At 36.1% G+C, this 288,358-nt stretch overlaps 5 protein-coding genes and 2 long non-coding RNA genes across 7 annotated transcripts; 4 read left to right on the top strand and 3 right to left on the bottom strand.

Annotated features, from left to right (window-relative positions):
- Window positions 1-21,404: 21,404 nt before the first annotated feature.
- Window positions 21,405-23,710, bottom strand: LOC135075720 (uncharacterized). The gene is made up of 3 exons (XM_063970172.1): window positions 23,655-23,710; window positions 23,165-23,350; window positions 21,405-22,615 (listed from the first exon to the last, which is right to left on the bottom strand). Coding segments are annotated over exons 1-3 (543 nt in total). The 5' UTR covers window positions 23,657-23,710; the 3' UTR covers window positions 21,405-22,260.
- Window positions 23,711-70,496: 46,786 nt separating this feature from the next.
- On the bottom strand, window positions 70,497-254,814 carry LOC135075412 (uncharacterized). Its single transcript, XM_063969856.1, has 7 exons — window positions 254,442-254,814; window positions 251,819-252,183; window positions 73,904-74,092; window positions 73,324-73,511; window positions 72,696-72,915; window positions 71,894-72,122; window positions 70,497-71,271 (listed from the first exon to the last, which is right to left on the bottom strand). The coding sequence occupies exons 2-7, from the start codon at window positions 252,051-252,053 to the stop codon at window positions 70,803-70,805; spliced, it is 1,530 nt and encodes a 509-aa protein (XP_063825926.1). The 5' UTR covers window positions 252,054-252,183; window positions 254,442-254,814; the 3' UTR covers window positions 70,497-70,802.
- On the bottom strand, window positions 137,501-140,156 carry LOC135075534 (uncharacterized). The gene is made up of 4 exons (XR_010258046.1): window positions 139,936-140,156; window positions 139,174-139,388; window positions 138,769-138,996; window positions 137,501-138,009 (listed from the first exon to the last, which is right to left on the bottom strand). It is a non-coding gene; the product is annotated as an uncharacterized LOC135075534 (long non-coding RNA).
- Window positions 254,815-255,234: 420 nt separating the features above from the next.
- Window positions 255,235-260,706, top strand: LOC135075719 (GTP-binding protein 128up). The gene is made up of 7 exons (XM_063970171.1): window positions 255,235-255,433; window positions 255,604-255,724; window positions 256,747-256,922; window positions 257,649-257,888; window positions 258,293-258,461; window positions 258,874-259,126; window positions 259,601-260,706. The coding sequence occupies exons 1-7, from the start codon at window positions 255,392-255,394 to the stop codon at window positions 259,701-259,703; spliced, it is 1,104 nt and encodes a 367-aa protein (XP_063826241.1). The 5' UTR covers window positions 255,235-255,391; the 3' UTR covers window positions 259,704-260,706.
- A 2,975-nt stretch (window positions 260,707-263,681) lies between these two features.
- LOC135075718 (uncharacterized) lies at window positions 263,682-264,219 on the top strand. Its single transcript, XR_010258100.1, has 2 exons — window positions 263,682-263,774; window positions 263,974-264,219. It is a non-coding gene; the product is annotated as an uncharacterized LOC135075718 (long non-coding RNA).
- A 571-nt stretch (window positions 264,220-264,790) lies between these two features.
- On the top strand, window positions 264,791-266,563 carry LOC135075533 (putative nuclease HARBI1). Its single transcript, XM_063969959.1, has 5 exons — window positions 264,791-265,319; window positions 265,390-265,671; window positions 265,826-266,213; window positions 266,294-266,377; window positions 266,517-266,563. The coding sequence occupies exons 1-5, from the start codon at window positions 265,065-265,067 to the stop codon at window positions 266,561-266,563; spliced, it is 1,056 nt and encodes a 351-aa protein (XP_063826029.1). The 5' UTR covers window positions 264,791-265,064.
- A 2,873-nt stretch (window positions 266,564-269,436) lies between these two features.
- Window positions 269,437-271,960, top strand: LOC135075532 (centromere protein S-like). Its single transcript, XM_063969958.1, has 4 exons — window positions 269,437-269,660; window positions 269,857-270,014; window positions 270,140-270,206; window positions 271,737-271,960. Exons 1-4 carry the CDS (start codon window positions 269,628-269,630, stop codon window positions 271,941-271,943), a joined length of 465 nt encoding a protein of 154 aa, XP_063826028.1. The 5' UTR covers window positions 269,437-269,627; the 3' UTR covers window positions 271,944-271,960.
- The last annotated feature ends 16,398 nt before the right edge of the window (window positions 271,961-288,358 follow it).

Raw genomic sequence — 288,358 nt, 5'->3', positions numbered from 1 at the left:
AAGGTTACGGTTACGGGTTAAGCTTACTATTTGAAGGGGTTACGGGATTTGTCACATATTTGCATTATCATCAACAGTCCGTTACAGTCCACCTCATAGTCCACCGTTGGACTATGAGCCATCTTCACTTTAGTGGAGGGTCATACCATAATCTCCACGCTTAGATATTTTACTATATAGTCAAAAAACATTATCATTGCATTGCAGGACTCCCAAAGTCCCAACCCTCTAATTTTAACAGAGGTTAAATAAGAATTTGGCTTACACTGCCTACGCTGACTGGACATTGTGGAGCCCTGATGTTTGCACCTTTATTTCAAAAAAAGGTGTTATGAATTTGAATTGTCCATACAACTCGCTATCTCACCTGACTACAGAAGCTGTATAAAAACAACAGTGTCACCCGACTCTGGCTTTATCCAGGGTAGGAAGCGGCCGCAACTTTGTGCGGAGATAACGAACTGGACTGTTGGGTTCGCCGCACAACATAGCTCTATAGCGATGGAAACATAACGGGGCGAAGTGTGTGCGGGAACGCAAAATACATACGGGGATGTGTGCGGCAATGTTATACAGGATGTCCCGTAATGTAACGTCAAGCCGGAACTGGGTGTTGAGGCAAGTTGTGCTGGTTATCAGAAAAATATAAAAAAAAATCTATGTGGCATATTTTAAAAATAATAGGCATTTAAAAAAAAAACAAAAAAATCTACTCCAGGTGACGGTCCTTTTGCTCGTGTTGCCACAAATCTTCACTTTTTCCAAATTTTTTTTTTGTTATGTAACCCTGAATAATGCTTCTCTAAATTGTTATCAAAATTACAAAACCAGCTGCTCCAGCTTGGATGAAAAAAATACATAATTCCCAAAAAAAATTTCAAAATAAAAATTTTGCCTAGTTTAAACTGACTGTACTGAAAAAAAATTGTACTACGCGAGTGTGGCAAGTGACGTCATAATTTGGCGCATTTAGTAAGGATTCCAAAATGGTATAACACTTGGTAAATTTTTGCTGTAATTGTCGACAATTTTTGGTTTTTTGGAAATAGTCCCGTTTTTAACTTTATCTACCTTGGTTAAAAATTATTATTCTAATGTGCCCAAAATTCAAGTTTCTGTGACTGACTACCGTACAGTCAGTTACAGAAACTTTTGACACCATGACAGTAATTAGTAGTTGACATACTGTGACAAAAGTCACCCGTGCGCGCGCGCCTTTACTACCTGCTCTGCCTCTGCCTGCACTTGTACTTGGTAACAGGGATAATAAGGATATGAAGTTTCGGTTATGGATACGGTTACGGATATTAGAATAATATTATACCGGTTTCGGTTACGGTCACGGATATGAAATCATTTCAGATTATCCGAAAGTCTCGGCTGCGTGAGCGTGACCCACATAGCTACTTTATGTACCAACTAAGACGACACCTATGTATGATAAAGGTAAAACAGGCTGGCATATTAGATGGTGCCAGCGAATGCCAGACAAGTTGGTAACTAATATTAAGATTTAAGGTACAATTCCAAGACGGGCCGCAGACCGCAAACTGCAACCGCAAACTGCAAAACTATGAAATCGGCAGCACGGCATTGCAGCTGCGGCGTGTATACTGCAGATTTCATAGAATTTTGCAGTTTGGCCTTTATCCGAAACTATCCGTAACTTTTGAATCAGTTTCGGTTACGGTTATGGACATTTTTTTATTTCGGATATCCGATAGTTTCGGTTACGGTTACGGATATCCATAACATCCCTGCTTGGTAAGATGGCCCTCTCCGTCCCGCTCATACCTTTTAAAATGGCTTCTCCACCTCACTTAAGCCAGAAACTTGAATTTTGGGCACATTAGAATAATATTTTTAACCAAGGTAGATAAAGTTAAAAACGGGATTATTTCCAATAAACAAAAATTGTCGACAATTACAGCAAGATTTTACAAAGTGTTATACCATTTTGGAATCCTTACTAAATGCGCCAAATTATGACGTCACTTGCCACACTCGCGTAGTACAATTTTTTTTCAGTACAGTCAGTTTAAACTAGGCAAAATTTTTATTTTGATATTTTTTTTGGGAATAATGTATTTTTTTCATCCAAGTTGGAGCAGCTGGTTTTGTAATTTTGATAACAATTTAGAGAAGCATTATTCAGGGTTACATAACAAAAAAAAAATTTGGAAAAAGTGAAGATTTGTGACAACACGAGTAAAAGGACCGTCACCTGGAGTAGAATTTTTTGATTTTTTTTAAATGCCTATTATTTTTAAAATATGCCACATAGATTTTTTTTTATATTTTTCTGATAACCAGCACAACTTACCTCAACACCCAGTTCCGGCTTGACGTTACATTACGGGACACCCTGTATATAGGAAATATAGTTGAGAGTATGTTGGGTGATTTCTGCTTAGGTGTGACTGAATTTATTATGTATTACATTATTCTAACTAGTTTTCACCATTGGCTTCAGAAAGTAAAACAGTCAACATCTAAGATTATTTCGGTCCGATTATTAGCAAAGACAATGCTTATCGTACTAAAGACTAAGCTCGATTATGGATGTTTTAAGCCCAGTAGAATATAAATATAATCATAGTATGATTCTGTTGTTTGGTCTCAAATTATGAGTAATAGACAAACATATTAAGTCTATAAAATTGCGATTGGAATGAGTTTTGATCGTCCTTTTGTAATACGGGTCTAAATAACTCAAAATAAAAGCTTCCGTGTAGTCTTCGTAGTAGATTTAGAAGTTAATTTAACGGCAGGTACTGGTGAAACGTGGTCGCGTGTGTTTTCATCTAAAGTGTACGTAGGTATACACCGCTTGTGTTTATTAATACAACTTGCAGTTTATGCAGAACAAACTTTGAATTGGATACTGCATTCAGATGAAATTTTATTGTTTTCCACCAAACGAGAACGTGTGAACAATGTTTTGCAATTCAAAGCAATTAGCTCAAACGTGAAATATTGTACCAACAAGAAAGTTAATAAAAGTGCTTGTATTTACTATGATTTAAAATTGTGTCTGGGTGTATTTTGCAATGCAAACAGTAATTTATTATGAAATATTTTGTATAATCAATCACGTAATTTTCAATAGTGTTATATTATTGGAAGAAATGTTTACAATTATTTATTGGATTTAAATAGCGTTTGCCCTTTGGGTATCATTATGCTACGTGCTGGTGTATAATCAATTATTGTAAGTTTTTAACAAAATCTGTACTAGCTATCAAACATTGATCCATCGATTCTCATTTATAATTAATACTGTGAAACTGTCTACTAACAACATTCCCTTTCAACTAAAGTCGTCCACTGCTGGACAAAGAGCCCCCCAAGGATTGCCACAACTAACGGTCCTGCCCTGCCTTAGTAGGTACTGCATAATTTTGTAAAATTTGTTGTTGTGGACATTAGGTGGACCGACGATCTAGTGAAGGTCGCGGGAAGAAACTGGATGCGAGCAGCGTAGGATTTGAAGGTTGTTATGGAAATCCTCGGGGGAGGCCTTTGTCCAGCAGTGGACGTCATTTGGCTCAAACGAACGAACGAGTTTATTGAATCAAGTTAAAATAAGACTACTATAATATAACTTTTCTATATTCATCATTATCATCATCATTTCAGCCATAGGACGTCCACTGCTGAACATAGGCCTCCCCTAATGCTTTCCACGTTGATCAATTGGTAGCGGCCTGCGTCCAGCGCCTCCCTGCTACCTTTACGATGTCGTCGGTCCACCTTGTAGGTGGACGTCCCACGCTGCGTTTTCCGGTACGCGGCCTCCATTCCAGAACCTTGCTGCCCCATTTCTATATTACCTATCAGCAAATAGCCGTCAATATTCCGTCACGAAGCTGGCATGCTCATCCGTCACCGGCAGTAAATCAACTAGTTCGGAAATCGGAATTCCCCGTACGAAGATTAACACAATTGCCAGGACGCAGTTTGAATTAGTAACGCATCGATGTCACATTTCGGATTTCGGGTGATAGTCGCCTACTATGAGCTTGCGATTCTAGAACATCTGTTTGAGAATTTTCCGTCAGTTTTGAAACTTATGTTTTAGATGGAAAATCGACAGTCAAAATTTATGGAGTCATAACATTCAATGATGAGTTTTTTTCTGTCTACTGCAGTTTAATTATGAAGTAATTAGAACGCATTACCATTGTCTATGATATGGTTTAAAAATAAATTTGTTTTTTCCTAATTGACATTCTCTGTGTTCACTTACCATTACGAGGAATAAACTGAAACGTAGGTATTTTGATCTCGCTTTTTATTAGAAATCCTTCAAATTACCTAGGTATATTTTGTGGCTTCAATAAATAGTATTTTTTAAGTGGATAAATGAAAATATTCTCCCGATCTTCATGATTCCTCTGTTCTTTTGACTTAAGAAAGATGTATTCGATTCGATTCCTTAGGCAGATCGATTTTTTCAGGTTATTTAAAAAATTAAGAAAGCTTGTATTGGAATCTTAGAAGCAAAAGTTAGACTTAACATAACAGCTTATTTTGCAATAAGTTATTTAAAAATCTCCTTATTATTTTACAGATATAAGGATTGTAAAAAGACACATGGTAGGAGCTTCAAAAGTCACAGCGTGGATGACACCCTGGCGTAGGTATGGACAAAGTTTGGCCCAATTCGAACGCAGATTACGATTAGATTATGCCAAATATCGTCAGGTGTAGCTGTCAGCGACACATCTAGATTTCGTACCACAAAATTGGTGCAAATAATATGCATGTACCTACCTGCAGACAGTATACTTACAACGCCTTAGACTTAGACTACACAGTTTTATTATAAAATCACCGTTGTAACAAGCGGCTAGTAAATTTTGTAAAATGTTTGAGGATTCAGCGAAAAATGTGGTAGGTACTTATTTTCAGAATAACAACTCGTTAAAAGTCTTGGTTATAAAATTGATGTTTCCACCCACATTAATTTTATGACCAAGACTTTTAGCGAGTTGCTTTTAGGAAAAAATAAGTAACTATTCAATAATTTTCAAGACGGGAGTTCTTTCATCTTTTAGATTTCATTTTCTAGTTACTTCTCCAGGGATTACGTGAAAGAATGTACCTACGTAATGTACTACCTAATCTAGTTTATCCTATCTTACCAGGAAGCTTTGACGTAGGTTTCGTGATATCGTCAGTCATCGTAGGCCGAGGTCATACGAAAGAACGTCTTGGTTTAAGTTTCTTGACCCTATAACGAGTACGTAATAAAATGTTGTGTAGCGGGTCGACATTCTAATGTTTTGCATGGCATGCAGTGCCAGAAAGAAACCCAATATAAGTAGTTGTGTTCTTCGTGTCTTTTACCGCTCTCCCCGATCACCCTCTTGCATATTTTTTACATATTCATTAGTATCTGGACTTCTCATATACCCACAAAGTCGACCTCCACATAAGACTTACCTTAACAGATTCATACTTCACCAAAAAATAGAGTCCTTAAAATGGTAAGATATTTTAAGAAAAGAAGATGTTAACTCTTCGATTGGTCTACACTTGTCGCTTCAGACATATTTGATTTATTATTATGTTCATGAAGATTTGAAGATCAAACAATCAACAAGTACAAATACACACACTCAAAACCTTTTCGTATTCTCCTCCATTTGCTGTCTAGAGCTTGTCTGCACGAGTGCATTACATAAGCATAATAAGAGAATAGATTTTCTACCAACACTTATCTAGTGTGACCTCTTCTTTAGGATTTACCCTCGTCCTTTATCGCAGGAAAAATGTGCGTACACACGAGAATACTAGCGTTAAGCCTTTTCTATTAGGGATGATGGACACTAGGCAATCTAAGCACGTACAGATCTAGAATGTTTCTGTGCGAGTTTTATAGTAAAGAGAAAGGATTGCACATGTAGATTGCATTTTGAACACTTCTGTCTTTTATGATTTTCGCAATAATAGTTTCTTTGGTTTGTTTTTGTGCCCCTTTCAGTTTTAGCGGTAACACCTAATTAACTTAGCTATAGGACGTCCACTGCTGAACATAGACCTCCCCCAATGCTTTCCATGTTGCCCAGTGGACGTCCTATGGCTGAGATGATGATGATAATGATGAACACCTAATCACATTTAACGTAAAATGTAACCATCGGTGTTGAGTTTACAATTGTTAAGTTTCTTTTTTCATATAAGTTTTAGTTTAAGTTCATTGTAAACTTGTTTGTGGTTCATACAATAAATAAATAAAAAATGTGTTAATAAATGAAGGTTCCTTTTACCAAAGATCCAAATAAGTGATTTGGTGATTTAAAAGACAATATAATGAGATAGATATAAAGGTACGACGCGATGATGCGTTTTGCTATAATTTTCCTAAATTCTTGGAATGTTCTATTTCATTTCAAATCTATTTCCTCGCTGATAAAGTACCAAAAAAGTACCAACTTTTCGATTAAAAGGAAAAGGAAAAGAGATTCGAATAAAACGGTTCTCGTGAGCGAAACATTAATTCCGTGCGAGCAGACGATTGGGGCTTACAGCAATGATACAATAAGCTTTTAATCGGCCAGAGAACGATTTGGGTAAATACTACTTTATCCACCTCCATCTTGTTCTGACTAGCATAATAATAAACAATAAGAAACGTTTATTCTTGCTAATAATGGGTTGTGATACGAAAATCTATGAACCACACATTATTATTGGGTAGGTAGATAGTAATCTACCCTCAGATTAATAACACATAGGTGTTAATAACATATAGGGCTGGAAATTTATACTCCAACGGAAACGAACGAAAGGATATACGCCTTTGTCTGAGTAATGTAGTGTCGAAGTAAAGTCATGTCGATATTCAGTAGCGTCGGAGTAACGTAATGTCGAAGTAACGTTTGTCGGAATTTATTTAAGTAGCCGAAAAAATATTTTTATTAGTGTTTGAATTTGTCAACTGTCCTGTATAATACAAAGCCCGTCCGCCCGTCGCCTCTCATTTTTTGCACTTATTCGGTTTCTAGACGTTATAATTCTATCCACCTTATCTACATAGTAAAAATTATGAATTTTATAAGAATGATTTTGTTTTTAAACCGATCCAATTTAGGTAAACTGACAAAAATCTACACCGTTCAAGGCAACATTCTAGGTAAAATGTCTAATAGATTTACTAATGAACACAAAAACAAGGGATCGTAAACAACTTAACACAGCCGAATAACAAATGAAATGCTGAGAGGCAGAAACAAATGAAGGTAAATATTTAAAATTTACCGTTCTCGATTTGTCGTCAGTTGTTTTTGATGTCATTGACTCTACATTAATTGGTGTTCTCCATCTTACCGCTCGGTTTTGTTTTATTTAACGCTTGAAATATTTAACATTTGATTTTCTTGTAGACAGTCGGCTCTATTAAGTTAAGTATAGATGGGTACGCATGAATGCGTATAGAATTTAATATTGGTAAATTAAATCAACACAGATTAGTGAAATCATTGACGTGGTTTTCAGTGGTTTTGGTTGAAACGATTCACTCGCTTAGAAATAGCAATCATTTATAATTCAGTAGCCTGTAGGCTTCACTTATGGTTTAAATAATTTCAATCAAAATTAGTTAACTAACTTCTGTCGTGACAAATAAATAAGGTTTATTTAGTTAAACGTCTGAAATCATTTACCTATCTGAAACCTTCAACTTGATATCTTCCTTTGTAGCTAAAAATGTTGTGGATTTTTTTTTATTCTATGAGTCATCGGTTCCACAAAAATATTTCAATTCGATGTAAAGGAAAATTGAGACAGACATTCGTCAAAGATTTTAAACAAAATTTTATCAAAAAAAAAAAACGTTCAAACAATAAATAAGCTGCATTTAATTAAACGTTCTAGTTGAGAGTTCGCAAATAAATAATTCCTACAAAATTCAAGTATGCATAATCTGTATAAGAAAGTTCTGTAACTACGAGTAGGTAGCCAAAGCTTGAAGCTGAAGTTTTGGACTGGATTAGACGAATGTGTTGGAGTTTTTGGCATCCATCAAAGACTTAGCTTTAGGTAGGTATCCTTGGCCTTATATCCTTGATACTTCAATCGATAATATAAATGCGAGAGTACCTAACTCTGTTCGTTGATACCTCGATTATCCATAATATATAAGTATAGAGATACCTAATTATACTTTGAAGAAGGTTAAGACTACTTTTTGACGGAAAATAAAACTTTTAAAGTAGGTATAAGAACTATAAGATAAAGGTTTTGTTGGGGAATCTATAATTTCACTTATTAACGCTATGAAAGCTCATTATTATGCTCTAATAATTGTGTTTTATGTATGATACTCAATGCTTGATAATTTAATGCATCGGTTATGATGGGGATAAATTTTAATGTAGGTATACATACATGGTTATACTTTGGGTAATATTATATGGTATGGTAGCAGGAATCTACCAATCGATCAACATGGAAATTATTGAGGGAGGCCTATGTTCAACAGTGGACGTCATATGGCTGAATTGATGATGTTGATGATGATGATATGGTATTATTATTTAAGATTGGGGGTTATCTGTGTTACCTACAGACTTTATGTCACAAGCTGCGCGTAGGGTCTACTTACTTTAATTAGGTCTTCAAAAATCAATTTCACTATACAAACAAGAGTGGGAAACATATTGAGGCAGGATCCAACCTCCTTACACATGAATACACTGCGATTACAGTCGGTTTTCCTCATGATCCCTCAAGTCCTGGGGTTTATTACCAATCTTGTCGATATTTCGTATTTTTTCATCTATCCCATAATCAAAGGAAGAAAGAGATAGGATAAGTTTATTCGAAATTGATTTTCGGAGTTTATTGCAGCAACCATTGCGGTCTAGTTGGTAGAAAATTGGACTCCAGACCCTCGACTTGGGAGAGTTAGAGGTATCAAGTAGAGTCAACGAAGAGCAAACAATTACACTATATTGTTCATAGATTGGGATATTTTTAAGGATGTTTTTCTTCTACGACCAATCTATGTCTACCTACATCAGATTCATCAGAACATGAATTTATGCACCAATTTCATATTTTTTAAACCCTATATCTAACTAAAATGTTTAATTATAGTTACTTACATAAGTAGGTAAACATACGCACTAACGCCCGTATTAACAAACATTACAATGAGGTCTCACAGTGCGCGTGGACGCACAGGGTGATCCACAAACCAATCACAGAGCTCTATCGATATTATCGCTGTGCGTTCGATTTGCTGCTTCACTTAAGCAAGCATCGTTTGTGAATACGGGCGTAAGAGACCGCAGAGTTAAACTTGTGCATATAAAATTCACATTTACATTCCGCCGTCTATTTTTAAAGCCTTAACGTGAAGATTATACGCTCGGATTGGCGCTAAAAGAGCAGTATTACCCTAAATTAATGGTTGAATTATTTAGGTTCACTTACCTTTGCCTGAAATATTCGTGGCTGAGCCGCACTTGCGTAATGTAAATCAGGGATGCGAGTTGAGCTCAGCTTGAGAGAATGCGTCTAACTTACTAACAGAGGTTTTAATGTATTTTGTAATCATCATTGTCTTTATTTCTGCCAAATACATTCCACTGCTGCAAGAGATATAATGAGCACGCTTGCTACTGCTAGCCATACTTTTGGAGTCGTCTGTCCATCGAGTTAGGCGACGTAGAGTCGTACTATAGGTACTAAAATGCTGTCCGAGGAACTTTAGTCGACTTTCATTATTTCTCCGAATAATAAGTATGGCCAGCCCACTGTCTCTTTACATTGCGATATTTTCTGATGATTATTTTGGCCTTCTGACATGTTTCCACTATTCAGGTTGTACCTAATAGGTTTAATTTTACTAAATAGTACTAGTACCTATGATGATTTTAGTTTTTTTTTTTTTTTTTTTTATGTGATAGGAGGCAAACGAGCAAACGGATCACCTGATGGTAAGTGATTACCGTCGCCCATAGACACCCACAGACCCAGGGGCGTTACAGGTGCGTTGCCCGTAGTTATATTACAGTCACGATGATACCTATTAATTACACATCATTATAAATGTTTAACGTAAATCCATAATTGTAAAGCTAAAAACTGCGAGTAGTAGTGTATTATTGGGCATTCTGTCCCCCAGTCGTCCGCTTCGCTTCCGACCGTTCGCTGCGCTCACTCTGGTTTGACAGAATGCCCAATAATACACTACGAACGGAGTGTTGAAAGTAGTTTTATCTTCCAAAATTCCTATAAAAATTATAAACTCAACAAAGTTTTTATCATTCCATTAAAACCTATCAATCAGAACGGTTGAGTTTAAACCAAAAACTGTAATGAGATTTCTGAAACAAAAAGAATCTCTTAAATTACAATGTATTTGTCCAGTATCCTCGAAAGAGTTTAAACGTCATGGTAATTTATTACCAAATACTATTCGCAGCATTGTTTGTGGCCCATCAAATTGTGGAAAGACCAATTTTGTAATTAGTCTGTTGCTACACCGTGATGGACCACGTTTTCGCAACTTATATGTTTATTCAAAGTCCTTGTATCAACCTAAGTACCAGTTTTTGGAAAAAGTATTGGAAAAAGTTGCAGACATATCTTACTTCAAATATAGTGATAATAAAGACATTTTAAGTCCACATGATGCTTTGTCTGAATCCATTTTCGTATTTGATGATGTTGCATGTGAAAATCAAAACAATATACGTGATTATTTTGCTATGGGACGACATAAAAACATTGACTGTTTTTATATTAATCAAACCTACTCAAGAATACCTAAGCAATTAGTAAGAGATAATGCTAACCTTATCATATTATTTAAACAAGACAACATTAATCTAAGGCATATTTACGATGAGCATGTAGGGTCTGACATGACCTGGACTCAGTTCCGTGAAATGTGTTCAACTGTGTGGGGTAAGCCATACAGTTATGTGGTCATAAATAAGGATTGTGAACGAAACAAAGGTTGTTATAGAATGAAGTTTGATACATTCATTAAAGTAGATTAAACTATTTATTTCTTATATAAGTAACTGTTACTTACGTTCCAACAAACTAGTTTGAATTGAGAAGTCAAACAGAGTGGAACTCGTAACAATGGAGCGGAACCTTAAGGAACAAATTTTAAAGTCAGCGTCAGCTGTGAAAAGAAAAGTAGAAATGTTAAAAGATTCAAAAATGAAAAATGATATGACACTGGAAACAATATTTAAACCTATTGTGAACCCTCTTAAACTATTAAGTAGTAGACCTGATGGCAAACGCTACAACGAAGAAGAAACAGAACCAATCCAGTCAGTTAAAAGAACTAAACATATCGAAAGCCAGTCATCCAATAATTCAGATGAAGACTTTGATTACTACAAAACGGATGTTGACAACGAGGAAAATTTAAATGATTATGAAGATATTTTAGAAAATGATGATTGTAAAACACCTAACAAAACCCTCACCACATCACCCACTCATGAACACGATGTCCATGACAACTCATTTAAATCTATTCAGTCATCACCAAGTATTGCTAATGATTCTTTATCATGGTCTGTGTCATCTGAAGTAATGCAAAATATTCCTTTTGGTGTTAGAAATGTTAATGGAAAATTGATGCTCGGTAATACACGTGTTTATGACGATGGACGCATTTTGAAAATTGGAAGCCGTAGCCTAAAAAAAACTCCAGGCTTGAAAGAATTATTATACCAAAAGGCACCAAATTTAAAAATAATTACAAACGAGGATTTACAAAATTATAAATTAGTACTTATAGATACCAATGCACACAAACGTAACTTCGATCCATTTAAACCAATAAACAGTAATAAAGGATTTAAATATATGAACGTGATTAAACCTTTATTTAAGTTCTCTAGAAGTCACGCAAGTAGTGTAGAAAGTCTCCCGCGAGGTGAAGGCATCGATATATTGAAAGAAGTTAAGAAGGATACTGATTTAGTTTATTGGGATGATCCGAATGAATTAGTAGAAAGGCTAAAATTACTACTCGGGTCATGGGCAGCTGGTAACACTGGAGTTAATAATGAAATTTATGCAATAATAGAAGAACTGCATGAAGCTGGTATTATAAAAGACATAAAATATATAAAGCTACCATCTGGAGGATTCAACAGTACCATTAAACTACAGAAGCCGAGCAGACGGCAATGAATATAGATAAATTTGGTCATCACGTTCATAAGCGTTTACGACTATCTGAATTTTCTAATAACATTCCTACCAACACATTAGTAAAGTCAGATGCAGGCGACTTTGATTTAAAATCATCGAGATTAAAAGGACTACCAACTCCTGAAAAGGATGACGAGGCTGTAAATAAAGAGTATGTCGATAAATATGTTCAAGATCTAAAAAATGAAATGAAATCAATTCAAACCAACATTAAAAAATATTTAAATAATTTAGAAAAATTAACTAGTGTCAATTTCAGTAAATTGTATTACACAAAAAAAGAAATCGATCTTATGTTACCTTCAAAACTTGATAAGAATGAGTAAACAAGACATAGTTAACGAGCTCCACAAGCCAGCAAGAAGAAATTTCTGTCGCCGTCATACTAACATTAAAGGAATAGATGATTTATGGCAAGCGGATCTTATGGATTTTCAAAAATATTCATCGTATAATAAAGGATATAAATATGTACTAGTAGTAATTGATACTTTATCAAAATTTGTATGGGTAAGACCGTTGAAAGCAAAATCTAAACAATATGTTACAAATGCAATGCAAAGTATATTATCTGAATCAACACGGAAGCCAAACAATTTACAAACAGATCTGGGTACAGAGTTTTATAATAATTCTTTTGAAAAGTTAATGAAAAATTACAACATAAACCATTATTCCACATATTCTGTTAAAAAAGCCTCTATAGTAGAACGAGTTATAAGAACTATAAAATCACATCTTTACAAAACATTCAGTCTGTGCGGACGATATCAATGGTTTCAATGTAATTTAGATTCCGTGGTGCATCGCTATAACAACACTTTGCACCGCATTACAAAGTTCAAACCGATTGATGTTAATCATGCGAATCAGGCTTTAGTTAAATCTAATATCATTAAAACCCGAAAGCCAAAGACAGTACGTCAAGGATCCACTTTTAAAGTTAACGATTTTGTTCGTATAAGTAAATACAAAGGAGATTTCTATAAAGGTTATACCCCTAATTGGTCTACGGAAATATTTCAAATCGTAAAAATTAATGATACCTATCCTCAAACGTATCAAATAAAAGACAAATACAACCAAAATATTCTAGGCTCTTTTTATGGATACGAGTTACAAAAAACTAAATTTCCAGACATCTACCTTATTGAAAAAGTTATAAAGAAAAAAGAAAACAAACTTTTTGTAAAATGGTTAGGACTAAGTGATAAAGAGAACAGTTGGGTAGACAAACGTGAATTAGTGATTTAGATAAGTATATAAATAACACAGGATCTCTCTTTGGGACACTAGATGATTATCGATGAAGGAAGGCAGTGGTGTAATCAATAGCTTGGTAGATCATTTGCCGTTCGAGTTACATATACCTGGGTATCAATTTTGTGGTCCCGGTACGAAACTTCAAAAACGGATTCTAAAAGGCGATCGAGGGGTTAACAAATTAGATAACGCTTGCATGCACCACGATATTTCTTACAATAATAAAGATCCTGGAGCTCGACGCAAAGCCGACTTGGAACTTTTGAATATGGCTCAAAGGAGATTGAAATCGAAAGATGCTGGAAAAGGAGAAAAAATTGCATCATGGATAGTAAAAAATGCTATGAAGGCAAAAATCAGAACAGGCAGTGGCATGAAATCATTTAAGAAAGGTGTGAAAAAAATACAGTCCCTATTGAAAAAAATGAAATCCAAGGATCAAAACTCTGTTATAAAATATGCTTATGCAGTTGCAAAGAAACTGTTTAGTAAAAAGAAAGGAATACGTTTGCCACGTATCATTCCTCTTCCAAAGTGTGGAGGACTTTTACCACTTATTCCCATATTTGCGGGATTGTCAGCTTTAGGTTCACTAGCTGGAGGAGCAGCAGGTATAGCAAAAGCTGTGAATGATTCTAAAGCTGCACAGAAGAGTCTTCAGGAATCTGAAAGACATAACAGAATGATGGAAGCGGTGGCTCTTGGAAAAGGATTATATATTAAACCTCATAAAAAAGGAGCAGGGTTATATCTTAACCCATCAAAAAACTGATTAAGCGGCTACCTAGACGTGCGCTCACTAACCTCGATATTTTGGAACATGCTAATGACATTCCTTACTTTCGCGGTGTTTACATGAGAGATACGTTACCTTTGAAACCTAGAAAAATAGAATGTGGAATATTAAATTTGGATAGCAACATAAATTCAGGTACGCATTGGGTAGCCTTTGTAAAGCAAAACAATTACGTAGAATATTATGATAGTTTTGGTAATTTAAAACCACCGTTAGAATTAATGAAATATATGTATGCCTTGCCTATAAACTACAATTATGTAAGACATCAAGCTTACGGCACTACTAATTGTGGTCATTTGTGTCTAAAATTTTTAAGAAATTATTGGAAAAAGCATTTAAATAGCAAACGAAATAAATAAATGTGTTAGTATAAAAATGTCTTTCACTGTATCTTTAACTGGAAGTGGAGCCTCTTTAACAACAAATTATTCACCAAGTTTGGAACTTCGAGGAGAATATGAATGCGGTCTTTTGTATTTCTCAACTTTTAACTCTATTCCTAATATCGATAAACGAAACAATAAGTTTCATTATGGTGAAAATGAAATCATCGAAATTCCTGAAGGATCTTATGAGCTTCAGGATATTTGTGATTATTTAAAAGACAATATGAAGAACACTGTATTAAAACTAACTTGCAATAACAATACATTGAAGACAAACCTTTTTTGCTCCAAAGATGTTCATTTTAATAAAAGTGAATCAATTGGTAAAATACTAGGTTTTGGAATGGAGACAATACAAGCTAATATAAGTACTGATTCACAGTACCCTGTTAGCATTCTATCAACAACCATTGTGAGAATCGAATGCGACGTAGTTAGTGGTTCCTTTGTAAACGGGAAAGCCAGTCACATTATTTATGAATTTGTGCCTAATGTTCCACCTGGTTATCGAATAATTGAGATACCTAAAAACTTAATTTATTTTCCTGTTAATCAAAATTCTATAAGTGCTATCAATATACGGTTGTTGGACGCTGACAATAAAGAGATAAATTTACGAGGTGAAGAAGTCCAGCTGTATTTACATTTCAGAAAAAAATGATAAATTTCAATAAAAACCCCCCTCAGTCGTATACCCAAGCCATTCCTCGAAGATCATCTCGCAAAAGCACACCGTTTCAACTAAAAAAGAAGCTTACCAAGACCAATAAAGAATTTCTAAGGCTAATCGGGTTGATAAAATGAATATTCTAAATATATCTCAACAAACATCATACGACAACAGCATTGAAAGTTTCGAATATCATTCATACAAACCGTACGTGACAAGTTTCAACAAGAATGATGAAATAAGAATTCCTATTAATCAACAAGATCTATACGTATTGCCTTCACTTAGTAGTTTGTATATCGAGGGGAAAGTGAATGTTTATAACACCACAACTAAAGCAAAAATATCTGAGGTACATTTCATTAATAATCCGGCATTGTTCCTATTTCAAGATATTCGGTATGAATTGAATGGAGTAGAAATAGATAAAATAAAAAATGCAGGTATAACTACAACAATAAAATCTTATCTATCGCTAAATGAAAATGAATCAAAATATGCACGAGTTTGGGGTTGGTCAACTATGGGAACCAATAATACTGGAGGTGGGGCGTTTTCCTTATCCATTCCGCTAAACAAGATATTAGGATTCGCAGAAGACTATGAAAAAATAATCATGAACTGTAAACACGAGTTAGTGTTACTTAGAAGCAATACGAATCTTAATTCTATCAAATTAAATACAGGAGAAGTTGTAGATGACATTATAATTAGTAAAATTATTTGGAGAGTGCCACATATCAAAGTGTCAGATCGAGAAAGAATAAATTTATTAAAGCATTTAGAGAAAGATCGTGCTATTCCTCTAGCATTTCGTAATTGGGATCTGTATGAATACCCATTACTTCCTCAAACACGTAAGCATACTTGGTCTATCAAAACTGCATCCCAAACAGAAAAACCGCGATTTGTTGTAATAGCCTTACAAACCAACCGCAAACACAACAGTCAATTGTCAATGGCAGAGTTTGATCATTGTCATGTACGTGATGTAAGAGTCTTTTTAAATTCGTCGTATTATCCCTATGAAGGGTTGAACATCAGTTTCTCAGATGACAAGTTCACTTTATTATACGAACAATATACAAGATTTCAGCAGTCGTATCACGGACGGCGTTCAGAGCCGTTGCTGAGTTTAAAAGAATTTAGAGACGTTGCCCCTTTATTCGTTATTGACTGTTCACGACAACACGAAACACTGAAAGGATCTATTGATGTGAGAGTCGAAATTGAGACAGACCAAGAAATTCCAGATAAGACAGCTGCATACTGCCTGATTTTAAACGATTGTTTATACGAATATAAGCCTTTGAGTAACATTGTAAAGAAACTATCATGAATAATTATAATACAGTAATCGTTGATTTGCAAGGGTTTAAGGACAGCAATAATAAATTCTTGGTTAAAGAAATGGCAGTAGCTAATGTAGAGTATACCTATGTGTTTTTAATAAAGCCCCCGTATCCGTTTTCTGCACTGAGTGATGAAGAAAAGAAATGTGTTCGTTGGATCGAAAGAAATAGAGGCTATTTATGGAGTGAGGGCTACATAGACTACAGAGAATTTCATAGAATGATGACTGGTTTTTTGAAAAATAAAAAAATTATAGTCAAAGGGGAAGAAAAAGTAAAATGGATGCAAGAGTTGTGTAATAATAATAATAGTGTTATTGATATAACTCGTAAGGGTACTCCTAATTTGAATAGTCTTAATGAACTATATTGTAAAGATAAAATTTTATTTAATTGTTTTTATCATGACAAGTATTGTGCGTTACGAAATGTTTTAAGTTTAAAGAAATGGTGTGTAGATAACAATGTGTTTAATTAATAAATATTCACTTTACTGTAATAAATAATTGAAATATGGAATTAAACTTTGTGTTTATTTTTATACCTAAATATGTATTCCTAGGGAACTGAGTAAAAACATCGTTTTTGCATAATAATTTATTTCATTACATTTACAACTATATTAAAAAACATAATCAATTAAAAGTTAGAACCAGTTAACTTTTTTGATATCTTCTTAATTACACATTCTGTCATATCCATTATTTCGTCCACTGCGTCATGGACTACGTATTGGGCACTAAGTAACACGCACTCGCTGTCAGCATCTGACGTAGATGATGATGAGTTCGAATTTGCTCGGTCACGCTCGCAGACCAGGTCCACCACCTTTATCTGGATCATTTTGAAGCCTTTCTGTTCGTTACACACCACAAAAGATTTTGGAGTTATCCGCTTATTATTTTTTGGAGAAACTCGTTTTTTACGTTTTTGATCAATTTGCGTCGATTCCACCCCAAATAAATCTTTGTATTGCTGAGTGAACTGTTGTAACGGGTCTTGAGCGTATTGAGGAAAATCATCATATACGTCAGTCATTTTCTGTAAAGAATAAAGAGAATAAATTGTAATAAAGTTGCTTTAACTAATAATTAGGTAAATAGTTAACCACACAATAAAACACTTAAAAATACTAAAATACTACATACCTGATTGATAATTAATTATTTCCCACTCACAAGGTAGGTCTTTCGTTGCGGTCTCGCAGTTTGGAACTGATGTGTGACATCAGTTGCAGCGCGCTAAAATATACATCATCACAATTTTCGTACACAATGTATTGAGTTTTTGCACGACTTTGAATGTCCACTTCATCGTTTGACACTTCCACTGCTTCCATAATTTCAATTTTAATTACGTGCTTGGGGACTCTACTATCGATTGAAAGAACGTAGCTGGCTTGTGGTGAGGTAAGATGACTGTGACTACGTTGAGCCATTTTAACTTTTAACCCAAACAAGTTTGAACGCAACAAAGTCGAATTGATAACTAAATAAAATCTATTGGTTGCTTATATCAAATAGGTAACATGAGACGCACCGGCTATGCCACGTGCTATTAATTAACTTCATGTCCAAACCTGTAAAAGTTTCCTCAGCGTTGCAAAATAAATGTAGTAAATTGATTCCTAACGTGTGATCGATGTCATATTACGATCTCACCGTTTCTATGCGATGATTAATATCACACTTTAAAACATGTCTAAACATGATCTTATTGAGTTAATGTGAACCAATGCCTTTACGTATAAGAAATAAAACCCAAGTAAATAATTTGTCATCATTTATTTATAGGTAGGTACCTTATTAATTAATTACATTTATTTGAAACTTAATATTATCTTAATTAGCTTAGGTTATCTATTATAATAAAGAAAATCGTACAACTAAGGAAAGTATTATAATTTAATTTTAATTACCTAATTCTTGGTTCAATGTTATGCTTAGTTAAATGTTTAGAATGGATGTATGCCCCCAAGCTCTTGTTGACACCTTGTCAGCCGAAACAAAACGTTTATCATCATTACTGGATAGCGCTACTTTGTTGAGACTGCGAGTAAAAATGTTGTGTTTGATTGACTTAAATAAAATATTTGTTTTCCGCACTATATTGCCGTGATACAAAGTTTTTTTATAGTCTGATATTTGTATATCGCGAACAACACTCTTCTTTACTCCCTTTGCTTTTTTAATTGTAGTATTAATGGTCTTTACACAATACAACTTTGAACGTAATCCAACAAACTCTGTTATAATGTTTCCTCCCATTTCGTCTTTGAAAAGTCCAGGAATCTTTTTATTTAGAAGCGGTAAGCCATATACATTTTCTTTGAAAAAATTGCTTGTGTCGAAATAATGTAAGAAGGTTTCTTTTAAATCTTTGTAAAAGTTTTCGGTTTCAATTTGGTAAACGAAACTATCCGTATCCGTGTAACACATTTGTAATTTGTTTTTATACGATGGTTCAAAAACTGAATAATGAAAGTCATACATGTGGCTTTTAGATAACTCTAACACCGTAAACCCTATGTATATTGGCTTATCCAAAATCACCCGTTCAGGTTTTGTTTGTATTGCGACTAAATTTTCAGTGAAAATTGAAACACTGTGAAAACTAGAGCTTGCAATTAATTTATTGGCAGTTATTTTCTTTTTTGTTACATTATTGTGGTCACTCCATTCGTTAACTAAATGTACATTAACTCTTTTTTCGCTGTTTTCTAAGGTTTTACCAAAAATGCTGTTATTGAGCAACTTAAAAAAGTCTTGTTCAAATGTAGATTTAGCCTGTTGTCTTAAACTCGTATTTAGATCGATATATTGTTTTAAGTAAGGACTTTGTTGAAACGTTATGACTCGATGTATTTTTTTTAATATCAGCCCATGTTTCAAACATGTTTTCAAGTGAACATAGTGGATGACGTAGAAGTACTTGTCGTAAAGATTAGGCACGAGCTTAAAAGTCTTACCCCCCGGTGGAATGCATTTCTCAGGACAAAATGGTAAATCATTGTGCCTGTCATGTAACTCTTTCGGATAGCTTAAGTCAACCTCAAGAATGAAACCATACTCTGCATCAGCAGGAACATTAACAATATCGAGACATTCAATTTCTGTCTGGTTTAAAAATCTAAAATTCGACAGCGGTAGAGATTGACACATACTGAATCCGTATAAGTTATTGCAATCTATGTAAACTACAAAGGTATCTGGTTTTAAGGGATCGTATTCGTTCATGTATTTGTTATTGGCGTTGGCATGCCTGTGCGAACACATGCATACTCCTCCTCTGATGCCTGATTGAATCATACGCACTATGGCAAGGTCATCTATGAGCTCCAACTCGACTCCAGTTTTGTAAAGCATTGCATCGAATGATAAACTAGGAGCGGTTACATAGAAAGCAGGATCTAATTGATAATGAAATTTGCAAGTTTTTCTAAACTTTTCAAAAATATCAGTTAACAAGAGAACGTCTGTTTTCAAATACAATTTAGTGTATTGACCCAGATTTTTGATGTTAAATTGTGACCAAACTGATTGAGCATGTTCATAATCTTCATCAGTAATATGCTCATTTGTAAGGGAGCTGTAAAACTCTTTTTTTTCTGGTAAACATCGCTCTTTAAACCGATCCCAGTTATCCATGTATTCGTAGGGATATATACCTTTGCGAGTAAGTAAATTAAATTGGGTAGGTATTGGAAAATGCGTGCGTAAATGATCAAACTCTTCTTTTTTAATAGTTTTTGCTAATTTATCTAAGCTAGTGCCAAGAAATTTAAATGAATCTACGAAGCGCAATTGCATAAATTCTTGATCAGAAATCGGAACAAATTTCGTAAATGACACATAATTTTCTTTAGTTTTAGGTATAATCTTAATATTTCCAGGCATTTCACCTAATTGTTTTATGAACAAATGACAGTCATAACCTGCCAAGTTGTGGAAAAATACAGGAATAAACTTAGGTATTTTGTATTGTAAATTACAATATCTGTGGGCTGCACCACGATATAATCCTGTTATGTGGCAGTGATCGCGCACTTTGTCTGAAAATAAAAAGTTATCACATATATGACAGCGAGTGGCTTGCAAAAATTCGGATGCATCTTTTTCGGTAAAAATCATAGGCAAATTTTTAGATAAGATTGCATGAATTTCACGAACATCACGGTAAAGAGATTCTATAAATTTTGAAACACAGTCAGAACCGAGATATGATACATACCGATTATAGCTAGTGTTTACAGTACAGACTATATTGTACGCAAACGCTGAGGGTATATGGTGCTGCAGCGTTTTTGTATTTTGCGTATCAGATTTGTCTTTGTGCACTTCTAAAATTGTCTCAAAATCTGCATAAATGACGAATGGAACATTTTGTTTACGGTCATAATTATTAAATTTTATGACGGTCCCCTTTTCAGGTAATACAGTGACGATCCCGCTACATAAATGATTTTCTAGTTCATCAAAAGTAGTAAAAAACACTAAGCATGTATCACAGAAATAAATTTTACCATGATGAGCTGTTATTTGATTTCTGACAAGCCGCGACAAGTCCTTGATAAGACAATAATGTGACGTCGCGTCATTTTCTAACATTAGCAAATGAATAGTTTTTTTGTTTTTGGTATTTTCAGATTTATATACGGGGCCAATAATGGTTTTAGAATTTTTTAGACCATAATATCATTTATGGACTAAAAAACTTAACTTAGGATTGTTTTTCTCAAAAATCCTAATATCTGAGAATGTGACGGGATAAGATATCCCATTGATATTTAGAACATCTTTAAAATTGGGATAAGACGAGACTCGTTCAGGATGATTTCGAGCAGGGTAAAGAGCTGCTGTTACGCTCCATAAAAAGCAACACTGGTCTTTATTTTGAATATTTATACATGCTTTCTTATTTTGAATAAATTTAGGTAATTTTAAATAAGATGACCCACCTAATGGTTGGTACTTATTGACATTTATTTCTAAATGTGAATTACTTAAAAAAGCCCAACCACTATCGCTTTCCTCAAACTCTTCCATTTTCTTTTTCAATATACTCACTAGTTTAGAAAATAAACTATCAAAATCATAGTTGTGGTAAAGTATAAAATTCTTTGTAACAAAAGATTTCATTTCCTGCATATTATTTTTGAATAACAGGAAAATGCTAAATAATTCAAAATTCACTTTGATGCAAGTATGTACTCTTAAAGCATCATCTAAAAGTGATTTTATTTTGTTATGAATAGAATTAAAGAAAATATCTATAGAAGTTTGGTCAAGTTCACTTGCAACTAATCGGTAAGAAATGATTCGAGAGCGAAATGCAGAACCTACGATTTCCACACCATCACTGTGTGGTTGGGTGGAGTTCTTTTGTTTGTGCAAGCGACTCCGCAAGTGTCCTACCCAAGAGGTTGAACCTATGGACACGTTACAAATAGTACAGAAAGGCATTTTAGAACCAAGAATTAGTTAATAAACAATAAAGTCTCTATACCTACCTACTAGAAATAATGTTGAATAATTCGAATGTAAAAAATAATATTAAAACTGTGTAATAAGTATGTTTATTTACAAGTAAAAATTATTTAATGTTTATTTTATTACTGTAATAAGTCGGTTCGCACTCTTCAAAAATTACGTAAGCGCTACTTATAAACCTTTGTAGAGCCTCCCACTCCTGGGATTGTTCACCGCATTGGAGTTTTACCGCTGCAAGCGCTTTCTTGTAACGCTCCTCGGGTGGAACGTTCTTAACATCGTCGGTGTTGTAGACTTTCAAATCTATGTAGAACTCGCCGCTGGTGACTGCAGTCCGACGACACTGGCCCGAAGACACCCGCGATGTAAAGCTCGATGCGATGCTACGAGTTGTCTCCTTCGCACTTGCCCGCTCGTCCTTATTAATGATTGAAAACAAACTCTTCGTTTTCTTTGGTCTGTGAACAATAGACATTTATTTAAGTAATGATTATTTTATTCAATAGAATATATTTTTTGTTAGTTTTATTTATTTAAAGGTTTTATTGCACACACACACAAACACATAAGAATGCTCTGTACAAAAAAGTTGTCAAAAGATCAGCTGTTGTACTTTAAACAATTAGGTACTATTTTACTTTAATTCGCTTAGATTTTTATGTAAGTACTCGTAAAAACTCATTGTAAATTAAAAATTTACCTTTTAGGGAATATTAAAATTAAGTGCTTGTAGAATAATTATGAGGGAGTTTGGTAATATTATAAATCTTACTATTACTAATATTATTAATGCAAAGTTTGTGTGGATGTCTGGCTGTGAGGATGTTTGTTACTCTTTCATGCAAAACCACTGAACAGATTTTGATGAAACTTTACAGTATTATTGTTTATAACCCAGAATAACATATTATTATAGCCTATAATTTATGGCGATCTGTGATATACTAAATTTTACGTGGGTGAAGCCGCAGCCAAAAGCTAGTTAGATTATAAAGGTGGAAATTTACCTAGTTAGGGCTTCAACGTTCGCAACGGAATGGGCGGCAGGCTTTCGCTTCCTCGGCTTAGGCGCAGGCGTAGAAGCGGTTGAGGTCGACGCGCTGGTTTTGGACTTGCTCTTGCTCGAGCGCGGTGGTGGCACCACCTCTAATGGGGCCACGTCTTCAATGCTGGATGCGTACTCAGAATCCGACCTATAAAATATTAATCATCATTAGTCTATCTTCCTAATAATCATGACCACTGTCTAATTACGGTAATGACACATTTAAGTACACTACCAAATACAAAGATACATACTATGCTAGCTAGATATATTGATGGTTGCGGGATTCGAACCCGCGACCAATTAGCTTAACAAAACACATCGCGGTTCTCTACACAAATACTAAAGTAAAGAAAACATGTAAAGAAATACTCAGTAAAGAAAACATTACTTGAAAATTATTTGTCAGAACAAACTAAGTATAAAATAAATGTATAACAGTACTTACTCACATTTTGCACAATCGGGAGCTTGTTTCTTGCTATTCACAAAGAATCTCACAAAGTAATTAATTTTTTGCGGTGAAATTCTGTATTTATGTGATCAATAATAAATTGTCAGCAAAAATTAAGCTAATTAGTTAAAACTAAAGTAACAATAAAATGATATACAAATTTGGACCGTATTTTTATGTTCGATAAGCACAGAAAAAAAAATCACTAGCAAGTAGGTATTACCTTTTGAATTAAAATATTACCCATACTTTGATGTTACGTTTAAAGGAAATATGATTGTGTTACACTATGTTGCAGTAAAAGTGAAATCAGAATCTAAAGTATGTAGGTTAATTTCTTAAATGGCTAGTCAAATACTAATTATGTAGTATTCCAAGTACCGAATTTCCATCATTCTATTTGTAAAGAGTTAAATTGTAATAAGCTACATTGATTTGAGTCTGCTTCCAACAGAAAACTAATAAACCAACTAATTTTACTCACGATTTTATTCGATTTTATTTTTCCTCACAATGTTTACATCTTTTTTACAATGCATTGTCATTTAGAAAAAAAATGACTTACTTTATAAAGGTAGATTTAACGGTAGAAGCATTATGTATCAGTCACCATTGAGTCACATAGAAAGATAAAAAGAATTATTAGTTTCAACTTGCAATGCAACACGAAGTAAACAATAAAAATCTAAAGTTACATGTCGTGCACACACATTCAAAGCATTTAATGCTGAATCTGCAAGTAAGCTGTGTGAGACCAGGAGCTGAGATGTTTAAATCGATGTTTTATTGAACATTTGAATAAAATGTATTTTATTTTCAGATTGGTTAAATATTGATATACATTTTCATTAAATATGAAATAAATGATTTAAAAGATTATTTTATTTTTGCAATATTAGAAAGAGTAAGTACTTATAGTAGTATAGTAGTAAATGTACAATAAATAAATGTCTAATAGTCATAAATGTACAATAATGCAAAATGTCAAAAATTCGAAACAAAACTTTAAAACCATTTTAAAATGAACAGGTTTACAGATAAATATATAAAACTCTTACTCTTGGACTATAAATTGCAGCTCGTACATTCCCACGATCCACGCGATGCAACGTACAGTGTGACATTAGATTTCATCGAGTGCAAGTTCGTCATGTACGTAATAATTAAAAAGTATAAGTGCACATTTTAAAAACTCTGTGAAACCAGTGCAGTATTTCCTAAAATGTAAGTGTAATTATATATTTCATATACTTTTAAGTTTATAGGATAACTTTCGGATCATGATTTTCGTTTAACTTGCGAGAGAGATTACCATTTTTTTGATACCTCTTTAAGATCATCACTCGCTTGCTGTTCCCAAGCTATCTGGGGTCAGTGCAGTATTTTTTCTTTTCTATACGTGGTTAAATTATGAATAAATAAACCATTTTTTCATTGATTTATAAAGAAAACTTTCTTCGCTTTGATTATAGTGTTACTCAAAATATTTAATATATATCACAAATAAAAATCTTTAAATACTAAAATCAATAGATAATTGTTTGCTAATATTTATTACAGATTTTATTGACGATTAAAAAAAGTTCTCTTTATTTCAGGAGTACCTACTGCTCAGCAAGACAATTAAATATCTACAATAATAAGCAGAAAACGTCGTTATAGATCTTGGTTAAAACAGGTAACCTTTTTATTTATTAATAACGTTGCAATATTGTTAGAAGTTTCGGTTCTGTATTTAAACTGTTCACAATTTATTTAAAGCATTATTTATTTTTTCAGATCCCCAGTGACATGATTTAATTAATAAACTAATTAAATCGTGGATAAGAAACTTCGACGAGAAGAAGAATTGATTTATATCATCAATAATCGTAGTAAAAAAGGTCTTAATTTATTTCAATTTATAATAAATTATGGTTGTGGTTGTTTTATTTGAATAAAAAATCTCAAGGTATGGTGTTACATAAAGGTGATGGTATGGTTGTGCTAAAAACGGTAAAGGTAAAAGGGTAAGTAATGGTAAACGGTAATAAAAGGTAATAGTAATCAGGTACCTAAGAAAGAACATTCAGAGATAGAATCTTGACATAGCTCTTCAGCTGTGTATGTTAGGTAGGAGGACATTCAGTGAGAGAATCTTACCATGGGTCTTGAGCTGAATGTGTTAGGCAGAACAAACGGTAAGAGAATCTTACCATGGGTCTCTGAAGATACTTACCTCGGGTCTTCAACCGTTTGTGTTAGGAAGGACATTCAGTAAGATAATCTTACCATGGGTATTAAGCTGAATGTGTTAGGCGATACATTCAACAAAGGAATCTTACCATGGGTCCTGAGTTGTCTGTGTCATATTAGGCAGGACGTTCGGTGAGAGAATCTTACCACGGGTCTCTCTGAAGATACTTACCTCGGGTCTTCAGCCGTTTGTGTTAGGAAGGACATTCAGTAAGATAATCTTACCATGGGTATTAAGCTGAATGTGTTAGGCGATACATTCAACAAAGGAATCTTACCATGGGTCCTGAGTTGTCTGTGTCATATTAGGCAGGACGTTCGGTGAGAGAATCTTACCACGGGTCTCTCTGAAGATACTTACCTCGGGTCTTCAGCCGTTTGTGTTAGGAAGGACATTCAGTAAGATAATCTTACCATGGGTATTAAGCTGAATGTGTTAGGCGATACATTCAACAAAGGAATCTTACCATGGGTCCTGAGTTGTCTGTGTCATATTAGGCAGAACGTTCGGTGAGAGAATCTTACCACGGGTCTCTCTGAAGATACTTACCTCGGGTCTTCAGCCGTTTGTGTTAGGAAGGACATTCAGTAAGATAATCTTACCATGGGTATTAAGCTGAATGTGTTAGGCGATACATTCAACAAAGGAATCTTACCATGGGTCCTGAGTTGTCTGTGTCATATTAGGCAGAACGTTCGGTGAGAGAATCTTACCACGGGTCTCTCTGAAGATACTTACCTCGGGTCTTCAGCCGTTTGTGTTAGGAAGGACTTTCAGTAAGATAATCTTACCATGGGTATTAAGCTGAATGTGTTAGGCGATACATTCAACAAAGGAATCTTACCATGGGTCCTGAGTTGTCTGTGTCATATTAGGCAGAACGTTCGGTGAGAGAATCTTACCACGGGTCTCTCTGAAGATACTTACCTCGGGTCTTCAGCCGTTTGTGTTAGGAAGGACATTCAGTAAGATAATCTTACCATGGGTATTAAGCTGAATGTGTTAGGCGATACATTCAACAAAGGAATCTTACCATGGGTCCTGAGTTGTCTGTGTCATATTAGGCAGAACGTTCGGTGAGAGAATCTTACCACGGGTCTCTCTGAAGATACTTACCTCGGGTCTTCAGCCGTTTGTGTTAGGAAGGACATTCAGTAAGATAATCTTACCATGGGTATTAAGCTGAATGTGTTAGGCGATACATTCAGCAAAGGAATCTTACCATGGGTCCTGAGTTGTCTGTATCATATTAGGCAGAACGTTCGGTGAGAGAATCTTACCACGGGTCTCTCTGAAGTTACTTACCACGGGGCTTCAACCGAATGTTTTGATCAAGATACTTATTTAAATGTATTCAACACTCCGTTCGTAGTGTATTATTGGGCATTCTGTCAAACCAGAGTGAGCGCAGCGAACGGTCGGAAGCGAAGCGGACGACTGGGGGACAGAATGCCCAATAATACACTACTACTGCGAAACGTCATCAAAAAGAGAGCTACTACACTGCTTACGCAAGAAGCAGCATTTTTCCTGTTCAATCAAGTCTATGCGACTGTTTGGGTTCAAATAACTCAGCGGCGAATCCTCGAGAAATACATCCCAACCTCCTCATAATCCTTGCAAAATATTCGTGCTCTACTAATACTCATGTGACCCTTACTATTAATCAAACAAATTAAATTCCCTACAATAAAAGGCAGAGGACCGTAACTTCAGCCATCCAGAATGGCCGATGGCTTTATATTAAATCCTTTCGTTTATAAGGGTCTGGAAGATAATACCTCAGGTGGGATCTTATTTCCCGCTCGAGTTAGAACAATCAATTATTGATGTACCGCTTTGGGGAGCATTCCGTGCAAGGGATAAATTTAAATTTGTAATGCCCTCATAATGTAGGTGTTTGGGTAATTGTGGTGGGGTTTGCTGGGCAGAGCTGAATGGCTAACTATGTTGAGAAGCTCAGCTGGAATAAACCAACCAACTATCACGGTTTATACGGTATTATGAGAACAGCCATGTTTAAATTGTAGAAGCTGAGATGTTTAGTCAAGGCGACAATATTCCAAGGTTTGAAACATTTATACGGTTTGCTCTGTACATCCTCTTTTACCTCTTTACGGTAAACTGAAATGTACCGATTTTGATGAAAGATAGGATAGAGATAGTTTGAAACTCAGGAAAAATCAAAAAATATTTTTTTAACAGAATGAAAATAAGCCAGGTGAAGCCGTGGGCAAAATCTAGTTAGGAATAATTGAAGCAACATTACAATGTAGAACGCAGAAGCTAGGCGCAAACCACAAACTTTTTGTTGGCCGATAGTTTAGTCAGGCAGTTGATCAGTATGGGCATGTATGAAAGTGCGCACAATGACAACGATTTGTTATCGGTCGATTCTTCATACAAATTAAAATTGGGCCCAACTATTGGCCAACTAAAAGGCGGTGGTCTGCGCCTAGGTATAAAATTAGATTTTGCATCAAAACAGTAGGTAAAGACTGCTGTGCTCTCTTTGTCCGACATTCTCCCAAAAAACTACCATTCATACAGCGTCCAAACTTAATTTACGATATTAGATCCGCCATATTACATCCATTTTCCCTCCAGCACTCGCCAAAGTTGCCACAATGACGCGGTCTGTTCGCGAATTTGACACGCACTTGCGACGACATAAACTTTTTGTGCGTTTCATATTATGTGAAGATGGATGCTTGGTGAAAGTAAAGATATAAGTAAACATTGTACTTAAACTACTTTTTTTGAGTTGGCAAGTTTTGTAATGGTAACTCGATGCAATTAAGGGGACTTAGGTTTTTTACTCGACTGCGCCAGAAGGAGGGTTATGTTTTTTTACTCATTCTGTCTTTAGTTAAACGTGTCAAAAAGTATGATATCATATAATTTAAAGTTATTGAAAATAGAATTCAGGACTTTCTAGTCTCTAACTCTATACCAGTTTCTGATCTTTCAGAAAATAAAATATACTGACTCGAAAACTATGACGTCACTGAATGTCGATTGAAGTTACTTTATCATGGATACTTCTATAGACAATGGTTCTATGCGATCAAAGCCGCAGGCATAACCAATATTCAATAAAACACAGAAATCAGCAGACTGCTCAGTTTCCTATTACTAGAGCAAACGTCTGTGCTATCTCAACGAGTAAAATCTATACTAATATTATGAAGAGGTAAAGTTTGTGTGTTTGTATATTTGTTAAATTGTAAGGGGTAATCTCGGGATCTGCCGAACCGATTTTAAAAATTCTTTCATCAATAGAAAGCCACATTATTGCTGAGTGTCATAGGTTAAAAAACCGAAAAATTCCACGCGGGCAAAGCCGCGGGCGGACAGCTAGTCGTAAATAAATATAAAACGCTTCGGTATACTTTCTTCTGTTGTCTCTTATAAAGATGATCGATTGTATAACTTGTGCATTAGCCTAATATTCCGAGGGTACTTTAAAGCTAGTAAGACTGAGGCATGATCCATCACGCTTTATTGGTCTTTTAGTTCAAGTAATATCTTGAAAACCGTGAGAAATAAGAACTTTAATAAACTACTTAATGGCTTTAAGAAATTAAAGATATTTTCTAAAAGCTTATCAGTGTTTTTTTTTTATTAGGTTAAAATAATGAAACTTAATATCTTAGCTGGGAGAAAAAGGGTTAAAAAGCAAGAGATCGACGTGTTATTTAAGCCCCCAAAAAAGGAAGGTTTACGTATGAACTGCAATGAAGACAAGTTCAAAATCCATGGTTTGGTTTACCGCATGATCACTATTATTGTGGCTAGATTTATCTTCTTACAACCACAAATATTATTACTTACAATAGGTCATTGTTTTGCAAAAATAAATGGGTTTGATGGCATTTCTGTTATCGCTTAACAAAATTAACAATATCGCTTGTCCTTAGTAGGTACATTTATTCTAACTTAAGAATGGCTACGTTGAAAATCTTTCTGCCGAGTACACCTAAAGTTTAAGAGCCCGAAATGAAATTAATAATGAGATCAGTTAAGTGATACCAGGTCCACTGACAAGTCGGGTTGAAGGTAATTTAAAGGGGAAGTTGAGGAGTAGCGACTAGTGATGTACAAATCTCAAAGCGTCGAGTTTTACTTTTAAGGCCTCGAGTCGAATCGGCAGGACTCAGTGAGTTCGGACAGCTCAGACTTCCGAGCCTAGCCGAGATGCGAGCTCTCTGATATACGCTCTGAGGCTTCAAAACCGCCTCCAAAAGAGCACGAACCTTTCAATATAGCTCGGGTCTTAAAATGAACGCGAGTTTTCAATAAAATCCAAAATTAGAACTCATAATAATAAATAATAATATAATAATAAATATTTTGGACAATTTCACACAGCGCCAGCTAGCCCCAAAGTAAGCAACTTAATGCTTGTGTTATGGGTGTTAGCTTAACGGATATACTACTTATTTTTTTATTTTTTTATTTTTAATTCCTATAAGGCCTTTTTAATTCCTTATAGGGGGTAATTTATTTTTTTATTTATAAATGAACGTCTTATCTCATAGAGAGCACCTTTAGATGCTTTATGTAATATGCTTTACCTCAACTAATCCTCATTCCTCAGCAGCTACAACAACTAGAGCGAATAAAAAGACTCGTGCGCTGAAAAGAATTGAGCCCAAATAAAGCCTAGAGATCGGTCAAGCTCTCAAAAGAGCTCGAGACAAGGTTTGAGCTCTAAAAAAGACTCCTTAGACATCGAGCTTCATACTAACGAGGTTCTTACCTTTGTAAATGACATCAAGCCCTAGATTAAAGGACTCGAAACCTTGTACATCACTAGTAACTCCAAGGCGACGTCTCACGAATTGTTCAAACTTCCCCCATTACCGTCGGTGGCGATAGCTGCGCGATTTATTTATTTATTTTAATGCTCTGTTGCTTACATAGTTGGTTTAAATAAATAATAACTGCGACTTGCTGGAGACGTTTGACTTGGATTTCGCTGTTTCTGAAGAACTGCTATGAATGAAAGACGACTGCAATGAATTTGATGATGTCAAGGATAATTTACTTAATAACTAAGGCTAACTACTTGTATAGAGCCATTAGAAGAATTATTTTGATTTTATCAGGTTACAATTTGACTACCTACTTACTTGAATATCTAATTAGTGAATTAGGCCATTGTTATAACCAACAGAACATGAAAATCCAATTCTATTTTTTTCAACATAACATTATTATCGCAGCAGACGTAATTTAGCATTAATAATTCCAGATTATAATACGCCTGCCCCATTGATTCCCAACAAAAAGGTCGATGCATTGCTTTTTTAACAAGCTCTTATATTTTTTCGCCGAGTTAAGCAACCGGGAAAGTCAATAAAGCCTCAGCATTTTTTTCGCGGGCTCCAAATCCGGGGTAAATCTTGCGATTCCTTTCAGATTATGCCAATTGGGACGTTTTTCGGAGACGAGATGAAATTCTATATTAATCACGTGTAGGAAAGGAACGCAGGTTATAGAAGTGAAATTAGCTGGTACCTGACCTCTATCTCGATAGTATACATTATAGTATACTGTATACCTACTATAATTTATTTCAGTTGATGACGATTTGGATCTTCTATAAAAATTTAAATTTAAGTAGCGTTTTCAACACACATGTCTCTATTTGATCGCCTTCTTCGTCCCTAGGTGAGAGACTTGGACATTTTTTAACCTGTTTTCGATTCCTACGTGAATCACACTCAATGTAGGTATTAGATACTTTTATAAGTTCAAGATATTGTAAGCTGAAAACCAATTGCTTATAATATTCTCTGCATGCATTTCATTAAGTAACCTTATTTAATAAGGCACTACGATCTTTATAAAGAGTCCTGAATGAAAGTTTTTCGACCTCAGTTATTTTCAATCTTTTATTTTAAGCAACAGCCAACTAATGTTTTCCCTCAACCCAATTTATGCCTTTTTCTGTAAAGATTCTATCTTTATTTCCCCGATCATCTATTCCGCCATTATAATTTTCACCTTACCCACGCGGCGCCTCGCGTGCGCGCTTATCGTGCCAGTTTTATATTACGATGACAGAGTCAAGCGTTTTTTCGTACATTCCTTCCTAACAAGCGTTGTCATAACTCAAATTCCCATTTTAGAAAAATTTCACCGCTCCTCTAAAGGCATAAGACATATTTTGCTATAAAATGTGCAGCTTGAAAGATAAGGGGTTTATGCATAATTTTCGTGCTGTATCAAGTAAACAGAAACAAATATTTACGTGCTTAACAAAATTTATACGAGTTTTTTGCGTGTGTAAGAATAGTATTATAATATTAATTTCACTATTTTTATTGACCACTGAATGCCCCTGCTTCCTTTATTGTGTTTCCGTGTTCATTATTTTACTTAGTTTTTTATGGATATATCAGCAGGTTTCATCCAAGAAATCGCGGAAATTCTAAATAGAAAACATAGCCGATATTACTTCTACTTCTTATTAAATTTTGATAGAACAAACAATATTAACGACTTAACTTTATAAGTTCGTAGAATTCCTTTAACAAATAAATTACAGTAGCTCAATACCTAACGAACTAAATAACAGGAAAGGAATAAATATTGAAAGCAACAATTTTATCAACCATATTGTTTCTCACTCTGCTTGTCATTCAGAAATCAACTCAACCCTCTAACCACTAACTAAAGAGGAACTTATTTCTTTGTTTAATTATTAATTTACGAAACCAAGCAAAAAAGACTCATAAAAGAATGACAACCAACAACAACCGAAGTTTTCACATTCTGCGGAATCGTCCCTATAAATATTCCCTTAAGTATATAAATTGCAAAGGATTTTACAATTAAGGCTATACAAACGGCACACTGTGGGTTCGGGCTCATAAAATATTAATATACAACTTTATTCCTTGGCTAACTTTGACAAAGAATACCTAATAAAATTATGAGGAAAAACTCCTGAGAAGGGTCGCCGACGCAAAAAAATCACGGAATCTTGGCAAAAGTTGAACTTTTGCGTTGTTTATCGTCCGTTTACACTTAAGTGGGTAATTATTAGGCCTTCGATCAAGTTTAGGGCCAATTCAGTTGATTGGCCAAAGTTTTGTTTAAAAGCTATGATTTATTTTTGAAAAAAGTTATTGGTTCTTGTACTAAATCTAGTCAGTAAGAACTTACATATTTTATCAAGTCTCTTATGAGTAATTTACTACATATTTTGTGATGTATGTTGATGATAATTTGTTAGTTTTATCGTATAATAATATCATCATTATTTAAGTACACAATCGTTCTGGAACAAAGCTAAACAATAGTAAGTCACGTTCTTTAGAACACCACGATTCCAGTCAGACTTGAATTATTTTCAATGCATGTTTCACTAAACTTAAACTGTCTTCATTTAGGTAGGTACTCGAACTGACTTCTCTAATCAATGTTGGAGTACGTTTGACCAGTAGGTCTAAGAAAACGACGATGATAATATTTGATTTGATACGACGCAGAAAAATTGTATTGTGTTACAGACAAAAGCGAGCTGCGAAGTACGTAAAAACAATTGACAGTTTTTTTTCCTTATTTTCTTTTTTTTATAAAAATTTATCGAATCAGCCAGTATGCTGAGCATGGAGGTATTAAACATACCCCCCACTTGAAATCACTTAGGGATTTCAAAAAAAAAGTAAATTAAACCTCTTCAGAGGAAAAGAAGAAATAATAAAACACTGCACGCATTCTTACAGGGACAGTAAAAATTAAATTATATTGCACTCTAGCAACAAATTAAAAGTCGCAAGGATAAGTACTTGAATTAAAACAAAATTAATGAATGAATTAATTAGGAAACTAAAACAAAACTTCCCTAGACCTATATACATATTATTATTATACACCTCAAAGCGGGAAAAAACTTAACTATTAATGGGCAATGGACAAATTTTTGTAACCGGCCTACGAAGAATACCCGTTGCCGTTCGGAGCGTAACTACGCGCACTACATTATCTGCTCCAGGATGTAGTTCTACTACCCTACCATAACGCCACTCCAAAGGTGGTAAGTTTTGTTCGACTATGATAACAATGTCGTCAAGTTTAACGTTAGGCTTATTTTGAAACCACTTATTCCGTTGTTGCAATGTATGCAAGTAATCACGCGACCAAATGCGCCAAAATCTTTGAGTTAACTTCTGTAATAATTGCCACCTTTTGCGAGGAGGTAAGTAAGCGTCGTCAAGATTCGGTTCCGGTAACGAAACTAACGGTCCGCCGACCAAAAAATGACCAGGCGACAGAATATCAACCTCACGTGGATCTGAAGAGATCGAGCATAGCGGCCGTGAATTAAGAACGGCTTCAATCTTAGTAAGAACCGTCGTGAGCTCCTCGAAGGTGAGAATCTGAAGGCCGACTACGCGTTTAAGATGGTATTTCATTGACTTAACGCCGCTCTCGAATATACCACCAAAATGGCTGCCCGTTGGCGGATTTAGTTGCCATACAATGCCACGTTCAGTGAAATCCTTATCCAGATCGGACTGATTTTCTAACAGAAACCTTTGAGTTTCGTTAAGATACCGTTTCGCTCCTATGAAATTTCTACCGCAGTCACTGATTATGAGCCTGCACAGTCCACGGCGTGAAACAAACCTATCAAGGGCTGCTATAAAAGCTGGAGTCGACAAGTCAGTAACAAGCTCCAAATGAACAGCCTTAACTGCCAAGCAGACCATAATGCAAACGTAAGCCTTATAAGTGCGAGCGTTACGTCTAGTGCTTTCTTTGACAGTGAAAGGTCCGGCGAAATCTATTCCAATATTTTGAAAACAACGAGCTGGTTGTACTCTCGGGCCTGGAAGGTCTCCCATCAAGGGCTGTGCTGGTGATGGCTTGACCTTGAAGCATGTGACACATTTCGCAAGTCTGGATCTTATCATATTGCGAATACCAAGAATCCAGTATTTTCTTTGCACCAAGGACTGAAGGACACGCGGCCCACAGTGTAAGTATACCCGGTGGTAGTGATCAATAATTAGCTTCGACAAATGACAGTGCTTCGGAAGCAGAAATGGGTGAATCGCTGTTAATGGAAGCTGCGCATTACGCAAGCGCCCCCCCACACGCAGTAATCCAGCTTCATCAAGGAATGGACTGAGCTTGAGCAGCGATTTGCTACATCTGGAACTGGAGTTGGTAGCAAAAGAGTCCAGGACTTCAGAAAAATGGCGTCTCTGTTCATTATGAATAAGAACAACCAGTGAGCTCTCAAGTTCCGTGGTAGTCAAATCCGTGTTATGTTCACGGTCGTCCCTTTTCTTTTTCATGTTGCCGATGAACCGAAGGCACCATGCGAGAACACGCTGAGAACGTAAAAAGGATGAAGATCTTTCCACGAGCTCGCTAATCGCATCAATATTAGTTTCCTTTGACGCAGTTAAAGTATGAGAAGCCGCCGGTTTCAATTCGGGTACAATATCTGGAGGGCTGATATCAGTTTGCACGGGCCACAACGATTTCTCAGTCACAAGCCAAGCAGGACCATGCCACCAAACTTGGTGAGAAACAAGCTGGGAACAGCGAAATCCACGGCTGCATAAATCCGCAGGGTTATCATGCGTTGCTACGTGCTTCCAGTTATCAACACTGAGATCATCCGTAATTTTTACGACTCTGTGAGCAACGAACATTTTCAATTTGTGTGGTGCTGTATTCAACCATGCCAACACAACGTTACTATCTGTAAACGCCGTAACCTGAACGATGTTTATTCTGTTTTCCAGTAGTTGGTGCATGTGCTTGAGAACGCGTGAAAGCAGTGCGGCACCTAGTAATTCCAAGCGATTAATAGTCACAGGCTTAATTGGAGCAACGCGAGACTTGGCTATCAGCAGATGAGAGGTTTTGGGCTCATCTAACGTAAGTAAATATACGCAGCATCCATACGCCTTAGAAGATCCATCACAGAATCCCACTAGTTCACATCTAGCAGTAGTTGAGTGAACTACTTGCCGAGGTATACTGATACTAGATAAATTTGTCAGTTCTCGTACGAAATCTTGCCATTTCTGTAACATTTCAGTAGAAACTGGTTCGTCCCAGTCTAGTTGTAGACGCCACAGTTCTTGTATAAACATCTTGGCCAATAGTACCACTGGCGTTAGCCATCCGAGTGGATCATAAATTCTTGCCACACTCGAGAGAACAATCCGCTTGGTACAAGCCGAGTTCATTTCTGAATGAGTGTAAGTAAACTTGTCATTGAGTGGGTCCCACTGAATGCCCAGAATTTTGAGTGTACATTGAATTTCTTTATCACAAAACGCTTTAGGTGTTTGACAATGATCAGCTGGAAGATGTGAAAGAAAATCAAGAGAATTACTGCTCCATTTACGCAGCTCAAATTTTCCACAATCGAGTAAGTTTATTAGCTCGTCTTTTATTTCTAAGGCAACGTCCACTGACGGAGCTGTCACCACGATATCATCCATAAAGGTGTCTTTGAGCAATGCAGTTGCTGCACGAGGCCATTGCTCACCATGATCCTGAGCCAACTGATGAAGTGTACGAATAGCCAGATAAGGTGAGCTACTCACACCGTAAGTCACAGTGTTTAATTCAAATTCACTCACAGTCTCTTCCGGTGAGTCTCTCCAGAATATATGTTGATATTGTCTGTCCTCGGGACGCAGATCAATATTTCTGTACATCTTAGATATGTCAGCTGTAAAAACTATACCATCCAGCCGAAGTGCTGTGATAATATCAACAATGTCATTCTTTAGTTTCGGTCCAGTATAAACAATGTCATTTAATGATTTTCCATTTCCAGTCTTCGCGCTAGCATCAAAGACTACACGGAGTTTTGTGCTGCTGCTCTCCGGGCGAATCACACAATGATGTGGTATGATGTTTCCATTCGCACCTGAAGGTGAATCCACTAAAGTCATGTGTCCCAAATCAGAATACTCTTGCATGAACTGAACATAGTCAGCTTTCAACTGTTGGTGACGAATAAGTCGCTTTTCCAAATTATGCAAGCGAGACATAGACATTTGATGCGAATCACCCAATTCTTCAAGTGGATCCTTAAGCATTATAGGCACCACATAACGACCATCTGAGTTTCGCCTTACAAGATCAGAAAACATGTTTTCACACTTCACGTCTTCTGGGTTAACAATCTTTACTATTGGAGGTTCTTCAACTTCCCAGAAACGCTTGACTACATTGTCTAGGGCAAGTGTAGAAGCGAAGAGAGAGGTGGTTGAAGTTGGTGGTCGACAAGAAAGATCCAATTTTCCACTGATCACCCATCCGAACACGCTGTGAAGAGCTACTGGCAAGTCAGAGCCAAAAGACAAACGTTGGCCATCATAGATGTTATGAAATAACTCTGCTCCAAGCAACAGATCAATTTCTGCAGGTCTATCAAACTGATTATCAGCTAACACCAAGTGTCTAAAAGAATCTCGAACGTGTGAAGGTACTTGCGCTGTTGGCATTTTATTTGTAATGGTATCCATTACGATTGGTGAGATTTCAAACCGAGGTTCTTCAGATAAACAGGGGTGGATAACGCATGACGTCACACCTTTCACCTGGTGTACAGTATTTTGTCCTAGTCCAGCAACTGTAATCCTACAGCGCCGCAATGGCAAGCCAAGCCGCTGAGCGCACGAAGAAGTCATGAAACAATCTTGGGCTCCACTATCGATAAGGGCTCGAACCTTAATCACACCGCTGGGACCACGAGCTTGAACAACACATGTGCCTAAAATCACTTGCGATTGGCCATGAGTTACATGGGCACTAGCATTCACTGCATTCACTGAAGTATCAGTGTTAGGTAACTGCTTGACAGTCAAAGAGGTACTGGGGCAAGCAGTCACATCCTCATGAAGTAGTGTGTGATGACGTTGCTTGCATTTTGAACAATTTGATTTAGAAAAACAATTATCTTCCTGATGGTTCAGGCGTAAACAATTGCTGCAAAGGTTTTTTCTTTTAATAAAACTTAATTTATCAATGGTTGACATTCCATGAAAAACTGGACATTTGTAAATAGAATGATGAGAATAACCACAACATGAACAGTCAGGGAATTTATTTGATGCTGAATACACCCCTGTGTTCAAGTCTGGTTCGGAATTACAATCCTCCCCGTGATCATCAGAAGTCAAATACGGCCCTGTGCATGAGTTCGACCCTGTCTCTGAACACAATCCCGACTCAATAGGAAAAGAAGAAGATTTTTGATTATAATTTGTTTTAGGTTTTGCACCCTGGCCCTGCTTAGAATTTGAGTTTTGAAAATTGTTTGTTTTGGTAGAACGACCGCAGGCTTCTAAAATTTTGATGTAATTTAACAAAAAAGTTTTTAAGTCTTCAAACTCAGGTACTATATTTCCAACCTTAAAGTTCTCACTCTCAAAACGCTCACGGGTTTGAGAATCTAATTTCTTGGATGCAAGATAGAATAAAATAAATTCACCCAAATTTGAAATTTTCATTGCTTTTAAAGCATTAACAGATTCTACTAGCAAGTTAGTTAACTTTTGCAATTCACTGAAACTATTTGTTTTCAATGGTGTGAAATTAAATATTTTTTCCAAGTAATTGACAGCTAAAATTCTTTTGTTATCATATCTTTCAATCAATGCGTTGAAGACAATTTCATAATTATCAGCAATTACTGGTATGCTTTTAACCGTTGACAATGCAGATCCAGTGAGACAAGAAAGCAAATAATGATATTTCTCAATAGTACTGAGGTTTGCGTTTTCATGAATTAAAGAAAGATATGTGTCATAAAATGTTCGCCATAACTCAAGATTGCCATCGAATTTTGGTAGGTCGATTTTTGGCAAACGAACCTGAGGACATTGTTTTGGTGACGCGGGGTCACTGACCTTACTCGCAGCCGCGGCAGAATTTGACGCTAACGACGGCAACACCTCGTCAGCCACCGAAACAACGGAATAATACAACAAATCAAATGATTCTACCTTCTTGTAATCAATTTGTGTGTCTGGATTAATTGTTAAAATTAACCGGTTTATTTCGTCTGTAACTTCGACAAATTCAGTTCGAATAGCATCTATGCGCTTGAAACGACTTTTAAATATCGCAAGTTTGCTCCTGTCTGTCGTAATTTGTTGAGATAAATCGTACAATATTTGAATCTCACGAAATACATACTCCCGACGAGTATTCAGTAAAGTTAACTTTGAATCATCATCCATTTTGGATATTGCTAATACGACAAAATGTTAAGTTATCAACGATGGAAATGAGTGTGAAATGACGAGTTATTATTACGATTTTACGATATAATTGACAAGTAAAACTGTGTTTGCTTGAGTCAGCGTTTAAATAACGTAAAAGTAAAACAATAAAGATTGAATTGATCATGAATATTGCCAATACGACATAATGTTCAAGTTTTCAACGATGAAAATTAGTGTGAAATGACGAGTTATTATTACGATTTTACGATATAATTGACAAGTAAAACTGTGTTTGCTTGAGTCAACGTTTAAATAACGTAAAAGTAATACAATAACGATTGAATTGATCATGAATATTGACAATACGACCTAATGTTCAAGTTTTCAACGATGAAAATGAGTTTGAAAAGACGAGTTATTTATTACGATTTTACGAAATAATTGACAAGTAAAACTGTGTTTGCTTGAGTCAACGTTTAAATAACGTAAAAGTAATACAATAAAGTTTGAATTTTCGACTTACGAAATTAACAATGGCGTGCTAAAAAGTGCTACCTGGAAATTTTAGTTTTTGATGAGCGTTTTTTATTGACTGTAGAATCCAAAGAGCTATCCGGCTCGAAGGACCACAAAAAATATGGAGTACGTTTGACCAGTAGGTCTAAGAAAACGACGATGATAATATTTGATTTGATACGACGCAGAAAAATTGTATTGTGTTACAGACAAAAGCGAGCTGCGAAGTACGTAAAAACAATTGACAGTTTTTTTTCCTTATTTTCTTTTTTTTATAAAAATTTATCGAATCAGCCAGTATGCTGAGCATGGAGGTATTAAACAAATGTCTTATGCAGTCTTATGTCAAATCACTTAGATATTTTATTAAAAGCTTGCATTCTTACCTATATAAATCTTTATTTTCCCAACACCTTAGTTCCTGTTCGTAGCCCGAACTTTCCAAACAAATCGCAAAGCAACAGTCCATCAATCACCCATTCATTCAAACTAAATAGACATGTTGCTCTTCAATAGCAATAATCCAATACAGAACTTTGAACTTTAACCTCTTCAACTTAAGCCACACATTTCCATATTTTAGACGTAGGTAAACTATACAAAACTTTGAATCAGCCGGCCTATTGTGTAACTTTAACATCAATCGCGATCGCTTTGAATTTGACGTTTGCAGACTTCAAACTATTTCAGACTGTCATTGAGGTTGACTTGAAAGCGTTGCGATTATGTACTGGAAGGTATTGATGATTGTATTGATAACGTTTGACATTATCCTGATAGGTATAATGCTTACCAAAAATACGTTGACTGGTTGAAAACGACATTTCAATACGTAACACCACTTTAAACTAATCTTCAAGACGCGTGTAACTTTCCTAAGTACATAATGGGGTTAGTCAAGACTAACTAAATTAAAGGATATCCCTAAATTGATTATTATGATTGATGAAAAGTGATGATGATTTTTGCCCTCGACTTGTTGTAGGTAGTGGCTTTTAATTTCACAAAAACAGAAGACTATATTTTTATTTATAGGATAAAATAATTAAAGGAGTCTCTATTGCAACGGCAATCGTCATAACTTTGAAAGCGATTGCACCAACGTTAGAGTTAGACCATAAGGCTGCAGCTAGTGTGTCCCCTGTGACATATTTTTTGACATTACGCGGGACACTGAGCGATGTCTTTCTATTAATCTCTAACAACTTCCACCTAAATCGTCTAAAATAAGATTTCCTACTATAAAAGGTACTAGAATAATAAAATAATATTTTTTTAAATAATTATTTTGCCCCACATGTAATTTTGTTTCAATCTGTATCAATCCTTTTAACCTTAACTTATAATGCTTATTTTTAAACATGATGTTAGGTTGGTTAAGTTGGTTTTAACGTTTCTTAAAAAAAAAACAAGACAAAAACAAGGCAACATTATTTAGTACAAGTGTTGTAAGTACCCCATTAACGAATAACAACTTCCCTCATTAATAAATTGCGTTCATAAAACTTACATATAGCATACGTCATTTGAAAACATACCTCTTTCTTTTGCAGCAGAGTAAATGCCATGAGCGCATGAGGCCATGAGGGCGCGACACCGCAGAACTAGGCTCACCTGTCGCATGAAAAATCTCAACAATAAATAATGTGGCGAGTTGCAAAGAGGACGTTGCCCTTCTTGGCAACGCAAGTGTAAGGATGTAGCGTTAATTATTTTAAACTATGGTGAAATTAAGGGAAATTGAAATCATTCACATAAAGACGAAAAAAAAAAATTGTGCTCGAATAACTTTAATATTATTATCATTCCTTCTTTCAGTTATGACATTCTATCTAAATCTCCCCTCATACAAATAGCCTTGTCGCACTATTCCTTTATTACAATCAATTAGGTTTAGGAACAAACGTAGTTTGCTTGTAAGGATAAAGAATTTATTGATTATTAATATAAAACATAACCACAGAATACTAATCTATGGCATAACCAAACATTTTAAGTTCAATGTACCTCTATAAATCTGAAAAATACAATTTTTAACGTAACAATACCATCTGTAGCCTGAAATTATGCGTAAAATAAATAGTGTTATTTTTTCAATAAGCACAATAAGAACCTTAAACCTAATAATATTTTTCACGACAAAGTCAAAGAACTATGTAAACATTCCTTTCAAATCTCGCAGAATTCTCAAAAAATACTGAAATATAGCCCCAGACTGTACTCATAAACTTATCAAACAGTTGTTTTAAAACTTTGCACCACACAGCGAGTTTGTTCGACGCACAAATTATGTCGGGCCCATTTGTGAGCTCGTGTCAGAGACACGATTGTCAGATGAAAAATAGCTTCCAAATATAAATACGATATAAATCATGAAAGAAAACATTCTTGGGGAGGAAGGGGGAAAATGTAACGGCATCTTTAGTGTGAAACAGTTGAATTTTTATGAGCGGATTATTTATGTTGCTACATTTTTTGACGTAACTACTACTTACCTAGTATGTTTTGTTGTTATGTTTTCTTTAAACTTACTTTTGAATTTTAAAGCATTTAACAATACACTTTTTGAATGATCTATTAAAGATTTTAGAATCATGTTTTTTGCGTTTCCCACGTTTATCTTTTTTAAATTATCTAAATCATGTCTATTAAATTATCTAGGTATTGATGATTTAAATATTGGTAGCTTAATAATAAATATTTCCCAAAATTTTTGATGCTACGGCCAAAAAATTATAAAAATGAAATCGTGCTGGTATTCTTGATATTTTTAAATAAAACCAACCGCTTCTTTTCAAACAACTAGCTTAGTGTACTACTTAGTATCTTTTCACACTTGACTGATATTCGCTCGCTACTCGTAGATATCGGCCGATAGATCCGTTTCCGTAGACGTGTACAGAATTTGATTCAGTACAGCTGTTTGTGTTGTTGTGCACGTTCCCTCGCGGTTGTCGAATGGTGGAAATGGACCGTATGGCGATAGTCACTTTTCAATAGGCATCACAACAAATTGTAGTGTATTTTTCATATTTCATACTTGGATCATCGTAAGCCTAAGCCTGTCTTGTCCGATTGTCAGATTTGACAGTTAGTAGTTTGGTGGTGATTTAGCTGACGTATTCATTGTTTAGTTTACTAGTACTACTCATAGTTAGATTCCAGGTGACAAATATACCTACTTATTTTAAAAATCTAAGTTAGACTCTGGTTGAACTCTGGATTAAATTGACATTTAGAATGAGAATGTCATTTTAAACCAGTGTTCGTCCCGGGTTTAACTTTTTTATGGGGATCAAGGTTTTTAAGAAGAAATGTATGCATCGTATTCGCTTTTGTTTCATAATAAGATACCTTTAAGTTTACCCTGTGAAACATTCTTAAAGAACTAAACCCTTCCCACAGATATTTAATGCCATGTTTTCCACAAAGTAATAGTTTCCGAATACATAGCAAATGCAGTGAATACAGGATGTTTGTGTAAACACACTCACTCACGTATTCCGTGGACGCAAACTGGTGAAAATGGAACGTGACATCGGTTTTTGCTTAAAAAAGTATGTAAGCGGAGAAATTCTGTGTACCTCGTAGCTAAAGGGTTTTCGTTAAAAATCCTCATGTCTATATTTCTTTTTCAAATGTATGTTACTTTAATCACTAAACGCATTTACCCAACTACGAAATTCTTATTTTTTAGATTAATAAGAGAAATATTTGACTAGCGATTTCTACCTCTACTTCTAGTTAGAGCTCGCTTACAAGTTTTGGGTAAATCCATATTTAGTCAGACCAAATGTTTGAGGAAATTAAAAAAAAACTAAATTTTAGGGGAGGTTTATTAAATCTCACGTGACGAACAAAAATTAACTGCTATCAATGTCTTATCAGTATCAACACGTAGCTACGTGCGTACGTCCACCAATTCCCATCAACTACCTAGTTGGGACTCGTTCTACCGATCCCATAGGAATATGTAAGGGAAAATATTAAGATATACCTGACACGTGTACCTTACCAAAATATGGGAGTGACCATTGCTTGTAAATGGTTAATAGAGTACAAGAAGGCTTCCTTGTACGATATGTACTCTAAGTAAGAATACTGGGAATAAATTGTTGCATCTGCCAAAATAATATAACTTGTAGCTTTCGTATATTTGCGCGTCGTTTGAAGCGGTATGTCATTATAGCATGGAAATAGAAAGAAAGAAAGAAAGAAACATTTATTGCCTGGACATCACAAAAGACAAATGAGGTAAAATGAAAAAAAAAAAAAACAAATAAGATAGAGGTGACATAAAACATACAATGAATGAGCAAGTAAACTAAGCAGTGCCACCCTGTCGCACAGCGATGAATAGAATAGAATAGAATAGAATAGAATAGAATAGAATAGAATAGAATAGAATAGAATAGAATAGAATAGAATAGAATAGAATAGAATAGAATAGAATAGAATAGAATAGAATAGAATAGAATAGAATAGAATAGAATAGAATAGAATAGAATAGAATAGAATAGAATAGAATAGAATAGAATAGAATAGAATAGAATAGAATAGAATAGAATAGAATAGAATAGAATAGAATAGAATAGAATAGAATAGAATAGAATAGAATAGAATAGAATAGAATAGAATAGAATAGAATAGAATAGAATAGAATAGAATAGAATAGAATAGAATAGAATAGAATAGAATAGAATAGAATAGAATAGAATAGAATAGAATAGAATAGAATAGAATAGAATAGAATAGAATAGAATAGAATAGAATAGAATAGAATAGAATAGAATAGAATAGAATAGAATAGAATAGAATAGAATAGAATAGAATAGAATAGAATAGAATAGAATAGAATAGAATAGAATAGAATAGAATAGAATAGAATAGAATAGAATAGAATAGAATAGAATAGAATAGAATAGAATAGAATAGAATAGAATAGAATAGAATAGAATAGAATAGAATAGAATAGAATAGAATAGAATAGAATAGAATAGAATAGAATAGAATAGAATAGAATATATTTATTTGTAATAAATGTGGTACATACATAGGTGTTTTAAGTTTAATTGAGCATTTCACATTTAGCTAAATTTTAGCATACAAATATTCATTACAAAATTAATAAAATGTCACACTATTAAATTACATTACATTAGAGATTGATTATTTAGGAATTCGTCAATTGTATAGAAGACATTTTGTATGAGCCATTTTCGTAATGTCGACTTAAAACTAGTGTAAGGAAGCTCTTTCATGCAAGCAGGTATTTTATTAAAAATCTTAATGCACATTGCGTAACAATTTCTTTGAAAACATGCAGTTCTAGGTGTTATGTCTAATATGAGTTGTAAAGGTGCAGAGGACGGGAGACGTAGTAATACACCGAGGTCTGGGCAATGACTGGTTTATTGTAGAAACATTTGACAGTTAAATATAAATTGATTTCAGTATACCCACAACCCCTTTCTTTACGAAACAATAAACAAAATAAATAATTAAGTAAACAGGAGTAACATGCATTAAATTAAAGTTGTAACTTTAACGTTGTCGTTAACTTTTAGTGTTTTCAAGTTTCGACAACCCCTATCAAAATACTTTTTCTGTGCAATTTGTCTGTTTTTTAGCTCATTTTGAACATGTTTTTTATTCGGTATTTTGGGTTCCAATAATTTTGGCTGACATGGGAGAATACTGCGAAGTTTTCGATTATTCAACAACTCCGAGGGTGATGGTAATTTATTACTTATAGGCGTATTTAAGAATTCTAATAGTGCTAAATAAAAATCACCTCCCTCGTGATGCACTTTCCTTAGCATTGTTTTTATTGTTTGCACTGCCCTTTCTACCTGACCGTTTGACTGAGGATATCTAGGTGATGAAGTAATATGCTGAAATTTCCACAATTGGCTAAATTCTTTGAACAGGTTTGAAGAAAATTCAGGTCCATTATCCGACATAACAATATCAGGTATCCCCTGCCTACTAAAAATACCTTTTAATGTTTTAATGACATTGAGTGACGTCATATTTCCTATCTCAATAACCTCTATATATTTGCTATAATAATCAACTAGGTACGATAATAAACGTATTTTTTCCGAAGTGAAAAATATCAACCCCCACCTTGGACCATGCCCTATCAGGTATTTCGTGAGATAAAAGCGACTCTTTTGGATTTTCTTTATGATGCGATAGACAAGCCTGACAACGTGACACCATGTCCTGTATTTGGCTGTTCATATTAGGCCAGTACATTATTTCTCGTGCCCTGAGTTTGCATTTTTCCACTCCCAAATGTCCAATGTGAACTTTTCTTAACATTTCCCCACGCATAGTTTTTGGTATTACAATGCGATTACACTTCCACAGCATATCATAAGCCACATATAGTTCATCACGACAGTCCCAGTATGGTTTTAGTAATACTCCTAATTTACTTTTATGCTCTGGCCAACCATTTTGGATTATATTCTTAAGCTGCTGCATTTCTTCGTCCGACTTGGTACATCTTTGCAATTCAATAAAATGCGAATCTGTCAATGGATTACTCACCGCTATCGCACACACCTGCGCTCCCGCGCCCATGTGGTCGCGCGGCTCCGAGCTGCCGCTGCCGTCGTCCGGCGCAACGGCGCGCGATAACCTTATCGCGCGCCGTTGCGCCGGACGAGGTAAGGTAACCAGGTAAGTATTTATATATAGCAGACACCTGTCTGCTATATATAAATACTTACCTGGTTTGTATTGAAGTGTAAAAGTGTAAGGCTGCAGTCTCATTAACATCCTCTGCAAACGGGGCGGAGCTCCTGCTATCGGTTTATTGATGATACTCACCAAAGGCTTATGGTCTGTCTCGATGGTTACATCACAACGCCCATAAATATAGGTATAAAACTTTTCACACGCATACACGCATGCATAAAGCTCTTTTTCGATCTGCGCGTAAGATTGCTCAGTCTTTGTTAACGACTTGGATGCGTAGCAAACCGGTTTGTTATCTTGTAACAGACATGCGCCTAAACCATACTGACTCGCGTCCACTGATAATGTTATGGGCTTTTCTAAACTATAGTATTGCAGCACTGGTGGACTAATTAAACATTGTTTTAACTCATCAAAACATTTATTATGATGCTCATTCCAGTGCCACTCGACTTCTTTTTTTAATAATTCTCTTAATGTGTGTGTTTTTTCTGACAAATTAGGTATGAAACTGCCAACATATGTTACTAGCCCTAAAAATCTTTCTAAATCCTTTATGTTCGTAGGTTTAGGTAAATCACTTATCGCATGTATACGTGAATCATCCGGACTTATTCCATGCTGACTAATTTTATGCCCTAAATACTTTAACTCTGACAAACCGATTTTGCATTTATCCATATTTAACTTTATGTTGATTTGTCGACATCTTTCTAAAACCTTGCGTAAACATTTATCATGATTTTCTTTATTATTTGCATAAATTAATAAATCATCAACAAAAAGAATAACACCCTGTATATCAACAAAGTAATCGTACAATTTTTTGTGAAATATTTCTGATGCTGAAGTAATACCAAATGGCATACGTAAAAATTTGTACCTACCGAACGCAGTGTTAAACGTACAGAGGTCTGTAGACTCCTCATTTAACTTCACTTGATAAAATGATTGTTTAGCATCTAACGTACTGAAATATTTTGCTCCTGATAGGTTTGCTGTTATCTCTTCTAATGTAGGTAATTTAAAATGTTCACGTTTAATTGCTTTATTCAAATCTTTGGGATCTAAACATATACGTAAATCACCATTAGCTTTCTTCACCACTGTCATGCTATTTACCCATTCGGTTGGCCCTTGTACTTTAGCAATAATTCCCTGATCTACCATTTCATCTAACTTTTGTTTCACTTTGTCTCTCAAGGCTATAGGTAATTTGCGCGGCGCATGCACCACGGGGCGTGCGTCATCACGCAACTGCATTTTATATTCGCCGGGAAGGCAACCAAATCCCTCAAATACATCTTTATAATGTTTTAATATATTTGTGCTAGACACCTCACTCTGCAAACTGGCAATACGTTTTACTAAATTTAACTCTTCGCAAGATATCCTCCCTAACACTGGCGGAGAAGCCACATCAACTATAATGAAATCTAATATATACGAGTTATCTTTGTGAATTACTTTTAACATGCACTTTCCTAAAACCTTAATCGAATCACCTGAATATCCTACTAATTTTACATTTGATTCAGATATTTTATCGACTCGTAAACCTATTTTCAGTGCATATTTTATAGGTAAAACGTTCACATCAGCTCCAGTGTCCAGTTTGAATTTAATTAAGCAATTATTAATTTTAATATCTATTAACCAATCGCTATTTTTAGTAACACTGTATAATCGACGTACCTGGTCCGAATTATCCTCCCGTACCGTATACACCCTCCCACGACACATTCTCGCAAAATGATTAGGCTTATTGCACTTATTGCACCGCTGGCCGTATGCTGGACACCTTACTTTATCATTTTCGTGACTTAATGCACAATATTTACACTTTGAGGTAGACGTACGCACTGCACGATACGGTTGTCTGTTTGAATCCGATGACGTCATCGCTGGACGGATTTTGTTTCCCTGCGACTGCGCGGTACGACCGCGGGCGCCGCTCGCCGCCTGGCAAGGGCAAACTTGACCGTTATAACTCGCTCTGCGCCCCCGCTGCTGAACCATGTGTATATCCTCTTCGATCTGATGAACATTCCTCTCTTGGTATCCCCCGTCCTCCTGCTCCGTTTTTATTTTTCCCGCTTGCGCCCGAGACATTTCTGCAATCCGACATATGTCCAATGCTTTCTTTAGTGTGAGTTCAGATTCTCTCAAAAGCCGTTCTCTTAAGGCATCCTCTCTTAGCCCACATATAAGCCTATCCTTGATGAGTTCATCCTTGAGATCTTTCAACTCGCAAGTGGCCGCTAGCTTGTTCAGCTCGAAAACGTATTGTTCTACACTTTCGTTTTCTAGCTGATTACGTGTAAAAAATCTGTGTCGTTCAATCGTTAGGTTTTTCTTCGGCAAGAAAAATAAATCAAACTTCTCCAATAATACCTTCACAGATTTAGGTCTCTCATCTCCGAACTGCTCATAAACGTCGCGGCACTTATCACCAATTATGTGAAGTAAAATACTCACTTGAACATCATCAGGCTTAGTATCCAATTGGCAAGCTTTGAAGTAGATTGAAAACGCACTTTTCCATTTCGTCCACTGTCTATTCAAATTTCCGGACGTTACACTCAAAAGGTCATTTTCAAAATAAAATGGAGGAGGCGGTTGTAAATTAAGCATGCTTGATTGCATTTCTTACGGTTTTCACTACTTGATTTGTTTGTACAGTCTATTAATGTCACCACAAAAATTGAGTTTCTTCTTTTTACTATTCATTTAAATTGATTTCAGTATACCCACATGAGTCTATGTAGACTCATGTGGGTATACTGAAATCAATTTATATTTAACTGTCAAATGTTTCTACAATAAACCAGTCATTGCCCAGACCTCGGTGTATTACTACGTCTCCCGTCCTCTGCACCTTTACATGGCGCAGCCGGTAATAATTATCGAATAGTAAAAAGAAGAAACTCAATGATTTCTTGTATTAGTCCTATAATAGTCCTTTGCTTCAGTAAATAGTTCATGATTTGACTTTACGAATTTTGCTATCTCCAAAATATAGATGGAGGCTAGTGTTAATATTCCCATAGTCAAAAAGTGTGGTCTGCATGATACGTCAGGGGCAATCCCACATAAAGCTCTAACACAGCGTTTTTGAGCAATAAATACTTGCTTTGCTCCAGGGCTGTTTCCCCACATTATGATACCGTACCTAAGTGACGACTCTACGTATGCATAGTACGCAACGGTGGCTGTTTCCTTACTAGTTACTTTAGATAATTTGTACAACGCGTATGAGAAACCATTCAATTTGTTGCGTATTTTATCTGTATGTGTCTGCCAATTTAATTTGGAGTCTAGTGTAATTCCCAAGAATGAAGCTTGATTTTTATAGCATATTAATTGATTATTAAAATTTATATTGTCATGATTCTGTTTTAAATTATTAAAATTAATTAGATTTGTTTTAGTCAAGTTTATCATTAAATTATTATCATTAAGTAATGTCAGTGTATTAATTATGTCAAGATTATGTTCGTCCAGAGATAAGGTTTTTTCTGTAGTGATTATGTTATGACCGATACGTCGTCAGCAAACAGAATGGTTTTATGTGTCAAGATATCTGGTAGGTCATTTATGTAAAGAAGAAATAGGAGCGGCCCCAGCACGCTGCCTTGAGGTACACCAAGTGGGTTACACTTTACCTGTGATTTACAAATTTGCGTTACATTACATTTATCTAGGTATGTTATTTCTACAAATTGACGTCGATTATTCAGGTATGATTGCAACCATTTTAAGGTTGGTCCCCGAATTCCATAGTAGTCAAGTTTTGTTAATAGACGGTCATGAGGTACCAAATCGAATGCACTGGTCATATCCAGTAATAACACCGATGTATGCTTACGTTGGTTGGTGTTTTGCAAAATTTCATTTACCATGTCAAACATTGCTTGTGACGTTGATTTTCCCTTTTGGAAACCGTACTGAGATTTTTTTATAATATGATATTTATTCAAAAATGACATTAGTTTAAAATGCATGGCTTTTTCAAAAATTTTTGATATTACTGGTATCAATACTAATGGACGATAGTTTGTCACAGTTACTCTATCTCCTTTTTTAAATAGTGGTTTAGAAATTGAGAGTTTCAATTCTTCCGGAAATGTACCAGTTTCAAATGACAGGTTAATTAGGTAGGCTAGAGTATTACTTAGTTCTTTTTTGCAAGCTTTTATAACCTTTGTGGAAATACCGTCATAACCTTCCGAAAGGGTGCTATTTAAAGTTGAAATTATTTTTTCCACTATTTGGGCATCCACTGGAGTCAAAAATATTGTGCTATTTTGTTTTTGACTACTGGGCAGTTCTATTCTGGAGTCAGCAGTATTGGTCCTACTGGTGAAGTGTTCATTGAACACAGTGGCAATAGCAGTAGGATCAGTCTCTACATGGTTATTGTGTAAAATTTCACGTATATGTTCCCGTGAAATGTTTGCCGTAGTTTCACTTTTTATGACATTCCAGGTGGCTCTACATTTGTTTTTACTACCCAATACAATCTTATTATTTGAGTTTATTTTAGCCTTAGTTATGCATGCTTTTAAAAGTTTATTATATTTTAGGTATTTGATTTTATCGCTTTTAGATTTGCTAGTATAATATTTGTACCTATACACTCTTTTAGTTTTGCAGCTCTTTTTTAGACCTTTCGTAATCCACCTAGCTTGTTTGGATGATTGGTTAATGGTGACTTTACGTATAGGAAAGCATGATTTGTAAAGTGTGCTGAAAATATCATGAAAGTCCCTGAAGGCCAAGTTTAAGTCTTTATTACAAAGTATATTAGAAAATGATAACTTGCTCAAATAATTTCTAAATTTTTCAACATATTCGTCACAGTAACAACGCTTGTATATATACGTTTTCGTCGGTATCATGCCTTTATTTATTATTGGAAAGGTCAATAACTGTGCAGTATTGTGGTCGGAAAGCCACAACGTTAGAATAGCTTTCAGTCTTCAAAATTCTTGCTGTATGCAGACGACATGAAAATATTCAAGAAGATTGAAACGCTTCATGATTGTTGTCTATTACAGGGTGATCTCGTAAGGTTGGAAGATTATTGCAATCGGAACAAACTGGACCTAAATGTTAGTAAATGCTTCTCGATAACTTTCACCCGCAAACCTAAACCTATTTTAAATAACTATATTTTAAAAAAGCAAGAACTTACACGTGTTAACGAAATCTAGGATCTGGGCGTTACCCACGACACTAAACTAACTTATGAAAAACACGTAGACACTATCTCTAGAAAGGCCATTAAACTCATGGGATTCGTAATGAGATCTTGTTCTCAGTTTTCGAGCATCAAAATCATCAAGATACTCTACTGTTCATTTGTGCGTAGTGCCCTGGAATATTGTTCACAGATCTGGTATCCACAGTATAACATATACATCAATAGATTGGAAAGTATACAACGTAAGCTGATGAGATTCTTGCAGTATAAATGTAAAAAATACGATGCCTCATATGAATCCAGGTGTAAGAGACATCATATGCTGCCTTTGAGTGAGAGACGTAGAATCGCAGACGTTGTGCTGTATGTGAAAATAGCACAGTCTCAAATAGATACGCCAGACCTTCTTTCCTCAATTAAACTTAAAGTACCAAACAGATCAGTCAGACGACCTACTGCAATCTGTATTCCTCAATGTTCTACAAATTATAGACAGAACTCTTTCCTTGTGCGAGCAGCGGCCCAGGTGAACGGGCTCGTCGATGATCGTGAGCTGGACCTGTTCAACTCCAAACCAGTAGATTTTAAAAAAACTATGTCGAAAGAGTGGTTTGAGTTGGTTCCCTGACCGGAGGTTCTTTTGTTCCTGTTTTATATTTTATTTTTTATCTTTAAGTGTGTTGTTTAGTTTGCAGCGTAATTTGTGGCGTAAAAAGTATAAAATAATTTAAGTATATTAGTAAACATTATTTCAGTTATTGTATGCGAAAACATATAATTGGTGTAAAGCTTTATATTTAGATAGTTAATAAGTCAATTAACACTGTTTGTTTTCCGAATAAAGTAAAATAAAATAAAATAAAAAATAGACCCAGTGGCATTTTCGATATTACTGAAGATTAAATCAATACAAGAGATACCTCTCGTGGGCACAGTAATATGTGATTTTAAACGATAAATGTTCAGTAACTCAGATAATCGTTCATTTTTGCAACTATTTTCGAGTGTGTTAATGTTTAGATCACCCGTGATAACAATTTTTTTCTTGGGATATTTAGTAGTAAAGCTATGTAAAAGAAGTTCGAACCTAGAAAAGAACTGGTCAATATTGAATCTAGTTGAGGTGGGAATTCTGTATATGCAGACTATAATTGTGTTTATATTTTTTATATTGACAGAGCAGTATTCGAAGTTGTGATCAACGGCTAGATTATCGTTGCCTAGTTTTACTTTATGGTATATCAGTCCATTCTTCACCAGAATACAAACTCCCCCCCTTTTAGTCTCTCTAGAATAGTAAGCCGCTAGCGTATAGTTTTTTAGAAATAAATGTTTTTCATCCCCATTTTTCACAAATGTTTCTGTGAAACAAAGGACATCTGGACTATCAAAATTAATTTCAGATAAAGTGATCTCGATAATTTCTCTTTTAGATATTAATCCATGTATATTTTGATGGAGGATTGTAAATAGTACATCTGTATTATTCGGGACGAAAAAATGTCTTGTCTGTATTGTTAAGCAACGGCTGATTTACATTTGCACTCGCATTCTGAGTATTATTTACATCTTTAATATTGGTAATCACTTTACACTTAGTTTTAAAATAAAATGGTATTGTACCCTTTTTAGGGGAGCTTATTGTATTACACAGATTTTTACTAATTTTATTAATATTATTTTTATCATTTATCATTTTTATCACATTTTTATATGTCAAAAACTGAGCTTTATACTCGTTATAGTCAATGTCTATACTTATTTTATTACACATTTTGTTTAAAATCAAAGAAGCTTTACATGTCAAAAGATCACAATATTCAATTAGGTTACACCTGGGAAAATGTTTTATCCACATTTCCATAGATTTATACATTTTATACTCATTAAAGTGTAAGTTACTCAATATAGGGACAATATAAATAAATGATTTGTTTAACAAGTATATTGCTGTACAGAGGTTTGAATGTAGCAAATGCAAGTCATTGTCATGAGAGCCCAAGCTTAAAATCACAATGTCATCCTTGGTCAAATTCTTTGCTAGATTTTCACAGTATGACAGTACCTGAGAGCTTGATGCGCCTGTGAGTATCATTGCTGAAGTGTTGTATATGTCATTCCACTGACCTGATCTTGTTTTCTTTAGGACAGAGGAAAGTCCCCTTAGCTGCTCGTCGCCTATAATGTATATATTGCGTGTCTTTTCCGCTTCTTTAGATGATGTAGTGTGGACAGAGGAGCAATATGGGTTTTGCTTCTCTAGTATGTCAGATAGTTTCTGTGTTTGGTGTATAAATTGTTTGCTGTCATCTTTTTCTGTACAAGTAGAGTTCAATAATTTTCCCCTGAGCTCAAGTGTCTGTTTCTCCAATTTATCTATTTCCTGATGAGCGTTCATAAGTGATTGGTTAAGGTCTGATATCAGTTTTTGTAGGCTCAATAATTCAGCTGTTTTTGTAGTGTCATCAGTTGAAATGCTTCTAGGTGGTGTAATGTTATGGGAAAATTGCTTCGAATATCTTTTTTTTTCAGAACAGGAAGATTTTTTCTGTGGAGATGTACAGATGTTTTTCAGAAGTTGTATTTCTTTGTTCAATTTGTCTATACATTTTTTTAAATCTTTATTTTCTAAAATAGTAGTCTCTAATTCTGTCTCTGTTGAAATTAAAGTCGTTTTTAGCTGGTTTATTTCTTCTCGGTACTTATGTTCTGTTGCTGAATCATTTAGTAGTGTATGTTCTGCACTCTTTGACAGCCTTTTACTTGATATGTATGAGTCCTCCGACATGTCTGTATTATTCAAGAGACTATGTGATTCCTCTTGACAAAGTTCGGTTTCAGTTGTGGAATTTGTATAAATCGGAGAATCATTTGGAGTTGGTGAAGGTCCTGTATTTTCAGGTGATGTATTTTTTGTTTTATTATTGCTTTTTGCAATATTTTTCCTCCTAGTTGTCACATTATTATCACATTTGCTATTTTTAGCCTTCGATTTCATACAAGATGGGCAGGCCCAATTCTGTTTCTTGGTTTTATCCATAATACGATATAATTTTTCTGAAACACCTACACATCCAAACTCAAAATGTTTCATACATTGTGTGCATTTTATGGTGTCTTTTATATCAGTCTTGGATTTGCATTTGTAACAAGATACAAGTGTCGACATCTTGTGGGCGTTTACAGAAGCTTTTTGTTGCGGTTCAGATGCCATGTTGATCGATTGTGGATCTTAGTAATATTGTAAGATTGTACCATAAAAATTCTGCCACTCAACAACAGATGGCGTTGTATAAGTTCTTGTTTGAGATAGGATTCTGTCACAGTGTCTTTTCTACTCGTCAATAGATGGCGTGGTTCGGTTGTCGCAAATTAAATGTCTTATTTGTAGGCACATAAAGGTCATTATCGTGTCGCACTATTTTTGAAGTTAGAAATAAACAACCGTCCGTTTTTGTTTATGTTTGTCTTTTTGTTAAATATTTCATTTTATTCACACTATGTTTGAAATATTTATCTTATATTGTTCACAATCGTTCAAAGTCACTATTGTCTTGTTTTGTTTACACTTTCACTATGTAATAATTTCACTTTCACAGTCAATTCAAGTCGTTATTTTACAGCTGGTTATTTGTAGAAAGCACAGTTTGTTTGTATTGATAACACTCACACGCGATTATTGTCATTTTATATACACGATTCACTGTTTATATTCATAATATAGCGTAATTGTTTCATTTTTACAATAATATTTACGGAGCTCGATATGAACGTGACGGACAGCGCCATCTAGTCCGATGCCCATCGCAATGGGACCCCACTCAGCATATGCCGTGGCCCCCGGTGAGGGAAGCCACGACGCTGGTTTTCAGTGTGCCCCAAATACGGCAGGAGTTCTATGTAAACGCAGTGCATACTTGTTTCCATGCCATGTTTCAATGTTTTGTTGGCCTTTCTATAAAATATCTTTGTTAAATTAGGTATGTGGAACAAATATTATCTGTTTATAGAAATTTTGAATCTAATAAACTTTTGCTTAATTTCTTCCTCATTAAGCTCAGTGGACTCATTAATCCTTTAAACTGCTACAAAACATTTTCTTAGTCCACAAATACGAGTATGTGTCTAAATACGTTTCGAACTTGTAGCCTACTTCGTTAAAGGTATTAGCTTGCCATCAAACCACCGTATTATCAAATGTAACAAAAATGAGGTTGATAAGGCGATGGAAAGTTCCAAGGGAGACAGGGGATATATGTCCCTAATACACGAGGCTATTATTCTTCTCTCGTGTCTTGTCAGGGCGCGTTTAGGAAGAGGTAAACGGTGACTGGCCAGTTCGTAATGAAAAGGGAAGGGAGGTGAATCACAACATTAATATAATGTACTGCACGCGAAATATTGTAAGTAAAATACTATAGTTAGTCTAATTTACTTTAACGTTTATAATAATTTAACCTGTGTTACTTTAGTCATAATGTACGTCATATTATGAGCATAGGAAGGAGCTGATAATTAACTGTGATCTGGTCAACTTGCTTTGTACAATTTTATAAATGTAATATAATGCTTATGGACATAACATTCCTTTTTTATTTGTAATTCTAGAAAACTTCTTAATTATTGTCTATTCAAATCAATAATAAGTCATAAAATAAACAAGACATACCACCATCGCCACTCGATTTGCTCATTGGTTACAAAAATAAGATTTATTTTAAAATATAATATTCCATAAATCACTCGCAAAAACTTTTCAATGTCAAAACCTTTCTTTTAGTGTGATAAGTATGCACATAAACATTTAGTGACCAAGATTAATGGCATTTTCTTCGCACTAAATTTTATCTCTATTAAAAGTCGGTCCGCAAATGCCCGGCTCCCAAGCGACCGGTTAGCGCTAACCACGACGTTATTACATAAAATGCGGTCACGGTACATACTTGCTATTACTTGCTAGTTGCTATCAAACTGCCCCAGTCTCCTTCTAACGATTTACTTCGTCATGTCAATCTTTTTGGCAGCGATAGAAAATAAGGGATTGTCGTTGTATTGTTTATTCCTCGTCTGTTTGATTGACGCGTGTTTGGTTTACCAATCGCGGATCACGGAATATTTATGAAAGTCTACGCTGAGTGAAAGATGTGAAATGGAATTTGTTACAGTTCTAGTAAAATAACATCTGACACCTTTCAGGAACTCAAGTGGAAAATAACTAGGTACTTTCCCTTACGTTACCATTTTTTTAACTCGTGGAAACCTACGTGGTCGCACGAGCCCGCGGGAACAATATTGATCTCTATTGTGCCTCGATTCGCAGGTACTTGAAGGGCTACAAAAGGTTATTTACCAACTATTACATATGATTACCCCCTACAATTGCCTAAGCTAAATATAGTTATTTGTATAGGCTTGTTTTAGGAGTGGTTTCACCACAATAATAATTCAGTGGTCGACGTTGACCATAAAGGCGTTCCTGGAATCTCAAATCAGAAGTCTGGACGCCGACACCATTGACTTATTGTCGCCGAAAATCATACTTCTACCTCAATTTTAATTTAGGGCTCTTTCTCCTGGAGATATCCCGTTTCTTGCAGGAACTGTTTTTTGTAGGATCCCGTTTTGTAGTAGGTACAAAATATGTGTTTTAATAACGTTCGCACGAACATTCGGTTTGCAATGTCCCACAAAAACCGATCGTTCGAATTTGCAATTTGAATTTCATACACACACTTTTGCGTGTTGTTCACACGACAGTCCAGGATTGCGGGATCTTACATTACTGTGTGCTTACCAATGAGTTTACGTTAGGTGTACTTGTTTGCGACTGCGTAAAAAATTACATTAAATCTAAGACACATTGTGCAGGGCCCCTAGTGGCTACTTTCAAGAAATAAAATCTTCATAGATTTTTGACGTACTCGCTAGCGTGCACACCTAACGTAAACTCACTGGAATGCCGTGCGAAAGGGCCTTCAGATTTAAAATGATCGCGATTAGACCGGTCTCATTTACTTTACGTAATACACCCTTGATCTGAGCAGGGCACAGCCCATTAGTATTAATAAAGTGCACGTGCGGTCTCATTACCAGCCTGGCCCTCGGTCATTCCGCTGAGTGCTTTGTGATATGAAATGTTGAATACTTTGATGTTTTAAATAATAGCGATAGAGATCATTTTTACCTGCCTGCGCCAGAAGGAGGGTTATGTTTTTCGAGTGTATGTATGTATGTATGGACAAATATATGTGGGTATGTATGTATATTTCTTTGGCACGGCCTACAGCCTAAACGGCTTGACCGATTTTAGCATGAGTGGTGTCGTTAGATTCGTCATAATCGTGAGAGTGACACTGGCTATATTCAAGTTCGAAAAAGAAATGAAAATGGCGGATTTTAGGCGCCATAATGTCTTAAAAATTTTTTTTCCCCAAAACTTATCGAGTGGGATAAGTGGGAGTCAAAATTAAGAGCTTTTTAAAAAGTTTACAAAAATTCACGTTATTTAACTAAAATGATTAAAATAAAATTATTATTGAATAAACAAAAACCCAACTGCGTAAATAAAGATCATTTTTGCAATTGTTATACAGGTGAATCAGATTAAAAAAGCTGCACTTACGCTCGCATGATCAGACGATATTCGATATTATTGAAACTCTAGGACTCAAGTCGAGCTAGCTTTGAAAAGGTTTACTTTAACTTGACGTAGCTTCGAATTAGTTCAGAATTGTTGAGTAGGTTACGATTAAGGTGACACTTATAGGTACGTATAATTAAAGTTAAAATAGATTAAGAAAGATGTATTGTATTAATTTAAAGCAGAATGCGGTCTGTCGTAATGTTTAGTGTTCCGTAAAAATTAGAAAAATAAATTTAAAAACTTAAACGCGATTTTACTGTACACTGTACCTATCTAGAAATTATGTGCCTACGCGATTAGCGTGTTGGAAATCCTATACAGGCAAAAGTTCATTTTTATATCATGAATTTTATTCTACTATCTCCGATGTTTGTGAATACAGATCATCAGCAGACCAGATCCAGAAGAGGTCAGCATATTACCAAACTAGAATTCAGAAACTGGAATCCAAGGCATCGCAATCAGCGCCCCAGCCTCCCCAATCGCCGTCAAAGTTGCCAGTTGCTTATTCAAACTAGTTTGCGAATTCCGAAATATAACGACTACGCCCACCTGTTCGCCGCCTTTGACTGGAAACTTAATAAAACTCGTGACTGCAACCTTTGGAAGTTGTAGGAAAGATTGCCGTGGCTTATACGTAGGTAGGTAATGTTCATAAATTGAATAGTGGCTGGATTGGGGCTTATGGAATGAGGGAGAAAATTCTGATTTCGAAGCTTTTTGATACGCCCTTAAAATGTTTTAGTCAACTTTTTTGTTTTGTTTTTCTGTTTTTTGTGTGCTTTGTGTGTGCTAATTATTTCTTATTAATATGGGTGGCCATTCTTTTCTGACGTCAAAAAATTAATTTCATAATTTTATGGTACGAGTATTAATATCTTAACAACCAACCAAGGTGTTGCTTTATGAGGTGGCTCATAAAGGGGTCTGTAGTGGGACTAATCATTTTTAATAATTTTATTAAATTAGCTAAGCACGAAAACGAACCAAACTGGGAAATAAAGTATTTGTGTATAAAAACTTCTTCTACCTACTATTATTAAGTTGAACTAATCTCACACGACATTAAAGCTTTAAACGTATAATGATTAAACGTATTTAGATATAACTTGAAACACAAACGCTCTTCAACTACTGCACTAAGGCTACAAGTCCAGAAGTTTCTTCTAAGCTTGCAATAATTTCTGATGTTTGTTGCTGTGGAAACCAAGAGCAACACAACACACAAAGACAGTCTGTATTGTTGTTTCTGCAGACTTAACTTCAACTTCTTATCTGCTGAGAACTAGTGTCGTAGGTAAATGACACGGTTTATTCCACTTCCACCGAGTGCCCGAGCAACTGCATGCAGGAAGATTTAATGAATGCTGCTGACAACGCCACTCTTGAAGCGGAGTTTTGGGCAGAGACTGTGTAGGTTTGTTGTCGACACGATTAGAAGATGGTATTGGTGCTCTATGATGTCTTGTTATGGGTTCGAGTCAATTAAGGTAGATACCTACTAAGTACTTTTAAAGGCAGAGGTGGTGTGGATTCCAACGTAATGTAATGTAGATTTTATACCTATCATTTTCGATTCCCTCCCGAACGCTTTGTCCTCATTATTATGCAAATAAACAAAGACCCTTGGGTTCTCAATGGCCATACATAAATTCTGGATTCTGTGTCACCGATACAATTCATAATGATGCCTTTAATAATTGTTTACATATTCAGGACAGTCGTTATTATTTATTGCTACAAGCTACTTTGGCTTACGATTGTAATTCGATGGGTGCCTGGAATAAAGCCGCAATCGACAAAACGCAATTTTACAGGAGAAGAGATTTAGTGAAATTTTTGAATAATAACTAAACTACGAGGCGTATCCAAATGGTTTGTATATCAAACGATGCGTTATTTTTTCTGGAGTAACATATAATGTGCATAAGGTTATAGTGCTTAGAATATACCTTAAAAAAGGTAGAAATACATATTGCCGCTTCATACTTTGAAAGTCGGTTCCGTAAGAGTCCATTGTGGTTTTATTCCGGTAAAAAGTGCAAAAGTAATCATACAGCAATAGTGCATTGCAGCGTTGTGCGCTGATCTGAAGGATGTATGGCGAATACAGTAATAGCGGTTTGCTTGAATTTAATGATCGATTTGGAAAATGTACTGGTGAATGCTGTGTACATTATATGTTCATATGGTCCGTATCGAAATGAGTACAAAGTTGAATATCTAGAGTGTTTAGTTAATATCTTTATATAAAGTAGTGGAATTCATTAGTACATAATGATAATATTATAATATTACACGCTTTTGCCCGCGGCTTTTTCGTAGTTTAGAAGTTATCAATAATTTTGTAACTTTTTTTCAATGTCATGACCTAGTAGGCTTTAAAAAAACTTATCTTTATTTCGGGTTGACTTATCTCAGATTTCTTTATTTTGACAATATCGCTATTAATTGCAAATGTTTGAAAAAAATATTCACCTTCCTATCTTTGATGCAAGATTCAAAATTTTTGCTAGAAACATAAAAAAAATGCTTTTAGCAGAACATTCTCAAAATTTCAACTTAAATGTTTAAATAATAAAAAATGAGAACTTTCATAGGTCTAAAATAATTTTAAAAACTGCGCAGTTTTCTGGACATTCATAATAATACAAAAAAAAAACATGTACTTAATAGGCAACTATTTTTGTAATCGCTCCACTAAAGTGGTAAGTCGCTAAATGTTTTTGACTTTCTTAAAGTGAATTAATATGGGCAATCTTCTAAGTTTACATTACGTAGAACAGATTTAGAGACAATAACTGAACAGAACATGTTTTTATTCTCAGCAAGGAAGCTTTTGCCCTTTATCACACCTGGTGGAAACTGTGATCAGGCTCAAGGTAGAAGGAAACTTCAACTACAGAGAAACTATGGCTTCCTACCTCCAATGCCCAAAAAGCTTTAATGAACATAAACCAAATATCCCTCCTTCTTCTCTTCCTAAGTCCCCTTTATCTTCCTAAGTCTGTCGCCATAACAATAATGTTGACAGCATTACTGTGTTCCAGTCCAGCAGTTGTCAGGTTTGCTTAATGTAAATCCAATCAACATATTTTTATTGCATAGAAGAACACCATGAAGTATTATTACTTAAGAAAGTTTAAAGAAATTGTACAAGTAGGTAATGTTTATTGTGACTTGGTACACATAGTTTGTTTCGGGGAACAAAGCCGCAATGGCCGTTACTTGTAGAAGTTTGAAATAAAACTTTTAACATTGAACATGCCACGATTATTCTGGTAAACAAATTTCCGGGAATAACGATTCAATATCCATAGTGCTTTTGGTAAATCAGCCAGTTTCAAAGATAAAATTCTGAAAAAAAATCACAAGGTGTATAGGGACCCCCAGATTACGAAAATCGCTTAATCGGAAAACTGCTGCTATGGCTATTGCGGCTTTATTCCAGGCACCCATCGAATTGTATTATTTTCTTATTTAGTTGATCTGTTTCACAAAATGTTATTTTGGTATTGATTTAAATAGAAAGGTTTGTTTTCTGATATAAACAAATAAAAAAAACAAGAGAACGACTTACACACCTATCTATGTTAAGGACTGATAACTATTTCTGTTTGGATATAATGTTTAATTTTGGACATCATTGCAGGAGGCCTATGTTCAGCAGTGGACATCATGTGGCTGAAATGATGATGATGATAATGTTAATGTTCAAACTGGATATTGTTTATTTAATTTAATAACACATACCTTATCCATTCATCTTTCGAATTCGCCTTTTACGCATTTTTTAGCTTCTTTAAATACTAATTATTTTATTTTCATTTTACTGTCTACTTTGCCTTTATTTCTACCACCAGTTTTCATGTACTTCAATACCTCAGTTGAAATATTAATGTGGCCCAAAAGATAGATGTTCCGAACTTCATTTGTCTTGTGTACAAAAAGGTTGATCGATGTGCGTATAAACACCTGTTTCAGAGGTTTTTCCCCATAATTAATGGTGCTGTCGAGCCTTCAATCAGGGCTTAAGAAACAAACAACGTAATTGCGAGAGAAAAGTGGGAGCTTTTTTAGACGCTGACAGAAGAAAATTGAATAATTAGAGCTTTAGCTTTGCATTTGGAGACGCTATTTTAGGTAAGGCAAGTTTTTTAAGTTTTTGGTAAATGTGTAGTTAGTTTTATTTTATGCAAAACAAAACAGGTTGACAGTTTGTGAAAAAAAAAGAACATGTACGTGCCATGGCAAATTGTTTTATACATTTACATGTAGGTATCGTAAGACCTTTCAGAACTTTTTTTAAATAAAACAGTTATTAAAATTTGCTGGTGCTGTGTTGCCTGTCGTCGATCAATTATTTAAAAAATAACTTGAAAGAATCGAACTGCCTAAGGAGCCTAAGTGTCTGATGCCCGTTTTCACAATCAATCCCTAATTTTTAAGTGACCCCTATGAAAACAAAATTCCTGTTATGTGTTAATAAGGGTCACTTAAAAATTAGGGATTGATGGTGAAAACGGGCATAATTAGCTCAGATGGAAAAGCAGTCGCCCGTCGCCTTAGGCAGTTCGTTTGTTAAAGTTATTGTAAAAATTTAAATAAACACAGTTCCTCAATAAATTTTGAAACTTCTGTGGAAGATCTAAAGAAAATTATATTAGAGGATAAAAAGTTGCGTTCGTTGATTTATTTGTCATCATTATTTTCATACAAAACCAAAAAGAGGAAGCTGCAAAAGTGACAATACAAGCAAAAGGAAAAATATGACAAAACCCACAATCCCCTCCGATTTGTGTACAGAGATATCACAATAGACCAATATTTTGGTTATAATCGGATTGGATAGATTGAATGTTACTGTCCGTTAAGGCACGTCTACACTTTGCCCAGATAGTTTTTTCGCTAGTTCTGTTTATACTCATGTACCTATTTAAGTCGATATTGCAGTGAACACCACCAATCGATTAACTGTTTGGCGCATCAAAATACAACTTCTGTTCATAGATTTTGTATGCCAAGCAAAATAAATTTGTTATTCATTATCCAAGTCAGTTGACTCTTATAACTGGTGGCAACCAATTGCAGTTTTACTGAAAACAGTTTTGCTTTTTATACTTTTAAAATTAGTTATTTTTTATTGAAAAAATGTCCATGAAATTCGAAACTTTTGATTATTTATCAAATAAACTACGCATTTTATTTGAGTAAGCCCCGTAAGTACCTATACCTACTTATTAAACATATCGCTGTAAAACAGCTGGTGACAGTGTATCACAGCCTTTAGAGCGTTGAATGAGATATTATGTTTGGTCAACAGTTATCTATTATGACCATTGTTGCGCAATTTCGCAATGGGCCTAATATTGACATTTGTATTGCAATTTGTTCATAATCAAGACTGTATTTTAAGATTTTAGCTCTTTTAAGCTCAGGACAGGAGGACCATGGGGTATGAAAGTTAATTTGGTTGAGCAATTATGTCTAAAGTACAAGTAAGTATGTAGATTGAAACCTCATGATCATCATCATCATCTCAGCCATAGGACGTCCACTGCTGAACATAAGCCTCCCCCAATGCTTTCCAGGTTGCCCGGTTGGTAGCGGCCTGCGTCCAGCGCCTTCCTGCTACCTTTACAATGTCGTCGGTCCACCTTGTGTGTGGACATCCCACCTCATCATTGGCAAGGAATAAAATAGTAGAGATTGAGAAATGCGCGTTTGAAAAATAAGTCTTTTCACAAGCGATACCACGGGCATCAGGCAGTTTCGCTTAAAATATTTATTGAAATTAAAGAGGGATGTGCTCGTGATCGTGTTCCTGCAGTGAAGACTTAAATGACTGATGATGAGGATTTATCAAAACATTTTATTAAAAAACCATTGACAGAAGATAAAACCAAAATGAAATTAATAGTCAAAACAAAAGGGCGGCGAAACTTATTACGCTAATGACTTCTCACGTTGAAACTGGAGTGATCTCGCCCTATTTTTTAGACGTGCGAGTAAAAAAACGTCTCATTGTTGCGCCTTCCCCAGGGCACGTTAATGAATTCCATTGTCGAAGCACAGCGTCCCTCATTTTCTATGCTGACAACCCTAGCGCAAGTCGCAAGTCGCCACAGGCCAGAAATTATACTGGCGTTTTGTATGTGAACGTGATACATTTTAATCTGTGGCACATAGATCAGCAAAATAATGAAGGTAAACTTAGACAAAGAAAAATTGATCGAATCGCTTTGGTTAGACTTCGACTTTAGTGCTTGCTAAATCTCATATTGTTTTGGCTATTGCCCGCAATGTAATGATAATTACGTAACAGCTACGAAAATGTAATAAAAAATGTACAAAAATTGTAACGATATGTTAATCACATCTACGGTTCTGAAAAACTAGCGTCTCTATGAAAATTTTATAGAGAAAGAAGATTAAGAAACTACTAACCTACACATAAAGCAGTAGGTACCAACATGTTTTTGCATTGTAATAATATTTCATACTTTAAAGTTTCCTTAATAAATCCTTAGTATAGCCTTTTCGCTGTATTTTCTCTATGGTCAAAATCTTCAATGACAGGTAACTGATTCTATCACCACTAACGTAGCGTCGTTCGTATTTACAGCCCATTACATTTTTTTTCAAAGTGCATGTTAACTTACATGATTTACATTTAGTGCTAACCGAGTTAACTGTTCTCTCAACCCTGTGTCCGTTGTTTATACAGGCCAACTTTTACAAGGGCTTGTTAAACCGTGTCTTTTGTAATTTCGCTAAAAGGGGCCGGCGGGCCGGCGGGACATCTATATGTTAATTGTGATTTGGAGCACCTATAGCTGTGCCTAAGTCACATACGGAATAAACCATGAAGGGACGAACATACTCGTCTTGGCTAAGCAAGTTGCTTATTGTCCTAATTGTACTAAGTGAATTAACAATCTCTCAGCTATGTGTTCACACGTGTTTGTGTGTGAATCTAAATTAGTTAATCTTGCCTGGATTTTTATTATGCTTGTCTATTTATAACCTACCTACAAGCCACGTAAGGTTTTAGAAAAACCAATGCATTGAAAAAATAATGAAAAGAAAGACCGTCAAAGAGGCACGACCTTTTGCTTAGTAGCAGACAGCAAGCGGCAGAGGCAGCATTTATGTTTCCATCAAATTCCAATAAGAGTACTTATTATATTCCAATAAATAAAGATAGTTGAGTGGAGGCCACGTACCGGAAAACGCAGCGTAGGACGTCCACCCACAAGGTGGACCGACGACCTGATAAAGGCGCTAGATGCAGGCCGCTACCAACTGTGCGATGTGGAAGTCATAATTATGGGGAGGCCTATGTTCAGCAGTGGACGTCCTGTGGCTGAAATGATAAAATAAAGATAGCCTTCTAAACCAGGAACAAGAAGCGGTTCTTATTGGAATTTATTTTCCTTTCTACTTTTTCATATATCAACTAAGTATCTTCTAAGGTAATTAAAACTTCAATGTTTAAATTTTTATCTCATCAAAATTCATTAAGCAATACCAGTTTCCAAATCCTCAGTTACCAAGTTACTTTGTGCTCGATACTTTTCAGTTCACGTTACACGAATCCTAGTGGCTACCTACCAAAGAAATAACAATATAAAAGTTGGAAGCGACCTGCGAAGTAAACGATCCCACGTAGAGAGCAAACTGGCAGGTAAACTGCGCGCTAACGTGTGTTAGGTAATGATGTTATGTAGCCCCTACCACTGTATAATTGAGGATGCAGTTCTATCTGTTTGCTAAACTATGAGGAAAACGGTGGACTGTATCTTTTAGAAAGGTAATGGTTCCAACGCTTGACTAATCTAAAAGTTAACTTTTGTTTCTACCACTAGAGTGGGTTGAAAGTGCGTTTCACTCTCTGTTTACAAAACTATGAGTAGAACGGTGGACTTTACCTATTATTTAGCGGATGCGGGGTGACAAACGCGGTCTGCTCTGATGAATTTTACAGAGAAGTAATATTTGCACGTATCTGCTGTTGGTATTTGATCGTGTACTTATTCTCATTTTCATGTTTGTTGTTTTTGCTTTACTTAAACGTATGCCAAAATGTGTATGTGTCACCGTTGCTCAGTTGCGTCTTGTTTTTTAAATGTTTACCTGCGACCACTGAAAACCAGCGTCGTGGTGCTACGCACTGCGGCTTTATGCTGAGTGGAAGCCTATTTGGCATAATTTTAAAATTATTTTGTTTAACGTTTTATTTCTGTAATTTGTTGTTCTAGTGTGCCATATAAATGTATTTTCTTTCTTTCTTCCAAAAATTGTGGTTGGTTGTTACACATCGTACATAATTCTAGAAAAGCCCGTGCAAGGTGGGAAAAACAAGAATAAGTATATGCCCTGTGAAAGAAAATGATTGCACTTACCTTTACTTAACTCCAGATGCTGTAGATGCAGACGCCTTTTGACAAACACCTCGAGGTACCACGGCCACAGGAAAACTCCTTCTCCAAGTCTTACGACTTCATACTTCATCACTTTTCATATCACCTTTTCCATACACAATGCATGCACTCATGTTCGGTATTGATAAAACAAAAGTAAAAAATAAAGTCAAAAACTATTAAATTACGATTGTTGTCACTTTAGACATCACTACCCGGCGGTGATCGTTCGTAAAACTGAAGTGCTGCTAGTGGCGCCATCTTCGGTGTACCTTTATGTAAATAGCAAGATTCAACTTCCTGTATGTTTATTTAAGGTTTGAGGGCAATAAATTCATTTTTTATTAATTTAATTTTATTTTTATCTTATTACTCTTCTTTTATTAGTGCTAGTCCAGTCATTATAGTAAGTTCACCTCGGAATTCGAGATACCCAGCTGTAAGTCTGTAAATACGTGTATATTGACACCCTAAAAGTTGTCTCAAAACCTACATATGGTAGGGTGTAAGCAACTATTAAATTTCAAGGTCAACGGTCACAAAAATCGGTTTTTTGCGCTTTTTTTAGAAATATCTCATTTCCTGTGGGTTTTTTGCTATTTGTATTTATTATCAATATTGTAGAATACTAAATTCTCTACAAATTTTGTTTAAAAACTTTTTTTATACGGTGAACCGTTTTCGAGATAGAGGGCGGAGAGCGCGCGGTCACTGCATCACTTCAGGTCTACTTAAGCGGTTTAGATTTTTCATACAAAAGGATTTTCCCGCTAATTCCTGTGGGAATTTCGGGAATTCCTTGTTGTAACTAAGCTTTGAGTTTACTAAGGTACCTACATGCCAAATTTCAAGCGTCTAACTTCCGTTAAGCGTTTAGATTTTTCATACAAAAGGATTTTCTCGCTAATTCCTGTTCCCGTGGGAATTCCTAAGTATACTATAACCTGCCCAGGTGTATGAAGAATAATTGTACCAAGTTTCGTTAAAATCCGTCGAGTAGTTTTTGTTTCTATAAGGAACATACAGACGGACAGAATTCTATACATGAAATATATTTTCAAAATAACTATCAGGGGGTGATTAGTGATCGATACTGATGCCAAAAATGCAATCAGTAAAATTTTTGTCTGTCTGTCTGTCCGTCTGTATGTTCCTTATAGAAACAAAAACTACTCGACGGATTTTAACGAAACTTGGTACAATTATTCTTCATATACCTGGGCAGGTTATAGTTTACTTAGGAATTCCCATGGGAACAGGAATTAGCGGGAAAATCCTTTTGTATGAAAAATCTAAACGCTTAACGGAAGTTAGACGCTTGAAATTTGGCATGTAGGTACCTTAGTAAACTTAAAGCTTATTTACAACAAGTAATTACCGAAATTCCCACGGGAATTAGCGGGAAAATCCTTTTGTATGAAAAACCTAAACCGCTTAAGTTGACCTGAAGTGATGCAGTGACCGCGCGCTCTCCGCCCTCTATCTCGAAAACGGTTCACCGTATAAAAAAAATTTTTAAACAAAATTTGTAAAGAATTTAGTATTCTACAATATTGATAATAAATACAAATAGCAAAAAACCCATAGGAAATGAGATATTTCCAAAAAAAGCGCAAAAAACCGATTTTTGTGACCTTTGACCTTAAAATTTAATAGTTGCTTACACCCTACCATATGTAGGTTTTGAGACAACTTTTAGGGTGTCAATATACAAGTATTTACAGACTTACAGCTGGGTATCTCTAATTCCGAGATTCTTACCTAATTTAAGCTTAAATGACTGGACTATGCGGGATAGTAATATAAGAAGGAAATGTACGATTTAACTAATCGAGTCAAAACAAATTCTTTTAATTGTATCTACTTACTTTAAGCGCGTAAAGTAGGTATATTCAACTTAATACACTAACTTCTAACACAAGTACTTATCTACTTTTTCTTAAAAGAAAACCCGAATCGAAACCCTGTTTAAATTCAATCCTGATTCTGAATAAATGATTTTGTGTTTGTATTTGTATTTGTAATGGTAAACTCAACTCTTGAAAGTTCTTTCACATAATATTATTTAAACTGTATAATAATTCCCACAAAGGCAAGTGTGAAAAAAGCATTCCTAACTTCTAGGACCTTTGATAAGGGTCCAGTAATTCAAGGCTGTGGCCCGCTGGACCCGGCGTAATCCCGCCCGGGCTTTCCGGGTATGACCTGTGTCCAGCCAAACCCCGTTTACATGATCCGTTTTAGCCTATGGTATGACTGGATGGTGGGCTTTAACTTTTATAGATTCACATTGTGAAGCGAGATTTAAACGTTTTGATTTGCTGTACTTACAATGAAAATTCTTCAGAAAAAATATGAACATGCTTTATAGGGGGTTATTAGTAGTTTCGCACGATTTTCCTTCGCACGAATGTGCGAAACGTCCCCTTTCAATAATACTTTTTTTTTTAGTAGGCGTTGTTAAAAACGGGTGCGAATCGACCCCTTTGAGAACTAGTAATCGCATACTACTAGTTCAAAAAAAGAGTCGATTCGCACGCGATTTTAATGCTTTTAATACATCCGGGCGAAACGCCTACTAAAAAAAAATATTATTGAAAGGGGACGTTTCGCACATTCGTGCAAAGGAAAATCGTGCGAAACTACTACTAACCCTTTATAGGAACTCTGTTACAACCACCGATATTATTTTTTAATTTTGATACATAATGTTATTAACAAAAACTTTCCATTTGGAAAACTTACCTTTAATTTTAAGGCCATGTTACTGGATCCATGTTAAAGAAGCCTCTAGTTTCACCTGTACCCAATGGGATGTTCAGTTCATTTATTAGCACCCGAAAAGTCTAACTAATATTTATTCAAAATGCATTCTGTTTGTATCCAATTAAAGTGTGCTTAACACGATTCCAATCTTGACATAGCATGCAACCTCGTCCTTGTTAAATTAGTAATGTTGTAGATTCTATCGTGGGAACGACTAGTTGCGATTGCTTTACGAAATAGCGGCATAGAGTATGAAAGCTTCGGCCAAACCAACGCGTGTAACTTGACGATGGCGATAGCGATAGCGTTCATTGGCATATATCGCCAATGACAGGTTGATGTGAACTCATCGTTACAAATTCATATACGACATCTGGGGGCGTAGTGTCCGTTTATTTCCCGCAACGATATCGGTTGCGTAAAAAGTGACATTAAATGTATGACGGATTGAACAGCGCCCCAGCGGAAACTTTCAAGAACTGAAATCTTCATATGTTTTTTTAACGTGCTCGCTAAGTTTTAGTTCTTGAACGTTTCTGCTAGGGGCACTGTACAATCCGTCATACGCGTTTGATGTAAACTCACACCAGGCCCTCTGATCGCCGTTGCGCACGCAGGCTCCACTCGTTGGTTTGGCCGAACCTTTATGAAAGCACTGCCTGGACAATTAAGTCGACCAGTGTAAATCCCACATAAGCCGTGTACCGCCACGCGTTGATCCGGCGCAATATTGGGCAGGGGTTGTATTGCGCTTTAATAATGACCCGTTTTTAATGCAAATATGCGGTTTCATCTGCAGACCGTGTTAAATTGCCAATTTTGTTTTTTGCAGGGTTAAATGGAACACTTAAAATTCGGTTTACTGGGTCGGTGCAAGCTGTGTTCTCTTTGATGATATTCTTTTTAAAATAACATCATGTCCCTCCATGACTTGGTACTCTCATAGCTTTACTTTCGACTTTTAAAACTTTATTTTGAAACTTTGTTAGTCTACATTTTGTAGGTAGGTAATCATTGTCTGGAATGGTTACTTTCTAAAGTTAAATTATTACTGATATCGATTGTGAATATCTGAAAACTTTTCCTAGTAAAAACTTATAAAAAGGTTGAATAATGTAGAAGTACGTTTCAACACAATTTTATTGTTTCATTACAATTTCAGCCTTGCTTTTATAAATATTTTATACATTATTTACATCACAATCGTCATTCAATTTCGAGTACAAATTCCGTAAAAAGTTTCAATTTCACCCATAAAGATCAATCATGCTGATATGAGAAAATATTTTTTTTATACAGTGGTAACATGAAATACAATTCCAATATTAAGAAGTACGGTCCGTGTAAACGGATTGAAGTTCCTTATAACAACGATCATAACATCCTGAGATGATTGTCTGTAGAGCTGCAGTCGCTCTTCTCGTATTGTCATTGTCTCGACAACCCCAGGTTATTGGCGAGCTGGGTACACCTGGCCACGACTTCGTCTTGAAGGAGACTGAAGGACATGGCTATGAGGATGAGTCCGAAGACGAGGTAGGCACAGCAGGCGACCATTTGGATGTATTCGCTTTTGGAGGTCTCCGTGCTTTGTTTGGAGGTGAGGAAGCTGGTGGGAACGAAGTCTCCGAAGCCGATGGTGGCAAGAGCAATGAAGCAGAAGTAAGCGGCGTCGAGGAAGGACCAGTTCTCCCAGGCGGAGAAGATGGCCGCGCCCACACAGATATAGGCGAAGAGAAGGAAGAGCACGATGCCGATGGGGACGTGACAGTGGTCAATGGTGTGGTGATGCTGCACGCTGGTCGAGGCGCTGCTGGTGGGGACAGCACAACTCTTGGATTTGCTCTCGTCGTTCCAGATCAAAGGCACTCGGGAGGGCGTGTCGTGTGGACATATTCTGTAACAAATATGAACTGTAATGAAGACTCATGTAAACACTATCTCGTAGATGATATTATTGGCAGGTAGGTAGTTGCTAATTGCTCATAAGATAGACCCCCTAAATTGATATTTATTGTCCGTGGTGCATAATCTTTTCTTAAAGGTTTTAAACCTTTGTTTGTCACCTGTCATCCGCTTTGCAATGGAGGGAAGTCGAACCTTAATTTCGAACTCCTCCTATGTTCTTCTGATTAATTTCGTTTCGGGTCCAATGACAGTTTAACTTTCCCCCGGGACAAACTTGACCTTCATTGGTTGGGTTTTTGTGGCGGTCAAACTGTAGATCCTGGCTACACAGGAGTGGGAAAGAGAGGTGGGAATAGTCCTGTTTATCTCGTAGATGAAATCATAAGTTTAGAAAGTCTTAAAAAAAAATAGTTTTATTTATAATATTAATGATTACGCTTTCTCTTTATTAAATTTAATTTATACAACATGACAATGTGTCATTATTTATCCGTCCTTTTCTTTATTCGGTCCCTCAAAATTGAAAATTCTTATTGAGAATTCGGCTCGTTGATCTATCTTAATATTTGTATTTATTTCCGTTACCCTAGTAATTGGTGAAAATAACTTACGCTTCATCAGGATCTTCAGAGTCGTCCAAATCCTCTTGACTCCTATTCAGCGGGATCTCCCCACACTCTTCAGCAATGAGTTGCTCAATCACAGCGCCTCGCGGCCTCTGTATAGTGTTTCTGCCTCTGCCCCGGCCTGGCCCGTGAACTGTGGCGAGACACTTCATACTCCCAAACGTCTTCTTGCGATCCAACGTCTGCGTTTGAAGAGCTGACGAGGAATGCGGCTCTGAGAACAAAAACACTTTAGTTGGTGAACAAGGACTAAGTTGGCGTGCGTACAATGAAAGCGTAGCGATGAAGCGCCCGGTATTTACAGTATCGATCACCAAAGGTCAATGTCAATCCAACATGACCTTACGGGTTTGTCTTTCGGGGTTTTGTTTTGTTCGTAATTAAGACATCGATTATAATGTCAAATCCATTGGTTCTAATGGAGTCTTTGTTTCATATCCCATATTTCTAAACAATTCATATCACAATCATCAATCTTTTATTCTTCAATCAATAGCTACATTACTTGAAGTAAAACAAATCATTCGATTGCTGGTATCATACCTAACGTTAAAGTGCTTTATTCATACAAATCGGTTTCTTTGAGTTACCATCACCAACACATTTTACTCATAAGTTAGTCACACAAGGCAAGTAACCCTACTATAGTCAGTCCAGGTTCAACACTAAGTACCTAGTATGTAGACGATTTATTAGCATTTGCTAGAGCACCAGTAAAGGTACTTGAGGTTACCTAACCTAGGTCTTAATTCTATCCTAGTCTAAAAGCCACAAAACATAAGCTCACCATCAGCCAAGGCACTGCGCTTGATACGACCGAGCGTGGCGGCCCGAGGGCTCGTGGGGGCCCTCTCGAATACTTGCGAATATTGACCTCTGTCTCCGGCCCGGGCCCTCACAGTCCCGGGGGATCTGTGGCTTCGAGGAGGGAACGAGGTGTACTGGTTGTTCTCTGCTGGCTGTGGCAGAAGGCGCTGCTGCTCGTGGAGTTGGAGGTGGTTTTCGAGCTGGTGATAGAAGAAAATCACAAAAAAATGTTTCACCCGATATAAAACATGCCTTAAAAGCTATCAATTCAACTTTCAAACACAACTTTTAAGTTGGTTGAATTTATAAATGTATGAATAGGTCAAATTATGCTTTAATAATTTTATTTAAATTAGCACTATAACCACAGTTTATTAGACGACGGTGAATAATGCTTGAGTTTGAATTGAATTAAAATCGATGCGATGACTTAGACTTTGAAATATTGTTTATCCAATGTAGCAAATAGAAGTTATATCGGTTCTAATATAAATTCTGTAACTAATATCTAGTTTGTAGAATGTTTATGAAAATGAGAATATGGAATTATTGATTCCTCCCTAGAAAAATATTAGATAATAGATTTTTGTTATTTTCAAATTACTCACCTCAACGTCCTTCCGCCACGTATTAGGTACTTTTCCTTTGGTAGCCCTCAGCCAGGCCAACCGGGCCAGCCTGGCTAGCGAGGCTCCTAGGCCAGCTAGGCAGGCCAGGGTCAAAGGCACTCCAGCAGCAGCGTACGCCACCGTCGCTGCTCGGCCCGCAGCTGTGCGGGGCGAGACGTTCCCATATCCTGGAATAAGGTGTGAAGTAGAGTGAACAATATTTGTAGTTCATATTTATATTGGTTGAGTTGTACGATATGTATCGTGATCATCATCGTCAGGTCCTCTAATCTCCACTACAGTAAGGCCTAGAACCAGAGTAAATACAAATGAGTAGGTCATCTTTAAGACAATTTAGCGTGAATTAGCGGTGAGGTGCGCTGAATTTTGTCAGTGTGTGCGTGCGCGTCGCATACGTATTGGCGCGCTCACATACAAACCGCGCTCGGGCGTTTCTATGAAGATGACATACTCATTTGTATTTACTCTGCTAGAACGCACTATGCGGTTAGCCGGAATGCGGTCAGCCGTCCGGTTAAAAATATGTATTGAAACAGGACACATAAATAAAAGAACGTACCTATAGTAGTAATTAAAGTGATGCAGTATATCAGAGCACCCGAGAAGGTCCACTTGGAGTCCATGGCCAGCTCGGGCGGCTGAGTCTCCGAGGACTGCCTGGCCGCGGCCACGATGGACGACTCGAACTTTCTGAGCTGCTCGTGGACCAGCCGGGTCCAGTTCCTCTCGTAGAGGACATTGAGGCGTTCTGGAACAAAAACAAAGTTGTTTAGTTTCAAGATACAAGAGGTGCCTGGATGCTGGCGGCGCAGGACCGATCTTAGTGGCAATCCTTGGGGGAGGCCTTTGTTCAGCAGTAGACGTCATTAGGCTGAAACGAACGACGAACGAACGAACGGTGTTGCTTTTGCCAATGCGTAGTAAAAACATAACTGTTATTAAATTATTGAAAAATAATACCAACTTACAATTTTACAAGAACTAGTAATTATAAATAATTCGTACCGGAAAAATTACAAATTATTCCCGTTAAAAGCACGTGTTTTGAGTGGGCTTACAACAATAGTCCGGCAGACTATAGGGTTCGGACTACTTGACCCACGAATTGGTAGTCAGAACCTGACAACGCCGATCACTTATTTATAATAGTATTAAAACCCTCATATACACGAAAGCCGTATTTATCTGTTATGGAATACCGTAGTCACAGAACATTTTTTAAAGAAGACTTCAGTCAGTTCTTTTCTCGACGAGTACTTATCAGTTTCCTTACAAAACGAATACGAGTTATGAAATTCAACATAAAGAACGGTTCGGTTTCTGTTGCGCTCCTTTAAAGTTCTTCAAAAATCTTCCAAGCCTTTTTCTTAAACGCGGTTATATTCTTTTGCTTCACTTTGTATGGAATACAATGGCAGCGTTCAGAAAGTTCGCGAAATGTGGGTAATTGCACTTTGGCGTGTGGTTCACATTGCACAGTTATTATTCTTGTTGTTTTTGTATTGACTGCGGAAATAATTTGCAAACGTCAGATTTAAAACGAGCATCGTCATGTTTAAAATTTATGACAATAAAACCGTGGAAATGAGAATAAACAAGTCCATGAATTTGAGAATTGTGTCACAATCTTCATCGTAATCATAATCTCTTTCTTGTTCTGGGATGTGAAAGAGATCGTTTTCTATTGATAAGGTTGAATTTAGAATTCGGTCGTTGTTGTCTTTATTTGATGTGGCTGTTAATTTTGTATGTTGTTTTAAACTTTCATGGTCACTAACATAATTATTATTACTGACGGGATTGCTACCATGTACCTACCTTAATTTTGAGTTTCCGATATTTCGGCACTGTTGCAAGCGCCATGGTTAAATTAAGGTACATGGTACCAATCACGACGTATGTGTTAAAAAAGTAGGTACTCTATCTAAGTTATTAGATACCCACGACACCCACGATTTGAGACATTGTTGTGTGGAAAAATAAAAATATTTTGAATGAATTGAATGAATGAAAAGTTTGTAATTTTTGACTATAACCTTATTCAAAACTTTTTATCATTTGAGCACGTTTTATATTATTAACATTGAATTGAAAATTATCTTGACTACAAAAACATGGAATTGACTTGCGGAAATTTTCGCGCGAAGATTTATTATGACTTTCGACGTGGTCAATGAATACAAAACTGAAGCGGTCAGCTAAATTTCACTTTTGGTGATAAAGGTCTATCCTTTACCATTGTAAAACGCTAGTTTAAGAAGTATAATATTGTATGTCATTGGCTCACCAGTGAACTTTGCGAAAGTCGTCCAAAATGACTAATTGTGGCGGAAAACATTGATGAAAAATATTTTAAAATTGGATTCTAGTTTATCTCACTACCTAAAACAACAAACACATTAAATTCTAGTGGGTCCTTACTATAAAAGTTCCACCCACTTCTTATAGATAGAGCGCTTATTTTGTAGTAAAGCAATAATAACTTCGTCAGCATTGTTTATGTGTCGTACTTAGGATTCACTACAAAACGTTTGTAGACATATAAAATCCACTTTATAGGCCATTTGTAGTATTCTTTTTTCACTGGAACATTTCTGTTTTATGCGTTTACTCGTAAAAAGCAGATGTACTGAAAGATTAAACTTTACGTTCGGGTTTCATATAAAATTAATATTTTTTATGTAAGAACCGAAAAATTCAGGTGCTTACAAACCTGGGAATGTCGAGGGTATTTCAGTATTGTCGAAGTGTGTCAAGATTATGAAGGGCCCTTGGGAAATGCAGGAATTCTTTGGAAATACGAGAGTAAGACGTTAAAACGGTTTACGAAAAGTGTGGGAATGGCCAGCGTCTTAAAAAGTACAAGTTGCTAAATCTTTTTTTAACCCACTACATAAAATAACTTTTATACTAATTTTATCAATGGTTGTTTGTTATTTTGAAACTGATAAATTATATCAATCAAGGGCTGTATGAGAATACCTAGAGATTCAAGCAAAACTTTACCTCCAATAGCATTTGGCATTTATCTTCCAAATAAACGATGACTAAGTATTACCGTCAATTTGACACAAAATTAATTTTTTTAACTTAATTAAATGTAAAATAATATCTTTAAGGCTGGGTTGCACCACCTTACAAACTTCTGTCATACTCCATACAAAAAGCAACGGTTATTTTTATTGTTACGGTTAAAATAAGGTGGTGTAACTCAGGCTAAATGTCGCCAGTAAAGACGAATTATAATGATCACGATCTTGTATAAAATATTTATGCAACAGAGTCACCACAATGTTTCATTTTCCTTTAATACCGCTCTTAAACATGTTTCTAAACGGTTTCAAAGAAACCAAGGGGATATACCAGTAAATAATCTAAACCCTCCACACAGCTACAGCCCTTTACACTGCCAAAATGCGAGATCACGAAATCAATCGACACCAACAGTCCGCTGATCGAGATAGGACGAGCCCGTCCGTGTCTTCCCACAATATGTATACCCCGCGCCAGTAGAAACCGGCAACTTTTACAACAAACAGTCGAATAACTTTGATATCGATTCGAGTTTTGGATATATCTGGTGAAATGACATTAAATTGCAATGTGAAATACTGTTAGGGATTCAATTTATCTCTCTTTGAGTAGATTTTTTGTTCATTCGTTCGTGATTCGTTGCAAATCACGTCCACTGCTGGATAAAGGCCTCCCCTAAGGATTTTCACAATGACCGGTCTTGCGATGACCTTCGCCAGATCGTCGGTCCACTTAGTAGGAGGCCTGCTCACACTACGTCTTCTGTCTCATGGTCACTCGAGAACTTTTCTGCCCCATACGCTACACTGTCAATTAAGTTTATGTCGGTATCTTTGGTTTTCCTATTTATCTATCTATTTTTCTATAAGAGAGTAGATTTTTATCAATTATCAAAATGTATTTTCGAAATTGCCAGTTTCCATTGGCGCGGTGTATAGGTATGATTTTTGCCGAACAACGATCGGATCTGCAAATTGGATGGCCGATGCTTCCAAGATAGCTGAACTGTATTGGATGTTTTGGTGATTGGATTGTGAACTAAACAGTTGATAACGGCTGTAAAAGGTCGTGAAACATTTTAGATGCGTAATTTGATAAGAATGGTTCGGAAACTAAACAGTTTCAGCCTATAAAAATGTTTGAAAGTTATAAAAGATGCTTATAAAATGTTTCTCTGCCGACACGCCCAAACATTTCAATGTCAAAAAATATCAATACTGTTCCAAAACATGTTTTTTAGCAATTCCTATGCTTTCTCTTGTTCTTTGTTTTTTTTTTGTCCAAAATAAGTTAAAAAAACAAACTAAGTACCTAATTGTTCTTTTAATGCCGTATACGAAAATAAACAGCAAAATATCTTATTACATATTCGTACCGTAATCGTCATATATCGTAGCTACATGAAATATGAGTCACTGATCGATTACGCCCTTCGTATTCAAAAGGACAAATACTTATCACAAGGGCCATTGAACCGATTGTGTATTCAGAGCAACAGAAACATAGGTAGGTATACAATTAAAATGACACTTGGAAACGTGTCAGAGTCGGCATTAATCACACATGAACAATGACAATACAGATGGGACATTAGGGCTGTCGCTGTATACAGCTGTCCTATACATTACAGCCAAATTCCTAAAATCTACAACATAACCCTAAGCTATTGAATATACCTTATTCCGATGGATTCCCTACCACTACAAGGCTTTATTGTGGCAAGCTTCATAAGTTCACAAAAACAAACTTTTGTTCAAATAAAAGAGAGATTGATAACATTACTGCAATTAACAATACCTATTATAAAATAAAAAATGTTACTTATAGAACGTTCTAAAAGGACAATAATTACACAGTGTATTGTCTTCTGCTTCAGTTATACATTGTCGGCAACATAAACACTTTTGGTCATGTCATCCGTTATACGAGTAATATTCCTAATTGTTTTTGTTGTTGTTACTTATTCAGTTTGAATTCATCATTAATCAACGAGATTTTCAATATCATAGTACTTATATAATAATACGTACTTCATAATTAGCAACCATTGATTCTGTATGCAGACAACTATTGTACCCCTACAATGATTTCAAGTATTATGATAAATCTAGACAAAAGGCAACTCACAAATTAACTCGCAAAATCCAATTAACATGAAAAACCAATGAACCAACATCGGTTTGTTTACAGTGTAATCCCGCGGAATTTCTAATTAACCTTTTAAAAGACTGATCACGTAGAAACGGTTTGAGACGGCGAGTGGGCTAATTAAATGATTCCTTTGGATGTGATTTGGAATTTTGGACTTTTGGAACATTCCTGGGATTTGGCGAGTCAGCGGCTTAATTGATTCGGTGGTGTCTTTAAGGTGTAACCGATTGGAAAGGTCAGGGTTAATCTAAATTGTAGGTTGCGTAGAATTCTTCTGTCGTGTTGGTTGAAAAGGCTAGTTTCCTAAAAAAATGTGGTCCGTCAATTACATTATCAAAAAATATTGGACACGTCAATCAAACAATTAATTTCAGAGTTATGATGCGTTGAAGTTCCGCGTGACGTCACAAAGTGCTACATTTTTAAGCACCCCTTGACTTCACGGGTCTCTTCTTTTGAACATTGGCGCGTTTGATCTCTTTCAATTTTAATTAGTTTGAAAAAGTGAAAAATACATGTCGAGTATTTTTTGATAAGTTAACTGACGGACTAATACAAACTCTTGCTTTTTTCCCCAGGAATCATCCCTATACCAGCGTGCGTCAAATCTCTATTCGGCCAGCCCGATCCCGATACCGTTGGGCTTTTTCATCTCAGTCGTTCCGCTCTTGGCAGAACGGTCGTGGTTACGTTAAGGCGTCCACGTCTATTGTAGAGGCGGATACAGCTCTCCGTGAGTCCGTACGATCTCCCGCCATCTCTCCCTGTTGGCGGACTGCCAGTCAGATCGGTTACCTCAGTTACCTTTGGACTATTGTCGCTTAATTAAATGATTGGCGTCTGACATGGTTCATAAGAATAACGTTGCACAGTAAACATACATGTTACACAACTTATAAATAAATTGTTTTTACTTCATCTTCTAGTGAGAATTTTAAAGGTGGGCATTTGTAACTTTCCATTTTCCGTTTCTAAGTTTACAAAGATAGAGTCTCTGTCATGTAAATTAGACCTATCATTCTACTAAGAGAAACTTCTCGCGTAAAGCCATTTAACATTTTCAGACGGTAATTATAAAAAAGTCTGCGCACCTAGCCTCAAGCCACAAATTAAGGGAGGAACAGAAGGTTCACTTTTCTCTCAGTCCCTTTTACAATCATTATTTGTGCCTGTAGACAATGAGGTCTTCTTCGTTCTTTCTCTAGAGTGTAGACAATGTGATCTTCTTCGTTCTTTCTCTCTTTCTTCTTTTGGCGAAATGACGTCCACTGCTGGACAAAGGTTTTCCACACACCGGTCCTGCGCTGCCCACATCCAGGTGCTTCTTGCGACCTTAACCGAGCATAGCATGCTCCATCGCCCTTTTGGTGACCTTGAGCCTTCTTATGAGGTCCATAGGTAACGACCACGTCTGAGCTGAGTATAATGTATAGTTCTATTGTATAGATCGAGTCATTCACAAAAACGCGCCCCACCATTCTTCCGCTAATGTTTGATTGTTATCGGAACACGCTAAATTATCCATGAGTGTTATCCATGATCCAAACACGCACACTACAATAATGACGCTCGGATTGCTCGGAATAAACTCCCCGCACCCCGTGCTTCCCTCGACCAAAAATTGGTGGGGCGCGTCTTCGTGGATGGCAAGATCTATACCCGCTAACGTCACTCATTTGTATTGTAGAAACTTAGCGGGGGGTGGACTCACTGAATCAACTTTCTTTCAGCCTCAGCGGTGAGACGAGAGAAAGGTTGACCCTCTCAAAAGTTAAATGGCACTTTTCACTTTGATTAAACTAAACAGAGTCTTGATTGCGGCCCTCATTAATTTGAGTGTCAGCCCATCGGAATTATAATGGGCTCCTTAGAAAGCTTGTTGCAGCCTCCGATAGACGGAATGTAAATGATATGACGTAATTTGTTAGGAGAGTAGAGGGATTTCATTGTCAAGGATGGAGGGAGATCTTTCATGAATGAGTCAGTTCTTAAAATATACTTGTTTTGAGACATCATCATCATTTTCATATTTAAAGTAATGTAAAGTATTTTAAGTATACTTACCTAATTACACTAAACGTTACCCACTAAGCCGAGGATTTTTTCCTAAAATTATTAAAATAAATTACACTTATTTTATAAAGCCTGATTGTAGGTATAATTATAAGCCATTTGTTATTCTTCGAGCAGTGTAAGTACTGCGATGCGAGTATAGTTAATCCTTAATCCACTGTGTGTGACATGCTCATAAATAATCCAGATTTGTGCTTGAAAAATCGATAGTAACATTCATCGTTACAGACATTTTAGTCGTATGATTTATTACGGCTCCAAAATATCCTACTTTATGATCATGACAGGTTATTAACAGTGTAAATATAAGGTAGAATTTTGTCGATCTCCAATTACCTTTATCTGAGCAGCAAAACGTAAAACCGTAAATAAAGACAATTTTAACTATTCGGTATCAATCAATCAAAAAAATCAAAAAATATTTATTACCCTTCACAATTTAGGTACACAATACAATAGAAACTAAGCCAAGGATTTCTAACCTAAAGTGCGAGGGAATGGTGCCTGAAATAGGTTTCAAAAGAGAAACCTGTGCTACGGGTCACCGTCGATCTCCAATTACCTTTATCTGAGCAGCAAAACGTAAAACCGTAAATAAAGACAATTTTAACTATTCGGTATCAATCAATCAAAAAAAACAAAAAATATTTATTACCCTTCACAATTTAGGTACACAATACAATAGAAACTAAGCCAAGGATTTCTAACCTAAAGTGCGAGGGAATGGTGCCTGAAATAGGTTTCAAAAGAGAAACCTGTGCTACGGGTCACCAGGCCTCACCCCCGGAACGAATGGCGTTATATAAGGTAATAACATAGACGTGCATGCATTAAACTTACATATTAATAGCTTAACAGAGAAGACTGAAGTGTGAATGTGTGTGTCGTGTGTATGATGAGTGTGAGCGTATAGGTTGTGTGTGTACAGAAGAAGGTGAGTGTGCGAATGAATGCGAAGGTGTTTATCTATCTATCTATCTATATAATCTATAGGTATCCGAAACGAACTAAATTAATTGCTACTCCGGTGTTTTCTAACCGAACCGGCAGTTAAGCGAAAAAATCCACCGCCTATCTCGAATCACGCGCGAGTGAATTGAAAATAAAAATCGATTCTGCAACGGAATATCGGACATGGAGAGGAATGTAACTTCGCGATGCACCATTCGAATGAATAAATTTAGAACTGAAATCGGAGTAGTTATATGAAGATACACTATACAAGAATGCAATGCATGGTAAATTCAGTGAACTGCTCCTGAATCGAATGTACCTACTACTGCTATTTCTATTTATTTATATTAACCGGCAGAGAGTGGTGACTGAGTTTGTTGCGGCGCTTCTTCTCAGCACTTGCCAAATGTTGGTCTCGAAGCGCTGGTAGGGTAAAAAGATTATGAGACATGTAGAGGCTCCTTAAGAGCAAAATGACGATTTGTAAGAACTATTTATTAGTCTAAACAAATAAAGAAATGTTGACTTTGACTTTGACTTTGAATCGGATCGAGATAATAAGAGTAGAACAAAGTTTCGTATGCCATGATCCAATCGTAATAAATTTTAAGAGATGTAAGCTTATGGAAGTTAAATTCTACAGTGTGTAAACTAACTCTGCATGTGTGTAATTTCCCTGTGATATGAGCAACTGTGGTTCAGAGATTAGACCTTGTCAAAGGACATTGCCAAATTTTTCGTAAAAAGTGGTGTGAAATAAGGGACAAAAACATTTTCATCTACACAATGGAACCCAGAATTTCTCCGATAAAATACCTACATGAAAAGTAGAACAGTTCAGATGTTCTATCAAATAATAATGAGAACTTATCACAGACCAAAAACCAGGCGGAAGAAACTGAACAAAAAACCATCTAATACCAAATTGTAATTATGATGAACTTCAAATTCGAACGTCTCAAAAACAACTTGGCGGCGGATAAGGAAATTGGATGACAGCAAAGATAAACTGAAGCGTGTTTTGGAGGCAACTCGCAAAGATATTATTAGCTTAATTTTGCAAAAACATAAAGTTTTCTACGACAACAGCCGTGATCGAGCGACGGTTCGCGTGCCCGTGAAATTGTGGATCCCGGCTTATTTTGGCATCACTCGAAATGCAAACAAATTAAGGTTAAACAGTTTGTAGACCAGATGTTGTTCATCCAATAAATTCGTAAACAAAACACTGGACACTTTTATTTTGATTTTAAATAATAACCATTATTGATTTTAATGTAGCAAGGGATGAACAAAAACAGTGCACTGTAATGATCATTGAAGTACATCCAGCAGTGGACTGCCTTTGATTGAATGATGATGATGATTTATTCATATCACTAGATACACTCACTGTTGTGGTTGTTAGTAGATAATATCTTTTTGTAAATAGTAATTTGCCATGTTTTTATAAAAAAATGTCTTTAGTCTCTCTGAATACCATTATAAATCCCTTGCGTATTGTAAAAACGGGAAATGTATTGCATAACGCTTTTGTGATAAGAAAATAAGATTTTTACGTCACATCCGCGTCACATAACGACATCCATCATTTAAGTCGTATCATTGTGTAGATCGCCCCATTTGTGCACAGAAGAAACGCATTGAATTTTCTTTGAACGTGAGAAAATTCTCGGCAGATTCATACATCGCAAACGAAGAGTAATAGAAGAAGAATTTCCCCCTTTTTAGGGTTCCGTAGTCCTGACAAGGAACCCTTATAATCGATCAAAATTATATTGCGTAGTCAATAACAGTGAAATATTTTAAGGAGATTGTCAGATTTAGTTCTATGTACCAAATAAAAAAAATCATATCACAATGTTTTCACGTAACTCTAAGGTTCCACCTGGGAGAAGTGTTTTGTGTGTCTACTATCAAATTTTATGGAGAAATGAGTCCGTCCCACACATCTCCTTTCTTCTCCGCTCCGCTATGCTTTGGTGGAAGCCGGGCCTTATTTATCATGATGCCTCGCGTGTCTTCTATGATTTTCGTTACCTCCCAGTCATATTTAACACGTGATGGAAAATGTTCTTACAATTAGAAATAATGACGTGTACAAAGACGTGTGAGATACAAAGAGCACTTGAAGCACTTGCGATTATGTCGAATTTAGGGGCAGACAAATAATACAGAGTAGGATATTCAAATATGTAAGAAATAAATAAATAAATCATTTCCACTATTGAATAGATTAATGATTATTTGACTGTAATTAATAAATTGTAATCCGGGCTTTTTCAAGGTAAGAGTGAACAGGCTACTTAAAGGGCAGTTACGAGTATGAACCATCCTGGACTGCATCTCACTAACATCTGGTGCGATAGCGGTCTAATACCTGCCTTGTTATGCATAAAGTTCTAGACAAATTAACTTGTAATCTTAAAAACCGAACCTGCTTCAGACGCAGAGGTCCCGGGTTTGATTCCCAGTGAGGGGAAGATTTTTCTGTTCGGTTTGGTTGGTGGTAGGGCTTGTTCTGGCTAGCTACCACCATCTTACCTAAGTCTGTCGCCATAACAACAATGTTAACAGCATTGTTGTGTTCCGACAGTTAGAGGTAAGATAGCCAGTTCCTCCGTGGTTGAGGATTCCGGGTGAAGCTCGCTTCCACCTTCGGCCTGATCGTCACTTACCATCAGGTGAGATATAGGCCAAGAGCTTCCTCGTTGTGGATTAAAAAAAAAAGATCAAGTACGGAATATAACACCAATAACTGCTACGGTTACTCATGACATCCTAATTAGAATGGCAGGTGATATTGAGGAACACAAAATTATATTCTTAGCTGCTATAGCGACAGTAAATTCCTCCATTGATAGACGGTGCTAATAAATTGGCAATCTCCTTATTTCGGGAGAGTGCGCCTCATTACGGGGATCGAGCGCCTGATGAGTCATCAGTGTGTGAGAGGAGACATCGAAGGATACTGAACCAGTTTAATTACCCCGAAAGCAGTATCATTATGCTATCTTTCTTCTTCAAGCGGCGGCGATGCTCGTTAAACCAACATTATGTGAGAAAATTTTATTTCTCGTATGTATATTTTCAGCAGTAATATCTATTTTTTCAGGACTTTTTCCTGGTTGTTAGCCTATTAATTTATTTGTTTGGAAACTCAATAGCTTGTCTACAATTTATATGTCACGTCTGAGTGGTTGTGAAGTTGTTAGAATTGGACTCTCTCGATTGCAGGTCTTGGGATTGATTCCCAGTTGGAAAACACAAATTAAGTTTCCAGTTTGGTTAGGACATTGCATATTTTAATCAACGTTAGCCCGAAAATTTTGATTTGAGACTTATAGTCTTTGGTGGCTCATTTAAATGTTTGTTAAGTCCATCAGTCATTACATGCAAGTAGTAAAATTTCGTTGCTATTAATTAAAAAGCGGGAGTTCATTATTCACTCATGCAGCATCAGAAACATTAGTCACGATGTAGTGCAATATTTGCCAACATTTCCATCCGACTGTTCATTCAAATCGAACTTTACAGAAGGAATTTCTAAATCGTTACGTCGAAATTCAATCCCGGACGTTGCTCGGCTCGCAGCACGAACCTGATTAAAATTTCAACACACATCAAACGCACGCCATTTTTCGCGGAACAATTAAAAGTTTGACGCATACCGCTGATAGTTTTGTCGAACGATTGGTTGGAGCATTTTTTAAATACAATTTTTGATAGGAAGTTAGAACCTCGTCCATATTCGTACCGTGACCGTTTACATTTTTGTTCCTCAATCTATATTACTACTATTATTATTCGTAAAATGTATAAAACATGTGTTGGTGCTCAACCTCTTCCAAAAGTGTGTTGAATTTTAAATACAAGGTAAAAACAAAATTAGTATTGCAAATAATTATCATCATCAATTAATTTAGTAAGATTCTAAAAGTGAAAGATGGCCTCCCCATGATAAAACAGGTTTATGATTTCTGATGTTCACATTTTGTCCCTTAGTCGTCTCATATAAATAAGAATATTCGGAGTGGTCACATTCTGTCCTTAGACAGATAGTTACGAACTAATATTACCCATCTACCATCGAAGAAGCGTCGAAATAAGCTCAAAAATTAATAAGACCACAAAGAGGTTCTTTTCCTGAATTACCTAAAAGTCCCATAATTATATCAAGTACCTCTATGATTTTTAGGTTGAGTTGCACCACTTTGCTTTAACGGTGACTATAACTATCGGTGATTTTGTATGTAATTTGATAGACGTTTGACGTTTGTCATAGCGAATGCAAGATGGTGGAACCCAGCCTTAGACTTTCGCCAACTATGTTGCATTATGCCGTGGCTAGCTGTAAACAGCCGTGGTCATCATGCATCAAAGCTCGCGGTCGTGATGCATTAACAACAATTATTTGCCGCTTGATAATGTCCTGGCCATCGGAGGGCGTAATTAGCTATTACAGTCCACCTGAATTGCCTTTGATATTAACTAATTACGGGGAATGCAACTATATTAACATGAGGATTGCAACAATATTGTTTGAAGGCTGCGAACCATAATATTTGTGTAGACAATAATGTACAGGCAATTGCAATAACAATCCAATGTAAGCAGAAAGTAATTAATAATTTGTTTTAAATGGGGCACACTAAAAACCAGCGTGGGCTTCGTCATCGTGGGCCAAATTTGTGTGATGTCCATTGTAATAAATGTATCTTTCTTTCTTACTTTCTAATTAATAAAAGCCTTACACAAATCACTTTATTAATACGCTGATGTTCTTATTTTATACATCCTACCCTTACCCTATCTTTTAAACATTAAACGGCCACCGTCACTGACCGATCATCAACACGGTAGCAAAGATTGAAGATGATGTTTATTTTGACTTGCATCAGCTAAGAAAGGATTTTTCAAAATTCAACCTCTATGGGATTCAAAGTTTAACGCGAGCAAAACCACGGGCAAAAACTAGTCAAAATATGAATCGTATCGCGAAATACACACCTAAATAAAAGCTATAAGGTAAATCCAAATTTGACGAACTAGATTCACTGGGCCAAACTAAATCCGTTTATGAACCACTACTTGGCATTCACCGAGTTATTTTCAGTATTTCAGTAACATTTCGGTGCAGTTCGTCTGCATATTAACTCGGGGTTAGGTATTTGCCAAATTTCAGGGCTTCTTTGAATAAATAGTTTTAGCAAACGGCATTGTTGCATGCGACGTTGAGCAAATAGGGAAATCTTTTTAAGTTTTTGCTTGTGGTACCTGCTTCGTGTGTCACCTGGTTTAAGTTCGTGACATATTTTAGACTTTGTTGTTTTTATCAGAGCTCTAAACTTCTTCGTTATCAGTAGCTGCTGATTGTACAGTTAATTTTGTGTTTAAAGTTTTAACAAAATCATGTGGGAATTTCATTTATAGAGAGATGAACGGTTATTCTATCATTAACGCATAATTATGCTGGAAATGAAACAATAGCATTAGCCTCAGTGCCATGCAATTTTGAAAGCTTATCTTGAATAGCAGTGGACTGATGTATGCTGATGACGACTTTGTTGCTGTCATCCGAAATGCCTTGCACTGATTAGGTACACAGAAGTAGTTACAGGGAGGCACAAGATGTAAAATTAATGTTTCTTTTATATTTATTCAGCATTAAACTTAAATCTCAAGTTTCTTTGACCCAGTTGGTATTCTTTCTCATGAAATGTGTTTTCTTTAAGGTAGGTAATCTTTTCATTAATCAACTAACTTAAAGATTGTCTTAGGAAATTAATGTAGTACTATTCGAAGCGAACTTTTCCTATTCATACCTTGAATTACGTGGTTAATTCCTTTGTCTCGTTCTAATTATGGATGCCTGAACCTGAACGGTTCGCTTGAGTTTTCTAGGTCAGAACAAATACCACGCTAAGAATAAGAATCCGCATATTTTAGGTTTATGAAATTCTTAGCATAGCAGAAAATGTAATGGATTTTTGGTGTACCTACTTATTGTTGGATGGACTAGAAAGTTAGTAACTAACAGGGAAAATGTACTCGTATTATGTTGAAGGTAAAGTTGGTCAAATATAATTTAGGTATACAGTTTTGAAGCAAAATCCACCTATTTCATATAATTAGTAATTAGTTGACATAGTACGCACTTCACACTAAACGCTTAGTCATAAATGAAACGTTTTGACTGATTATAAATATTTCCAAATGTCAAACAAGTAAAAAAAACTGGAAAGCTGACTCTACAAAAACTGTATAAAGCTGGCTCTACTCTAAAAAATGAAATCTTTAAGATACTTTAAATTTTAATATTTATCTTACTTTTCGGTAGTAGAGTAGGTAGTGTTTATAAATTTAAAGTAGCAAACGTCTGGTTTATAAGCCGAATCTTTTATACTTCTAAAAATCTACCTGCCTTAGTAGATATACGAGTACTGAAAAATTAGGACACTCTTCAGTCCTCCACCGCAAGGATTTAGAGCGCACTATTGTTAGAAATTGTACGACAAAATGACTGTTGCGAAACACAGAGCATTCTAACCAAAATACCTGCATGTTTTGTTTGGACACACGGGGAATAGAGTTTTGTACCGTTTCAACTACCGGGAAGTACTCTTATTCGATAAAAAAACATGTGGATTTTTTTATTGTGGTGTGCTTTGCAATAGTTCCGGTAAATTAATAAAAAGATACTTATTCCACTCAGCCTTAAAATTTCGCTTGACATATTTTTTAAGTAGGTACCTAGTTATATTAATACTCATGCGTATGATTATAGAATCCTGTAATTTTGACTACATTTCACTAACTCATAACAAATATTTTGAAGTTTTTTCACTAAATTATTCTGCTGCTTTGATAAAAGAAAGGTCAGCTTAATGTCAGTTGATTTTACTTCTAAAATAATATAAAAAATATACCTTAGGTACCTACTTGTTTTCACGCAATTAATAATCTATTCATAAGTCCATTATTTTCAAACAATGCTTAAGTATTAATTATTTATAAGCCAGTCCTTGTCGTCGACCTGGTGAAGAGTTATCAGATTGAATAGCACATTGCTCATTTGGAAAGATAACCATCTCGTAATAATAAGTTTGGAAAATGTTTTATACTTAATAATCAGTTATAAGTAAGGCCCACTTGATAAATACTGGGTAGGTTTTTTATTAGTTTGTTTTATATTTGTCACGACTTACCCTTGACTTGGCATTTAAGGCCTTGATTATTTACTATGTTAAAAATACTGAATTTAAGATCTAAAATCTAAACCTTTAAACAGTCTAAAATTATCCAGTTCTGAAAAGTTAATATCGATTCAACACTATCTTAGTGCGGTATCAGATTCGATGCCCAGATGGCAGGTACCGAATTTGGAAAATCTCTTTGTGCAAGGTTTAGTTCAAATTTAAACGTTAAAGAAATAAATACAAGTCAAAGAATAAACACACAGCCAGAACCGAAGAATCTAGGACGATTATCCTTAGTTATACTCGTAAGTAGTTTGACAATAAAATAATACAATCGATGATGGAAATTCTAAAGGGACTCGTTAATCCCCATGAATTCATATCCAGTATGTTATACAAAGGATCAAAGGTGTAGAATACACCCCATTTGAGGCCGGGTCGAACGGGTCGAAACGGGTCGAAATAATCAATCTTGCTCCAGACGCTGGCTAGACCCAAGCATTCCGCCTTGATAATATTACACATCCAATCAAGTTTGATTTAAAGTAAGGCTTAAGATTGACTTTAGGTAAAGTATACACTAGACATTTCTTGATACCTTTCGTGCTAACTTTGAATATTAGACATATTTTTTACGCAGCTCATTCCAAGCAAACGCTTATTTTAGGCAATGGAAAAAGGGCTTCATTTTGTTATTTTATTTATGTATGTCATGCAGTTATTATCTTGCAGACAGTTGTCCTTTTAGTTTAGATGTTTAAAATATACCCTAGAGATACTAAAGCAAAGTTTTTATTTAAAAAAAAAATGGCGATGACATACGGACGGACAGACGGACAGACAGACATTAAACGAATCTACATATAAGGGTTCCGTTTTTTGCCATTTGGCTACGGAACCCTAAAAAAGGAATCACCGTAAGAACCATTAAAAGACACGCATCGAAAGAGATGATAAACGATGCTTGCTTAAGTGAAGCTGTAAATCGAACGCACTGCGTTGATAAGAGCTCTGTGATTGGTTAGTGTGTGACCCTGTGCGTCCACGCGCACTGTGAAACCTCATAGTAATGTTTGTGAATACGGGCGTTAATAACTCACTAGGTACAGTCTGCTAGCATTTAAATTGAACAGGCAGCTCAACCTCTGAAGATAATCCATATATCTTATCAAACAGTCATCTAATCCAGTAAGTTCCTGTGTGTGTTCAGAAATTAATAACCAAACAGCCTAGACAGATCTGCTTTCAGTGCCTAGGTTATTCTATAGACATAAAGCATAACCCTGAATGGCTGGCAGCCCGCCAGGTGATTAGTCATGTAAATGTAGCAATGTTTGGTGACAGGAACACCATGTGGCGACGCGATTATTGGATTGTTGTTGTAACTGGAGGAAACTTATGAATTTAATATGAAAAGCAAACTTTCTATTTTATTTATGAAAATCCACTCGAAATTTAAAAATAAAAAATACAGTAGAATACTACATAAATAAATAAAGTTTTAATGAAGGATTTCTTTACTAAACTAAACAGATTAATTTAACCAACCCAGTTGAGTAAGTAAACATTATTATTCAGTATCAAGCTGTTCTCGTGATTAATTTGCTTAAACTATTTAATGCTATTTCAGCTGATATGTCCGGGCTTAAGATCTACATCAGTGGTTCTCAACATTTTCCTGGACCATTTGATATTATCATTATTGTTTGCAAGGACCACGACATGCAAGTTTTTTTTATCATAAACTCGACGGAATTTTCATTTACAAAACCTACTTGTAATATAATTTTAATGGGTATTTTCAGACAATGAAAACAATTTTAAATCAATGTAAATTTTGAACTTACTCGTACATATCTGTTCAAAATACAGATGCAATGTTAGAAGTTGCAAGATAATTATGGTTCTGACTAATAAGTAAGAGATGACGTAGGGGTAGAGACGTGGCTGTGAGGTGACGTATCGCCTATGAAAACTGAATTACACTGAAAAACCTGATTTGGTTATTACTTACACAAAAAAGTGACTTTAGATCTGTGGTTACTATTTTTTTTAAAGATTATTAGTAATTTGTTATTACACAAATAACTAACTATAACTTCTAATATTAGTTATGAGGAATGAGGAGGAGGAAACAAACAATTTTGTAGTGAGCTAAACTTGGTTTGGCTATTGGTTAATACTGAGTTCGCAAGTCACTATTTTTTGGCAGAAATCAGACACTTTTCTGAGTGTATCGTTCGTCGCATATTTTGAATCTTCTGTTTGGGAACCACTAGGATACATAAACAGTATTAATAATAAATTCCCGCCAACGCCCACAAGAGCGTTGCAATTCGGGAGGTTCTCAGAGGGCTTAACACCTAATTGAACTCAATTAGCGGTAATGAATTAAGTGAAATGTTAATTGCATAACTGTGGAACGGGAAACAAATAAAATCTATACTAATATTATAAATGCGAAAGTAACTCTGTTTGTCTGTCTCGCTTTCACGCCTAAACCACTGAACCGATTTTGATGAAATTTGGCATAGATTTATAGTTTGAGTCTCGGGAAAGGACATAGGATATTTTTTATCCCGTTTTTTGAAACAGGGACGCCGCGATTAAGTTTTTTTGTGACAAAATTCCACGCGGGCGAAGCCGCGGGCGGAAAGCTAGTGAAATAATAAATAGATTGGATATTCAGGTATTTAGTCTCCCCTCTATCATTCATCATAAGCAAATTGAAGATTTGACCTTGCCTTCTTACGCTGTCTACAGGCTTAATGTTCGCAAATATAATATGGAATTGAAAATAGATTCACCTCCTTTGGCCCTATAAAGTTTGGACCCAATTTTAGTCGCCCTTATTTGGCTTTACAAAGTTGGCCGCCTCCATTGGGCATATAGATTAAAGCAATATAAATGTATAAAAAATCGTTATATTCACCTGACAATCTGTGATTATTCATTTACTAATCTAAAGAAGAAGAAGCCTTTGTCCAGCTGTGGACGTCATTTGACTGAAACGAACGAACGAATCTAAAGAATTTCTAAGCAGAAATACAGCTTTAAACAGAAATCTATTTCAGTACAGATCTCCGTTTCATTTGAATAAAGCTCAAAGTTAAACTAACCTCAAAATATATTGCATTACCACCCCACAAACAAAAACAGTCAAAAGTAATAATTAAATTCCATAGCGAAAAGAGAAACATTTTTTAACGAGTCAAACGGATAATGAATTTGTCATTTCAGTTTAATTAGCGTCGCGGACTTGCAAAACTTTTTATTACGAAAATATTCTGGGAGTTTCGCGTAGGGATGTGTTTTTGTTATTTTTAAGGCCCAAATTTCAATTTCCTGGAAAATTTTCACTTTGAAATATGATATTTTGTAAATTCGAAATAAAAATCTTTTTAAAATGAACCTCAATTTTATTATAAAATATCATCGTCAGCTCCGTCAATGGCAGTTATTAAGCGCACAATGTAATGTAAAGTCTTCTCCATAAATATTAAAAGAGGTACAAAGCATTTTTCTAACGTCTACCAGCTTTTTCGGCTGAAACGAACGAACGAACGAACGAACCAGCTTTTTAGAGGTAATCAAGTCTATCGAGCAGAGAGATTAATTTATTGTTTCCTTGCAATAAAAGCTATCAGAATTAATATTTTGGGTCTCTAGTCATTAGTTCCACCGGTTGGCTACACAATGTTAACAGTATGGTTTTGTTCCGACAGTTGGAGGTAAGATAGCGAGTTCCTCTGTGGTTTAGGATCTAGGGTAAAGCTTCCACCTTGGGCCTGATTACCTATCACTTTCTATCAGATAAAAAAAAACATTGGAATTGAATAATAAATAATGTATTTTTAAATAAACAACTTGAAAAATTCGAACTTCCGCTTGCCTTAGGCAGTTCGATTTTTTCAAGTTGATTATTTAAAATTTAGTTTGAGAAACGACTCTATTCGCTAAGAAATTTTAATAACGGAATAATGTGTTGTTGTGAAAGTAATGGAAAATTTGACTATTATTGAAATGCGAAAAGTCACATCCCTATTTTCGCAAAAATCCCAGTAGCCGCTAAGAAGACTTGACTCTCGCCGTGTTAAAATATAAAAAGTTCGCCTTTTGATTAATATTTGTACACGTTCCGCTAATAAAAGCCGAATGACACTTCAATTTGATTAAAAAGTTCCGATTTAAGTTTCGTACTGATTTGCTCATTACGCGGATTTATGATTCTTGAGATTATTCTAAGTTTTTCTAAGAATTTAAGTTAAAATTGCTGTTTTAGTGATATTATAGATTCGAAAGTTATCGGTGGAGAACAAAATAGGACTGAATATTTTAGGTTTCAAGCTGAAAGTATGTCTATGAAATCCAGTTGGAAAATGGGAACATTTTCATACTGAATACCTACAAACTTTTATCCCCTAGTTCCTACTACTTGAAGTTTTTTTTTGTAGACAAAAAAGAGGAGGTTCTTTTTTTAAATGTCCTCTCTAATATAACCTGGAAGAGAGCCCAGAGTGTGCTGTTTCGAATTTGCATTCTGTTTTGCACTAAAGATAAGATATTTAGTACTCTTACTTTTCATTGGGAAAATATTAAGCACAATAGAAAATTTCCAAGTTCAGATTGATTAGATAGGCGATTTCATTTCACGATAACTGAAGCCCTTTTCCAAATCTACACTAATATTATAAAGAGGAAAACATTGTTTGTTTGTTTGGTTGTAATGAATAGGCTTAAAAACTACTGGACCGTTTTTAAAAATTATTTCACCATTCGAAAGCTACATTATCCACGAGGCTACATTTTATTTTGGAAAAAAATATGTAGTCCACGCGGGCGAAGCCGCGGGCGGAAAGCTATAGCAAATATAACTAAATTTAATACAATCAGCTATTATTTGACGACAAAAAGCTTTTACTAGAAATTAATCGTAAAAATTACATTTGCCTTTATTTAATTTCCTTATAAAATGTTGACGACGGCGTTTTATTCTTTTTTGGGGCATTTCAACTGAATTACGTTATTACATTAGTGAAGTAATTTCGTGGATTTATTTGGGCGTAAACTTTTGCCACAGCTTTTGCTATGTAGCTTTTGTTAACATTTGTTCCTTCCGGTGCAGGATCGTCGATTTGAAATTATGTTTAATCAAACTGTTTGCGAAGTTTGTTGAACTATGTATTCCGATTTTGTAAGCTTAACACAATAATGAAACCCTATTAGATACATTTATGAATGTATTTAATAGATGATTTACATTACTAATCAGCACTGGTATTGATTTTATTTCATGGTATCTTTATCCTAACATACTCCGTACATGCCAATTATGATCATCTAAGCTGTATAAAAATAAAACTATTGTATTTTTATGTTTTTACAGCTTAAATGGGGCATCGCCTGAAAATATAGCAGCAGAAAATGTTTGCTCCTCAAGTGTTTTTCTCCTGACCTACCTTTAGTGTCTCTGTATTGTCTGCTCAATTTAGTTAACAATATTATAATAGACAGTTTGACACCATACCCCAATAATTCAAAACCACAGTTTTTTTAAAAATACCCTTCATTCTGGTCTTATAAACTTAATTAATTTTAAATTACCCGTAAATTACGATTTTTGTTCGCATTGTAATTGAAAAAAGTAGTTTAACCCTTAATTCGACGACGTGCGATATACTTCCCATTGAACGAAAATAAATCTCCGTAAAAAAATTGACCGTATATCTTGAACTCAAGATGTTTATTTGCTCCCTGAACTATCTGACTATGCTGTCAAAAATCAGCAAGGCACCAATATCGATGAGACGCGAGCAATCTCCAATAATATGACGGGGAGGAAAGGCCCGCTGTGCGGGCTCTCGGTAAATTGCATTTTATTCATTATTTTACGGCTTAATACTCTTGTAATATTATTAAAAACTATAGATAGGATACCTGCGAAGCTACTTACAATGTATTTACTGTCATACAGAGTTTTGTTTTCGTTTCACGACACCTATAACTTGCATGTCCAGTATACTTCCCGTCGTCGAATTACTAGTAAAGTAACTGCTAAATACTATGTCCAGTATTCTTCCCGTTGCCAAATTGTTAGAAAATTAACTTTTGTGGGTTTTGATAATAATATTTTAGGGATCCACACATAAAATGTTTTCTGCCTCACTATGTACCGTTTTTCAGTGTATCAACTCTAAAAAACAAGCCTTAGTAGCATTGGTGCCACCTAACACTACTCCTTTTCATATAGATACTGGTTTTTATGAGAAAATTGTTCTTCTCACCCTGCTTTTCCATCAGTTCTTGCATAGAGCACATGAATATAGACAGCTAAATCTTTAACTTTGTCTTACTCGAGGGAATAATGCCAGAGGCATGGACCAGAAGCGTTGTGGTACCCTTATTCAAGAAAGGGGATAACACCTTACTGAAGAATTATAGGCCCATCACGCTTCCGAGCCATATCTACAAGTTTTTATGCGAGGGTTATTACATGCCGGTGTCCGAGAAGTCTTTGTAACCATAAACCACATCCATACACTGCGGCAGGGTTATACAGAAGACCAAAGAGTATTACTTGCCATAACGCTTGGCGTACGTGGACTATGAGGAGGCTTTCGATTTGATTGAAGCTTGAGCAGTGCTGTAGTCTTTCCAGAGAGCTTCCGTATTGACCCTTGGTGCTGAAGTGCTTGCACAAAATGCCACCTTGATGGCGGTCCAAGTGCAGGAGAAGAAATCAGCAACAGGTCCAAGTGTGTTCCCAGTAATCACATAATGGTACCTACTGAAAGGTTACTTCTCACAATAAGCCCTCCCTATATCACGGCATGACATGGAGAGGGCTGTGCTTGGTGTTTCTGTGCGACATCTAATGAGAAGATCCGTAAAAGAACTAAAATCATTGATATAGCCTTATGGATTAGCATGCTGAAGTGGCAATGGGCAGGGCGCACATCACGCAGTACTGATGACTGATGGCTACAGCAAGGTTCTAGTATGGAGAAAACGTGCCGACAACCGCTGCGTGGGAGGTCCACTCACAAGGTGGACAGATGAACCCATAAAGGTAGCAGGAAGGCGCAGAATACAGAGTGACTATCAGATTGGCCGGTTGTTAGCCCACTTGCCAACCTGATAATCATTGAGGGAGGACAATGTTCATTAGTGGACGTCATAAAGCTGAAATTATGATGATAATAATTAATATTTTATTACGGAACCACTTGTTTCTTTTTTCTGTCTCTTCGACAACGGGAAGTATACTGGACATGGTTGGAGAGCGTCACTTTCTTATGAACTTGGCAACGTCCAGTATACTGGACATAGGTTTTTCAGGAAACTGAAATAGTTAGATTTTTTTGGGTATTTTTTCTAGGGTCCTAGACAAGCTAAGAAACGAAATCAGTAACTGTTTTATAAATTTAACTAAAAAAAAATTCCGTCGAATGAAGGGTTAAATGAGTTGAAAAAATAGTGACGTCACTTGCTTGTAGTGCCATACAAAATCTATGGGAGAGTTTCGTTTTGACAGTTTAAAAAAGTACGTCAGTTGATTGGTCGTGTCAACATGTCTATTATGTTACTGTTCGACATACCTGATATACTTGTTTGTAACCTGAAACCTGCAGTGTCCTATTAACTAGTCTAAGAGCCTCCATAACCACTAATCACTATACTTAAGCGCAGGTCCTATTTACTACTAAGCTAAGTATAGCTTTCCAATTATCTCATGGTGTGTGGTGTGTGATGGTGTTTCACTTAACACACCAAATAAAGTTAATTAATTGTTGATGACATAATCGTTAGTCCAATACTTGTTGAAGCTTTTCTCCAGGAGCTTGACCACCGTCGTAATTTGGCCTCGTTGGTTTTTCAGGTTACGTTTCCGAGAATGTGCGAAGGAATTACTCAATTTAATTCCACCAACCCCTCAAGTATAGTCAAACATAGGTTCCATTTCTTCAGACAACTTCAGTCTTTGTCATTGTATTTTTTACCTTTTTCTCTGAAGTAGAACTTTAGAGGGTTAAAATTCTATAAGAGGCTCAATTAGACATCGTGTACAGATGACGGCACACAGAACTATACATAGTAGCATCTTATATAGTTGTAGCAGATGTCATTTTGCAATATAAATGTGTGTGCATTATGCTGCTGACTGTATTATGATGATGACTATAATTGAACCCAAAAATGGTTAGGTTAATAACACTAAAAGTGGTCACGTATGCACGGGTGCTTACTCTGTGACCCAATTTTTGCATTTTGGACTCTCTCTTTCTTTCAAGATAGCATCTTGAGGTGTGTAAAAGGGACGGATAGAGTCGGATACAGACATCTTTCGGAATAGGGCCTCTGTGTTGCCGTTATGAGGGTCATCCTAATTGTTTACCCCATTGAGGTAGTTGGCGGGTCTTTGGGGCCATTCGCAAATAATAAGCCGTTTAGGATAAGGTGCGAAGTTGTAGCCACGGAATTATATCGGGGGTTTGTAGAGATGTTTACGGAAAAGACTCACTAACGTAGTCAAATGCTGAAAAAAGTTTTGTCACATAAGTAATAATAACTTAATATTGTACTATGACACTGACTCTTTTGTTATGACCGTTTTAGAATACTTACTTCTATACTATACTTATTCAAAAATACGAACAAAAAAGACTCAATCACGGAATTGTACCTATCGCGGATGTTACACCTACATTTAATGTAGGTAATTTACCTAGAGGCTTAGGATCCATTTTAACAACCCATTTAAAACAACGTTGTAAAAATCATTCAAATTCTAGATAGTTTTATGTCCAAATGTTTCTAAACATCAGTAACATTACTACACATAACGTGGTACATTATTAAATGTGCACTAGAAACTGAATATCATCAGAGCCCGGACATTTAGCAATCATAACTTAAAATTATACTAGCGAAGCAATTTAACTTGCACTTGGGAGGGTACGTTTGTGTCTGGTTTTGCTCAGAGGAAAATGCAGAAATACATTTTAATACGTTTCTATGTTCTACATGAGTTACAGGCAAATAAAAAATTACATGCGTGGAATCACCCATTTAAAACAGCCCTAGTGTTATTTCACAGAACTATTAAAATCTTTTAAAAATGTCTAAAATTTCTTAACAAGAAGAGAACGACACAGTCCTGCTTATTAATTTTCGATAAATCGAATTCGTTTTTGTCGTAGAATCGTATTCACCAACCCCCTGCATCCTAATACAGGGTTATTTTTAAAACACAAACTTGCAGGACTAGATAGCTGACATCATAAGCAACAACATTTAATTTTATTCTACGACTGTCTATCTATCTATCTAACCATCTACCCAGAAGGCGGTCGTCCCAAGCTATGTTAAAATACTGAAATAACAAAGTCTCTTCTTTATTTATCTTCGTTTTTCAGTTAATTTGTAGGATATTTACAGATACGTTTTGTTCTTTGTTGTACAGTCGATATCTTATATCAGACTTTATATTTTTGTTGCAATTTACTTCATTTATAGGAACTTTTGGCTCATGCATAAATGAAGTTTATGCAAAACAATTACGCAACCCTTACCTCAGCCAAAAAAAGTTAATTTAACTAAATGTTTTTAAACTATATAGCTTTTATTATTGACGGGATTGCTATCATGTATAGTCGCCGAATGAAAAGGTTCGTCACCTTAGTGTCGGTTTTCGCTTGCATTAGGTACTGTAAGACCAACATACCAGTGCAAGAAACAGTGCTGCTAACATTTAAATAAATGTGACGTTTGCTACGAAGAAGGTTTTGCTTATTTTTCTGTCCCATCAGTGCAATGTTACAAAATGTATTTTTTATTTAATAGAAATAATAATGGCAGGTTGAACCAACAAGAAGGTTTTAGTTTATCAATCATAAAAATTTTCTTGACAAGATAAATGTCAAACAACTTTAATCTGAATAATTTTGAACTTTACGGACTAACAGTTAAAGATTATTTTGTCTATCTCGAGATTATTCTGTAACATAGTTTCAAAAGGTAATAATGTGCTCGCGATTCGTTGAAGGAATCAATTTGAAAACTGACGAACCTTTTCATTCCGCGACTGTACCTTATTTACGAGCCTCCGATATTTCGGCACTGTTGCAAGCGCCATGAAATTCCAAATCTGCCAAATATCAGAGGCTCGTAATTAAGGTAATATGGTAGCAATCCCGTAAATAATAATTATTCTGTTAGTGACCATGAAAGTTTAAAACAATATACAACACCGGTACCGTGTGCGTGTCCCAAACTTCAAAGATAAGCCGGCGCCGTAGAGTGGACATAGTCATGACTACTATAGGAAAAAAGAAAAAAAAAGATACATTTTTTTTCTTATTGGGACAGTATGTAAATAGCCTTTGTTATTTTTCATTCAATTAACGTTCAGGTTGGTCGTCTAACACCATTCAACAAGTTTTCCGCAGGTGGTTCCGCCTGGTGGAGAGAAAACACAAGAGGGTGACATATTTGCTTAGGACGTTGCCGGCTTGAATCAACCTTGTTTGTGCGATTAGAGAGGTCTTTTCCTTTTATTTTATAGGCAAAACGTAACTACCAGCCTTTAGATAATACCATTATAGTAGATTGGATTTTGTGATCATTCCATTACGTCCTAGAATTCAATAGCGCCATAATTATCTATAGTATATACTTACTAGGATGTAAATATCATTGTATCTATCAGCCAAGTGTGTGTAATGTCATTTATATTCATCTAAATTAATAATTAAATAATAAGAATATAATACCTACATACATGTAACAATATAAAATGAATAAGAATAATTGAGGCTGTTAAAATACAAATTCTTTGAAAAAATATCTACTGTAATCCTATGACTGTTTTTGACAGACAGCTAGACAGTGTCTCTTTTGCACCTACGGAGCCCTCAAGAATACAATATTAAGTTTACAAACACACTGGAGTTTTCTAATTGCTTGTGTAGTTAATCCGCACTCTCAGAGAGTTCAAATTAAATCCCTTTTACTGTATGCAAGCAGCATGTAACGAAAAATCTTTACACATTTCACTAGACCGCAAATGCACCCGCTCGGGCAAGACGTAAGTATACACCTTTTGTTTCTATTTGAAATTCTACAACTGAAAGCTTTGTTTGCAGTCATTGACCTTTCTTAATTTCAGCAGTCCTTCAAAAGTGTTAAAGTTATCTCGTGTAATTAAATATCATACCACTTCTTACGTTAATGAAAATTTTCAGATCTCTGAGACAATTAATTATGCTTTTTGCATACAATATTAAGGCTGGGTTGCACCATCTTACTTTAACTTTGACAAACGTCAAGAATCTGTCAAACTCCATACAAAAAGAACCGGTTATCGTCATATTTACCGTCAAAGTTATGTGGTGCAACTCAGCCTAAGTCAACACATCGAGATTTGCTGGAAAAGGTAGATTAAGGACTTCATTATTTAGATAGGTAATTGATTTAGCTGTTGCCACCACCTAATAAGCCACGATAGCCGAACTGTGAAGGGGTTGGACTGACCGACTCGTGATACGGGGAACGCGGGTTTGAATCACGCCGCCGATCGACTATTGTGGTGAGCCCTCTCGTGACACAAGCATATTTAGCTTAGTACGAGGAGCTAACGGACTAATAATCTTTAAAAAAACAAATAAAAAATAAACAGATATAAATAAGATACAGTAACATTCTCAGTAACTTGAGTCGAGATTTTTAATACGGGTCTAAGACGCAGTACCTACTCAGCTTGAGTCTTCCAGTAACTTGGCCCACTGTTAGCTTGGTCCACGGGCCAAGTCACTGGATTGAATTTTTAAATATTTTGTCCTCCAGTAACTGGGCCCTTCAATCAACAAAAATCTACTCTAGAATCTTAGAGTGTCGAGTGGGCCCAGTTGCTGGAAGAAGAAAAAATAGACGCAATGTTGAGTATATTGCGTCTTAAAAGATACTTAACCAAATGCTATTTAATTACGTCTAGTCTTTAGTAATGCTCTAGAGGTGACTGTAAACTCGTATTATCTGGCACATAATCTTCACGTCTTAGAGGTGTCGCGTGTCTAATCCGGCCTGTCATCGCTAGACATAGGTCGTAGGGTTAGAAAACGTACTGCGGTTTTGTCGGGTGCTGGATAAAGGTATCCGTCTTTGTGAGAGCTCACTGAAATTTTAAGTTTGATACTATTTTCCATGTGGCAACGCAAAGTAAGTAATTAGAGTGGATTTTTTGTTTGGGAACATTTCTTTTTTCGGATCACACAAAGAACCATACCTACCTAATTGCAACCACATTGTGTTAAATCTTAATAGCAGACTAGCTTTCGCCCGTGGCTTCACCCACGTGAAATTTAGTCTATCACAGATCGTCATAAATTATAGCCTATATGTTATTCTGGGTTACAAACAATAAGACTGTAAAGTTTCGTCGAAATCCGTTCAGTAGTTTTTGCGTGAAAGAGTAACAAACATCCAGACATACAGACATCCACACAAATACATATCCTTAATAATAAATAAATAATATCCTTGGACATTTTTCACTGCGCTTCTAGTCCCAAACTAAGCAAAGCTTGTACTATGGGTACTAGACAACGGATATAAACATACTTAAATACTTTTTTTTTTTGTAAATACATACTTATTATTATGCATAGAAAACACCCAGTCCAATACAAACAAATATGTTCATGCACACAAATGTTTGTACTGTGCGGGAATCGAACCCGCTACCTCCGGAATAGTAGTCCGTTTCGAACCACTACACCAAACGGCCGACAAACTTTCGCATTTATAATATTAGTAGGATATTATGTCAAAATCATCCTCCCGTGCCGCTCCCATGCCTCAGTACTGAGTTAAGCGCTAGACATATAGATATTAGTAGGTAAATCATGACAATAAATTATGAGAGGAAAAACCAAACTTAGTACGAGTAATAATCGGTTATCAGATCGCTTTCTAGCGTTAAAATCGCCTGAATTTGTACCCTTTCGACTGGTTCTGTTTCTTCCATTTAACATTGTTGTTTGATATACAATATTATGGATTATCTTCCTATTCAAATGATAAATACGTATTTGTACGCAAATAACCAATGTTATTTTCAGCCGCAAACATTGTTGTTTTTGCTTTTATTAAATTCGAAGTTAGAACAAACACGTAATTAGCATAACAATAGGTGTTCCCAGTAACAAACGAACATATCAAAGTTACGGCAACTTTTCTCCCTAGGCATAAAAGTTGCGCAATATAACGTCAACATCCCGCTTGTGGTTGTCAACTGTGAACTAGATGTGGCTACTGGTTTTTATGCGAATACATTATGCGTGGGTAGCAAATAAGATAATTTGTGAGGCACTCTAGGAACTAGAAACACCAGTAGAAGTGCAGAGTGCTGATAGAATTAAGATTTAAAGAAAAAGAAGAGAGTGATGAGAGATAGGCCGTATTTTTTTTGGAGAGAGAAGGGAAGTGACAGATAAACAAATAGGTAGTATAAAAGTTACATTCAAATATAGCTATCAAAACATAGAATGTATGTACATCCAGTTCTGGTTACTTAAAAAGCAGGTTTTTACAGGCACAAACTCGTTTACTCACCTGACGACGGACTAACATCCTCTAGTTATCTGTAGACTTATGTTAATAGAGAATAACTTGGAATTTGAAAACGACACAATTATTTATTATGGCAGTGGGCGAGGCGTGTAGGTCGTAGAGCTGTGGCCGTTGGGGCAGAAAAGTTCTCGAGTGGCGATCACGGGGCGGAAGACGTAAGTGTGGGCAGACCCCCCACTAGGCGGACCGACGATCTAGTGAAAATCGTGGAAAGTACCTAGATGCGGGCAACGCAAGACCGGTCGTTGTGGAAATCCTTGAGGGAGGCCTTTATCCAGTGGACGTCATTTAGTTGAAACAAACGAATGAACAAACGAACTCTTGTTCATTAATGTACTATGAATAAAAGGATGTGATAGATTAGCTATCATCACATCTTCTATCTATAAAAGCGAAAGGTGACTGAATCACTCATTACGAAATCTCAGAAACTACAAGTGATAGGAGTCTCAAATTTTGCATGGGGGTTCCTTTAGAACGTAGGTACTCACTAAGACGGGGTCCACGTGTACGAAGTCGCGGGCGATCGCTAATTTAACATAGGTAATATATAACTATTTATGTATCTAGGTGTAAATATAGTTATTAAGTATTCCACGTGCACTATCTAGCTCTTACTATAGCACTGGCAGGTAAAAGTGCTCAGTATAATATGAGCGGGAGCGAAATGAGCGAGCGGAGCGTGCTTCACCGCGACTATCGCGCATGATACGTTTTAAATCTTTACAAACGCGTACTTTATTACTCGAGTAACGTAAAATTAAAAATGAACCATTACTGTGGCAACGTAGATTCGTAAGTATTATAGAATAGTCTAGAATAGATAAGTTTCATGAAGGTTTAGATAATTTTATTAATCTTTCTCGAAAAAACTTCTGAACGGATTTTGACGAAACTTTACAGTGATACTGGTATTAGCTAGTCTATTTATAATTATAAATGGCTGACTAAAATCTACAAAAAATATATAACATAAAGAGTTCAAAGGTTTAACGTAGTTATAACTCAAAAGTGCACTGTCATCTCCTCAAATAAAGCTCGAAGGGAAGAGAAACGACAGGTTCCTGAATTGGTCAACTGAATACATCATCGGCCATGGACATTGGGAGTAAAAAGAGGGTTTATTTGAAAGAACGTTTTCATGACTAAGGGCTTTTACAGACCGAGGGAGTATAGAGTTCTTGCGCATCGTTTTTGTGAACGTCTAGCTTTTGTCCATAGCTTCGCTCGCGTATTTTTATAATATCCTTATAAATTATGACAGAGTTATAAACATACATCAATACCTACTCGTAATTTTTCACAGAAAAGTAGGATTATTATGTTTAAACCTTATGGTATTCGAATTCCGAATGCCGAAAAATATTATTGTGGTAAGATTCGGAATCGCTTAAAACTAGCTTAACTACCCTACTAGTGACTAGTTAACACACTGAAACCATTGGTCGTTAATGAAAGGTCAGAATCATTGGGGGAGGCCTATGTTCAGCAGGAGACGTCCTATGGCCGAAATGATGATGATGAAAGGTCAGAACTACCATCTGGTATAGTTTCTTCATTAGACCTACTAGTCCATATTGTCTATTAAGGTAGAGTCAGACAGAATACTTACTCTTTTCTAGATTTCCGAACATAACTAAAATAACTGGATATTGCACCATCTCCGCAACAACCAGTGCAAACATCAGAGTCAAAATGACTTCCCTACATTCATTTCAGTACAGAAATATTTGTAAAGTATTAATATTATAATGCATTGGAAATACTAAACCAAATTGGAAAATTGATGAGATGAGATGATGAGAACATGAAGTTTTGTTTTTCTTAAGCCTCAAGAACCGAGATGCCGTTGTCGGAGACAAATTGATTTTCTATTGTGTCCTGCGTACGCGAATATAGAACCTATTAACATGAACTAAAGTAGTTTATGCTTGAAAAGTGTAAGCTGCTTTTCTGAAATTTGAAACGCCTGGTTCATAAGCTCAAATGATATGAAAGATTATTTAGATGTACCTAGAAAATGAAAAATGAAAAACAGCCCAGCAGACAATTTTGAGGGTGAAGGTTAACTTTTTTGAAATAAAATGTATCTATGTCGATTTAATTACAAATTCTATTAGATCGATACAGATCGCAATGATACTAGTAAACTAGAATAGCCGCACAAAAAAAAATGTCGTTCTTAAATTGGGAAAAAGTTACTGTACTACTTGAGAGTACCTACCTACTAGAATCGTCCCAAATAAGAGGAAATTATGAACAAAAGTAATGCACGTCATATAAAAATATTACAGTACTAAAATCCCTTAGTACATTTTGACGTTTTAACTAACCCTCAACCTCAAACCGTCTCATAGAATATTATGACGTCATGAATCTATTTTGTGATCGTTGGGACCGTACTATGCAAAACTTTCCTAAAAAATAAAGTGGTGCAGTGACGTTACCGTCTCGGGTATCGGCGGTATGAGGGTTAACCTCGTTATGCGCGCACTATTTAACCCTGTTCAGCCGCCTTTGCACCCGATGACCTGTTTAACCCTTAACCACTGACGTACGTACGTGGTACGTCGGTCAAACGGTTTTTCGTTCAAAACTTCATTTTGTGCGGGAATTTTTGCGTGTCCTTTTTGGTAGTTTCCTAGTGGCCAGAGATGCGTGTGCGACGGGAGAAAATAAATGGGTAGCATGTCCCTAAGTAGGAGAGCTAGACCACCCGACGTATGTGGTACGTAACGTCAGTGTTAGTGTAACTTTTTCAACATTGCTTTTGTATGTTGGTCCATAGATAAAATTAATTGTTAGCAGTCTTATTTATTTACTTGGCCGTCTATATATAAATAACCTTATTTACGCCAAAAAATATTACAAATGACGAAGAATTTGCAAAAAAATCCAGTGGATGAACATTTTTATATTAGTTGCGGTTTTCGAGGACAATCATCATGATGGTTAAGGAGCTTTAGTTCGTGGCTTTGGATTTGACTTGTTATGAAGATTGTATACCATATTTTCATATTTCCTAGCTAGTTTGAAGCACGGCAAACTGGTGACCAGGTCATCAAACAAAGAAAGACTATAGAAAATAGCCTTCCTAAATGAACTGTATTAAAAAGTGACTTAATTTGTGAATTATTGCTATTGTGATATTTTCCTGATTAAAACTGTTATTAATCTTTAATATGGCCAAAATAGAAGTTCCTAGTGTTATCGAATATTTTTGTGTTGATTTTTAAAAATTGCCTCTCTAACTTTTATTACATCTGGAGGATTTCACCAATATCATACTATTCTATTAATGTTACTATGTTTTTTTTACTATATCTGTTTAATATAAACATGTGTAAATAATTTAAATTCAAATTTCACCAAAGTTACACTCTATTGTTACATCAGGAGGTCTTCAAAGTTACGTACGTATGCCGTACGTACGTCAGTGTTAGTGTAACAAAATGACACGTCAGTGGTTAAGGGTTAAAGGGCTTGAAAGACCGGAGATGTAGGAGCTTTGTTTGTAATAAAAAATGTACGATAACAACATCAGCGTGTAAAATGCATTTTTTGTTAAAAAATTGTTAAAATATGTTTTGTTTCATTATCGGATATTAAATAAACACATTGATACTGTAATTTTAATCAAACAGAAAATTACAGCTACGAAGTATAAAATAAAGGTACATTGACAAAAATGTTCCTTTTAGCTGAATGACATTTTTATTTTAGCAAAAGTAATAAGCAAGCTCAAGCCGAGCAAGAAAAGTAAGATAACTTGCGATGGCAAGTGGTGGCAGTGATGATTGTTGAAGAAAAGCTGCAGAATGATGTCTTTTCTTTGTTGATACATTTAAGTGTGAATTTAGCTTAGCAACATTAATGGTGAGAGAGTCGAGATGAACAAGATACTCAGAAAAGAATCTCAATAAAACCATACCAAAAGACAATAAGTAACGTTTTTTTGTGTGATTGTACTGAGAAATACAACAACTTTGTACAAACTCAAGGTCAAGTAAGTATCCTACCAACATACAATTTACAAGAAATTAATGCCCGCTTTCACCATCAATCCCTAATTTTTAAGTGACCCCTATGAAAACAAAATGCCTGTAATGTGTTACCATAAGGGCCACTTAAAAATTAGGGATTATTGGTGAAAACGGGCAAAAGCCGATTAAGTACTTATTTGTTTATGATCATTGATCATAACGACAAGCAATAGCGAGGTGCAGATAGAATTTTGTCATGTCATTTATGTACGTATGTGAGATATAGCGCTACTGATCTATTTTTGCTGTGGTTCAGGTCGGCAGACAAACTTCGATGTGGTGACGTAATAATATGAGGGATGAACTGGCCCAGATTTTTATAGCCCACGAAATTGCGTAGCTTTTGGGGGTTAGAGTGAAATGCTAGGGATTTGCTCGACAGAAACAAACCGTCACAATATTATTCTGACATTAACTTCAAGAAATACGGGTTTCGATAGAATTTCTACTATTTTTTTTAAAGACTAGGCAACAAAAAAGATTATAATGATATTTTATTAGTAGTAAGGCTAAGATCTCATGGCGCGATTTTCACACGCGCCCGCGGCGGTTGCGGGCAGCTTCTGTAGAATGCAGATACTTATGTAAAAACTAATACACAACCCACGACGCGGTTTTCGCCCGCAACGGGTGCGGTTGTATGCGGGTCCCGCTCGGCGACCATTTTGTATCAGTGACTTAGCGCGCGTCTTCAATTTCTTAGGGTGGGTTGCACCATCTTACTTTAACTGTGACAAACGTCAAAAATCTGTCAAACTCCATACAAAATACACCGGTTATCGTAATAGTTACCGTTAAAGTTAGGTGGTGCAACTCAGCCTTAGAATAACCGCGCAAATAACCGCTCCCGTGAGTTTTGAAATAAAACCGCAATTCCACAACCGCCGCGGGCGCGGGTGAAAACCGCGCCATGAGTTCTTAGCCTATGAAAGACCGTTTTATTTAACAAGTTTAAATAAACTCTTGATCCAATACTAAGAATCTTTAAATTCAGAAATTTTCTTTGTCAAGTTTCGAATTAGTGAAACGAAGTTGAAACGTTCCAAGAAATTCAAGAACAAAAGCAATGTGACATGAGATTTAAATTGCTAGAAAGGACTGTATGAGTACAGTCGGCCCGTAAAACCAAATCGCCCTGTTTCGGTTTGCCTAATGTTTTATTCAGCTGAGGCCCGGAGCCGACTGTCCTGGTAGATAAGACAAGAGATTCTCAAACTTCCTTTACAAGTGTGACTATCCATTTTTAGTCAAGCTCAAGTTTCGTGATTTAACACACTACTAGTTACTATTTCAGTTGGTACTGGCTATTTAGTTTTAAGTACCTAAAATATTGTAAAGTTATCTCCTGGCCCCCAAGAGACAGGCTTGCCTAGTGTGGAGTCCAAGATTAATCTGAAAAATGTAATTGTTTTTCTTGCAATAAACGATTTTATTTGTATATATTTATTTAAGTGATCGCAATGTAAAAAATAATTTTAATCTCTCAATAAACTATACCATAATATTGTTAATGAGCTAAAGGCTAAACATTTGTTTGAATTTGATTTTTTTATACCTAATTGGAAAGGTCAAATCAAGAGTGGAGCGATTTCAGAGTTCATTGCCTAGCTCAACTCAATATTTAAACTATGTATGTATATAATTTAAGGACTATAAAACCTCGAAAAAGAGGCTGACAATTATAGTGATAAAATTTATTGCACTGCTTCTTCTCACACTGGCCTACTTATTTTTTTTTTTTTTTTTTTTTTTTATTTGTCCCAAAGCAGTGGTAGGGTTATTACTGGGCCGTGTAAAAATGCTTTGAGCCTTTTAATTGCTACTTAATCTAGACCTTGCAGAATTATATTGCAGCAATTGTGCAGTTTGGGAACAACTGCAGTAGACTACTCTCAGTGTTAATATTTGAAGAAAGAAAGCATTGTCGGATATGCAACTCATTTATTATGCACTCCATTTATTATGCAGTCACTCCGTTAAAAAGTTAGTTTTCAGACGTCCAAGATTGTATTTTCTTTGCGCTGTCAACTTTATTTAATACTGGCCTTTGTCAGCTCATTCAATTGTAGATTAAAAACGAAATGTCTTGAGACTTTGTTAGTGGGGTTACTGTAACGTGGTTAGTTAAACGGTCTCTGTTGTTATAGCTCGTACTAAAGTTTTGCTATGAGAGAGAGATGGATAGGATTCTTTAATACTGAAGCAACGCAAGGTTAGAATAGAAGAAAAAACAGGCTATTAAGCAAAGCCTAAACTGGGTTCTAGATATTTTTGAGAGTGAGGTTTTATCCTTGACTAGCGAGCCGCCCTGGCTTCGCACACCTTCCTCTTGAATCACTCTATTCTAATATATAGAAAAAACTGAATCAAAATCCGTTGCGTAGTTTGAAAGACCTAAGCATACATAGGGACAGACAGCGGAAAGCGCTGTAGTGATATAGGTAGGTGTTAGGAGGAGAATAAGGGCAATCGTTGTAAAATATTACGTTCCTACATTATTTTCTATTTTGATAAAATATCTTTGAAGATTTTACTATGCAAGTTTATAAAGCTTAGCTTTTCCTTGAACCTGAAGCTCTCAGCCTTATTGTATAGTCTATTTAGACCAGCTTTCAGCCAAAAGTATCAATATTTTACGAAAACATCAGACAGCATGAGCTTAGGGATCAAGCTGTAGATTTTAATAAAATGCTAAAGCAGTCAGGTGGGCCCAAGTCGAACCCTTCGACGCAGGTGCTAGCATAGTAAAACATTTATTTATTTTATATTTTTGTATACTTTATTAAGTATTTTTAGCAGACATAATCCGAAATGGACTTGTGAAATACTGGACATAAAACACTGAAACAAAAATTTAAAATAAAATTTAGTTGGTTGAATTGTTTTTAGAACTTATTCAATTTATTTTTAGAGTTGAATTGACAGACAATCATTACATTTATCATCATCTCAGCCACATGCTTATTTTTATTTTATAAGGAAAACAATACACAATACAAAATTAGCAATAAATTAATAACTCTCTCTCTCTTCTGAAGACAAAGTACTTATTTAGTTAACTCCTTACCTATTTAAGTTAAAGTTAGGTTAATGAGTTTCATATAATTATTACAAGTATTATTGCAAGGTACGCCTACAAAACTCCGATTTGTACACAATAATCTTTGCATAAAAACTCATAACTCTTCACCAGAAAGTGATTGTGAAAAATAAATCCGTCATAACAGTTCACAACTCGGAATCAATAAGGGAATGTGAAATCTAATCTCAATCAGGTGGCGTCACGAAAACTTGTCGAAGTGAAATTGCCTCCGACCCTTGAAAGTTCTGTTAAGTTCCATTCGTGTAACTGGAAGAATGATTGGTAATTATTTACAGAAACCTTTACTATGAGTAATCTTATTTCAATAACATCATTTAAATCTTACCTAAGTCTGTCGTCATAACAACAATGTTAACAGCATTGTTGTGTTCCGGCAGTTACGGATAAGATAGCCAGTTCCTCCAGAAGCTCGCTTCCACCTTCGGCCTGATCATCACTTACCATCAGGTGAGATACAGGCCAAGAACTTCCTCGTTGTAATTAAAAAAAAATGAGTCGGTTAATGACTTATCCGCCATTTTGTGTTTCGAAGGGCACATTAAGCCATTGGTTCCGCTTGTTGGTTGTTGGTTCCCTCTGAAAACCAGCTTCTCGACATGAAGTTTGTGTCATGTCACGATTTTTGCTGAGCGGGTCTCTTCAGCATAGCTTATTTTTAAGAAAAGTTTATGTACTTCAACTTTTGTTTTGTTATATGCAGAATTAAGTTTTTCTTATCATAATGTTATCTTATCTTTGAACTATGTCCAGATACTTTTATAACGTCTCATTAAATCTGACTGTGCATTGTATCTGGATCTGAATATTCCGATCAATACTTATTGTATTTTATTATTTAATGTCAAAATTGACAATGTAACCAAAATAAATTAAACCCCGAAATAACTTTTCTATTTCTAGCTAATACACAGAATCACAGTTCGATTCTATAAATGCGTGTGAATTATTAACCAAGATCAAATAGAAACGAGCTCTAGGGTTTGCTTTGTGCTTACAAACAATACATATTTATGACGTATATTTAGAATATTCCTAATCTCTGAGAAATAAAGATTTCTACGACGATAATTTGAAAAAAAGCAGAACAAATCAAGTTGTTATTTGTTCGACAATTTTCAAAAGTTTTACAAGTTCTCAGGTTTTTACTTACAATTAAGAAATTCTTAGTTTAGAAACAAAATACCTACCAATTAACAAGAAACTAAAGTGTGATTGGAAGAATCTACCTGCTTATTTCCTTACGTGAAATCGTGTAAAATTTTCGGTTTCCCTCGAAAAATAATTATGTAATTACACCTTACTTGCCATACAATAATAGGTTTTAGCTTCGTGGTACCAATACCGTAAGTAGTTAGAGCCGTCGCCCACGGCGACTTTTTGTAGTGATGCTGTCGCGCGTTTCGTAAACGAGCGACAGCATCGCGACTGTATCGTTGTAAACGCGCGAACGTCAGATGACATCGAGGAGAGAGCGGAGGGAGGATGGAGCGATCACATGGTAATTTTGTGCCGCGCGTTTGAATCGCGACAGAAACGCAACAGTATTGCGTTTGCAACGCCGCGACAGAAGCGCGTTTATGTGGACGAGGGCACACAGCTAGCGACCGCATTGCTACTGACAGTATCGATGCGAACGCGCGACAGAATCGCTACTGCATCGCTACATAAAGTCGCCGCGCGCCGTGGGCGAGGAGTTGTCCATAGATATTATTCGTATAGACAGCATGTCATATATTTTTACTTCAAATTCGACCTTATTACAATTACATAAGACAGAATATCAATGTTTAGCTTTATGTGCTGTCGTCTGTACTTTACGCTAGAAAAACTTTGACGAGCTCGTGGTATCAATTATTTAACGGCAAATAAGTTGCTTCTGGTGCGTGAAGTTTACGCCTTCAACGAATTTATTAGAAACGACAGGGCTGGATTTGGGGTTTGACGTCACGAGTTCAAGTAAGTATTTTTACCTCACAAAATGCCTCTTTTTTCTCAAATCAAATCATTTATTTAGTACTTAGGCCCTTTCCAGGGCGCTTTAATACGTCCCAAATATAGCTTGCGCTACTCCCACTCCAACTGAAACCCAGAAAAAGGATTTGTCAAAACCTTACTTTTATTTTTTATTTTTTATGCTGATCTTTTGATTTAGAAACCCAGCAGTTCTTTTTATTAGTGACAACGTAATCAGCATTAAAGGCTCCAGACGAGTTCCTAAGCTTGATACCAAGAAAAAATTATCGTCCCCTACATTTAGATTACTGAAAATAATCCTTCAAGCCCCGCGAATCGAGACACAATAGATAATAAATTTTTACGTGGTCATATGCGACCGCTTGGGGATTGATGGGATAATACCTAATTGGCCTAATTGCCATATTTATTATTATTTTAAAGGTTCGTTCGTTTCAACCGAAAGACGTCCAGCGTCGGACAAAGGCCTCCCCCAAGGCCTAGGTATTTTCCTTTAATTTCGAAAGGAAACACTTAGCCCGTCTCTGTGTGCTCGCGTCGTTCACTTCAGAAACACGTTGGTTGTTACTACAAACTTCGCCTAGTGATGGCCGTCATTTCTGATTTGTCGGTGTAATAAACGTGAAAATATCACAATATTACGTGGAATTACTTTAAAGAAATGGAAGATTCCCAAAAGTCTTAGGTATTCTGACTGTCAAAAGTTTAACGGGTTCTTTTCGTTATTCAATTGTATTAAAAAAGCTTTCATGTAATTTCAAATGAAATACGAAACAAAAGTTTTTCTTGTTTTAGTGAGCTCTAATTCTAATTTTTTCTATAATAAGTTGAGGAAATTAGACCTAGGGACCCAATTTGTAGAATAATGAATGGGCTTGCTCCTTGTTAACATTCAAAAATTATAAATAGCATAGCACGTTTTGGAAGTTTTTCAAAGATCATTCTTGCTAGCCGTATAGGTGATTTCCAGGAAAAGGGACCTGGAAAGGACGTCATATTTTTTTTTCCGAAATTACTTTGTGCAGCTTTTGTTAGATTATTTCAAGAATCAAAATAAATCAAATGTCATCGATATAAACATCCCAGTTTGTTCGCAAACGGTTGAACGAACACTCGTCGGATTCGGCTTGCGCGGCGTATGTGTACCGCTCGTAACGCTCGAGGTGAAATTTGTTTTCAAGTGTATGGGGATTTAGTTAGAGTTTTAAAATGCATGGAGTTGACATTCGACTTCGCAATATTTACAAGAGAAATAGTTTAAGTATACAAATATCTAAGTACGTGCTATAATGTTATTGTCAAAATATCGAATTAATAGTACTTATTAATAAAAAACTTTAATTTACAGCACACAAAACCAGAGAAGAAAGAAATAGACAAAAGAGACAATACAATTTAGGCGGTCTTAGGATTTGTAATAATTAATAGGATTACTATGAATAAGGGATTAGTAAACAGTATTAAATTGAACATTTCAATCAGCACTATCCTCAATAATCTACCGACATACACTCATGTAAAGAACTAAATTAGATTATAACAAACAATAAGATCCTATTTGGGGTAACAGTGGCGAAATGTGCCTCTAAAATGTGGGGTATATAGTCTGCAAATTGAAATTTCCCCACGATCCACTCCGGGCCCATCTAATCTCTTAAATAATAGCGTTTGAAACAATAAACTCAGATTTGGGACGTCATTTCGTGAAGATTACGCGCGCCATTTGTGATATGGCCGGCGATGAAGAAGGTTGGGACGCTGCAGATCGTGTTACGGCGGGAGACGAAAAAGATAAGAATTCATAAAAAAGCTGAACCGTCATGCAGTTTTGGATTTGATGTTACTTTGAAAGTATAATAGACACTGTGTTTTGTTTTTTTGTGTAGTTAAAAAATCAAAGGTCTAAAGACCACAAGACTTTTGATCCATTTGCACATTTTTTTCTGCAGTAACCGATTATCTGAACCAGTCAGATTATGTGCAGAGAGAGCGTTAGAGACCGTTGCGGAAAGCAGCCTCAATCTGTGATGACCTTTGGGGGAGACTTATATCAGACTTCTTAAGACAGATCTACTACTTTGCCTGGCCCATTCCCATTTATTTGGGGTCGGCCTTCCGCGTCATGCGTCTTCAGGCGGCTCGGTCCTGGGTTGTCTTACTGTTAACCTCTTAAGACTGATCATGATGATGAATAAACAATTTGACAAGGTAATAAGAGAAGATCAATAAATAATTTGAATAAATTGAAGCTATTCTCTATTTATAGTACGAGGTCGTGGAGTAAGATATCAACGTCAACCCCAAGTTTATAATGAAGTGTCACTTAACGGAAACATCATTAGACATTATTGAAGGGCAAGTTTGGTGTAACAATATTTGCCTGTCCATAACGGAGCGTCAACCCTACCCTACAATCGGGTGTTATCACACTACGAGGGTTGACGAAACAACTACGTTATTATAATAATACCAGTGAATGTATTGTGTCAACACCTTATTTTATGTTTTGTAGAGTCAGATTACATATCAAATTACCACTACATATTAGCAGAAGTGTAAAAAAAACACCAGGCACCAACTTTAGCTTTCGTTCTCAGCTATCGAGTCTGACGTGGCTCAATCGGAATGACGAGATGGCTTAAAAGTATTTCACACACAATTAGATCTTGGTAAATAACAACTCTTTTGACCATGCATGGCACATTGAGGGGCCAAATAAGGGTCAGGGTATAGGTACAAGCAAATTCAACAATCGTTGAAAGCATGTAAAGAGGAGACTTGACAACCGCTGAAATTTCTCTTATCTCAATAAACAACTTAATTTTTAAACCAAAAGTTTTAGTAATAATCCATTAATGTCTCTTTGAATTTTTTAGCGGTCAAGCTTTAGATCTTGGCTACACAGGAGTAGCAGAGGTAGGAACAAGAATTGAGAATAGTCTCCTAAAAATGCCATCCGCTCCGTTATTCAACGTGAACGCTTCCCAAGAGCGTAAATTATTGTAAGCACCCTTTAACGCTCGTCATATCTACTTCAGGATTATTATGTTTGCGCGTCGGACCTGCTTTATATTGCGGGCAACTTGGCTTTCAAAACTCAACCTTACACAAAGATTTACTCAGAAGTAGGAAAATAAGTTTTTGTGATTTTGTAGCGAGATGGAAAACCGGAGTCGGATTTGATAACCCGAAATGTACAAACAAATGTATTTATGACAAAATACTAGAACTGACTTTAGGAAAGTGAGTGTCGGGTACAATGGGATGGGAAAAAGTGATACGCAAAAACAAATGATTGATATTTAATGTAATTTAATTGTTAGGTATCGTTGAGTGCCGCTATTGGAACAATAAAGAATATTCGACGAAATAATTAAAGTGGTCCAATTTTGCAGCCGGTCTATTAAAACAGACTTTCTCGTACTCTTTGAAATATTAAACATGTTCATTAAATTTAATAATCAATAATAAAATTGTCTTAGGTGAAATTCAATCCTACGAATTTTCATTTTGTAGAGTGACTTTTGTAACAACTAATTAATGTAAGTTGCTTTAGTAAACTGTGAATATTTTCAAGTATTTTATTAATGCCCGATAGTTTCTATTCCCAAAAACAAAAGTTTCAATTAACTAGGCTCAATTCAAATAACCAATAATTGTATAAATACCACGAAACTACTATGAATGTTTGATTAATTGAAGGAAAACCGACAGTTTTCATTTTAATAAAAAATCGTTCCACTTTAATATTGAATAACAAAGGCAAAAAATAGGTCAAACAACGAGTGTCAAAGAATTTTATTTCGCAGGAAATTAACTTTGAACAAAACGAAGTGGGGCTAACAAAATACGAGTATACTCTGGGTACACCCCGACCTTTCCTATCGGAATGTACAGTCAGCCATTAATTACGAATATTGATATTGGTCACTTCACACGTATCAAAGCTATGAAAAAATATGATTGATTTCTTTGTATCAACTGTGTCGTATGTTAAAAATGATTGATTCGATACAAGCGGTTTTTACAAAAGTTCTCACAGTATTCCACTCTGGCGATTTAGATAAAATGAATGATTTAAGAAATTTAAACGAGACTTATTTAGGCAAGATCGTATAATACCAATTTCATTTTGCATGTTCTACCTGGACAATGAACTCAAAATCTCGTAATCAACCTAAAGTTCTACTTTTCAATCATTAAACAGTCCACCAAGATAACATTATACACCAAGGTCATACCCAGCTAAATCATTTACCTACTAAAATTGGTTTGAATGAAAGAAAAAATAAGAAAACATATTTTTAGTTCCTGTTGCAACCTTGCCTCATTCAAATCGTATGCCAAGTTTTTTTCAGTCTTTTTGAAACTGCTAGCACGCACATATTTTTGCATGCGACTGTACCTGGCCCTTCCAATCGTGTTTGTTTTGGCCCCATTTGAATTAACTCGGTGACGGGTTCAATGAGATCAGCAAACATAGAACCCACATTTTAGCACCTATGTAAAGAGGCATTTCAGATAATAAGCTGAATGTATTCATACATTGTTTTTATAGCAACAGACCTAGGTGGTATTTAGGCAAGACTTATCAATAAATCCTCTGACCAATCAAATCAAGACGAAGATTTTGTTCCAACTGAGAACCTCTGTGTCTGAGAAAGGTTATCTTACCTTAAGACCATAGGGCGGTTTTTATTATTAACAAAGTTGACAAGTAAAAATACTTTCCTAGAGAGTTTTAGATGAAAGTTTTTCTAAAAAAAGCCTCAGAGGTTTATTAATATTTTATGCACTAACTATTTGCGAAGTCGTAAATTTCTCTGCGAAAGTAAAAAAGATATTCGTAGAAACTCACAGCTTATTAAATAAACATCTCCACAAAAAACTTTCGCAGTTTTAGTTTTGACGTCGAAAAAAGGTGACTTCGCTGAAATGTTATTTCTATGTCAATAAAAACAAGACTAAACGCGACTTTGATATGGACAAATTGCCCTCGGGCTTGACGGTGACCCGAAACGATTTGGCTGGGTATGACTTTTATTTCTGAAGGGTACACATCGGTTGATTTTCAGTTGAAAAATGAATATTTTCGACAGTCAAATCAACACCACTGTGCTTACCATGAGTTTACGCTAGGTGTGCTCGTTAGCGACTGCGTAAAAAAATGACATTTAAATGTATGACTTTTGTGCAGCGCCCCTAGCGGCTACTTTCAAGAAATAAAATCTTCATAGATTTTTTGACATTCTCGCTAGCGAGCACACCTAACGTAAACTCATGGTAGTACACTGGATGCAACACGGGAAAGTGATTTTGTAAAGGCCAAACGTCAACGAGGCTTCAGATTTGTATGCCCTGTCACATCATAAGATCACCCAGTGTAAATACTGTGGGTCTAGACAAAGTGCACTTTTTGATCGAATCGAAAATCGAATCCGTCAAAACTCCATACAAAAAAAAAGGCTTTTCGACCACTTTTCGACTGGTTTGCGATTAAAATTTGCACTTTGTCTAGACCCACTGATTTATTTTACGGTAACCTAAGTTCAACTGATAAGACTGTAAAAAGTCCCATCTTTCAAAAGTCAGTAATTAAAAATTCCCGTAAACTTTGCGTAGAGCATTCGCAAAATTTTAAATCACTTAGTCATAAGCTACTTTTTAAAGATGGCTGATGAATCGAGAGTCCTTGTCCAGAACCGGTTCTTATTAGGAGATGATTTTAATATCTACTTGAAACCTACTACTAATTAGTACGAAAAATTCAAATTTCGTGATAAATAGACTTTTGAGGTTACCATACTTTAGGTACTAACATTTTTTTTAAGATTATTGACAATTTGTATTACAAAAATTACTTAGTCCCGTTAGCCCCTCGTGTCAAGCTAAATAAGCTTGTGTTACGAGTGGGCTCACCACTATAGTCGAGCGGCGGTGGGATTCGAACCCGCGTTCCTTGGATCTTGAGTCGGCCAGTTCGACTCATTCACCGTTCGGCTTTCGTGGCTATAAAATGCCATAATGCATTGGATGGTCATGTATGACCACGACCAGAGCCATAACCTCAGAAGCATTGAACCATCTTTCACAATGGACAAGCCAGAAATGTAATGGTTTAATCCTTCAATTCATATCTGAATAAACCCTTCGTAGAAATTCGCATAAGTAGGTTACAAAAAATCGTAAAGCCACAGTTACAGTTTAGCGGATTTAAATAAAAAAATCCATGAAACGAACGAGTTTTAATTGAAAAATATTTTTTTTGTATGAAAAAATCTTATGTGATTCGAAAGCTGCATGTACCTACTCGTATATTTTATTTGGGCTCCAGTTATTTTTTATCGATTTCATATTTACTGCTTTTGGTGAATGACGGTTAATAAAAAAGCTCTTAAAAACTATATCCATTCCAAATAAATCTGCAATTTTTATTATTATTATTATTTTAAAAGATTATTAGTAATTTGTTATTACACAAATTACTAATACTCCCGTTAGCCCCTCGTACTAAGCTAAATATGCTTGTATCACGAGTGAGCTCAACACAATAGTCGAGCGGCGGCGGGGACCGAACTCGCGTTCCGGATTACGAGTCGGCCAGTCCGACCCCTTCACCGTTCGGCTATCGTGGCTATCTAAGTTGAATCCTTCCAATGTTACATTATATTGGTACAGATTCAATCAAATCTAACAGAGACGATGCATATCCCCGTATCAAATAAGAGGATACGAGCAAAGTTGTAAATAAAACGAAATAAACAAATAGTTTTCATTTCCTGCTGTTATTTACTGTTGAAATTGAATAAAGTGACAGCTAAGGACTAAGTGAAGAGAAAAAGCGGGGCTCATCTTCCGAGATTGATCTAAGGAAGTGGGACGTGCGTAATGCAGGGTAAGTAAGATTTTTTGCACTAGATATGTATTTTTAGACAGGCACGCTATTGCGCTTTATCTACTTGCGATATGAGTTAGTTGGGTTTAGCATCAGCTTACTAGCTGTGACTGTAACAAATCCGATTTTCTAAGAAGTAAACACAAAAATAAAAGCATGACAATATAGGCCTTAGAAAAATATCAACATATTCTACAGTGCTAAATCGTAGAACCTAACACGCTTGTACCACAGAAATGTCTGAAAACAAAATCAAGATAGACCTGAGGCTGTTTAACAAAGCTACATTACTCTTCAACGTACCTAAACTTTGCATGCTTTCCACAGATTTACGCAGAACTGGCATTTAATGAGAATTGACAAGATAACTCAATAAAACCTGAACCCACATTATTATAACTTTTTCGAATTGGTCTGAAAATAAAACTACAGCATCTGAAATCGCAGTGCTACAGGTGCGTGCGTTTCTCCTCAATGTATCAGGATTTCATTCAGGTCACTTTGTCATAGGAAAGGCGCTCGTAGCTTGTACCACAGCGAATCCGGCTGGAAACAAAACCACTACAACAGAGGTAGCTTGACAATAGCTGCGTACTTCCGTACTCTTCAATGCTGCTTTCGCATCGCAGTCCTGAGAATTGACGAGCAAACTGAACTGAATCCAAGTAGAACCTCACCCGCTTAACTTCTTCGAATGCCTTTAAAATAAAACCAGAGGCTGTAGACAATAACGCGGTGCCGTATTCTTCAATACTTTGCTTCATACAAAACAATTATATTCCAACGTTTTCCTATTAAATCGGTTCTATTTATCTTTATCGCTCTTGCCGATATTTTAATAATAATGAAAAGGATGGTTAGATTCGAAATAGTAATGGTATGACAGAGTAAACGAACAGAGAGCAAACTTACATGGCAGATAATATGTACCATCCTATCTGCATCCCACTTAACATCAGGTGCGATTGTGGTCAAAAACCTGCCTTTTTATGCATAAAAAAAAACTTTGTGCGACGAAATTACTGGTACTTTGAAGGTGAGAAATGAAAATGAAAAATTCAGATTTGTTTACTGATTTTGTGGTCTTTTATACATGAATATTCTTTTATTGATTAAATATATAAAGGAACAATAAGTTTAATTCATCAGTGTTAAGGGCAAAATGTTAAAAAGAATAATTCAAGTCATACAAATCTAAGATTTATTTTTTGCTGCTGTACGAAAAGTTGTTTATATGCTTACTTACTACATAAAAGTTGACATGATGAATGAGTATTTTCAAGAACCATTTACATACTCAAGTAGGTACCTACTAAATTAAACCAAAGTAGTACCTAATAGTAAATCAGTTAATCTGATTCGAACAAGATTAGTATCATAATTATTAGATTAATATGCCATATAATATCATTTCTTGCTATTACACTCAACTCAGGATACCTATTTACCTCTCTAAGTCTTATGATTCCAAGAAAGGAGAATTGCTAGATAATGACCCTATGTAATCGTTAAATGGACCAGAATCGTACCTTAATGATGATAACGTCATAAAAGGTCTGGGTGGTTGGTTCTGACACTGATAAGTCAAAGCAGAAGAAATATAACTTTTTGAAATCGTTTAGAGTTTTTAATTACTTTCGTATTTACTTTTTGATATTGTAATTAAACCTTTTCAAAAGCTTAGAGGCTTTTAGTGTAGTTTGAAGCATTAAAAATATTAAAATATCCACTTAAAATGTAGACACTTCATATTTTGAGAGTACTAAATTGCCCTGTATCTAGTTTCTTTATTTAAATGTTCACGGCTTAATCTTTAACTCATTCATATTACACTTTTAGTATAGTAAACTAAAAAGAAGCAACAGAGAAATGTTAAAATATTATTTAAAAGTTGAAAAATCGAGATAAGATTAAAATTAAATATTGTTCACGTCCATTCGTTACTACGGCTCCATTCAATTCGATTTCCATTCCTCTTCATTGTCACAGGTCAGATATTTCATTCACTCAAAAAACTGGTCAAGCAAGAATCGTAGAAATCAAAATGGATCCACTTGGTACTATTTAATGCGCTTGTTTTTTTTTGCAACTAAACGAGCTAGGGAGATAATTTTGAATCCCGCAACATCAATGTAAGAATTTAAATAATAAATTTTACGCGTAATAAAGTGCTCATCATTTTGGGAATATTTCAACTGAAACATTTTAGACACTTATTTAGTTTCAATTTACAGAAAGAGAAGATAATGATGACCATTTATGGTTTACTGTGTCGCAAAATACGTGTTATGAAATTGTACATCTTGCGTTATTATAATTATTTTCTTCATCTTTTTCGGTCCCTCACTAATGAGGATTGTAACCACATAATATTATGTGTTCCTCCACAGGCTGCGGTTATAAGCAGTATGGACCGCACGATGCATACTTCCGCCCACCGTCTTCGTCCCCGCTTCTGATCATCTCGTCGGTGCCCTACCTAATAGGTACCTATTATACCTACCTATCCCTTATTTTTAAAACTAAACACCTCTTACCAAATCTGATTAAAAATAGATAAAACAATAATATTGTGGTTCACGAAAAACTCATACCTATAATAAGCAAACCGATTTCAGCACTCCACTGCGGAACCTTAAACGCGCTGAAGTCGAATTTAAAGCACTTTTAATACAGCAACAAGTAACAATGTAATCAGTATTTTCGTTAAGTGCTGCATTATCTCCAGTTCACACTTGGCTGCTTATGCTGCGAATTGGTTAAACTTCGCAGTTCCACGAACTTTGTTGGTATATTGCGATAACTTTGTTTCTTGTTGCGTATGTTTGTCACTTTGCTGATTGTCTTTTTTAGTTCTGAAACAATTGAATAACAAATTGTTTTCTATTTCTGGAAAAAGGTTATTGTTTTGTTGGTTACGACATGTTTTGCTATTTTGGGAATTTGTTTGTTTTGTGAATCCCCCGAAATAAAAATTTCTATTGAGGAAAAAACGAATGACTGAACACAATAATATTTGCTTATAAGAGTTTCTAAGAACTTCCGAGAAGTTATACAATGAAAATAAATGAATAAAATCAATTAAAATGTAAGTGCGTATACGTATTTTGAAGCAATTTTACATACTTGTTGCTTTTATTTTACTTGTGATTTTACAGACATAAAACAAACGCAGATCATAGACATTATGTATAGTTCGCGCCAATGTAAACTAGGAATTCTGTAAATATGACAGCGGAAAGAATACAAACAATGGATTATCTAAATAGGTATTCTCCAAATAATAAACTTCCATCAAAATCAGGTTTAAATAAATCACTAACGCCACTGACAGTAAAATAAAACCAATGTTTATTAACGCGGACTATTTAATACAGCACTAAAATTCATAAAAAGCTTAACCCGTCAACCGCTCAGTGAATTCCCGCTCTTCGTTTTGCAGTCAACAATCTAACTACAATAAACGCCCCAGTTTCGCGCTCGCTCGCAGGAAAGTGTTGACGGCGCAGAAACAAAAGCAGGACTCGTCACGTCTCTTGCGCACAATACATCGCGGGCTATTCAAGTTTGAAGCTAAAGAGGACGGCGCGCGCGCGACAATGGACGCCGTACAACGCGATCGAATCGTGGAGAATCGAGTTGTGCATAATTCAATTGTGTTAGAATGATAAGCGATAAGCGAAGTTATGGTTTTCAGTGTATTGCCATTGCAATTACTGTTTGTTTTCATGAAAAGCAAGCAAAGCTGAATAATAAATACTGGTGACTTTTTAGAAGTTATTTACTAAATAAACTTTGTTTTCTTGACATAATAATTATTTTGACTTACCACTTTATTTCATTTAGGCTATGGAATAAGAGAAAACCGTATTTAGGCAGGTAGTGGAGGCCGCGTACCGGAAAACACAGCGTGAGACGTCCACCCACAAGGTGGACCGACGACATCATAAATGTAGCAGGAAAGCGCTGGACGCAGGCCGCTACCAACCGGGCAACATGGAAAGCATTGGGGGAGGCCTATGTTCAGCAGTGGACGTCCTATGGCTGAGATGATGATGATGTATTTAGGCAAGTATTTTTGCTCATCTACATTTCCCTTGCTTACGAATTATATTTCAATCACACCTCACCCAATCCTCTCTACCTCCAACCCACTAAAGTGCACATAAACAATCCAATTGAAAAGGTCACGCCTGAACGCACAGCTCCATCGGTATTCGATATAAAATGAATCGATATCAATTCGGCGCGAAATGGATGTCACACACAGCTCGCAGCAGAGATTGCATCTGCGCTTCCATAATGGTAAATAATGATAAATTTTAACGTTCTGTGGCAGTTCGAAAATCTCTCTTACGTCCGTGAAAATAAGCACTAACTTAATTTAGAAGATGATGATCAAATCAAAGTGTCATTTTTTATAGTTACTTTTGTGAAGCCTCAATGTAACCTTGTTGGTGTTCAAATAAATAAATTAATTGTGACATGCTGTTACAGAAGAATATAATAAGATGTGTATAAGTACTACTTACGAGTTTTAAGTAAATTAAATATCGGATAAGGGGCTGACTAAGTGACTGAGTTTCTTGCCTAACTTCTTCTCAGCACTATAACAGACCAAAAATTATTGTCCTGAAGCAGTGACAGGGTTAATGAAAAAAATACCTACTTACTTTTTACACAGGTACTAACTTAAACTACGCTTTGTTTTACAAATAATACATGGTGAAGTGAAGGTAATAAAATAGGGGATGAAAATATCGGAAAATTCATCATTACCTAAATAAAGAGTTTCAGACAGATCAAATCCTAGCAGAAGTTAGAAAACTGTAACTTTCCTTTTGACTTCACTTGTCACTAGCAACAGTAACAACCACGATTGAATGTACAGTCATACTTTCAGAACAAACTGTCCGATCGTACTGCAACATTATCTCTGCCAGCCTTTCCTGCCGGCGTGAATGGCCAGCAGTGTATTGTCTCAACACGAGTTCTGCCTTTATTCCTGCCGCGTCAACACTTCTCCTGCGAGTGAATGTAAAACTGTTTTATTGTAGTCAAGTTACTGACAGTAAACGAAGTTTGTAAATAGAATAGGCAGTTTTAACTATAAATAAAGTTTGTGATGATGATTTTATGACTTGACTAGCTTTTGCCCGCGGCTTCACCCGCGTGAAATTTAGTTTGTCACATATCGTCATAAATTTAGCCTATATGTTATTCTGGGTTATAAACAATAATACTGTAAAGTTTCAACAAAATCCGTTCAGTAGTTTTTGCGTGAAAGAGTAACAAACACCCAGACATCCAAACTTTCGCATTTATAATATTAGTGGGATTTAGGCTGGAAATAAATGCAAAAATACTCTTGGAAACTTCTGGTAGCAAAATATATTCGTTACCAATGTGGCAGCATCAACAAAACTTTGGCCCAACAAAAAAGTCGAAATACACATTCCATTTTGTAACCCGCATCTATTGTAGTTTATTTTAATTGGTGTATCTAGCTTTGGCATTCTATTTTATGGATGTCTATCTACATTTTGTTTAAATTCAGAACTTCTTTTAATACAATTAAATTCAAAAAGTCTTAAGGCGCCTACAAATTAGATACATTAGCAGCAATTTTTTAGAAGCTTCAGGGATCACATAAAACGTTTTATTAATTTGACATGAATAACTTCGGATTTACAAAAAGAGAACTAACTACGTAGGTAAGTAGGTAACAAATCATTTCAAGCACGTTATTGTCTTTCAATATGGTTTTATCTTTAGGTTATCTCAACAGCTACTTCCACGAAGTCTGAGCGAGCACTCTTTACGATTGAAAAGACTCTAATAAATTCCTATTCAGAACATTTTGCTATTACAAATTTCGCCGCGAAATCAATTCTAGAGCTAACAATAAGAGCTTCAGGATATTATCAGCAAAATCGCTCCAACAAACTGTAATGTTTTTATGCATTTTTATACATTTCGATATCTTTCGTCTGTTACTAAATCTTGTTGAGCTTGCTATTGTTATGCTACATTTATCATATACTTCAATTTATCACGAAAATTAAAAAGAGAGAATTAAAAAATTCGCCAGAACTCTCATACCTTCTACGAATTAGTTATGCTACACAAGAAACGCAACAAAAAAATTCAAATTCATCTCAATTACAATTTCTGTCAATTAAAACATGCTAACGCCTAAAAAATGTCCCAAAGCGGCCATCAAACGAAATGGTGCAATTTCGGACAAAAAACTTGAAACTATATAAAGAAAATTTCCTCAGGACAATAGCTATTGAGGAGAACGAACCTCTTTTCATCCATGACTTGTCGACGAATTTAACACAAAGCTACCAAATGGGCCGTGAAGGGAGAAAAAATAAAATTCGTGTTCTTATCGGAGCTCCCACTTCACGTCTCGGATTTGAAATTCAATGTAGGAAATGCATAACAAATCCGATCCGAGCGGAGCACAATAAGAAATGACGCGTTGGTTTTGAAGAGCTTGCAATTGTGCTGCGATTTTGTGATTGAAGATATTATATTGATGAGAAAAATGTTGAGTATTAGGTATACGGTAATTAAGTAACAGCAAAAGGAAGACGACAGGTGTGCTTCCGATTTGTATGATATGTCTTATGTAACCCTTCCCGTGCCGCTTCCATACCTATCAGGCACTGAATCAGTTACGGGCTAGACATAATGGTAAACTTTTTGCTGTTACTTAATTACCATCTTTTTGGCACTTTAGTAAAACTGTCAGACTCACTCGTGCAATTTTGTCAAATTCATAGATACCTAAACGTACCTTCTCAAAACATATATTTTTCATTTTAAGACACACCTGCTGCAAAGTAAGTAAGTGAAAGATGATGTTTTCGAAATTTTGAGTGCAATAATCCTATAACAAGTACTCGTAGCTATTGACACAATTCTGAAATGCTTGCCTCGCCTTAACCCATTACGTGAGATTGGCTATCCCATTTAATTCTCTCATGAATGTGTTGTTCGTCTTGAACGCTGCTTGAAAAGTTCAAGGAACATAATTTAACTTACAATTTCACAATAATTATTAGGCTGAATTGCACCACCCAACTTTGACCGTAACTTTCACGATAACCTGTGTTTTTGTACGGAGTTTGACAGATTTTTGACGTTTGTCAAAGTAAAAGTAAGATGGTGCAACCCAGCGCAGACTCCAGTTTCTCTACCACAAAATTAACAAATGAAAAGCGATCCCACAAACAAAAGCGAGTGAATCAAACAAGTTTAGTTACAGGTGCATTCATCATGCTCGCGCTATTCAAACAGACTAGCAAACTCTCTCGTCTTCAGTACAATTATTAGTTGTAAACTCGGTTCGTATTCAGTTACAGTGTGGCACACTACCCTCATGACGTAGTTTGCAGCAGATAACTTAGTTCAGGTGGTTTTATGTTACTCCGCAGAATTGTAAGCGTTCGGTGCGAAAACGAGGAAGATCGCTATGATGCGTTTCATATTTCTATTATGAAATATTTCACGGTTGTATTTCGGTCGCAGTAGCATGTATTAAGCCATTATAAACATGAATATTACTTTTTGTCAAAGCTGTGAGCAAGTGCATTTTTTGTAATCAGGCATTTTTTTCGTAAAATTGGAGTAAAGGTTTGCTCATTATAAGGCAATTCCTATAAAGTCAGTCAGTCAGTCATTCAGTTTTCATATCAATTCATTTCATGATAATTTAACTAAAATAATACTTGACATTTTGTTAGACTAATTAAAACCAAATTCAATCCAGAAAGTTAGGCAGATAGCCAACCGAAGTCAGTCAACTGCGGCGGTGTTAGCTGCTAACTGAATCTCAACAGTTAATGTAGTTCAGAACTAATAAATAATTGTACTAAAGTGGAGATACTGGGCTCAAGTAGCTATGGCAGCATTGGATGTTTTAAATAAATGGTAGAAATATAACTAACATATTTTAGTAGCCCTTCAAGTACCCGTGAATCGAGACACAATAGAAATTAAATGTTGCCGTGGTTTCATGCGACCGCTTAGGGTTTGATTGGTCTTACTCGTATTGCTTTGTCATAAGATAGAAATAGATAGACGATGAGTCCCAAGGACTCAAATGTTTGGATAGCACGATGATCCGTGCGTCAAACTCTATCGATGGATTTTTAAGTGTGTCGGCACCGTATTACAATAGAAGAAAAAGCCTGTAAGTAGTCCTGAAAGTTATTTCTGTACTTGGACATGATAGTCCATGGTTATAAAAATAGTGTATAAAATTATAAAATGAAAAGAAAATATTCCTTCTACTCGTACTTTATTTAAATCTCGTTTATTCCACGTGACTAATGTCTCCAACTCAATTATTTTTATTTCCAACTAACATTGTAATATGCACCTCGACATTTCTAAATGGGCGCTGTGGTTGCCCATAACTCCACAAAATATACTGCCTGGTACTTTATAAGGGGTTATTATGTAAATTTCACTTGCCTTCGATTAAGGCATTTGCAGGAATTAAGTTCTTAAGCTATAATTACTGTAATTCACTCCTTTATGAATGGGGCTTTGTTGCGATACCTTGTTATTTGCGCTAAACCGTTGACATGGCTGGAAATATGAGCTGCCATCATAAAATACTATGGCTTCAAACGTTTTGCATTTTTACGCTAGTTTCACATTATACGTAATTTTTCTGACATTTGAAGAATTTTTCCTGAAGAAGATGTACCTTTGTCATTCAATGTCAAATTCAATCGACTCGTAGAGAAAGAAGAATAAGAAAATTTTAACTTTAAGTATAGTAAGTAGGTATAACAAAACAAAAGTTACTTAAGTACATATAATATTCCTTAAAAATTAATGAAGCTATGCTGAAGAGGCGCTCGATCATCCAAAATCGCGATAAGAAGAAAAGTAATTAATGTTTTACTATCTTAAATATTTATATCTGAACTCTCAACTGATATTTAAGTTAAAAACATAACCATCGTTCTGGCGCAGTCGAGTAAAAAGCTTATCAAAATGCAAAATCAAAACCAAATTGTGTTTTAACACGTTCGCTGCTTTGTCCTAATTTGCTTCCACACCTAACTTACGCACTTACGAAGCGAGTCCTGAAAAATATCATTAATTTACCAAGAGAAGGGACCGGAAAGGGAAGATATTCTTGCAAAGGTTTAATTAACCTAGCCAACCTTATTTTATTAAAGCACAAACCGCAGACAACTTTGAGGTGGTAGAGGCCACGTTTGACAAAAATTAACATGCTTATTTGAGTGATATAGGGAAGTAATTATAAATGTAGGTATGTAACTGACCTGAAACATTAAGAAACGCCTTTGATGTTAAATGCCAAGATGACTGTTGTAGATTTAAAAGGTGCCTTTTCTCAATCAAGTGTAGGGTTCACATACCACATTTTTTACTGAAGAAAATATTTAGGTATGATACACATTATTACAAATGCCTAATTAATAATCGATTACGTGCATGTATTCCAAAAGAAAGAAATATTCACTAAAATCCAAAATTCCCAGCACTTATATTCAATACCTACATTTTAATAGACAACATCTTCAAGAAATTAGTGTCAAACACAGATTTTTCTTAAAACCTCACCAGACTCCAAATCTCAAGCCTGTTTTTATCTGAAATGCATAGCAGTAAGGTGTATTTTTTTTTTGTCGCAGAGGAAATGCTTTACGCACCGTCACCACTTCCGGATGACAGGGTGGTGTATGGGATTCCCGGCGCCCTGAAAAGGGCGCTGCTCCGTCCTAAAAAGGACGGGGTATACTCAATAAAACCTCAGCAGCGTGCGAGTGGGTTTCAATAAGGTGTAATTGACTCAACTCAACCGTACACAGCAGCGTGGCTGCGTGGCTATTCGATACAACTTTTTCCTGACCCTGAAGGAATGTAAAGCGGCGTCTACAACAGGCAGCTTGTCTGTGACAAGCCAATTAATTATTTTCGGCCTTAACCGGACTTGAGGCTTAAATGTTTTGACTCATCGCGTTAATAGCAAAACGCCATGTCCTTTACGGATAAGGCAATTTCGTTGCTTGCGATTTTGATAATAATTAAGATTTTAAAGTGATAAATCTGTTTTATGATGATGAGGATTCTTTGTGATTAATTTTTATAATTAGACATTTGGTTGCCTTTAAATTTATACTGGGAATAAACTTAGTCTCAGTCAATAATAATTATCGTATTCTACTTTGTGACTGTTTTTAAAAACTCAGTAGTCTTCTATCTCATATTATATGAAAAGTTTTCCTTTACCTTATAAATTAATTACCAAAAATTCCATAATACACTTACGTTACGTGTTGTCTATATTTTAATAAAAATATATTTATGACACAAAGTCATAGGATCGTTAAAATAATTCAAATTGTCATTAGAGGGTGCTTGTTCATGAATTTCATTCTGTAGGCGAGTCAATTAGTTGCATTTTTTGTTCGGGCGCCTTAATAGCATTCCGTAGGAAAATATTCAGAAACTTCTGCAGGCGTCCCGCTTATTGAAATGTTTATGATGATAATAAATACATTATTAAAACGTCTCGGATGATTAAATTTTAGGTGCACATTAAATACCTTATCCCATTAAATAGGAAAACATTTACCTACTGTAATTTTTGCTGTGAAAATTAGATTTTATTTTATTCCATGACAAAAGTTGTTCTTTTACTAAAAATATTATGAAAAAGAATTCAAGTTACTTGGAGTACTCGTAGCAGTACATAACGCCGTAGCACGAGCACAAAATGAACTCTATTAGCCAGTACTATAAAACAACACAATGTAATAGTTTCGTAGCAACGAGTATTAACAAGTATATCCCACATTAAACCACCTGTAGCAGTAGTAGCAGCCGTAGCCATTTCGTAGACGAAATTATTATAGTTCTACGTCGGACTAAAATTGTCTCGGTTATTCATAACCTGACAGTTTTATGATTAGACAAAATTCTAGAGAACTCGAAGATTTTGAGCAAAGTTTGCTGTCTATTTTAATTCACTTGTGATTAAATTGTAATATTAATATTTTACAATGTCTAAGTGCCTACTTAGGCAAAATCCAAACCTCCAGCTGTATCCTCAGAAATTCTTAATTTAATTTGGATAATTAAAAATAATTTATTTTGGCGTATGACACTATTAAAATCAAACATTCATAAGACTAGCTAAATCCACTTAGAAATGATCTTGTTGACCTTCTAAAGGTGACACAACAAATGATCTTGATTAGATTTAGAGCTATTATAAAACTAATCTAGAAAAGGTAATTTAAGATCAAAATAACTATTTAAAATATCTCACAAGAATAGCGCCTGGCACGAAGCATTTCAAAACTGACTTTATAAGCAGCGGAAGAATCCTAGACCAAAACAGCCCTAACATTATATTGTATCTGTTAATCAAAGCGGATTTCAATCCCCACAACAAAATACTCAAAGTGTTACATTACAACAACACAGCTAATTAAATTTTGTCCGACGACCTCAGAATAAGTTTCGTCTAACTAACAAATGCCGGGGGCGAGGCCAAAGAAAAAGCCTGCATATTGATAAGGCCTTCGTTAAAGACAAGCGTCAATTAGATAAACGTAACAGTATACAGGGTGTCCCAAAACAGTGTCAAGCCGAAGCCCAAAGGTAGAGCACCACTAGGGCTACAACAATCACCGCGACTTTTGATAGTTTTCGAGTTATGATTTTTTTTTACAACATAGAGGATTTTTAACGTTCTTAGTTTTTATTCATGTTACAAATGTAAATAAGTACTTCTAAATCAGCTAGGCATAGTATTCACCTAATAATAATAAAAATTCAGGCATGTACCTTAATTATTATTCGCACCATGCATAGTGACCAAAAAAGTACTTAAGCATAGACATTTAAAACAATCATAACTCGAAAACTATCAAAAATCACGGAACATAATATATGGGGGTGATTCAGGTAGCCCTAGTGATGCTCTACCTCTGGGCTTCAGCTTGACACTACTTTTTGGGACATCCTGTATACAGGGTGGGTTAAATAGCCCTTAGAGGGTAAAAGGGTGTTAATAATTCATGAATCATGCTACATTAGAAGTTTGTTTTAAACGGATACATTAAGATTTTATTTTGAATACGAAATGAGTTGATAATAATAGGCACATTGTTTCCTTTAAGTATGTTTAAGTAAGCAAGAAATCGAACCCAGAAACTCTCAGGAAAATCACGGTAAGAAGAGTTTTGAGTTTGTAATTTAACTTGGAGTTAATAACAGTGCAATATAAGGTGGATGAGTAACAAATTATAAGTCTTCACATTAATCTAAAGAAATTACCAAATAGTATAATATTTCTTGCGAAAGTCAAGATAATTATAAAGTTCCATTTCACTTGTTGTTATCACAAAATCTTTGGATAGAAAATGTTAAGTTATTCAAACTTCAAATAATTTAAGGCAATAAACAGAATTAGGAATACAAAATTAGACACCTACACCAAACAAACTTTATTATAACTTTGTAAAGTCCTATTATAAGTTATTACTTTAATAAATGTTTACTTTCAGGGCAACTCAAGTCTCAGTATTAAATATAGCATTTAATTTTAATACCATGGCCGTAATTACAACATAGTTTTCTAATTACAAAATTGAGTGCACATCTGATGAATATTTAATAAAATAGTATTTTATAGTATGGAGATGCAGCAGCGCGACTTACGTGCGACATGGACGCGACACTGACGTGACGAATTTTTGCAATATAATCGTCACACTGCACTTTTAAAGTTTCTCGCCAGGCACTTTTAATCAAAGCACCCAAACATGTATTCCATCCATTAACAGATTACTTATGGAAAATATTTTAATTACAACCATCAGTCTGAGCCTTCGGAAAACTCGATAATGCATACTAGACTCGAAAAGATGGTGGGTCATTATTCAAACATGCTACGATGGAGCTATCTCAATAATTAAATCAGAGATTCATAGCTCCGGATACTGTTCTCATGAAAAATGCATCGGCAATTTGTGAATGGTCCCGCATTGGATAATTCGTGTTTTTTTACGAACCGATATTTTTGTAAAATGATAATAAATGAAAAAAAAATATTTTACACCAATTTTGTTTCCATTAACTGCACTGCAGTTGAGTTACCGTTAAACAAGGAATAAAATATTACAGCTAGTAGTATAATATGCTTCTAAAAAAAAGAGGCAAAAAGATTATAAAGACTAAGGCTGAGTTGAGTTGCACCACCTAACTTTGACCGTAACTGTATCGATAACCGGTGTTCTTTGTATGGAGTTTGACAGATTTTTGACGTCTGTCAAAGTTAAAGTAAGATGGTGCAACCCAGCCTAAGTAATATTTCTCCCACATTCTAGCTCAATAAATCCTTATTTATAGGACTGGTATCCTGTTGGAATAACATGTTTATTAATGGTCTCATTACTTTTAAAAGCCAAAGCTCACAGCTTTCTACTCTGTAATCGAGAAATATCATCAAATGAAAAATAAAACATCTTGTATTTTCACCTGCTTATTATTTTGATTAATTTCCTTTTTATTTAAGTAAATACGAAGAGAGTCTTAAAATAGCCGTGGTTTAATGAGTTCTACTTATCTATGTCTTCAATATATTTAGGTAAAATGTATGATTACGAGTATACCTACCTATTTTTTGTTTTCAAGCCATTTATGATGGAAAAACTTATACGTAGGTAATTTCAGAACTGACAGATTTCTTTGGGAGTAATTTTCTTCTCTTACATAAGTAACTACTCGTATTCAAATCTAGTTTAACATGCAAAGTAAATCGTATTAAATATACATATTTATAAAGGTCGCTATGTCAGAAGTTTTGTTAGAACTTTACACTTTGAATGATAAGGTCAAACTACTTTTGGCATTAGATGCATACTTATTTCACGATCCCGAAATATAAACTTAATGAACAAAGTATTCTGTCGTTATTTCCTTTCTGTCTTTAATGCGTGTACTGCTGTATTTATTCTCACCCAAATTAAATAAACCTACGATGGATCAAGATTTCCCAAAAGACTGGACCTATTGTATTTTTTTCCACTGTGGCATAAGCAAGGACCGTTTAATAATGCATGCGAGCTACCCACATCGCACAAAGCTAGTCATTAATAAAAACACGCAAATCCCAATTCCCTGAAGGAATTCCCCTGGATGGAATTAAAATGTTAGGCTGACTGTACCAGAGCTCCGATATGTAAAAATGTGGAAATACAGGTTTCTGGCCATAATTGCAAGCCAAATTGTATTGGTTGTTAATATGAATCTATATAGAAATGTAATTTTTTGAAAAAAATGGAGGAAAAGAAAAGAAGAAAAGAATCGGATCTGCAAAGATGCAAAAATACTGATTCTATAATTTCTTCTGTTTCTATAAATTTTTTTACTACGGAAAAAGTACCGTAAGATTTAATGAACTAGGGATGTGAATATTTTATAAGTTTTATTACGGTACGAACCAAAATATCTTTTTTAATTGTTTAAACTATGATCGTGGCTTTTCCCTAGAAATGTTTCCCTTCAAAACCGTAACAATACCTCTCATAGCCGTTTTGGCTGTTAAAATGTAGGAACAAGCCCACTCTCTAAAATGACTTCCCAAAATTCATCCGCAACACATTTTTCTGAGCGAAAGGGGTGTGAAGACAAACAGAAAAAGGTCGGTAATCCTTGCTCCCTTCGTTTTTACGGTTTAGACGGTACACTAAAAACGAAATTTTACTGAAACAATTTTTTTATGAACGAAAAACACTTTCATCAGCGTTTTGCTTGAATGTCATATTCTTTCATTTCAGAGTTTGTACAACATTAATTTAATTAAAGTAGAGTTATAGATACGTATTTACAAATGGTGCAATTTCATATTTTAGCCAGAAAGCTTTCTGCCCGTCTTTATAGGTATTTACAATTTGTATAGAAAATTCAGAAGCACTTTTAATATAAAAAGCGCTCAAATTACGTTTCGCATTAGCCAACTTACATTCAACACGTGGAGTGTGTCGTTGTGGAACGAAATACAATGCCTCTTGCATATTAAACAGGGTTTTAGGGATACTTGTAAGGATTTTCACGATTTTGTTCTATTTTGGTTACAGACTCTATGAGACGTCACAGATGTTTGACGTGTCTGGACTGGATTGTGAGACAAAAGAACAGCATTCAATTTATGCATAAGTATGCTCTTGCAACTTAGATATAAGAACTTCTTACTGACTACAAGCAGGCAAAGCAACAGGTAAATAGCAGTCGGGTTTCAGTTTCTTTGCAGTTATGGCAACTGCATAAAGGTTATTGAAACTGCATTTGTGAGTTGACTTGTAGTCCAAATGCACCCGTCTGTAAGAAGCTTTAGACAAGCCCTCTGTTGCACGATAGTACAAATACTTCAATGCGCTTTAGAAACGTTGTCTTTGCGTCTAAAGGACCTGGATTTGATTCCATTTCAGGTCAATCCTCTTCTTCTTGTCGTGACTACAACAAACCTATAAAATGTCAGCCCAAAACTCCGCTACAAGAGTGGCGTTGTCAGTAGTATTCAGTAAATCTTCCTACTGTTAAAAAATGTTCCTTTTTCAGTTGGGTGACCTTGACCTATTAATAGGTAGATGGTACTTTATAAATAGATTTACGAGTACCTACTTGACTTTTCGAGGTCCCATAAAACAGTTGAAATAAATGTATTTTTTACTAACTCAATTGTTTTTAACGAACTAATATTTCAACCGTTCACAAAATATTTAGGTAGCCGAAATAACTTTATAGGCATTATAAGTACTGCGTGTATGTAACAAAGATAAAAATATAACATGGAGTACCCCTGTGGGCTAATTCAAATGCATTTGTCGAGAGTAGAAATCGTCTGTCAAATAATTTTCTAGTAATCAATTTTGAACTGATTGTCAAGGTAATACAGTTGAAAATTGAATATCAAAGCCAGACTACGCCTAATGTCAGATCAGCCGATGGTAGATGCCAAATTTCCAATATCGCGTACGAAGACGGAGAACTTTGTCAATATAGTGGTACATAAGGGTCATAATTAGTGGATGCCGACGATTTTCGCGCTGTCATCTCAACGACTGCCCACCCTTGTCGTTAAAGCAGTCGACTGGATAGAAAGCATGGAATTAACATGGTGATTGATAAACTAGGTGCAAATAAGCATAGGTAGGGTAATTGCGCCGGTTTTCCGTCCAGCTCCTGTTTTCGTCCATTTGACCGACTTGCCACAAACAAATACGGAAAATTAGAATACAAACCTAACTTTCCGTGCAAGTTTGGACTTGTTACAATCTATAATATCTAAGTAACAGTTCTGTCTGCATGAAAATTTAATTTGACAAGTAATAACTCCAAAAAAATCTACGAAAGTTGCTGCTGCACACAAGTGAATGGAAAACGTCGTCAAGTTAGAAAAAAAACGTGCCGGTAGGGAACTTTCATGATATGTTTGATTACTGTTTTAGCTACTTTACGTAATGTTTTTGGCACGTATGTCTAATTATTAGCATAATAAACACTATTTTAAGGGTTTATTAAAGTTTTTGTATAGAAATCTTAGATAATTAAGTGGACTAATACTAGCATAACAATTTTGCAAGATTTTGGTTTTCGTCCACGTGGACGGAAACCCTGACACCTAGTTAATATTTTTAATAATCATTTTACTTCAATGGACCTACAAAATACAATGTTTTTTCTTCCAATATGATCTTTATTGCTATTACATTAAACATTTTAGTTTACGTCCACTTTTTAACAGTGATAAACCCATAAAAACCGTTAAAAAGATGTGGACGAAAACAAAAAACAGCTTTAAACGTTGTTGTGTTTTCGTCCATGACGTCATGCGCAAGCACTGGGGTGGACGAAAACCAAAATTAGCTATTCCTGTAGATTAGTTTTCGTCCATTTATCCTTCGACCTATTGCAATATTTTCCTAAATTTAGGTAAGAAACTTATTTAAATCTTTTTGATATCATTTGAAAGCTAACAAAATTACCTTTCAAATGATATACTACAATCCATAGTTACTGTATTGTAGAATTGGTTTTAAGTTAATAATTCAACTGCACCCTTTTTTCTACACAGTGGTCGAAAACTAGCGTACACTAGGACGAAAACTGATTTTTTTGGACGAAAACTAGTGAAATCACCTCTTTTGCATAAAATATTTTTTATAAATAAACCCGTGGTATTTACTTATTGTCATATAATATTAACGTAAAGTAGACTATATAAGGACTAAAATGACATATGATACATATGAGTAAGGTTATTTTAAGATATTCATTTCGCATCACAAAGTTGACAACTCCGATAATTGGACGAAAACTAACGCACTTACCCTATTTTATAACCACAGAATGCTTTTTGCTTAAATTTGAAAATAAAGGATATTGTTCTGCGTCCATACATCGTTCGCCCCAAGACCCCCAAGCAATGAAATAATGATTTTTATATGTGAAATTACTTAACGATTGTCACCTTATACTCCACTAGCTTTTCGCTCGCGGCTTCGCGCGCGTGGCCTACATTAGGTACCTACATATTTTACGGAACCCTATTATTTTCCAAAATAAAATTTAGCCTGTTACTCGTGGATAATGTAGCTTTCGAATGGTGAAAGAATTTAATAAAAACGGTCCAATAGTTTTTGAGTCTATTCATTACAACCAAACAAACAAAGTTTTCCTCTTTATAATATTAGTGTAGATACTTAAAGCACGGATAAGCGGGAGATTCGTTACAATAGGAAAAATGCTTCAGATTTTGAGGTTATTAGCATAACAGAAGTACATTTCCATTTTCTATCTTCTATAGGTACCTACTTATAATAAATCTGTAGAGAGGTCAACTCTGTACATGAAATATATTTTCAAAATAACTATCAGGGGGTGATACTGATGCCAAAAATGCAATCAGTAAAATTTTTGTCTGTCTGTCTGTCTGTATGTTCCTTATAGAAACAAAAACTACTCGACGGATTTTAACGAAACTTGGTACAATTATTCTTCATACTCCTGGGCAGGTTATAGTATACTTAGGAATTCCCACGGGAACAGGAATTAGCGGGAAAATCCTTTTGTATGAAAAATCTAAACCGCTTAAGTTAGACGCTTTAAATTTCGCACGTAGGTACTTTAGTAAACTAATTCCCACGGGAACTGGAATTCGTGGGAAAATCCCTTTGTATGAAAAATCTAAACCGCTTTAGTTAGACGCTTGAAATTTGACATATAGGTACCTATCTTAATAAACTTAAAGCTTAGTTACAACAGGATATTGCAAAATTCCCACGTGAACGGGAAAAAACATTTGAACGAAAAAATCTAAACCGCGTAAGATAGATGAAGGGGGTAAAACGGGATCCACGCGTACGAAGTCGCGGGCGGCCGCTAGTTGCTAATAAAACTATTTATTGTCAAGAATTATATGTATAATAATGCGAATTCCCGTTCCCGTGGGAATTAGTTTACTAAAGTACCTACGTGCGAAATTTAAAGCGTCTAACTTAAGCGGTTTAGATTTTTCATACAAAAGGATTTTCCCGCTAATTCCTGTTCCCGTGAGAATTCCTAAGTATACTATAACCTGCCCAGGAGTATGAAGAATAATTGTACCAAGTTTCGTTAAAATCCGTCGAGTAGTTTTTATTTCTATAAGGAACATACAGACGGACAGACAGACAGACAAAAATTTTACTGATTGCATTTTTGGCATCAGTATCACCCCCTGATAGTTATTTTGAAAATTATATTTCATGTACAGAATTGACCTCTCTACAGATTTATTATAAGTAGGTATAGATATGTAGGAGAGACGTCTTAATTACACTTTAAATCGTAGATCGTTAAAGAACCCCTTTGTCAAACCGTATGAATAGCAGCAAATAGAACTTTGCGTATTGGAAAAATAGGAATGCCTACGGAAAAGCCAAACATTTTTTAAAAAGAAGTTAATATATTTTACTTACATTTAAATCCAAAAATATCTTTATTCCGACCCAAGGGTAAGTAGGCAGTTATGTAGGTATAAATGAAAATACGTATGTAGGTACTTATTATTTATTAATGGTCATGTTCTACATTTTCTATTAAATATGGGCCCAATACATCAATGATGTCGCCATCACAACAAAGTACCATAAATGGTTTAACGAGATTCCGATATTTGTATAGGGAATAAGTTTTTTTTTTGGTATGCATAATTGCTACTTTTTTGCACATAAATGTATGTATGTACCATCCATGATGACAATAGCCTTTCTTTGTGGTAAATCGTTTCCTGGCTTCCCGAAAAGAGACTGGAACATAAAGGTTTCTTTGGGCTACTTCCTCTCTACTAATATGTTGTAACCCTAAATGTGCTGGTACGAAATGTTCCTCCATCATACTGCGTGCTTTCATTACATATTTTGTAAGAGTACTCCTTGAAATGCCAAGTAATGTAGCTATTCTGTCATCTGAATCACCGGTCCTCAGCTTCATTAAATAAGCACCAACTGTAGTAATTCGTGCTCTCTGATAGTATCTATGGCAAAGAAGATCTGAAGGACGAATCTGAAAATAAAATAAAACATCAGATTCACAGTTCAACAATAAGAAGAGCAATATTTATATAGGATTAACGACTTTTGTGTGTAACGGAATAGTAAGATGAGTGATGAAAGATAATTTATGATTTGAACGCTGAATGATGAGGAATGATTGGTCTATGGAGGAAACGAAAGGGATGAATGAGGAACGAGGATTGAGAGTGAGAATAGTGGTAGTTTAAAAGAGTAGTCTGTTGTTATGCAGGAAGTATAAATAAAACTTTACTGAGTTTATTTGGCTCAGGGAATTTTTAACTGGCTTTATAATAGTAAAAATTATGTTTAATATTATGTAAGTAATAATATTGCAATATTTTAATAATATAAGTATATTTGTATTATACAGGGTGGAAACGATAAGTGATCTATAACACTTTTAATATTGTGTGGCTGGCATACATTTAGTATGGAGGCTGAAAACATTGAATTTTCGGATAGATCCAGTTAATTCTGTAACTATTTACTGATACCGTTAGAAAGAGCTCGTGAAGCACTTTCAGGATGAGTAACCAGTTTTTCGATATCTTGTGTAGTTTAGAAATAATCGAGTGAGATCACTTATCGTTTCCACCCTGTATAACCTGTATGGATGAGAGTAGTGGCAGATTGAAAGCAATGGAAGGAGTTGAAGGATGGGAAGGCTGATTCGGAAAAAACCTTTTTTATTATTATAATAAACCGGCATAATTATTTTTATGTATTATAAAACTGGCAGGGCTCTTACCTCTCTGGGTTGAATCCAATTTCGAACAATGTTTAATATATCTTGATTATTCTCTGTATCCAAACAATGACTTCAAGTTCGCAATAATGAACAACCACATCCAACACAAACTTGTTGGTGACCTACCGGGGCACCGGTTGGCATATCTGGAGAGTCTTGTGAAGTAGGTGTGGTATCTCTTTGCAATAATGAGTGACAAGCCCCACAGATGTAGTCATTTGCAGTAACCTGTTTAAAAATAATAATAATTAGAAATAAGTTTAAAAAAATTATCAGTTTTTTAATGTCCCGCACTTAAATTATTTTATTTTAGTATTAATTTACAGAAACCAATAACTTTACAAGAATTAGACTGATTGTATAGCCAATAACATTTTATTAAATAAGGACTTTAGCGTGCATTACCTCTAATGGAGTTAGTCGTTCCACAATTATGTTCCTGATGTTAATATGATGTTGAGTGTTAGTTCTCAGGGACATGAGCTGATGTGAACGTGTTCTAGGCTCTAGTGTTCTACTGCAAAGCACACATTTTCTGCTAAGATTTGAAGTAGATGCATTTGTGTTGTATCTTGGGCTTGGGTCCATCATGTTGTGCATATAAGATCATGAGCTGTAACCTGTAAAAATAAATAGATTCATTGCATGCCATGCCACACATACTCCTGTGCGTTGAATAAATTGAGCCGCAAACCATAAAAAAAATGATAATTCAATATTATGTGCTGTTAGTAGAATTTTGGGTCAGAGGGTAGGGTTAAACAGCTTTAGTAAATAAGCATTGTTGTTATAATAATTAATTATGACGTGTTACAAACTTAGTTACAAAAAATAATAATCTAGTAGTCTTAGTTCCAAAAAACAAAACAAAACAAGCTTTCATTGAGAGCAGGGAGATAGTGTCAAAGTAAATAATTCCTTAGATTTACACCAAAACCAGCTGGATTGTCAACATAATTGTTGTTTCGCTCATGCCTCCATTGCGCTGTACCATCGACTAGTTTCTTACAATCGAATCGGGCCTGGCTGTCCACACTGTCCAGGGTTGAACCACAGATAATAGCGGAACATTCATTTCAAGACAACCCGCCATGAGAATGGCAATTCAGAAGTTTGGCAAGGCTAGTACTTATTCATAAGATTGCAGAGCAAAATGTAGGTACTTACCGATCGAGGTGCTGCCCATTGTTGTGTATAATTAAGTTGCTCATTTTCTAACACCATAGAACCACCAGCCGAGCCTTGGCCGAGCCACACAAAAACAGTAAATCCCAGGCTGAGTATGTCGTTATTGCAATCAATCAGAGTCCGTTTGAATAGCCAAGTTTGTAGTTAATAAAGTTCCGAAAATAAAAGCTAAAACACAAACGAATCACAAAGAAGGATCAAGCCAGTGTTGCCAGTCGGGTCTTGTCAGAAATTACCAGAAATATAAAAAAATGTAACCTTTTTGAATAAAAAGTAACCTTCATACGGGGGGGGGGGGGGGGGGTGCGGAGCGATTGTGTAAGGTTGTTCATGGATGGAAAATGAACAATTGATCATCAATCGTTTACCTAAATTCGAATTTTGACCATTCCATGAAGACCGAAAAGTGACCGGTCGTATAAAAACGTTTCATGGATTTGCGTTTCACTATCGAAAAACAAAACATTCGCTAAAACTCTTTTTTTTTAACAAATAACAAATCAAATTCATGTTTAAATGCTATTTTTTACTGAATAACCTGTAAAAGTTAATTCTACAATTTCTGAAAAATCACCTAAAAGTAACATTTTCATTAGTGTAACCTAAAAGTAACCATTGCAGTTCAAAAGTAACCTAAAAGGTTACAAAAGTAACCTTCTGGCAACACTGGATCAAGCAAGACAGCAACACAGCAAGAGTGAGTGAGAGAGAAAAGGTGATGCGAGTGAATGACAATTTGACTAACAAATAGGGATGTCCATTTAGAATAGACATAATCGATTAAATTGATCGTTTTTGAAAAATTTTATTTTTAAACATTGTGTTGCTATAAATATTTATTTTATTTATTTAATAGGACAACCAACAAGACATACACTGGAAGACAATCAATATTTACAACGTATTTAACTTAATCTAAGTGCTGCCTTAATTATAGGTTGCCACGGCATGCAATAGTGGACTTATACATAAACAGTGTCTACACTTAAAGAAAAGAGTAAATATGTAAATGTAGGTAAATAAATGTGATTAAATATACATAAAATGCAATAATCCACTGAAGCGCTGCGGGCGCGGCGGATCTGCGCCCGTCTAAAGGTCTAATGATTAGACTCTAGTCTAATCGATCATACCATTATTTACTTAAATCGAATTAAAAAAGCGCATCTCTGTCTCTGCTCTGTCAATATGTCGGTGACTTTGATTTCGTTTAAATACTTTTAAAATATTTTTTCGAACTGCAACTTGTCCGATAGGTTTGGACACTTGCAAGTAAATAAATAAAATATACATAAAATTATGGTACCTACATACTAAGTCTTTGAAAATCTTAGGGCGATTTTTATCAATGTCCTTTGTCTGCTCGATTGCATTGATGGTAAGGAGCAATGGTATTATCTATAATATCATTGGTAAGGAGGGACTGTTCTAAATACATATTATGATAGTTGAGATGGTTGAGAATATTTCCGGGTCGATCGCTTCCACCTTCGGCCTAGATAGTACCTACCTACCTACCCAAACTATCTTATGATTGTTATGCATTGTTAAGTAGGGTTATAATACCTAATTATGATTGTTATGCATTGTAAGTAGGGTTATAAATAATTATAATTTACATAAGCAGCAGGTCGGTTATTTTTATTTAGGCAAATGTAATATTTTAAAAGACAATACGTACGATCAGATATTAAGATCAAAGATAAAGATTTCTGCTGTGAAAAAAAATATAAAACAGCTAACTTCTATATCAAGTTCCAACGTCGCTATACGTACCTTACCTACCTACTTAATGCTACTGGATTATACGTTCATAGCTCAGAAGTTTAGTCCTTTTTCAGCAGTGTTTAGTAAGAATATTATTACAAATGGGCTTTTAGGGATTTTGTTCACATGGAATAAACGACAAAGTTCTTAGTTACTTATCCAATAGGTAGTAGTAACATATATGTAGAAAACAGGAACTTAGATGCCAACGAAAGAAAATAGGCTATCAAATGTTGTTTTGGGGACTTACCTTTATAAAAATATCACATTTAAAAATTCATACCATTTGTTGTTATTTAAAAAACAATGTCAATTTTGACGATTAACTGAAAGTCTATTATCTATGAATATAGTAGCGATATATGGTATCCAGCGGCAATGGCAGTGCAAAATTTTGACAATGACTGTAGTTATCATACTTCGAGTTTGTCCATGGAGACGGCAAAAGTCCTTTAGTTGGCCATAAAGTAAACTTAACGGAAAATGTTACTTAATTGATACCGAGGCGCAACCTGGAAGCATTGCTAAGTGTGCTCCTCGTTACTGGTTCATCGTTCGTCATCGTCATTGTTCGTAAAAACCGGGTCGCGGCAGGCAAATAATAAAATTAGTCTTATGTCTTCTCCCTTATTAACTTCGATGGATAAATAGCTAAACCTCCTTGCGCGTAACTGACGTTTGTTGGAAAACCGATTTTTTCAGGCCATCGGATTTTAATTTCAAAAGTCATTGACCAATCCCAGTTCATATAATAACTATTTTGACGTTTTCTATTGGCCAAAAGATTTAACTCTCTAAAAATCCGCGTGCAACCATATCCTGCTTAAATATTGTGCACTTTATTCAGCACAGATTAAACAAGCTAAATGACAAATAGAATAGATTGAAATGACAGATTGCACTTGAATTACCCTACTGCTTATTTGCAAAATCCCGTCCCTTATGGATTCAATCCATTTGCGTACTGTAAGTGAAATTCATAAAAACGCTGAAGAAACAACGAACCATCCTAACAACGCGCTCCTTTCATGTTAGACCAAAATAAACACCCCGAGAAATAATAAAAAGGTGTTATAAAAACGTTTTACGGTGAGCAAATACCAATGTTTACAAGTAAACATAAAAATAGACGTAGGCACATCAAACTCAACGCTGTAGCACCATACAAAAGTATTATTTTGCAACAACAACTTTTAGTTATTTATCATTTAATTATCCTAAGCGACTCATATCTGACATATCCACCCATCGGGCAGCCTTAATATTCACGCTGCGATCTGCATTCAACGGAATAGGTACAAGTATAATATTTGGGACACATAAATGTGTTGGCAGGGCACATAGCTCGTAGAGACGATGGCTGTTGGGGCAGAAAATTTCTCGAGTGGCAACCACGGGCCGGAAGACGTAGCGTGGGCAGGCCTCCCACTAGGTGAATCAAGGATCTGGTGAAGGTAGCGGGAAGAACCTGGATGCGGGCAACGCAGGACCGGTCGTTATGAAAAGCCTTGGGGAAGGCCTTTGTCCAGCAGTGGACGTCATTTAGCTGAAACGAAAGTGTTTTGAAACAATATTCGAATTACTACTACCTACCTACTTATGTCTTCAAGGAAAACACAGCGTAAAGCTGCTATTTGTTACTGCTACGATATTTATATTGCGACGTTTATTTTCAGTGGAGAAATTTTTCGTAGTAGTGCTACGGAAGAGCTACGAATATTTGTAGCTCACCGGGGCCGCTTGGGCCCGTCGGTCGTCGCTCACACCATTATTCAAACTCAAAATTTATTTGCATTAAGAGTTCTTTACTTGTACTTTAAAAAGAGAAAGGGATCCTTGTATTTTGTTAAGCCATGTATTTTCTCTGAAATCTATGTAAGGTAAGAATTTGTGATGTTAGATCATTATAAGTTTAGAAATATTGTATTTCACATTTGAAAGATTTTAAATCTTTTCCTTAATAATCTTTCTGACTTCGTGCATTATCCTTACTATCTAAAATCCCAAAACCTTTTAATATGTGGAGCCTTTAAGAAAGGTAACTAGCATTATTCTTTATCAAAAAACAAAATTGAATTAGTTGAATAACCTTCCGTAGTAAATCTTTATTCAGCTTCATTCTGGTCTAGAATATAAAAGTAGATTTAGTTTTCCTTGTCTTTACTCTAGCTAGTAGACACCCATAATTGGGTGGATAAAGACTCTTGACATTTGAAACTGTGCGCAGAAGCTAGCCTAATTTTCCAAATAAAACTGGGTGTAATTTAAATGCTAATCGTACTTCAAGGAAATAGAAGTAAGAATCGGCAGTGAAGCGCTCGTTGACGGAGTGCGTCCGATTGGTTTCACTCTCATAGAGATATAGAGAGATGCCAACTAATGCGCTGAGTTCGAAACTCAGTGTCGCATTAGGAATTCACACACACAAAGCAATCAAAATAATATGTGCTCATTATCCACCGCGGTAGCTCAACCTTCGAATAATCTTTAGTACTAGACAAGCAATGTGAACTGTTTACATTATGACGTCGCTGCTATCATCATTGCTGTCACGAGCAATGTGTTCTGTTTTTGGGCATATTGCTGCGACACCGGCCCCGCCCCCTTGTCACATCTCCCTTTAGTTTCTGTGATCTGTGGTTTCCCTCTATCCCGAATGCCTTAAAAAAGCCCAGTTTCCACCAAGAAGAGAGGAGAGGAGACCACCAAGAAGAGAGAAGATGTATTTTGAATAATCGAGCTGAGCGAGAGAAATGATATGGAAATAACGAAATCCGATTGGTTATTCAAAACACATTTTTTGACTCTTTTCCTTTCCGATTCGTTGAAACTGGCTGAAGGCTTTCTTTTAAGTCATGAGCAGAAGCTACTACTATTAAAGAAGCAAAGAGTATAGTATGAAATACTTATCGTAACAGGTTAAGAAGGACGTAATGGAAATGCTAACTCGTACTTAAGTAAATAGGAATAAGAATCGGCAGCGAAGCGCTCGTTGACGTGCGTTCGATTGGATTCAATCTATCCAGAGTACCTCGAGTGTTGGACTCACACTTTTCTAATCTTATGCTGAGGGTGAATACTCGCTTCGATAATAGTTTGCTTACTGGAGTGTCGTTACGGCTGTGTTATTTTGTCGTAACTGTAAATGATAAGTCAATTATCTTATCCACAAGTACATTTTGAAGTAAAGTTCCAAAGAAAAAAGTTCGTTTAAGATCTTGATCTAAATAAGATTGAGGAGAGTGAGTAGGTAAATTCAGTAAAAAATTGCATTACATTGAGCTTCAGGCTTTAATTGTATAGTGAATATTACATTAAAATAATAAAGTTTTTCATGCAGAATAGATCTTATTAAAATCAATAAGCTGCTACAGTATTTAGCAAAATTTTCTCCTGTACAATGACAATTACGATTCTGTACTTTAAACAGCATGTTGAGCAATCTGAATTGACCAACGTTTTGACCAACATTCCAATGCCCTGCTTTACTTCTAGAATGACAAAGAAAGTTTCCAATTGTTGGACATTAAAGCTGTCTGTAAATAAAAAGTGCTGACATCAAAATACCTCTTTTACAAAGTGCGCTCTATTGGACTCAATCTTTTTAAGTGCTACAAGTGTTTGCTCGTACTCAGAACGGATTTACTTTACCTTTCTAATCGACTCTTTCAAATATTGACGTTTATTGAGATACATTTAACATTTTAATGGTCAAGTAATAAAACTGATAGAAACCCAGTGTACCTACGAAGGAGTATGACGATGATTGCAGTACATTTGATGTGTGTTAACTAAATTCACAGAGCTAGAGATAAGTTACTTCTACTAGTATTATACATATGAACTCGTCTTTCACAACACAGGCTTGTTAATAATAACAATAGCATTTTATTAGTCATTCATTGCTGTCTTACGTCCATTGTAGTAATATTGTAACTTAACATTCGTAGCACAGAATAGCGTCGTAGTCGTAGCATAAACACGTCGTAGCAAAATGAGAAGTTGTAGCACGTAGCTGATAAACTGCAATACGTTAGACGTGTCGCCTCAAAATATCGTTGCACTTAGTGTACGGTAGTGGAAACGCGCAGCAGATCATATCCAGTCTCAAATAGCTACTTAAGATATTTATTTACCTATTTATACCATTAGGTACCATATTTTACATAACATATTTTTAAGGGTTGATTTCATTGTTAGTTACAGAGAAGTATAAAAGATCAAGTATTTACTTATGTTCTATAATAATAAAAACTATATTGTACGTGACTAAGCTTACCAATCACATGAAAGATGATACCTGAAACAAAAAGTCCACATGTAAGTATTACTGGTATTACACACTTCACAAGAAATATACACAATATAAGATAAGTATTTTCCTTTTATTGTATACCTTCTATGGAGTGAAAATAGCTTAAATAATGTTCCTTTCAGAACTTTTATTAAACGATAAACACTAAACTCTCGTGACCACTTACAATAAACCACGTCATTTTTGTCTATGGACTTTCCAGTTTAAAAATATTATTTCTGCGGCGGACATTTTTATTTGTATCTAGAAATATCTCGCGTGCAGAGAAACTTGGAGTCGGTTTTGTATTTCAGACGGTAAGTCACTTGCTTGCATCAGGAAACAATATTTTAAGCATTGGACACTGACAGTATAATGGTAGACCGAAGTTGAAGAAAGAAATGATTTGAATATTTTGAAGTAGTAAATTACGACAAATAGATCAAACTGAAGGAATGTAATTATACTAAAAATACACAGTTAAAAGGGTTCAAGATTGACTCTTCTTTATTAATAACTTTCTAGAGATCAACAAATAACGGAAATAATTCCATTAAAGTTAACGTTGTCTTAAAACCTATTGTTTGCTAGCAATCGGGAGACCATTATCCTTCCAAAATCATCATTACTAGCTTATATCAGTCCACTGATGGACATCATAATAAAGCACGATCTCCCGCTTTTTTGTCCACCCTACTACTAAATGTCATCGGTTCATCAAGCATCAGAGCGATAACGTTGGTCTCCATTCCATTCTTCACAAACGCGAGACGCCAATATTTTCCAAAGTGTGTTACTATAATATTCATAAAGAAATATGTCTATATCTTTTCTTGAAGGATGGGCTATCCTTGAAAGAAGGAAATGGATTGGGTGATAATATAAAAGTTTACGAGGTTTTAAGCAGGATAACCGGCTGTAAGGAAGACGAAAATGTTTCTGATAAGAATTTCCTTATGTACCAATCTATGGGGAGGGTGCTATATGTATAGGGTGTTGATATAATAACCCTGATAAAAAATACATAACTATTGTAACATTGAACCAGTCTTTGTCACAACGCATAATGTAGTCATTTGAGTTATGTACTTATGTGTTTAATGCCTCATATAAATAATGATTAGCTTCAAAAAATTACAGTTTTGATAAATTAGTTTGTGAAATTTTTTTCAAATCGATCGAGGTAAGTGCCTCATGGGGTGATTTTCTCATTTTGTCGGATATCTTGTAACTGAAGAATAAAATTTTTACTTATTTCCCCATACTGAAACTGTCAAAACTGCACTGAAAAAAATAGTTTGGCTACTGCTTACACAAATGAGTAACTTGCGAATTGAAGGTTACTACTAATTAGGTACTATGGTTAAAAAGAACAAAATTTTGTGTAAATTAAACAAACTATTTTGTAATGAGCTAAACCTTGTTTTGGTTATAGGTTATTACTCAGTTCGCAAGTCACTCATTTGTGTAATCAGTACGAAACATTTTTTTCAGGGTGTCAAAGTGCCAAACTTATCTACTCATAAAAAGTTATCCGATTATTGAAAAAATCAGCCCTAAGTCGATATAACCATGACAATAAGTATTTCATTCGCATAGTTAAAATTAAAGTTTTCAAAAATATAATTTTTCTGTCAGGAGAAAAATCTCCTTCACACTTCACAATCCCTCTATCCAACTTTTGACATTGCCAACGTGTAACAATCATCCTATAAACTCCATAAAGGAACTTTGACGTCTATTGTTTTCGTTACTGTTGATGAGCACCTTCATGCTGTATAACGTAGAGCTGGCTAGCTGGAACCGCTATGATAGAACTGTCATTTATATTCAAATGTGATGTTGTTTTTTAGCTGTGTAATGGCTGTGCCGAACTCTCTATTGTAAATATTCTACGTGTGCTTTGATACCAATATATTTATTATGTTACTACCAACCACTGTGTTTATTGCTCTGTAGCGGACTTAATATATCCCTAACAAGGGTTATGGGCCCAGAGCCCCAGAGCAAAGTAACATTTTAAAATAGTTTGTCGTGAAAATAATTTCGTATAAAGTGACGTGAACAGAATGTCGAATGTACGTATTGAGTTATTGAGAAAAGACAACTATGATAGTTGGAAAGTGCAAGTAGAAGCCCTATTGATCAGAAATGATTTTTGGGAATATGTAAGTGGAGAAAAGTCAAAACCCACGGATGAGACATTATCAACAGCATGGGATTTTGCTGACAGAAAGGCAAGATCGGAGTTGATTTTGTCATTGGATCCGAGTGTTGTTCATCATGTGAAAAGATTGAAGACTGCACGAGAGGTTTGGCTGAAATTAGAGAGTCTGTTCGTATCACGTGGACCTGCGAAAAAAGCAACCCTGATGAAAAGGCTCATGCTACACAAGATGAGTGAGGATCAGAACGTATGCGAACATCTTGATTTATTTTTTGAAGCTGTCGATAAGTTAGAAGAAATGGACATCGTGATCCATGATGATCTTTTAGCGATTATGTTGCTGTATAGTTTACCAGCAAGCTATGAGAACTTCAGATGCGCCATTGAAAGTAGAGACGAGCTGCCAAAGCCTGAACAACTTAGGGTGAAAATTATCGAAGAATACAGTTCGAGAGGCAATACCCAAGTTGAGAGGATAGAAGGAGCTATGTATATAAATAAACATCAGAAGAAGAATGGGACTGGACCTGAAACAAAATTTAAGTATAAATGTTTCAAATGTCATAACTTTGGACATAAGGCATCCGATTGCAAGAAAAAGAAGTCTTCTCAGGCTTCAGAACAGAAACCTTCAGAATCTAGTTGCGTTGAGTCGTGTTCGACTGTAGAACATGAAGCTTTAACTGTGTATCATGTTTCAGATAACTGTTTAGCTATTGATTCCAAGCGTCTTCATCAGGAATGGTTGTTTGATAGCGGTTGCAGCTCGCACATGTGTAACAACGCAAGCAGGTTTGATAAAATATTGCCAAGTAACCAACAATTGAAATTAGCCACTGATTCTTTGACAACCGTGCAAGGTAAGGGTACTGTCAAGATATTAGCATGTAACGATGATATTACGCGAAAAATCCAATTTGAAGATACGTTGTTAGTTCCTGATCTACGTAGTAACTTAATTTCGATTTCTAAACTTACTGATCGAGGTTGTATAGTCACTTTTAAACGTGATGTAGCATATGCAACTAAGGATGGTGAAGTTAAGTTGACTGCTGATCGTAGAGGTAATTTGTATTACCTGAGAGAGCAGGATGCTTCGGCATCTGTAGTATCAGATAAGGATGTGGATTTGTGTAGATGGCATGAGCGTATGGGACATTTGAATGCTAGGGATCTTATGAAAGTACTGAAGAAATCGGGTATAGACGCCACCAAGTCTGATACTGAATTGCGCGATTGTGATGTGTGTGCTAAGGGAAAGATGGTTGCGTTGCCTTTTGTGAAGTCCAGTCAGCCATGTGACGAAAAGTTAAAAATAATTTATTCTGATGTGGTAGGCCCAATGAGAGTTCAATCAAATGCGGGAAACAAATATTTTGTTACATTTATTGATGATTGTACTCGTTGGTGTGAAGTTTTTATGTTGAAAAATAAAAGTGACGTCTTGTCAAAGTTTAAAATATTTAAATGTCAGATCGAAAATTTGACAGGTAAACAAATAAAATATTTCCATTCCGATAATGGCAAGGAATTTGTGAATAGTGATTTTTCGAAATTTTTACAAGAAAATGGAATAAAAAGGAGGTTGACTACGCCGTATTCACCGCAGAGTAATGGAATTGCAGAACGGATGAATCGCACCTTACTGGAGAAGGCAAGATGTATGTTATTATCCTCTGGTCTACCAGCAAGTTTTTGGGCGGAAGCTATTGCAACCGCGTGTTATTTGCGTAACAGATGTCCGACTAGCAGCTTGAATGGAGAAATTCCATATGAAAAATTGTTTAATAAACCTGTAAATATTGGATTACTTCAAGACATTCGCCCCAGTTGCTAGGATAGCAACGGTTCGTCTATTGATTGCTTTAGCAGCTGAAATGGGCATGGACATAGATCAGATAGATATAAATACTGCTTATTTAAATGGAGATCTTGATGAAAATATTTATATGAGAATTCCAGAACTGCTGAAAGAAAGTTTAGAAAAGCTGATAAGCTTGGATGGCAGAAAAAGCGAAATAGGCAAAAGAGCTGTGAAAATGCTTGAGAATATGAAAGCAGGGGGTGACACCTGTCTTTTGAAGAAGTCGTTATATGGTCTCAAGCAAGCTGGAAGACAGTGGAATATGAAGCTGGACATGGAACTTAGAGAAATGGGTTTGAGACCAACAGTGAGTGAACCTTGTATGTATCATAAATGTGACAATAATGGAGCAGACCTATTTGTCGTTATCTATGTTGATGATATATTAATTGCTTCACGCAAGAGAGAAACCATAAATAAATTCAAGCAGGAACTGGCAAAGAGGTTTGAACTAAAGGACTTTGGCCAAGCAACCTTTTGTCTAGGGATCGACATAAAGAAAAATGGTAATGAATATCACATGTCACAGGAGAGATATGTAAAGACCATTTTGAAGAGATTTAACATGGAGGACTGTAATCCTGTACAAACTCCAATGGAGATGGGAAAGATAGCTATGAGTGGCAAAGAGAAGGATGAAGGAGGAAAGTCTTTTCCGTTCCGAGAACTCATAGGGGCACTTATGTTCTTGAGCGTAGCGACTAGACCAGATATCGCGAACGCGACGGCAAAACTCGCACAATTTTCAGAGAATCCTCAGGAAACTCATTGGAGAGCTGCAAAGCGGATCCTTAGGTACCTAAAAGGTACGATTACTCAGGGTTTAACATTTAAACCGATGGGTAAGTGCATTCAAGGTTATGCGGATGCAGATTGGGGTAACTGTGAAACAGATAGACGATCTTTTACCGGCTATGTTTTCATTTTAGGCGGAGCAGGTATCTCATGGGCATCACAAAAGCAACGCATCGTTGCGACGTCGACTTGTGAGGCTGAATTTGTAAGTTTAGCGGAAGCTATGAAAGAAGCAGTGTATTTGAATGGCTTACTGAAGGAACTTGGTCTTCACCATTGGTCTAAGGTAAGCATGCATGCTGATAACTTGGCTGCTATCTGTCTAGCTGAAGATCACGGTGTTTATCACGCGAAAAGTAAGCACATCGACATTAGGCATTTCTTTATAAGGGATGTGCTGCGTGACAATAAGTCGATAACTTTAGAACATTTGGCAACTGAAAATATGCTGGCAGATATTTTCACCAAACCTTTGCCTCGTATAAGGCATCACTTGCTGAGTAAAGGGTTAGGGTTGCGCGTACTCTAGTGCCTTGTATAAAGCATGAGTTGAGGGGGTGTGTTGATGAGCACCTTCATGCTGTATAACGTAGAGCTGGCTAGCTGGAACCGCTATGATAGAACTGTCATTTATATTCAAATGTGATGTTGTTTTTTAGCTGTGTAATGGCTGTGCCGAACTCTCTATTGTAAATATTCTACGTGTGCTTTGATACCAATATATTTATTATGTTACTACCAACCACTGTGTTTATTGCTCTGTAGCGGACTTAATATATCCCTAACAGTTACTTATGTGAAATAATTTACTTTGGGTTGAAGTTATAAGGTGGCAAATAATTAATCGGCTAATCCACAAACTTACTGTTTATCTCAGTTTTGCGAAGTCCATTGAAAGGAAATATAAGAAAATATCGCACTTTTCCTGAGAGGCCCAGTTTTCCTGTTTCCTTTAAGACATTTTCTTAGTTAGGCGGTAATACAGGGTGTCGTTTGGGAGAACTTTTAACAGGAAGTTCAGACAGCTACTGAGTTAACAGTGTCAGTCCGCATTTTGTAAAAAAAATACATTTAATTTTGTAACAGTGTCAGTCCTTTTAATTAATTTAAGTACCTTAAATTTTTTTATTAGCCGTGCGAAGCCAGGCCGTTATTTAGTAATAAACTGAGCATTGTAAATAACATCACAAATATGAATAATTTAGACTCTGTAGGTAACTAAATATACTCTTTTTTGTTGTAAAATTGCTCCTATTATATGACACAAACTGGTAATTGTTCACTGATTGATTGGTATCTGTTAAGAAATGAAAATATGTTTCGGAATAAATAGGTAATTAGTAAGTAATCAGTTTCTTTGGCCACACTCAAACACCCTGTATATTCGATTTTCATTAGGAAAATCTATGTAGTGAATGCCATTGAAGCTATTTACTGAAACCAAAACACGAGATTGATTAATTTTCCCATTGAATGACATTAATTAGTCGCACTTTGATGTATCGCATCACAAGGTGGATTGTTTCTATTAATGCGTTCATATCAAGGTAAACACTGTGGTATTTATGTCGATGGAATAAGAGTTATTTTGCAATGAAATGTGAGTAAGTACCTACACTTGGAGCTTAAAACAGATTTATGATGATTTGTGGCAATAGGTATATTGAGTTGTAATATTTACAGACAGATTTGATTTGAGAGGTCTGCATGCAAAACGACTTCCTGCTATTTTAGTCTGTCCACCTTGTGGGGGAAGTCACACGCTACGTTGACTTCCACTCCAGAACCTTGCTGCCCCATCGGCCGTCAGTTCTGCGTTCTATGTGCCCTGCCCATTGGCACTTCAAAAATCAAAATCAAAATCATCTTTATTTGTTTATTAGACTAATTAAATTAGTACTTACAAATCGTCAAATGCTCGTAAGGAGCCTATACATGTCTCATTCTTTTTTGCCCTACCAGCGCTTCGAGACAAAGTTTTGGCAAGTGCTGAGAAGAAGCGCCGCAACAAACTCAGTCACCACTGTCCGTCTTCAGCTTGCTTATCAATCGAGCAATGTGAGCGGCTTTATTTTGTTTACGGATCTCCTAATTTCTGATTCGATCTCCTGCATTTAGGGTACGAGAATTAAAACAGTCGCAAAAATGTTTCACACAAAAATTAAAAAAAAAGCTTCATTTATACGAGTTTCAGAATAAAATTGCCAGCAATATCTGCCCACCAAACCAGCAAAACTAAGCAAATCGAGATAAAGCACTTTTTCGGGGTAAACAGAGTTTTTAACACAGATCGCCAGCCCGCGCCGTTTGGGCTTTTTGGGCGATGACAACCGCCCGCGAATTAAAACGCCTACCGCCAACCGCGGTTGGAAGAGTCTTCTTCGCCATAACCCTTAAAAATGTTGTTGCTAATGTCGTGGGGCGGTGTTAAACTCCTTTTTACCACAGAATAGATAATAGTATTATTATATCTTTTCATATTGAAATATGCTTTGCTACCGAAACTTCAAAAATGTTAATTGGCACGCTTGGGTTAGCCGTTTTCTTCTTCTTCTTTCCAGCCAAAAGACGTCCACTGCTGGACAAAGGCCTCCCCCAAGGATTTCCACAAAGACTGGTCCTGCGCCGCTCGCATCCAGGCACCTCCCGCGACCTTCACCAGATCGTCGGTCCACCTAGTGGGAGGCCTGCCCACGCTACATCTTCCGGCTCGTGGTCTCCACTCAAGAACTTTCCTGTCCCAGCGGCCATCAGCTCCCCGCCCACTGCCACTTGATTTTAGCGATTCTGCCGGCTATGTCAGTTAGACCTAATTATATGTAATTGTAAGCAAAGGTATGTACCTATAATTTCTCTTTAGCTCACTGCCTGAAAATAGCGCTCTAGAAAATTTTATTATAAGCAGATATTATACAAGCAGTTGGGGAGTGACTGGACCTTAAAATATTTTATAATAAAATTATTTCTATCAATAAATAGCTTCAGCACATCAAAATTAATATTTTAATAACGAGTATTATTTCTCTGTAATCTAATTCACTTTATTAAAAGAAGAAAAATCCTCAAAAATAATCTTACATCCATGTTCACAACATAAAAGTTTAAACCGTAAAATCCTTCCAGCACGTATTACATCTGAAGCACAGACATACTCGTAACCCTCGGGAAGGGCGATATACGTGTACGTGTACACGCAATCCCTTCGCGATTTTAAAAATAAAGCAGAGTTTTTTAATTGTACCTAAACGTTGATTAAATTGTACAGGTAAAGCGTGTATATATTTGGCAAGCAAGGGAAAATATTGGAATAGGTATTTGAAATTAAGAAATACTCAGATCACATCAAGTCAGTTAAAATTGTAGGTTTTTGACTATTTGGATCTTTCTTACGAAAGAAAGAAAGAAATTTCATTTGATACATGTACTCTTGAAAACAAACTAAAGTCGCTGACATAGCCTGACAGATTAGCAAGCTGAATTGGAAATGGGCAGGGCACATAGTACGCAGAACTGACGACCGATGGGGCAGCAAGGTTCTGGAATGGAGGCCGCGTACCGGAAAACGCAGCGGGAGAAGTCCACATACAAGGTGGACCGACGATATCATAAAGGTAGCAGGGAAGCGCTGGACGCAGGCTGCTACCAATCGATTAACATGGAAAGCATTAGGGGAGGCCTATGTTCAGCAGTGGACGTCCTATGGCTGAAATGATGATGATGATGATGATGATGATGATGACTCTCTTGGAAATCATGCCTTAGTATTGAGAATTATTTTTGATCCACAAAATCTAGCTATTATGATCCATTTCTAGGGTTTCTTTATTCCTTTGAAGCGTAAGATACATTTGGTGTCCCTGTATCAACCTGTCATTTCCTGATAATTCGGCAATGAGGTATACATTTTTATTGGAAAATCACTCCTATAACCCCTACATACGGTACTAAAGAGTTTACCTTTGATGTACATAACTTAAAACTCCTTCCAGGGAAACCAACATCTTGAGCAGAGTAATTCATACCGGGAAGGAAACGATTTTCGTGCGACTACGTGTCAGCACGCGATTTGGAGATTCTTGCCTTTAGAATGCACGAGATATTTTCCATTCGACAATTTCCTATACAAATAATTGACAATGGATACAGAGAAGACGATAGAAATGTAATCCTGAGTTGCAGAGCTAAATCCATAGAAGATTTTCTCATAAAGTTCCTTTTTCGAGTGATGCGGATCTGAGATGGAATTGTGTAAGAGTAGGCGCACACCGTTGATTTTTCGTCGGCCGATAGTTTAGTCGGGCAGTTGATCAGTATGGGCATGTATGGGAGTGTGCACACTACGCCGATTCGATTTGGCCGATTCTTCATACAATTTAAAATCGGGCACACTATCGGCCAACTAAAAATCAACGGTGTGCGCGCCTACTAAAGCAATCGTAATCATTTGACAGTTCATAACGTACGATAAAGTCAGATGAACAAAGCGTTTGACAGAATAATCGTACGGTATGAACTGTCAAATGATTACGATTGCTTTACACAATTCCACCTATGATCCGTATGCGGGTTGCCCGCATTTCATTATTTCATACATGTTTTTTCGTTCCACGTTCGTGTAGCCCGCGTAATAGGATATCCGCATCACAGGAAACAGGCACTAAATGTGCACTAATTAGGAAAGGATGTGAGAAGTCGACGCAAATATAACGCTTTAAAAATTCGTCCATCATTGGGCAATTTTCGTGAACTAGTGTTTGGTTCCAATTTTCTTTCAACGCCTGTCTACAGTGACGACTACCTTAGACTACCTACAAATCGCTTTGTGTAGGTTGTCTAAGGTAAAGGCCTACGGCTAACTACTTTTTAAGTTTGACAACAATCTAACTCAGATACTAAAACTACGGAGAAATTAGAACACAGTATAAACAGCCCTTTCCAAACCAAATCAGAGATCTTATTATTCAAAATATCTTATTTCAACATTCTAAGTTTAGCTTACTTCCCAGTAGAATAAAATCAGAATACAAAAATAAATATTTTTGTAATTCGGAAACAAAATTTCATATTCCCAAGTCCAGCAAATACCTGTCAACCCAATTCGGCAGCTTTAAGCTTTATTTATACCATGAGAGATTTTAAAGGGATTAACAAAACAATCTCAATCGCTAATACTTTGAACAGTACACCTAATTAAATGTAATCCTAATTGAAGTGTTTTGTTGTGAAATAATCTGTTTGTTTTATCTTTAGAAAGGTGGCAGACTTGTTTGTATGTATAGATGACATTAGTATTATTAACATAAACATTGTAGCATCTTACTACTACTACTTCTATTTTATTGTGTAATTTTGCTATAAAATAAATATTCTGATGTGATGTTTGCTGCTGTATTACGGTACATTGGCATTGCAATGAAGTCGTTTTTGCAAAATAGACATAGCGACTTTGTGAACTGAGTCTTTAAAATCACCAAGTGGCTTTGCAGTAAGTAGATTGAGTGATTTAGATCCTACGATCGGATATCGATACAATTATTATTATTTTAGCAAGTGCCTTTTTGACCATAATAAGTAGGTACTCTACAGTGTGTGACCAACTTGATAGAGAGAGATTGACAACATTCCTTTGCTATCCAAAAACATTTGACTATGTTTTACGGGAATTTTGTTTTAAAGCTACTTTCAAATTTAAACGATAACGGCTGTATTACTGTGAAAAGTCCACGGTTCCTCGAGTCGAGAGTCGGACGCAAGCCAGCCGGAAGCGTTTATACCACCACATGCTTTATTGTGAAGCAAAAATGCGGTTTAAAAAGGTATTTTGCAAGTCGCTTTACACTAGACTGGTTTTCGAAAATAAGAGAAAATGCTCTTTAGAATAAAACATTCAATGTGTTCATTCTTAATAAGATACATTTTTAATTGCTTGGAAAACAGTCGTTATGACTTCCAAAAACTTAACATGATATTATCATGTTGGTATGTGAACGAGTAATTCATAGCAACGTTCACATAATTCTGTAATTTCACTAAAGTAGTTCGTAAGCCCAGTCCAAAAAAAATTTACATGACATCAAAATAACGAAATGTATGAAACATGGTTGAAAAAGTAGCACTATATGTATGTATCTATAGCGATAAAAATAAATAAGGCTGTAACTGTACCCATAATAAGTAATACTGGAAAAAATCTGCATATTTTGGTAAATTGTATTGGTTATAAAAAAGAGTGATTAAGTCGAGTGGTGTAAAACCACCTCCCACCAGCTTAGGCGCCGGAAGCGTTTATCCGACGACTGACCACACGCCTTTGTCCGGGCGATCCGGACGATGCCGGACAATGCCTTTTTTCCCTCATCGGACGGAGTGAGAGGGCCAGATAAGACCCGTAAATGTTTACGGAAAAAACACCCAGTACTTTTTTTCACACTGTAAATAATTTAAAGCGTATTTTTTAATGCAAGTGAAATTTTAAGCGGTGTTTTGAGATTGGCATTATTTAACGGTTAGATTTGGTAATTATTATTCATTAGAATTTCCATATTCATAGCATGGCGTTTTACTCCCTAAATGTAGAGCGAGGGCTTCTACAATTTGATATTATGCATTTTCACACAGGTGTGTATATTACTATAAACCTTTTTCCGTAATATTTTCAATCGCTTATTTTGACTAGTAACTTAAATGTTAATATTTACCCATATTTTCGCTATCTGAAACGTTCTGGGTTTATGAAAAAATGTTCCTAGAATAGTCTGTAGATATTTCCTTTGACAGCACTAACGATATCTCATGTTTTTCATACAAAATGTGATGAAATGCCCTTTGCGATATAAGATAGTGAAATCTCGGAATTTGGCCCGTTGCCAACTCTTTGTCACATCTCAATTCTTGATGATGCTGAAAGAAAATGAAAGAAAATGTTTCAATTAATAACGGTAATCAACTTTATAAAGGTTTTGTGTGTCTTCCTTCATACAATATTTATGGCAGAAGTGTACTCATTTCTCAAAGTCAACACCATTTGTGTAATGTCTTGACGCGGAGGAAAAAATGTGAAATACTGGGATTTATTTTTTGAACTTGAAGAATAAGACGTACAGAATTACAAGAAGCTGAGATTCATTATTTTTATTAAACCAAGTTTGTTTAGTTTATATTAAATCAAATGATATTACTTATTATTAAATTGTCTACACTGTGTGATTGTTTACCTACAAAATGTCATATTTGACAGTTAACTAATAAAGCTATAAGTTCATGAAGTATTATTTTTTATATTGTTTGATACATAGGAGGTACCTAGACCTATTCCGAGGATGAAAAAATACAGCAACAAATTAAACTATTTTATTAGGTTACAAAATCTTTCATTGTAATTAAAAATATCTTAAAAGGAAATAAGTTTAAACTACAATTATTGTCTGTGTTTTAACATTAAAATCATATCTTTAATTAAAAATAAAATAAAAATAAATTAAAACGTATTTTGACACAACTTAATTAGACCTCTGAAAGAACAAAAACCTTTTGAATTCTCGCTAAAATAAAACAACCATTTCGCAGAACAGACATTGTCTACAAAACTGGTAAGAAATTAGGAGCGTCTATGAAGAGATCTGTGAATCGTCTGTCGTTAAGACTAACTGCCGATTTACTCCCAGGGGCGCGCAATAAAATCACAAGGACCTACTCAGTCTTATTAAATCGGCCCGCTCAGTCATTACTCTGCTCGCATTAAATGAGGAGGACATATCTTTAACGCATTCAGCGTTCGGTTATTAAAACAATTACATTTAAAACATGGTATGTTTTTGAAAGTGTGTTGGTTTAGTTATGTAATTAGTGACTTGTTGGCAATTCGCAGATGAAAAAGGGTATTGAAAATTTATTTCTCCTGATAGCGATGTGCAAACTCTTAGTACCTAATAAGCTATGGTAATAAGTTAATTGTGTTTTGTCGGGGAACACTAGGTGACGTACGAGGTCATTCCGTAAACCTATGGGCAGAGAAGCTAGTTTTTTACTACGCATAAAACAACTAACCCCTACTTAGTTCTACATGGAAACATAATTCTAGGACTAGGTACATTACGAGCTAGCTGAAGTTGTGGCAGAACTGTGAAACTTTATATTCCCAGATTAAAATCCTGCAGCGTCACCGAGTGCGGTGTACCGACAAATAGTTGATGTCAACTTTCTGCCTCGCACACTCTGTGATAAAATATTATTTTACTGTACCACGTTTGATAGAGTTTCGGGTTAATCATATGTACAGTCGACAGCACGTCAACCTAAACACTGTGGTATCTTATTTAGTTGCGATAAGGGCGACTTTGCAACGAAAATGTATAGTCTGATGTACTATCGTCTGAACTTAAAGCTACTTATTATAAAAACTAAATTAACTACCTTTTTGTTTGTGAATCAGCAAGCTTACTCAAATGCATTAGTGAACTTGGATATGACTTGGATTTGGAAGAGAAATTAGACATTTTACTGAATTCTATCGCATAAAACACAATGTATTTCCGTGTATTTATTTTATTTGAAAGGAATGTGTAGTGTTCCAATAAAGAGTATCTTAAACACAACCCTCAGTTACAAGGCCCGAAATACCTAGAAAGGGGTCGAAGCCGTACACATAAGCTTGTAAATAATCGAATTGAGTTTAGACCGCCTTCAATACTACCCAGAATGGTTCTTGAAATTTCAGAAAACAAAGCCAATAACATAGAAACTGGGTTAATTAAGCATTGAATGCTTATTGTGCTGCAAAAGTAGGTAGTGCTATACAGGCTGCTGAAAAAAAGGTTCAGCCTTTTAACGTTCAGCTATGCTACGGTTTTTGAATGCCAATTCAGAATTTGGTTGTGGATAAAGTGCACCCAACATTTTTAGTAAGGTACCTACTATAACCAAAAAAGTAGTAATAAAAATAATACTGTTAGTAGGTAGGTTCTACACCACGTTTACATTCCACGTTCATGTTTCGGACAATCATGCATTATTTTCATCCCATCCCATGGATTCAAAATAACATAATGTGACCTAGGCCTACCTAAAATTTCAATAAAGCAGTTAAATATGAAAAAATAACGTAACGCAACAAACAAGCAACTTAAACGACGACCTCATAATTCTTAAATCTTTCAATTCTAGTGCTGAAATCTTCTGCAAATATCGGAAACGCAATAAAAATACTGCAAATCCCCAGCATTATTACCTGTAGGTACTTCAAAAACATTCTCCTGTCAAAAAATATACGTAATTCTTCCCATGATCCACCCTGCGAATACCGTATAGAAACGAGACGATGATAAAGGCATGCCTCACATAATACACCTTTGAACGAAATAAAATCCATACGAAAGGATAGGATAAGTACGGTCGTTTTAGTAGGGTTGTTAGGATTATGATCTTGGATTCGAATATGCATAAAATGAGGGTTTGGATAGCTAATAGATACGGGAGTATCCCCTCGTACTTACGATATATTAAAGCAATTATTGCTACTTCACCAGATCGTCGGTCCACCTAGTGGGAGGCCTGCCCACACTACGTCTTCCGGATCGAGTTGTCCAGCAGTGGACATCTTTCGTCTGAAACGAACAAATTGCTACTTGCAGCTGTTCTTGTCAGAATCTTTAGACAACGTAACAAATATTCTCTCACCTCGTTCCTCTAAGTGCCACTCCTATTTATAGTCTTACTAGTTTAGCAGTCACCTAGACAAAGTAACAATCATGACAGTTTCAATTTCGTGATCGCTTCGTTACTTCATTTTTACGTGAAATAGTAAAATTGAAATTTTAACTTACGGATCGACACACAGCTTGATCATCACTAAAGTTAACCTGTGTAGATTCACGCCCGTATTCACAAACGTTGCTTCCTTAAGTGAAGTAGCAATTCTAACGCACAGCGTTCAATAGAACTATGTGATAGGTTCGTATGTGACCCTGTGAGTTAATCAGTGGAAAATACTGACATAGTAATGCAATTTAATAAATTATTTTCATCACCAAGCCCCAAAGTAAACAGAACCTGTAATTTTAAGCTTAATAACACATACATGTACGTAAATTAATACCTACGAATACTTAATCAGGAAATACGAGTAGGTTAAACCGGGTCATATGTAGCTACAGGTAGGTACATAGTGAACATTCATGACTCCGGATATAAATGATCTTGCTTATAAGCACAGCTATTGTTGTAATCCGATAGTGGTATTATACCATAGTACCTACACTATTAGGTTGACGTTGACTCACACAACACATATAATTTACAGTGACTTTTATTTACTTGAGAGAAACCATCTTTTCCGTCGAATATCAGCTGTACATGCAGCAAAAATATCAAAACTCAAAATGCGAAACTGTTATGAACATGTTTCAATTAAACTTTTGCCGTATCCAAAACAATTGGATTTATACCTTCGGACATTTTTCTAAAAATCCGATTTCTCCCCGTCATTTCATACCGTCCCTGAATTTCGCTGGTGAGAAAAAGTAAAGGCTGCGTAACTGGGATTCCTTGGACCATTTGACACGCAATTTTACGAGCAAGTTTCAATAAAAGCGATTCATGAGGCTGTATCGTAGAATAAAAGGATCGGTCCAGGGGCTGATTGAAGACATGATGTAGCTACCCGGGCGGGAAGTTTATTTGCTTATAAATAGATATTGTTATTTAACTACGTATGTATTTGGTCTATTCCACTTTGATCACCTGGATTTGATCACCCAGGTGATCAAAGAGGACTCCAACCGACACTTTGGTGTCCTTTGATCACCCATGGATAAAAAGTCCACTTTGATAACCTAGGTGAACAAATATAGAAAAGAAGCAAGATAAAGTGGAAAGAAAGCAAGATTCTAAACCACTTCAAACCATTCGCTTGCAAAGCTGGTAAAAGGCTTGTTTTTAACCGTCCCCGTCAATTTAGTTAGAAATTGAGACTTAACTGTGAACTACAAGCTTGCGACACACTTTAGAGCCCAGTTTACACGAATAAAAGCTGCTGAACCGCATCTAGCTCAAATTAACTATCGGCTTAATACAGCTTCAATTGAGAACACGCCGTTAAAACCGTTATCTACCTTAAACCCAAGCACAAAAGGTCTCAACTCGAGTTACGCCTGTTTACGACTCAGACAGAGGTGTAACGACACCCAATCCCGTTTTGAACAGCTCAAACGTCCATCATTCCCGCGATTTAATAAAATAATCCCTGGAGACAACGAAGAGATTTCATCAAGACTTTTATGAAATGCTAAAGCGAAAAAACTAAATGAGACATCAGCCATTTGCATAGAATATAAGAAACAAAAGCGAACGGGAGAAAGGAATTGAATTACAGGAATCTACATGCTTTTGACGTGTTTTCCTTTGTTTTCTTTTCTGGTGGTTGTTTATCAAGACAATCAACAATAAGCGTTGTTGGGGATTTCAATGTGAAGATAGAACAGATTTTCAGCAAGTTATTTTATGAAAAAAAAAACACTACTTAAATGTAGTTTCACGCATATTTAAGTTAATGAAAACCATATTATAGGCAGGTAAACAAGAGTTTGAGTTAGTGCTTTTTTCTTCAAACATTCAGACGGATTACTGATATTTGCTGTTTTTAGCATTACAGTTTTTTGTTTTGGTCAAAGTGAAAAATCCATCAAAAACAACATTCAACATCATCATCATTTCAGCCATAATATGACGTGCACAGACTGCTGAACATAGACCTCTCCCAATGATTTCCATGTTGATCGATTGGTAGCGGCTTGCTTCCAGCGCCTTCCTGCTACCTTTATAATGTCGTCGGTCCACCATGTGGGTGGACGTCCCAAAAACAACATCAAGATAACAAAAACATTAATAACGTCCTTATCTAATGAAAGAAATCTCATTTAATAAAGTGCATTGAAAAATTAAATCTCTCACCTGCACCCAGCGCCACATTAATTTTGTCCGTGGTCGGCATCAAATAAGATAAATCATGGAATGTTTGTGCAGCCAAATGTCAACTCTATTAATAATATTTATTAAGATGCATTACTGTAAATAAACGATGTGAAAGTCATGCTTACTTTTGTTCGTGACGTGACAAGTTTATCTTATTTTTAACCATATTCATTAGTTAAAAGGTGAGATAAATTGCTATCAAATACCTGGATTTTAAAAGTTCAATTTGTAAGAGTGCTAAAATATTGACTCTCTTGTGTTTTATAACCACAACGTTGCAGGGGGAACATTGACATTGTGGCGAATACTACTCCATTTTCTTAAGTGTCCATTGAAAAATGTACCTGCCATCTTGACTCCCGTACAGCGGAGTTAGCACTGAAAATATAAACAATATTCTGCATAGTGAAGTGATAAATAAATTGACGTCTTAAAAAACAGAAATAAAACTATTTCAATGCTACATACTCGTTTATTGTACTGCCGAAAAACATTTAAATGAATAAAGTCAGTAGATATAGCGATTGACGCAGTATCTGTGATGGACATAATCTTAAATTACAAATTGAAACCTGTGAGTTTTTATCAAACAAAAATTGACGCGAACATAGGTATATGTTCATGATAAGTTAACTGTGACCACGAAACTTTGGTTGTAAAACACAGGTTCATTATAGGTAATTGGAAGCTATGGAATAGCTGCATTCCATAGCTTACGAGTACATTACCAATATTAATATAAACCTGTATAAAAATACTCTTTGAAAATGAAATGAGTGATCTCAAGTTTTCAGAAGCGTTCTATGTAGGTGAATAGGTTTAATTTCAGTCTGTAATAGAAAACTAGCGATCAAAGAATGTTTAGATCGTAGTTTTGGAATATCTATTACATACTTACATTTAACTATTGTTTTCAATAGAAATTGATACAGTTTTCTGCTCAAAATAGGTACCGTATAAGATCTTACTTGTCCCTTATTGTTCCCCAGACACATCTGGCGAGCGATTTAAGAATTGAAATATACAATTTCTTTATTGTTTTAAATGAAATCCCCTAGTTTTCTCAAACACCATGATTCCACTATAAATACCGTGTAAGATACCTGCTTATTGTCCCCCAGACACATCTGGCGAGCGTTTTAACAAAACCTTTTATCTACAGGTAACGAAACATCTATTTGTGAGACAAATAAAATTACATAAAAGGTGGGTGTGGGCCGATCTAGGCCCGCTTTACAACGGGTCGAATATCTGTCGTATAATGTTACGTTGTGTTATATAAAAAGTTATTTCTGGTTAAGTATTCCGTTTTTTTCCGTTATGAGATCAAATGTTAACGAAGGAAATATCCCAAAATATTTCCACGGTCAAGTTAACAGTTATATTTAACAAGTTAGAATATTCTATACACTTTATAAGTTCAAATTGACCTTTAAAGATTGAAATGAGCACCTTCACAACTATTCTTAGAGGGCGCGATCAATCATCTGCGATCGAGCGGTGTAAGAGAGTTTGTTGCAGTTTACATGTGTGTATTCTGTTATTAAATATTAATAACACACTTTATGGTACTCAACTTTTTTTTAACAAGGCAGATATTTGACCACAATCGAATATTAACTCATCTAATCGAATAATCGTTTATACTTATAAATCGAATAATATCTGCATTTACCTATATCATGGCTCATTTAATAACAATATATTATTGGCGATAAAATAATACCGTCAAAATGTATATTTATCTTCTACCTAATTACTACTTCGAAACAATTTGCAGTGGACCACCTCCAACTTTCTTGCTTTATTAAATCCATTATACTAACATTGTTAACCTCCTAAAAAGTAAAATTAAAGCAGCTTAAAAACTCATTCACAACTTTTATTTACCCGTAAAAAAGTTCCAGAGGAATCCACCCGAAAGTTTATCCAAGGCAATCTGCAATAAACCCTCCTGCTGCTAGTTCTTTTATACGGGTCATTTAAGACCCATACACTTTAGCCAGGGTCTGGAGTACCAATCATCATGTTTCCTCCACGACACAAATACGTTGAGATTAAATCTTTGTATTAAGAAAGGTTCACTTGAAATGCAATAGCATATTGTGAATACCTGGGGTACGTGTTGAACAAACTAAAAGACCGTATTTTTCAGGATCACTTGCCTTTCAGAACCACCTCGTTTATTTGGATTGTTTATATTGTTTAAGACTGTGACCAAACGAATAGTTGTGTAGGTATACCTGGGGTTAACTTGGGGTACGTGTTGAACAAACTAAAAGACCGTATTTTTCAGGACCACTTGCCTTTCAGAACCACTCGTTTTGTTTATATTGTTTAAGGCTGTGATGAAACGAATAGGTAGAGTGACATACTCGTAGCTTAAGTATGTAGCGTCATATAAATACGATTCCAAGTCTTTTAACTCTCTTATTTTAATCAAAATACTTTTTTGACATTTTATTAGGTACATATTGACTAACAAACTACCAAGTATCTGAAAATTATAAAAGTTATAGACAGAGAAAGAGAGACAGCAAGGTGTGTGATGTGCATCAAAAAATAGCCCAATAAATCTACAGTTGGTGTTGGAGTAAGTACTTAAATTTCAACCAAAACCCCTAGGCAATCAGAGTCAATAGAAACATCAAAATCACCCCACGTCTAATACGTGTAACAGCGTGATTAAGGGTTACATTTGCATCCCCAAGGGAAGGGATGTCCTGAAGGAGAGATACCTTAAACGCTTGGCAACAAATTTCTCCCGTGGGATCACCCGTTTGACTTATCCTGTATCGTGTAAAGTATAAAATGCAAAGCTGCAACCCTTTAAGGGAATAAATTATAGGAAGTCCCACATGTTTAATCTGAAAGGATCCAAAAGACGGAGCTTGGGTAGGCCCAGTGGACTGATGACCTAATTCAAGTTGTGGGATGCAAACGGATCCACTACGTTTTTTGGCTATGTATCCCACATAACATAGGCTTTCCCCTATCAGGGGTCTTCTAGATACTAGTAATAATAGTGCATCCTTTTAAGACTAGCTTCTTAGGAACTTAAGAACCAGACCCTAAGGACAGGTCTATACAGGCTGAAAATACAATACATAGAACACTGTGGAAAGTTCTGGAAGTTATGGTTGTAACGTCTATTGCAAATGATTTCACAGTCGGTTACGAGCTACCAAATTCATGTTGATGGCTTTGAAGTCGTACATCTATTGCCAATAAGACGTGAGTCCGCCGAACGAAGTAGTAAACATAAGATGGAGTAAGAACAAAGCTGAAAATGCTCTATCAAGAGGTATTTTCCACCCCGTCACTTTTAAATTTTTTACAACTTCTTTATTTTGACATTAAACTAAACTCTCGTAAGTTTTTCAATAAACGTGGCCTCTACATATTTTTCTCCTCGACCCAACCCTCTTTCCCTGCAAACCTCGTCTTATTAATATCGCAGTTTGTAAGGTATGAACAATTTTATTGCAGACAATAATTCTGGTGGACATCCAAGACAGCATAATAGGTGAGCAAGCCGGACAAATTCTAAACATTTGTCAAGTGGCCTGCAGTGGGCAGACGTTCATTAATTTGGGTCCCCCATTTATCTTCGAATCGAAGTAAACAATGAAAGCGATAAAAACTGCTGTTAATACAAATAGCTGGGGTTGGGTCGAATGGATCGCTGACGTTAAGTGTTTTAAATAATGTACTTGGAGCTATATTGCTTTTGTTGCTACATTAGATGGGAATAGTTTTTCGATACCCTTTCAAGTGAAGCCAGTCATGGAAAAAATAATTTGATTCCGTAAAAAATTAAGATTCGAAAATATTGAAAGGTTTCCAAGAAAGCTCTAGGCTCTAGCCAGTGAAAAATCGATCTAACAACGGCCTAAAAATACTAAAAGAATAAACTCTACTAAGAATAAGGACATTTGAAGAAGAGCAAGAATTCCTAAAATGTCATGACCTCAGAAAAAAATCTGCGTCTTCTAAAAAGACGGCGTAGCTTTTTTAGCAAATACTTTATTAGCTAAAACATACTTTGCAAGTTAACCCCAAAATAAACTCATGGATATAAATCCTAAACTTATCTGCTGTGTCATTTTCTTTTGTCGGGTCGTATCTGACCCATTTAGGGACCCAGACCCGTGAATGATGCCCGAGTGACGTGACGTCATTAATTTGGCTTTGAATTTCTTCGCGGGGTCTCGCTGACCCCTGACAGATTTGTGGCTAGATTGATAAAAAATTCACGAAAAAATGTAGGAAAAAAAATATTTGCTCAGAAATAGAGGTTATATCGTATTTTCGTATACTCAAACATTTTACAAAATAATACTAGGTCTTGAATATCTTTGACATGATTTTCAAAAATAGTTTTCCTGAATGTTTTTTTATGGAAACTATACCTAACTATTTACTTATTAAACTTTTGCATTTTATCATCATTATTATATCATTCATCTTTGAATGTTTTACGAACGTCCTCGTAACAGAACTATCCAGTTTAACGGCACCAGAAAAATGTATCCACAAAAAGTCACATTTATTTCCATTAAAAATCCCCAGTGAAGGTAGTTTGGTGAAAAAGTAATTTCCCGTAAATGGAGTCAGCCCGGTCTCAGGTTAATGGCTTCGGTTCAAATCGAGTAACGAGATATTTGACGAAATGTCGGTCGCCATTACATTCCGACTAACGTGGGTTATTGGTACGAATAAATATTTGTCGAAGCAATGTATAAATAGTATTTCTTGGAGTAGTTAGACTCCAATTTATTTCGGACCTTATCTATCAACTATGTTTGGTAAATCATCCAATCATGCAATGCACCTTAATTAATTTACGGCCTGTGACGTAGGTATTCGTTCGTTCGTTCGTTTCAGCCGAATGACGTCCACTGCTGGACAAAGGCCTCCTCCAAGGTTTTCCACAATGAACGGTCCTGCGCTGCCCGCATCCAGGCTCTTCCCGCGAACTTCACCAGATCGTCGGTATACAGGGTGGAAACGACAAGTGATCGCTTATTTCTAAACTATACATGATATCGAAAAACTGATTACTAATCCTGAAAGTGCTTCACGAGCTCTACCAAACGGTATCAATAATAGGTTGCAGAATAAACTGAATTTATCCGAATATTCAAGGTTTTCAGCTTTAGGGCTGTAGCTAAAAGAGGTTCGTTTTATTTATCCAAGCAATGAAATGTAGTTGTCTGCATGTGCCATAGTTTAATAATAACAACAAGTAATCTGTCGTATTATGGAACAAATTTTAATACTTCTGTAACATAAATAAAAACTTATTCGCAACAGGTCACTATAGTATTGAGAAGTGACTCAAACAATTACTGAAAAAGCTCCACTAAATTGACTTTGACTTTGATTTCACTTACAAATATTTACCTTTTGTAGTTCAATACTTTCCAGACGTAGCTAAAACTAACCCAACGACCGCCCAAAGTTTATTGTGGCGTTATCGGGAAACTTAGATTTCTTGCAATCCCAGATATCAGCCTCTATTTCGTATATTGGAAAACAGAATCGAAAGAGAAAGTAAGCTAAGGGCCCTTTTCCATGGCAATACAGTTCTGCGAGATACTGCATTACTGGATACTGGAAAACTGGATGTAAGTTCTCACACGGCAGTATCCCGTTTGTTGCAGTTACGGGAGTTTGCAAAAAAAAATGCAGAAAGCTGCTACTCAGAACACTTTTATTAAACAATACTTGTAATTAAACTGGTTCCTTCCTGGTTTTTACTGGCCCAGTTTAATGACCAAACCGAATTGCAAATTTGAACGCAGTTTAGCAGTTCAACTATGAAACCTGTAATGTAAAGGTATTGATGATATGTTTATAAGTACCTACTTAAATTTTATTCTGAACCAAAGTTAAACAAGACGTAACAAATAAATAAATAAATGATTTTTAATGAAATAAATAAATGTTCAGCAGTGGACGTCCTGCGGCTGAAATGATGATGATGACATAGGTACTACTAAACACGATCCTGCAAAATACGGGATATCCCGTGAGAAAGAGCCCTAACCTTACGGTACCAACTGGCAGTCCCGTCAGATTGGCCTTTTAACCAAGGGCAATTCTAAGTGAATTGTAAAGAATTGGATAAAAAGCGAGATTAGATCTTTTCATTTGAGCAAAGGTCCGAATATTGGTCCTTGGGGGCTGCTCCAACTGGATTGAGTCCGGGAAAGTCTGACGCTTAAACGAATGGGAAAATTACCATAAGTCTGGTAAATAAGGACTGTTTTCGAGTGTAATGACACTGTAAGAAAATGGACTCTTCAGGTACAAACTGATAATTGCATATTATGACATAACGCAATTTTAATGATAAAATTTTTAATATATCAATTCAATGCGTAAAAGTCATCCAAACAACAGTTGTACATAAAGGCTGTTTAAAAATGCTCTAAAAATAAAATTTAAAATCGTACTTTCATGAATATACTTTCAGACAATAGGTGACGAACTATTGTTTCAAACAAAATGCATACCAAACGTACTAAATGATTCAATGATATTCGAAATTTTGAAATCTACAAAAATGGCTTTTTCGTTTTTAGGTTGTGTACCGGGTGTGTGATTTTTTATGGCAAAAAAGACAGTACGAATTGGTATTAAAAAATATTTAAACTCAAATAATAATAAGTTATAACTACATAATTATAGATTCATTGAAAAAAAAAAAACATTAAACTTATTGCTTTAATTTAACTTTCCTTAGTACGGATGTTGAACATTGGATTTTTCATATTTATTATTAGTTCAGATATCGTATTTGCTCTTACCACTGGCAAGTAACATCCTGCTGTCAACAACCACAAAAGTTACGTGGTTTTAAGACAAAACTATTTATCTTTCATGAAAAAATATTGCGACATTTTCACAAATTACATGCCAAGTCTTAACATCAAAGTTGACAGGCGAAAATAATCAATCAACGTAAAATAAATACAATAAATGGCGTTGTTTTATAAAACAGCCTCTACATCTTCAAACGCGTGTCTTGCGAAAGCTTCATCTACAGGTTGTTTGATAAATGGGCGCCCGCTCATTTTCATGGCACTCTTGATTGATTAGTTCCAATATTGAAATTCGCAACACCCTGTATCACGGATTAGGGCTGAACATTCTTGGTGAAGGTAGCTGAGTTCGGGCTGAGAATAATCTCAGAACAACACAAAAGTTAAAACAACAATGATATTGTGTAAACTTCAGAGAATAAGTTACGGACTTTACTTTTGCAATTTTTTTAGACAGAAATTCAGTTTGCAAATTATCATTTGAGATGCTCATGAAACTTTAACACCTAAGTTTAAACAAGGTTGTGGTTCCTAGTAATGTGTTTCAAATGTTGTATTGTTTTCCTTTCACGACCTATGGTGAAATGGTATTACTTGTGTTACAACCTATTATTATAATGTATGATGATGAGTGCTTGTTTATTTCTTAGTGTTTGTGTTTCTCCAACTCCTTGTTCGTTTCAGCCGAAAGACGTCCACAGCTGGCAAGGTTTTCCACAAGACCGGTCCTGGGCCGCTCGCATCCAGGCACCTCCCGCGACCTTCACCAGATCGTCTCCAACTCATTATTTCATTCATATCCATAGTGTTGTTTTATCCCTTATTTTATCACTAGCTTTCCGCCCGCGGCTTCGCTCGCGTGAAATTTTGTCTGTCACTGAAAAACTTTATCGCGCGCGCCCCTGTATCAAAAACCGGGATAAAAACTATCCTAGGTCCTTTCCCGGGACTCAAACTATCTCTATGCCAAATTTCATCAAAATCGGTTCAGTGGTTTAGGCGTGAAAGCAAGACAGACAGAGTTACTTTCGCATTTATAATATTAGTATAGATCATCACTTGGCGAATGTAATCCATATCCTTTTTATGCCCTAAGTAATTATTATTATTAATTGCCCCATGATCTGGTAACCCTGCTAAAGCCCAAGGAAAGCGCCGAACAAGCAACCTGTACCGCTAACTAATATCCGCCATTAATCTCTTGCCCACTAATTATGAGATGTTTTGTTCCGGGCTTCCGGTGAGCGATCCCTTTTTCATAGGACTTTTAATTTGAAGAGAGCTGCGTACAAAGATATAGACTTGGTGGTTACTGGGGATTTATTACATTTTTGGAGGAGGTCATGTCATGATGCAGAAGTGTAAGAAAATCACGTAAGGTAATTTTTATGCCGTATCGTTCGTTCGTTCGTTTCAGCCAAATGACATCCACTGCTGGAGAAAGGCCTCCCCCAAGGTTTTCCACAATGAACGGTCCTGCGCTGTCCGCATCCAGGCTCTTCCCGCGACCTTTACCGGATACGGAGGAGTAGGAGGCCTGCCCACGCTACGTCTTCCAGCCCGTGGTCGCCACTCGAGAACTTTCCTGCCCCAACGGCAATGGTCTCTACGAGCTATGTGCCCCGCCCACTGCCACTTGATTTTAGCAATTCTGCGAGCTATGTCGGTTGCTTTGGTTCTTCTGCGGATTATGCCGTATAATCGCATTTATATTTAATCTGAATCTTCAAGGCGAAAGTGAATGGACATTTATTTATTGGGCAGTTATGTACCCACCGCCCTTGTCCAGCAGTGGACGTCATTCGGCTGAAACGAATGTACCACTACACTGCAATTCACTTAACATCAAATGTGATCGTGATCAAACAACTGTCTTAAAAAGTATTATTTATTCCCAATTCTAATTGATTCCAAGCAAGTTAAAAGCTGGTAAAAAGATGATCTTTTCAATTTGACTTCTTATGTTTTCATCGATTTTTACAAATACAATTATTTTATTTAAGCAAATACACCGTTTACGCATACACATTTAAATACAATTAGAAACAACAGTGGCAGCTTTATTCAGTAAACATTATACTGCTTTGTCTGCTATTCAATAAACTGTTCGAGAGAAGAAATCGAGCAAGACCGTAGTTTTAGCAAATTAAACCTAAGTATTTAAATACTCAATTACAATGTTTCCAAGCTAACGCCAAACATCTAGTTCAAAATATTATTAGGTACCCAACATTGTTTTTAATCAATTATTCAATTTTGATTAATTCAAATTGAATTAAAATCAATTCAATTTCATTTATTAACTTAATTGAGATGAGCATTTCATTCGCAAGTCCGAAATTTCCGAACGACATTTAATTAAAATGTCTCACGCAATAGCACTGAATATTTTAATTAAAATAATGTCATTTAAAAAAATACGAGTAATATTTCCGTGTCAGTAAATTCACAGGATTTTTTATTAAATTAAATACTTTTCTTAAACTAAGTTGCACCATTTTATTTTGACTTTTATACAAAAAGCACCGGTTCTTGTTAAAGTTACGGTCAAAGTAAGTTGGCGCACTCAGCCTTTAGGCTGGATTGCATCATCTTATTTTAACTTTGACAAACGTCAAAACTCTGTCAAACTCTGTAAAATATGCTTGCATAAGTGAAAGAGCAAATCGGAACCACTCGGAACGCACAGCGTTGAATAGAGCTCTGCAGCTCTGTGATTGGTTCGTGTGTCACCCTGTGCATCTGTGAGACCTCATTGTAATGTTTATGAATACGAGCGTTAGACACTGTTAGAACTTAGCGGACGTTATGTTACATTATTATGTAAAAAATACTTATTATTCAGTATGTAAGGAGACTTGATAAAAAAAAACACCTAATGGTGTTCTAAGAGGAAAGCATCCATCAATATTACTTTTTTCTCTTGGGATCACTCAGTATCAGAGGAGCATTACTACTAATTCTTTGGTATTGATTCATATCCCTGTCACTCACAATGGAATACTGGCGTAAAATATAAAATTGAAAGGGGTAAAGAAAGAAAGAGCTCAAATACAAATACTTCGACATTCCAAAAGACTCATTTCTGCGAAGTGATATTAAGAAATGGCACTAAAGCCGTTAAAGGAGTGCCGTTACGTAATACTTGGTAGTCACTGTCCTGTAATAGTACCTACACACTGGACTGGCCGCTGTCATAATAATTTTGTGCCTATTTGAGTTTCACCATTTTGGTGCTGTAGGCCATACTGTAGGCAGATACGATTGTCCATGGAACTAAAATTAGTGGTGTCCAAAGTCGTTTACTTCATAAAATGTACGTCAAAATTAGTTATCGGGACAATCGCAGTGGCGCTTCAAATTGCCACACAAAATTAGCTGTCATTTGTATAGAGATAGCCTGTCCAACGTGTAACAGTTCGGTGTTGGTAGTACTTGAGTTCTAAAGTTACATTTGGACCAAAAACGCATTGCATTGTTGATTGATTCTTTGTGTACATTTCGTATTAGGACTTGCAATTCTAATATTTCAAAAGTACCTACGCCTGGTTACCCAAACCATAGCATTTCCGGGTTTGAAATTACGTCACGTCGCGTCGGGCAAGTTCGAGCGCAGATGTCTGCGTGACGTCACTGATTGATTTACACGCGCGGGCGACATTAATCATGTCAATGTGTGCGGCGACGCCCACAACTGTGTTCCTGATGTTCCAGTTTGTTTTATTACATACAAATTATTTTAAAGGTTTATGAAATGTTCTTAGGAACATAATCTAAGGAGTCGTTTCACCAATTTTCGATAAAGACCACGATAGCTTTTCAGAAACTACAGCTTTTGGTATCACAATGTCTCCGATTTTTGAATTGAGATGTAATTTTCCTATTACTTTCTTCTTTTCGTAGAAGATCAGCATGCTCAAGCTGGAGTCTCAAGTCAGTAACTTAACAGGGCCTAAGTCACCAGTCAACAGCAACCTTTATTTGTCATTTAACATTATTTTGATCAGGTCGTCGGTCCACCTTTTGGGGTCCACCCACAAGGTGGTCCCACGCTGCGTTTTTCGGTACGTGGCCTCCAGAACCTTGTTGCCCGCTATTCAGGCCGCTACCAACCGTGCGATGTGGAAGTCATTGGAGGAGGCCTATGTTCAGCAGTGGACGTCCTGTGGCTGAAATGATGATGATTATTATTATTATTTTGATATCAAATAACTGTCTGTATTAAAACATGTTTATTATAGTTGCTGTTGGTTTTTCCAATTTCCTTCTTTTTTGAAAAACTTCCAAGGAAATAATATCATGAAACACGGCTTTCTTTTCACTCGTTTATAAAAAGCTTGTCTCTCGCTAAAGACTAGGTATATTTTACTTAAAAGTTTTTCTTCGACTAAGTATGATACAAAAGAGTGTCCATTAATAAATGAGTGTTTATTTACTTGTGCTTGTGAATTTCCACTTATTTAAGTTAGTTTATGATTAAAAGACCACCCAAACATCTCTTTGCACTCTAAAACCTATCAGACAATCAACATTAAAATCTTGACATTTTACTTTGGTGGATAAAAATCTAGACCTTTTTATGGACTCAAATCCTCGCGATATAGAAAGAGCAGCGATTCATTCTGCCAAATGATCATGGAAACTTGTTGGAGAGATTGGATAGTTAATACATAGATCTGTTAGGTACTTTGTCACCAAATGAGTTAGCCAGGTCTGAGCTGATATAGGACCTAAAGTTTTTGAAAAAAGAAAGAAATACCAGAGGGTGTATTAAGCATTAGCACTCTAAAAGGCTTATGAATTCGCGTCAAATATTTAATATTGAAATATTTAGGATTTGTATGCGAGCTAGAATTCTAAAGGTACAAAAATAAATCTTAAGACCTAAATTATAACACCTATTAAGACGGCCTTTGACCTAACATAAATTAATAGAACTTTGTCCGTTCAGCGTTAAAGGGCGTTTGCTTCAAAAATAGCGATCAAAAATTCCCAAGCCACTTATTTATTAAGTAGTTTCTCATTACAACAAAATTGCCAGCAGTTTCGGTACACTAAACAATTTTCGGCGATAGAAGCTACCCCATTACGGACTGGCCTTCGATTAGGCAACTTCTAAAACATTTTTCAACTTAATTGTTTGGAGCGGAGTGTTAAGGAAATTCCCGGGAAGTTTTTGACGGGTCACTGTTTTAGTTTTAGTTTTAGTTTGCGCGTGGTCGCGTTGTACATTATTTAGTTCCCTCCCAAGTGCGGTCAATTAGGCACCAAGGGTTTTTTCGGGGTTGAATCGATTGGATCTGATGTGGGTGGAAGTTTTTTCGGGGCTGCCTGGTCCTGTGTAGGCTGTAGGGTTACTTTGGTGTAAAGTTACATTCATTATGCTCTTATGAGTTCTTGTTAGAAAGGTCAGTTTCTGTGAAATTTTATGCCCGTCTTTCGGTGTCCTATTTGAAATAATCAACTATTTTTCCATCGGTTGGGCGACGTTTATTTTAAAGAAATATTTTCACGACAACAGAAACTCTGAAGTCTTCTTTTTGTAATAGACTAATGCATTGTGGTCTGTAAATATTATTTTAATGTTAAGTTTTTGCTTTTTTTTTGTTTTAAAAGCGTCATTTAGTGCCGAAGGTTTACTAAGGCTTATTCGATAGGTGTATGATGTGGGTAGAATTCTTTTTCGGGTACCTTAAGCTTAAGGTCTGCGTAAGTGTCATTTGGTACTAAGCCCAATATATTAATTATGCACCTTATTCTGGTATTAGACTTTCCCTTGAAAGTCTTATTATCTTTGAACTCAACAAAACAGAATTAATCTTAATTTTTATGAGCATTTTGAAGTTTTGGTTTTTATCAAATTGCTTACCTACATAGGTACCTACATAACTTGTTATGAAAATATACGTATAACGAAGCTCACGATAACTTCTTAAAATACTTGTGATTAATTAGTTCTCTCAGGAGTACTTATATTATATTACGAAGAATTCTACGAGAAGATAATAATTATTACTTTATTGTATTTATTATCCTTAACGCGTGCAGGTAATTATTTTCAATCGCGATACTTCGGTAAAATAAATATTTCCAAAAGCTTAACTTGTTGCTAATTTATCGGCTTAAAAATCCTTTAGATTCCTCAGAAGTTACTTTTAAAAGGTAGATTAAAGAGATTTCCTATCATTAGAAATATTATATCCTTTCATACCACAAGTTTTATGATGTCTATCATCATTTCATCATCATCATCATCTCCCCCAATGCTTTCCATGCTGCCTGGTTGGTAGCGGCCTGCGTCCAGCGCCTTCCTGCTACCTTTATGATGTGTTGTCCACCTTGTGGGTGGACGTCTCACGCTGCGTTCTACTGCGATCCTGTCTATGCTCGCAGAAATAGCACGTTACATTACTGTCCCACATTATTAATATGACCAGGCCTAAATTCAGCTTTATTTGTGAATTAATACATTACATACGCACATTACTCATGTCACCATGAATTGTTATGCTGTAGTACTTTTAGCACGCAATTCTGACATTTCTATCTACGTTATTTTGACTGGAACAAACTGAAAATTTTATGATGCGGGCTTATTTATCCGTTGCGCTTTCGAAGTAGCGTTTTTGTTTTTAGGAACTAGTTCAATATTTTGGTGAAACGTGGTGTTATTTTACTATGTAGTTTGCTGCGAAACGTGTGTAACTTTTACTGCTCTGAATATTTTTTGTGTTTTATTTACTATTTCAAAGGTAATGCAATTTAACTCTTGTTTAAGGTTTTTATAGAAGTTATCATTAGGGTAAACAACCAATTACCGATTTAATTACAGTGTAGTTAGTTATAAGGACAAACTTCACATTCACACATCGACACTGGCTGGAGTCATCAAGGCGGGCTTCAGAAAGCCTACCTTATCCTCCAGGTCCTTACTGGAATGATCCGAAGGCTTCCAATCCCAATGATAGTGAATTCTAACCCCTAATACCGTTACGAACTAATGTGTCTAAATTCATCATCATCCTGACTTTTAGGAAGACTTTATATGTAAGTAAAATCCCATCAAAAACAATACTTGTCAATTCAAATTCAAATCAAAATTATTGACTTGGCCATCGCATGAAAACACGTGTAAATTAAATTATTTAGTGCGATAGCCAAGTCAATAATTTATGTAAAACGTTAAAGATTTCCTGGCCTGGACTTGGTATTACATGGATCTCACAACTTTTTATCGTAGAACAACTGAGTTGCGAGACTTGGTTTTTTTGACAAGTATTGTTTTTGATGGGATCTCATTTCTTTTTGTAATTTGTAGACAGCAGTTATGTATCTAGAAAACTGGACCGAAATTGAAAAATTTTACTCGACTTGGCGGTTGCACTACCGTGCCCCCAAATATTTTAGTTTTTCCTTGATTCTTAGATCAAACACTACTTATATTCCAGAAGCTTCTAGGTCTGCTAAAAGTGCCTTAGAATTTTGATGATCGGTGAGTCAGTCAGTCAGTCAGTCAGTCAGTGAGTGACAAAATTAAGAAACTTTGACAACTTGAAATTTGAAATATACCGTGTCTTTACAATGCCTGCATAGCTAATGAAAATTCAGCCTTCTAGTTTTATCCACAACGAAGTTACAGGCGGTCGAAAATGGCCTGAATTGCTTCGAGAAAAGGATGGTACGGCCGTGCCGCTTTTTTGCTCGACTTGGGGGGGGCACGGCAGTGTTGTTATTAAAATTAGTAAGAATTTTGACTTTGACCGCCTCATTTACATACTTAAATACTTCAGCTAATTTCGGACTAGCCACGCTTACCACTTCATATTATAATACCTACTTAATAATTACTAGCTCACCTGCAATTACTTATGCTAATAATGCTGTATCAGATTAAAACAGAAAAATAGGACAAACAGGGTTCTTTACCGGCACAAAGTCACAGTCAATCGTCAAAGTGGGGGAATGGGGTCAACCGGCGCTCGACGCGGAAATAGCTCGCTCTCTACATGCGGCCTGCTTAGTTAATGACCGTTGGCAGTGATTCCTTCACTTGTTTATGGCGTTTAATGTTAAAATGGTCTTAAAAAGGACACATTTTGTGATTGCAGAAGGTAAAAAATTTCCTTTGGTCCTTCAAAGTGGTACCTTCAGTGCTGTGAAATAGCTCGCTCTCTACATGCGGCCTGCTTAGTTAATGGCCGTTGGCAGTGATTCCTTCACTTGTTTATGGCGTTTAATGTTAAAATGGTCTTAAAAAGGACATATTTTGTGACTGCAAAATGTAAAAACTTCCTTTGGTCCTTCAAAGTGGTACCTTCGGTGCCGAGCAATAGCTCGCTATCGTACATGCGGTCTGCTTAGTTAATGACCGTTGGCAGTGATTCCTTCACTTGTTTATGGCGTTTAATGTTAAAATGGTCTTAAAAAGGACATATTTTGTGACTGCAAAAGGTAAAAACTTCCTTTCGTCCTTCAAAATGGTACCTTCGGTGCCGAGCAATAGCCCGCTCTCGTACATGCGGCCTGCTTAGTTAATGACCGTTGGCAGTGATTCCTTCACTTGTTTATGGCGTTCAATGTTAAAATGGTCTTATACGGGACAGGTTATGACACGTTTCAACCGAATGAAGACCCTGGACAACGGCCTCCCTCAAAGACAATCAACAACAATCGGTCCGGTGCATCTAGGTGCTTCCCGCGAATTTACTAGATCGTTCCTGGGTCCACCAGGTGCCTACTGCCTGTTTGTGGTCGCCATTTGAGAACTTTCTTGCCAACGGCCATCAGTTCTATGAGCTGTGCGCCCACAGGATGGGGAAAAACCAGAGTGTCATTCTGTCATTAAAGGTAACTGCGTTGCTGCGCGTTCCGCAGTACTACTTGTAGGTATCATCATTTCAGCAAATAGCATAATATTACTTACTGCTGCTACGTCGACGTAAAGCCTTCTAATAAATGCCAGTAAGCACGATCTCCTATTCTTCTCATCCATCTACACTCGGCATAAAATAAATCGCACCTCCCGCAACAAGCACTTTTCAAAAGTATGCATCCTCACTTCCCACCAACATTGGTACTATTTGAAAGCCTAGTTCTAAGCTTAATTTCATCAAAGGAAAGGCTTTTACCCCAAAAATGTGTCTTTAGAAGGATCCAGAGTCACTTCTTCAAAAAATAGGTAGTTACGCTTGAGCCAACTTTTATGGCAATAAAACTGTTAAGTTGGGATTAATTGCTATCCATCTGTTAAAGAGGACACGTGAGGTCATTATTTGGTTTTATAACCATAAAAATTGGTCTAATTGATCCCACAGGTGAGCCCAAAGTTAGGTTATTTTTCAAGTCACATTTATGGTATATGTTAATCATTTATTAAGAAATTAAGGCCGGGTAGCAGAGAAAATGGCGAAAATGAGGTTTTCATTTTTCATTTTTGAGGTACTAAACAGTAAAATTAAAGGCTAAGATTTTTATTGGGCATAGTTGAGGATATTTTCTAGGGCTATTAACGGATGGAAACACGATTTGATGAAGTTGACTCGATAGAATATATTCCCAAAGTTACCTCTATTCGTTTTCTATTTATGGTTTTATTTTTAAAATAAGCGATTTGAGATTCTAAATCTTTTACTAAACTAAAGTTCAGAAATAACTTGAGGGCTTTTAACGGATGAAATTTTTATATTGCGTCTTATTTAGTTACTATGTTAAAAAATGTGGAAAAAATCGTCCATGACGGCTTGAACAATCTCAATCAGTCGCGCGGTGGCGCTTACGGAGGACGGACGCGTTTCAGTTTTTTGGCCGTGACAGTTTTTGTCAATATTTTTGACAATGATGACTTTGATGAGTCACAGTATAATAATATCAGTGTTACTGGAGAAAGCTTAAATTTTTGATAATTAAGAATTATCAATTTTGTCTACCTATTGACATTTAAATCTTTCGCATCCTTTTAAACGAAGACTCTACTCATGATACATAGTACATTCCTCAAATATGAGACAAAACCAATGAGTTAAAATTACATTTTAATAGTACCTACATACAATCGTCTTACACTCTTTAGAAGAGCACACTGACACAAATAAATAATAAAAAATACTATCTAAGGTCTGTAGCTAAAGGTCTAAGCTGTAAGATAGAAGAATCTTCTAGCCAAAAAGATGGCAGATGCAGCAGATGTCAACGGATTTTAAACTGGAGTTCATATGACTCCTTGTAGACTTGAGTCTCTAGAGCGTCCCTTCCTCCACCATGCGTAAGAATGTTTCAAAAATACTGTCTAAGGTCTGTAGCTAAAGGTCTAAGCTGCAAGATAGAAGAATCTTCTACCCAAAAAGATGGCAGATGCAGCAGATGTCAACGGATTTAAAACTGGAGTTGATGTGACTCCTTGTAGACTTGAGTGTCTAGAGCGTCCCTTCCTCCACCATGCGTAAGAATTTTCACAAAAATACTGTCTAAGGTCTGTAGCTAAAGGTCTAAGCCGTAAGATAGAAGAATCTTATAGCCAAAAACATGGCAGATGCAGCAGATATCAACGGATTTAAAACTGGAGTTCATGTGTATCCTTGTAGTTTTGAGTCTCTAGAGCAGTGGTTCTTAACTTTTAAGTCATGAGGGACCACCAGTGGTCCGCGGACCACCGGTTAAGAACCACTGCTCTAGAGCGTCCCTTCCTCCACCATGCGTAAGAATGTTTCAAAAATACTGTCTAAGGTCTGTAGCTAAAGGTCTAAGCTGCAAGATAAAAGAATCTTCTAGCCAATAACTTTAAAACTATAATTTGAACGAATTTTGCTATTAGTGGACAAATTTCTGCTCACGATGGACTAATTATCTGCTATACTCTCGACTCTCTAAAGCACAACATTTATAAAAATTTTGCTGCGGTAATGCACTCCAGGTAACAGTGTGTGATGCTCATTGCTCATAGTGATTTTCGATACAGAGCCCCGTACATACGTTATACATAAATTATGGAAAGAAAACACCCAGACCAATACAAACAAATATGTATGCAATTTTAGTATGATATTTTTATTTATTAATAAACAAAAAGACTGAACAAAATTGACGCGTGTACTGATTAATGTAATTATCCACATGCAAAGCTTTGTGAATTGCAACAACTATAATTTATTATCCAAGCTCTAAATAATCGCTACTACGAGTAACTGATCATAAAATGTTTTTCCAATCGCTCAAGCTCCCGAGGATCTACCGATAGGTCGGGTGACGTAATCTTGAAATTCTTTTTGCCGGTGTGGAACTTCCGGAAGGTCGGGTGACGCCACGCCTCTTTGAACCGTGTTTACTTTGGCAGTTATATTCTATATTTATTCGATTCTAAAATATATTCCCAAAAATTTTGAAAGTTGTTTTAATTTGTATCACTTGGATATGATTTGTATTAGAAAGTGCTGTGAGTGTGACGCTTGAACGGAAGGAAGTCAATCTAACCTAACCAACTGCGTATTTCTAAACTGCGTATTTCTATACTGTGTAGCGAAGTATTGCGCGCGCAGATTTTGGCAGCGCGAAATACCTACTTTAGCAGAAATACCAAGCCTTAAATGTGTTTTTCTTTAAGGATATTTATTGGGCTTTCAAATAACACCAATATTGTTGAGGCACCATGATTGTGTCAGAAGAAAATCTTTAAAGTTCGCGTCGCGGAAGGTGCGATTTATTTGACGTTGAGTATACAGGGTGTTAGGTAAATGGGTATATGAGCCGACACTAGCCCATGTTAACATGGTCATATAAATGGTATGGTGAAGTCAGAAAATTGATATCTTAATTTTAATTATTTTAATTTTCATACAAATCGGATTTTATAAAAAATATTTTGTATGAAAATTAAAAAAAATTAAATGATAATATCAAATTTCTGACTTCACCATACCATTTATATGCCCATGTTAACATGGGCTAGTGTCGGCTCATATACCCATTTACCTAACACCCTGTATAATAATTTTGGTTCTATAATTTATGTTGTGTGGTTATATCTACGCAAAAATCTTAGCTATGCCATCAAGCCATGACAGGTAGCCTTTATTAATAATCTCATCCAGGTAACTCTTCAAGATTACATTGTTTGAATTTGAACCCGTGCACCGCAGTCCCGAAACATAATTTGAATAATTGCCCAAATTTTCATGCCGGGACTCATCTGTGGCAGAATTTATGGTCTCGCCGATTAAAACGACGTTGACTCAAAACATCGTAAACTTGTTGAATTATGAGCATTCACTACGGCATCAACTTTGAGTTATAAAATGAGGATCTGCCCTCCGACAACAGTAAAATTATTAATCCCCGTGTTTACAGGGATTTAGGGGAATATTTCGCAAATTGTTATGTAAATGTCAAACAAGAAAACTGTGTTGTCCGGAGTTGAGAGGCGGGAAAGTTGTTGTATGTGTAAATCTGGGGAAGTTTCTCGCCACCTGACTAGACTTGGAATTGAGAATACAATTTTCTTGTTTGTTGTCTGGAAAATCTTTGTTTAGGATTTCACTAGCTTTTTATCCAAAGTTTTTCAAGAAACTCTAACTAATTAAATCTTTTGCTGTTTCTATAAAAGCTGTAGGTACTGAAAATACACGATCCCGTTGATAGAGCAGGAAAATAATTTTAACACTACTTATGAGATAAACACTTTATGTAACAGAATACATTCTGCAGGTGAAGCCGCGTGCCGATTGTTAATTAATAAAAAGCCAAACAAAGTAGCTAAACATAGCGCTAAAGTGACAACAAACAAAATAAATCACTTCTCAAATGTCAAGTAAATAACGACATTAGTAAATTCGAGTGCCATTGAAACTACTTATGCGATAATCTTAAGTAATCCAATAACGTCTAATAGAAATGTCGCTGGGCAGGTGGAAGGGTCTTCCACGTACGAAATTAAATTTATTATAAGGGTAGCTGGATCGAAGATCCCTTATACGGTGGTTCTACGGGAATTTGAGGGAGTTCGGGGGATTTTTTTTAATCAAAATAAAATGACTCAAACTAAGCAATTTGGGAATTGTGATGAAACTAATGACGGACGGCTTGTGTTACGTTAAAATTTGTAAGTTTTTTAAATTTAATTAATTTGGACAGAACTGATTATTGTATTCTTAAACCCGATCGCGTAACAGGTCACCTATGCACTGGACTGACCAAGTGCAATCGGCAGTGGGAGACGGCGTATGTGACTGCATCACAGTCTGCCAACAGAGAAAGATTGCGAGAGATCGTGAGGAGAGTCAAATCCGCCTCTACAACCGATGTGAACAACGCCTCAACGTGACCACGACCGCTCTGCCAAGAGCAAAACGAATAAGAAGAAGGTGTATTATTATGTTTGTAAAATACCTTAGTAGTTTTTTATGAGATCAGCTTTCTACCAGTGAAAGTCCCGTCATCCATTCATTTCGAGGATTACCTAGAACAAACAAACAAACATACTGTTGTTATTATTACTATTACAAAATGACACTTTAAAATCACTATTTGTGTAGATTATTTATTATTAATTCTGTATTGGTTAACAGTGAAGCTAATACATTAATTAGGTAAGATTATTAAATCCGTTTCTATTGCAGATAATAATTATGTTTGTAAGCCATAATAATCACGCTGAAACATGTAATTACTCGGTAAATCATTAGCGGCAATCTAATACAGCTAACCGCGTCAGACTATACTTTTTTGTTGCAAAACCTCACCTATCACAATTGAATAAGGTGCTTCAATATTTACAGCCATAAACCAGTTGTACACATTATCAACAGGAGGTAATTATTAGCATTACAACAACCATACCGTACATGATACTAATCTCTCTACTTCCAAATTACATTGCTTAATAATCAAGATAGACAAACATGTGTTACATAATATATTATGTGTCGGTACAATAAGCGCTAACTTTGATCTATCCCGGAATACTTGGACCACAAGTTCTAGTTCAACGAGAACAGCCAAAACACTTCAGCCCTTAGTTAATTTAATTTTGTCAGATGCAAATTCAATGAATTTTTTATAACAAGTCAAGATCTCTTCAGTGCCTCTTGAAATTGCAAATTCGTAGACATTTTTTGACTTTGCCAACATTTCTTTAGAGTCTCTTGAATTTACATGTTGCTGATTACGTCAGGTTCCATATTTTTGACTGTAAATAAGTGTTCTGGAAAATTTAAAAATCTTATTCTTCGACCCGACTTTCTGTTCTAACTTGAGGATAATGGAGTTTATTTATCCACGTACGGTCAGTATGTTGACCCACAAACGACACAAAGCGAAAGGAAAAAGGAAAATATTAAGGTAATTGAGCAGTCATCGTCTGAGATTGAACTCGGAAGCAGACATAAATTCGTCAACTTTTACTCCATAATGAGCTGCTGTTACGAGCCTAGCATGCCAAAATCGTCCCGTTTGAATCCCCCTCGCTATTTAAATGACATTGTTACATTCAAAATTTCATAAAACATAATTATTTGACAAGAAACATCAATTTTCCGGCTGTTCCCGTCATTCTATGTATGGGCTCGTTCGAAACCAATACAAAACGCTCATTTGGCCTGGCCAAACACCCGCTGCCGTTTAGTTTCGCCCATCTAAGATTCAGCTTAAATATTTTATAAGAGTCGAAAGAGTGGCTGTTCTTGTCATGCTATGTATGGGCTCGTTCGAAACTAATACAAAGCGCTCATTTGGCCTGGCCAAACACCCGTTGCCGTTTAGTTTCGCCCATCTAGATTCAACTTAGTTATTATTATAAGAGTCAAAAGTGTGACTGTTATTGTCATCCTTTGTAAGAGCTCGTTCGAAACCAATACAAAGCGCTCATTTGGCCTGGCCAAATACCCGGTGCCGTTTAGATTCGCCCATCTAGATTTAACTTAGTTATATTATATGATTCAAAAGTGTGACTGTTCTTGTCATCCTTTGTAGGGGCTCGTTCGAAACCAATACAAAGCGCTCATTTGGCCTGGCCAAACACCAGCTGCCGTTTAGTTTCGCCCATCTAGATTCAACTTAGTTATATTATATGATTCAAAAGTGTGACTGTTCTTGTCATCCTATGTATGGGCTCGTTTGAAACCAATACAAAGCGCTCATTTGGCCTGGCCAAACACCCGCTGCCGTTTAGTTTCACCCATCTAAGATTCAACTTAGGTATATTATAAGAGTCAAAAGTGTGGCTGTTCTTGTCATCCTACGAATGGGCTCGTTCGAAACCAATACAAAGCGCTCATTTGGCCTGGCCAAACACCCGCTGCCGTTTAGTTTCGCCACTAATCTGTCCCGAACCCTCAACAAAGATGTTAAATGAGATCTTGTCTTGTAAACTTTTCGCTTGAGAGACCTTGCGGAATAGGCTTACGGGTCTAAATTGTCACTACCTTCTTGTACGTTGACTGGATGATTGACTGGAAAAAAGATATTACCTACTCGTAAAACAGTTGAAGCTTGGGCATAGGTTAGTCGATAGAACATCAGACTATTTTTCCAAAATCACAACTACATACTCGTATGTATCTTATAAGGGGCCACGCCTGTGTTAGTGTACCTTGACCTATTGAGATATTTTGTGTTCGTAAGTAAGCTAGGTGCGATCTCGTTTGTACCATAATACTGATGGGGCAGCAAGGCTTTGCAAGGTTCAACGCAGGAAGGCGCTGGACGCAGGCTGCTACCAACCGGGCAACATGGAAAGCATTGGAGGAGGCCTATGTTCAGCAGTGGACGTCCTATGGCTGAGATGATGATGATGATGACATTATGTTAGTAAGTGTGCGACATTGGAAATGTATGCGAAATGCTTTATCATAGAGTAGGTACTTACTGTTTCTCTGTCCTGTATCCATCTATTTTGTAAGACGATATCACACGATATAATTGAAAACGTATCCCTTACTTACCTACCTATGCTTTGAGCAACAAGATCCGTCCAACCACAATGAGTATGTCCCAAACTAATCTGTGTTGGTCACGTATAAGTTTACTTAGTCCAATCTATGCACGTATGGACTGGACTGAACATGGTATTAAATTCAAAGATTAAGGTGGGTCACTTAATCCAAATGGATAGCAACATAGGTTGTAAGGTAATTAATTCAAACGTAAAGATCCAAAACACAAGGTGAAATATAAGTGGCGAAACTGCAACTCTGTGGAGTTCCAATTGAGCTTTATTTGAGTTTATGCTATAGAGTCCCATTACACAATTAAACTGGTCTGAAACGGGACCATTTCGATTAAAACATTGTGTTGTTTGCTTATTAATAAGACGGTATTTTAAATAACCCCCTTTAATTTAAAAAGGTTCTTTTTATGTCGAATAGACTTGATGAATGATTAATTGTTCAGTGGTTATTTAAAGGTATTTCAAAACAAAATATTCCTGTAAAAGAGACTTGTTTGGTTTCTACAGAACTCTGGAGAAATTAAAGTCAAATAGGCCTGAAGAGCGTTTATTTTCGTGCTTTATATTGAATTCAGAACAAAGTGTTCTCCCGGGAGTTCCCATATCCAGTTATTAGGCAGGGATTAGGAATAAAAGTGCGTAATTGGCTCTTTGGGAACCATTTGGGATTATAACGGCCCTATTCCGCAAAACAATTTAGAATTTTCGCCTGTTTCTCTCTCTTTTACTCTTGATCGCTTTCCAGAGAAAGTAAGAGAGACAGATAAAGGTGAAATCGATGAAATCGTTGCACGGAATACGACCCTCCTGTACTGCCTTTCGTTATTAATAATCGTTTGTATTTGGTCGTCAAATAAAGACTACTTATTACGTATCCTTTGGGAGCCGAGTGGGAATCAAGAATGATGAACAACTGAATTTCTGGTAACTAAGATAATTGATTCACGTACAAAATTTTCTGGATATGGAGAGCCACCATTAACCATGGAGGGAGTCCCAGTGGGGATTCTGCTCTCGTATTAGGCTAGTTTCCTAAAAAACACTTAGTCCGTCAATTACATTATCAAAAAATGTTGGACTCGTACATATATTTTTAATTGTCAATCAAACAAGTAATTGTACGAAGTTATGATGCGTTGAAGTTCCACGTGATACACTTGCCTTGACGTCACGGGCCTCTTCTTTTGAACTTTGGCGCGCTTTATCTCTTTCAATATTCATTTGTTTGAAAAAGTGAAAAATATGTATCGTGTCGAGTATTTTTTAATAAGCTAACCGACGGACTAATTCAAACTCTTGCTTATTTACCCAGAAAACATCCCTATTACAGAACAAATCAGTTTGTAATCTTCTGACTGATCGGCTAATAGAATATTTTTTTAAATCCTTTAAAGGCTTCAAATCCCCATCAATTTTTTTACCTGTAATGGACAAAAGTACTACGACACTCCAAAATAAATAATACAAATTTGATCAACTATACCGTTTCATAGTGAAGACAAATGCAGTAAGCGACAAAGGGCTACAGAAACATGATCCTTCGTCAAGATGATGGACTGCGCGGAAGTGGCTGAAACTTAATCGCGAATTCGCGACGGTAGAGTTGTCGTAAAGGTGACAAATGTCAAGAAGTGTAGCTTGTGCTAATGGTTTTGTGTGGTATACCTTTTGTAAATGAAAGGGGCAAGGTTTTTATGGAGGGTAAAGAGTGTAATTGAATTAACGCGAAAACTTTTTAGTGATATCTTAAGATGTGCCTTTGAGAGACCTCTTGTTGTGGTATACTTATCTATTACGTACATCGCCGTTATTGTATCTGGCTTGCTGACTATTCATCACTAGATCGAGGTCCCTAAACCATGCCAAATCATAGAAAAAGAAATAAATACGTGGAAATTTCTTAATAGAAATTCAAATATTAAAACTTTAACTAGCTTGTAACTCAATGGCAATTTTTTACTTAAGTACTTAATTGCAACTTAAATGAACTTCACGCAAATTGTCGATTAGGCCCGAACTACATTTTCCGGTTACCATAAAACCGCTTCAAAGCTGTTGAAAATGAACAAAGTTGGCAACCCCAAAAAAGCAAAAATCCGGCTACTACGAGATTGCCAGTGGAATAAAATTGCATTGTCTTAATCGTAAAAAAGGTGACAGAAAAACGGCTTCTTTCCACGCTGGTCTGTGTATCGGGAAATGTATAGGCTGTTTATATCATTTCCTTTGCCTGGATCGAGTCTCTAAAAGGTAAATTATAAAGATTATTTTATTTACTCGTAAGCTCTGGCTCTTCTGTGATGTGATTTTCTTTTGTTTTAGAACGTTAAATCTAGTATGTTGTCTGTGGTTACCTTTATCTACAAATCAGTTACACAAGAACTGCCAGACATTTGCTAACATAAAGAAGTCGAACTTTGATATCGAATAGACAGTTGTAAAACGTGCACAAAATTTACAATTCCAAACATCCCGAGCGAGATCGCTTTGCCCCATTCGAACAACGAATGGTTTCAACGGTGCTCCACAGACAAAATATTATTATGACCCAAATGTGAATGTCAGATACGGGTACGTACCTCACATTATGCCTATGGGCTCCTAAACTTGGCCGAATGCCAGCGGCCTCCATCGAAACCGAGCTAGGTTTTTTAAATATCGAATGGTTGTTCTAAATTCAAGATTGCCACAGATAGCAAAAGTTTGTTCTTTGATGTTTGTTATGATGAGACTTTAACGACGCCTGGGTAACCTAAAAACAATTGAAGTAACTTAGTAAAGAAGTTTGATAAACCTAAAAGTAAGCACAAAATGCCATCCCTGAAAACTAACCCGTGATCTATTACTTGCTTACATTAGTAAAATATTCACCCTTTACTAACTCACTTACATAAGTATGTGATGTTTACCTACTTAGGCTGAGTTTCAGCACCTAAATTTGACAGTAGCTATGTATAACGATAACCGGTGTATTTTGTATGGAGTTTGACAGTTTTTTGACGTTTGTCAAAGTTAAAGTAAGATAGTGCAATCCAGCCTTAGTCATAAAAATTGTATTTTTTTTTTAATTAGAATAATAAAGAGACTGAGCGAAAGTTGTCCAAGAACCAATAATTGGTATTTTTGTGGGGATATCTCTACTACTACCTCTGTTAAAGCAAATTCTTAAGCCGGACTAATACTAGAGATTACAGGTTCGATTCCGCATAATAATAATCAATTTATTATCCTTAACAACCCGTTGTCTGATAGTTGTTAAAATTTCTTAGCTTCTCAAACTAAATTGGTCTGTTTGCCAAAGTTTTGTAATTAAAACCATTTTCACAGTACATACCTACTACTACTACTACTCTACTCTACTACTTACTCAGTTTTACCTTTATTTTCGTCACGTCGTACGAAAATGATAGTTCAAGAACCAAACTATCGTAATTATGAAAGTTGGCAACTCCAATTAAGTATTTTGTTTTCCCCGCGGTTAGGGTTCCCAGGTCGCCAAACTTAATAGCCGGACAGACCAGCCAGTTCAGCCGGACATTTGGGTAAGGCTAGACACTCTACATTATTGAGCATTTTGTATCTCAGAATTAAAAGCTACGACAAAAAAATGTACGTGAAATCAAGTTTTTTTTATTATAAACTACATAAATCTTTCTTGTCGCTCGCCGGACAAGCCGGACACTGTTTATTTCGGACACGCAATCAAAAAACCTATGTCCGGCATTATCCGGACGCCTGGTAACGCTACCCGCGGTCAACTCTTTATTAGTTTAACAGCTCTAACTTTCTTCCTTTAGTTTTTCTCACAAAGGAGCTTTAAATGGCTTTTTAATAACCCTCTCAAGTTTTAATAGAGAAGGAAATTTTAATTTCGCCGCAAATAACATAATTTAAGGGTAAACTAGAAGATTCGCGTTTTTCTTGTATAGTTTCAAAAGCTTTTTCTTGGAAATAAATTCCGTTGTAGATTTCAATCTCTTTGGCAGTTTTTATAGAGATTTGCGAAAGATTCTATCAGAAAAGTCAATATCTTTTTACCACAATAAATAAGCCTTAATAGTTCTTTGTAAGTACTTTTGAAATAGTCTTTACAAATAAAGAATTTCGACTTTGACTATGACTTCTGACTTTGTAACTATAACAACTATTTTGTGTTCAGAAAATTCTCAGAAAAGTGTAGCTTAGCCTTTCAATAAAGCACACCTTTATTCGCAAACAATAAAAGAACTTATCATTTTTGGAACTAAAAAGATAGAATAAAAATAAATCATAAATCATATTGTTATAAAGACACACAATAACTTACGTGAAAAATGGCTAAATTTAGAAAACAGCCTCGCAACGTGCCAACCAACAAAACACTTAAGTATTTTCCCGTCGCAAAATGTAACGTCCTCAGTTTTTTGTTTTTAGGGTTCCGCACCTCTAAATAAAAAACCCTTTTAAACTTCGTTAACCGTCAGTCGATTCCGCTGACAAAACCCGCAAGGGAATCACTTAAAGGGGGTTAATCCGAAAATAATTGAAATGGTAATTGTATCGCACTTTTTGCCGTTAGAAACTTATATTAAATTTTTCCCTAGTTAGCAAAATAAAAAAGTCATGAAAGTCATTTATTTTCTGTAAATAGTAATATCAAATACACTTATTTATGTATTTTATTACTCAGAAAGTAAAGCCATGAATGAGTTTCCAAAGCGTATTTATAGCTTTTAAATGTGAGAAATCAGATAATTCGATAAGATGAGATGTAAGAAAGAAATACGGAACCCTCAGTGCACAGTCCGACTCGCGTTTAACCAGTTTTTTCCCTCGGAATTAGCCCAAGAGCCATTAGGCGCGGGTAACGCATCACCTCAGGCTGGAGGAGGCTCGACGTGCCCCATCCCGACCTTGGCACGTGCACGTGTAAGCCTCTTGACCCTTGCTCCAGTTCTATTAATAGTGCGCTAGACAACACGAATTATTGCTAAAAAAAACTTGAAAGCACGTAAGGGCGTGTGTTGATAAGCCGATTTCTATCCGGGTCGGCAGAAACTGGCCCGTCAACACACGCACATCTGGCACCGGCCCGGCGCCAAATCGTACAGAAACCAGCTCGTTAACACACGCCCTAAAGAAAGATAATTAAGACAGAAAATAATGTAATAAGAAGAGATGAAATGAATAAAGACACGGAACCCTCAATGCCTAAACCCGATTCGCGCTTAACCAGTTTTTTCCCTCGGAATTAGCCCAAGAGCCATTAGGCGCGGGTAACGCGTCACCTCAGGCTGGAGGAGGCTCGACGTGCCCCATCCCGACCTTGGCACGTGCACGTGTAGGCCTCTTGACCCTTGCTCCAGTTCTATTAGATATGAGCTAGACAACACGGATTGTCATGGTCATTGTAGAAAAAAGTGGGTCTCGTAATTACTCAGAGATTTGTAAATAAAAAGTATTAGGACAGCTTTTCAGGTAAAAATTGTGTCACAGAGTGGGCGTGTGCTGGTTTACTAAAGTACTTAACTTAAAGGAACAAATTTACAATAAGAGTATTTTATTAGTAAAAAACAGTATCAGTAGTCATGAAACCTCCGCAGGCCTCGCGGCAAGTATTATAACTCGCTCATAATGAAGACGATGAGTTTCTGATATAGTCACCACAGAGCTCAAGGAGGATTTTTAAAGAGTAGTATCGTTAACCCCTCGTGGTGCTAAAATATGCTTGTGGCCACAAAAATAGTCCAGCGGCGCATTGACATTGTTGCCGCGTTGAGATATTGCCTTCAAGTGGTGATAGAATATTCAATGAGTGTTAGTTTTTCGACTACAACTTTACTATCGAAAGCCTCGCGGTACAAATCATTTGATACTAGGTTTTTCTGAGACTTAAATTGTATGCTACAACGATATACCTTTTCCTCTAATGGAAAAAGCATCAAAACATTCCGCACCGAGGTCTCTTAAGGCTTGGTATTTCTGCTAAAGTAGGTATTTCGCGCTGTCAAAATCTGCGCGCGCAATACTTCGCCGAAGACAGCGCGCCAAAGAGCTCTCGCGGCTACACAGTATAGAAATACGCAGTTTAGAAATACGCAGTTGGTTAGGTTAGGTTGACTTCCTTCCGTTCAAGCGTCACACTCACAGCACTTTCTAATACTTGACAAATCATATCCAAGTGATACAAATTAAAACAACTTTCAAAATTTTTGGGAATATATTTTAGAATCGAATAAATATAGAATATAATTGCCAAAGTAAACACGGTTCAAAGAGGCGTGGCGTCACCCGACCTTCCGGAAGTTCCGCGCCGGCTAAAAGAAATTCAAGATTACGTCACCCGACCTATCGGTAGATCCTCGGGAGCTTGAGCGATTGGAAAAACATTTTATGATCAGTTACTCGTAGTAGCGATTATTTAGAGCTTGGATAATAAATTATAGTTGTTGCAATTCACAAAGCTTTGCATGTGGTTAATTACATTAATCAGTACACGCATCAATTTTTTTCAGTCTTTTTGTTTATTAATAAATAAAAATATCATACTAAAATTGCATACATATTTGTTTGTATTGGTCTGGTTGTTTTCTTTCCATAATTTATGTATAACGTATGTACGGGGCTCTGTATCGAAAATCACTATGAGCAATAAGCATCATACACGGTTACCTGGAGTGCATTACTGCAGCAAAAAGCTTGCCATCTTAAATGAACGGTATAATATCGAGGTTTCGTCAGTACAGTTGCGAACAAAGGTGTTTGTGTAGTGTAGTTGAGTTGAGAGGTCAGATTATTGAAATAATAAAATGAACATTTTATTTTTTAAATACATTTTAAAAATAATTTACATTACAGATAACAATGAGAGGATGACATTGCAAGGTGGTGCCAGTCCAGTCTTAAATCCGTTGATATATGCTGCATCTGCCATGTTTTTGGCTAGAAGATTCTTCTATCTTGCAGCTTAGACCTTTAGCTACAGACCTTAGACAGTATTTTTGAAACATTCTTACGCATGGTGGAAGAAGGGACGCTCTAGAGACTCAAGTCTACAAGGAGTCATATGAACTCCAGTTTTAAATCCGTTGACATCTGCTGCATCTGCCATCTTTTTGGTTAGAAGATTCTTCCATCTTGCAGCGTAGACCTTTAGCTACAGACCTTAGACAGTATTTTTGTGAAAATTCTTACGAATGGTGGAGGAAGGGACGCTCTAGACACTCAAGTCTACAAGGAGTCACATGAACTCCAGTTTTAAATCCGTTGACATCTGCTGCATCTGCCATCTTTTTGGCTAGAAGATTCTTCTATCTTGCAGCTTAGTCCTTTAGCTACAGACCTTAGACAGTATTTTTGTGAAAATTCTTACGCATGGTGGAGGAAGGGACGCTCTAGAGACTCAAGTCTACAAGGAGTCACATCAACTCCAGTTTTAAATCCGTTGACATCTGCTGCATCTGCCATCTTTTTGGCTAGAAGATTCTTCTATCTTACAGCTTAGACCTTTAGCTACAGACCTTAGACAGTATTTTTTATTATTTATTTGTGTCAGTGTGCTCTTCTAAAGAGTGTAAGACGATTGTATGTAGGTACTATTAAAATCTAATTTTAACTCATTGGTTTTGTCTCATATTTGAGAAATGTACTATGTATCATGAGTAGAGTCTTCGTTTAAAAGGATGCGAACGATTTAAATTTCAATAGGTAGACAAAATTGATAATTTGAAATTATCAAAAATTTAAGCTTTCTCCAGTAACACTGATATTATTATACTGTGACTCATCAAAGTCATCATTGTCAAAAATATTGACAAATCGCGAACTGTCACGGCCAAAAAACTGACACGCGTCCGTCCTCCGTAAGCGCCACCGCGCGACTGATTGAGATTGTCCAAGCCGTCATGGACGATTTTTTCCACATTTTTTAACATAGTAACTAAATAAGACGCAATATAAAAATTTCATCCGTTAAAAGCCCTCAAGTTATTTCTGAACTTTAGTTTAGTAAAAGATTTAGAATCTCAAATCGCTTATTTTAAAAATAAAACCATAAATAGAAAACGAATAGAGGTAACTTTGGGAATTTATTCTATCGAGTCAACTTCATCAAATCGTGTTTCCATCCGTTAATAGCCCTCGAAAATATCCTCAACTATGCCCAATAAAAATCTTAGCCTTTAATTTTACTGTTTAGTACCTCAAAAATGAAAAATGAAAACCTCATTTTCGCCATTTTCTCTGCTAGCCGGCCTTAATAAGTACATGTGTACATTTTTAAGGTCCTACATATCCTAGCACTTTACGTGACACATGACCTAAGAATTTGACACATTAGAGTGAATACCATTCCCACTCTAGCTTCTCTATGCCCTTGGCACGTTTGCTTGCGACCTTTATTCGTACACCTGTCCATAACAGAGCGAGTAAAAGTTTAACTATGTTCTAGACTAGGACAGGGGCTAGCTAACATGCAAGACAATCTACTTTTGTGAGGTTACAAAGCCTGTCATAGTATCTGCGCTGATATGGGTAGGTACTATACATATTTTGAACTAAATGATTCAAGACATGGATTTATTTAATTATTAACAGTAGATCTAGACAAAAGGGATCCCACGATCGGCCTTCTATTTTGTTTATCCGGCCATTGCCAGCGATGGTATTAAGATTTCAACTCATACATATAAGATCAAATATTAATATCCTCTGGATCACTTTTTCCTAGAGAACTAGGATTCTATAGTAGAGAAGCAGATTATATTCTACCTTCGATTCTAAAGTAGCCAGAAGACTACTTTATAATCAAGGCGTTGAAAAAGAGTCACGAGCATATTAAGTACTAGCGGCCGCCCGCGACTTCGTACGCGTGGATCCCGTTTTACCCCCTTAGGGGTGGAGTTTTGTAAAATCCTTTCTTAGCGGATGCCTATATCATAACATCTACCTACATGCCAAATTTCAGCCCGATCCGTCCAGTAGTTTGGGCTGTGAGTTGAATCACTATGTCAGTCAGTCAGTCAGTCAGTCAGTCAGTCACATTTTGGTTATATATTTAGATAGATATCATCAGCAAATTAATCATCATTTATCAGCAGTAGCATGTCATTTAATGTTAAAAATACCCCATCCACGACCTTGTCATAATGATATTTTGTACCACGCAAGCATTGTACGTTCACAATTTATTGCCAGCTGTAAAACATTTATCGCTGTGATAGTTCTATTTATTACGATTACTTGAATAAACTCTGCCATGTATAGTTAAAGTTCGTACTGTCGTGTAATGTCTTTAGGTCGTACGTGCTTTTGCTATGGCCTTGGTTTGAGAATTAAATTATTAAGCGAAGCTCTCTAGAATTTGGAGATCGAAAAGTAATGGTATAGAATTGTGCGAATTTTGAAAATGAATCTTATTTAAAAAATTGGATTAAAACCTATATTCTCGTTTTAAAAAATTAAATGTGCACTGTCAGCTCTTAAAAAATACTAACTCAGTCACAAAATCAGCCTCAGGTACCTAATATAAACGTATATTTTAGGACTGCGGGTGTCTATGGGTGACGGTAAGCACTTAATACCATCAGGTGATCCATCTGCTCGTTTGCCTCCTGTCACATAAAATAAAATACAATCCCTATAGTACTTTTTCATATTATCTAAACATTTATTCAACTTATGAGGATGATAAAGAAATTGAAAATATTTTATCATATTTTCGCGCTCATTTTCAGGGTCACCCTCACTTCGACACATGGCGTATTCAAATTGAGTTCAATTTATTAATTTGCAGATTTGGAGGGAGAAAAGTAATGTTCATACCAAATTGCTCCATTTCCTAATAATTTGATTTCAAATTAGTACAGTGGAGTATGTAATGTATTTTGTAATTTTATTATGAGTTACATAATTTGGAGTAACCAATAATAGAAAACCAATAAATAGAAAAAGGTATAATGTCTGACGTAACTAAGATTGAAATTTTTTTCGCTAAAAATATCGTAGAAATTATGATGTGATGAATACTGATGAAAAACAAAACCTTCAGGGTGTCTTTTTGATAAAAAGGTTAAGAAGAACTCACACTAATTAAAAATATTGCGCTAAAAAAGAACGTGCGCAAATAGTACAAAAATCGTTCAGAGAAAAATCTTTTTTCAAGCGACTTGACTGACCAAAAAAATGTTTGTAAAAATAAACAAATATTGCACGCGACTGTACATTGGATTGGAAATCAATTATGCCCTTTTCAGAGCGTTACGCCAGCTTTCATTAAACCCACCGATCAGTTCGGATTAAACGATTCACACGTAAAAATATTTGATGTAGATCCATATTGGAGGCATATGTGGCCATTAAACAAACAATTTTGCAGGTAAATTATGAATTGGAAAATAAAATTTCAGTAATCTTCTTGTCGTGTCGACAACAAACCTACACAGTGTCAGCCCAAAACTCCGCCACAAGAGTGGCGTTGTCAGTAGCCTTAATTAATTATTCCTGCGTGCAGAAGTTTAGGCACGCAGGGCACGATATCATGTGCTTCGTCGACTGGGGAACAAAACCACACTTGTACTCCAAGTTTGAGCCATCCAAGAATCCCCACCTGAACAGATTGTCCTTACTACGGCCGACCTGCGTCCGAAGTCTATTTAAATTCTTCCAGGTAAGCCAGGGAAGCTCATGTCCAGGTGGAGGACTCTCACACATAGGGACAAAAGGGCAGGGAAGATTAGCTCTTTCACGCCGTAACCTGCATCTCTCTTTTCTCTTAGAGGGGGAGAGAGAGGGGGCACAGATTTCAATAATGATCATAGTGGATTCAGCTGAAACGAGCGAATGATCATAGTTCCTACGATCTGGTGAAGGTCGCGGGCAGCGCAGGACCGGTGGTTATGGAAATCCTTGAGGAGGCCTTTGTCCAGCATTGGACGTCATTTGGCTGAAACGTACGAGCATAGTACGTGTAGACCTACCTACAACAAGTGTAGCCTATTTATTACTGTCTTTTACTTAATAAGGATCCCGAGACCATTGTCCAGCAGTGGACGTCATCTGGCTGAAACGAACGAACGAACCTAACAACGAAAAGTATAACGAAAAGTATTAACATTTAAGTAGTCAAACAAAATGAAATTTGAAATATTTGAGGAAGTAAATAATTAGGTTGAGAATAGTTGGCTAAATTATTCAACCTGCCTTTTACCTGTTTAATTATTAAAAATTATTAAGTAAAAATATTGTAATTAGTAGTTTCAATGCATTATATTTTGAAATAATTATTAATTATTAATGAGCATTCAATTATTCAGTTCGATAGACATTATTAGCCACAAATATAATTAAACTAACAATTAATGCCAATTAATAAAAAAAAAACAATATTTCGAGAACGGTTTCGCAGGAGGTCGTAACTAATGTCATATTCACATCATTAGCTAAGTAGGTTTTATTTTATTTTAACAGGATTTTTTTATTTATACATATAATTTCGTAACAAGTAAAGTAAAAAACAACGAGTACAACAACTAAAAAGTGTTTGATGAAATAATACGAGCACTTAGGCCCAGAACAGACGGTGAATCGCAACTGTAACGTAACTGCAACTGCTAGTTACTTTTGAGTTGCATCTAAGTTTCTGCCATAGCGTCCGTTGAGAGACCACACATGGCGCGACCAGTTTGAAACTTTCAGTTTCAGTTTCATTCATCAGAATCATCACAAAGTTGCAGTTTCGTTGCCGTTGCGTTTCACTGTCTGTTCTGGGCCTAACTCAATGATATATGAATTTATTCTCAGTTGCACCACCTAATTTTAACCATAACTTTAACGTTAACCGATGTATTTGTATGGAGTTTGACAGATTTTTGACGTTTGTCAAAGTTAAAGTAAGATGGTGCAACCCAGCCTTAGTATTTCCTGTCAATTAAAGTAACAGTTTACGTACAAATTAGACAAGTTCATAATGAATTGTCTAATGAGCCTATTGATCATACTCGTAACATACGATTGCTAATGTAATGTATAACACCACTTATTGGTATGTAATAATTAAAATGATTAGAATTTGTTAAAGAAAAAACTTTAAGATAAGTTTTTCTTTATGAATTTATCAACTCACTACAATGCTACTCAATAGGTTGAAAAAAAAATGTTACTCAAATATTTGTCTTTTAATGGGTTCCGCGGGTGATAGTGGTGTCACTCACACACACACTATCCTTTCTTACCATGACTGTAATAAACGACTTACATGAGTACCCAGATAGGAACAGAGAAACCAGTGATGCCGAAAAGTCTACCAAAATCATATTTAATAAAAAAAAAATTTTGATACAAAGCAGCCTAAGTATTATAAAAAAAGATACCGTAGCCTAAATTTTACGTCACCCATCGCTGTGAAGTGCTATTCCGGAGTCCATCAATCAAACTCTATTTGCGACGTAATTGAACAGAGACGGCCGGGAAGAATCACCTTTACGCCGCAATACATTGTGGCGGAATTAACCTGTCACTTGCCACGTCGTAAGCAAATAAGGAACATTAATTTGTATTTTTTTTTAACAATTATGATTTTTACTATCAGAGCTACAAAAATAGGTTCTTATAGTCCCAAAAGGATTCATGATTAGAAATGACTGCGCAAAAGCATTTGGCAAAAAAACTAATTCTAAAAGACTATAAAAAAATAAATACAACAATTTGACGATAAGGAAGAAAACAATAGGTAGCTTTATCTCACTTCTTGACTCTAACACTACTCTCGCGATGTAAGAGTCCATCAATCAAACTCTATTTGCGACCTAATTGAATGGAGACAGCCGGGAAGAATCACCTTGCGCCTCAATACATTGTGGCGGGATTAACCTGTCACTTGCCACGACGTCGTAACAGTAATTGACCTTCATTTGAACTTGACATTCAATTGTTTCACGATTTTAAGCATAAGAAAACTGAAGATATTTGGCATCTATTTTTCCATTAAGAGGATTATAGATGACATGGATTAAGAAGATGAATGCGTACAATGAAATATGGGTTCTTTTGAGTTCCGGAAAAACTAATCAGTCACCGAAAAATGGCTTGGATCAGATTGGACTCGCGTAGGTTAATAATAGTATTGTATGCTAAGGCAAGGGAATAAAATTGATGAAATTTTTCCTATATTCATAATTTTATTTGATTTCAGAATTTAATAATGTAAGTAATTTATTATGTTTTCGTAGAAGACGGAATTAATTTAATAACAAAGATAATCTTAAAATAATTTCAGTGACGATATACAAACAAAAAACCGGCCAAGTGCGAGTCGGACTCGCGCACCGAGGGTTCCGTACAAACCTGCAAGGTTTACAAAGTTCGTTCATTACGACAATCGAGTCATAACTATGTTTTTTTTTTCACGGGTTAAAGGCAATTAGATCTAAGTATTTGATATGAATTTCAACTTGATAGCTCTACGCGTTCATGAGGAAAAAAGTAATAAGTTTATATTTATTAAAAATATATATTTTGTAATGTAACTAAAAATTTAAGGTTTTCGGAATTTTTCCTTTATGTGTGCAATAAAACGTTGCTTCATGCCAAATTTCAAGATTCTAGGTCGACTGGAAGTACCCTTTAGGTTTTGATTCCCTTGCGAGTACTTGCGAGTTTCAAAATATGCAGCTTAAATTGCTGTTTCTTTTGATTGCGTTGACATAGAAGTTTGATTTTGTTACAGCTTAAAGGTATTATAGACCTGAGTATTTGGTATGAATTTCAATTTAATACCTGTACGCGTTTATGAGGAAATGGGTAGTAAGTTTAAAATTATTAAAAAAATATATATTATGTGATGTAACTAAAAATTTATGGTTTTCGTAATTTTTCCTTTATCTATGCTATAAGACGTTGCTTCGTACCAAATTTCAAGATTCTGAATTCACGGGAAGCACCCTGTAGGTTTTGATTCCCTTGCAAGTGTCGAAAATTTGCGGCATAAACGGCTGTATCTTTTGATTGCGTTGGCTTAGAAGTTTGATTTTTTCACAGCTTCAAGGGACAGTAGACCTGAGTAATTGATATAAATTTCAGCTTCATACCTCCACGCGTTCCTGAGAAAAAGGGTCTTGACAGACGGACGGGCAGACGGACAACAAAGTGATCCTATAAGGGTTCCGTTTTTTCCTTTTGAGGTACGGAACCCTAAAAATAACCAATGTTAAGTTGTAAAAATCAGGAACTTCACGAATAGGAACTTTATGATTCATATTCCACATAAACATTAAATATTTAACAGTCATCATCACACAGAACAGAAACATTGAGAACTAAAAAGAAGATAGCAACTAATTTGAACAAGGGAGAATTCCTCAAACACTTTTCCGCATACATGTACCTCAACAGGCTTATTTTAAATCTCTCTAATTGCAAACGCGTGAAATTCGCTGAACTTCTTATAACATGTCGCGGTAAAATGTGTCGCGTACACGAGCACATCAAACCAGACATTTTTATTGCAAAATCGCACCTATTACAATCAAGTAAGATGCCACAGTGTCAAAGTTGACGTGCCATCGTCCTTATTTCCACGGGGATGTATCTTGTACGAGTTGAATAACAAAGTTATAAGTACCGTCAGTTCGGTTCTTCGAAAATACTGCTTGTTACTTGTATATAGGTAGTGCAAGGATTGCCTGGAACGGTTCTTGTCAATTTGTAAGACCCTTAAATATAATGACTACCAGGAAGCACTGGGAATGTTTGTCAGCACTATTTGTCTTGTAGCGTGTTCATCCATTATAGAACTTTCTAAGGTATAAATTAACACAGTCTTAAGTGGTAGATCCTTTTGCCGAAGGCTATTGTAGTGTATCATCATGTGTAATTTCTCCGAAAATAAGATAATTCAATGAGAATTCATGGCGCACACTAATTGTCGTGTGCCTCAATTTTTGGTCAAAACAAGGCTGCAGAAAGAACTAAAAGCTTCTTCCGGGTGAAGCTCGCTTCCACCTTCGGCCTGATCATCACTGTTCAGGTCCTGTCAACCATCAGAGATACAGGCCAAGAGCTTCCTCGTTGTGGATAAAAAAAAACTAGAATCGTCGAATTTTCACTAGCCGGCCGATGTCATAACGTAATGTAGCATTATAATTTAGCTTTATTGCCAATGCACTGGATAAATACTGAAAAAAATACTCATTAAATCCAATAATATTTCAGTGTTAGTACAGACGGTGTCACATAAAGGCAGCACTATGAGTTTCATATTGTTGAAATAGGTGTCATTTCTCAATTTACAGCTAAAGCTATGTTAGGGACTGTACATGCTTGTAGGTATTACGTGGTATTACTGTGACCGCAAATAAACTAACACCAAACTGAAACGTCTATGCAATCCATTAAGCAATTAATATTTCACAGCTTCTGAACACTGGCAACACATTTCCACGTGGAACTTTAAGCAATTCTTGCTACAAAACGATTCCTGTTAGCATCCAAGCGTGGAATTTTAAATTATGTAAATCAGGTTAGATCCAGCTTTTACTAGGTAATTTATATTCCCCACTAGATTATGCGTATGGTTCTGGTTTAGTTATTCAGTAATCCACGGTTCAACACGCTGTTTATCATGACTCATGACTACTGGGTTTTGGAGGCTTTTGGAATAAAAGAGGCGATTACGCTTTGGTATTTTGTAGCCTTTCATTAACCAATTCGAGTGTCTCTTTATTTGTTTTTATCATCATCATTATCATCGTCAGGTTATTTACTCTTGACAGCACAACCTTTTAATTTATTGAGCCTAGGAAGTCCGAAGTTCGCATAAAATATGTCCCTTAGTGACTTTAAAAATTTTAAACTTTCGCGTTCCATTTCAATTAGGAATTAACGAATAATCTTACGAAATCCTCGGAAAGAGTGAAAGTGGTACTCTACCAGAACACAGAGCTGCCATTCATAAGAGTGACTGACTCTTCGACCAAGAGGTTTTGAGTTAGGCGCATATCAACATCTGTATGTATGATACATTTCTTTGAATTTGTACCGCAATTCGCGTGAGTTTTTTCGGTAAGTTGTTCATTTATAAGAACAAAACCTGTGACTCTACGGTTGTATCGCCTAATCCTCATCCCTACACAACATTTATCATACCTCGTGGATTACAGCGATGGCTGCGACGTGGTTAATGTGCGATATAAGTCTTCATCGTTTCTTATTAGAGGCATGAGAAAGTCGGCGTTGTAGATCACTTCGATTTGACAGAACATTTGCTGGGTTGCGTGCGGAAATATGACTGTAGGGGAAAAAGACAGGTAGGAAAAGGTAAATTCAGATGTCTGCAACGAAATTTTTTTTTTTCACTATTTATTCGCAAAATATCAGGGACAACACGGACACAAAAATCGTGGTTCCTTTGATTTTGAGTCGGTCACTATTTTATCCTTTAGTAGACTTTATTCTTTATTAGGGAACATGTCAATAGGTACTCTGTACTCAGTAGCATTCCAAGATGTCACCCGTGAGAAAATTATTCAACTACGAGTACTTACTACTTCCGTGTGAATTCAATCTTTCTCAACTACGTGATTGGAAACTGAACTTAAATAAAAGGAACAGAAACTCTTCCACCAGGAACTAGTCTTAAAACTAACAAGACTAATTGAAAGCAAACGGGAATACTTCAAAGTCAAGATTGACTCCATTTGTGAGGATTTTAGATCTCTTGGCATCATTACCAAAGTACAAACATTTATCTTTCCCATTTTCGAAGATTTTTTTTAGAATTAAAAGTTTGTGATGATGAAAAAAATTAAATGTCGACATTAAGATTTTAAAATTGACTGACTCAAATTTTTACATTAAAGAATGGTTCCTAGAGCTGATGGCCGCTGGGGCAGAAAAGTTCTAAGTGGCGACCAAGGGTCGGAAGATGTAGTGTGGACAAGCCCTCCACTAGGTGGATCGACGATCTGGTGAAGGTCACGAGAAGTAAAAATATGTGGGAAGCGCAGGACTGGTGGTCATGGAAATCCTTGGGAGAGGCCTTTGTCCAGCAGTGAACGTCATTTCTTTTGGCAGAAACGAACGAATAAGAACTTGGCGTTTTCCTTTTGATCCTTTTTTTCGTTTTATTTATAACAAGAAGTAATATTATCATAAGTATTTCTCCTAACTTACGTTACTCTATAAGAATACGAACAAAGTAAGAAACTTCTACACTCCCACACTATCACACACGTTACACCTTACACCTCACACCACCCACCACACAACTCTCACTCACCACACTCCACACGTTTAAATTATGTCTTTTCTAACATAATCAGTAAGAAAATAAACCTTATATTGCATTAATTCTTGTATTGCCATGTTAGTTTAGTTTAGAAGCATTCTTTCTATTGTGTTATTTTCGGTTTAAGAGGTGGAGACCTGGTGTCTTGTATTACAGGTTGTCTCAACCCATATCAAGCACCAGTCTTCACAATAAGTAATATTGTTTAAAAATGCGTTTTATTGTTAGTACATGTAATTGGAAACTTACTTGTGAAGAAATTAATAAAGATTTATTTATTTATTTATTTAACATGATAATCCAAGAGCAGATACTTAATCCCATTTGCACCCTAAACATCTCAAACATAACCCTTAACACAACAAACTCATTTAAGGGATTCCCTCTAACTGCTTACAGGATCACTTCACGCCATTTTCTGTGTTAACACTGCATGGCTCTTATGTACTAATTTGTGTAAGGTACAAACCACATAAGAGTGTAAGAGTTATTAGACAAAGAAAATTTAAAAACAAGTTCAGCTGATAAACAAGCACGTAATTTCAATTGAAGAAATTACCTTTCTTGTAAGCAAATAGAGACAAATAACATTAATATCAAAGTATCAGGACTGCCTGATAATAAACAAGAGAAATAATGTACCTAAGTAATTTATGATTTCTTATGAACATGATTTCCAAATTCTATGCGCGCGTTCTACATACTATTTTGTATGGAAGCACATCTTTTGTTCCTTGTCCCCTATGCATTCCTCCATCAACCTATTCGCACATACTCACGCATTGTGTGGGTAGTAATTGAAAACCGGCATTAAGCTACCCTACATTGAAGACGAGACGTGCATTAGTGCCCGGTAATTTGTTTGCTGCCTGCTAATTATGAGGATTACGCAGGGTAAGATTACCGGGAGACAGGTGTATTAGTTACATCTTGCTATGTACATCATAGATTAAGGTGCAGAGAGTTCACATGTGATATACAGGGTGGAAACGATAGGTGATCTCACTCGATCATTTCTAAAGAACAAGATAACGAAGCTGGAAACATTGAATTTTCGAATAGACCCAGTTTATTCTGCAGCCTATTATTGTTACCGGTTGATAGAGATCTTGTATAGTTTAGAAATAATCGAATGAGATCACTTACCTACATGTGATTGTTGGCACTTCCTTGTGACATGCACTGGTCATTCATTAATTTGATACTTTTACCGGCATAAGCCGGCCGATCGAAATGGTATTGGAGAGCTGCCTGAATGATGATGAAAGATCGGATTTTCGGATTACTTGCTTTATCTGTTAATATTATAGTTAATTTTAATCTCCAATTTAAGGGAAGCCTAGCTATATCTATGTTCAGCAGTAGACTTATGGCGAATTATCCACCAGTACTAATGATTGGTGGGGAATACCAAGCATTTCAATGAAGAAATTGAGAATATTGACTTTTCAAATAACAGATCAATTATTTTAATTTGGTAGGCGTTAAAATTACCAACTCCTACCTATTTGGCTAGTCTGTCGTAAAGCTAATCCTTGGCATACCTTAGCAAGGATCATACTGTGTCTACCTCCATTGTTTCCTTAGAGTTAAAACGCAGATAATGGAGAATAATCGAGGAGGTAGCGCAACTCACGCGAGGGTGATATTTCGTTCGCGCTTGCACATTACCGAAATGAAACCAAAGAATACTGTTATTAACGTTGGCTGTAGGGAATAACGTGACATCATAACAAATAATACTGCTGACTTGCTTAGCAAGTGGGGAAGCGGGCAAATTAAGAAAAATAACTCTACTAAATTGTATGGAGATATCATGAGTGTATATTATTATTGGAGAAAACTCGTTGTCTTGGTATACTTCGTCAAAATAACAATACAATCAGAAATCGTAGGTTCTTTGGCTATCTCTATCTAAAGTATGTAATGGGAGATGCTATTGGAAAAATTGAATAAATAACCAAGAAGTATTTTTTCTCTTGGAACTATTAGTAAGTATGTTTAGATTTATTGAACAACAAAAGGGTCTTTAAGATAATTTTATTATGAACCCACATATTTATAAATAAGTAATAGTATTTTTCTATTCCTCAAAAAAGGCTCTGTAAACATCACAAGATTTTACATACTCGTATAATAGGTAAAAACATAACTATACAAGAATAGTCTTGCCAACATCAAATAGTTCTATTTTAGTATCGTTGTCAAGTTTATCGATGTAAATTAGCTGTTTAATTTGCAATGTTTGTAAATTGTTAATCCCTCAAAGGCCCCTAGTCTAATTGATAGCGCCATAATGAACACAGGAATATTGAAGGTAAGTACCTTCTGGAAATAAAATCCAGTAAATATTTGATATCGCCGACAGGAGACTCCACTTAACGCTAATGAACTGGGAATTTTGATAAATAACTTATTGAATATTCCATTCCAGGCTCGAGTCGCGGTTCGGATATAAGCGGTGGGAAATTATTTTCCGCCTCATGCTTGTGAAAAGCTTATGCCATTGGTTTTCATAATTTGGATTGTTTTTAAAATGTATTCTACGGTCAAATCAAATTAGACTATAAATAATATAGAACCATGGAAATGTATCTTAGTTTGCCTGGCGCAAGTAAGACGGTTTAGTTTATTTGTTTATTTAGTTAGATACCTACTCTTTATTGTCACCACACTAAACTGACACTGTAGGTATATAAAAATAAAACGAATTTGGTTGCAGAATTTGATCAGTTCAAATAAATTAATATCACAGAAATCGATAAGCTCATAATCAGACCGCGGACATTTTTACTTAGAATATAATATCTTCTTATAACCGAAACTGGACGAATTTAAGCGACATCTATTTAAGGAAGACAATAAATGACAATACGCCAGGGATACATCTTTAATCTAAATATAAATAAGTTATTCACTTTCTATTTTAGACTAACTCCTGTTTACCATTAATCTTATAAATACAACCATCAACTTACAAGACGACGAAAATAGCATCGCACTTAGCACGAAATATTGTGCCTATGTAATACAGTTTTATAAACAGGCATACATAATATAAATTGCCTACTCTCACACAATAACCACGCGCACGCATAACATGTGAATGTGAAGGATTATTCTCATAATAGTCTTGTTTTAGTCCGTAGTGCTTAATGCCTGGTAATATTGCATTGAACACCACACAAAGACACAAACGGGATACAGAAAAAAGACCAAAGTAGCACATAAAACATTACAAAGCAAAAAAGTGAGCTGAGCAGTGCCACCCTGTCGCAACAGCGATGGGACCCCACTCATTGATATGCCGTAGCCCACGGTGACGGAGGCCACGACGCTGGTTTTCAGAATAGGTACCGGTCAGACACTGTCCAGGGCTAGACAGCAGATATCAGTCTCTCGTTCGTTCGTTCGTTCGTCTCAGCCAAATGACGTCCACTGCTGAACAAAGGTCGCCTATCTAATCGCCTCTGTGGTCTAGTGGTAAGACCACCTGCTTCAGACGCAGAGGTCCCGGGTTCGATTCCCAGTGGGGGCAGATTTTTCTGTTCGGTTTAGTTGGTTGTAGGGCTTGTTCTAAGTCCGCCTGGCTAGCTACCACCATCTTACCTAAGTCTGTCGCCATAACAACAATATTATCAGCATTGTTGTGTTCCGGCAGTTAGAGGTAAGATAGCCAGTTCCTCCGTGGTTGAGGATTCCGGGTGAAGCTCGCTTCCACCTTCGGCCTGATCATCACTTACCATCAGGTGAGATACAGGCCAAGAGCTTCCTCGTTGTGGATAAAAAAAGGCCTCCTCCAAGGGTTTCCACAATGAACGATCCTGCGCTGCCCGCATCCAGTCTCTCACTAACTCTACATTTTTACAGGGGTAGCAACTGGATGCGGGTCGTTCGTTGTGAAAATTCTTGGGGGTTTTAGCCAAAGTTTGGTTGATACGAAAGAAAGTAAGTAACTACAGCTCTAGCGCTTAATTGAGTCAGTGTCTGAGATATGAGAACGGCATGATGAGACACGGTGAAATTAACATATTATGACGTGACAGAGCATACGAACCTGAAGAAGACCTGAGGTCTCACAAAGTCACAAAAACACTCTCTCATGTCGCTCCTATACCTCAAGACCTCAATCACTATATCAATTAAGCCCTAGACCTTTAAAAAAAATCTTAGAACTTTCTGAAAGTTATGTCATAATTATATTTTATTAAAATATCCAGGTAGTCTATCTAATGGATAGTAAAAACGCAAGATATAGGTAACCCTATCCCACATTTTGACGAAAATACCCGTAGCGCAAACCCGATCCTCAACCCGTGTCCCGCTGTCAAAACACTAATTGCCCGAATCTGAACCGATCTCAGCGACATCAATCTTGAGACGACGATAAATAATAAGGGATGGATTTATGAAGGAACGAACTGGATTTGATTTATTTCGGCGCCTCGCAAGTATTACAGGAACAGATTGCAAACATGATGGATGCGAACATACTTTATGGTGTTGACTTCTTTTGGGCATGTTTTTGTGCGGGCCGATTTATGTGTTGGCCCATGGGCTGTATTCAAAACATCTGGGAAGAAATTGCATACTGAAGACTTCGTAGTCTACATTTTATCTCTTACAAAGTGTGTACATGACTTTTGACACAAATCATGGTAGGGCTAATATTATTCTTCATCGAGGATGGTTGATTTTAAGAAGCCGCTTTTACTATTCCTTCTTGTAGCTTAAAACGTCTACTCCAGTCCCTAGCTTTTCACATTAATAGTTATAATAAATTATGTATACTTCAGTTACAGCAGACGTGTCGGCATATTACTTCCTACCGCTACACTTTGCGAACTAACTCAAAGAGGGAGATCTTTATACATCTGACAAATATATTCGGCCCTCTCTCTTCTTCTTCCTTGGCCCCTCACTGATGAGGATCGCGACCACATTTATTAATGTTCCTCCACAGACTGCGGTCATAAGCTGTGTGGACCGCACGATGCACCGCCCTAGACGGGCTTAATTCCAAAATTATCTACCATGAACTTTAAAGGATTTTAAACTTTAAATATAGGATTTTCAGTTCAGTTTCCATTCCACACATCTGTCTCAAGGCCAAGCCGCTTTCGCAGAAGTGACGGAACAAGCCCGGGCCATCTCCACTTGTGCCTTGACCGAGAAGCGGAAATAGCATAAGTGGCTCTCGCTGTGCCGTTAGTCAAGCCCCCTTGGCCGGCGCAACTGACACGCTTATGATCCCCATTTGAGACAGCAAATTATAAATGTCCGCCCATTTTGTGGCGAATTGGGTTAGTTAATTGAGTGGCGGTGTAAGCAAGCGTGAAGTATGCAATTGTATGTTAATAAATAAACAGCATCTCTACGTGGAAAATTAAAAAGACAATCACAGACCCAAATCTGATTATTTAAATGTTTTTCAAGTCTATAGCATCAAGCCTGAAGATCTGGCTGAGACACAGTTGGTAGTATTAAAAAGAATGAAGATTCAGGCTAAGTTGCACTACCTTACTTTAATCGCAACTATAACACTAACCGGTGTTTTTAGTATGGAGTTTGACAGATTTTTGACGTTTTTGACGCCAACATGATATTGTGCAGAGTACTTGGTAGACATTGAAAACCAAAGTTTCGTTTTCAACAATAATTGGCAAGATCGAAATGTTAATTGAATGTAACAATATTCTATACAATACAACTAAATATTAACAAATAACTACTCAACTAAACTATAACAAGATCTGAATACAGTCCTGGAATTTTCGGAATTTCCCGGATTTTCACACACAAACACCTACTAATCAAAATGTCTGCTGAACCAGTTAGTTGTTGCAGCGGATAAACTAACCAACGGTTATCGTTATTAATTAAGATAGCCGAAAGTTACGAGATACTGTTTCCCATCGTTCAAGAGCACTCTGAGTTGGCAACAAACTTTTATCAGCTTTGCAGTTTAATAGGGAGTAAATCTCGTCTGTCGAGCAACTATCTTGGGCCTTATTAATAAGAGGGCTCAGTCTTCTTAGCTGAGAGATGCCACACGGTGCGGTGCGGCGCCGCACCGCAAACATTTAGCCACATCACTGTACACATGGCGGTATGGTATGCGGCACCGCAACAGCACCGTCTCGCTCAATCAAAGTGCGGAACGCTCCGTCTGGCATATCATTGATTTTATATGCAGGACGCCGCAGCGGCACCGCTCCGGCGCCGCGCCGCGACCGCACCGCACCGTGTGCTTCTCCCTTACGAACGTTTCTAGTAGCTTGCATCTATTGGTTTTGCTATTTATGTTTGTACCTACTCTCGATCTAATGTATAGTAATTAAAGGGGCTGTTTTATAATGACATTAGTTCCACTCAGTTTCATTTCCATTCCATTCCCTTTCCACTGAAATTCAATGCATTACAAAATTTTATCCCGAACTCGAACTACTTATTTCTTCGTGTTTAATAATTAATCATAGCTAAAGGCGTATTGTTTAACGCGGCTTGGCTGGATTTCCTTTATTTTGTCCCCACCCTCCCCTTTCGCGGCATTCACGTCAAACGCAGGAGCAAAACAAAAATGTTCACAAAACCAACTCATATCGGGGTGAGATGGGGAGGAGTGACCGCGAATAGATATTATTTAGAATTATAGCTAGATTTTGCCAGTGGCTTTGCCTGGTTATGTTATTCTGGTGTTTAAACAATAACACTGTTAAGTTTCAACAAAATTCGTTCAGCTGTTTTTATGTGAAAGAGAAACAAACATTCAAAATAATGTTACTAGGGTAAATAATATGTTTTATAAGTTTATAAGCCAAATTAAATGTCATTAAAGTCTTTAATGAATAATCAATCTCTATTCTAAATAATAGACCTGTTCAAGACACTCAATCAAAGTAAATATCGAAAGTAATGAAAATCAAATAATATCTTTGCTGGCAATTTAATTTCAAATTAGGTACCTCAGCCATCTGTTAAGCCATAATAGAACTCAATAGAGTAAGCTCACTTCCTGATCAGTAACTATCTACCGATTTGTAAAAAAAAAAAAATTTGACCCCTAACTTCGAATTCCTCATATTATGTTCGTAATGGCAGTTTAACTTTCCCCGGGACACTTGGCCTTGACTGGTTGGGTTTTTATTGGCGGTCAAACTGTAGATCCTGGCTACACAGAAGTTGCAGCGGTGGGAACGAGAGTTGGAAATAGTTCCGTAAGCATTTAGATTTAGTAGTAACGTCTGCACGCGATGAAGCGTGCTATGCTCGGAGTTTCCTTGCGTGATCGAATCAGAAATGAGGAGATCCGTAGGAGAACCAGAGTGACTGACATAGCCCGCAGAATCTCTAAAATCAAGTGGCAGTGGGCGGGGCACATAGCTCGTAGAGCTGATGGCCGCTGGAGCAGGAAAGTTCTTGAGTGGCGACCACGAGCCGGAAGATGTAGCGTGGGCAGGCCTCCCACTAGGTGGACCGACTATCTGATGAGGATCGCGGGAGGTGCCTGGATGCGAGCGGCGCAGGATCGGTCTTTGTGGAATTCCTTAGGGGAAGCCTTTGTCCAGCAGTGGACGTCTTTTGGCTGAAACGAACGAACGTTACTGCACTAACTTTAATTATGCGTCTGCTAAACTCCAATACTTACTTATTCAGGGTTCGTATTGTTTGCTATCATAAAAGGTATAGTTAACTTTAATTAATTGATCACGCTCGACTGGACGTTTTGTTGTAGTTACGAATTTCAGGTAAGTAGTCCGTATAACGCTGCCACTTTAAGACGATCGCTTCGAGTTTCTTGTTGTTGGTAAACGATTTTCTTGGGAACTTCCGGTTTGTTTTGAAATTCCAATAGATGATTTTAGATAATAATAATAGATGTTGGTCAATTTAGGAACGTTTTTGTTAGATCAGTCATGATTGTTATTGGACGTTGATTAAGAGTAAACTTAAGTTAGTTTAAAACTAACTTAGTTACCTTGTATTTTACTTTATGTATAGTGACTATTGAGTAAATTGTAAGGCTGTATTTGTCATGAAATGTGATACTTTGCACAGGGACTACTTGAATGACGGACCCTTTAAAGAAGGGTTTTTCGTAATGCATCCCTTGCGGGAGTTAAATATGACCCCACTGAGACAAAGTATGGCTGGCTTCGGCCTGTCAATAAAAGTTACCTAGGTACCTACTTATTTTTGGTAAATTTTAACTTCCACTCTTAAATAAATAAACTGCCTGATAATAATATTCTTACTATTTTTTACTTAATTGCAATTTCGCAATTATAGTAAAAAAGTTACAAGAAATGTTATTAATAACCTTAAATAATGCTCAAATTGCGTAAAAATAATGCTCGAAAAATTTGAGAGGAAAACCAATGTCTCCGAAGTTCACAGATAAAAGATTTCGAAGTAAAGAATAATAATATATTGAATATATTTTAGTATATTAATAAATTGAAAACTCCAAGATATAATTAGTGGCTTTTTAAATCTAAAACAGAGCTCAAAATTAGAGTAGTCAAGTTACAGTAAAATTTCAAAGGGTTGGAGTAGTTTTGTAAATATTGGCGTTATCCAATGAGACAAGGCAGAGCTTTGGTATTTGAAGCGACAAAGCCTAATGAGCGCCGATCAAATGCGGATCGGTTTAAAAATAAGGGTTCAAAGGCAAAAATACCCACTATCGTGGCTCCTGTTTCGATTGTCTTAGCAATTCCAGGTATTTTGATTCTGGAATTTCATCTTTGATATTTATTGGATCGGATTTTTAGCTTCATAAGTAGAATGTTGGCAATATTGGAATATTGTCCGAAAATAATATGCTAAAATTGTTAGAATATTGTTATTGACATAAGATCATATACTTACTGCCAGAGTGCCAGATAAATAGTTTAAAATGTTGAGTTCGTTTATAAGTTTAGTGCGATATTTATAACTCACGTAAAATAAAATTTCCTGCAGTACTCTCCTACGAAATTGAATCTACTCGTTTACTTTTCAAAATCACCTTTCTAAACAAATCTGCTAATTGGTTCTGCATACACCAAGCACCTCCAAGCCCGGCAGGATCGTATGTCTACCTGTCACTAATTCGTCCTTGTTAATTAAAACAAAAACAACCGTCCCGCTCTTTCATTATTACCCCGTCTTCGGTCTCGCTCTGCCCCAGATTCGTAATTGCGGCCCTTGGGGACACCTTAATGACTTCCCCAATTTTCGGAAGATTTCGCTTTTAAACAGCTCTGTTCTGAACCATTGTTTGGCTTATTGTAGTTGAGTCACACTTCAAAAGTTACGTACATTATACTTATGAGCAATTAATTCAAATTATGGTTTAAATAGCACCCTTATTTGGGGTAATTATGAGGATTGTGGAATTTGAAATAAATACAGCCTAAGTACGTTTGAATTTCAGAAACTCATGAAATTAATTATGACTGTTATGGCAGAAATATGATGCAAAAAGGATATTTTTTGGGAAATGTTATAATTGGAAATTCTGAGAATTAGTCGATTGGAAATAATTAGAATACATTCGAGCTTATGGAATATAAAAAAATATTAACTTTTTCTTTTCCCTCTCGTTTCAGCAAACCTTCATTGTTTTATCATTTTCTTCTTCGCTGAAAGAAACTCTTTCATAGAAACCTTCATTTATTATTCCATCCACTTTAAGTTTTCTTGCGACAAGGGTCTAATCTATCTCCTAACTCCAATAAAAGTATACCTACACATTACCTACTAACGCTAGGGGAGACCGAGGTGTGTTGTAACAAAGGAGAGTTGTAACTTATTAACTAAATACTAGCAAGATCATAACAGTGCGCATTTTTAGTTCAAGTCTCGAGCTAACAAATGCGCGCTGTTGCAAGCTCGATGAATAGTTAAAATAGGTTTATTTTATTTGTATAGAGAACTAGAAGACACTATGTCTGGACAAACCTCAAGAGGATGTAAGACACTATTTAAATCAAAGATGTAACAGGTAAACAATGTAATTATTAATAAATAAATAAATAGGTAGGTTTCCAAAAATCGACAATGTCACAATACTCTCCTCTGTTACATCTCACCTCGGTCTCCCCTTTAACGGAATAGGGAATTCGCTTTTTATTTTATTTATTTATTTATTATTACCGTTCAGGGGGCGTAGTGTGAGTTTACGTCAGACGCATTCGATGTCGACTGAATTCGACTGCGTGAAATACTGCCATAAATGTATGACGGATTGTACAGCGCCCCTAGCGGAAACTTTCAAGAACTAAAATCTTCATTTTTTTTTCGCTGTCATTATCGAATGCATTAGATGTAACTCATACTACGCCCCCAGATGTACAGCACTGAGTTTACTTCTAATGGCTTACCCTTGACCTAGATAACAATTCAAACAATGATCCCTTTCGTCTCCAAGCCTACAATCTGGTACAAATAACGTCTGTCATTAAGCAGCCAGGATTAAGCCTCGGAAACATAAACACTAATACCCTTAAGCGACTGATACGGTGTACAGATGACCCTGTCCTGAACGATATGGCGTTATCTCAATAACGACGGTAGTAAATAACTGGATGGTTTGCTCACATTGTTTTGGGAAGGTAATCAAAGTGGCAGTAAACAATACTCACTATAGTGTCGTTTCGTGCATAGAAAGGTTTTGACAGGACACTAAATAGGAAATTAATTTATTACTTTATAGTACAGAAGTACATTTTCAGTCTGAAAGTAAATCTTTTCCTAAGCTAACACTTGTTAAATTGATATTTATGCTAAGAATAATTCATTGTTCTAATAGTATGCATTTATCAAGGCCTTATTTCGCACTGAGATTTTTTTTTGTGTATTATCATGTTAATTTCGCATTAACATCTTTTTTTTCTTTCACAGGTTTGCTTATTAGCATACGATTATGACAAATGAGCAATCAAGAACCTAATTAAGTTGAGTATAGACTAGAGCATTTATTTGTAACAGACGAGCTGCTCTATGAAATGTTCTAGTGTCAGTGTCAGTGTCACCCTTCCACGAACCAAACGTCGGTCGCATCGTACATTTTACCTGTATTGTACGTGGCAATCATAAGATCGTTACATTACATAGAAATGCTCTAGTCCAGTAGTTCCCAAAGTTGTCTGGGCTACGACTCATCTACAAGTTCCCAAACTCGGGACCCAAATATAGGAAATTTCGCCTGCTGCCCAGCGGTTGGATCGGTAGGGTGGTGGTGTTTCGTTCTACAGGCAGCAGGGCCCACTCAATGTTCGCTCGCGACCCACCACTGGATCGCGACCCATAGTTCGGGAAACCCTGCTCTAGTCTATACTCACCTTTAAGGCAGCGTTGTAGCATCTCTATATCTATATATATAAAAGAAAGTCGTGTTAGTTACACCACTTATAACTCAAGAACGGCTGAACCGATTTAGCTGAAAATTGTCAGGGAGGTAGTTTAGAGCCAGGAGAAGGACATAGGATACTTTTTATCCCGTTCGAAATTAAAAAAAAGTCTGCTTAATTATTGCCATTAGGGCGGAACAAAGTTCGCCGGGTCAGCTAGTTCTAAATAAAAACCACTTGACCTTATGATATTATTTGTCTGTTTTGGTACCATTCCTCTATTCTGACAGTCTGAGGCCTAGCTCTCAGACTTGGCCTCCATGTATTTTTGTTAGACGTCACGTAACTCATCACGTGGCTCATATTCCGTTTTTCTTTGAAAAGTCTGACAAGGAAGGATAAATTACTCTCGCCTGAGGAGGTCGTCTTTATTAGGCCTTTTGATATTCGTATGAAATCATGCGAAAAAAAGGGCTGGAATAACATTTAATTCTTAGGAATCTTCGTAATGACATTATGTAAGTAGGTAGTCTTTACTTGTGACTCGCTGTGTGTTCAGGTTTACCTAGGTTTCAATTTAATACGTTTAACTAGGTACCTAGGTACTCTATTGTACCAGGCAGTGCGGGACCGGTCGTTGTAGAAATCTTTAGGGGAAGCCTTTGTCCAGGCTTTTAGGTGATCCTTTACTGTAGAATGTAGTTTTGTTTGGGAACTCTACTGTTATTGAGTTACACCACCTAACTTTGACCGTAACTTTAACGATAACCGGTGTTTTTGGTATGAGTTTGACAGATTTGAGATAGAGTTTTCAAGAGTGATACGTTGTTAGTTTTTGTGTAAAACAGACCGTTATTGTAGTTTTAGGTTTGATTAACTAAAGCAAAAAATCAATTTAAAACCTAAATAAATAAATGTACAAATTGAAATTCTACTGGTGAAAATATTTTTACGTTTATTAACCTAAAGCTTTTTCCGAGGATCATTAAAACTTTGTTTCGGTACTTACGTTTCCTTGATATTACTTCTTACATTGAAATGCGTGACATTAATCTCGCTAATTTGGTTAATGTAAAAGTTTATTTAATGGGATTAAGATTAATCACGGAAACTTGTGCATGCTCGTTTAATATACCTACAGTCGGCTTTAGAAATATGTGTTTACATAAGCCTTGGTAACCAATGTACATGTAAATAGATCATAATAATATTTTAACCATCAAAACATTATTATTTTTTACTCAAACTCGAGAATTTAGTATTGCTATTCAGCTAAGAAATGCAGCCGGTATCCCCTCTTTACCTCGCGGACTCGCTTTTTTTTGAGTAAACAATAAGGTTTTTTTTATTTTTTCTTTGATTAGTTAACTTTGCGTTTGTTGTAGTTAAAAATAAAATACAATGTTTTTGATTTTGAGATTTATCAAAATTGAATTCAACCAAACACATTCTTAAATTGATGGTTGAGTTTGAATAGGAAAGACCGAGGAGAGCCTATGACAGTTAGCGTGCTAACAATTTCACGCCAACTGTAGTGTGTTAAAAGAGCAACGAATTTGCGAAGTTTGTAACTCGATAAACAGCCTAAGGTTAAGAAAAAGTACAACCCACCTTTGTTACAACACTCCTCGGTCTTTTCTACAGTTTAAGCCTTCTTTCAGAGTACAAAAGTTTTAGTTATAACTATTACTGATACAAGTCTTAGGGCTTAGGGCTCAGGGTCTGTTTCACCAATTGCTGATAAAGCCAACCCACGGGCTGCTGAGCAGGAAAACCAATTAGGAACTTATCTAACAGATAACGTTGTTATAGCAACTTTTTTGTCCATTTTAAACGAAAAACTACCAATTATTAAATTAATAGTTGTATCTACTAAACTCTAATTATAGTTTTTATAATAACATAAAAATTGATTAAATTAATTATAATAATAATTATACCAAAAAAAATTCAGCCACTTAATTTACCCGTGAAAAAAGAGTTAAAAATTAATTTCGAAATAGTTTCTACTTTTTCTTTCAAACCAATTTCAAAACACGTCGACCTCCAATTACCAGCCTGTATAAACACACTGCCCTTAGCTCTATTAGGTTATATTAGGGCCGACATTACTCAAGCACACTAACGCAATAATATAATTAATCAAAGCATTTATCATTTTAATTAGATCGGCATTTCTATTGGATCCAATTAGGGTACTCGGCAGGTTAAACGCGTTGTTGTGACAGAGCCTTGCAAAATAGGCTTTTGGTGATGGACCAGTGAAATAAACGTTTTTGTTGGTAAATTTTTTGGTCGGCTGAATCGAAATTGACGCACTGAAATTTTTTATTTACCTAAAATTTACAGACTAATTACGATGTTTGTTTCGCTGGAATATCATCTTTCTCAGAACTTGCAGAATAAGACAAAAAATAACAAGCAACATTAGAACGCACATTTAATTTTAATGTCGCTACCAATCGATCAACATGGAAACCATTGGGGGAGGCCTATGTTCAGCAGTGGATGTCCTACATTGATGACATTTAATGTTACAGATTAAATTATATTGACTGAAGAGAGATGCCCCTCGATCTAAACTAAATGGTTCAATTCTAGTTGGGATATATACAAATTGAACATTATACATATTTATATAGAATAGAGGGCATCAAATCAAAGTAAACATTAGGTACCGTAAGTAGTTGTACGTTGATGTATTTAGCACTAAAAATTGTTTGTCTATTTGTGACTGTCGACTCTACAATTTTCCCCAGCTTCAATCCGACTTTAAAGACTTTAATTAAATATCTATATAATTAAAATATACACTGATGTTGCACAGAGTTACAGGGACCAGGGGCCAATCGGGCAGATTATAAGTTCAAGCCGACCGCAAAAATAAAAACAGCTGAATGAAGGTTCACGGGCCGCACGTACATTTAAAGGGGACCGCATCCGACCGCGGGCAGCGGTTTGTAAGTACATCCTTGGCGTATAACGCTATGGATGAGAGTTGGGAGCTTGGCTATATATCAAATCAAATCAAAATTATCTTTATTTGTTTATTAATTCAATTAGTACTTACAAATCGTCAAATGCTCTTAAGGAGCCTACACATGTCTCATTCTTTTTTTGCCCTACCAGCGCCTCAAAACAAACATTTGGCAAATGAGAAGAAGCCCCGCAACAAACTCAGTCACCACTGTCGGTTTAAAAATATAAACAATAGGAAGTTACAATACATTCAGAAGTAAGTTACTTACCACGCGTTCCCGTTGACAGAAGGTGGCCTTAAGACTCCATAAATCTAATGTAATGTAGGTACTCGTCTTGGTGTTTATATGAAAAGGTTTTTTTTTAATTTTGCACGAGCACGAGTGTCCAAGCTTCGTTTACGCTTCATACATTACCTATGTAATAAATAACCGACCTTATTTGATTTATCTAAAAACCCGCTTTACTAAATTAACAAACAAATCACGCGTCTGATTACTCAGTCGTATTTTCAGGAATATTAGTGGGGCCACATCACGAATGCCGTCCATTTATTTTGTGTGAAATTATGATAATAAAGCCATTATAGTATGCAACCTCATGGCATGACTGGGGCATATTTAGAGCGGTATGTCACGGATTAAGGCTTAAAGAATTTCGCCGCTGGATTTTCTTTCGCTTTTTCTGTGAATTCATATGTTACGGAACAGTATGCATTAAGCAAAGTGCCATAGGCTCTGTTAGGCGATTTTTTGCAACAAAGATGTATATTTGATCGTTTTATACTCTTACGTAACAACAACATGGTACGAGTATTACAAATGCAACAAATATTATCCCTACAATTTAATGTACTCGAGTATTCGTATATATGTATTCGTAAGTCGTAATAGCAAGTTAACGTGGATTTAATAGTATTTAATTGTTTAGGATACATTAACAATGATACGTCAAAATAAATCAGTTGTTGCATTTAAACGTATCCTCAACATGCAATATTGTGTTACTTTAAGTAACATTATGCGTACAAACTTAATTAGCATTCATTAAACAAACATTTAATATAAAATTTACAAAAATGAATAATAATTTGCAACATTTAAGGATTTTTGAAATTTAGATTTAGCAATGTGTTTTTAATGGAAAAACGATTAGCATTTGCTTGCTGAATTTTGATGTTTCCTTATTCTATCGTGTTGGTTGTAGGAAACGAGGTCATAACCACGTGCATCCTTGGTATACGCTTATAGCTCTCTACAAGCCCTACCTACACCTTAGTCAAAATTAGTGTCTTGACCATTCTATAATGGTGAAGTAGACGGACACTTATATTATGCTAATAAACAGAAAATAACTTACTAATTACATATTCGTATATACAGGGTGTCCCAAAAAGGTGTCAAGCCGAAGCCCAGAGGTAGAAGCATCACTAGGGTCATCCGAATCAACGCGATTTGAGATAGTTTTCGAGTAATGTTTTTTTACAACATCCCAACTAATATTATAAATGCGAAAGTAACTCTGTCTGTCTGTCTGTCTGTCTGTCTGTCTGTCTGTTACGCTTTCCCGCTTAAACCTCGCAACCGATTTTGATGAAATTTGGCATAGAGATAGTTTGAGTCCCGGGAAAGAACATAGGATAGTTTTTATCCCGGTTTTTGAAACAGGGACGCGCGCGATAAAGTTTTTCTGTGACAGACAAAATTCCACGCGGGCGAAGCCGCGGGCGGAAAGCTAGTAGTACATAAGTTTTAACCTATTTTCATTAAGTAGATCTACCTATATTTGTAATTTCCTAAAACCTTAAGTAAAAGTAAACGTTGAGTTATCACGCCCCTAATCCAGTAATTGTGTGATTTCTGGGCATGAATGATGATTTCTTACTCAACCGGAACCAACAGGGCTGGCAGTTATTATACCTGAAAAAATTAAAATTCTGTTAGGTTTCTATCTTGACTGTCAATACTAACTACAGAATTCAATTTTATAAAACAAATTTTGAATTAAATGCAGGATTCAAAGTTACGGCCTTACAAAAACCTAAATTATCGGATTTTAACCTTGATACTTAGGACATTTTAGTAGTAGTATACATATTAATTCCAAACAAATTGTCTCCGGAAACACCACCATGTAATAAAAATTAAGTTCAAAACCGGTGTTTAAACACCGGTTTTTTTAAGAAATTACAACCCTTAAGGGTTGTAATTTCTTATGTTTTTCAAACAATATCTATTAATTTGAAAATTATAAATAACTTGAAAAAATCGAACTGCCTAAGTCGCCCGGCAAGCGGAAGGTCGTGGGTTCAATTCCCGCCTTAGGCAGTTCGATTTTTTCAAGTTATTTATAATTTTCAAATTAGTTTGAGATGCGACTCTAAACGCTAAAAATTTAATAAATATCTATTAATTAAAAGTGTACTAATTTATAATTGCTTATTAATTGGTGACCATTAATTATTGGTTTGACGTAAATTGAACACTTACCTAAAACATGACACTTGACTAAAGGGCTAATTCCCGGTGATACGGTTCATAACCACGTTATAAGACGTAAATGGAAAAATTTTTTGGTCTAGGTAGGTATTTATTTAAAATTCTATTCATAATATTTTATTTTTCTATTTCTAATATCTACTTTTAATTTTAACGGCTAAAAATTATTAAAATAATTATTGGTTCGTACAAAATATTGTAATTTGATTTCAAAACTCAAGATTCTAATTGTATGAACAATTGCAATCGGACGATCAGGCAGCTTTCTCGCAAGGATATTTTATTTAGTAGTAGGTAAATCACTGAAATAATTGTTGGAATCAGAGTGGATTATCAATTTATATTATCTATCATGTATAATCTTAGTTCAAGTTGACGTGCTGTCGACTGTTTATACATCAGCATAATTCACAACGCGCGAGCGCATATTTAGGTCAGATGCGCACGCGCTAGTTCTTCTTCAACTTTACAAATATATTCGATAATTCCGTGTCAATTCCTCATGAAACAAACTCGACGGTATCTCCCACAACCCTAGCCGGCGACGTCTTTCGAAATCATCACACGATATAACGAACGGCGAAACAATTTCAAGCGTCCATCGCCTGAACTGGGTCAATAACTAGAAGTCGGTACTCCACGCAATCGTACACAAGGAACGGTGTGAACAGGACGAGTGCACTCCTAAATTACAATGGCTAAATTCTACTGCCTTTTGCTTCTCATCGCGTCGGCTTCGGCCCAAACTTGGACCAACGATCTGAACAGAGGCCTAGATGACCTGGACACCTTTTTATTCGACGACGGCATCCGAACCATATCCATCTACTCGGACTTCGATAGCGTTACGGATCGAAACTTCTTCATAATAATTCTCCCCTGGATCGTGGATAACATCGGCAGCGATTTGAGGATCAACTTTCGGTTCAGGGACAGCGGCAGGAATGCAGGTCCGAGGATGTGCGCTTTGCGGTCTCTGCGGACCAACCCGTTCACGCAAGCGGAGTTTTTGAGGTGTGAGGCGCAAGGGAACCCTGTCTCGACGTGTGTGGACCGAGCCCCCATCAACAGGAGGACGTACAACCGCTGCCTCAAGCGAAGAGTCAACGACTACGTGGATCAAACCCGGTGGGAGTTCGACAACCTCATTTCGGAGCAGACTCCTCTGGTTCTCATCAATGGAAGGCGGGAACTTAGCAGCACTAATCCGACCAGGCTGCTGCGTTTGATCTGCCAGACTTATGGACGGGACAAGCCCGTGGGATGCTTCAGACCCTCGCCTGTACCGGCTCCGGCTGTTGCTGCACCTGTCAGCTAGTTCGCAAACCTATTTTATTATTGTAACTGTTTTATATTAATAATCAATTTTAATGTCTTGTTGTAAATACACAAAGTAAACTTACATTCTAATTTTATACGTGCCGTATTTCATACGCTCCTGGACTGTGACCTTTTTGTCGTGCCTAGAATTATAAACAGGAGCAAATAATTATAGACTAGCTAGTGTACCTGTTATTCCAACACAAGTGTTGAACTTTATCAGTGCATATTATAGTAAAATAGTTGTGTTTATAGAGAAGTGGTCAACTTGTGTAGTTGTAGTATCTTGAAATTTACATAAAGTCTTTGTACCTATTCGTAATTGTGTACTTAAATTTTAAAACAATTTGTGTGTTTGTAACCACGACCGCTCCATCCAGGAATTCATTATCATTTTGTCCCTATTTTTCCGCAAGTCGGATATTTTCCCCTAAAAGTTTAACTCCCCATTTTTTCTCCGGGAAAAACCCGGATGCGATTCAAATTATCCCACCTACATTAAATTCAATGCATAAAATTATTGTTCTCAGAGGCGGACTCTTAAATAAAATTATAGAGCTTATTCAAATCATACTCGAAGTTGTGTGACAAATAATACGATTATAAAATTTCTCTTTGAGATTCCAAAAAGATTTTTTGTAAAACATTTTGGTAAATTACTAAATTAACTCGACTATGTGTACGGTTTTAGATGATTACAAATCAAACGTTTTCATAAGAAAAAAAGTAGCGGTAACAATGTGTTTTGTTTTATAAGATTGCAATCTTATTTTAAGCCAATGAAATAAAAATGATTTATAATCTTAATTTATTTTTATAATCTCGGTTTTCCTATCCAATATTTGCTATAATAAGTATAAAATGTTCATATGTTTCACTTTTGTGTGAACATTATTGTCTTTTTCTTCTAAAGGTGATGACAGAATGGCAAGAGAAATATAGACAAGAGAAAGTCGTGTTCCTGCAGAAGACATTATCTGTTCGTTTCAACCAAATCATGTCCACTGCTGGACAAAGACCTTTCCCACGGATTTACACAACAACTAGTCATGTGCAGTGCCCTCATCCAGGTGTTTTCCGCGACCTTCACCAGACCGTCGGGTCACAGAGTGGGTGGACATGAATGGTGCTGATAAAATATGTACGTTCTACAGTGTGCCTTTAATTTTTTAATAAACAAAGTTGCTGGACCGTTTATTGAACAAGTTTTACAAGTGATAACAGTGTTAATGGGCGATCCTTGGTTTTGCCTAACAAATTAGTTACCTAACCCCTTACTATGGTTGGTTGGCTGCAACGCAACACATTCACAATTCTTGGAAAACAGTTTCATTGTAATGTTTATCGCGCCATTGATGCTTTGAATGCATTTTAACGTAAGTTATACTTCGTCGCTGCATCCTCGAGATTTTCATATTTACCAGGTAGTCCACTTCTCATTGTACTAGGCATCGAACATTTTAGAGCATACAATACAAAAAAGTACTTGTTATGACTCGATATCCGGCGGTAGTGGGGCACGCTTACGTCACACCCCTCCAACCGTCGAGTCGTCATTCGCTTCGATAGTGCGGGCATCGTAACATCGAAATTTCTCGTTCGTGCCGCAAAAATTAAATTAAATTAAATTGGAAAAAGTGTGTGCTTCGTGTGTGTTTAAATGTGAAATGACCATAAAAGTAAACATTTCGATAAAATACACAGTTATTACGTCGTCTAGAGCGACGCGACATTTGGAGGATAATAATGGCTACCTGTTGGGGAATCAGGAGACCGGATCAAGGCCGCAAGGCCCGCAAGTAAGTGCTCCGCCAACGAAAGTGCCTGCCAAGCTGCAGTCTGCGAGGAATCGCGCCGTATTGCAAAAAACATCACTCATCGTGAATCACAATGATGACTACGACCACTCTGGCAAGAGTGTACCGACCGAGAGGCAGATAAGTTTGGGGAATATTTAAAACAATTATTTTGTTTTTACAACTTACAACTGTAAAAGGAATGGCAAAATGTTTTCGACTATGTTCAATCTGTGCTCGTACATAGGTACGTAATATATTCGATCCTAATTTAACACTGAGTTGTGCTGTGATGTGAGTTGTGCTGTGATGAAGTTCATACCGTGTTCATGGAATCTTACCTTAATGCTATTAAGGTAATCTATGTATTTCCTAAGAGTAGTGATGCGATTACTACCGAAATATCAAAATCGTAATAAAGAACCTCGATGCGATTGAGGTCAAATACGAATCTCTTAGAGTAGTGATGCGATTACTACCGAAATACCAAAATCTTAATAAAGAACCTCGATGCGATTGAGGTCAAATACGAGTTTCTTAGAGTAGTGATGCGATTACTACCGACATACAGTTCACAAGAATAAAAACTCGCTGCGTGCCTCCGCACGGCGCGCCTGCCGTGGCCACTGGCCCCGCCGCCCCGTCGTCTTCCCGTGCGCCCAGGTGGGACCCCGCCGTGGTTCAGCTGCTCTGCAACTGCCCTTCGCGACCTATGTCGCCCCGTCTGAAAAACGGTGTCGTAAGGTGAGTGCGTCCATTGCTATCATAATTACTATTGAACGTAACTAAATTTACTTAGCTGGTGTATTTACATACAGGACCTACCTATCAGATTTTTTGTTTAAACTATTTAAATAAAATAAGAAACTATATTCAATTGTACTAAAACAATGATTTCGAATAATCAACCTGTAAACCATCAGCGAGACCTTATATATATTATGTATTTCCTTGAGTAGTAATGCGATTACTACCGAAATACCATAATCGTTATGAAGAACCTCGATGCGATTGAGGTCATATAACTATTACCTAGAGTAGTGATTCGAAATATCAAAAGAATCGGATGATTCAACACAGGAGGATATATCAGTCTGATAAACCAGCAAAACCGAATATAGAGGTTACATAGGTAAATTGTATTAACTTCAGACACGGAAAAGTTATCCCGTTAGCCAATAATATTTTGGAAGGCTTAGGTCAGCCTAAAAAGTAAAACTGAGGTGTACGCACTCCAATTTGGAGATGAGATAATATTCTGAACGCTTGGGCGAATATTGGCTAATTGACTGAGGGACGAGTCAATCCAGAAGTTGACTAAAAATACCTGCACATGTTGTCACGTGTCTCTTACGCAAAGAAATTAAAACGGGGGGCTTATCCCTCAAGGTAACTGCTCGAGGAAGCGCAGAAATAGTAATAAAAAAGAAAAATACACAAAATGATAAGATGTATTTATTTAAAACTTTTATACAAGTCCATAAATTAAATTAAAATTACAATAGGACTTTAATCTAAATCAAGAAAATGTTATTTAAATGTTCAAATATTATTTTCGAATATTTGCCTCTGTGTGGGGTAACCGGTTCACGCACTTCTTTTCCTCAACACCATCCGGTTACTGTATGTGTGCGCGTGCGCAAACATCACCAACACCCTACAGTAGTAGTGCAACTGTCGCAATTTTTTGAGCAGCAGCTTTATTGAACGGTGGCATGATAAACACCAAAATTATTAAGATTATATCAGATATTTAATAGCAGTAATCCTACCTTTAGGTTTTGAGTGCCAAAACACATCAGCAGTTTCAGTTTCGGTCATCCTTATGAACAGCAGCGACGACCAGCGATTGCTACAGCAATTTCGTACAAAACAAACAACAGCGAATTATTTCCGCTTTCTACGCTTTATTCTGGTCTCGTGATAAGGTTTAATTTAAACCAGTATACCAGCTTCATTCCATAGTTACAAAACAGAAGCTTATGTCAACAACTTATAAACATTTTCACTTTGGTCTACCTAAGAACTGCAATGTTTTTTCAATACATAGTTATACATATTATACATAAATATTTGATACGTATATCAAATCCAGTTTAACTGAGAAGAGTAATTCTACGATAATCGTAAACCATTTACGTTCATCTCTTTTACTTGAGTAAAGAATTTAGTTCAGTCGCCTAAATTAATGACTTTATGTAAAGAGTCTTATCCCACAAGCAAGTACTTAAGATATTACTTAATATACCTATTCATATTACTTTTAGCAAAGTTAACAAAAAACTGGTATATTCCCATAAATATTATCGACATAACAACGAATCCAAACGTTAACAATACCTAATAAACTATCATTCTATAGGAATGACGGATTGAATATTTATTCCTAAATATGTAGTGTGGGAAATGGCCCCAACTTCATGTTAGTACATTATCTCGTGACTTCGGTTTCTTTCTATCGCAAAAAATGATAAGCAATAAATACAAATATTATTTATTTAATTTATATATTTACCTATTAACATCATAATTATGAAACAGTTAATCGGCTACAGACAGCTGTGCGATGTATGAATATTTCTGCTACCGTAAGGTTACCTCTGTAACATCTTCAAGCTTACTGAAATAAAAGATTTGAGTGTTATTTTTTGTGGGTCTCACACAACACAATTGATTTGACAAACAATAAGACAAAACAAGGAAATATATTATTTTTTGAAGTACTATTTACTTACTTAGTAAAAGTAAAGTAATAAATTAATTAATTTATTTATTCTACTGCTTTACCAAGAACCAAGAACATAAGTTCTTGTGTAAGTGTAAGTAAGAGCATAAGCTCTATTAAAACACTAAGTATAACATCTATAACGTACACAGTCAATTAGAGGTAAACTCTGCATGCAATGAAGTGTTTATTTCAGAAAAATGATATCAAAGTACAATTTTAGATAACGCTCTCTGCTCTAAGCGTATACTTATATACGATACATGAAATCGGTCTTGACATGATGTATTAAAATTGCTTATTTTAACTTTTTTTTTTATTAAGACCGCGTTTAAAAGTAAATAAATAATTCAATTTGTGCTACTGACAGATAAACTCAGTAATATACAAAGGAAAAGTGGTAATATATCAAAATCTTTATAATTTTTTTTTCATGTTTATTGCACCGCCTTAGTCTCTCTACTAGACCTGTGGTTGACTGGCAGAGAATGCCACTTGGCATTAAGTCCGCCACTTTACAGTTTTATGTGCAAAAATATAAATAAATAAATGTTATCCTATCTTATATACACACACACTTATCTGCAAAAACGTTTAATAAAACATTTCATTACCTGAACGTAGTTAGAATAAGCCACCTCTTTTGTGTGCCGACGTTCTGTCGGACTGAGCACGCTGACTGGCGATACTCACGGATTGCGCGCAAATTTTTGCGAAGTACCCACTTATTTAGTTAATAATATAAAGTTATCGTTCTCAGTTTGGTTATTATGTTTCCAATCCAAAGCTAGTGTTACTAAACATTGTGCTACTCTCACGTTAGTGAATTGTTTTAATTCTTGGGGAAATAAAAATCTTAAACTAGATATAAATTCAATTATCATAGCTCAATGTACAAAATCTGACCCCCAGATAGAAAATAGTTATTGTGTAAACTTAAAAGCGAAGGCAAAATTTCAAACAACAGCTACATTTTATTTGAAGCAGAGAATTACCATCAGAATACTATTAAGTATTTATTACATAAAAAAGAAGTAGTAAAAATATTAACTCACAGAAGAATGGGACACCTGGCCTATTATATTTACCGGTGATTTTACTAATAATTTAGCACCCGGGCGATCCCAGTTGCACTTTAAAGTATTGTTTTCAATATCAGAGTTATTATTCCAGCAAATACAATTATTTCTTACAAGTTTACATGAATAACAAGTTATATTCGTATCCTTACTAATACTAAAAAACTAATCTCAAACTACGAAGAAATTTTACCACAATGCAAGAACCTCTAGGATAGATTAAACATATTTGAATATTTTTTCATTACGTGAGAGTTATATTGATATAACCCAAAATTATGTTCCGCACAAAGTGTCCGTCATGCAACAACTAATCGTTGAAAAGTTATCATAGAAGCAGGCTAATCTAGAAAATTACCTTGAATTATATTCTTAAATTTTGAAGCAAGACCTAGTCTGCTACGCATTTTGATAATGCTTTACTTAACGATAATACCTATTATGTATAAATATTCTTTATAAAGGTCTTATTTATTTAAATAACGTATTTATCATAGTTTTGATTTCACTAAAGCTCTCTAAACATCTACCTGGTAAATATGAAAATCTCGAGGATGCAGCGACGAAGTATAATTTATGGTTAAACAAACTTACCTTAAGTGAAGTTTGACCGTAATTATACGAGTCGCTGCATCCGAAGAGATTTTCATTCCCGCCCTACCCCTAAGTTTACACTTTACTTACCCTTACTTAACTTTAGCGAAATCATACTCTGAAATGAATGACGACTCGACGGTTGGAGGGGTGTGACGTAAGCGTGCCCCACTACCGCCGGATATCGAGTCATAACAAGTACTTTTTTGTATTGTATGCTCTAAAATGTTCGATGCCTAGTACAATGAGAAGTGGACTACCTGGTAAATATGAAAATCTCTTCGGATGCAGCGACTCGTATAATTACGGTCAAACTTCACTTAAGGTAAGTTTGTTTAACCATAAATTATAAGCAATTGAAATAATTTTGCCCCCAAATAGACGGCGTTGAGACGGATAAGTGAAATAAAATATCTACAAATCACATTTTGATAATATTTTAACAGTTATTTCCTGGTAGACAAAGAACAAAACTTGGTGTTGAATTGTATGTCATCTACTAATAAAATATGACGGCTATTATGGTTTCCCTTAAAAATGAACCCTGAACTTCAGAGTTGAGAGATTGCAATTATCTAAAGGCGTAAACACAAAGGCCAACTAAGCAGATCTTCCTCAATGGTATTTGACTCTACTAGATACGTTCAGTAGAGTATAGTTAGGTACAGATTATCTGCCCCTTACAGAATTCAAACCCACGACTACATGATCTGAAATCTCCTGGCTAAATCTTCAGCACACTCCAACTACCGTCTTGAAACACTCGCGTTAAAATCACTTCAAACAAGCACATTACCAGCGTCTCAACGTATACAATTCTTTGCCAAAGGATTACACAGAAACATGCACTGAAAAAGGAATCCTTCCACATTATGTTAGAGTACATTTTTCCTTGTCGTACTTCAAAAGAAACGGTCTTGTTAACAGTGGGAGTTTTTCGCCGTATGATTTATAAAGGACTAGCTTTCCGCCCGCGGCCTCACCCGCGTGGATTTTTGTCTGTCAAAGAAAAACTTTCAAAAACCGGCATAAAAACTATTCTATGTTCTTTCCCGGGACTCAAACTATCTCTATGCCAAATTTCATCAAAATCGGTTCAGTGGTTTGGCGTGAGAGGGAAACAGACAGACAGAGTTACTTTCGCATTTTAATATTAGTATAGATATAGATTTTAGGTGTTCCTTGTAGGAATCTAGGGCTTGCATAAATTGACTGAGTTATTTGTTTTTGTATACCTAGTCGTTTGTAAAAACAATATTAAGATCTAACAAACGATCACCAAGAAGCAAGCAGGTACTCTTCGGGTTAGTATTACAGAATTTATAGACTTATGCATGTATTCGTGTGCAATTTTGATCGTCGTCATCATCATCATTTCAGCCATAGGACGTCCGGCATTTTATTGGTCACTGTGGCGCGAATAATCAAGTTACATGCCTGATTTTTTATTATTATTAGATGAATACTAGGCCTAGCTGATTCAGAAGTATTTACATCCATAACACGAATGTAAACTAAAATCCTGTATGTTGTAAAAAAAATCATAACTCAAAATCTATGAAAAGTCACGGTGTTTTAGGTAGCCCTAGTAATGGCCTAGCCCATCACTAGCGCTCAAAGCCATCAAAGTAGTGTCAAGACACTATTTCTTGATACACCCTGTATAACTCCTTAAATAACAAGCTACGTAAAGTATAAAATTACTCGTATGTGTCTGCATACCTACATTCACAAATGTTACCCTACTTAACTACTTACTACCGACGCCTACTATCATGTGTACAGGAATGTATAGCAAGCGTTCCCGGAATCCGAAAGATGCTCCGATTCCGATCGGTCAAATCCCGGTTTTCGTAAACCCAAGGGATTACCCGAAATCCCTTCTTTTGGGGTCCTGTGTCATTTGGGAACATCGAATTTAAGGCAGGTTTGGGAAACTATGCATTAAGGTAGGGATTCCTTTAGTGATTTTGGGTTTAAAGGCCGGTTCTGAACTCATTATTTATCATTAACAGTTAATTGTCAGGGAATCCTTCGAGTATGAGCCATAAACAACGCCTAGAAGAAAATAAACAATACGACTCGATTTCAAGTAAAATTACAGTAATTGCCGAAGAAGACTTTCAGGTCAACCTAAATTTTACAAAAACTATATTGTATATAAATAACATGACAGAAATGATGCCTGACGATAGTCATAATAATATCCTCCATATAATATTATTTAGTAACATTTTCCAAAATAATTTTTAGCTAATTTTCTTCCCGCACTATTCACACCTCCCCAAAAGCCAAGTGTTGCAACCACAAAAATATACTATAGTGGCATATTGAATGGACTCCGTCCCATGTTCACTCCTTATTTTTACCCACCTAAAGCGGTAAATCCCAGACCGCATAATAAAAAAACAGGGTAACGGTATAAATTTAAAGTCCCCTATTTTATATAAAAGCTTAATACACGATACTGGCGAAGTGTAGGGTTGTGCATCGAATGATATTCATATTTTTATTAGAGAACCATAAAGGTAGAGATTCAGGTGCCCGTGATCCGTTTGAGATCATATTTCGAGATAGGGACTTGAGTCTAAAGCTGGTAAACTCTACTGAAGGAGCTAATGAAAAAAACGAATATTTCCATGGCTGTGCAAGACAACTAGGTTTATTGTAAAACTTAATGTTTTTACCGTCTTATAACTTCCTAGTAATCATTTTTTTAATTTATTGTAAGTTATTGTAGTTGAATGTTAAGAATTGAATTACGAAGAACAACTTGTGTTACGAATTTACAAAAAAAAAAGTCATGTTAAAGTTAACTCCCTTCTTAATAAAAATTATACGCATACTGAACATTTCTCTAAACGTCATTTTAAACCAATATTCAACACATGTGTAACTTTATAGTAGGCACCCATAAGCAGGTAATAATTTATTGTAAGTCTAACAAAAAAATAAACCCGCAGGTTGCGAAAAACGCTAACACCGAAATTGTTTACGACAATGATTTTCACGCGCAAGAAGTGGTGTTTAAATGACCGCAGTCCTCGAAACACAAAGCAATAAATCTTTCCCTAAATTACTTTTTACATCAAGGTTGACAACCCTAACAAGGCTATAAAGTGTAAACACAAAAGGTCCCATTTACATTTGCTGTACGTACGTTTCGCATTTTTCAGCGGAACAGCCGACTCCGATTCGGGTCTGTGTATTGTGGACCTAACTGAGTATAGCAAAACTCGTAAAATTTTGGCGGACAATGGCTATGAAGAGCGTTTAGCCATTTATGTTTAAAGAATATTATTCATAAACAAAACAGAAATGAGGAAATAATCCATAAACGAACTAAAGTCGCTGACATAGCCCGACAGATTAGCAAGCTAAAGTGGCAATGGGCAGGGCACATAGTACGCAGAACTGACGGCCGATAGAGCAGCAAGATTCTGGAATGGAGGCCACATACCGGAAAACGCAGCGTGAGACGTCCACCTACAAGGTGGACCGACGGCATCGTAAAGGTAGCAGGGAAGCGCTGGACGCAGGCCGCTACCAATCGATCAACGTGGAAAGCATTAGGGAAGGCCTATGTTCAGCAGTGGACGTCCTATGGCTGAAATGATGATGATGATGATGATAAACAAAATTATAAGCAAACTTAGGTAGAGAGTAATGTTAACGATGAAATTATTAAAAAAGAGTTAGGCTGAGTTGCAACACCTAACTTTGACCGTAACTTTGACGATAACCGGTGATTGTTGTATGGATTTTGATAGATTTTTGTTAGTTTCATTATACATTCAGATAGAGTTGAATTTTTAAATAAGTTGCTAAGGTTTCTGGACAATGTTAACGATATGTTATAAATGTCTTTTTACAAATCTCTCTATACACTTTTGCACACTTAAACATGATTAACCAATAACAAGCTTGTAGTTATATCATCATGATCATCACATCAGTCACAGGACGGCCAGACTGCAGAACATCATCATCATCATCATTTCAGCCATAGGACGTCCACTGCTAAACATAGGCCTCCCCCAATGACTTCCACATCGCACGGTTGGTAGCGACCTGCATCCAGCGCCTTCCTGCTACCTTTATCAGGTCGTCGGTCCACCTTGTACCGACACCTGCAGAACATAGCCACCCCCAATGATTTCCAGATTGTCCGGTTGGCAGCTTGTTGATACTAATGTAAATAGGGGCAGTATTTTCATCTTCATCATCCACTGCTGGACGTAAGCCTTTCCCTAGGAACGCCACAAAGCATGAGGGATAATATTATTAGCCCAACTTTTTCCGCTTTGATACACGACGTAATATGATTTAAAATACTTCACCAGCGTATTTGCAAAACAATCTCATAATTGAAAACAGTCTCTCTCTCATACCTGCATCATAGAAAATGAAAAGGACAAAGGAGCTTTTCGTGAAGTAACGATATCAAGCCCATGGCCACTGCCCATTTATAAATGGAACTGCTTCTCTGTCGCTACCTACCAACAAAAGAGTGAACACAAAACCTTTCCGCCCTACTAAATAAATCAAATGCGTTTGTATTGAGCGCCCTAGTGTTGCCAGGTTTGGTGAAAAGTTTCGGTTTTTTTTACAACTTGACGATGAGAAAAGGTGGGTTAAATATTGTACTGGAACGTGTGAAAGCGCTTAAATGCAGAAAATAGTAATGACATTTTGACTTTACTGAAAATTTTCTAGTGTCTGAAGTTTAATGCGGTCAATTTGATACTTCAGAATAAAAATCTAAGCTAAATATTTTTAAGTATCATAGTAAATCTGACCTTGTCTTGTCAATAATGTTTTTGCTTCTCCATTGAATGAACTCCTGCAAGATTTCGAACATATTCAAATGCCTACTCATAGTTTTCTCCCCGGATTAGTGTGCAAAATAGCTCATATTTACGACGACCTAAGCATGTAGCATTCATACCCTAAAAATTGGGTAAAAATGAAAAACACGGTCGCAACACTAGCCGACCGAGTCGCCTTGTTGACTTGCAAATAGTTTTGTTAAAGTTCTAAAGGCTTAGTTCTTTATTCATCCACAAGCGTACAGCTTAGGTCTATTCGCGCTTACATACGGAAATTACAATTTGATCCTTATGTAAGCCTGCTCAGTCATAGTCATACTAATTTAGTTAACTTATATTCAACAAGTAGAGGCAGTCTTTATTTGGGTTTCAATAAGTCAATTCATTAGCTTTATACTAGGTATAGCGTTTTTTCATGACTATTGTCGGTATGACGATGATATAGGCAGCCAAAAGTTTTAGTCATATTTTGGGGAAATATCAATAAACCTTATTGGTAACAAGTTTCTTTCTGCTCTACCTATTGATCGATTTTCCATTGATTGACTGTGTTCTGATTTGCTACTTTTTGTAGTACGAATAATGACGTGTGTGTATAAATAAATAGGTAAAGGTCGAATAATCAATCCACCGACTAAATACGAAATAAATAGAATATGATAGATTTTTTTTGTCTTCTTGTATAAGTAGATATTTTGACTTCAGTAAAGAAAAATGAGACCGGATTTCACTTTCCCTCTGAGGAACTGCGGTCATTAAGTTTACGCAAATGTCTATACAGGGTGTTGGGTAAATGGGTATATGAGCCGACACGAACCCATGTTAACATGGTCATATAAATGGTATGGTGAAATCAGAAATTTGATATCATGATTTTATTTTTTTTTATTTTCATACAAAATTAATTTTATAAAATCCGATTTGTATGAAAAATAAAATAATTAAAATGAAGATATCAATTTTCTGACTTCACCATACCATTTATATGACCATGTTAACATGGGCTAGTGTCGGCTCATATACCCATTTACCTAACACCCTGTAGACTACTAAGTTATAGAAAGGTACCACCATATTTTAGTAAATAAGCAATACAACGTAATAAGGCCTAATAATTTAGTCAAACCCTATCCCATTGCAAATAAAATTAGCAAACTCTCAGTTTGTTTTCAATTAGGCTGTTTCCATTTCTGAGGACTGAGAACGAAAGGTGTTTACTAAGTCACAAAGCCGTAAGTATAATCAAAATCTCGGAGGGTCACAGGTGTCCAAAATCGATGGGGTAAACAACTCCCAATCTGGGGTGTTGCTAAACAGCGCCACTGTTTGCCGGTAAACAACTTTGTAGGGCACGATTTTTTGGTCGGATCGTTGAGTCGTGGACGATTTATGTTTACTTGTAAATAGGGTGTGTAGGCGGAGAGTAAACGTAGTCGTATTCCAAAGTGTCTTGTGAAATGTAGATGGACGAGCATTTAAGTCACTTTCCCCCGGGACAAACTTGACTTTCATTGGTGAGATTTTTATGGCGGTCAAGCTGTAGATCCTGGCTACACAGGAGTTGCAGCAGTGGGAACGAGAGGTGGGAATACTCCCGAGCATTTAAGTACCAGTTGAATGTCGTAAACGCCAAATGGCTTTGAATTACTTTTGAAGTGCATTTCAACTCAATTACCAAATTTTATTTTTGTTATATTTGATGACGCTATTTGAGCACAAGATTAATAGTTAAAACCTTTAACACGGAAAACTCTACCATTACATAGCAATGACTGGAAAACTTCAAAAAGTAAGTAGGCATACAAACACTAAAAATCGTTTACAATACGAAAATTTGCTCAAATAATTACTTAAGTTACCAAATCGACATCGAAAGCTCAAAAACATGCAAGTATTTATCATACTAATATTTAATCATTTTTAAAATCGACGCATCAGTCATTTATTGAGTGAACGAATTCGTCCAGTCGTGAACTGTAAACGCATAATTTAGTGGGTGTGTGTATTTACACACGCGTCGACTGCCACGAGACATGAAACCAAGTAATTACATTAAAAATTATGTACATGAATATGTAGGGCTGGATCCAACGCAGGTGGAAACAGCGATGTTTTTCATATCGCTAAATGGGGTTTAACTATAGCTAAAGTAGAGGTAGTAGGTTCAATCCAAATAGTGCAAATTCTCTCGTAGATTATGCTACTAATAACTATTATACAAAAGTAAGTAGATTGATACCCGTTTTCACCATCAATCCCTATTTTTTATGGTAACACATAACAGGAGTTTTGTTTTTATAGGGGTCACTTATTAATTAGGGATTGATGGTGATAACGGGCATGACTCTATGGGCTAGTGATACTTTATACTCGGTTTGGTTGGTGGTAGGTAGGTAAGTCCACCTAGATAACTACATTATCTTAAGTGACACTATTTACTACCAGAATACGGGTATAAAAGTACCGAGACTATTACCGATGATCTGGTGAAGACGTAAAGTACCTGGACCTGAGCACAGGACCGGTCGTTGTGGAAATTATTGGGGGAGGTGTTTGTCCAGCAGTGAACGTCATTTGGCTCAACCGAACGAACTGAAACTATGAAATCCTTGAGGGAGGTAGGTATTTGTCAGCAGAGGACATCGTTTGGCTGAAACGAACGAACTGAAACTATCAACAATATTGTCGTTTGAAACATAACATACTGTACTTCAAAGTACATTGTGGTTCAACTTTTGATTGGAATGGGATTAGTTTTACGCGAGTTTCATACTAATGAGTGGGGAAAAATAAACGGTCTGCACATTTATTTAACTGCATAATTTACTGCGTATTTTTATTGAATGTTTTTAAAAGTCAAGGTACCTATATTCTTTAGGAAAAAACTATTTTAATCGGGTAAGTTTAAATTGGTATTAAGTGCCTTGATGTTGAATCATTTTACTTAATTTACATTCGAAAATTAGTTTTCGAACCCTAATTAGGACCACAAACTAGTTAACAGAACTTTTATTATTAAATCTTGTAATTTTTAGTTTGGATTCAAATCAAATCAAATTAGTTTATTGCAATTGTAGGTACATATCATACATTGATGGGTCTTAAATTTAAACTTAAAATTGTTCAGCTACAATTTGCCAAGCAGATTCTTTTAATAGAGCCCTTATTTTACAAAATTTTGCTCTATTGACTCGTTGATCACTACAATATAAGCTTAATCATCATCGGGGCGTTTAGTTTCCTTCTAATTTACCAGAGTTATACCATAAAGCTTTTTAAATTTAATTTTCATTAACTTAAGGAGCTTCCATTAAGCTTCATAATAATATTATAGTTAGCATTTAATTTACATTAACATTTTACCAGAAAATATTTAAAAATAAACCTGCTATTATTAAGTAACAGTTATCCAAAGCAACTTAGAAGCCAGTAAATAAACACAAAGAATTCAGATGAAAGTGTATTTTTTATGGCTTTACATTTTTATAGCAACCGTAAAAGCAAATTCTCGCCGTCATATAATTACGAAGTAAAATGGGGAGTTTTTTAGAGGGTATAATAAAAATGGGGACAGTAATATCAACACTTATAAAGTGCGTGTAAAATTCGAGTACCTACTTACTTAATTCATTGTCATCAGGTAATTAATTTACTTTCTACTTACTGCATGAAAATGGCCTTTTCATCATCACCCACGGCATTACAAGATGTGCCATTTTAACCTAATTCAAAAAAGGAGGAGGTTCTATGTTCCACTGTATATGTACGTATTATTTATTATTGTTTCAGCCGTTTTCCTCGAAAATAAGTACGTAAGATGCATAAGAGAAGGCATGAGTACGGATAATTGCACACAAATTCCTGGAAAAAATATTTTCGAACATTCTTGTTATTTTAAACTCAGAAAATAGGTCTACTTATGTAAACCCGTTGGTTGAAACTAAAAACACTAACAAATGATGATACTACCTACTGAATCTATTTGCTTTATGACTGTTCCCTGAAAAACCACGTAACCTGTCATTTACTATGTTCGAGGAAAATAAACGCAATAATTAATTGTTTTTCTTTCCGTTTGTCGTAAAGCGCGGGTTTTATTACAAATAAATGTAAGATTTTTGTTATTATGAGCTTTAAAAGTAGATAATATCAATGACGCGCGGTGACACAACTTCGCTATTTTTGTCCCAATGTCCAGGTGATTAAGACGTTTTATTTATTTATAACCTCTTCCAATAACGGAGTAAAATGTACTTACCAAAAAACTAACCTAACTTAAAAAAACTTAACCTTTCATAATTTATCAGCATATAAATCTTAGAGTATTTGTAGTCAGCAAACCCTTTTCTTTCAGTCTCTACATAAATTGTTACAATAGTAATAAAGCAAATCAAAATCAAATCAAATCGTTCATTTATGCATGTAGGCTCCCAAAGAGCACTTTTATATGTCACAAGTTCACAATAACTCTAAGTGCTGAGAGGAAGCAGCGCAAGAAACTCAGTCACTAATTGTCAGCTTTAAGGCCGGGTAGCAGAGAAAATGGCGAAAATGAGGTTTTCATTTTTCATTTTTGAGGTACTAAACAGTAAAATTAAAGGCTAAGATTTTTATTGGGCATAGTTGAGGATATTTTCTAGGGCTATTAACGGATGGAAACACGATTTGATGAAGTTGACTCGATAGAATAAATTCCCAAAGTTACCTCTATTCGTTTTCTATTTATGGTTTTATTTTTAAAATAAGCGATTTGAGATTCTAAATCTTTTACTAAACTAAAGTTCAGAAATAACTTGAGGGCTTTTAACGGATGAAATTTTTATATTGCGTCTTATTTAGTTACTATGTTAAAAAATGTGGAAAAAATCGTCCATGACGGCTTGGACAATCTCAATCAGTCGCGCGGTGGCGCTTACGGAGGACGGACGCGTGTCAGTCTTTTGGCCGTGACAGTTCGCGATTTGTCAATATTTTTGACAATGATGACTTTGATGAGTCACAGTATAATAATATCAGTGTTACTGGAGAAAGCTTAAATTTTTGATAATTAAAAATTATCAATTTTGTCTACCTATTGAAATTTAAATCGTTCGCATCCTTTTAAACGAAGACTCTACTCATGATACATAGTACATTCCTCAAATATGAGACAAAACCAATGAGTTAAAATTACATTTTAATAGTACCTACATACAATCGTCTTACACTCTTTAGAAGAGCACACTGACACAAATAAATAATATAAAATATTGTCTAAGGTCTGTAGCTAAAGGTCTAAGCTGTAAAATAGAAGAATCTTCTAGCCAAAAAGATGGCCGATGAAGCAGATGTCAACGGATTTAAAACTTGGAGTTCATATGACTCCTTGTAGACTTGAGTCTCTAGAGCGTCCCTTCCTCCACCATGCGTAAGAATTTTCACAAAAATACTGTCTAAGGTCTGTAGCTAAAGGTCTAAGCTGCAAGATAGAAGAATCTTCTAGCCAAAAAGATGGCAGATGCAGCAGATGTCAACGGATTTAAAACTGGAGTTGATGTGACTCCTTGTAGACTTGAGTGTCTAGAGCGTCCCTTCCTCCACCATGCGTAAGAATTTTCACAAAAATACTGTCTAAGGTCTGTAGCTAAAGGTCTAAGCCGTAAGATAGAAGAATCTTATAGCCAAAAACATGGCAGATGCAGCAGATATCAACGGATTTAGAACTGGAGTTCATGTGTATCCTTGTAGTTTTGAGTTTCTAGAGCAGTGGTTCTTAACCTTTAAGTCATGAGGGACCATTTTACCAAATTTCTGTCTTGTCAGGGACCACCTCATAATCGGTCAAAACCAGTTTGACTGCAAAAATCAGTTAAAAGTGGTTTTGACCAAGGTGTGCAAGTGCACATCGTGGACCACTTGGAATGCCTCCAGGGACCACCAGTGGTCCGCGGACCACCGGTTAAGAACCACTGCTCTAGAGCGTCCCTTCCTCCACCATGCGTAAGAATGTTTCAAAAATACTGTCTAAGGTCTGTAGCTAAAGGTCTAAGCTGCAAGATAGAAGAACATGCATTGTCAAAAGTTACTTGAAAACAATGAAAAAATACTTTTCAAAATAAAACACACGTGTTCGTTGTCACAGCAAAAACCACATGGCCGATATTAATTGAATTTAGTTGTGTATCGCTGAGTGTTGCAATTACAAACATTCAATAAATACTTTACGAAATATGAGGGTGGTACAATTTACCCGGCGGTACAATATACCGAACTCTCCCCTACATAAATTATGGAAAGAAAACACCCAGACCAATACAAACAAATATGTATGCAATTTTAGTATGATATTTTTATTTATTAATAAACAAAAAGACTGAACAAAATTGATGCGTGTACTGATTAATGTAATTAACCACATGCAAAGGTTTGTGAATTGCAACAACTATAAATAATTTATTATCCAAGCTCTAAATAATCGCTACTACGAGTAACTGATCATAAAATGTTTTTCCAATCGCTCAAGCTCCCGAGGATCTACCGATAGGTCGGGTGGCGTAATCTTGAAATTCTTTTAGCCGGCGCGGAACTTCCGGATTGTCAGGTGACGCCACGCCTCTTTGAACCGTGTTTACTTTGGCAGTTATATTCTATATTTATTCGATTCTAAAATATATTCCCAAAAATTTTGAAAGTTGTTTTAATTTCTATCACTTGGATATGATTTGTATTAGAAAGTGCTGTAAGTGTGACGCTTGAACGGAAGGAAGTCAACCTAACCTAACCAACTGCGTATTTCTAAACTCCGTTTTTCTATACTGTGTAGCCGCGAGAGCTCTTTGGCGCGCTGTCTTCGGCGAAGTATTGCGCGCGCAGATTTTGACAGCGCGAAATACCTACTTTAGCAGAAATACCAAGCCTTAAGAAACACATTCATTATTGCACTTTTTGCAATACTGTCGCCATATAACCAAATGACCAACGCCTGCATTACCACGAACCGTATCGTACCTTGGGTCGATCAAACTACAATGCAACCTCTAACATCTCTCGTTAATAAACTGTCAGTTAAAACGGACTGCATTTGACAGGTTACAACAAGTTTCCTGTGGCAAGTTTAACAGCGCTGAATATACAGAAACTGTCTAAGCAAGCATGTAACTCACAGTAACCTGTGGACATTGCAGCTAAAGTGAGTTTAAAGGTTAATAATGTAACAGACTAGTACAACGTATTAAGAGCCATTTCAGAATTTAAGTCATTGCAAAGCGAATATTTTTCAACGAAATCTTACTTAAATACTTATATGAATAAAGTAAGTATTTTTAAACTTGCGCCTTACATAATATAAATTGTCACTTAAAACAAGTTAATATTTTTTTATTATATCCTAATCGCGTACCGCGTTAATCCATATTAAGTCACATCTAAAAAGTGATCTTCAAAATTAATTTGTTACATAATTATATGTCTCTGAGACTTATTTATTTTTTTACTAAAAAACTATGGAAAGCAAATATCTGCTTTGTTTGTTTTAGTTACAACACTACCAACTGAAATAATCGAATTATTTGTTTCCGCTTTATTGCGTTGTGTCACGCGAAATTAACGACGAACCATTGTTATTATTAAAAACAACAGTTATATTTTGTTCTATTTATTTATTTTGTTTCATTTAAAACACGGTTATAGCACAACCGTTGTTGTACTATTATTTATCCATATCAAACCGCCAATGCAGAACGGTAAATAAGCCAATGTGTGAATTTCTCTAGCCTTATCGTACCAAAGACGTAATAACGACATCAATATTGCTGTCATACCTTCCTTAAGTAATGATATTTTAAATCTCCTAACTTGAAATAGTATTATCGCACTATAACTGTCATTTCTTCATTCCAACTGCCACACTTTCAGTAGGTAGTAATGACATCATTACTGATAGAATTTGGTCTACTAAATAATAAATTATTATTCTAAGAACTTGATTTCTTGGACATTTCTTGGATTTAAATTTATTTCTATATGATTTTCTAAAACATCTTCCAAATAAGTAAATTATACACACGCTGCCTTCATGTGTTTAAAGCGTTTGTGTTTAAGGCGTTTACAACAATTTCAAAAAAGTTTATGCAGTTTTTAAACAACTTTCTTGCTGTTACCAGGCTATTTACTTGATACTTCCGCAAAGCCCACATAAAGGTATTGTTTCGCTGTACAAAAGCGTTTTAGAGGTATTCCCGTCTAAGCCTGGAGATAACGCACTGTGCTCGTCGTAGAGAATATACCTGTTTTAATTAACCTAGATAGCATTTAACGTAATGAAAAAGCAATTGAAAGAGATGAAATTTTGCATAGATTTTTGTATAAGAAGAGTCTTACGCCCGTATTCACAAACATTACTATGAGGTCGCACAGGGCGACACACGAACCAATCACAGAGCTCTATTCAACGCTGTGCGTTCGGTTTTCTGCTTCACTTAAGCAAGCATCGGTTGTGAATACGGGCGTTAGGGTCTCGTTCACCATCTCTACTAGTCACGAGTAGCAAAGAAACCATGACACTAAGGCTGGGTTGCACCATCTTACTTTGACTTTAACAAACGTCAAAAATCTGTCAAACTCCATACAAAATATACCGGTTATTGTTATAGTCACGGTTAAATTTAGACGTAGCAACTCAGCCTAAGAAATCAGGTAGTAACTACTTAGAAGTTAACTTGGAGTTCGTGAAAGAGGCCCTTATTCAACAAAACCTAATTAATTAGCGATAAAAACGCAACATAAGTATCGTTAAAATCGTCCATTACTCATGTTGGTGAATGAAATTGGACGTCCCGATGATAATTCCCATTGTTTGCTCAATATCGGCCGCGTGATAAATTGTCGACCGCGCGAAATTGGATGGAGGTATGCGTATTTAAATTTTGTGGGTTTGAGTCTCCTTTTACTTGGTTTCATTGGTTTTATGACAGTTAAGTCCAACATACTCGTTTATTATGACAAGTGGATATATGAATATTGGAAATAATTTATGAAACTTACAAAGTATCGATTCTAGGAACGTGTAAAAGCTCATTTTAAAAGCTTCAACTTTTCATGTTGAGACTTGCTTATTTTTTAATAATTTTTTTTTCATTCACAATTTTATCAACTTTAGTTATCACGTGTCTCAAGAATCAAAACCTAGTTTAACGAATTTATATTATTTTCTTGCGAAGAAGCGAATAAATATAAAAAGAGATCATTTCATAAAATTAATCTTCCATCTACAATTTAAATCTGCTTCTTAATTGGCTGAAACAGTTAACCCTCCAACGCTACGGATTAAGTACAATTTAATTCGATTATTTAATCAAAAGCGAACGAATTAAATTTCGCGGATTACTCGCGGTTGTATCGGAATGAAACGAATTTAATCGTTTATTACTTTTGTGCAACCGATACGAAGGTATGGCGAAATGCGATTCGGTACGGGCCCGAAATATGTCGATCATTTGAGTTGTCTGTGGTGCGAAACTGATGTGAACAGGGCTTGTAACAATCATTTATGTAACAGCTACTCTCATGGGATTACTACCTCTACCTCTCGTTCCCATCACTGTACCTAAATACTGTGTTGCCGGCCCCTCTTCCCAAAGCTGATTGAAAATGACATAGAAATCAAAGCTAGATAAAACTATTTTAACTAACAAAACATAAGCAAGGAGTTTCATATCTGATCTAAATAAAATCTTAATTAATTAGCTTCCTCTGAAAGACGGCTAAATCTTTGTAAAATGTTACAAACACGGTTAAAGATTTGGCAAGATTAGAAAAGTCCTACCTACTGTTATAACCGTTTCTCTACATAGGTACCCAGTAACTTCTCAACACATAAATTAAAAATATTTTCCGATAAAATTCCTCAGGTGTGATTCTCGAAAAATGTTAGAAAATATTTCAAAGTAATTAAAATTTATTTCCGCAACAGAAAAAGCCTGTCGTAAATTTTAAAACAGACCATCGAACCCTCTGTGTTCGAAAAACAAAATGTCCCGAAATTTTCGATTAAAAAAGCCTGGCGACCGGAATACTTGGACTTATAAATCATACCCCGCCGAAGCCAGGGTAAAATACCCACGATATTTTAAGGTAAGGGGTAATAAGATTCCGCTTCAACCTTTGGAAGGGTCGGGTGTTAGATAATAATTTAATCTATACATTCGGTTTATCTCGACTCGCCGCCGCAGAGTGAGGGTTAACACGCCTGTTATTTCGACGTTTTAACCTTTTCTTTTGAGTTATTGATGTTTAACATTGTTTGGTTTTATTCGTAATTTTTTTTCTGTTTATACTGAAACAGATAAGAAACTCCTGGACCCAGAATTAAAAAAAAATCGTTTCAGTTTCAGCAGTATACACCACTAAATTTTTATCACCGAAAAAAATTTAACAGGTTATGTAGAAACGTGTGGAATATTGAAAGCAAAAGAAAAAGAAATGGTTTTCATGAAGTTATTTTTTTTATTAAATTTTCGTTAGTCCGTATTTTACGCGTCACAGCTGGGTCACTCCGCTGCTCGCTAGAGTAGTCGTACGCGCTCGCACGTTGCATCGATCTGTCTGTCTAGCTCACGCCTCGACCACGCTTCCAGTGTTATTATTACATACTTAGCTAACTTAGACCATTTTTAATTCTAATAAGTGTTACATTATCGTACTTAAATAGTGCTAGCGACGCGTGTGTCAATAAATTACCAATTTTAGGAGGATATTTTGAGTCACTTTATTTTACTCTTTTTTTTGCACAAATGGGATCAGTATCAATAACTCATTACCCAGAATTTTTTTTTTCGGTGATTAAAATTTAGTGGTGTATATACGAGCAGCGTATAGTTATGGACTTCTACAGAAATTGATTTTTTGTATCTGTCACTTTAGACACAGTGCCAAATGAAAATTCCGTTATGGAAATCCTAGGGGAAGGCCTTTGTTCAGCATTTAACTACATGTGGCTAAAAATTATACTAAAAAAAGGTTTTATTTCTACGACAATTTTGTATTAACTACACTACCAAATTCGTTGTAATCATTATGATAAGACCGACCCAAACTTTGAACCTAACTCCGGGAAGTCGACACAACTCCGCTAATGAGCTGGGTTCGATACTGCCTAATTAAAAGTCAACCACTTGTAAAACTCGGATTCTAGGTATATGTATATTAAAAGGGTAACTTTTGGCGTCAAGGCCGAGTTGTACCATCTTACTTTGACTTTGACAAACGTCAAAAATCTGTCAAACTTCATACAGAAAGCACCGGTTATTGTCAAAGTTGCGGTTATAGTAAGTTGGTGCAACTCGGCCTAAGTAAGTACGCCTATTTACATTCTAGGTTGTCTGTCAGGCACGAGTACTCTGTTAATAACCGCATAACCGCACACATTATCCAAATTCCTTTACTACAATCTACATTTGGCTTGATATTTCACTTAACAAAAAATATGTTTAGTCAGATCATGATCCAATTAATGAAGTCATGATTATTTGATTTATTTAACTAAATTACAACTAGCTTTTTAATTTTGCTTACAGGGTAAAAATTACCCCAAAAATATGACAGGGTAAGTTTAGTCACTAGGTACGCAAGCGAAAAGAGGTTACCCTAAGGCAGTCGATCGATATGTCTAGAAAAATACGCCAAAATATTTCAAACATAATCTTCTTCCATCAAATATGTATCCAATTTATCATCTTCATTCGCTCTAATAGCACCATACTTGCACAGAAAGGTACAAATCTTACGTAATCCCATCCTACTTGCGAACAAACTTTGTAAACTCTAAAAGGGAGTGACTGAATCGAAACAAACGTAACGGGACGTTTCAAAGATATAAAAGCATTTACGAGATATTAAGCAAATCGACAAGGACAGAATTACAGCAAACCTAAACATGAGAACCTAAACATTGTAAGCATACATTGCTGGTTTCCAAAAGGATTGATCTGCGTTACTAAGTTGTCAAGCAGCTATGAAAAGCGACTCAGTAATAAGTCGTTTTGGAGGGATTGCTAATGTTACGTTGAAAACAAGACTCCTGTTTTATGATTAGGGGCTTTTTCTTTTAGACATCAGGTATTTTATAAACAATTGTGTTTTTCTGAATAAATAAAAATAAAATAGATATTTGCATTACGCCTCATCATCAGTTGACAATGAAGGTTCATCATCATCATCCATAGATTTATTTAAAGCTCTTTCCCAATTCTTAACATTTTCATGTACAAATTGACAAGCTAAACATTATTTCAGCTTGCGTTCAGTATTGTTGTCTCCCAAAATATTTGTTTTTCCTAATGAGATCGCAGACAAACGACGTTTGTATTTCTTATTGTGTCAGTTAAGACGTGCGTATCGTGCATTACACATGCCGTAAGTAATATGTACAGTTAACAGCGCATCGGACTGTATTTTTTGCTGCAAAATGATACCTATTACAATTAACATAAGATGCTACGTGCTTAGCTTAATGTGCCGTCGCGTCTGTACAAAGCTATGCATATGTGTATGGCTGGGTATGACATAATGTAAAAAGTCTGTTTATGATTACGTAGCCTTCAAAAGGGAAACGAATCCTTTCAAAGAACACTTCGTTAAACATTATCTGTCGGTATGATCGTTTTTCTCAAGAACACGTAGTTGTTCGTTTAAGTTTCAGCCAAATGTCCACTGCTGGACAAAAGCCTCCCTATGGCTGGACTAAAGTAAAGGTCGCGGAAGAACCTGGATATGGGCAGCGTAGGACTGTTCATTATGAAAAGCCTTGGGGGATGCCTTTGTCCAGCAGTGGACGTCATTTGGCAGAAACGAACGAACTCAAAAACGGCAGTGAATTAATTAACACCGACATCAATAAAGATGTATCGGTGTCTGCCAATTTTAATTTTGCAAATCCAATTTTTCAGCACGTAACTTCATTATTATCGAGTTGGGTGTTACAAATTTTCAGCCGGTAGAGTTTCACTCTACGCGGAATAAAACGTATCGAATGTTTTAAAAAGCCTTTGAAAATTAGAGACAAAGGAGGCGACGTAAGATTATTTAATGACTATGGTGATGTGACCATCTTTTGCTTTTACTCTTAGCAAATTGTTCTTTTACTCTACAAAACCCACTTTTGGCCACAGTACTTAGGACCGTGACTTAGGACACCTACAATATAACATCCTATGTACGTACCTGCTATATGATGCAATTTATTAATGCATTATGAATAATGATTAAAAATCACACAGCACTGCAGCGCAAAAAATCCGCGGCATCAGCAAAATAACATTCGCAACATATTTCGTTTCGAAATCTATTTTGTCTAGAAGACCAGTACCTCCAGATGTGATGTAGCATATTTTGACTTCAATTCCATAATCCAGACATTAAGGCTGAGTTACACCACCTAACTTTATTTATTTATTTATTTAAAATCTTTATTGCACACATAAAAATACAGTGGTACAACAGGCGAGCTTAATGCCATGTGGCATTCTCTTCCACTGTCTTCTTCTTTAACTGTAACTATAACGATAATCGGTGATTTTTGTATGGAGTTTGACAGATTTTTGACATTTGTTAAAGTTAATGTAAGATGGTGCAAGCCTAAGTCTAAATATGATAGCTATAGCAAAATCGATTCGATAACAAACGTCACAAATATGATGTGTTTATAGGGTAAATAATCCTATAAGTGGCACTTGGCCAGATAACGTAGGTCGTCAGTGATTGGAGACCTCGAACGAGAAATATGGTAAATGAGCGTCATTTCTCTCGGTTTGGGTCCGCTAAGAAACAAAATTAAACCCATAAATAATTTTTGCTACATCTAACGTTGACCGTTTTATTTATTGGAGTTTGTGGGAGATTTTTACAGGTTAAAGAATATGAAACCAAACTCAGTTCTAGTACCTATGTGTTATTATAATAATAAATTACTTCGGCTGAGTTGCACCACCTAGCTTTGACCGTTGTTCCGATCGGTGCTTTTTGTATGGAGGCTCTGGATGTGTCATCATCTAGGTGCGTCTATCTACAGTTATTTAATTAGAATTACCTACTTAACTCAACACAGCACTTTGCAACGTATTTCTTTCTATACGACCGGCAGATCAAGCTTTACACTAAGGCATTTTGTGAAGTTGTAATAAGTGCTATAATGCAACATAAAATAAGTCTGATTTGACGCGAAACATTATGGCTTCCGTTCCTAATTCACTGTGTCATTGTCAGACATTTCCGGCCCAATTATTCAAAACACGTTTTGTTGAAAACCAGGACCTAAACTTTGTCCCCGTGTATCCAGGACTTTAAATTGATGTATATTCCTAATAAAATTTAATTTAGTCAAGTGTTAACTGAACCGTCGAACCCGTTCATGAGTATAACAAAGCATCTGAGGAAATGAACATTGATTCCTGATTCTCAATACTGAATATTGACCCGTAAACAATATCCGCCCTTTGGGTGTTAATAAACGAACCCTTTCAATCCTACCTCCATTTAATTTCATTTTACATCAGTCATGTTAGGTTTAATTTTTAGACTAAATAAGCATCGAGCTACATACATATGGCAGGCCAATGACACGCGAATTTACCTTCTTTCCCTATCATATTTTATTCGTTCTTTATAATTTAATAGCGATCCTCGACCACAGCTTCGCGTAGGTACAATGCTGATATGCATGTTTTATACATAAAACCTTCCTCTTGAATCACTCTATCTATTAAAAAAACCGCATCAAAATCCACTGCGTAGTTTTAAAGATCTAAGCATACATAGAGCAGACAGCGGAAAACGACTTTGTTTTATACTATGTAAAGTGATTTGCTCTTATTGGTAGAGTAATTTCCACTTATCCTTAGCCAGCCAGCACCTGTGAAATTGTAGTATTGATACGCCCTTGAAAACCTTTGTGGTTTTGTTACGTGGGATGTATAATATAGATACTCGTAGTAGGTACATTAGTTTCAAGATAGACTTGATGGCTAGAACATCGCCATTTTTAACTCAGCCCGTCTGTGGTCTACGCAAACAGACTGTGTACCTTTGCAGACAAATAAAACAGACCAAAGGGACTATTTGTACTGCCTAAACCTATCCTTGATCGTGTAGTAAAATAATCTGGAGAAAGAAGACAGTCGTTTAACGCCCGTATTCACACACATTACTATTCGAGGTCTCACGTTGCGAGTGGACGCACAGGATGACATACGAACCAATTATAAAACTCTATTCAACGCTGTGCTTTCGATTAGCTGCTTCACTTAAGCGAGCATCGTTTGTGAATACGGGCGTAAATGTTTAATTAAAACTATGCAAAAGGATATAATATTGATTCACTGCTTGTTTCTAAGAGATATGTTGGGGCAGGAATGTTCTCTTCTCTAGGTGGACCGACGATCTGGTTAAGGTCGCGGGAAGAGCCTGGATGCAGGCAGCGCAGGACCGTTTATTATGGAAAACCTTGGGGGATGCCTTTGTCCAGCAGTGGACGTCATTTGGCTGAAACGAACGAACGAACGAACTGCTTGTTTGTATCAAAAATTCCAATTATTTGAGGCATATCACGATCTGCAAAAAACATCACGTAATAAAACCCCGTCAGCCATTCCGCAGTCGACATTTTTCTTGATACATTGCGATAACCACGTTATCATGAGACATGAATATTAAAAATATCGTTATAACCTGAGGAAATTGCTTTTAAACCGCGTGGATTCGCAATCCCTCATATAACGCCTTACTAAGGGGGAGTTGGAATAAATCCCAGAAGAAAGAGAGAAAAAATATCATATAGGCTCGGTTTCCGTTCCGGAATTGAGATTTCCAGCTTGAGCGTGCTCATCTTCTGCTCAAGTATGAATTTAATATTAAAAAAATCCATACTTGATTAGAAGAAGCACGCTCAAGCCAAAAATCTCGAGTAAGAAACCGGGCCAAGAAAACATCTTTCTAACATCCTACTATCCTACTAATAATATAAATGTGAAAGTTTGTATGGATGTTAGGCAGAGATGTCATGATGTATGTTTGTTACTCTTTCCCGCAAAATCTACTGAACAGATTTTGTTAAAACTTTACAGTATTATTGTTTGTAACCTTGATAAACATTATAGGCTATAATTTATACCGATCTGTGACACTAAATTTCACGTGGATGAAGCCGCGGGCAAACGCTAGTAGCGTATATTTCTGGATAATTAATGTAGCAATTGCATGAAGTACATATTACGTTTATTCTTCTTCGAAATTATGATTTATGTTTCAAACAAAGAGTTTTCACAGCGCACAATATAATGTTTTTCTTGTAATATTTACGATTCCATTTTCCGTTCTGTAGGAAGCAACGGGCTATATAAATATTTATATCAATAAAGCAATGACTTCACAATGAAGACTTATAAATACTACATGGAGGTACAGACAACAGCAAATAAGATACATTTTTATGTTGCAAAATCTTATTACAACTACGTAAGTTGAGAAATGAGATATTATGGTCATGACGCCTATTCGCGTCCACCTACTTAAAAACAGTAAAATGACCACACCGAAAGCCTTTTTTGAATGCCTACAATGACAGGTGATACTTTTTAAATATTTTTCACGTGGACGCTAATAGGCTACTTGACCTAAAATATAATACAATCTATATTTTTAAAGATTTTTCTTTTTTTTTCATAGGTCAATAGCCAAATACCAACCACTCATCCTGTGTAATGTATAAAATGAAATGGTTTCCCACATATAGGTAGGTGTGATGGAAACACGCGAGATGCGAATCTCGGCCTAAACGAATCTTTCAAGCGGCAATGATTAATTGCTCCGTCTTGGATGTATGCAGCGTTTCTACTAATCTTGTATTTTTGCTCGTAATGGAATATTACATACGATTATTTATACAGGGTGTGTGAGCGGATAATCTTTGTATTTATAACACGGACAAATAATAACTTTACATTGATTTATTTTATTATTTAATTACAAGAAAATGGCGAATTTGTATCCTGTATTATGTGCAATAGAGTTTAAACGTTTGTTAATACGGGCGTCAGACTCAGAAAACTCAGGTTAGCTCACCCGAGAACAGCTTAGTAATCCTATTTACTCTCTCAATGCATGTCATTATTTCTTATACAAGTTTTAGCCTTTCAGACTTAGGCAGCCTTAGTTGATAGATTTTCTGACAGTTCTGCTGAAGTCACTGCCTTGACTGATGGATTTTCATCTAGTCTTTAATGGTAGGTATGACTAGATTTTCACTGTGTCATTTTCCAATCTATTTATGTTCCATGATTGATTCTCCAATACCTAAGTAAAGTACATACATACTAGGTATATAATATTACTTATCATTGTTTAATATACTTACTTAGGTAAGTACTCGATTATTTATGCCTAAATTAATAAAATGTAATAGGTACTTACTTTTTTTAAGAAAATTATTTTTCAGTTTTAGTAAAAATAATAAAAAAGTTTAATTAATTTCTGTGAGGATGCTAACTTTAATTATATTTATCTAAGCTAGGTATTCAAATACATTTGGAAATTATATACATACTTAAATTCATAAAATATATTTATTTTCAGTTCATCGATACCTAAACAATGAGTAAAAAATATGCCAATAACGAAGGTGGACAAAGGCGCGGTCAGCGCCATCTGCGTCCACCCATTAATAACTTGTGGCAAATTGTTTTCGCGCCAATTACAGATTATAGAATTCAATTAATTCGAATTTCGAAATTGGAACGCGCAATGGCCGACCCTCGATGAATGCCCGCCGTTTGGAACTTTGATAGTGTTTAGTAGATTAGTGACGTCGTTTGATTTTCGACCTGATATTAAAATGGGACTGTGATATTTATTATTTTCAATGTTTATTCGACTAGTTCCATTTACTTCTTAACCTGTCTAATAGATTAGAGCCACCATAACGTCAGTGAATTTCTAACAGTGCGTAAGTCATTTTTTGACGGTTTTAACATTTTGACAAAGTAAAAAACGCGTTCCTTTTTCCGATCAATCTCCTGTAAAATGAACTTTTTTTACTTACGCACTGTTAGAACTTCATTGACGATAAGTATTCTTATTAAGTATTAGAAGATTATCTTTTCAATATGTTCCAGAACTTGTGTTACATTCTTTATGTTAGGAATTTGTACTAAAATTACATTCTCTACTTCTTTTTACCAATATATCCATTATTTTCTCTAAGGCTGGAAACATTGTTAAACTAAGAACATTATTCGATATACGAGTATTTATCTTGTCCTTTCCCCAGTCCTACAGTATCCAAAACTACAAAGGACTATGCATACCAAAGAGGCGGACGTTATTTCATGCAGTCTGATCAAACCCGCTTTTGCCTGTTTAGGCTAAAGGGCAAAAGCGATTTTTGCAGAAGCAGCCACTTTATTGTACCCATAGTGTCCCTAAAATAACTTCCGTGGGGTCATCCTTATTGGATCGTCAGGGCTGGCTCAGAGTAAGATAAACATTACCCAAGTATTAGAATAAAGGCGTAATGCAAAAACAACTAGAACGAAATGTGTTGCAGGAGAATCATAATAGTTGATTACATAACACTAGAAATATAAACTCCATTGGAATACAAAGTGTAGGCTTAGAAAATCCAATTATTTACAACACTTTAACAGTTTTATCAGCTGGATCGTATGTTTGAATCTGTTGGAGGAATTGGACCGCTGTTTATCTATGTAGAACAGCGAATGTTTTTTACTATGCTTTTTAACCCTCTTTAGAGGACAAGGGAAAAGGCCTGTCTGAAACCCGTAAAGTGTACCAAAATTATTACTTAATAAATTCAAGGTATGTAACTTAGATGACTTATCTTGTATGGAGCTAAACTAGTTATTTATTTGGCCAGCCCTATCCGAACACAAGGGTTTTCTTTGTCACAGGGCACGAGGGAAATTATATGGAGTACAGCCTAAGTATCTCTCAAAGGTCAGTTGTCAAAGGGACAAAAAATGTTCCGCTTTTTCGATGGAACTAAGACAAAACCATTATGTAGATGGGTCACCTCCATAACGAGCCTTGCGCAATTCGATTTTCAGATATCTCGGTGTTCGTGAAAAGAAATGACACCTTTTTCAGTTTGATTTTCGTAAAATGTTTTTAGCTACCGGGCGTTGAACGGATGCTATCGATATGAGTTTGCTTATTTTTGTTTAAAAAAATTAGCGATTGGTAAACAAAGCTGACGTCATCCGTGGTGAAAATTAACTGATTTTATATGTGTATTTTTACACTCTCATTATAAAAAAAAGTCGTAAATAATTATTAGATCTAAAATTGTGCAGGTTTTTACATTACTTAGAAAAGCCTTTTCCAAAAACGCCTGACTTTCTCAGTAACAAAATATTTGTGAGCTAAAATAAACATATTTAATACTTATTATCTGTTTGTGTCCCTAACGAAAGAAAATTCTCTCTTTCATGGTATCTGAGAAATCCTAAAAGAAAAAACATTTTTCACTTGAGGAAAAAATGTAATGCCCTTTTGCAAAGGGTTCGCGAAATACGAAACGTTCCGAACCCGAATCTCTAAAAGCATCGACATTTTTGAGAAACAAACCTCAAAAAGAACATTTTTATGAGGGCAAGGGAAATAACTCACATTCATCCTACGTTGAAAGGAGAGAAAGGTGTTATCCCGACGACAGTATTGAAATAACTTTTTTTTTCTATCAAAGCTTCCGTAGGCGTTGGCCAGTTTCATCTTAAAATGAGATTAGTATTATTTTTTTTAATTCTCGTAGTAGTTTTATGTAATAAATAATATAATCTCGTACCTGTTATAGCCCAGAGCTCTTTCAAACACTCCTCTCTCGACCGCTGAATGGCGGATCTCTTCTGCACCTCTGGTCCCGACTCCAAATATTCGAACAACACCGCACCAAGGAGTACGTATACCACCACCAAGATCACCAGCCCTACTTGGGAACAGGAGGCCCGGGCCAGCCCAGCCGACCAGCGGCGAACGAACCCTGGCCGTTCCCGCGCTTCCAATGACACTTCAGATGACATTTCGAAATTCAAATCGTATTTTTTTCTACACTCGCCATTTGAGATGGCAGCTTTTACTTTTTTAAAGTCATCATCACTAGAACACTAATTTATTTTTAATACGTTCAATTGTTTTCGTCAGAGATTATACCTGCAACAAAAAATTCAATTTAAAATAGAACACACATTTTTTATCCAAAAATTTAAATAGGGTTCTGTATTATTGAATAAAAAATATAAAACGATCATAAACAGTTTTTTTAATAAAAAGTCGCCAAGATAGCAATAATCGCATACTTTAACTCGCCAAAATTATGCACGAACTTTTCCACCCCGAAAACATCTTCGCCCTTAATATCCCCCGAGAGTCGTCCCATAACGAAAACCCATACATAACTTGTGACATTCCGCCTAACTGTTTGACGGAACAGTGTATTTTCCCAAACTATTATCTATTCTGTGATTTTCCTATGTATTTTCCCTATAACTCTTACGTCTTTGGGGTCTTAAACTTATTACCAAAGGCAGAAACAATGAATTACTGTATAAACTTTCGTGAGGTGGGAATTGATTTATGTGTGAGGATCATCAATCATCAAGGTGTCTATCAGGGTCTTCTAAGAATTCTTAGACAAAATATCAACCCATCCCCTTTCCTAAGTTTCGATCCCGCTTGCTTTGTTCGTACCTTTAATTACTTAGTAACTTTGACTTAACATTAGAAGTTATGTATTGACTCTCTACACTACTTAAAATAAGCCTATCTGGTTTTGATAAGTACTATATCCAATAACTTTCTAAAGGGATCGACATCAAAATCCTAAAAAAAAACACTTCTTAATTAAATTGTGTGATTGGGCAGTAAACTTAATATTTATGTTAAAGCTAAACTCTACAAAACGTCCCTGCATTTCAGCAAATAATCGAATAGGACCCGGGGTGTACTTAATGCGTGCCATCTCTACCACAAAAACTTGAAAATATTATAATATAGTACCTGTTGATTTGTCCAAAGTCAAAATAAAAGTGGAAAACCGTATTCCTCTCACATTCGGATTAAGGTCCTATGTCATATAAATTGAATATCCACTACCTCGGATGAGCACTATGACACCAAACGTGCCTGACATAATAAATACTCGCCTACAGTCTGGATTTGAGAGATTTTATTGGATTGGTTGCAAAGTGATAGAGCAACTAAACTTTTTATTAAAATTTTATAGAAATATTTAGTAGAAAGTATTTTGAAGTAGGTTAGATAATGGTATCATTATAAGCTTAATATAAACTTAAGTGACATTTTAAAAAAGCTACTAACTATAGAGCATACTCTATCGTGGATTGGATGGAACCCTAAATTTTTTATTTTAGTGTGTAAGTTCTCGAATTTGAATGACCTTATAATATTTTTCCCTGGACAAAAAGCTCGTGAGCCAAACAAAAAAAAAACTAATGACTGCAGAAAATTCAGGAAAGATTCAATAGTTATGGCTACCTACTTCTTATTAATATCTGAAAATCACATTTATTTATTCACACAAATTCCCTGTAGGCATTTCGTTGAATGTACCTAACTTCCTTTCTTTTCCTGAAAGAACAAAAAAAAATTCTGAATATTGCGCTCACTTTTAAAAATTGAGTCCACACAACTTATTATTTGCAAATATCTTAATTACTACCAACCGGCCATTGTGGAAATCATTGGGGGAGGCCTCAGATCATAGTTCTATGATCTGAGGGGGAGGCTATATTCAGCAGTGGAGGTCCTATGGCTGAAATGATGATGATGAATATTATTCATCTTGAAAACCTTGTACCTACCTGCCTGCAAAGCCTAACAGCCTACACAGTTACCATCAATCCGGATTATAAATTCTGGCACCTGAATCTTGACCCTCTGCCAAATAGGCCTCAATAACTAGAGTAGATAATAAAATACCTGTCTATATTAAGTTGCAATAACTTTATTATTTGGCTTTAAAAAAGTAAAACAATTAAAATTATTTGAAATATAAAGATTAATCTAAGAAAAAAACTATGTATGTAATGAGGCAGGCCTATTTTATTTTCAGAACATGATTTTGAGATATTCAATAAAGTACCTACCCACCCAAACAAGTATCGTAATTACTGCCTCGAATTACTTACTTATAGCGAAAATTAATTATTTACAAGCTACTTCAGGTAGGTAGATAGGTGATTTTATTAACTCGGAAGCTTTCAGCTTTCAATTTATAAAATTACGTTGTAATTTTCATTTCTGCTTATGCTCGTATGAGCTTTTAATTATGCTTGTTTTTACATTTAAAATTAGATAGTTAATTTTGTTACTTGCAAAGCTCAAAAAACTTTTTTTATTTAAGAAAATAATCTTGAAAATTAATTGGGAATCAACGCTTATAAACTTACCTAAAACATAATCTGAAGAATTGTTTTTACACATTACGAACTAAGCTTATTTCATTAAACAAACTCTCTTTGAAAAGTTGTCATAGCTGTTACCTTAAATCTACACCTTATAATTACATTTTAAATCACTTGAAACTACTAAAAAAGTTTTATTTACACTGAATAATGAAACAAGTAATGGTTATAAATCACTCAGAAAAATGTAGCATCACTATCATTGGAAAATATCATTTTACTGCTCTCCGATTTTCATTCCCGTAAACTTATCGGAGGCAGCTGCGCGACCCGACGAGGCTACCTCCCGTCTCGACACCCAAGGTAGTACTGAGGCATGACTGTATCAAACATACCCGCAAACTGTTTTCCAGTGTTCCTTTTCTTCTGTACTTACGTTGCGCAAACCTGCGGGGAAAGCATTTCCACGTGGTTTGTTTCATTTGCTTTACATACCGCACAGCGACATCTCTCGGGGGGTGGAGGAATCACATTTGGTCTAAGAGCCATCTGTAGACTACTTTTGGAACGAACTTGTATTTAGCACAGCCATATTCTTATGGCGGGTAATATAAGTTTGTGCATCGTGTCACAGATGGCAGTAATGTAAAAAGTTTTAATTAATTTTGATATCTGATTATCCATTATTTTTACTTAAAACTAATTAACATAATTCATATTATTCCAAAATAAATTGTCTCAATATTGTTTAAGTTAAAATATTTCTTACTTTCTTTCATTCTGCGTAAATCAGATTATTTATCTGTGATGTGAATATAGAAATGTCAACGTCAATGTCAAATTTTAATATTTTTCTGGAAAACTGTCCACGACCGAAAACTGACACGCTTTCAGTTTAATTTCAAAGCGATTGTACATTCTTATCAATTAATTTATTTATTTTTAAGATCTAACACTACGCCTGGACCTACTTTGATTCATAATAAACTGCAAAGATGAGTACGATATTGGAGAAAATTGCCGCTATCGAGGCCGAGGTTTGTACGAGAGGTTATATTCCTATTCACATTTACTCGATAAATTCCAGCAAAATGTATGATATTCAGAATAGAGACCGATCGAGAGTTTCATAATTTGAAGACAATCATACAAAAAATGTGTTTTGTTAAGTGCCCTAGTTTCACAATGACAAAAAAAATACTTTCAGATGGCCCGAACACAAAAAAACAAAGCCACAGCTCTCCACTTGGGTATATTGAAAGCTAGGCTTGCTAAGTTGAGACGAGAATTGATCACACCCAAGGGCGGCGGCGGAGCTACTGGCGAAGGTTTGTATTTTCGCCTTTTTGGGTCACAATACTAATCTTTACCCCTTTGTACTTAAATACTGGTACTAGTACTAGTACTAGTACTAGTATCTTTACCTTAAAGGCCGGCAACGCACCTGTAACGCCCCTGGGTCTGCGGGTGTCTATGGGCGACGGTAATCACTTACCATCAGGTGATCCGTTTGCTCGTTTGCCTCCTATCACATAAAAAAAAAAAAAAAAAAAAATAGTACACATAACATAGCTGGAACTTTATAAAAAATGCTTATTTTACTCAAAATCAAATCAAATCAAAAACATTTATTTAACATAACAAGATATTAAATAACAACGGGTTCAGCACCTTCTGCCACTTGTGGCGTAGAAATATTTACATTATAGCATTAAGTAGGTATACATAATTATAGAAATCATTCATATGGTATTTATTTACTGCCGTTATAGTAGCTTTTATTTAGAACTGTACTTAGTTACCACTTTCTTGGTCAAGGAATATAAATTAAAATATCCTATGTTAGATTTTGTTTCTGAAATCAAAGTTCTCTCATAAACTGATTACACCAAAAATACAAAAACTATAATCTACAGGTTTCGATACTGAGTGACCACTTTTCTGGTCAAGGAATATAAAATAATAAAATATTGTATGTTAGATTTTTGATGGATGTGGTTGTCTACATGCGATTTTTGCCGCAAAATGGCATTTAGACAGCCGCAGAAGATGCCACAGTGTCTCCTTCGATGTGCTACCGCCTGTACCTACGTAATAAGTGTTTACTACGACCACTCTCAACACAAGTTTAATTAACTGTTTTATCTAAACTGTGGTAAATGATGCTGGTGTTGAATTTAGATAATATTGGTATATTATTACTATTTATTTGCTACTGTACTTCAATACTGTTTTTTTACCCAAATAAATAAATAAAAATAAATAAAATAAAAAATAGATTTTTTTGTGAAACTAATGTTCTCTCATAAATCTATTACAACAATAATATAAAATACACTATGATCTACAGGTTTCGACGTCGCCAAAACCGGTGATGCCCGTATCGGTTTTGTGGGCTTTCCTTCCGTGGGAAAGTCAACGTTGCTGTCTAACTTAGCCGGCGTGTACTCTGAGGTGGCAGCGTATGAATTCACAACGCTGACAACTGTGCCGGGTTGTATCAAATATAAGGGGGCTAAAATTCAGGTAATTTATAAAAGTTATCATAATGTTATTGGGTTTACTAGTTGGAACAACAAGTAAAAGAATTTTATTATTCTCATCGCTTTTAAGCACAAAACTAATCTGTTCCATAATCTCTTGAGTGATTGCATACACAGAGATAAAATGTCGGTAATTGTTAAAACAATGTTGTGTGTATTTGTTCGTTTATATTGATTGATTTATTTAAAATAACTACCAGTCTACCAAACTATACAGTTATGTAACTTTGTAGCCAACATAAAAACATTTGTTTTTATGATTTAGCAATCATAAAAATGATCACAGTCATTAAATAAAGGCAGGATATCTTGTTAGCCAGCCAGCTAGTTAGTACTCATTAAATTACTATACATTTATTTTTATAACCATTATATTTTTGGATTAATAGGGTCTTAAATTGTATTGAGGTTTTTATTTTAGTACATAATAATATTTAGTAATTACATATTTTGCTATTAACCTCTTACCTACGGGAGGCACCTATAGTTGCCAAGTCTAAAGTCACTTCTCAATACGGGTGGCATCTACTGTTATTTTGACAAAGCCAATACTAAATCGCAGTTTACGACAAAAAAAAAATTGTAATAGGTAATGGGTTAATTATAAATTAATTATTTGGTCTGTCCACACCATTGTTCTCTAGAGACAACAAAAAAGTTTTAGTTTAAGCATCTACAACTTATTTAATCATACTCAATACCATTCCAGCTGCTAGATCTCCCTGGTATTATCGAAGGCGCTAAAGACGGCAAGGGTCGTGGTCGGCAGGTGATCGCCGTGGCCCGCACGTGCAGTCTCATCTTCATTGTGCTGGACGTCCTCAAGCCGCTGCAGCACAAGAAACTCCTGGAGCACGAGCTCGAAGGCTTCGGGCTCCGGTTAAACAAGCAGCCACCGAACATACACTTTAGGAAAAAAGACAAGGGTGGAATCAACTTGAATACTACTGTGAGTTTTGGTGTCTGTTAAAATCATACAAGTCTTTATTACTGTGGTACTAAAAAGAGATAGGAATACGTAGGACTACTCTTTTAAAAAATACTTTGCAGTCTTATCCTATCTCGCATTTCTTACAGGTTAAAATTACTATTGTATATTGAGTTTTTTTTTTCATAATTTATACCATTGTAAAAACGCCCTTGATACTTCTGGAGTTTATCATTATGTCAGCTAAGGAACGTCCACTGCTGAACATAAGCCTCCTACAATGATTTCCACATCGCCCAGTTGATAGGGCCCTACATCCAACACCTCCCTGCTAACTTTATGAGATTGTCGGTCAATCTTCTGGAATTAGTTATTCTCAAATGCCTACATTATCCACATATTAAAACTATCAATTTTCATTCCAGTGTCCCCAATCCGAGCTGGACTTGGAAGCGGTGAGGACAATCCTCTCCGAATACAAGATACCGAATGCTGACATCACGCTCCGGTACGACGCAACCAGCGACGATCTAATCGACGTCATTGAAGGCAACAGGATATACGTGCCTTGCATCTATCTACTGAACAAGATCGGTCAGTACATATTGAATACTGTGTCAATAAAGTTTTTTACATAAATAAACTTGACCACTGTTGGATAAACACTTGTTTCCAGCGCTGCATGCATTCAGTAGCTTCCCAAGACTCATGTGATCAACTGTAAATAAAATACAAATAAAAAAGCATTTATTTCCACGAATACATAGTTTACTTCAACTGTACCTACTCAGATCAATAATGGGAATTTTATATTTATTTACTGGCAGTTTCAGTTCAATGAATTCTTGTGTCATTGTGAGTGGTGTGTGTAATTGGCTCCCAATTCTGTATCCTACAATCTATCAATATTATTGTATCTTATTTAGGGACGGAAAATTAATCTGGGTAATTTACCTGATTTTACTAAAGCAAGTACGAACTAACTGGAAATTTTTCCACATTCCAGATCAAATTAGCATAGAAGAGTTAGACGTCATCTACAAAATCCCTCACTGCGTTCCCATATCGGCTCACCACAAGTGGAACTTTGACGACCTTCTAGAAAAGATGTGGGAATACCTGAAACTGATCAGGATATACACCAAGCCCAAAGGACAGCTGCCCGATTACAATGCCCCGGTCGTGCTGCATGCAGATAAGACTTCGATTGAAGATTTCTGTAACAAACTCCATAGGTCGATTGTGAAGGAATTCAAGTAGTAAGTATTGATAAAGTTTTCGATTGATTAGGACAAGACTTGGAAAGTTATTTTGTCTGTATTATTAGCTAGGAATAGGAGTCATAATTATAATTATCTAAAAGAAGCCTCGTCGTGTAACATTGTATCTCTACGGACACACGGCCACATTGTTAACTATCCATTTCCGTTTTTGCTCTTGCTCTCATCAAATGGTGATTCTTGGCGATAGAACGAGACGACATGACCGGCAATGGGTAGTTAACACTGTTCCGATAGTACGCCTTTGAAAGTGCCAAAATTAGGGCTTTTACACAGCGCTGCGATTCGTCGCGTTACTAATTCGCAACGGAAAAAACTGGAACACGAATTGCTATTGAGAGTTTGTAGATTTTTACGACGCGATGTCGCATTACAGTTAAGCCCTAATACACAGAAGACAAAATAACATTAGGTATTCTAATGTAGATTAATTAATACTTTTTCTCTTTCCAGTGCTCTCGTTTGGGGATCTTCAGTGAAGCATCAGCCGCAGAAAGTGGGAATTGAACACGTGTTGGCCGACGAGGATGTTGTACAAATTGTTAAGAAAGTCTAAGCCTGTATGAAATGATGCTCAAAGTTCGACTCAAACTCAAGATAGACTCAAAAGCATGATCGGAATATCAATATTATTTAGAACTATCTTATGGTTGAGTTAGGGATTGCATTTGAGTCGAATTTTGAACGTAGTATTATAATATGGACCTAAATACACTAAACGTGTTGAAAAAGTATAATGTTTTTACGTAACGAAATGTGTATCGATAAATGATATTACGTTCACATAGTCATGTAGCGTGGGGCGTTTGACAGTTATATGAGAAGTCGGTGCGTTCGCGGGGCTTTGTCGTTCCGTATAAATACGCATGAACTAAGTACGCCCCGCGAATGCCCTAAGACTTCTGAGAATATTATTTAGACAAGCTGTTTAAAATAAAAGATGTGTCAAAGCTCTAGCGTGTGCTGTTTAGGCATAGTCGCTAGCACATCAGATCAGATTACATTTTTGCTTAAATATAGCACTTGTTACAACAAAAACTATAAAATACACAGGAAACTTAAATGACCAAATGACGTCACATGGCAATGTGAACGTAATAATTCATGTTGATGTTTGGGTATCTGAAAAATAATCATTATCATAAGAAATATTTTTGTCGGTTATAAATACGAAATAGAAATAAAAATGAGTTGTAAAAATATTGTAAGTACTCATGTATCTATCATTTAAAACATTTTTTATTTTCATCAGATACTCAAACAGAAATTGTTATGGCTGAAAATTAGTTATCGAAAATAGTGTTAAAATAATTTCATTTTGTAACCTTGATTTGTTTCTCTGACAAAAATATTTGCATTTACTTTACGTAAACCTGAGTTTTCGTCATAATAACTAAGGATTTAAATTAACAGTTTGTTTTTTATTATGATTATTACAATAGGATTACTAAAATACATATTTTACAAGGCGCAAATGCAAGGAATTATACACCTTTGCTTTACTTTCCGTTGGGATGTTCTATGTGTTGTATAGTATGCTCATTAAAATCTAAACTTAATATTTTGGTGTTTTATTTGAAGTAAAACTTTTACCTCTATAAAATAGGTGAGCCAAATTTTTTTTCAAATAGTATCGCCTGATTTCTCAAGAACGATTCCAGGTATCGTGAGTGAAGGGAAACTATGCATGCATCGCTTCATGCAATATTAAATACCTATGAATCGCTACATGGGACATCCAATAGGGACATCTTTTCAAATTGTGGGGACAGCCAGCCAGCGCCTTGTTTATAAGTTTTTTTTTTATGTGTTGTTTCAAAAGTTTTTTGAATGTTGTGTTGTTCGTCGAGGAACTTAAAATACAAAAGAATAGCTAAACTTAATTACTCGAGCAGAAGATTTCCTGATACTTTATCCTTCCACAGTGGCGGGGCAAGACCTAAATTTGATGTGGGCAAGACAGATTTCGCGAGGCCTTGTTCTGTGGCGACCTGAAGACGGATTTTATGAAATAATAAAAAAAAAGGGTCAATGGTCTATTCATTGACAGTTTCTGATTTGTTGATTCAGTGATTATTTTTAAAGGAATTTTGCGCCAAAGAATAATGTTTGTCACTTAAAACCGTGTTGTTGCTTAATTTTGTGTCTGATTATGGCTGAATTTGTTTGGAAAAATTTTTTTTTTATCTACGTTGTTTAGTTAAATATGTTTCAAAATTTTTGATGCGCGAGGCCCCTTCTTCCGCGAGGCCGTAGGCGGTGGCCCACGTCGCCTACGCCTTACGCCGCACACAGGTGAAATTTGCTCAAAAGTTGGCCAAAATTACGTTAAGTGTGTTTATGCCTATATATTGCTGTAGTCTGTCTAAAATAATAGTTTAAAGGTGATTTAAAAAGAAAAAGTAACAAATGTTTTCATTGATGTATTTAGTCTTACTAATAATTTGTTAAAAATTTGATAATTTTTTAAAAATACAATTACGATGCAGAAGTTATTTTTCGTTCTTTTAAAAGTTTTATTACATCTTAAGGATAGGGAATACTAATGGAATGCTATTCTGGGAACTGCCTGAAAACATATTATGTGCCTTAATAAAACACAGCGTTCTGTTGAGAGAGCTGTCTATGATCTTTGCCTTATTTTAGTCTATGGTATAAGAAAACTTACCAATTGTCTCTGCTTTATCATCTAGTTTACCTTCTTCATACACCAGCTGGCACCACTTTCTATGGAAATTGGTGATCTGTCAACTTGACATTTCATAGCGTTTGTGATTTTTGCCTCCTACACAGCAAAAATTTTTATCTTCTTGTTTTTTTAAGTATAAAATAAGAATAAAACACAGTTAAAATGTGCAAATAGGAAATATAAGTGATGCAGAGTGTAAGGGTAAAGAGTGGTGACGGTGAAAGGTTGACTTCTGTCGGCCCGGATGAAGGAAAAGCTCGAAATCCGAGTCGTCTTTTTCAGATTCATCCTCATCATCCTCGGAAATGGAAATGTTTGCTTCACCACCTCCAAATAGGCGATGGAGGCCATACTCAGTGTATGGGGAGTCCCAGACAGAGACTTGTTTGCTTCCATTTAGAATATATTAGTACCCCAGGCCGCGGAGGCCATACTCAGTGTATGGGGAGTCGCAGACAGAGACTTGTTTGTTCCAGTTAGAATCCATTAGTACCCCCGGCCACAGAGGCTATATTCATTATGTAGGGGTGTCCCAAAATAGACTTATTGGCTTCCAGGGCCACGGCAGTAGTATTAACTATGTTACACTGGACTCAAAAGATGGATGTTAAATATTAAATAAAATTATACTGTTTGTGTTCCTTAAATAAACAAGTAAAATTATAATTGAAAATTAGCTAATAAATAGTATTATCCATCTTTTGTACCACATTAAGGCAAATAGATCAGAACTCTGATTCTTTATGACGCCCTTCAGCCGTCTCTGGGATTATCAGCTGGATGAGTGTTTTCACCTCCCAGCTACAGACGTTACCATACTTGAATGGCAGACGGAACATACATTCTAATAACATCGGCCCCAGTGCTAATAAAGGATCTGTTAGAGACCCTAGTCTACAACGAATTTAAAATTGGTGGTGGAAGGAGCAATCATAAGATGCATTATGTGGGTCAATCTCACAGCATTGACCACAAGTTACCAACTGGTAGTGATGTGGTAGCCAGTGGCGGCGTAGCGTGGCTTGGCGCGCGGGGCGGTCCGTACCCCCCATATATATCCGCCCCCCCGGGGGCTATGGCACCCCAGAATGGTCTGGTCTGGTGCCCCCCAGGATTTTTGGGTTACCGATTCGAAGATGAAAGATGTTTTACGCCGTTACTATAGCGCTGCTGTTAGCCAAGCTGTTTTTACAGCAAAAACTTGCAGTACAAAACTGATACTTAGGTCAGTTGTATCTACCTTTACCTTTTGTACATCAGTTCCTTAAGGCCATTTCACTTGCAAGGCCAAGTACACCGAGATCACCGGTCTTTAGTATTAAATTACTGGAATTAATTTGACTGGTTGCCGGCTGCTGGACTTTCTTCTAGCATTGAATTTTACTTGATAAACAGCTCTCATTCTTCTTCTTGCTTCAGATCGAAGAATCCATGATCTCATTCCTTTGGACACATTACAGGATTACTTTGTTGAAGTATCAGAATATGATCACATTGTGACATTGGCGTATCTAGGGTTGTTTTGCGGGGGGGGCCCAGAACCTCCCCGCTATAGACATGACGTCAGCATTTTGGCTGATATTTGGATCTGAATCTGATTCAACCACCTACAGACTGTCTCTGACTGCTAAGCACCCAGATGAACGCATAATTATGTCCTGTAGTTTCATATTAGTGAGCTGATAAAGACTTCATTTTAATGGAGACCCCAGAGTTATGTGTGAAATTTGTTTATTTCCATAAACAATATGATAACGCCTGTTTTCCAGGTCAAATATTACAAATTGGATTAAGATCATTTTTAGTGAATAATTACTTCTCCAAGAAGTGCAGTGAATATTTGCTTCTCCATGAAGTGTTTGGTCTGCAGTAACATCCAGATACTGGCTGGACAAGAGAGTAGTTGATAAGACCCCCAATATTTAATTGGAGGTGGGGGTATGTATACCTTTATGAAATATTACTGCAGAGACCTACGAAGGAACAATAACATCTTGTATTTATGAGTTTATAATTTTACAAGCATGTTATTAATAGTTAATTGTTTAATGTTATGTTATTCATAACAAGTTTTTAGTAATGTTTTAATTGTTTAAGATGAAAACATGTTTATGTTTATACATATTTATATTTTCAGATGGGGAGATCTTACTATTAACCTACCATAAGTACCAGAATGATTTTATTGGTTGATAAGAAGTTAATGACATAATGTTGATCTCAAGGAGATGTCCTAAATAATTTGAGTTATTTAACCTAAAGACTGGTTATTTGTTAAATAAGTTTCTTATTGGTTCGTCTGCTTCTCAGAGAGTACAATAAGTTGTTTAATGTATTATTTTGTATTGTGATATTAAACTTCTTTATATTCTTTCATTCTTAATACATTTTATATCACATAGCGTTTGTGCTTGACACCAGCAGATAACAAACAGGTCTCAACAGAACGCTGTGTTTTATTAAGGCACATAATAGAACTGTTTTGCATTACAACAAAACAGTTATTATGTGTAGAATAAAACACAGCGTTCCAGCAAGTGCTTGCTGGTGTTGGACGACTATGAAATGTCAAGTTGACAGATCACCAATTTCCATAGAAAGTGGTGCCAGCTGGTGTATGAAGAAGGTAAACTAGATGATAAAGCAGAGACAATTGGTAAGTTTTCTTATACCATAGACTAAAATAAGGCAAAGATCATAGACAGCTCTCTCAACAGAACGCTGTGTTTTATTCTACACATAATAACTGTTTTGTTGTAATGCAAAACAGTTCTATTATAAGTATTTTTAAAATTCATAAAAATTGACAGTTTTCCAATATTTTGTTTAGGTGACGCAGTTTGACGCAGCTAATTTTGGTGTCATATGAAAGCCATAGATATGTTCTTTCGAAATATGTAAAAGAAACGGGTTGATCGCGCTTGATCATGAACTTTTTCACTGTTTAAAAAAAATAAACTCTTACGGTCTTATTCATAATCATTTTTCACATTTTATCAAATGCTTATTAGAGGTTTATAAAACGTTTGATAAAAATTGTTATTCATAATCGTCATTTAGCGCTAAAATCCTCTTATAACTGTGTGATAAGTTATCGAGAGCTCGGGCCTTGTTTAAAGCTCTAATAAACCTATTTTAACCTAACTTTTATAAATGTCATTTCATATGAATGTCACTTCGTTGGTTTATTTATTCAAAATATCCTTGCTGTGATCCTTGCTTGTGAAAATGAATGCTATAAATGCAATTGTGCATTTAGCCAATAATGCCGACCCAGCGCGACGTAGAAAGCTCTACCGCCAACGAAGCAACCCATTCGATTTGCGGGACCTAAATTTTAAAATAAAATATAGGTTCAATAAGGACACAGTGCGCACCATCATAGATTTGGTGGAAGATGATCTGGTTCAGAGCGCTAGAGGTGGTGGCACGTGTCCTGAACTGCAAGTTTTAGTGGCCATAAGATGTTGGGGACGTCGTGAGGTAAGCACAAAAAAGTGTTTTATTTTATCCCTTTGTCGTGGCTGCTATAATTATTTTCATACATTTTCAGGTACAAGATGATGCTGGTGACCTCCATGGCCTAAGTCAGCCGACAGTGAGCCGGATATGCGCCAGAGTCGCGCATGCAATCGCGAATAAGGCAAATTCCTTCATCAAAATGCCTATCACTATAGGAGAGCAGGAAAGAATTAGTGCCAAATTTAGAGCAATTAAAAATTTTCCTGGGGTGATAGGAGCCATAGATTGCACCCACATTAAAATTAAAAAAACCGGAGGTGACATGGCCCAGTACTATATTAATAGAAAAGGCTATTATTCCCTGAATGTTCAGGTAAAATATATTTTGATTTTATACAGTTTACAACAGAGAAAGATTTGTTTTAATAATGTCTATAATTTTTACTTTGTATGATCTAAATTTTAGCAACATTCAACACTATATTATTGGATGGATTACCTACAGGATACTGTTTTTTTTATTTTAGGTTGTCTGTGATGCTGACCTCAAAATAATGGATATAGTGGCTAGATGGCGAGGCAGTACACATGACAGTCGAATTTTTATGGAGAGCAATATAAAACAACGATTTGAGGATAGGCAGTTTAGAGGACGCCTTATTGGCGATTCGGGCTACCCTCTTCTGCCATATCTATTTACACCTATTTTAAGGCCTAGTCGTCCAGAAGAAGAAGCATACAATAATGCTCACATCTCAACTAGGAACACTGTTGAAAGGTGTTTTGGGGTGTGGAAGCAGCGGTTCCAATGCCTACTCCATGGCTTACCAGTAAGCCTCCAAAATGGAAAAGCTGTGATCATAGCATTGGCTGTATTACATAATATAGCCATTGATATGAATGACACATTGTTAGGTAAATGTTATCAATTTGACTGTACATAAGGAATACAAATCTTTATGACAAAATGTTGACAAATTCATAATATTTTTCAGAACAACATATGGAGCAGGTCCCTGTAACTCCGCAACTTTCGACGGAGAACAGTGTTCACGACAACCGACCTTCATTGTTGAGGCGTAGGTCGCAGTTGATACTACAAAATTTTATAAATCAACATTTTTGAATGGTACTAAAATACATTTTGATAAATTCCAACGATTTACTTTTATGTAATGTCATTTGAGTTCATGAAAATGTTGTATTTTAATTTTTCAGATACTGTTCCTGGCATCTTAATGAAAATAAAAAGAATATTTGATTGAAAAATACCTGTATTTCAATTTTCAGTCCAATTTGTTACTATCACAAAAACAAAACCTGTAGTTCTCTTTAAAAAAGCAATTATTCTGCAAAAATTCAAAACAAATTACTTTATATCACTAATTTAAGTACAATTAGTTTCAACAAACTTACTTATTAAAAATCACAGTTCAATTCTTTAAAACAAAGAAATTGCTTAAGTATAAACGTTTCTATTCGGAGGTTATCAACCTTCTACATTTAAAACAAAATAACCATAATTTACACTATTATTATAAAGGCGAATGTTTGTGACTAGGCATATGTGTATTTACTTTATATCACTAATTTAAGTACAATTATTAAACTTACTAAAAATCACAGTTCAATTCTTATAAACAAATAAATTGCTAAAACAGATAGATTATATAGTCTCGAATAACATATAGGCTTCTTTTTATCCTGGAAAAATGCACAGATCCTGTAGGTTACAGAAATAGTAGTCTACGCAGGCGGAGTCGTGGGCAACAGCTAGTTAATAGTAATCTCAAACTCTTATTAAGTTATGACTAGTAAACATATTCATAGCCGTCTAAATATATTGCAGAAACACAATCAAAATGCGGATTGGAACTGCATAAAATACAAATTAAAAACAAACAGAAGTAAGGGAGGAACTAACTTATTATTTAGAATCTGTTAGTACTTGAAAAACTTTAACATCAAAAGACTTATTATTCTTTATTAATGTGAGTGTAATATTTAAGTTTTTCCTGTAATAATTGATGCTCAAGATCCAAGTTTCTCCCTTTCTTCCGTTCGTTTTCCATTTGAACTTCATGCAGTTCAATCCGGCATTTTGATTCTGTTTCTGCAATTTCGGAAATCCTAACTTTGCTTAAATCAATTAAGCCTTCTTTGTTTAACAGTTTCCTTTTTTTTTTGATTGCTGGTGCTTTAAAATTAGGTTTTGCTTTATTTTCTTTTGCCTCTACTTTTTTATTTTCTTTATCTTCCAATATGCCTCTAGTAGTACAAGCATGTGTATCTTCTATTTCTTCATCAAGTACCACCAATTCATATTGGATTTCTTCATTATTTATCAATTCCTGATCTTGCGTATTTTGAGTTGATTCCTCCTCTTGAATGTTAATTAATTCACTTTTATTTGAGTCCGAGTCAAATCTGTTAACATCGACTACAAATTCATTGGGCAACCAAGATGCTATATCATCAGCCCTATCGTCAGGCACTGATAATGGTGGACCACCGCCAGTTTTAATTTGAGCCTGCCTAGCAATGGTCTTGTCTTTCTTCGCACTGATTTTTATGAGGCTCCATTGCGATTTTAACTGGGTAATGGAGCGGTTCATACCAGCGCACATTGAATTAAACCTGAAAAAGAAATGACAGGATTTTGAATTACAGGTAAAGGCAAAATTTTATATTGAAGGCAGAAATCAAAAGATGTACCAACGTTGTTTGTAAATCAGCCCAAGCCGCAACCTTCCGTTTATTCGTGTTAGTGTCTGTATTTTTATTTTCGATTGCATTTACTCTTTCTTTCACCAACTCTTTCAGCAAATACTGAAAAGCAAACACTAGGCGTCAAACATAAATAAAACCATGCTACAAAAATTAGTAGGCCTTTGTCCAGCAGTGGACGTCTTTCGGCTGAAACGAACGAACGAACGAACTTTATCAGGCTAAAAATAAGTACTACCTTATCTTCCTCCAACCAGTTTTCTGATCGTTGCCTTTTAGGCGGTCTGTTCTCCTTCGTCATGGACATAATTAGTATCCGATGTAACTAGCCGGGTCGTCGTAAGAGCTTATTGCAGAGTACAGGGTAAGAGGTACAGAATCCAGAACATACAATCCCAAGTTTTATAAAAGTTTGATAAAACTTGGGAGTTGATCGAAAAAACCGAAAACTTTATTAAATTTTCGTGCCAAATGTCAATGTCAGTAAGTAAAACGTCACAGCTGCCAATTTTTTGTTTTTTTTTTCTGCGATTTGTCTATGATTTTACATGGTCCATCAAGTTAAATCACCAAAAAAGCTGTTTTCGTTCATTCTTTTTGTATAGTCTGTGGAAAGAAAATATTAAACTCTGTTTTAGCTATCAAAGGTTTGTAAACGATTATGAATAACGTTTTTTATCAGAGGTTTATAAGAGTGTTTTAAGCCTATCAAACGTTTTAGCTAATGTAGGTTTTAAACCTATATTAGCATTTTATTATGAATAAGACCGTTAAAATATAGACTTCTATTCAAACCTATATATCTATAACATAGTAAGTAATGTAGACTGTTTAGTAATACAGAAATAATAAACTAACCTGGAAGTATAGAATCCATATGTTTTATACCAAATATCAACTAAATTAAAGTTAAACGTTGTTGTTAAACAAGAGCTAAAAATTATAAAAATTACTCAACAAGAAAAACTGTTTAAATCAAATGTTGTGGGTATCTGGATAAAAAGTGTTAAACTTTTTAAATATCATTTATAGATGGCGCCATATGTCTTGTTCCTATATTAGGTTACTAATTTAGAATCGGAGTAACTTTGCTTTTTTTAATTTTGGCCACAAATTACGTACATTTCACCTGTGTGCGCCGCCACTGTCCTTCCATCAGTTCAGACATAACCATCCCTAACCACTTGAAGATTTTGCAATTTTTGTATTACTAGTAGATCCATCGTACATTATAACCCGACAGATGATTTAAATTCATGATTTTAAATGGCTTTTTATACTAATGTATAAGTTTTGGAGATAATTCTCCAAAACATTTTAACGTTTCTCGAGTTAGATTTTATATTTTGTAACGGTAATTCGTTATTTTCTTTGATTCCTTTGCTATACATACGCATTAAAAAAGTAAAAAGTCATAACAAACAGGTGTGTGCCGAAAAAAATGTTTTTCTATTTATTTTCCATACATAAACGTTAAATAAACATTTTGTGTTATTGTAAACTAACATACGTGTCTATTAACAAGTTTGATGTCGCCCAAGTTATAGAATATTAGTATTTGAGTGATAAAAACGTGCATTAAATTTGCTTTGGGTTGAAATAATGGCAAATTACGACAGTTTGACGAAGAATCAGGTAACTTCAATTGATTAATTTGTTTTAATTGTATAAAATTAATTGAATAACAAATTAATAAGTAATAACTCAAGTTGACCTATTTTTAGTACTGTTGAAGGATTACATTTGCTAGAAAAAGCAGAAAGAAAAAAGTTTAATGCAGTTTCATAAACTGTCAACAGATGGCGCTATTTACATATTTTAATTTTTTCAGAAAATTCAAGCTACTTTGCACCGTGATGTTCGCGCCATTTGTACCGAGACATGCCATTTCCTTGGGTTAGAAATTACTAAACCAGCTATGGAAATAATAGCTGAATTAGTACATAAAAAACTGTCCGTTTATGGAGCAGATTTGGAAGCTTTTGCAAAGTAAGTTTCTATCAATCACCACTCTAGAATCTATTTTTTTAATTAAATGCTAGGTATAAAATTTAGGACTATAGGTACACGTAGCTACACTCTAGACGGGTATTAAGAATTACATATTTTTTCAGACATGCCAAGCGGTCAACAATAAACGCGGAAGATGTCAAACTTTTGGTTAGAAGAAATCCTTCATTGGTAAGTTTTAACAGCAGTCAGTACCTCTAGCAACAAATTTCGTCTTCGAATCGATAGCGTTATTAAATTCACTTTCATGTTTTAAGATTCCTAAGGTTGAAAAGAATACGTTTCAAACACTTATTATGGAAAAGCAACATCAACACAAGCATACAGGGTCCAGGGTGCACTTCCCAGCATGGTCAATTATTACGGAGTTGATCCACAGATGGGACTGAGATCACCTTTTACCTTACTTTGTAATTTAATTTTAAATTATGCCAAGCTTTCTGGTGTTTTTCCGTGGGTAGGTAGAATTTAGTCTGCCTCTAGGAGTTAATACAACGATGGGTTCCTACAACTCATTTATTGAACCTGAGACCCTAAGAAACTTTATTAAACACCTAGACAGGTCTACGAACTACGAGTATTACACAAATGAACATGCACCACATTTATTAAAAGATTATTATTAGTAGTAACTAGCTTTCCGCCCGCGGCTTCGCCCGCGTGGAATTTTGTCTGTCACAGAAAACCTGTGTCGCGCGGGTCCCTGTTTCAAAAACCGGGATAAAAACTATCCTATGTCCTTTCCTCTATGCCAAATTTCATCAAAATCGGTTCAGTGGTTTAGGCGTGAAAGCAAGACAGACAGAGTTACTTTCGCATTTATAATACATATTATTTAGTATAGATTGGTTTTTGCACAAATTACTAATACTCCCGTCAGCCCTTCGTGGTAAGCTAAACATGCTTGTGTTACGAGTGGGCTCACCACAACAATAGTCGAGCGGCGGTAGGGATTCGAACCCGCGTCCCTCGGATCTCGAGTCGGCCAGTCCGACATATTCACCGTTCGGCTATCGTGGCTTCATTCACATTGTGCATTCCAAATAATTTGGCAGTCATGAATCGGGTGCCAATTTTAACACAATTTTAATTTAAATTCGATTCTGAATCTTTAAATAGACGCGCGATAGGATTTTATTTATCCAATTACTGTTTTCGATTTGAAATGATGACTAATTTGACATACAGGCAATATTAAATGTACTGAATTATTGAAAAGGCGCGTAGGCGGAATGAAAAGGCACATATTTACGAGATTCATTCATTCATTTCTGAAAACTTATGAATCTATTATTTATTTTTCTTACCTAGATAGGCTAGATACTTAATATTCTCTTTACCAAACGCTGTTTGTTTCCCGTGTTTTGAAATTTATTTCTGTAATCATTGTGAGATTTGAAACATTTTGATATGAATTTCAGGTATTGGATTCATAGAAAAAAAGTCAAAACTTGCAGAAAGTTTATTGAATTTATATTTTTCATAAATTAATATTACTTACCCACCTACTGATAGTAATGTCCTAAAAATAAGACTCAAAACTGAAAAAAATACTCTTATTATGAAGTGAGAATGATTTTGACAATAATAAGGCAAGTCCCATCTGTTTTCAACTTTTCTATGGTATTCCAACAATTTCCGAACAATCAATAGATATTTTAAGATTTGCAAGATTTATGAGGGTACTTACGTTTTTTGCAGAAAGCGCACCTTAGCACTATCACTCCCGCTCCAAGCTCAGTCGTGAAAGAGAAGCGACGGAAGACGGTCGCGACGCCCGTAGTGAGACCAATGGACACACCTGCAAAACCCAAGGAACCTGAGAAAGAAGATGTTGCAAAGACAAATAAAACAGACGAAGTTGAAGATATGGCAATTGATGGTACTATTGATTTGACGTTTGATTAAAGTTTTTGAAATTGTGATATTGTTTTTTAGTTTATTTTAAACCCTATTTATGTGATGGCCCGAAAGCTATTGAACTAAGTAGTAGTTCTTTAAAAATTAGCTTGCATTGCACAGTAACATGAAAGATTTGATTACATAACAAAAATAATTGCAAATCGACATCATTTCATTAAAATAAAACTTATTGAAGAAGCAATTTAATAAAATTCCGAACCAATTAAATCAATTAAAGCCTAGTTTTATCCATTCTATCGCTTCAAGAAACCGCAACAAAGACCCATTTTATGTTGATAATTAGACTAATTAGTTTGTTGCCATAATTCACACAACCTATGTAGAGTTAGAAATGAGCAAAGCAAACGCAGCGCAGGTCGGCTGCAACGGGTACCGGACGCCAAAAAACTCGTTATAACGAAACACAATTACCGAGCGCAGGGAAAGGTGTGGAATAGATTGGATCTGGTTTAGATTTTGGGCTTAGATTTTAAAAAAATGTGTGATTTTTAGCGTAAAAATATTTTAGACGCAAGAACTACTAAAGTATCAGAATTACATCAGTTAGTAATACAATACTGTCTACTAAAAAGTTTCTTCGTAAGTGCAATCGAAAGTTTTCTTAAAATGGTAGTAGAACCTTGCATTGTCATAAAACTATACTCGTATGCTAGGTACTCTTGTACTTTTTAGTCTCAGGAAATTGAAAATACTTACGACTAATTTTTACGAAATTGTCAATTGTTGGTCCAACAGACAGCACACCACATTATTTCATAGCATTTTTCAGTGTAACATTAAACGAATTTATGAAAGCTACAACATCTACACCAGACTAAAAAAACTTTCGTAAAGTCACACCGATTACAATTAGTGCCTACATAAAAAAATCACGGTGTTTAACTTGATTACTCTATTTTAAGTACGGTCACATAATATCGCAAATCGCAACTATAGTAGTCCACATTTATCACAAAACGTCGAATTTCCCTGAAAAATTTAGAAAACTCCCGAAACAATCGCCACAAAAATAATAATCACAACAGCTCCACTCATTTCCCTGTCCCCAGCAGTTAATTACTCCTATAACGACAGTTAGAGCATAATGAGATTTTTGCAATTCAACAGTAGCACATTACAGGGTGCTGTTTGTCACCCCCTAGCCACAAGCCGCAAGGGAAGTTATTAGGCCGGCTCGCTAATGAATTTCATGTAGGTAAACGTGTTTTGGAAGACAGCACTGGAATTCTAGGATTTATAGCAGTCTTTTCCAAAGTGGGCGATAACGCCCCCTTGTGGGCGCTGCAGGCTTAAAGGGGGGCGGTAAGAGACCCACAAAAAAAAATCGGGACGTTGTGTAGAGGCTTGGGAGGCGTCATCTACTAGGAGGACTCTTAGACACCTACTGAGCTCGACTCTTGACTACAAAAATGGGGGGCGCTAAAAAATAATTTAATAAATAATAATAAATAAATAAATCATTTATTTCCCCTCACAAACTTAGGTTAAATTACATTTGGTAAAAAAAAAAAATATACATTACGCTATAGGTACTTAATACTAAGTTTGTGTGGGACTGGTGCCTGAAATAGGTTTTGTTTAAAACCTGTTCTACAGGTCACCAGGCCCCCACCCGTGGAATATTATATGGTAGTATAGCGGTAAGACCCTTAAGTGCGATAGTTTGCGAAAACAAATTGATGTTTGCCTGTTACTTTACACATCTATTCGAAAAGCCATAGGATGAATTTGTTGTTACTTGACAGTATTATTATAAAGATAACAGAACAGCTTAATGTAATATGCTCTAATACTAATTATTAAATATATAATACTAATAATAGGTACGGGCAGTGCCGCAAGAAAAAGCTGGTAACAAAAATAAATTAAAAATGCATGCGGTAACAAAAATTAAATGAATGAGTGTGAAAATATGACTGTGAGTGTGAAAGTGTGAGTGTGCTAGTGGATGTGTAAGTGTAGCCTGTTTGGTCGTGTATGTGTTGTGTATGTGACTGAGGGAAAGACTTATATGAGTTATGGAAGGAAAGATGGAAGCGCGTGTCTGTACACTCGGGCGAATAAGGATGTGAAGGTGAAATTTACCTAAAGCATTTACACACAAATACCTATTATAAATGCGTAAGTTTGAATGGATGTCCGGATGTTTGTTACTTTTTCACGCAAAAACTAATGAACTAATTTTGGTGAAACCTTACAGTATTATCTATACTAATATTATAAATGCGAAAGTAACTCTGTCTGAATGTCTGTATGTCTTTCTTTCACGCCCAAAACAATGAACCGATCTTGACGAAATCCGGCATAGAGACAGTTTAAGTCCCGGGAAAGAACATAGGACAGTTACTATCCCAGTTTTTGAAACAGGGACGCGCGCGACAATTTCTGTGACAGACAAAAACTCGACGCGGGCGAAGCCGCGGGCGGAACGAATAACATAACATAAAGGCTATAATTTATGGTGATCTGTGACAAACCAAGTTTCACGCGGTTGAGACCGCGGGCAAAAACTAGTATTTGATACTCCTAGATAAGCGGATGAATAATTTTTTCAGTATCCTCATAGTCTAATGTATTGAGGTACTTTATGACCAGTTTTTTGCAGCTAGACTTGGGGAGCGGATAAATGTCAAGTTTACCGTTTATTTTGTTGTATAAGTAAGGGCCGAGGAAGCAGAAGAATTTATGTGAGAAGGAGGTATTTAGCTTCGAAGGTGGACAAACTTTATCTTTTCGCCGCTTACCCTTTAGTAGCTCGGGGTCATACTCTGTCTGGGTGTGTTTTTTTAAGATGATATTGAGAATGAAAGTTTTCCTAACTGTGAGTACGTTCCAGTTCTTGTAAAGTTCTACGGTAGGATAACGGAAGGGTAACCCAGCTGCCACCTTAAGAAGGGCACGTTGAGCCCTTTCGAGACCCAATATATGAGACTTGGCAGCACCACCCCATGCTGAGACACAGTATTCTAATAAAGAATGTCCTAGTGCACAATAAACTGCCCTTATAACACCTCGGCTAGCCACGTTTTTTAAAGTTTTGAAGACGTAAATAAGCTTACGTAGCCTTGAAGTAAGGGTGTCAATATGAGACTTAAAGGCAAGAGTTTGGTCTATTATGACTCCGAGGTATCTCATGGACTCCGTACGCTGTACCACTGGGCAGAGACACTGCGCTACTGGAGGTTGTGGGCTGCACCCATGGGCTGTAATTGAGAATACTTGCGAAGGAAGAAGGCTGGATCTGAACGCAAATGCTACATATTTCGTCTTAGTGACATTCAGTGTGAGTAGGTTGTGCCTCAGCCAATTATTTACCCCGTCAAATCCCATTTGAGCGTTGTTAAAGGTGTCATCCCAGGAGTCTCCGCTGAAAAATAGGGCTGTGTCGTCAGCAAAAGTAAAGACACTACCCCCGTTGAGTTGATATTGGCATAGGTCATTAATATACACTAGAAACAGGGTAGGACCTAATATGCTGCCCTGCGGCACCCCATACGTGACACCAGCATCTCCACTAAACCAATCATCTATTTTCACTCTCTGAGTCCTATTATTTAAATAGTCCTCAAAAAATTTAAGGGGAATACCTCTTACCCCCACCTTTTCCAGCTTATTCAAGAGACGAGGAATCGAGACCGTGTCGAATGCTTTCGCAAGATCAAGGAATATCACCAGAGGCTTCTTATGATCATCAAGGGAAGTTACAATGGAATGAATAAGTTCGTGGACAGCATCATTTGTAGACCTTCCCTTTCGGAAGCCGTACTGAGAAGGAGATAAAAGGCTATTTGACTCCAGAAACTCAACAAGTCTCTTATTAACCAATCTTTCCAGGATCTTTGATAGAGTCGGTAAAATTGAGATGGGTCTATAATTATCGACACGGTCCCTCCCTCCGCTCTTGTGTACTGGCTTAATAAGTCCCACCTTGAACACCGCAGGAAACACCCCGTTTGACATTGCTAAATTGCAGATATGAGTGATTGGAGTAACCAGGAAGTGAGCGTATCTTTTGACTATTTTACTAGAAATCAAATCAATTCCCACAGCACATTTCTCCCTCAGACCAATTATGATCTGCATAACCTCAGAGTCGTCTACAGGGGCCAGAACAAAGGAGCCTACAGGCGAAGGGATCGAGTTGATATCATCGTAATTTAGGGGAACATTAGTGTCGATCTTCTCTGCGTATTTTTTACCGACGTTTACGAAAAAATTGTTGACAAAATCAAGGCTCTGTTGGGGATTCTGCGGAGAAACGAGGAGCGATGAATGGTCAGCAATACGTTTAGAACCGCTTATTGTTTTGATCGTCTCCCATAGTAGCTTCTTGTTATTTTGTACTCGGTCTATCTCTTGTTTTTCGTACAGTCGCTTAGCTTTTTTTAGGGTAGAAGAACAAAAACTTCGGTAGCGCTTATAGGTCAACTTGAGAACTTCATTTTCAGGATGTTTTTTAGATTTTTTATGCAAGTTGTCTCTGTTCCTCATACAACGCAACAGACCTGTAGTTATCCACGGTTTGCTTATCATTTTTCTTTTCGGGGTCCAGTGTTGTCTGATACTCTCTTTAACGGCCTCTGATAAACTTGATACTAGTATATTCGCTGCAAGATTAGCATCTGAAGATTCAAGGATCCGTTTAAAGTCTAAGTCTTCGACGGTTTTGTCTAGAACTTCAAAATTAATTCGGTTGACTACATTTGTCTTAAATAAGATATCTGATTTGAAAGTAAGATTAAGAGCAACTGTGTAATGATCAGTAATAGACGATTCAATTACAAAACAAGACGCTTCAAGCTTCGTTTTAGCGATGATATGGTCAAGACACGTTCGGCCGTGAGTGGGTTCAGAATGAGCGGGTAGCATTCGATGACTCGCCAGAAGATTTAGGTAGTCCTGTGAGCGACTATCATTACCATCCGGACGTATGTCAATATTAATATCGCCGCACAGGACTATATTTTTAAAGTTACTTAGTTTTGACAGAACTGAGTCAATGGAGTCTATAAAGTTACTAGTATCACTTCTAGGTGGCCGGTAAATTCCAATGACGCAGGTCTCGTGGTTCAATTTTAAAATAAGACAATTGGCATCTTCTACATGGGGCTCTTCAATTGTTACGTTTAGGTGTTTATTGTAGTAAATGACTACACCTTCGTTTTGCGTCCTATGCCCAGTAGTGCAAGCGTGTTCATAGTTTTCAATTTCAGGGATGGGATTACCCAAGGTAAGCCAGCATTCAGACAACACCATTATGTCCCACGCTAGATCAGACCTATGGAGAAGGGTAGAAAAATTAGGCATATTGCAATTTATGCTGCGAACGTTTTGAGTAATTATATTTAAGGAGCGTTTGTTTACGGAGATATGTTGTTTCAGCTCGTCTACATCACAGGTCACCACTCGTGCAACCGACAATGAATCCAATTCAAGGCCTATTTCTTCAAAGTTTTGCATGTTGTTCACTCGCGACTTGTATATATGAGTTTATCACGTCTCATACGTGATGAATATAAGTAATGAAGAGTACTATATAAAATAAATAGGCCCCGAACCAAGATCCTAGCTTCCAAATTGGTGTGTTTATTGTGTAAAGTATAAAGTGTGTTGTGTAGTGTATTAATGTGTGTGTGCTCATTCATTTTATATTTAGGATTATTTAATATACGCGTACCTAAAGTAAACATTAGACTGTAAAATTTCAGTAGTTTATTATACACGAAAGTTGGATATTTAGAGCCCAATTGATTAAAGAAAAGAGTTGGACAATATCTTAGATAATTTCTATACTAATAATTTATTCTCAAAGTGGGCAGTAGACTAAATAAGTTTGGGAACCGTTGATTTATAGGATGCGACTGCGCTGTGAATTGGACGTGCGGGTAATAGAAATGTAGGTGGTGTGAGTTTATGGGATATCGACACTGGTTAGTGAGGTAGAATGGCTAAAGGACATGATGTTTTGAGGTACTCTTACTGAGCTGTTTATCAGTTTTTGTACATGAAGGTATATCACCTACCTTAGGTACAGGCGATTGCAGATAAGTATAATCTAATTGATTCAAGCATTTCAAGCATCTACCTAAGTAATGTCTTAACAAAACTGAAAAAAAAGTGTGTTCCAACTGGGTATTGCATCAAGATCATAAGAGATGAGAGAAACCATCTCTAACCACTTGACCAAGACTTTTTTTATGCATAACAAGGCAGGTATTTGACCACAATCGCACCTGATGTTAAGTGGGATGCAGTCTAGGATGGTACATATCTGCCCTGTAAGTGCCTATTCACTCTCGCCTTGAAAAGGCCCGGATTATAGTTTTCGGGAAAGACAGCAGCAGGCAACGAATTCCACGTTTAACTAACTCTACATAGCACCTAATATTCAAATATCTAATTTATGATCGTACGAGTACTATCCCCATCTATTTTTCTCTCTACACTCTTGTCAATTTTGGCTACAAACTTCGAGCATATACCTAGCATACAGTATGCACCATACCGTGCACTGTCCACACTCCTGATGTTATGCTAATCCGGCACCCTGGTCCAAGAAGCAGCATTAGCTAGCTCCTGCATATTCAGCACTGGTGGTAATTAGACTCCTAATTGATGGCCAGTCTTCATAGTTGCACAGTCATATTTTTTTCACTTCACTTCTTTCAATTTTGGCTACAAACGTCCAGAATATAGTATCAACGTGGAATTCCTAACTATAGTATGCACTTGTATACTAACGCCTGTATTCACCAACGAAGCTTGCTTAAGTGAAGCAGCAAATTGAACGCACAGTGTTGAATAGAGCTCTGTGATTGGTTCATGTGTCACCCTGTGCGTCCACGCCTCAGATCATCCTTTCTATGATCTGAGGTCCACGCGCACTGTAAGACCTACGGGCATAAGAGTATGATGTATGAGTACGCACTTGTGTTGTACAATACCGTGTATGCACTGTCCGCACTCCCGTAATATTATGTTAATCCGGCACCCTGGTCCAAGAAGCAGCATTAGCTAGCTCCTGCATATTCAGCACTGGTGGTAATTATTATACTCCCTTTTTTACGCTATCCCACTCTTTATAATTACATATATGTGGTGGTGGTATCCCCACCTACTTTTCTCACTTCACTTCTGTCAATTTTGGCTGCAAACGTCCAGCGTATCAACATGGAATAGCTAACTATAGTATGCATTTGCATACTAACGCCCGTATTCACAAATATTACTATGAGATCTCACAGTGCGCATGGACGCACAGGGTCACACACGAACCAATCACAGAGCTCTATTCAACGCTGTGCGTTCGATTTGCTGCTTCACTTAAGCAAGCATAGTTACGCACTTGTAGAGTTGCACTATACCGTGTACTGTCCGCACTCCTGATGTTATGCTAATCCGGCACCCTGGTCCAAGAAGCAGCATTAGCTAGCCTCGTGCATATTCAGCACTGGTGGTAATTATTATACTCTACGCTATCCCCTACCCATTCTTTATAGTTAGGTACATCTTAATATGTAGTAGTCCCTTCACTCCTGACATTTTTGGCTACAAACTTCCAGCACAAAATGCTTTCAGCGTCTACACGCTATGCTACCATCAACGTGTAATACCAATCTACAGTGTGCACTCGTATATTAACCACATTATTAATAAAAAGTTACACCCTAGTTGAACACTGTTTTAGAGTAGACGCACACCGTTGATTTTTCGTCGGCCGATAGTTTAGTCGGGCAGTTGATCAGTATGCTCATGTATGGGAGTGCGCACACTACGCCGATTCGATTTGGCCGATTCTTCATACAAATTAAAATCGGGCACAACTACCGGCCAACTAAAAATCAACGGTGTGCGCCTACTCTTAAAGTGACATTTCCTGCTAAACGTCATTTTAAAACAGGGTTCAAATATGGTGTAACTTTTAATAAAGTGGTAAGAGTATGAGTACGCACTTGTGTTGTACATTACCGTGCATGCACTGTCCACACTCCTGATGTTATGCTAATACGGCAGCCTGGTCCAAGAAGCAGCATTAGCTAGCTCCTGCATATTCAGCACTGGTGGTAATTAGACTCCTAATTGATGGCCAGTCTTCGCTCGCACGAGGCTGTCTTCACAATGTAATTGCGCGAGAATGGCCACTGGAAGTCGCATAATTCGGGATGTACGAGTACATAGAGAGATTTTCATCAATTAGCAGTTGGTGTCCATTGAAAACTAAGAAGCCAGCAAGTGTGTATATATAACGCCATATTTTAATTGACTGGCTGGACACAAACTTGTAAAGGTGTACTGAAAAGCTTAGTTATTTGCTTTGATATTTCATGAAGGTCCAAGTATACTACTTTTCACAATCGTAAGTTCTCGTAAAAACTACTTTTCTCAACCACTTTAAAGACGTAATTCGCTTGACACTCGGAAACCTCTACGTTGTAGTTACCTACATTAAATAAATTCTTGTTCACTTCAATATCCATCTAGTCTTAACCATTAATATTAGAGAATGAAATAGACGTGGTGCATACGTTCATTTGGTAACCTGTCCTGCAGTCTAGTTAAAATACAGATCGCGAACGCTATTCTAATCACCAGTCAATAATACGCATACCAACTCATGGGAACTAGTCAGGATTAATTTAATCAGTACACCACATGTTGGTCAACATTTCAAATTAGCTGAACCCCACAATCTCGAAAAAGAACAACGTTCTACCTTCATTATGAAAGTACCTCCAGAGGAGATTCGAAATCAGCTCTCATTAATTTGGCTAGCCACTCCAGAGTCCAGACAATCCATTCGTCAAACATGCCTAGGCACAAACGCGGGCGCTGCCTGGGCTAGGCAGAGATAGGCCCGCGCTCATTAAAATATGTAAATGATCCCGAGACATTACGCAGATAGGTGCTTCTGACTTATTGGCTGGACCGCGTTATGTAATATGGCACTTTTTTTAAAAATTTGTTTTTACCTGCTAATATGTACCTGCACTAAAAAGTAGAAAAATAATTTTACGTTATTTATTTAATTAGGACAATTATTATGACCATGATTGATGTTCTCGGAGTCGGTGTCAGTCTGAACAAAAGAAACGTACTAAATATACCAACCGAATTGAGAACCTCCTCCTTTTGTTGAAGTCGGTTAAAAATTAAGGCTAAACATTTTTCACAAAATATGCTTAGATGGGTCTAATCGGGTAAAATACGGGGTTTTTAGATTTAGTAAGACCCATTTCATAATCACTCGACTAAAAAATTCAGCAGAAGTTATAGGAATAACAGGAACAACTAAAGTCACGTACATCCTGCACGACCTGGTCCATGAGCCTTATCTTAAAGTGTCCGAAATGGCTCAATCGGACGTTTTCCAAGCACCAAATCTTATTTTCTGACAATCAGTTCGATTCAAACCAGGAATGTCCTTGGTAAAACACAACCACCAGTTTCTGCGTTTATTCTGTGTTACAAATAAGAAGGGTGGAACGACGATCTGGTGAAGGTCGCGGGAAGAACCTGGATGCGAGCGCAGGACCTATCGTTATGGAAATCCTTGGGGGAGGCCTTTGTCAAGGACATCATTTGGCTGAAATGAACGAACGAAATAAGAAATGATTGCATACTGTACAACACCGTCCCCCGAGTTGTGAACGCATTACTCGTGCGCAGGGCACCTACCGCGCGCCACTATTTAGCGTCATTACAAATGTCTCCGTCCACCGTCCGTCTGGCCGGGAGCTACCGTTTCTTATTAATAACGAGTATTGGCCCGCGGGTGTGGAGGCGGACTTCTTATTGACAGGAGTATTTGAAATGACGGTGGAGATTAGAAGGTGCAAGCGAAGTAAATGATGTTACAGCGATGAATGACTTGGGCGGAACATAGAATCAGAATTTTGTTCTTTGTCTCTCAAAGCGTGGAGGTTCCCAAAGCTTATTTATATTATAAATGATCCTTAAACCATACCATAGGTAAACTGAAAAACCTTGCTCTACCTGCCTGTTTCAAAATTTGATTCATAAAATTGCTCTGCGTCTACTTGATCTCATAGCCTCAACGTAATAGGTACTCAAGGAAGCACATCCACTGTTACGTCTACCCCTTTACACACGAGAATAAAAAAGTGTCAATATTTTAATAAAACTTTACTTAGGGGTTATTTTAGAGTTTAAATAAGATTAGAAAAATACTTTAAAAAATTTTGAATTTTCAGTTTTCCTGAAAGTATGCCCTCACGATAGTGAGGCTTCGGTATAATTTGTTAGTCTCACGATAGTGAGTGTTATACTACTTAGTTAATTTATTTAATGAAAACTACTAATTTATGAGCACATAAGTATTCATTTGGTAAAAGACCCCTATAAGTAAAGAGTAAGCTATAATTTAACAAGCAATTAAACCTCTTTTAGCAAATTGTCTTACAAAAAACGAATTAATTAAAAAATATCCACCTTTTGACAAACTTGCAAAGTAAAAACCTTTATTAGTTTGGTTGGTACCAATATGAGGTCCGAGATGATTATTAAGAGATTGTAAAATAGAACAAAATTACTTTATAATTAATAGTACCTACACAAATAAATGTCATTTTTATGGCTTAAGATGATGTGACTGGAAACAGCTTTTTTGCGAGAAAACATCTCACTTAGCACATTTAATTTTTGACCAGCTAGAACATCCTTCCAACATGTAACACCTCGGTGCTTTTTAGCCAGGTAATCGTTCTCATCTGTGTTATCATTTGCCTTCTGACCTTAAAAGTCTATATTATATTGTTTATGGATGTCGAGTCGTTTAGTAAATTTTCGACACGATGCTCTTTATTAGGATATCTGTTTAAAGCCTCAGCTATGCTGAAACGAAAATCTAGTAATGCTAAAATGTCTTTTTTTGAATATCCATTAGCTGTGCAATCAGTTTTCTAAAGCCGCCGCGAATTAACAACTGCCAGGTTCAAAATTTAAACTAGAACTTTCAAACCCTATTATCTTGTAATAAAGGTTTGGTGGCATTCCATTTGTTAGTCCAGAATCTACACCACTCATATCGTTCAACGATTGAATAATAAGATGGACCTCTTTGCATGTATATTGATCCTTTATTTACCATGGGTTGCACCTTCCAAAGCTGTTGTCTTGTTCTGTTTCTGCTAGTTGGTCATGGTAAAATACATAAAGGGAATGTCGTGTGTGTACAAATCGGTTATGAACTATTTTGTTAGCAATAAGCCCCTATTTTTTATACTAGTGTGCCAGTACATATGCAAAAGTGGGTCCGGAAGGCATCTCATGAAAATATGTGCACCGAACACTATTGCAATTTCGGTTCTAATAGTTTTTAATTCTTTATCGATTTAACGCATGTAGTGCAAGTTTGTACACCTAGCCATCTCTTTGTAAAATGTGTCATCAAAATAATCAATTGAGATACTCAGTTGGAGTACGAATTCAATTTGTTTGAATTTTCTTCCAAATTGACCCTGTATTTTGTAGCGGACGTGGCTTTTGTTTCAGCTTTTGCTTGCCACATAGTATTTTTAAAATGTCTGACCAGCCTTGCTGATTCATGTTCAGGGTCTACTTCGTCTCCTGAGCTTTCATATTTGGTATTCTACTCTTCAAAGTCCGTAAAAACCCGAAATTGTGTTTCCTGGTCTTTTTAGTCATGAAAATCTTTAATTTCATAGTCGGTTGCGTTTCCAAATAATGCTACGACACATCCTTCATATTTAAGATGCACTAAAATAGAAAAACAACTAAACACTAAGCCATAATATCAAATAACAAATAAAATAGTTTTCAATCAACTACTGGAGGTTTGACCGACCAGCTACGATCGTGCGACTTAATTTTGTGGTAGTAATAATTATTAATTTATGCAATAAAATAACAATAAAAGTATTCCATTCGGATAATCACTGTTTTCGTAATAAAATAAAACTATAACACTTATCCGAAAACAACAATAACCACATAAAATCAATATTTACACTGGCCGCCTCTCGTTCCAAAAAATGCAGTCAACTTTAAGTCCGAGTAAACGAGCACTGACAGGTCCCAACACTAAATGAGCGGCACTGTGTGCGAGTAAATATCTCTCACGAGCGATCGCTGCCGATTGCGGCCGCAAAAACAAGTTTACATGGGCATGAGATTTTTTCAAAGTTACTCTCACGTACGTGTATCGTCGTGTGTAAAGGGCTACGTCAAGCTTTTTGTTTTCAGATTTGGAATGCCTTTTATTGGTTTCACAACGATTCTTGAGCCAATAAGGCCATACATAGCCTAAACTCTAATCTGCACAGTTTAGTATTATCTACGCATAATATCTGCATCTCATTTAACACCAGGTGCGATTGCGGTCAAATAACTGCCTTGTCTAGCATAAAAAAAATAAAAAATATAGTCATTTGTCAAAACTATTCCCTAATAGTCCCTATTCCTTAACTTGCTCTGGTGGAAAAACGGAAATCCATTCAAAAAATTACCCCACATGTAGTCAAAGAGTCAAAGAAGCGCTCTCCTCAATACAGAGCCTCCGTTCGTTACCCGCTGAGGTAAGCAGAGTGTTGTTTTGTTCCCTCCGTCATTACGTTCGCGGGCTCATTACGAGCAACAGATCACTCCCTTAATTTGTGCATTTCCGATCCAAAGATATTCAAATATCAACCCTAATGACGCCCGGGAAATGTTAATAAAATGTTAATGCAGCGAAAGCGGGTCCCAGCGGCAATAAGTGACAGATTTGCTTGACAGACAGAGCTTGTTTGCGACAATGTATGAATAAGTCACGATACGTTTTTTGCGGTGCACTATTTTGTGGTCTTATTCTGTTTAGTGTTTTGATATCATTTGTAGAAATACTCTGATTTTAATTAGGTACTTCTACCAGCCCTTAATTTGGATAATAAAGTACAATAACATGACAAAGAAAAACAGAGTATAATTCGGTTTGGAAATATCCTGGATGCTTCATCTTTCCCTTCTTTGACAGTATCAAGTAAAAATCAACAGTTCACTGCACTAAGAAAAAAAGTCTGGGTAATCTGCCGTGAAATCAGTAAAAAGTCAACATACTTTATCAAACGAGACCAATTTTTAAAACCCTTAAACACAGCACTTAAAGTAATTGACATCATAATACTACATCTTGTCTGTCTTAAAATTAAAAAAGAAATCGTGAGATAGACCTGTTCTATTTTTCCCCTGTGCCTCCTTAAACACCACATTACAAAATAATATACGGCGCGTCAATAGGGCTTGATTCATTACAGTGCAATTAAGGCGATAAGCGGCGTAATTACGTATGCTAATCGCGGGTAATGCCATTCGTCGAGACATGCCCGCTCGCCTTAGCCTGGCCACAGACTACCAGGATACTGTACGAGGAAGCAGATGGTCCACTCAGTACTAAATGAGGAATATTCTGCCTACTAACATTAGGTACAATCAGTCGCCCATTCGTCGAGACATGCCCACTCGCCTTAGCCTGGCCACAGACTACCGGGATACTGTACGAGGACACAGATGGGCCACTTTGTGCTAAATGAGGAATATTCTGCCTACCAACATTAAATAATCAGTCGCCTTGATAAGTCTGCAGATGATCGGGATACAATGTTAATCTCTTACCAAACTCGTGGTCTTGTCGGCCTCTACCTACCTGCCATTCATCGAAAAGTGCTTTCCTAATGATAAGATGTGGAATTCTCTATTCGCTTTTGCGATCCTGGGATCCTAGACAAGTGGCAGTTTTAGATCGCTCAGAAAATCCTTCACAGAGTGAAATAACGCCATACAATGAAACCCCGGAGAATGCCCGGAGCGAAGGCCTATTGAAATTACAGCTGTCACGTTTTGCCACTTGTAAGAAATTAAGAAGCTCTTCATAAATTTCTGATCCCATGGCATATCCCTCGTAGTTCGATGATTGACTAACACTTACTCGATAATTTTTCAGGTCTGTAGTTTTAGGCTGACTTGCACCATCTTACTTTAAGTTTGACAGACGTCAAAAATCTGTCAAACTCTATACAAAAACACCGGATCGTTATAGTTACGGTCAAAGTTAGGTGGTGGTGGTATCCAGCCTTAGTTTTAAATTGAATAATTAAAGCCATGTCAAAACTCATCTCTACCAAAGAAATGGCCTCTTCGTTATTGGACAAACCGTGCTCTAATTACAGCCCCCTCGCATGGGTCTTCTGTCCCATCTTACTCTATGCTATCAATTTAATTAAAATATACGCGGATTATACGGGTGTCAGGCGAAATACGTAGCTATAAGACAGTGCAGTCTGCCGGACTTGGGCCGAGGAGACAAAGTTATTCTGCTCTACTCTTATTGTAGGTTAGGGCTGTAGAGGATTAGGGGCTAGGGAACCTAGGGTAGGAACTTAGAGGATTGGTAACCTATAGACTCAGAGATTTGGTAACCTAGGGATTCAGGATCGCTCTGACAATCGCATCCATTCTCATAGCGACGTAACTCCTTAAAAAAACGCCGAAACGAAGGCCTTTCGAAAATACAACTGTCACGTTTTGTTACTTGTCTAGAGTGGTCAGTACGAATTACTAATTTTTGACAGGCTAGGCTTTACATTATGTTTAATCCTGTCGCGTCAGAAGTGTTCTGACAGTAAAGTTTCTTAGAAGCTATATCTGCCTACAGAGCAATTTCTTCAACACATGGGACGGTCAAGAACGGCCAGCTTCGAAAACCCAGAAAGGTAACTTTAAAATTAATCCGAATCAACACTCTAGCAGTACCAGTACAGGTACAGTATTTATTTAAACCCCAAAAAGCTGTAACACCGCCTTGTCATCGACAACGCAAACCTATTAAACATTGCGACCGACCGCTAATTGACAAGAGCGACGCGACAAAACTATCATGTTGCATTTGTTGCTGGTGAAATATTAAATCGGGCAAGAGTTAAACTGACTATTTTTTGTCAACAGCTCTTCAGAATATACGTTTTTGTTGAAAAATAACACCTTTTTACAACTGGATAAGGTGTCACCGTGTTTACCTAGTCCTAGACGAACTGATGTCAGTATCTGGGTCAGAAAATTCACATTTTAATTATTCAAATACATAAAGCCTCCTTAGTCTAGTGGTTGGAGAGAAGCTCTCAAGATTCAGAGGTTTGTGTTTCGATTCCTTGGTAAAATCCTCCCCAATCCGTCTGGCCATGCATCGTGGGGAGTGTAGGCTAAATCCTTCATTTGCATCTGGTGAATTACAGAGGGTCATGCTCCTGCAGTGACTAAAGAGAGAGACTAAATGACCTGATGATAATGATGATGAAAATATCATCATCAGGAACCACATGGCTAAGAACATTATTATCATCATCATCTTCATCAGAAATCACACGGCTACGGGCACTGAGATCCAGCCTGTCAATCGTAATACCTAGACATTTTACCATTCACATGATTTCCCACTTCACAACAACGCATTCAATATTGTCACCGCACAAATCGGCCGTAGAAAGTGCAGCGTCCATTAAAAATTAACAGTTATTGTATTAATACACCTCAAAGCACGATCTGCCCGAAATAAATTGCACTTCACAATGCGCCGATACGGGTATGATGGCGGGTGGAACGCGGCACTTGCGTTTTATAGATTTTTATGAAAGTATTTAAATGACAGTGTTTATGTGCAATAGGTAACATTAAATAGGGTAATCATTCTAACGAAAAAAGTTTTCCTTTGAGATCGGAAAATTAAAACAACCATAAACCTTTATTTTAGAGGTACTATGTTAACTGGACTATTATATTTTTGACTCTCCTTCTTTCAAGATTATACGATTTATGGTTTGTTTTCACCTGAGTTTCTTATATTACGGGGAAATAATTTTTGTAATTGTAAAATGGGATAAATATCAAATTACTTACAATAAACAAGTTGATTACCTACTAATTATTTTCTAATCTTACCAGTTTACAGTTGGTATTTCACTTCGCAAGTCACTTTTTGTATAAACAGTAATAAAATTAAAAGCCGAGTAAAAAGTACCAAAAATTCATATCAAGCACAATACAAATTACAATACGACACGCCAAATCTTGGAATATTAAAAATGTTACCTGAAAATGCGCAAATGATGTTTTTAAATGCCGTTACATCATTCCAGCCTCTACCAGTCGCGGCGTTTGTAAATCCTCGGTGTCCCGTATAAATTCATTAGTGGGCCCCTAAGTGAACACCGGAATCGCATCCCATCGACGGCTACTCAAAGAATTCATTACACATTAGCTCTATTTTGAGCTCGATCCTGTCAAATAGCGATTTCATATTTGTGGGCCTTTATTTGCATGCTTTTAACGGGACAGACGACCTCGCAAAGGTAACAGGAAGGCATTGGATGGAGGTCGCTACCAACCGGTCA

This window comes from Ostrinia nubilalis, chromosome 10 (genome assembly GCF_963855985.1).
Source record: "Ostrinia nubilalis chromosome 10, ilOstNubi1.1, whole genome shotgun sequence".
Lineage (NCBI taxonomy): Eukaryota > Metazoa > Arthropoda > Insecta > Lepidoptera > Crambidae > Ostrinia > Ostrinia nubilalis.
Note: the sequence above shows the minus strand (reverse complement) of the source record. Positions and strands in the feature narration are given on the sequence as shown.

Bases quoted from the DNA above. Each gene is read 5' to 3' on its own strand.
- LOC135075412 (XM_063969856.1), bottom strand. From the start codon at position 252,053: ATGTCATCTGAAGTGTCATTGGAAGCGCGGGAACGGCCAGGGTTCGTT. The intron at 73,512-73,903 runs GTACGTTCTTTT...ACCTTATTCCAG, and splicing joins CACTTTAATTACTACTATAG to GATATGGGAACGTCTCGCCC. The intron at 72,123-72,695 runs GTGAGCTTATGT...TTTTGTTCTCAG, and splicing joins GCGCAGTGCCTTGGCTGATG to AGCCGCATTCCTCGTCAGCT.
- LOC135075719 (XM_063970171.1), top strand. From the start codon at position 255,392: ATGAGTACGATATTGGAGAAAATTGCCGCTATCGAGGCCGAG. The intron at 255,725-256,746 runs GTTTGTATTTTC...TATGATCTACAG, and splicing joins CGGCGGAGCTACTGGCGAAG to GTTTCGACGTCGCCAAAACC. The intron at 257,889-258,292 runs GTGAGTTTTGGT...TTTTCATTCCAG, and splicing joins GAATCAACTTGAATACTACT to TGTCCCCAATCCGAGCTGGA.
- LOC135075533 (XM_063969959.1), top strand. From the start codon at position 265,065: ATGAATGCTATAAATGCAATTGTGCATTTAGCCAATAATGCCGACCCA. The intron at 265,320-265,389 runs GTAAGCACAAAA...ATACATTTTCAG, and splicing joins GATGTTGGGGACGTCGTGAG to GTACAAGATGATGCTGGTGA. The intron at 265,672-265,825 runs GTAAAATATATT...TTTTTATTTTAG, and splicing joins ATTATTCCCTGAATGTTCAG to GTTGTCTGTGATGCTGACCT.
- LOC135075720 (XM_063970172.1), bottom strand. The intron at 22,616-23,164 runs GTAAATTTCCAC...TATTGTTCACAG, and splicing joins AACGTTGAAGCCCTAACTAG to ACCAAAGAAAACGAAGAGTT.
- LOC135075532 (XM_063969958.1), top strand. From the start codon at position 269,628: ATGGCAAATTACGACAGTTTGACGAAGAATCAG. The intron at 269,661-269,856 runs GTAACTTCAATT...TAATTTTTTCAG, and splicing joins ACAGTTTGACGAAGAATCAG to AAAATTCAAGCTACTTTGCA. The intron at 270,015-270,139 runs GTAAGTTTCTAT...ATATTTTTTCAG, and splicing joins GATTTGGAAGCTTTTGCAAA to ACATGCCAAGCGGTCAACAA.